The 243,793-nt window shown below is 49.0% G+C and overlaps 2 protein-coding genes across 9 annotated transcripts; one reads left to right on the forward strand and one right to left on the reverse strand.

The window, feature by feature from the left end:
• Positions 1–12,453: 12,453 nt before the first annotated feature.
• FAM241B (family with sequence similarity 241 member B) lies at positions 12,454–243,197 on the reverse strand. Of its 8 annotated transcripts, none has more exons than XR_010381932.1 (12): positions 243,098–243,196; positions 187,407–187,564; positions 186,705–186,915; positions 177,576–177,645; positions 172,098–172,136; positions 170,880–170,966; positions 170,397–170,474; positions 155,730–155,878; positions 154,734–155,025; positions 149,158–149,296; positions 45,369–45,473; positions 12,454–12,675 (listed from the first exon to the last, which is right to left on the reverse strand). XR_010381932.1 is itself a non-coding variant. In XM_064488106.1 (9 exons), the coding sequence occupies exons 8-9, from the start codon at positions 155,820–155,822 to the stop codon at positions 154,756–154,758; spliced, it is 363 nt and encodes a 120-aa protein (XP_064344176.1). In that variant the 5' UTR covers positions 155,823–155,878; positions 170,397–170,474; positions 170,880–170,966; positions 172,098–172,136; positions 176,471–177,645; positions 186,705–186,915; positions 187,407–187,564; positions 243,098–243,197; the 3' UTR covers positions 154,232–154,755. The 8 variants fall into 8 exon arrangements, 3 of the variants coding, with proteins under 3 accessions (XP_064344175.1, XP_064344176.1, XP_010991086.1); XR_010381931.1 differs by having other exon boundaries at positions 176,471–177,645; XR_010381934.1 differs by lacking the exon at positions 177,576–177,645.
• NEUROG3 (neurogenin 3) lies at positions 211,939–212,713 on the forward strand. Its single transcript, XM_010992787.3, has one exon. The coding sequence runs from the start codon at positions 211,971–211,973 to the stop codon at positions 212,616–212,618; it is 648 nt and encodes a 215-aa protein (XP_010991089.1). The 5' UTR covers positions 211,939–211,970; the 3' UTR covers positions 212,619–212,713.
• Positions 243,198–243,793: the final 596 nt, after the last annotated feature.

Genomic DNA, 243,793 nt, shown 5'->3' on the forward strand with positions numbered 1-243,793 from the left:
ATCCCGGCTCCTCCTGCTGCACTGCCGCCCACTGGAGACATTCCCACGACGCCCTGCCTGGCATACCTGCCTCCCGCACACAGATGGCAAAGGGGGAAGCGGTGGGCTGACGATGAGTTGTGAAGTGAGCTGGAAAGAATGGGCAGGCAGGCCCGGAGCCGCCCTGCTGCCACTCGGCTACTAGAGGGTCTGACCCTTTTTCAATCCTCTCTTCCCTCCCTCCTCCACCTGCCTCACCCCACAACCTCTGTCACACCCCCTCAGGCAGAGCTGGGGGCCTCTCCTGCTTCTCACCAGGGAGCCCAGGGCAGCTGGGCTCCTGGGTCTCTTCTGATTCCCTGGGCTACTGCCAGAGGTACAGATCCAGCTGTGCAGGCCACTGTCAATAGCATGGTTCTCGACTGCTGTCCATGCCTGGCTTGTGGCCCACCTCACAGGGGTGACCCCAGGGTGGCAGCTGGACTGCCCCATGCAGGGCACCCACATGCCACTACCCGCGGGCCCGCTCCCACCCGAGTCCCTGGTCTCTGCAGCAGCCACTGCTTTACCTATGCATCCCTTCACCTGGACTGTGAGCGCCTCTGAGCCTCCTGAGGACAGGGCATGGCCCAGAGACAGTGTCTGCAGAGTAAGTGAGTGAGTAAAAGTGAGACAGGGAGAATGAGCCTGCATTCTGACGCTGCTCTGGGTCAGACTTGGGTTAAAATAATTCTGGCTCCAGCACACACTAGCTCTGTGACCTTGGCCACATTGCATAACCTCTTTGGGCCTCAGTCTCCTCTTACGTAAACTGGAGATAATAATGGCACTGCCACATAAAGTAATTACAGAGATTAAATGAGATAAGGTGATAAAGTGCTTGTAACAGTGCCTGGCACAGAGTAAGCCCCCAACACATGTTGTTGTTGTTATCATTATTAATTAATGTCCTCCAGCCTTATCTGACATCACCTCCCAGGACAAGCATTACGGCCACTGCCAAGTCCTCAGTTTGCCTGCTACGCTCCAGGGAGCACTCCGGGGGCTGTGGGATGTACACTGTAGGATGTACAGCAGAACAATGTATCTCCTGATGTTTTGGGGTTGGGCTGCTTTCCAATCCCAACCCTACTACATCCTTGAGCGAGTGCTCTGAGCTTCAGAGTCCTCACCTGGGAAGCTCGGTCATGGGAGTCTTAACCTCAGAGATTGGGAGGATGAAGTGAGGTGCACAAGGTGAGAAGTGGGCAATCAGACTAGCTGCCAGGGAGCAGCTGAGAGGAGAAGCTGGCTAGGTTGTAACAAGGAGTCGGGGCAGCCAGCAATGCAGTGGGCGGTGGGGTGGCTCCAGGAAGAACTGAGGGCTGCGTCCATGTGTCCACTGTACCCTCCCTTCTAGTCCTTTACAAGGGCCATGGTCCTTCCCGTTTACTGCCTCTTTCCTGCAAAGCAGCACCCAACATTCCCTTAGCATCACGGTGATAGAACCTTCTCTTGGGACCCTGCAGGGCAGAGTGGATAGAGGCTAGATGGAGACCCTTCCCTGAGTGTGAGGCAGGGAGCACCTGTGTTCTCAGCATGTGTGGGGCCAGGGCTGGCCATGGGAGAGGGGATGACTCCTGGGGCACAAAGTCTCCAGCTTGGGTGCCTCCAGCAGGCTCTCCAGCAAATGCACCCTCACCTCTCTGCCCTGACCAGAGGCCTCAGCTGCCAGCCAGGTGCCGGCTACACTTAAGGCCTTTCTCCTCTAAGGCCGAAGAATCAGAGCTTCCCTCTCCCCTCTCCCTGGGACAAGCCCTGCTGGAACCCTCAGCACTGCCACGGGAACATTCTGCGTCCCCGCCCGCCCCACCCCTGGCTTGTCCAAAATAGAGCTCTGCATCTTTCCTCTCCACCCTCTTCTGCTCTACCTTGTCCCTGAAGGTGAAGACAGAATCTTGGGCTCTGTCTCCTAGCTATAGACCTCGGGCCGTCCCCCAGCATCTCTGAGCCTGTTTCCTCATCTTGGAGCTGGGGATAACCACAGCCCTACAGCACAGAATGCCTGATGGAATATAAGCAGTACTGGATTAAGCATGAAGCATGATGCCATCTGTTAATATAAATACATGCCATAGGCTCATTGGTTACCTGGTCACCACTACCTTGACCCTCCTTTGCCCACAAGCAGCCAATGCTTGCCAATTTTACCTCTGTGATTTAACCACCCCTCGGCCTCTTCACCTGCTGCTCCATGTCTTCTATTAGCAGGGTGGTGGCAGCCGCCTCCTGGCTCCTCTCCTTGGCACTAACTGTCCTCTCCACTGCAGCTACGCCCAGCTGGCTCATGTCACACCCCTGCTGAGAACCTGCCCTGCATCTCCAGCGTGGTGTCCAGTTCCCTCCAGAGTCTGCCTCCCAAACCCCAGCCTTTCTTCCCATCCTTATCTCTTACCCCATCCCTCCAGGTGAGCTTGCTACAGCTATTCTAGATTATTCCTCCTTTTCCAGAGTGGAAAACACTCTCTACACTTTTATTACTCTGTTTCCTTCACTCACAATGTTCTCATATATGTTTTCCTTGACTGACATCTTACTTGTTTTGCAAGGCCTGCTTCAGATGCCACCTCTTCCATGAAGCCTTTCTTGATGCCTCCCTTCAAAAATAATCACTCCTTCTCTCGCATTTTCCAAACATGATGCTGATGCATCCGTTTAGCATTTACTTAACCCTGAACAGAATCAGGCCTTGTTTACCCACAGTGGGCCAAGTTCGCCTGATGATGTGGCCCATGGACAGCCTGCAGCCCCGAAATGCACACAGTCAGCCTGGAAGTCTGGCCACTGGTCCCTGGTCTGTGTCTGCTGGGTGGGGGTAAAGGGGTGGGAGATGGAGGTTCACTTAACCCCTCTGACCACAGTGTCTGCCCTCACAGGGCAGGTTCTAAGGAAAGGCTCTGACAGGTGAGTGTCTTACAAACATGTGAAATCATCACAGGAGTGGGACCAAATGGTCTCTTCTTTCTCCTGGTCTCCTCCTCTGGCCTCTCAGAGGCAGAAAGCTGGACAGACAGGAAGAAATGAACACACAGCGGGTGCTGCTCTCTGCCTGCAAGTCCACCCAGCCAGACCCAGCCAGACCCAGCCAGACAAATGTCCCTTGTTCTTTGGAATAACTGCAAAATTCCAGAGACATCCCCACCCCAACCAACACTGCTACAAATGTGGCCCTTTTCTCCCTCAGGAGGGCCAGTCGCCAGACCCTGTATGGATAAGGGGCAATGAATACGACCCTTCAGAAAAACCCCACTGCCCAGTGGTGCCTGCTCCAGGCTGTGGCTGGACAGAGTGGTGTGAAGCGGAGTCTTTCTCCATAAACCAGGGTTCCAGGCCCTTTGACTCAAAGTGTCAGCAGCGATCTCAACACCCCCTCCAAGGAGTCAACCAACACCACGCTTGTAAGTAACCATCACTCTACCGTGGTCCACGGCACTTTTCACATTCATGGTGTGCAACCCAGTCTTCCTTCTACTAAGTGACTGGATTGTGCGTTGTGACTAATTTCCCTTCCTCTAAAATTGTTCACTTGTATAGTACTCCACAAATGACCAACAACTTTTTCCATCACCCTGTGAGATTGTTATTTCAGTGTGAGAGGTGAGCGAATGGAAACTCTGCGACGTTAAGTGACCTTTCTGATGCTGAAGAGAGAGGCAGAGAGAGCTGGGACTCTCCCCGAGGGCTCCCACCCACCGCAAATGCTGCCATCACCTCTTTGAGGGCAGGCGTGCATCTCACCCATTTTGCATCCTGCAGTACATAGCACGGTGTCCTGTACAGAGGCATCCAGAATTTTTCATAATGTTCGACTGACTGGCTTAGCCTCTGGCAGGGCGGAGAGGGGTGTGGGAGTGAGAGAACAACTTCTGCAGCTAAGCCACATTTCCCTAATGTGTTCAGTGCCTGATGTGCATTCTCTTTCAGGATCTCACATGGCTGGAATCAACCGGGCAAGGGCCTTTTCCACTCATCCTCGTATTCCTCCTCCTCCTCCTCATGGCAACTAACAGTCGTTAAGAGCTAAATATGTGTCAGGCTCAATAAGGTACTAAGATACTATCACTATTCCCATTTTACACAAGGTCAAGACAGTAACTCGCCCACAGTCCTGCAACTAATAAGAGTAGAATGGGATTCTTGGGACTTGAACCCTGGGTTGCTGGAACTCAGAGCCCACATTTGTAACCGCTGGGTTAGCCTGCTTCTCCTGGGCAGGTCAGCTGGGAACCACTGCTACTGAAGCCCCGAAATTGTTCCTCCCTACAGACAGCACAGCCCTGCCCAGGGCCATCACCTGGTAATAGGGGAGTCAGAGACACAAAAGCGGATCCTAAGACAAGACTCTGGATAATAGATACATAGCCTATTTTGTTGAATATTCATCTCTATCGGGCAGGCCCTAGTACCTTCAGTTTACAGTGGTAGAGATCGATGTTCAGAAAAGATAAGGACCTTGCAGGGCTGTCAGCCCTCAATGCCTGGCCACCCCCAGGACCACCAGCCATGCCTGGGAGAGTCATGTGCGATGTCTCAGAGGTGGTGGCAGAGAAAGGGGCTGCACAGCATCAGGAAGGAACTGGGTGTTGGAGTCCAGCTGTGCAAGGTTTGGCCTCCTGGACGTGGGTCCTGCTAGGGCTGGAACTATTGCTGCCAAAGGTGGCGAAGGCCCCACACGTGGGACTCAAGCTCCAAGCAATGTCACCTCTTCGCTGGTGGAGAATGCCCATTAGGTGTTACAGAGTCAGGCCTCTAGGTTCCTTCAACGTACTCTAATCCAACAACATTCTCAAATTAACCTGATGATTAGAAATATTTTATCTTGATATGTTTTAGATATTCAAAAAGGCTTAACATGATGTATTACTCAGTAATAAAAAGGAATGACATACTGGTCCATACTACAACATGGATGAACCTTGAAAACATTTCACTAAATCCATAGAAAAGAAACTAGATTAGTGGTTCCCTGGAGCTGGGAGGGTTGGGGAAATGGAGGATGACTGCTAAAAGGTATGATGTTGTTTTATATGTTTCTAACTTTATATAAATGAATTATATTGTAAATATTCTCTTATTATTTGCTTTTTTCCCTCAAGAAGATGAGATTCATCCAGGTACTGCTTGGTCTGGAGGTCAAGTTCATCTGTGCTCACTGTGTATGGTATTTCACAGGCGAAAGTACCGCAATTGAATATCCCACAACGTGTCTCCACTCTGTTGCTGACAAATATTTAGGTTTTCTTTTCCTTTTCTTAGCAGTACACATAGTGCTGAGGTGGACATCCTTTCCTGTCTCATGCACGTGTGAGTGTTTCTCTAGGATGTAGCCGGGAGGGGGGCGGCTTTCCACACTTGACCAGATTCTGCCCAGTTGTTCTTCAAAGGCGTTCACCACTCTTTACAAGGGAGGAAACTGAGGCTCAGAGAGAGGGCAGTGACCCTCTCAGAGTCCCCAAGGTCTGGGACGGATTACCAGTCCAGGGCCCTTCCGGGTGCGGCACACTGCCTGTCCGGAACCCTCCGTTTCCTTATTTTTATTTCTCTACAAATCTCCGCGACCACCCGGGTAGGCGTTATCAGAGCTGATCTAGGAGAAACACATTATCAGCGTCGTCCAGGAGGGCTGGGATCTGGAAATGCTTTTGGGAGGAAATGGGGAAGAAGTTAACTTTAGAGAACTCCCTAGGCAGCTCTAAAACTCAGAGCTGACAGCCTGGAGAGAAGAGGCACTTCCAGGGCAGGTGGGTTGGGGGGATGTTTTCTTAGCGGGCAGCACCTGGCTCCCTGCACTGTGGCCCTTCCCACGCCTGTTCCCTGACCCTCCCCTCCTTGTGAGGTCTGGGGGCTTCCTTACGTCTGGGTGCCCTCTCCAAGGCAACAGCCAGTCCTCCTCTGGAGCAAGCTGGGGCTGCAATGGGCCATAACCAGGGTGATGCATTAAGTTTCAAAAGACCTTTCTGGCTTCCGGGTGAAGAGGGATTGGAGGAGGTCAGTTAGGGGCTACAGCAGCGAGTAAGGTGAGAGATGGTGGCAGCCTGACAGGGTAATGCTGGTGGAGGTGGAAGGAACCAGCAGAGTGGGATCCTGAGACTCTGGGATCAGTGGGATGGGAGGGAAACAGTGGTGTCCAGGCGGACTCCCAGGGTCCAGCCCAGGTGTGGTGACGGTGCCATTCTCCAATTTCGTAGGCGGGGAATGTTCTCCCTGGCTGGAAACCCACAAAGGCTCCTCTCACTGTGTAAGCGCCTCACACTGAATATTGCTGTCAAGCAATACTGTAGAATCTAAATCAAATGGTTAATGATCATGTTTAAGGAGAACCCTTTGCAGGTGTGTACATCTTGGTCTGTTTTCACTTCTCATCTGAAGAGAAATTGCTTGTCCCAGTGGGTGGTTTTGCCTGGATTATACATTGAGCACACACACCAGGCATTATGTTAGCATAGTAACCAAATAGCAGAACTATGGTAGGAGAGGAGGACGGAAGGAGCTGCAGGGATGCTGTAGCCAGCCTGCAGGGGTGAAGAGTTCATCAGGTAGAAACAGAGAACAAAGGTATCAACAGCATGAGCGAGTGTGCACAGGTGAGATGCAGGGCAGGGCAGGTAAGTAGCCCAATTTTACTGAAAATGCAAAGGAGTACAGCACAGTGGGATACTGGATGGAGACTAGGCTGGAGCAATAAGGTGGGCTTATCATTGGGGTGGGGGGATGTATAAGCACTAGGGAGCCACAGCTGCTTTTTGAGCAGAGGAGTAGAATTGACATAAGCCAGCAACCGATGGAGGGCAGTGGGCGCAGGAGAAGGGGACACTGATGCTGCCACAATGGGTTGGAGCCCGAGTGTGTGGGAGGTCAGATGGGCCATGAGACAAGACTGCAAAGTCAGGAGGAAGAGGTGGGCTGGCGGCCTGGCCGGGTTGGGGTGGGGAGGGGAACGAAGCTGACACAGCATGTGAAAGCAAAACTAGGGAGAGTCTGAACTGAATAGGAGGGTCTCTTCCCAGAGTAGCCCTCAGGGATGCCTTTTAAGGAATAGCCAAGAATGACTCAGCATTAACCCATCAATTATTTGCATGTAAAGCACTGTTTCACAGGTATCTGAAAACAGTATTTCTTTAGTTTAAACGTTTTCCCTAAAATAGCCATCGGCTCTGCAGTCTTCTTTACCAATGGCACGAGAGGACATTTTGGTTTGAATTCTCCCCTTTCTGAGTTAGCCAAGTCCAAAAGGAGGAGAACCACAAAGAAAGGGGCGGGGCTATGGGTCTACTCTGCTGCGGCCTTGGGGAGGTGAAGGGGCCCAGTTTGGTATGAAGCTCTGCCCATAGGCCCTGCCCTTGTAAATGCCATGAGGCTGTTGGGGGCGAAATCTGGTGCCAGGACAAACAAGGCAAGGCTAGGCAAAGGAAAGACTTCAGGACGTGTGGACACCAGCTCTCACCACCTAGGGAAAATAACCAAGTCCAGAGAGGCACTTCCAACCTGGACACAAATAGCATCGCATGAGAAAATAAAGCTCTGTTCACAGAATCACAGACTTTGTTGCTGGAAGGGGCTTCTCTGCCGTCCAAGCCGTCCTCCACATCATTGCTAGTTAGTGATCTAGAATATGAATTGGATCAGGTCACATGCCTGCTTCCCCAAACCTCCTCTGTCAGCACACCATCTCCGGTTGGGTAACAAAGCCAGGGCACAGGCATGGCTGCCCTTCACTTCTGCACCCACAGCAGACATCGTTAAGCGACTGCCACATTATCTTCTGAGCCTGGACCCGGCCTCAGAATCTGACTCAGCATAGCCTTGCAGGCAGCCATTACCAAACAACCACCACCCTCAGGATGACAACCGTTTGCCTCCCACTGAACAGAGAGAGCCAGGACTCCTCAGCCAGGCCCTTTGCTGTCTTTTTCCACCCATATTTTCCATCACTACTTCTAGGCTCCAGCTTCCTTCAACTGCTTCCCATTCCCAAACACACCTGCCCTTTTCTCACTCTCTGAGCCTTTGTCCGGGCTGTGACACAGCCTGGAATGCCCTCTCTGCAGACTGTTAGTCGCTCCTCAGAATCTGTTCTCTCACCTCCCATTGCAAAAAAATTGCATCTAGTCACACAGCTGTCTAGCAAAACACACTTCCTGGCCTCCCTTGGACCTGGGGGTAACATGTGCTAAGTGCTGGCCAATGTGCTATGAGCAGAAGTAATGCATGTGGGTTTTTTTTGCTCCAAGTTACACTCTTAAGCGCTTGAACATATACTTCCCTGGGCTCCCTTCCTTTCACACTGGCCAGGGGATGGTAAGAACGAAGTCGCTGCCAGGGGTCCAGAGATGGAAGCCAAGTGATGAAGATGGCAGGTCAGCCTCCCAGCCTGGACCCCTGTCCTCTGGCCTGCTAAGGAAGAGTCCCCCATACCCCCTGCTGGAGTCCCTGTATTTGGGGGTCTCTGGTTATGGTGGAAGCTGAGTCCATATTCTCACTATACGCCCTCCCACCTGCTTCCTGTCCCTTCCATCCACCCTCCAGTGCCACCTCCTCAGTGACGTTTTCCCGAAATCCCAGGCTCCTCTGGGATCCCCTGCACTTCGTGCACACTTCATAGTGGCACACCCTAAACCATGGCTGTGGCCCCTCCTACTAGCCTGGCTGGAGGCAACTCCTCTCCCCTTCACCCCTCCTCTGTACCAGTGCTGGCAATGGCGCTAATGCCCAAACCTGACCATTATCACCCCCATACCCCCGCTCTCAGCCTGGAGGTCAGTGCATGATTCTGGCCCACTCTTCCCCTTGGAGATGAAGCCCAGCCTGTGAAGAGATCTGCTCCAGCAGCTCAGTATGTCATGGCTCCCTGTGTGTGTGTGTGCAGCCGTGGCCCATCCCGCCTGCTGCCGGCCCCGCCCAGCCCCAGCGTGGCGGACCTGAAGTAGCTGCTTCCTCGCCGGCTGGAGCCCATATTGTCTCACTTCTCCTTTGTTACTGAGAACAGGGGCAGAGAATGGGGAGTCTCCCTGATCTGTGTATTCTTCTCAAATGGCCTAGAAAGTCCCACAGTCTGTATATCTGTTCCCAGGGCCCTCCTCCTGTCCCACCAGACCACATGCTTTGCAAACAGCCCACACCTATTCCTCTGAACTTCTGGCCACTGTGACCCTTCAAACAAGGCCCGACCTCTGGCATCCCGTCCCAGGGCTGCATGCCCATCACTCCCCTGACAATCAGTGCACGCAGCCCAGAAGCAGGATGCAGCCGGATCTCAGCCAGTAGATGGCTATTTTGGGACAGGGAGGATCCTGGGAGGATGCTGACGAGGTCAGAGTAGGAAGGGAAAGAGGTGGGTTTTCTGCCCACGATTATGTGTCCCAAGCCCTCTGGATGCTGCCCAGGGACCCAAGGCTGCCACAAGGAAGAACACACCCACCACAGGGCTCCAGCCTCAGCCCAGCCGGCCACAGAGGCAAACTGGGGTCAGGCACGGGTCTGGGGCTCTAGACTCCTATCCCCATGGCCAAAGTGATCAGGACGAGTGTGTGTTTATTTGTTCAGTCCCAACAGCAAGTGATTTCAGCATCAGACAAGACTCAGAGCAGTCTTGGAGCCAGGGAAGTGTCAGAAACCAACTGGAGGTCAAATGGAGAACGCCAGAAAGAATCCAATCACCCAGGAACAATTAATAATGATAATTTGTGAACATTCATTGAGCATCTATTCTGTGCATGCACTACTATAGGGAACAATGTTAGGTGCTGGCAAGAAAAAGTGAACAATGCTTTGACTTTGGATGTGACACTTTAAAATTGTGTAAGTCCTGCAAGCAACAGGGGCCTTAAAGTGGTTCATAAAGCAGTTTATATACTCCAACCCGAAGGCAATAATTGGAGATGCGTGATTTAGGTGCAAGGAAAGAGGTGTTTTTCTCATGACTCTGGGGACTGTAAATATTTCAGAAGGCCAGAACTCCACTGTGTCTTTTTAGAGAGTTCTGGGGCAGGACATCCATCAATGCGAGGTGCTCAGTACCGTGCCGGGCACATAGTGGGTGCTCAGTGAGGGGCAACGGCAGTAACTGCTACTACTCAGAACAGGTTGGCAGGCACAGGGCCCAGGCTTTAGTGTGGAGGAGGTAACTTTACAACCTGGTGGGAAGCCTCAGGTTGGGCAGGGCTGGAGGAGGGGGCACGGTTCAGGAAGCCAGCAGGACTTAGCTTATCTTGGGAGATGCATTTTATTCTGCACTTCTCTTATCTGAGATGCCTCTGGGTAGCTCTCCAGTTCTTCTCTGCTGACTCTCCAAAAAGCTGGGAGAGCATCATACTCTCTGGAATTCTTTAAATTCTATTGCTCACCTGGCTCTGCTCCATATTTCGGGCCAAGCAGACCTCTGGGGCACTCTCTAACACCCAGGACACTCCTCCCAGCTGCTCCTGCTCACCCTCCTCCCATCTGTCAGCCAGCTCAGTCCCCGCTGGTGGCCCTTCCACAGAGGGCCTGCCTGAAGCCCTTCCTCCTCCCACCACTGCTGATAACGAGCTGCTGATGCTGCTTCACACTTTCTCCTCACCATCCAAGGCGGAGCACCCTTCCAGATCCTTCTTTCCTCCTCCCACATCCCTTCCCACCTCCCAACCTCTCAGGACCACCTGAGCCAGATTCTCCCAAGCACAAAATCAATACCCATTGGTTAGGTCCCCACTTTGATGGCAGCCAGGATGTGAGAAACCCAATCAGACCGGGAAGGGACAGGGATGTGCCCCCGACAGCAGGACACGTGTTTGGCAAGGATTTCAGTGCATCTTTAAAGTGCAAGAGGAATTGAGGAGCCAAAAAAAAACCAAAACCAAAAACAAAAAAACCCCACCATGCTTACTAGGAATTAGGGAAGTGCTAAGCACTCTCCACGATGATCTCACTGAACCTCTACCACACACCAGCAAGGTGGGTATTATCCACATTATTCAGACAAGGCCACCAGGGCAGAGAGAGGTTAAATAATGCTCTGAAGGTCACACAGCTGGAACTAGTAAATATCAGAGCTGGAATTCAAACCTACATCTTCTGTGGTCCAGATCTACTGCCCATCACCAGCATTCTATACTTTGCGCAAAAAACAATTACAACTGACCAAGAGTTATGAGGACAACAGACACAATGATTTGGAACATGGGAGGCCCCAGAAACCCGGGTGCACACAGTCGCTCTGCCCAGGCCCGGTCACCCCACCCTCGCCTTCATCTCATCTCATTAATCTTGGCATTCTTTTCCCAAAAGCTATCCCAGATCCCAGGGCTCAATCTCCTGGGCCCTGAGGGAGGGAGCTTCCCAGGGCTTCTGGACACCCTTTTAATTAACCTAGACGACCCTCTTCTGACCAAGGCCAGCTGACTCCCATCACGGTCTCACCAGCTTCCAGGGCAGCACCTGAACTGTGACTCCCCACTGTGACTCAGCCTCCAGTGAATGTGGTCCCTCCATTTCCCACACACTCAGCATCTATCGGCCTCTCCTCCCTGGCTTGGGGACCCTGAGTGAGGCCCCTGTGTCCAGTGGAGGGCCTGCCAGAGAACCTAGGGAGGGTCCTGCTAAGTGGGGACCCAGGGCCCCCACTCCAAGCTGGCAGAGGCCCAGAGCAGGGCAAACCCTCTGTGGTTCCTTGAATGTGTCCCCTTGTCTCTCACGACCCTTGTTTGGAGCTTCCTCCCTCACCCCCAAAGGGGTGCAGCCCATTACTCATGCAAACATGGAAACTTGCTCATCTGTCATTTCTGTAGCTTAATAACAATGATCGGCAACCTGGAAAAGTCCTTCAGGACCGTGACTTATTCACATTACTAACTGTGGATGATGTGGTTGAATCTGATGCCCAGCGTGGGGCCAAGCACAGAGCAGGGACTCAAGACACAGCTGCGACCAGAGGAGCAGACCCGGTGAGGAGCAGGCCGCACAACATAGAGCAAAGAGCACTGGAATCGTGTCTTTGGAAGGGATCTGCCTGTATGGGGTCAGAAAAGGCAAAAGCAGCCTCAGAGTCCAGATTAGACTGGCTAGCTTGATCACACCACATCGCCCTGCAGCCTTAAGCTTGTACACAAGTGTGAGTGTGAGTGTGTGTGTGTGTGTATGTGCAGCCTAGATACCAGACAGTCAACACATAGCCCCTGAGCCACCTAGCTGGGGCGGGCAAAGGTTTTACAATTGCAGGGTAATTCATTCATTCGGGTAACAAGCCCTTTTGAACATCTACTCTGTGCTAGGGGCTGGAGGCACAGCGGTGAAATACATGAGCCAAGTCCCTGCCCCTGGGGGCTCCTCTTCTCAACTCTGTGTAACATCTGACAGTTTTTCACACCCATTATCTTATCTGATTTCAGTTTGCACAATGTCAGGCCCATAGAAGAGCTGATGAATGAATGAATGTTTGAGTGAATATATGATGGCTGGGGGATGGGTGGGCCAATCACTGGGTCCATGGGAGGTAAACATCCATCTTCCAAATAAAAAGCATCGCTCTGAACAGGGTGTGGCAGGGCCACTGAGAGGGCCTCTGGTGTGTGTCCCCTGTCCTAGTCACCCCTTCACAGGGGTGTCCTTACCTGGTGGGCAGTGACATCCTGGAGACATCTTTGGGGCCTCCCGGCGCCTCCGAGAGTGGAGCTTCCATTTCTGCACAAGGAGACAGAGACGAGGAGTCAGTGGGAGTTGTAAATGCCAAGCCCTGGAAAGCGGCGTGGGGCGGGCGGGGAGAAGGGGCGGCTTAGACGCTGGCAGGAGGACTGATCCTGCATCAAAGCCTGGCCACCGGGTGGCTGGGTAATGAGAAGCAGATGGAGAGGTCCCATCTTGGTAACCTCGGGGTCTGATGTCTTCACAGAGCTCTGAAAGAAATTAACCCCAAGCACAGGACCCTATAAAGCAGTTGTGGCCTTCCTGCGCCCGACACTCATGACACTCAGACACTCACGGCACAACCTGCTTTTCTCAGCTCTCTGCTAATTGTTTCCTGTCTAGGTCTGAGCTCCTGATGGATCTTGGGGTGGGGACAGTGACTTCTGTTCTTCTGTGTCCCTCACAGAGCCAAGCACAGGCAGGCCCTCTGCCCCTCCATCAAACCTCTTTTTCACCAGCTTGCAAATTCTGGAGCCAATCTGGAAGGCCTCAGAGAAGTAGCATGAAGCAGACTGAGTCACCTGCCCTCAAGAAGCTGCCATTTCGGTGGAGATGGACAGACAAGGACACACCTGTAAGCACCAGCACCTGGAAAGGGCAGGGTGCTGAGCGCCTCTGTCCTCACCACCACCCCAGGGGGCGGGTGTGGCACATACACACAGAGGTAACAGCCTGGCCTCTGGAGCCAGACTGCCTGGGCTCCTGTATTGTTCTGGGACCCTGAGCTGATAACAGTTCCAACCTCACTGGGTTACTGAGATGATCAAAGAGGTTGGTGCATAGAAAGAAAGGTGCCTGACACCCAGGAGGCGTCACTAAATGTTAGCTGTTATTACACTCATTTCATACGTGAAGGACCTGGACATGGAGAGGGGACTAACCTGGCCAAGGTCAGCAGGGGAGGAGGCTGGGATTTGGACCCCTCTCTCTGAAGCCAGTGTTGCAGTTAAAAGCTGGTAGCCCCAGAGCTAAATTGGCCCTTAGATGTATTTTATTTGGTTTCCACAGTGATTTTGTTTTTTGTTGAATTTGTTGCCAGTATTTTGAAGAGGCTGATTTCCCATGAAAGTCTGCATTTCTAACTTCTTTTAAAAACCTGGAAGACCTGGCCCCATGGGCCCTGTCCTATGGCTGGCTGTGATCGACTCTGTCCTGGGTACTGTGGTCACCACCCTGACATACTGACCAGTGAGGATGCCAGCTGGCTTCCCATAAGCATTTCCCCAGCAATTGCCTCCTCACTCCTATGTAGCTCTGTCACTCAAGGTGAGCCATGAGAGACATAAACAAAGTCTCATAGGAGGTGTCATAGGATTTGGTGTCACTGCTAGTTTGGCAGTGGAGAGAGAAGGTCAGGAAAGCTTCCTGAGGATTCATATCAAACTAATGTGTCTGCTGAGCTTCCCCACCCTGTCCCCGACCCCGTGTACTGAGCTGGGTACTTTCACACAGGGAATCACATCTGTATTTCATAATCAAACCCTAAGGTAGGTTTAATAGTGATTTCATTTTTTGCTTAAGGAAAGTGAGGCTCAGAGAGGCTAAGTGACTTGCCCAAGGTCACACAGCCAGTCTGTGGTGGATCTAGGATGAGAACTCAGACCTTTTGATGCAAAGTCTACTCCATCTTGCTGGAGAAAAGTGTGTACAAATTTCCCTGGGAGATAGAGCTCAGCGATAGTATGAGTGTATGAGTGTGTGTGTGTGTGTGTGTGTGTGTGTGTGTTTGTGTGTGTGTGTGTGTGTTTGTATGTGTGTGTGTGTTGGGGGAAGGGGCAGATAGTGTGTGTAGGGAGGGCAGAAGTAGGGGCTGGAGGTCAAAACATACAGAAGGAGGATGGGAGGAATGTCTCAAAGGGGAGCCCCTCACTCAGTAAGGGAAGCTGGCACACAAATTCTAAGTGGATGAATATTGAGGTGGACACAGAGGCCACTGGGCAAACAAATGATGTCCCAGGACAAGGTCTGGTGGAAGGCACTGTGATGTCCAGCTCTGAGCCTAGCTCACTGGTACAACTTTCCAGGAAGGCACCGTACATACCTACTTCCACATCCCTTCCCACAGACAACCTATGGGCTCTTCAAGGCGCTTATTTGTGGCTGTGCGTGGCACACGGTAGGCATGTGACACAAGTCTGCTAAATGACAGAGCCAGTCAATGCTGACAAGCCAAAGCCAGCTGAATGTGCAGCATTATGGCTACAGGGTTCAACCACTAGGGTTGTCACTCATTCAATAACAGCAAGATGTGAAGCACGGGTTCTACCCTGGAGCTGGAGAACGCAGCACAAAGTGGACAGGGGTCCTGCCCTCCTGGGCTCCCCTTCCACTGGAAGAGACAGACAACCAGAAACAAATGAATATACAATTCAGGCAATTACAAGTGCTATAGAGAGAAGTAAAGCAGGATAAGGGGACAGAGTGATGGAAGGTGGTATTTTAAACCCAGGGGCCAAGGAAGGTCTCCCTGTGCAGAAGACATATGAGCACAGAGCTGGTGGAAGTAAGGACATGAGTTGTGTAAAGATCTGGAGGAAGTGTGTTCCAGGCAGAAGGAACAGCAGAAGTGAAGGCTCTGGGACAGGACTGTGCATGGAATGTTTGAGGAAGAGGGAAGGGGGCAGTGCAGTGGGAGTGACTCAGGTGAGGAAGGAGGGATAGGAACGGGGCAGGAGGGCAGGTCTTCAGGGCACTGGCAGAGACTTTGAATTTAGCAGGACACAGATTCCTGACATTTCCATGGCTTACCGACAGCCCTAAAACTCCAGAGCTGGTACAGATGTGGGGTGAGCCACTTGAGTCTCCTGCTCAGGATCAGGCCACTTATCCTTAGCTGCCGGGTGTGTTGGCTGCTGATGGTCTAGCCCCTCTCCAGGGACCACTCTCAGCTGAAAAAATTGCCTTGACTGGGGTCACGCCCATTCCTCAGGCAACCCATATCCAATTACTTATGGATACCGTCCTGGTCCCTGTGCCTCGATTTAGGACGGCTCTGATGGCCATCCCAGTGGCAGAGCCCCGGGGGACCAGCTGAGGCCTCTGTCATGACTGCATCACAGCTCAACCCTCTGCCCACCCCTGTTTCCCTCACCCTCTCTAACGTTGATCCCAGTAAGCCTCTTGCCCACACACCTCCATTTCAGAGCCTGTTTCTCTGGGAACCTGACCTAAGGCAGAACTGGCAGTGACTTTCACATTTCCTGAGACTTCACCTGACCCTCACCTTCACCCTTGGCAATAGTCAGGCCACAAATCAGCCCCACTGTATAATCAAGGAGACTGAGACAGAGAGGGAAAGGGAATTGCCTTGACAGGTAAGGCGCGGAGGGCTACAATTCCAAGTCCTTCACCTCAAGTTCAATACTTCTGTTCAATCCCTCCAATGTATATGGAGCCCTACTGGTTGTGAGACCATGCAAAATGGAGGACAAGACACAGTCCCCATCTGCAAAGGGGCTTGAGCCTCATGTGGGAGAAGCACGGAGAAGTGTCCGGGTGACTGCAGACTTTGAGAGCTGAGTGGGTGATGGGAGCCCATGTGCCCAGGGAAGGGTCCAGCCCGAAGAAGCCAACCAAGGGTTTGAAGCAGAGGAGGCACGTGGTCAAATGTGGCCGGCATAAGGGCCCTCCAGCAGCATGTTGACAATAGACCAGGACAGTGAGAAGGTTGGTGGCTGACATTCCTCTCTGGAGACTGTTGCCGTCATCCATCCAACAGAGAGACGCTGGTGGCCTGGGCTGCCGCACGGCAGCAAAACAGGGAGCAGTGGACAAGGGGAAGGGATACACAGGAGGAAGAAGGGATGGGCACGGACGGATTTGGTGTGGGGGTAGGGCTGGGCTCTGCCCAGGGCAGTTGAGATGCCCCCATCGAGGGAGGTGGAAGGTGACAAGTTTGGTTGGGGACAAGCTGAGTTAGTGGAAGGGTCCAGGTGGGCATGTGGCTCTGGGGCTCAGGGGAGAGGCCTGGATGAGGAAGGCGGACCTGGGAATCAGAAGCCTTCAACAGGAGGGGCAGGAGACATCTGAGAGGGCCAAGCTACCAGGGACACAGAGGTGGGAAACTGGCTAACTTCAGGGTGTGGTTTCCTGGCCCACTCAATGGTTATTTTTGAAAAGCATTAAATCCCAACATCACCACAGACCTTCCAGAGTCCGGGCTTCAACCCCACCCACTGACCCTCGCCCGCAGCTCACTCCTTCTCATTCTCAATCCCAGGGATCCTTCCAGCCGCGGACCTTCAGTCCATTTTACTGTCTCTGGCACACCATGTTTCACCTCCCTCCTTGTCCAGCTTAAATTCTGTGCCCAGTCATTATAATCACTCCCCTGGCTCCACCCTCGGCTGCCTTGATGCCTTTTATCTTCAGCGCATTCTCTTGGCCAAGCCACAAACCTGGTGGATGCAATGTTTCCACTGCCCCAACACCACCAACAAAGCAGCGAAGGAAGCTGGGGAAAGTGCACAGCCTTGCTGAGTGGCCTCACTTAATTCATGAGCATCATCTCAGATGAAGCCCAGCAAGCATGTTCCGTTTCCCCAGTCCCTCCATCTCACTGTCCTAGTAGTTCTCACACCTCTCTCCCAACTTCAACCACACTGTCACCTGATGACCTTGAGAAAACAGAAGCAGCATAAGAGGTCTTCCAGGGGCTCCCACCCTCCAGGCACACCCGCCCGCACCCTCTCCCTCCTCTAGTCTCGCACAGCATGCCAGGTCTTCCTCTGCCCACCTGCTCCAGGACATCACTCAGGCAAGTCCCCTCTCCCGCCTGTATCATCCATTTCCTCCTCCAGACCAGATCACTTACACTGGGATTGGCAAACGTTTTTTGTAAAGGCCCAGCTAGTAAATATTTCAGGCTGTGTGAGCCATACGATCTCTGTCATAACCACTCATCTCTACTGTCGTAGGTGAAAAGCAGCCTCAGACAACGCGAAAGCAAAACCAGCATGGCTGTGTTCCCATAAAAATGTACTTAGAAAGTAACAGTCTTCCAGCGGGGTTCAGCTGTCTGCCCACTCTGATGCAAACATGCTGTTGTTCCTCCCATCATAAAAAAGAGAAGCAAAATCCTCCCTGGACCCCATTTAGCTCTCTTCCTGGAAAAACTCCCAGATGGAGGGTGTCTCCCCTGCTCTCCCCTGGACCACTCCCATCAGGCTCTTACACTCCCTCCACCCAAGCAGCTCTGGCTCTCCACACTGGCAGTGGAACGTTGAAGGGCTGCAGGGCCCAGTTCTGCTTCTTTTCTCTGTGCTGGTTCCTTGGGGTTCTCACGCCTTAGGTCTTCAACACCATCTATAAGGTATCCCCCATTTTTGAAAATTTGCTTTACCCACTTCACTTTTACAAAAGACCTACACCAGAACCTGTTTTTGCTAGCCAAAAGAAATCTGGAGAGGATTTTTCATTTTACTAATAAAAGAGGAAAATCAACAAATAGTGTTCAGCTTTTGTTTTGCAGTGAGAGACAGCACATACCCTGAGCAGAGAGTGGCACTGCCAAGCTCCTGCCCTGGGAATCACACTCAGTATCTCAACATGAAGCCCCAGAGCTTTGAACTGTGTCTGTGAGCATCTGTACTTTATCTCCATTTATTTAGTGCTTCAGGTAGCAAGAAGGTAATTGCTTCTTCGCTTCACGCTATTTTGCTTTACGAAAGCTTTAATAGGATCCCTCTACTTTTGGATAGCAGGGGAAACCTATATGTTACAATGCCCCTCTCTTTGCACCTCCAACCTGGACCCCCGCCCCAAACTCCGGACATACATATATCCAGATGCCTATTTGACATCTCCACTGATAGACATTCCAAAACTGAGCTTCTTGTATTCTGCCTCCACTCTCCCAGGCGTAGCCCACCCACTGTCTTTCTCATCACAGGTAATGGCCACTCCATCTTGCCAGTTGCTCAGAACTTTGAGATCATCAGTGATGGCTCTTTCTCTCTTACTCCTCACCTACTCAGTCAGCAACTCCTGTTCTCTACCTCCCAGATGCATCCAGGATCTGACCCCTTCTCACTGCCTCCACCACTGCCACCTGGTCCAAGCCTCATTGTCTCTGGTCCAATTACTGCAATAACCTTCTGATGGATTCCCCTGCCTCTGCCCTTGCCCCAGACCATTCTCAAAACAGCAGCCAGGGTGACAACACAGGCCTCCTTACTGCTCCTGCACAAGCCAGGCTTCCTCCTACCTCAGGGCCTTTGCACTCACTGGCCTCTGTGCCTGGGATATTCTTTGCCTAGCTACTACCTGGCTCACTCTCAGTGAGGCCCTCCTTGTCCCCCGGGCCCTTCTGCAATATACTTGCTATCCCTCCTCCTTGTTTTATTTTCTCCTTCACATTTTTTGCTGTTCTTGCCTTATTTATCTGGCTTATTTTCTCCCCCCACCACTAGAAAGCAAGTTCGACAAAGACCTAGATATTTTGATCTGTTTCGTTCACTGCTACATCCTCAGTGCCTAGAGCGTGACTGGCACATGTAGGTACTCAATAAATATTGGTTGCTTAGGAAATTTCACATAGGCCTAGATTTCTGGTCTCTCTTGGAAACAGGAGGATCCGGCAACCCTGAGCTGCAGTAATGATTGGGTGGTGCTCCATGATGCCTGCGCCTTTTAGGTGGGCATGTGCTGTCCTGTTCACCACAGTTTCCTCCCCCTGGCTAGTCTCACTCGCTTAGGCCACTGCCCTCTTAGGGATCTGACTTTGAGACCCCTGGTTTGATATGCCCAGGCTGGGGCTCAGGCAGGTGTAAACCTTTCTCAGGTCCTGGGGTGGACCCCAGCCATCCTGGCCAGAGAAGTCTTCCTGCTTCACCCCTCCTGGCAGCCAGGGCCTCATGGAATGCCCCGCATGGCCAGAGCTGAAACATCACCCTCTGGATCATTGCAGCTATTAAAATGCCTGTATCAGTATCAAAGGGAAAATGCCAAGCTGCCACTAACTCCCCACCAGAGAATGTGGCTCAGGTCTGGCCTGGGGCTCAGGGGCCACTCCCTCCCTGTGCTCAGCCCCACTCAGGGCTCTTAAAGGGCTCAGGCCCAACCTGGGCTTCTGTTATATGTGGGTGGGTCCAAGTTGTGGTGTGAGGGAGCCCAGAGCAGAGGCCAGGTGAGTGCTGTACTCCACAGCCACGACCTTGAGCCTGGCATCTCCACTCTGGGAAAATCTGCAAAATGGAGATATTACCCACCTGCTAACTTATTACGTGCTGTCTTAGAAAGTGCTTCAGAAACCATGAAGCACTCACCAGGTGGAATTATTAAACAAGAGTTAATAATAATTGCTACACATATTAAGCAGTATATACGAGGCACTGTGCCAAGTGCTGCAGCATTTAATAATTAATTTTTGATATCAGCGTATGTCTCCTATTAGAACCCACCCGCCTTGGAGGCTGTGGTGGGACTGTATTTGGGCTCAAGCCCCAATAAAGCATCTACTACACGCAGAGCTTGGCAGTGTTGACATGGGCTTGAGCTACCTTTGGGAGTGCCAGGACCTTGGGGTCTAGTCCCAGCATTCTCACTGTTTATTAAGAATGTAACCCCTTTGGGCCTTGATTTCATCATCCGTGAAGTGGGAATAATATCAGTTATCTGCTGGACCATACAGGACAGCTGGAGGGATAAAATGAGATGAGATCAGAAAACAAAAAGAGGTGTCCAGATGTGAAGAAGGGTGAGCACCTGCTATACCAGCTTGTTTTTCTTAGCGGCCAGATGAAGGCCACTTTTCTCTTGAGCTGGTGCCAGGCCTGCCTCCTCCCACATGCCACAGTGAGGCTGGCCTGGCCTCATGCACTGCTGCCCACGTGTGCTCCTGCCCCTCCCCCTCCTGGGAAACTCAGCTCCCCTCTTCCCACACGGGGGAGGGTGAGTGAGGGTCCCAACTGCAGCCCTGCCTTTTGACCTCAAGAACCAGAAGTTGAAAGGAGTTGCCCACTGAAATGACCACACTGGGCAAAGCCCTGGCCCCTGTGCCAGCGTCTAATTACAATGCTTGACACAGAGTGGGGGCTCAATCATCTGTGGAGCCCTCTCGTTACCCTGGGCCATTGCTGCTACTGGGCTGTTGTCCTGTTGAAGACTGGCCCTTTGAGGGCAGGGTCTGGTCTGGTGTCTCTGAGCCACACTTGAACCAAATTACTTACTTTTAGATCTGTTCCCCTAGAACCTGTCCTTGTGGTACCAGGTGGGCTTTGGCCTAGGCTTGAGCAGAATTTGGATAGATGGAGATGGGGGTGGGGAAGGGCATTCCAGGGAGGAGCAAAGGCACAGAGGCAGGACCTGGGCTGCACCCTGCTGGCTCTGTGGGCTGGATCCCAGGGACCACAGGAGAGGGATGGCCCCACAGACAGGGTTTGTTAAGGGGAAAGGCCCAGATGCGGCTGCGTGCCCCGGAGCGCAGGCAGCTCAGCAGGGTGAAATCAAAGCGGAGGAAATGGAGACACTCAACCCACACCCACCAAAACTAGACTAGCCCTGTCTGCTCTGGGAGCTTGTGTGCTGGAGGACAGGAGGGGGTGCCATGGGGGGGAAGCCTAAGGAATTGTCTTCTCTCTCCCTCCCCCACTCCCTCTGTGCAATGGACTTGGCGCCTGATCACAGACTCCCTGGGTCATGAAACAGGGGCTGGAGGATCGTCCAGATGCCATGAGCTGCCACCGCCTCCCTGTTTCACCAGAACCACAGAGAGAGATTGCTCCAGGCTCTGCAGATCAGAAAAACTGGGGAAGGAGGTACAGGCCCCTGTGAACTTTCCAGCCTTCATTTGTGGAAGTTCTTCCAGCTAAACTAAGGCTCTGCTGCTGCCTCAAGGGGAGACAGGAGCTGGGCCCTGAAACTACGTGGATGTGGAGCCAGGTCAGCATGCGGCCGATGGACCTCCAGTTTCAAGGGGTCTGAGGTCATCTCTGGACCTAGTGCCAGATGAAGCAGGGGTCCCCCACAATGGAGTGGGGGAGGGGCTGGGGCTAAGAATGTTGGGATGGAAATCAGAGCCTCTCTCACCTTTCTTCCCTTCCAAAAATGAGTATCGAGCATCTATGTTGCAGAACCATGCAAAGTGCTGGGGACATGTGTGAGTGGGGCAGACAGGGAGGCTGTCCTCATGGAGCTTACTCTCTAGCAAGGGGCATGTGAGAGTCTACAAACCACACACACCAACGTGAAGCAAGTCATCAGAGCACTGGCTGGGAGGGGCGAGGTGCTGAGAGCCAGTCCCGGGGCTTGGACTAGGCCTGTTCATCATGGGGAAGTGACAGCCAGGCTGACATCTGAGGATGAGCAGTAACTGACCAGAGAGGGGCTCAGGTACAGGGGGAAATGGCTAAGACCTGACATAATAATGTGCTTCTTGTGAACCAGGCAGGAATCTTACATATATTAATTCATTCAGCACTTTTGCAACCCATTTCTGAACAAGGAAAATGAGACAGAGGGAAGTGTATTAACTTGCACACAGCCAAGAAGGGCAGTGGCAGGATTTGAACCTGGCTCTGAGCCTTGTCCCACTACCATACGCCTATGTCGGGGTGGGGGTGGCTCTTTCCAGAAGATTGCAATACCTATTACTGGGGTTCCAGGCACTGCTCAAAGCACTTGTTTTAACTTTCTTTAATCCTAGAAACAACATTCAAAAGAAGGAGATGCTCTTTTTATCATCAATCCCATTTTAAAGAGATACAACCCAAAGCACAGAGAGCTTAAACAATTTGCCCAATGTCACACAGCCAGTAATTAGAAGAGCTGGACTTAAACCTAGCAGTCTGGCCTCTAGAATCTGTGCTCTGAGCCAAGACCCTGTACAGCCAGATGGCTGGACTCCAAAAGTGAAGGAAGAAGAACCATGAAGCTAGAGAGGGTGGCAAGGGCCATAGCCTACAGACCTCATGGACCAGAATAAGAAGCAATAGAAAGTCACTGAAGGGTTGCAATCAGGGACATGTGGTGATTGCATTTAGAGATTGTATTTAGATGTGTAAATAGATCGTATTCTTTTGAAAGATTACCCCGGCTGCCATGTGGGTGAAGGGGACAGGGCAGAATGAACTTAAGCAGATGACTTAGGAGGTTCCTGCCGTGGCCTAGGAGTGCTGAGGGTAGCTTGGGTGGGGAAGAGCAGGCTGTGATACAGTGAAGAAGACAAGTCTGTGGGAGGCTGAGAAGGTGCAGTTAGTAGGACCTGGAGTCAGTACAGCTGGATGCCAGTGCGTTCACAGATGGAGGGGTGCCAGGCAGGCCGGACTTCCAGCTCAGCTTGGAGACATTGAATTTGAGGTGCTTCCAAGACAGGCTGGAGGGGTGGAATGGTATGTGTAGAGATGGGTCTGGAGCTCTTTCGAGATGAAGAACACACATGACATTACAGCCAGAGCTGTCCAATCATGGAGCAGTCAGCTGCATAAGGTAGCGAGCTCCCTCTTACTGAGGATGCGTAAGCTCCCTCTTACTGAGGATGTTACGGGGGATGCCTGGTATAGCACATAACTCCCCTGCCTCCAGCAGTCTGACTCTATGGAGTGAAGTGAGGCTAAAGGTGGCAAGACCACCCTCTGACCTCCCATGGCACTGAGCTTCCCCCTAGCCCCAGAAAACCTCAGCGCCAGCTCACAGGAAAGGCACTGAGGCTGTTCCTGGAAGAGCCCCAGCTAATGCCCCTCTTACAAGATCCCTTTCTGCATCCCTGTCCCCAGAGGTCACCCTTCCTGTCCTGCCCTACAGGCCACCTTGTCAGAGCATGACCCAATGCAGAAAACCTCAAAGTAATGGCTTAAGAGGCACCTTCACCGGACATCTGCAATATAACAGGCGACTTCAGGTGTAAATTCTCTTGGATGGCAGAGTCCCAGGCCTAGGGACAGCCTTTTGGGGGAAGATATGTCCTCTGGGGGCAGCAAGCCCTCCCCTGTCCCCCTGAAGAACAGGCAGGAATGAGCCACCTGGTGGGGGGGACAGGGCAAGATGCCCATGGCAGGCATGTCTGAGCCAAGGAAAGACCACGACTGCACTGTGGGCATCACAGAGGCCAGGGAGGCTGTAGACGGGTGAGAGGAGAGGGGAGGGGGCCGAAGAGGCCCAGCCCGTGTGGACTCTCTAGCCATGCAGGGTTTCGGGAAAACCCACAATAGCCTCCAGGAGGGGATACAGGGGCCCAGTGTCCCCCAGAAAGGCTGCGCCCAGCCTCTCAGGCAGGCAGTTCTGCCCTTGGCTTGTCTCACCCTTTGAAGGCGCAGAGGAGCCCCACTGCCATCCCCACCCTTTCAGCCACAGAGAGTTTTTTGCCAGGAGGACCCCACCCAGGGCAGGAGGCAAGCGGATGGGAGGGTGGAGTGTCCGAGCGCAGCTGCTGCTGGGGCCGACCGGCCCACCGCTGATGACACCCAGCAGAGTGGGGACCCCCACCTGCCTCAGCCTAAGGCCTCAGTTTCCCTGGAGGAGCCTGCTGACTGCCTTTCATACTGAGGACTCCATAAACCTGCTTCTGGGAGGGGCAGAAACCAACCCAAAGAGGTGGGAGAAGGATTCTTAAAGCTTCTCCTGAAACTCCTTTCTTCTGGATAGCAAACCCTCAGTTGATTTTATTTTTTGAAAAAACAAGACGAAAACCAAAATGAAAAACAACCCCTCCCCCAAAAGAATATAAATCCCACTGCTTACCCTTCTTTAAACCTTCCATACTTTCAAACCGTGCAGTGCATGGGAGGACTTTCATTGACATCTCACGTGACCCTCATTACTGCCACCATCAGCCCCTCAAGCACTGCTCTGGACTCAGGTGAGAGGTTTGGAGTAAACGGCGTAGGACGCTCTGGGCTCAGGGGCACAGACCCACTCTATCTCGCTCTGTCTCTGTCTGTCTCTCTGTCTCTGTCTCAGGGACTGTCAGCTGTGGAGCTTGTTAAACAACCCACTGCTAGACCCTATCCACAGGGATTCACATCAGGGTGTTAGGAAGGAGGTCAGTCAGCCTTGGTGTGTTTTAAAGTTCCCGGGTGACCCTAGGCAGCCAGCCCATCACCAGCCCAGGGGCAGGCCTCTGAGGGTGTGCAGATATGCTGAGAAGAGGGGAGGGTCACTTTAAAAAGTTTAGTTACTACAGAACTTTTATCCCTATTGTGCTCCAAAAGGGGGCATTCAGGCAGCTGCAGAGGCAGACGGACAAACACATATTATACTGTAAGGCAGCACGACATAAGAGAGGAAAAGAAAAGCAACATAAAATAGAGCTGAGACCTGGGCTTATGCAAAACCTTCTGCCCGAAGGCCTCCGCTCTGCCATGGGGTGAACCCCAAATCTGTGGCAAAGCTTCTGAGAAGACAGTTCAGTGTCCAAGACACAAGAACCTACCCATCCCTCTGGAAGCCCCAGCACTCTGGAAGCCAAGGCTGGACAGGGACTTTCCTAAAGGTCCACATCACCAAGGCCTGATGTGACAAACAGCATCCTCAGCACCATTCTTATAGCAAAGATGGTAATGCGAGCTCGATGCCAAGGCAGTTTGGTAGACGCCACCTCTGTGGGAGCCAAATCAAACTGAACCGAACAGGTCCCCAGACCCAGAATATGTGACTGGCCTCAGTTGACTCAGTGCAATATGGCTCTTTATACAGATGGTCTATCCATGTGGCTCAGAATGCCAGCTCTGGGGCCAGGTGGCTGCGGTTCAAGGCCTGGCTGTGCTACGTAACAGCTGTGTGACCTTGAGAAAGTTATGTAACTTCTCTGGGCCTCTGTGTTCTCTTCTGTAAGATGGGAATAGTAAAAACATAACCACTTCATAGGATGATTGTCACAATTAAATGTATTAATAGAAGTAAAATGCTCAATAAATTAGCCATTAATAAAAGTTGTGGACGTGGTACAGCTCTACCTTATCTCGTCCGATGAGGTTCAGACCTGTTTTCTCATCAGTAGAGTGAGAGGACTGGACTTGAGGGCTCTGAGGATCTTCCCTCTATCAACTCCCCCTAAGACTAGTCATTTCCTCAGGGCATGAAAAGAAGGGTAGTTGTAGGACTGACTCAGTGGAGTGCTGGCCACATCGGAGGGCACCTGGATCTAAGGTCTGTCCATTAACTGGGGTCCAGGCAGCTGTGATGTACATAGGACACTCTACACAGGCCCACACTCCTGCCACACACATATGTTCCTTTTAAGAGCCTGCTCCTGTCCTCATCCCAGCATTTCAATCCTAGAGGACCCCATCCAGAGCCCCAGCCTCTCAGCCACTGCTTTGATCTTTCCTCCAAATGTTCCTGGAAAGGTTCCAATAAGGGGCTTCTGTATACACCCCATGCATGTGAAACAGTCCTACTACAATAATTATTATTATTTTTAGGGATGAGGAAGTCTGCCTGAGATTCTCCAACAATTTAGCTTGGAAGTTTCAACCACTTCCTATCCCAGGGGACTCCTGGGAGTGGAAAACGCCCTCAACACTCAAAGGATTGGATCACAGATAGTGGAATGGAGGTACACTGACATCAGTCTTCTCATCTGTAAAATGGGGTAACAAGAGTATCAATCTCTTAGGGAAGTTGTGACAATTGAAAGGGATACTCCGTGTAGCACCGGCTGCTGTACGTACCCCATAAACATGAGCCACTCCTGGTAGAGTTGCTGTTACTCTCATTGCTGGGGATGTGCTATCCCCTAACACTCACCCTGAAGGTGGCTGCTGACACCCCTTGCTCTCCCTTGGCCTCCAGAATGGATTTGGTGAGTTTAAATTCCACTCTCTTCTCTGTCACCACATACCATCTGCCCAGCCCTAGGTGACATCTGATTTCCACCATTTGGGACATTCCAGTTTCTTTTTTTATAGCAAGCAAACCAAGTAACAGGCAGCTGGAGTGCTCATTAAGGGTCCCGAACAGGAGAGAGGCGCTGAGAGGGGGAGAGTTGGGGCTGAGGTCTGGAAGCCACACTCCCAGCTCCCCTGAGCTGGCTCCCGCCCCCATGCTCCTCTCCTGGCCCTGACCTGCCCTCCCAGGGGCTTGGCCCCTCACCCCTGGGCCTTCTGCTCACATCTCCCCCTGGCTCACTTCACTCCAGGCTCCTCTCCTTCCCTTCCAGCTCCTTCTTCCTCCTGTCTCTGCCCCCAGCTCACTGCTTTCCCCACTGGGATGGGTGGTGTGCATGTGCCCCTGGACTCCTGCTTCCAGGCCACCATGCAGGCTGTACACCTCATGGGGACTGCCTTGCCCAATGCCCTTCTGCCATCCTTCAGGGAGTGGCCCAGGCTCACCTGTTTCAGGACAGACTGCCTGCCCCAGGGACCCGGGAGCTCTCCAGAAGCACTCTGGTGGCCTGTGGTGGTGGCACCTTTAAGTGCATTGTTCCATTTGCTATCTTCTGAGAGCCCCACAGCAACCCCAAGAGGGAGGCAGGGCCTGGGCTTTACAGAGGAGGAATCTGAGGTAAGGCCACGTGGCTGGCAAAGCCCAGCTGGAATCTTGGCTTGGGCCCCTATGCTCACGGGCCACCTGTGTGTCCCCTGTGGGCAGGAACCCTCTACACGTCCATTTCACAGACCCAGTCTGTTACAAACCATCTCTGCCCCCCTCCGCCATGCCTTTCCTTCTCACCCAGGGGGTTTCCACTGGTCCCAGTTCTCACTTGTCTCCCTCACCCCTTCCTCACCTTTGCCCTTTGCTCTGACCTGGGAGAGCATACCTAGGAAGGGAAAGGGTCAGGGAAAGGCCTCCAGTTGCTCCTAGACACCTATGCTGGCCCGAAGCTGCCTGCTCCCAGTGCAGCGGCATCCCGTAGAACCTTCTGCCGTGATATGTGTGTTCTATGTCTGTGCTGTCCTATCTGTAGGCCACTGGCTAAAGATATCTATTGGGTACTTATTTGAAAGGTGGCTAGTGTGACCGCAGAGCTACATTTTAGACTTTATTTAATTGTAATTGATTTAAATACACCGAGTTATATGTGAGAAGTGGTTACCATACTGGACAGTGCAGCACTTACAGTGTCCCTTTGAGAGCTACTGGACTGCAGGCCCCATCCAGCGGAGGCCTCCTGGGGTCATCTCCATACAGACAAGGCCACCAACCCCCTCCACCCGCAGGACAGCTCTCTCCCTCTGGTCCCAGGGCCTCTGCTACTGACCTCAGGTCCCACCACTGTGGCTGCCATTTCCAGTCATTCCTCTTTGTCCCCACTAGCCCTGGACCTGGTCACAGTCCCCTCGGGCCTCTTGTTTGGCCTCCCTGCTCTGCCCTGCTCTTCCTCTCATTCTAAGGACTCTCTTCCTCAAGACCCTTCCATGGCTCCCCATTGCGCTTTCAAAGATCGAACTGTCTCAACATAGGTTACCTGTCTCTTTCCAGTATTATCTTCCACCCATTCAGTTCCCCAAGGCCAACCCCTTCCTCTGGCTTCCAGCTTCCAACTTCCAGAAGCTGTTCCCTTTGCCCCATATTCATCCCCTTTTGCCTGGAAAATTCCTGTTCACCCTTTAAGTCTTCACTTGAAAATCACTTTCCCAGGAAGCCACGGCCACCAGGTAGCTGCATGATAATCCATTCCCCAGACCTCCTCCACTTGCTTCCATTATTGCAGCGTTTTTCACATGACACAGTCACTGCGCATTTTCTTCTTTGTGTCCTATTTGCCTCTAAGTTCAGGAGGGCAGAAGTGTGTCCCCCACAATGCCTGACCCCAAGCTGGCTCTCAAGTTCATTTGCTGAATGAATGAATGGATGAGAATGGACAACGGAAGGTGGCAGGGCAGAGTGGGGAGAGCACAGGAAGCAAGGTCCAGAAGCTTAGGTTCTAGTCCTGGATCTCACCGTGTGACTCTGGATAACCTACTGTCCCTCTCCGGGCCCTAGTTTCCCCATCTATAACATGGGGCTCTAGAAGTCAGCAGGAGTTTGGAGAGGAGGAATGAGCATGACAGATAACATTGTCAGCCCGAAGTTCCTGAGAGCATGAGAATTGGTCTGGCTGAGTCTTAAGCAGAGGAAGCCAGGATCTGGGAAAGGGCTGGGGTGTGCCCCAGCCAGCAGGAGGGGCCAGGAAGAGGAGAGGATGGAGAGAAGAGCTGAGTAAAGTGACCGGGGTCGGATGTTGTCCCTCAGCAGCCCAGGCCTGGGAGATACCTGGGGCAGTGCTCACTGTCCTGACGCCCTCCCCACCACCCAACCAGTCCCAGGTGCACTCTCAACCAGCCGGCAAAGGCCGCCTGCTGGCACTGCTGAGCCCATAGGCTTCCCCCTGACTCCCAGGGGACTGTGGGTGGCCTGACAGAGCCTTCTGGCTTTCCTGGGGCCCAGTAGGGCATGGGAATGAGCTGAGCGCAGCTGTCAAGGGTGCACCACTGGCATCAGTAAACTTGCCCTGTGACAACCCTCTACGCTCCATCTGGCCCTATGACCTCCCTCTCTGTGATCACCCTGGAGAGCTACTTTGGCAAGTACCAGCCTTTGCCTGGTAGAGACACCTGAAGGGAGCCTGGCTGTGGGGAATTGGTGCATCATGCCAGGATGGCCACAGCACCCACTACAGTTAGAGCTGGGCTCAAATGTTTGCCATCATCACCACCATTCTGTGAGCTCCGAGGGGTTAGGGCATTTGCCCCAGGTTGCACAGCTTCTAAGCAGCAGAGTGGGGATACAAGCCAGGCCTGCTGGGCTCCACCTCCTGCTCTTCACTGTTCCGTACCACCTCCTACTAAGTAGGAGTTCTTTCCCTAGGAAATCTTCCATGGCCAGCATGAGATGGCTGTGGCCTTTACCTGTGGGTCCACCCCCTCATCTAGGCCTTGGATCCCCTGGACTGTCCAGAGTCTCAGAATTCACCAGGCCTCATGGTCTCTCTGCCCAGGCTTTACCCTGGTGGCACTAATGAGACTGTATGTCCCTACTTCCTATGGACAATGGATCTTTTCATGTACTCCCAAGATTGCCGTGGCTAAGAGACACTAGTGGCTTTTAATACATTTGGGCTAAAGGACATCTGGGAAATGGGAGAAAGCTCAACATCCTTCTCCCAGAAAAACACACAGACACAAAATATTGGGGACCGTTCCAGGGAACGAGGGACAAGAAACCCAGCTTAGGAACAAAAAGGTAAGGACTTATTCATGCCCAAGGACAGCAGAACCAGAACTACCAACACCTAAGCCCTAGACGTCTGGGGCAGTGCGTAGGGACCAGGACCCTACCCCTGCAAGGACTGCCCCCCTGTCCACCGCAGTCCCTTGGATGACTCACTCCCTCACTCTCTTCCCAACAGAACATGGCAATAAAAGTCAGGCAACACTGATCCTCAAGGGATGGACAGGGAGGGCCGTGGGGGCCCAGCAAGCCTTGGCCAGGGCCACCGGGCTCAAGTCCCGCCGCGTGGGCGCTGGGCTGCTCTCACACCACCCTGGCGGGGTGCCAGGAGAGAGAAGTGAAGGTTGGCCGCTTTTGCGCGCCTCCGCGCCTCGCCTTCCTCCACCTGCCCTGCGCCCAGGGCGCCCTCCGCGCGGAACGCGGGGGGCGCCTGCTGGAGACGGGAGCCGAGGGAAACCGCGAGGCCGCCTGGGTCCTCATGGTCCCTGGCAGGGCAGCGTCTGTCCCAGCCCCGACTCCTCCCGCAGACAACTGGTGCGAGGCCGCGGCGCACCGCGCGGCGGGGAGAGCAGGAGCCCACGGGCAGTGGCTGGTACAAAGTTTGGAGGTTGCGCGAGGGGGCGCCGCGGGGAGGCATAAAAAGCAGCAACAAAGAGCACAGACCTCATCCAGCAGTTGGTTGACTCGTCCCAAAATAGCCGTCTCCATTTGCTGCTCCCCACGCTCCGCTTCCAGGCGCAGCACCCGGGCCTGCAGCTCGGCGGTCCGAAAGTGGGCGAGCAGGCTAAGCGCCAGCGAGCAAAGGGCCAGCGCCAGCAGCCCGCACGACCCCGGGCTCGGCAGCCGCGCGCAGCGCTCCGCCGGCGCCACCGCCAGCGCCACTGTCCCGGGCGCGCCCAGCTCCCCAGGTCCGCGGGCACCGGCGGCTGTCGCTTTGCGGGCGCGCTCCGCTACCATCCCTTCGCGTCTTGAGAACCAATAAATAAATAAATAGAATAAATAAAGGCGAGAGCCGCTGCTCAAAGGCGTGATCCAAGCTGCGGAGCAGGGGGAAAGGGCTTGTGTCGCTGGAAAATGTCCCTTTCCTTTGCTCCCAGGAATGAGGATGGAAAAAAAAGCAGCTGGAGGGGCAAAGCCGAAAAATCACAACCAGAAATAACCGGGGTACACCCAGGTGAGAAAAACAGTTACTTCGAAGAACGTTCCAGGTTCAGGGAAGTTAGAGGATTCTGGCCGGCGCTCCTTTCCGCCCCGTCTTTCCCTTCAAGTATCTGCAGAGTCCCGGAGTTGGTTCTGCGCTGTCTGTCCTTCTTGGTGTCTCCCGTCTACCGGGCGAGCTAGTTTCAGTCCTGGGGCGACGGGGCGTACATGGAGGGCCCCATGGGTAGAGGTGGGTCGTGGCGGCCGCCGAGGAGCGCTGGGGCCGATTCCGGCGCCTCTGTAACTTGACACACTAGCTGCGGCTGCACGGATCGGATGAGCAATCCGTGCTACTTCCCAAACTAATCTCTCCCGCCCCCCTCCCTTCTCCTCCTCCCCTCTCCTTCTCCACCTCCTGCGGGGCCGATGGCTTGGATTTGTTTATTTATGCAAACTGGCCCGGGATGGGGGGCGTGGTGTTCAGGGCCCACTGCCCCCAATCCTCGGGCCCAGGAGACCCTCTCCCGCGCTCCCTGTCCCCTTTGAAGTGACACTTGGGGTTATTTATAGGCAGGAAGGGGGTGTGGAGTGGAGCTGGAGCTGGGGGCTTCACTTCTCTCCCTTTCTCCGAATTCACATGGAGGGCCCTCTTAGCCTTCCTCATGGGCCCAGTCATCACTCTGCTTTCTGACAAGTTGGCAGAGCCAGCCTTTGGGAACCTCCAAGGAGCCTGGCTGAGTTACTGTCCGGCATCCAGTTGGATCTCCACCTCCTGAGCAGGACCATCTGAGTCCCTTTGGCTGCCATGGCGCACCCCCTGTCATGTCTCATCCCTTCTCTTCCTCCCCAAAGCAGCGCCACTTGGGCTCTGTACCCCCTGAGTCCTGCAGCTGCCCCAGTGCCTTTGGTGGGGCTCATTCCACCAACCACATCTTTACTTGGGGTTGAAAAGTCAGCCCTCCAGGGGGACAGCAGAACTGATGCCCTTTTCTCTGTTTCAGGATCAAGACATAAGGTATAGGCGTACCTGTCATTAAAAACTGAGCAGAAGGTTTATTCCAGGGTATCCGAGAGGCCAGTGAGTCCTGCCGCTTGCCAGTCCTGACCCCTCTCCTTGCTTGCCATCAATCTGACACCCATTCCAGCCCTCCGCTGTCAGACCAGCCTGCCTCAACCATGGCAGCCGCTAAAGGTGAGCAATTCTCTGACACACTCGTACTCCTTAAGACTAATTCTGCTCCCTCGTGATGTCATTTCCTAGGCTTTGGTAGAGAAAGCTGCCTGAAGAGCATTTTGTAGTTCCCTCTCTTTTCTTATCATCTCTCCCACTTTAAGTAACATTTGTATCCCAAGAGACTTTATCTCCTTGCACCTCTTGACATTCCTGAGAATGAGGTGGTGGGACTGAGTTTATGGAGAAAGTCTACTTCCCAGGAACAGCGGGGGTTGGGGAGGGGGTGATAAAAGCCTGGCCTTTGAAATGTGAAACAGTGGTAGTGGCAACAGGAGAGTTTCTGTGATTCCATTTTATAATAACAGGGTTGTCAACTTCAGATTTTATATACTGACCTGATCAGGCTTAATATATAACACAGTATCACGGCACATCTAAAAGTGTGGCGTATTTAATAGAGTAACGTAGTACTTAGATCCTAAATAATAAATGTTATAACATCGCCTGCCCCGTCAATTAGTCACTGTGGAGGACTACAGAGATAGAAAGTGATCCTGTGGAAAGGACTGGTGGCCAGGAGCTCTCGGTCAGTTCCAGCTCTAGCATTTCCTTGATGTGGGACATTGGGTAAGTGTGCCTGTTGCCTTACGCTATGATGGATGTCTCAGTTGAACTGTAGAGTAATCCCCGAGAGAACACAGTCGTGTTGAAGGCCACCAGGGGGCGCCAGAGAATTTCTGCACTGAGAGGTACAAGCCAGGGCATCCAGGGACTTTTGACTTGACTCCCCCTCCCCGCCCCCACCCGCCACACCCCTGTAAGGGTAGTGGGAAGAGAGGAACTGAACTAGGAGGGTAGTTACATTCCTTCCTTGTTCCACAAGCTGATCTTTTCCCTTTCAAGACTTTAGGGGCCTTCAGGAATGCTAAGGCAGTGAAAGCCAAAAGGTTTGGGGCTGGAGAATACTCTGTGATTGGGAGCTGAAGGGGGAGGGTGCAGCAGTACTAGCCTGACCTCTGCAACAGAAATGACATGTCTGAACCCCAGGGAGCCCGGGGGGACCCTGAGATCAGAGAAACCCAGGTATTCTTTGTCAGTGTTAGATCAATGTTCGGTCAATGTTGGAGTTAATTAACATCTCTAGGAAATAAGATTTCTTGTTTGTAGCAAGAAGATAGACTTTCAGTGCTAACCCAAAGAGTTTGACTTTAATCTGTGGTCATGATTACACTCCTAGATAAAAACACATTCTGGGTGCCAGAAAGGAAAGCTAAGAAAAAAATGTCCCTATGCACACAAGCTGTTCTATTCCTAAAGTATTTTCTGTGTTTTTCTGCTTCCACACGTTTGCTCATGCTGGACCCTCTGCCAGGAAGTCCATCCTTCATTTACCTGTTCTCTGTACCTTGAAATCCTGCCGGTGTCTCCAAGTCCAGTCCTATGGGTCTGATGGGGTTGACCCCATACCTGACTCTAAGGTAGGTGAACTAATCTAACCAATCAGCATCTGCATCTTCCCTGGCTACAGCGATTGGGCCCGAGATAGGCTTGTGGCTTAGTTCAGGCTAATGTGAATCAGACTGGGATGATTGGGAAGGGACAGTGATTTCCTTGCAAAGGGTTCTCTCAAAGATTATCAGCTGCTGCTGGGAGCATCTTGCCCCTGTTCTTAAGGATCCCGCCTAAGGATGAAACCAACACAAGAGGCAAGCAGAGGTGGAGACAGACTGAGTCCTGAAGACATTAAACTCTTGGACCAAACTGTGCTGAAGCTCATGCCTGCCTGTTGTCTTCCAGTACAAGAATCATTCTTGCTCAAGCCAGTCTGAGTTGGGTTACTTCTCTTGCAAGTAAAAGAACACAGAGTCACAGAGAGGGCCTCACTCCATCTTACTGAGTCAGAATCTCTTTGTGGTGGAAGTAGGGGGACAGGGAAGCCCAAGTTCCCATCCTGTTTATAGAAGCTTCCAGAGAAATTGGGATGTATGTCCAAGGTAGGAGGTCACTGGGACAGTGGGGGAACTTGTCTCTCCTGAGTCTGTTTCTGTCTCTGATAATGACCTTCCCAGGCAAACCCACAGCCCATGTCTCCTGGCACTTCTCACCATGTCTCCAGCTGCTCCCTGGCACCTGTATTTGAAGCTCCTGCCCATCGCCTCACCTCACACTCAGCTCCCCCTGGCTGCCTGGCTTTCATTCCCTTGGTGTGTGGCATTGGCATCACCCTGAGGCTCAGGCTGGATGTGCACCTTCTCCCTCACCTTTGCCTTCTCCATCCAACTGGGATCAAGTTCTATAGATTCTACCCTCTTAGTTTCTTTCAGATCTGCTCTTCATTTTGGATTTATCTGCTCCCACTGCCTGCCCCATGCAGGCTTCTAAACAGGTCCAACCCTCCCACATAGCAGCCACAGTCAGGAAACCTCACCCATGGAGGCCTGGCCTGGGGACCTACTGGAATCTCCCCCATGCACTGCAGACTCCCTGTTCCTTATTACCTCCGAGGCTTTATGATCACTGGCCTCAGAGTCCTGCTTCTCAGCTCTGCTTCTGACTCCTGAGCAACAAGATAGGAGGGGCCTGCGTCCCTGGTGACTTTGTGGAGTTGAGCTCCAGGCAAGTCTAGACTCTCACATTACCTCATTTAGGCCACTGTATTCTGGTCTGCCTTGCGTAGCCTAAACCATGTCCTAACCATGACCCGAGTCTGTTCTCTCCCGTAGGCTGTGAGTTTCTAGAGAGCAGGATAACTGTATCCATCTCTGTGTGCTCAGCATTCAGCACAGTGTAGATGCCCAAGAAATGGTGGTTAGAATGGATGAGTGAGTGAATGAATGGATGGATGGGTGGATTCTAGTTCTGGCTCTCTCTCAGTTGTATTAACCTGTGCACCCACTCCCTCTCACATAAGATTTAGAGACTGATGGGCAAGGAAGGGGAAGGGGGAACTGGGATGTATAAGGGCCTTCCTAACTCGAAAATTCATCCATTCAGCAAATATTTATGGAGCACTTTCCAGTGCCAGGCCCTGCACTGGTGTGGGGGACACAGTGGTGAACAAGGCAGACTAGTGGTGGAGGCCAACTGGGAGGAGTGCTGCAGTGCAGGGCAGAGAGTGTGTTTGGGGAGCAGAGAAGAGGAGCTCCTACTAGGCTCGGGGATGAGACCTGAAGGATATGCAGAGTTAGCCAGATAAAGGGGTGTAGGGAGGGCACACCAAAAAGAGGGACCTGCCTGTGCAAAAGCCTGGAGGGGAGAAAGCGTGGTGCTTCAGGGAAACTGAGTGGTTAAACCGTGGCTGAAACATAGAGTGCAAAGAGAGAGGATGGAGGATTCTGCTGAAGAGGTGGGCAGGGGCTGAGCAGGATAAAGGGTTTGGATTTTGTCCTGAGGGCAAAGGGGAGCCATTGAAGGGGCTCTGCCCCTGTACTGGGTGTTAGGGTTAGGCACCAGATGGGGATTCCAGAGTCTGAGCTGAGGCCAGGCTCGGAGGAGAACCCAGATGAGCAAGGCAGGCATGCTCTCGGGCTCAAGCTCTCAATCTTGCTCTCGCGCAGGCTCTGGGATTAAATTAGTTTGCCCCAGGTTAGAGGACAGTAGCAAGCATTGTCTCTGGGGAGAGTGGTTTGGGGGTTTGGGGGCCAGCCCGAGGCTCCTGCTTGGAGCCGCAGATCAGACATTTGGAAATGCCTTTTCCTGAGTCCTGACTTCCTTCCCACACAGCCACGCCAATCAGCTCACTGGCTGTGACTCTGTAGAGCTGGGGACGGAGGGTCGAGGGGCAGGGGCTGCAGATGTGCGGGGGAGGGCCAGCCTGCCCAGGAGGCCCTGGGAGCCTTGTTAACTGGGGCCAAAACAAACTCTCTCATGAAGTAGAGAGCAGAGCCAAGTGCGTAGGCTACGCTGATGAAAATGCTGGGGGACCCTGTTCAGCAGGTTTGGATACTTAACGGCTTTAGGCAATGAGCGATTGTGTGCACGTGTATGTGGGTGTGACCCCCCTCCACACACACACAAGCCGCCTCAACCTAGGGTCTCACTGCGTGTAATTGCCTTTATCTGCTCTCGTGCTCTGGTACAGGTACCAAAGCAGGTACAGGCAGGGGAGTGTGGATGCTGTGGGTGATCCGGACTGCCCTGCAGAACAAGTGGGCTATCTCCAAGCCACCCCTAGTGTGTGCATGGATGTGGGTGTGCACCCATACTTGTGCCCACTATGGGTGTTTACTGACCTGTATGTGTACAATCTGCTTTGGCCGAGATGTGTATATCAGAACACATGCATGCTTCTGATTGGTCAGGACTGCCACCACATTTAGGACTGGTAGTGGCAGTGACCAAGGACAGTATTCTAGGCATCTATAGCAGCACAGCAGATGGCTCTAAATCTTAGTTCCTTAAATGGAGTGATTTATTACTTCTCACAATTCTGAGCTGACAGGGCTCAGTGGAGTGGTTCTTTTCTTCCAAGTAGCATGAATGAGGTCACACAGCAGGCTGCATTGTGGAAGCTCCACTGGGAGCATGGCTGGGGATGGAACATTCAAGGTGGCCTCTCATCATCCCACAGTCTATCCTGGGCATCTTTCTAGCATGGTGGCTGGCTTTCAAAGGGAGATTCCAAGAGGCCAAGCCCCATTGGCAAGTGCTTATGATGCCTCTGCTTGTGTGACACTTGCTAATGTCCCATTGGCCAGAACAAGTCACAGGGCCAAGCCCAGATTCCTGTGGGAGGGAACTACCCATGGACCTGGTTCCAGGTGTAATCCACAGATATCTACTCCAGCCTGAGAAGAATGCCTGAGAGGGTGCACTAGCGGACCCGTCCACAGGATCACTTACCCTAAGTAGGATTTGGGGAATACTGTGGTTAGCAAAGGCCATGTCCATCCTACTGCCCAGGCCTTTCCCAGACCAGCTTTCTCCTGATGACCTCTTGCAGGAACAGCTGGAGGCTCCAGATGGCCCACATCCCTGTGGTCTCAGGTGGTTCAAGAATAATTCAGGAGAAATCTCCTATGTGGCCTCATTTCAGGGTCAGGCATAGACAGCTCTGGGTCCTATTTTCTGCTACTTGGAGGCTGTTCTGAGTGGCTTCGGGTGCTGGCTCCACTGTTTACTAGCTGTGTAATCTTGGACAAACTGTGTAGACTCTCTGCACCTGCTTTTAAAATCTGAACTATGGAATGAACAATTCCTATTTCCTAGGGTCATTTTGAGGATTGGATGTGATGGCATATGTTGAGTGCTGTGTCTGTCCTCAACACAAGCCCCTTATGACCATGATGACAGCTACAGAGACTGGGGACATACAACAAAGGCCAAACGAGAGTTCACACCTCCTCCCAAGACCGTGTTCCTGCATCTGAGAGGGGGGATGGTGTAGGTCATTGATCCATCAGTTAGTCCACACCTATTATTGAGCTCCTGATGGGAACAAAACCCAGAGTCAGGTGCTCACAGAGGGTGCAGTTCCATGGGGCCTTTGTAGGAAACTACATGTGCAGGAAAGAGAACAGCAGTGCCAGGCAGCATGGGCTGAGGGCCCAACAAATAGGCAGATGAGTAGTGACTTGGGACTTGGAGAAGAATAGAAAGGCAGAGGAGACTTGGAGTTGGGTGAAGTTGCAGGAGGGCTTCCTGGAAGAGGTGAGTACTGAGCAGAGCCCCTGAGCATAGCAGGATCCAGAGAGAGGAGAGGACTGGAATAATAGAGTAGAAGTCCCAAATTTTTGTGGTACATCCTTACCAGGGATGCATCATGTGACCACCTGATCCCCAACAGTCCCAACCATCTGTCCCTTCCTTTCCTGTCTTCTCAGGTGGCATGTTCTGATCATGCCAACACTCCCATTCCCACATCATTGGCAGACATCACTAATCAACTACAGAACACTACTCCTAATACACACACACACACACACACACACACACACACACCCTCTGCTTAGGCTTCTCAAAGCAGGAAGATATTATCAATCTTTGGAGATTAGTGCTTGGGGTGAAGCCATTTTGCTGACTCAGGCTGAGCTGAAACAAAGCACCATATTTGAAATCCAGAAACTCTGAGCCCTGACCTCTCTATCTGCAAACTGTGTGCCTTTCAGTAAGTGTCCTCACCTCTCTGGATCTCAGCCTCCTGCCTGGGGCAAGAGAATATTAATTCCTACTCAGAGGAGCGCCGAGAGACTCAAATGAGATCATGTGTGCAGGACTTTTAATAAAATACAAAATCCAAGAGAGTTGATGGTGATGGTCACGCTACAGCCAGACATCAGAAAGCTCAAGCAAATGCATCCATTAGGGCCCTATTTGCAGCTTTTTGGAGGAAGAACAATCAGTTGAGGAGTGAGAGTGAGATGCAGCCCCTCCAAGCTGTCAGCCCATGGAAACAGGGTTTGGAATCTGGGCCTCAGCATGGGGGGTGGTGGAAGGGCGCCCCAAGCATGTGCTCAGAGAAGAAGCCCAGGACTTGCACTCTCCCTGACAGTGGGGAAGAGCTGTCAGAAAGGCAGGCCACTGTGGGTTAAGAGACAGATGTTTTTGGTTGATGACAGACGGGTAATGAAGAGCACAGTTAGTTTACTGGAGCAGATCCCTGTTTACCAGCATCTGGGAACTGCAAGTTATGCTGTTGTGTCTCTGTGTGCGCTCCTGTCCCCAGCTCTCTGCCCACCCCCACTGCTGTGGAACTCTTTGTGTTGACCATGGAGCTTGGTCTGAGTCTCATCTTAGGAGCAGTTCTCCTGGTTTGAAGTGGGGAGTGTCCCTACCCCTTGCCCAGAAGAGCCTCCAAAAATCCCCCAAGGCTCCACTGGTATATGACATCTGCAGAAACTGAGCACAGAGAGGTCAGAGTGTGGTTCAAGGTCATACAGCATACTAGTGGCAGAGCCAGATCTGGGCCAGATTGCTTCCCTACCAGGCACAGCTCAGTCCCCAGGTTCAAGCCTGGCCCAGTGTCTGGACTGCAGCCAATGGCCAGTAAATCCAGAGGAGGCTGTGCCCTTCCCACAGAGCTTTGCTCCCTCTTGTTCCTTCACCAGCAGTAGCTGTGAAAGCAGAACTGCTTGGAACATTTATTCCTGTAAACCTCATTAAAAAGGCCTTCTCTTTCTTTCTCCTTTTCCTCCTGTTGCTTTGCTAAGGTCATTTCTAAAGTTGGGGTGGGGGGATGCCCTGTTTGTCTTTCCTATGCGCCCCACCCCCCATCAGGAAATGAGGGCTCTTGCTTTCCTTGAGCGATCAGCTCCTGACATTAGCTCACCGCTGACAGTTGGGTCTGCTGTAGATATATTAACTTGAGTCTTCCTTTGGCTTTATACAGCTCTGGGACAACATCTGGAAACAGATGTTTGCTTGGAGATGGAGTAGGAGCAGGAGGCACAGATCCAAAAGCAAGCCCCATCCCCCCAGGGGAGGGGGGCAGATGTGCTGAGGGCCCCTGCAGGCTGCAGGCCGCAGGCTGGTGCAGGAGCTTTGCGCATTTGAAGAAATGCCCCCCTCTTTGGGGGAGATACAGGCTGCTGTTTTGCTGGGCCTGCCCATGGATTAGGGCTAGTGCTGCAGAAGTGCTGGACTCTGTCCCTACAGCTTCCCTCTTTCCTCCATCCCATGGCCAAGGATTAGGAGTCCATCTCTTTGAACATGTCAACTTTCTTGTTTTCCAGAAATGGAAAATTCCTGAAGGGCTGGAGGTGTCATCAGATTCAAATTTGTTGAGGTTCCAAATGTGAGGTTCAGGGCTTGGCACATTATAATTCCCAAGAGAAGAGTGATGATGGTAGCAATAGTAGTGGTAGTGGTGGTGGGAGTAATGGTGGTGATGGTGGTGGAGGTTGTGGTGGTTGTAGTAGAGATGGTAGTGCTGGTGAAGGTGACGGTACTGATGGTGGTGGTGGAGCTGGTGGTCAATGGGAAGGTGAATGCAGACACAATATAGGTTATCGACCTGCTCACCAAGTTTCTCCCAGTTGCCATGTCTATTCTTGGCACATGATAATCTGGGCTAAACACACATTTCTACCCATTTGATTGACCCAAAAGGTAAAACCAAGCTGAACCAATCAGGGAACTTCCCTGGGATTTTATAATCTGAGCCTCAGAGATGAAAACTCTTTTGCTTTTGGGTCACTGTGCAGCCAGGATGTAAATCCCTGGCTCACATGTACAGAGGTCTGTCTGTAGAAGAAAATTAAGTGAACAGCAGAGAGAAGCAGAGACAAGAGATGGAGCATCCTTTTAGTGTTTGAGTCCCTGGGGAATAGTCATTCCTAGGAAGGTCTTGCCCTATCCGGTTAAGTTAGTCAACTTGGGTTTCTGTCACTTGCTACCAAAGGGTTCTGATTGGCCCTGAGCAGAAGGTGACCATAGAAGTGTAAAGATGATCATGTGAGAGGGAGCCTAATGATGACGAAATGAAAATAAAAGTGGCAAAGACAACATTGGTGATGGAGATGGTTATGGTGATGCAATCGTGCTGCCAAAAATGGAGGTGGTGGTGATGACAGTTCAGGTTAAATGGTGACATTGATGGGAATGATATTGGTGATGATGGAAGTAATCTTGTGGATCAGTTGTGATGATGATGGTGAAGATGCTAAGGCTTTGCCAACTGAATCTGGGTGTATATCTTAGAAACACAGGCCCAAAAGACTCAACAAAGGATTATAAAAAAGAGTGGGAGGGAAAAAAAGATTATTTCAGAATGTCAGATGCTGTCCTTTTTCTTAACTAAATAAAACCTAGCTGACCCTGGAGAGGAGGGTCCCAGATGGTACCTCATAGAACTTCAGAAATGTACTAGAACCTTCTGGAACAGAAGGACCCAGGGCTCCCAACCTCAACAGGTCATCTTGAGAATTCCAGGTGCCTCCAGGGTTTCAGACAAGATGAATTTGAGGTGGGACAGAAAACATAAAAAAGCACAGCATCTCGTATCTGACCATTTATGCCTTGTTTATATCTGTGATTATCCATCATGATCTATGTGGTGAAAATGAGTTATTTCTGGAGCATAATAGCAGCTAATTTTTGTTAAGCATTGACTATGTGCCAGGGACTGTTCTAAGTGCTTTATATACATCATCTCACATGATGAAATCATCACAACCATAGGTATTTCTATTCTCCATTTAACAAAGGAGGAAACTCAGGTACAAGAGGTTATGTGACCTCACCCAAAGTCGCACCATGAGCAAGGCAGGGTGGGAAGCCAGGTCTCACCCTCTAATTCATTGTGCCCCACTGGGAAATGTGCTCAGGGTGGAACCTCCACCCCAAGCAGTGCTTCTGACCCCGTCCCTTCCCCAGATGCCTCTCTTTCACCCCCTTCTACCCAAGAAAGCATTTTTCAGAAGGAGGGCCTGGGGCCAGTGGAGGAGGAAGTGAACTTCTGTGAGTCCCATGGAAGAAGCCACTTGCTTTAGGGAGCTGCCTGGTGCTGCCACCCCCAATGTGGGGGGAGCCCTGATGGAGGAGATCAGGGTTATTGGGACATGCCTACCTCTTTCTTAGGGTTCAGTTCCTTTTCCCCTAAAAAGGGCTCTTGCCTGCAGTTGTGAGCACACAGCTCTGTTTCTGATTCCAGCAAAAGACTGTCCGTGTAGTGTTGGGGTCACACAAACCTGTGTGTGACTCTTACTTCACCACTTTGGGCTTGTAATTACTCCTCTGAGACTCAGTTTTCTCCCTTGTAAAGTGTAGACAATAATTCCCACTTCCCAGGGTTATGGGGAGCGTTACTTTGTAAAGTGCCCAGCCCAGTGTTGGGCACACAGTAAGTGCTCAGTGAATGTCGCCCATACTTGTTACAACGTTATCATAAACCCCGGATTTCACTCCTTTGTTTGGAATTCTTCTCTCCATGAGCAAAACTCCTGCTCCGCTAAAAGGAGAGAGGCCTAGGAGGGAGGAACCCACTGGCTAAAGAAACCCAGACCCGCCTCTAATATAGGAGGGCCAGCACTGGCCCCAGAGCCGCCTCCCTCCCTCAGAAGTTATAGATCCCTGTGGCTGGATTTCTATAAATAAACACATGCCATTTCTACTATGGAAAATTTTCCTTAAAAAAAAGGGAAGAAAGTAAAACATTCTCCTGTCGTCTCCCTTGGCCAAAGAGAACTGAGAAAGATAAATGAAGATTTTTACACAGACGCAGGAGGTTCCAGCTCCAGGCTCCACCCTGCCGTGGTTCTGGTTTTATTGGAGGCTCCCAAGGCCTGGGGAGCACCCCCTTAGTGCCCCTGGGAGGCCAACAGCAGGAATGTGGTCTTTGGGAGGGGAGGTCCCTCTCCCTCCTGTTGGTTTTTTTCTTTCTCCGTGGTGCCCCCTGCAGTCAGCCAGCATCACTGCACCCGCCAGCCCATTATCTAGAGTGCGCCGGCTGGTAACAAACACCGAGGACTCGCCAGGTAAAAACACTTGTTCAAGGTTACCCAGGAAGTAAATGGCAGAGCCAGGACTAGAACGAAGGCTTTGGATTCCTGGCCTAGGAACTTTCTTCCATACCAGCCACTCTGCCCCATCAAAGCACACGCTCCAGAAACTCTGACATCAATTCATTAGTCTGGGATGCAGTAAGGAAAGTTATGAATCCGGAGTCAGAAGTCACAGGCTTAATCTGCTGGCTCTTTTGCCCTTTGGATAACCCTAGTCGCTACACAGCTCTGAGTCTCCCCTGTCTGCTCTGCAGAAAGGAGTCCTGAGGCCTACCGCATGGGGCTGTTGGGGTCGTGAACTGCCTAGTACGTAGAAAGGACTCAAAACACATTTTCAAACTCAAGTCACAAGAAACCATCATTGCTTCTCATGGAAGGATTTACAGGTATCAATTAATTAATTTGACTACCCTAAATTTTCCTACAATGAATATATATTGCTTCTCCAACAAGAAAAATTTTCTGTGTTTAAGTAAAACCCAAACCAGTTGTCTGTGCTTTCCAACTCCATTTCCTTTCCAGCACTATTACCAGACACCCAGGAAAAGTAGTAATTGGGGTCAGGCCTCTAACGTAGACAACCACCTACCTCACCAAGTGTCATCTGTTGGGTAGGATCCCAAGGAGACAGACTTTGAGAAAGAGATTTGCGTGTGGGGGTATGCCAGGAAGTGAGGGCAGTGGGACAGGGCAGAGGCAGAAGTTTAACTGCACTGCAGTAGGAAGAGGTCTCTGTCAACCCCATGCAGAACTGGGAGCTGGGAGGATCTGCAAAGTTGCCCTAAATTGAGGGGGTACTGGTCTCTGTATCTCTACTCTCCCTCCAGTCATGGGATACAAGCAACCCCTAGGGAGGGAGCATGATCTTGGGTGAGGCTGTTCCCTTTAGCCAAATGTGAGCCATCAGCAGCAACAGCCCGATGGCTGGGGAACCAGTGCCCTTGTCCTGGAGGACAACTGGGTGGTGCGCCCCAGCATGCACTACACCAAGGTTAAAACCTGACCCTGTAGGGGACAGATTCCTGATGAAAAGACCCCAGTCCCTCTCTGAACTGTCAACTCAGCACACATTTGAGCCTTTGTCATCACCTGCTTGGCCACCAAGACAGAGAAATTTAATAATCAGGCATTTCAGTGGTTGCATCTAAGTTCTTCCCTTCCTCTCTGCCCTTCTCGGAATTCAGATCTCCATCCACAGGGTGCCTGGAGGTGCAGGCACACAGCTGCCCAGCTGAGAAATTCCAGCCTTCTTTCTAGGACACAGAACCTTAGAAGAGCTCTGCATGTGAAGCATCACCCAGATACCCAGGAGCACTGGATCTCTAAAGGAAAGGCTGCCTGTCTCACACCTGCTGCTCCTGAGAGGCACTGAGGGGAGCCACCCTCCTCCTTTTATCTGTAGTGACGTTTGGGGTAGACATGCCTATATACAGCTACTTCTACAGGCTGCCCACACTTGGAAGCAGCTCAAAAATGTTTAGAATGTTCTGGGTTGCAAATAATAGAAAGTCTGATTTAAAGTGGCTGGAACAATAAAGTGAAGATACTGACTTACATAAGTGAAAAATCCATAGGCAGGTTTGGCTTCAGGTGATGTTTGGTACAGAATTTCAGTATCACTAAGGACTCAGCTTCTTTTTCCCTTCCTTCCCTTATCTCTCTTTCTTTTCCTTTCCTTTCCTCTCTCTCTCCCTCCCTCTCCCACCCATGCTTCTTCTGCATGACACCTCACTTCCCTCGTGGTCCCAAGATGACTGCCCACAGCTCCCAGTGCTACAGGCTTTCTCACTCATATCCTTTCAAAGAGAAAGAGCATCTTATCCTAGCATTACCAGCAAAAGCCCTGGATTCATTCTAACTGGACTGGCTCAGGTCAGATGCTCACCCCGGACCAATCCCGGTGGGTGGGAGGAGGGAATGTGCCCACTGGCCTCACCCCTGGTGTGGAGTGAGGGTAGGGCCCACCTTCCCTCACTCCATCCCCAAAGAGAAAACAGGGCTACTGGGAGGAGCAACCTGGGTCCTGGGAGGCAACCAACAAATGTCCACATGGTTCATGTGCTGTGGGTCCCACAACCTCTTTATCAGTGAAAAACACTTTCAAATATTTCAATTAGCACAAAACGTTTTGTGATTCCTCACAACTGATGTAGAGGTGTGGATGTTCCTGGGACTCCAACCGTCCCCTCCAGGTAGCATGGATTATGGGCTGCTGGTAAAGCGGTTCTCTTTTTAGCTGTGCGGTGGTACAAGTTTTTATTACACCTTATGATCTCTTCACCCTCCACATGGAAGCAGCACCCCAGATTTCCTTGAGGGACAATTTGTCCTTCCCACTCTCTGTCCATGTGATTTGAATAGGACCAGGCAACCTAGGTTGACCCAGTGGGACCATGTTACCAAAGGTTAGCCAATCAGTGCAATTCTACTCTCTTGGCTTCAGTGATTGGTTCAGGGATAGACACACAACCCAATTTGGGCCAGTGACAGCCAGGCCCAGGAGTTGTTTCCCACAACTGGGGACAAAAAGCTCCTCTTTTCTGCTGAGTTTGAATCTGGGAGAATGTAACCTGGAGCTGCTCGTGGCCATCTTACCACAAGTTGGAACCTTATTATGAAGACAACCAGAGAAGAATCAGACTGAGAAATGGACCAAGACTGCTTCCTAGTGACAATCTGTAACTGGGAACATGCAGCAGCGGAAGGCAGAGCTATCTCGGGTTTTTCAGGAATATGTTCCAATAATTCTTTTTTTGGTTCAAGCCTAATGAGTTGGATTTTCTGTCACTGGTACCTCAAGTGTCCTAAGTGGTAGAGCAAGTGTTTGACTTACCCCCATCCCCACTCACCTTGGGCTAAAAGCACCTGATTCGTCTTGGGCAGAACCTGGGCTTTCAATGAGGAAACCATTTCCCTGCCAAATGCTTCTGCTTGAGGGTGTCCAAACATGGAGCCTGTTAAAAAGGAAAAAAAAAAAACATTTGTCTATAGTGGGTCAAAGTCAGAGTGTCAGGCCATCATTACTGTGATCATTATTGTGGAATATTGGAGGAAAAGGTGCTCCAGGGCGAGAAGAGAAAGGCTGGCAAGGTCTGCCCTTAGAAGTGCACTTACCAGGGGGCCTGCGGGTCACTCCCCGAGGGAATGAAGCCTGGCTGCTGGGAATATTTCCCAGGAGAACGGGCACAGCTTTGCTGCACATTCCCACTCGGGCGCTTCCTCAAATGGCTAAATAATCTTAAGAGCTCAGCTATGTATTTTTCATTCCACATACTATTTGCTCTGCACCCCAACTCCCGTCCCAGGCAGCTAAGTTTAACCCAATTGAGACGTTCTTCTCGCAGACCCATAACTCATAGGACCATGTGTCAGCCGTCCCACTGGGTAGCTTGGATTGACGTCCAGCTCAGTAGATGTCACCCAGTACCTTCTCCTGCCAGGCCTAGGTTCAGTTGGGCCCTAAGTAAGCACAGATGGGAATTAGATGCAACCCTTGCTCCTCAAAGAACTCAGAGCTGGGGGAGATAGGATGTGAAAAGGCAAGATATTATATAGGCTGAAAGAGATAAGGGCAAATGAGAGCTGGAGTTGGAGCTCTGTGCTTTGAGAATGTGGGGGAGGAGGGGTGTAGGGGGAGGCAGGCATGGCAGGACTCACTGGGCCCACCTTGGCGCTTACCCTTCAAGGGTTGGGAACTTGGCTCCGGAGGGAGCCAGGAGGCTTTCTGGGCCAAAGGAAGAGTGGAGCAGAGACTCAGAATGACACCAAGCCACGTGTTCATCTTTCTCGCCATCTTCCTTAGGCTGTGTCTCCTCATCTAAAGCTCAATAGGGGTTATAAAAACACCACATTCAAGGGGTTAACTGTAGGAACTGGGCCTTCGTGCTCACATTACAGCCTTCACTGTTAATTAAGTTCTTGCTTTTTTGGCCAGGACTCTCCTTTCTTTGAGCCAATCTGACAAGCTCAAAGCAAAGCCAAGAATTATGTGTCTGGCGGCATCATGGTAGTTTCTAAACCAGCCTACTGCCTGAGAACCCACTGGCCCATATTGTAGCTACAAACTTTATCTGTCACTAATTGGCCACATTAGATCATTGGCTGTTGGCTGTTACCATTTCCACATTGTAAGGGTTTGATTTTTGAGCACAAAGGATTTGAGAAGAACAGAGGAAAGAGTTGGTTTCTAAAAGAGGTGAGGCTGGTGAGGGATGGGAAGATGGACTAAACAAAGATATGGCCCAGGAAGGAGAGAGGTGGAGGGGAGGGTATGGCTCAGTGGTAGAGTGCATGCTTAGCATACATGAGGTCCTGGGTTCAATCCCTGGTACCTTCATTAAAAAGTAAATAAATAAAACAAAGGGGTTTTTTTTTTCTTTTCCATTTTTTAAAGGAGAGACGTAGGTAAGAGGGGTAGAGCAGATATAGGAGCGCTGTCTGGAAGCATAGACACCGAATAGTTACTGGAAGCTTGGTAGCTCTGCTCTGGAGTTTGGAATACCATTCACCCTCTCTGTGCTTCATTTAGGAGAGAGAAAAACACTGGAACCTCTTACAGTGGATGACTTGCTCCTTTGCTAAGGGGTGTGGGGGGGCGGAGGGTGGAGCGATGGGAAGGACATTAGGCAGTAAGTATGAATTCCAGCCCTTTGTTCCAGGTGTGACAGAGACAGAACAGTCCCCATTCTATGCTACTCCATTTCTATTTCAAGGCCTTCTTCTGCCACAGCAGTAGCAGTGTAATCTCAGCCAATTTGGAGTCCTCTTCTTTTCAGTTTCCTGGAAGCTTAAATGGTGTCCAGGCCTCTGGTCTTCAGCGTCGTTTGTGATGTCCTTGCTCATCAGTCCCTGCAAAGTGCTGTGGAGATGGCCTTTGTCCCCTCGCGAGACCCTTGCCGGTCTCTGTCTCATCTAGTCCTGTGCCACTCTTGGGTCATTCCTGTCCTTTGGGGACATCTTAGTATGTCAGAAGTTTCTGCAAATCTGAGAGGTGGAATCATTGCTCTCACTCAAGTCTTCTGAATTTTGCTGGTGTGAGCCCTTTCTGCTGCCTTATGGCCCAAGTGTTTTCAACTCAAAACCAGAAAACTCCTTCCTCTGCCTCCTGAGGCTGCAGCCCTCCCCTGAGACAATAACACACGACTGCATGTGGGTGGGGGCGAGAGGCAAGGAGTAAAGTATAGAAGGGGGAAATACCAGAGAAACACACTGTGAGTGAACATTTCAAAACGCGAATCAAGGCACCCCTGAAATTCAGAGAGGTTTAAGTGACCTGTAAAGATAATGCCAATAGTCACAGATCCAAAATGAGAATCTGGAACCTCTTTCTACAGGCCAAAATGCAGGATTCGCTCATGCTTGATGATGGTGAAAAAATCTGTGAGACCACCGATCTGACTGAACCATCCTAAGAGAGGAAGAACTGAAGTTTCCATCAATTACCCACAAGCACTGGGTAGCTGTGAATTGCCTGGCACTCTTCTAAGCACTTTGGGCACTCAGAAGCAAGTCATAGGGCAAGGTCACAGCTGAATCTTGAGTACCAATTTTTTTTTTTCTTGAAGGAAATCTGGAGGAGAAGGCAGCTGTAAGGAGAGGTCAGAAAACCTTGCCCTATGAGGCAGGTGAAGAAACAGGGAAGATTTATTCTAGGGGAGAAACATCTCTGAAGGCTGTCAGGTGGGAGAAGGACTTGATCTGGGACTTCCTGTAGGACCTAAGGTACACAGAGAGTCAGACTTTGGCCCTGCTGAAGGAAAGGACCTAAAGTTTGGTCTGAAAATGGGAAGACTCTCCCTAGAGTTTCCTGTGAGTGGGATGATGAAGCAGGGGATGGACAAACCATTGGTGGTAAGATAGACTGTAGGATGGAACATTCAATGACACCTTGGAGGTTCCTGCCCCACTGAGATGCCATGATTTTTCATACCCACTGAGTTCTGGTATCTCCCACTCACATACGTTTCAATCCCACTAATCCATACCTGGTGGTAACTCAGACAGGTGCTGTCCGAAGGCATCACCAACTATGAAAAATGAGTTTGCTGAGAGATAGAAAGTGAAATTGGATTACAAGGGAAGGGCTTGCCCTGCCTATAAGAACAGACTGTTTCCAAGCCTTTCTTCATCTGTAAGCAATCACCATGGTAATTGACATCATTGTTCATTCTCTGTTTACTGCGACCTTGCCTCCTACTCTTTCCAAGAAAATTGAGGCCATCAGGTATGAGTTCTCAATTCCCAGGCTTCCTCAGGTCTTGCACTAGTCAGGCTCATCCTGCCTCCCTCACTGCAGCCTCAGAGGATGAAGTGTCTCTCTGTTCAAAGCCAAGCATCCCACCTGTGTCTCTGACCTCCACTTCTCCTGCCTCCTCCGAGAAGCTATACCATCCGTCATCCTTCCCCTCCTGGATCGTCACCTCTCCCAGTCATCTGACTGCTTCTCCTCTGCCTAAAAATCTATGCAGGCCTCCATATCCAAAAAAACTAAATCCTCCATGTCCTTCTCTAGCTTCTGTCCAAATCTCCCTTCTCTCTTTCTCATTCAACTCTTTTGAAAAAGTAGTCCACACCTACTGTTGTCCAGCTGTTCCCCACCCACTGAAACCTTAGTCCATGGTAAACTGGTCAACTGAGCTCTTAATTGCTCTTAACGTTCTTACTGACCCTGACTGCCAAATCCAATGGACATTTCTCAACCCTTAGCTACTGGCTTTCAGTATTGTATTGAAAACTATTAAACACTTCTGGAATGCTCTCCCTTGGTCTCTGGGATACCATCTCATCTCTCTTGCTGTCTTCTTATCTGTCTCCTTCAATGGCTCTGTGGTGGCCAGTCTCCAAGATAGCCCCCAAAGATTCCCATCTCCTGGAGTTTACAGTGCATAATTACTTCCCACACTAAACCAGGGTTGGACAGTGTGGCCAACAGAATATAGCCAAGGTGACAGTATGTAACTTCCGAGATTAGAGTTATCAAAGACGGTGTGGCTTCCATGTTGGTCTTCCTCTCATTCTCCTTCTTGGATAACTTACTTTGGGAGAAGTCAGCTGCCATATATTGAGGACTCTCAGGCTGTCCGAGGAGGGGTCCATTGGGTAAGGAACTCAGCTGATAGCCAGCAAGGAATTGAGGACTTCAACCAATAGCCCCATGAGTAAGCCTTCTTGGAAGTGGATCCTCCAGCCCAAATCAAGGCTTTAGATAACACAGCCTCAGCCAATGGCTTGATTGCAACCTCTTGAGAGACCCTAAGCCAGAACCACTCAGATAAGCTGTTCACAACCCCTTGGAAATTGTGAGAAAATAAATGTTTGTTGTTTCAAGCTACTAAGTTTTGGGGCAACTTGTTGCTCAGAAAATACTAAGACTCTCTTTCCTTGACCCCAAATATGGGGCTCCAGGAATGTTGGTTGTCCCCAGGATCCCAATATTTTGACCTCATTTCTCACTCCTGGCACTCCTGGGGCAAATGCTATGAATTGTCTATCCAACAGTCATCCTCTATTCTCTCCTGCTGCAGAATCCACCTCCCATAACTGAGGCTGAAAACATCAGACACCTGCTTTACTAGCCTCCCGTGCAGCAACTAGAATGTGGGCACTAGACCCAACCCTGGCCTATGCGTGTTCTGTGAAAGGTTTCTCTCTATGATTAAAGAAAAGAGGGAGATTAATGAAAGGCTCTCCTTTTGTCTTCCAACTTTTAAATATCATTGTGTGAAGCGTGATGCTTGGGGCAATAACATCTGCTCTTCTGAGAAGTACATTCCATCCTCTACCCCATTATCCTCCTTGGCCACATCTGCAATGAGCACTGAAGAATGTGCCCTCCTTGGGGGATGCACAGTTTTCCCAGCCTGGCTGTAGAGTTCTGCAAGCCCAAGAATGAAAACTTGAACAGTCACGAGGCTTTTAAGTCCAGGACTGTGATGTTTTTGGCAGTACAACTCAAAGACATAGCAATCTTCTTATCCATTTTATTCCAAACAACTCCATATACCAATACCCACATTCATAGTTTTTATTTTAGATATACATTTTAAATTTGCTGAATTTCTTTCCTCTCCTGTCCCCAGTGGCCCCCACTTCTGTCAAGACATTAAATTTTGGGGTAGTTAATTACAGGTAAGTTGGGTCTCTCCGGTTTAGATGGAAGAGCACTCCAAGTTTCTTTTCCCTGAGTCAGTCTGCCCAGTTGAAAAGATTGACCTCTTAGTTCATTCAGAGTTTTCAACAATGGCTATGATAGCTATACCATCGATTTGATCCTTACCACAGGCTAAGATTTTACTGGGCCTGAATTTAAGGGGTTCTGTTTCGTTTTGCTTCACAATGATTTTCAGCAGTTTGATTATGATATGCCTTGGTGTGATTTTCTTTGTGTTTATCCTGATTGAAATTCATGGAATGTCTTCGATCTATGTGTTTATATTTTTCATCAAATTTGGAAAGTGTTTGGTCATTTTTTTCCCCAAATACCCACATCCTCTGTAGTCTTCTTCTGGGGCTCTAATTACAAGTATGTAAGACCAGTTGTCCAACAGGTCACTCAATCTTGTTAATGTTTTTTTTTTCTCTCTTTGTGCTTCAGTTTATTCTGTCTTCAAGTTCACTGATCTTTTTTTTCTGTCATGTCTAATGTGTTTAGCCTATCCACTAAAATTTTTATTTCATATACTATATATTAATCAGGATTCTTTAGAGAAACAGAACCAATAGAATTTGTCTCTATTTCTCTATCTGTCTATTATATATCTATCTATCTATCCATCTAACTATCTATGATAAGATTTATTGTAAAGAACTGGCTCATAGAATTATGGAAGCTGAGAAGTCCCGTGATCTGCCATCTGCAAGCTGGGGAAAACCAGTGGCCTGAGAACCAGAGCACTAGTAGGTAAGTTCCCAGTCCGAGGGCAGGAGGAGACTGATGTCTTAGCTCAGCAGTCAGGTGGAGAGAATTCAAACTTCTTTTGTCTTTCTGTTTGGTCCTTCAGTAGGTTGGATGATGCCCACCCACCATGGGGAGGGTGATCTGCTTTACTCATTTCACCAAGTCAAATACTTCTGGAGACACCCTCATAGACATGCCCAGAAATAATGTTTAACCAGACATGTGGGCATCTCATGGACCAATCAAATTGACACATAAAAGTAACCTTCACACTGCATTTTTCAGTTCTAAAGTCCCATTTGGTGCTTTAAAAGAAATGTTCCATTTCTTTTCTCATTCTATTGTTTTCCTTTAAATACCTGAATCTAGTTATAATAGCTGTTTAAAATTCTTGTCTGCTAATTCCATCACATCTGCCATGTCTGAATTGGTTTCGATTGATTGACTTTTTTCTCTTGGTTATGAATGTCATTTCTTTGCTTCTCATATCCAGTGATTTTTGACTAGAAGACAGATATTCTGAATATTACCTTATGGAGTGCTGAATTTTTATCATCATTCTTTAGAGTGTTAAGTTTTGTTCCGGCAAATTACTCAGAGATCAGTTTGATGCTTTCAAGGCTTGTCTTTATGCTTTGTTAGGATAGGTCTCTAAAAGCCTTCACCCTAAACTAGTACAGCTGACTAGTTTAGCTGTACTTCTAAGGTGGGGCCTTTCTGAAGTTTCCACTAAATAGTCTGGTCCCTCAGTGAGGTCTCTCCACCTTGGTGGGCCTGAACTTGAACATCTCCCAACTCTGTTTGAGCTCAAGAGTCGTTCAGTTTACAACTCCCCAATGATTATTCTCTCTCCAGTATTTGTCCTTTGCCCAACCTCATGGAGCCCCATCATACACATGCACAGTTTAGTATTTAGCCAAAGACTCAAAAGGACTCCTGTACGATTTTCTGAATCTCTTTCTCTGCATCACTCCTTTCTCTCCAGTATTCTGCTCTGCAAATTCTAGCTGCATCAGTTCTCTGAATGCTGATCTCCGTCTCCTTCAAACAGCAAGACTTTTGTGCTCTGCTTGGGTCCCCATTCCCAGGGCCATGGTCTGGTAAACGCCTCTACGCAGAAAGTCAGGTTGATCACAGAATTCATCTTATTTGTTTTCCCTCCCTCGGGGAACACAGTCTTGTTCTGCTGATTATCTCACATCTGAAAACAGATGTTTCATATAATTTATCCACTTTCCTATTTGTTTATGGTAGGTGGGGGCCAGTCCAGTATCTGTTACTCCATCATAGCCCAAAGCAGAAGTCCACACAGGGTAAGTTTTCACCAGCCTTTCTTCCCAAAAGCAGTTTTCAATTTTACCTTTTACTACTTAGGGTTAAGAAGCAGTTTTTCCCTTCCAACCCTACAAGTACTGATTAGTGGACATTTAATTCCCTCTCATTCCTGCTTGTCAACAAGCCAGTTCTTTTCTGGGCTTACCCCTTTCTTGTCCCTTGCCAAACACAGTCGAAGGCAGGCATCACATCTATTAAGCAATTGTCCTCTACCCTCTCCCTGGGGTTCCAACTCCTTCAAGTACCTCATCTGTCTTCACACTACAGTGGGATATACAGTTTTGAATGAATGGAAGGGGCAGAGCTAAAATGTATAAAGATCTGGGTCCTTGATGACATATTGAGAAGAAGCCCAGGACCTACCTCCAAACTTAGTAAGAGAAATAAATAAATGCCCTTATTTGTTTTAGCCACTTTTAAGTGTACGTTTTGTTCTGTGAAGCCTAGAGCATCCCAGTGAGCACATGGATGCTCCCACCCAGTCTGCGGTTCCCAACGCTCATGCCTCTCACATCTTTGTCTCCAGCCCAGATCTTCCTCCACAGGGACAAGCTCAAATATCCACCTGCCTGCTGGTCATCTCCACTGATGTCCCACCTACAAGTTCCTCAAACTCAACATCAAAAATGGAAACTGTTTTTTTCCCCTTCCAAACTGCTTTCCCTCAGAATTCTCAGTTTCAGTTGAAGGTACCACCACTGGCTTTTTCACCCCAGCTGTAAACCTAGCAGTCACTCTGGAATTGTCCTTCTCTCTCTTCTCTTTATATCTAGAAATCACCATGTCCTACTAATTTGGTCCCATAAGCATTTCTCAAACACATCCCCTCCTTTCTGTTCCTTCCACTGCTATGGAGGACAGGCCCCCTCTCTCTCCCAGTCTGTCCCAGCTGATCCCTCTGCTTCCAATGCATCCTCCACATGGCTTCTTTTTTTCTGAAACACAGATTTATTTGTATCATTCCCCTGCGCAGAACTTTTTAGTGCCCCCTCCCCCCGCCTTGTTTATATGATGAAGTCCAAACCCTTACCAAGCCTTCCAGGCTCCCAGGGTCTGGCGTCTGCTGGCTTTTCCAGCCCCAACTCTGACTACACCCCATCATCGTGTGACATCCCAGCGACATCAGTCTGTGCCCGATTTCTCTAGTCATCCTGCTTCTTTGCCGCATGAGCCTTTGTGCATGCTGTGCCCCACCTGATGGCTCTACCTCGTCCCCTGGGCAAGCATCTGTTCATCCCACCCAAGTAGGGGGTGCCCTTTTCCTCCCGCTAGGAATCTTCCCTGGTCACCTCAACCTCAAATCACGTACAGCTACCCTTCTCAGTGCTCGTAATCTTCCTACACATCACTCTTGCCACACCTACCACTCTGCTTTATAATCATAGTTATGTGCCTGCCTCCTCCTCCAGGTGGAGTGCATTCAGGACAGATACTGGGACTTACTTAGCCTTGAATCTCCAGCCTTTGGCCCATAGTGTCTGTGCAATAAATGTTTAATGACTAAATGGGTACCCCAGTAAATCCCGTATAGCAGGTCTCCTACAGATCATCTCTGAGGGATGCTTAGTGGTTAGGTCACTCAAGTAAGTGGATTAACTTAAAAAATAATAAAACTATGTTTCCTTAAAATCATTTTTCCACTAGTATTTTCCTTTAATTTAGTACAATCAGGGACTGGAGTGTATTTGTGGTGAGGTTTCCATAGTACTTCTCTCGGAAGGGGTATTATATTTCCAGAAGCAAAGAATCATGGCTTAGTAAGAGAAAATGTGAAAAAAGCATGGCATAGATATGAGAAGCTGCTGGAAAACTTTTATAGGCCATATAATTAGGATGGGCCTTGAGCCCATGCAGCCAGTGACTACAGATATGGGTGATTTGGTGGGTGTCTGGAAGTCCTTTCTCCCTCAGTTGCTACACTTATCAAAATTCACCATTAGATAGTCACTCCTTTTGACTAACTACCACCCTCTCCTGTGGAACTCTTACAAGCCAAATTTCCTGGGGAAGGAAGTCCCTCTCTCCTTCCAGGGATTGCTTTCTTCTGCCTGGAAAGTTTTTCCCAGGCTTTCCTATTCTTTAAAATGTATATTAAGTCCCTTCCCTCCTACCAAGTCATCCTAGGACTTTCTTTTAAGATGAGAGTGTCCGAAGAGTAGAAAACATGTCTCTGGGCATCCAACTCCCTGAAGATAAACCATAAACGTGGGAGAAATCCTACCTACCTGCCCCCTGCCACTGGTCCTAGAAAGTCCTCCACCAGCCCCTCCCTTGAGGGCACAGGCCATTTGCACCAACAGTCCCTTAATGAGCCAATTACAAAATCTGAAGGTCTGTACATGCAACACTAAAATGATGGCTGGAGAAGGAGGCACTACATGGAGAAGCCAGTGGGTCTCCAAGGCTTCCCTCCTGAAACCCACTGTGATTCCACAAGCCAGGCATGACGTAGGGTGGTGTGGAGACCAACCACTGCCTGGTGTGACTGCCTATAACAGGACTGAGTCACAGCATCAGATCCACTACTAATGAGATGGATGACCTCTCAGAGGTGACAGTGACAAATGGGGACAGAAAGCCAGGCCCTCACATCACTCCCAGGGAGGCTCTGAACTCAAATGTTGCAAAATATGGGAAGTGCTTGGAGAAATCAAGGGTTGCATGAAGACTAGGGTGCATTTGAGACAGCCTGGTGCCAAGGAGGAGAGAATCCGAAGTCTGTGCCCTTGGGCAGGCCACAGAGCCTCCCTGAGCCTCAGTTCCCATTCGCTCATTCATTCATTCATTCATTTGGAGGTTAGTGGAGACCCCAGCCAGAGTAGGTTTGCTGTACCCATGCGGGTGGAGGTCAGGCTGGAGGGCTGCCCTGTGCTGGTGTTTCACTGCATGATCTTGGTCAGGTCACTTCCCATCTCTAATCTTAGAGCCTTGAGCCTTGCAGGGGCAGTAACACCCTAAGCCCTAGAATCAGCCCACCTGTGCGGCCCACCTGTGGCACAAAGAGCCGGCAGCACACCGCAGGCGGCTGCAGGATATGGTAGCAAAGGCAGGCCCTCTGGAAGCCGCAGACGGGATTCCAGAGTCCATTGCCAGCTCTGCCTCTTGCTCCAGCTTGTTCTGAGTCTCCATTTCCTCTTAGCCCGTGTGAGGTGAGTAATCCTGGCCTCCCAAAGGTGTTGTGAGGATTACATGAAATACCACGAGCGCAGAGCTCAGTCCTCACCTAGTAACCAGGACGTGATAGACGTTACTTCTGCCTTAGTTAGAACTCACTGTTCATGAGAAAGTCAACTTTCTGACCTCCGGTTTATCATGACCTTGCAAAGCCTTGATTTTACTCAGGGATGTGTTGGCCCCGTCCTGAGGTATGAAGTCTGAGAATGCTCTCTTCTGCTCCACCTCTGCCCCTTCTGGGTCTTTCCCCATCACTCCTCTGGCCTCTGCAAAAGTGACACCCTTTCTCTTTGAAACCCAACATTCTCATGCTCTTTCCCTTCTTTGTATCCAAATCCTGCCCTTGCAGAAGGGCCAGATGACCCATTTATATTAAAGTGTAAATGACTGGGGTGGCTGGGGCTTTGCCTCTTGTTAGGGCTTGTATTTTAGAAGGAAACAAAGCCATCAATGGGCAGAGTGTTTAAGAGTCCTTCAGGCATCAGTGCACAAATGAAGGAATTATTTGTGGTTGGAGGGACCTTCCCTGAGGGGACCCAGGATTCTGAGGACACCAAGGCTCTTCCTGCTCTTTGAGACCCATCTTTGAGCAAATCAGCTCCACAGGACTCCCTGGCTCCAGGTGACCTCAGCGCACCCCTCTGGCCTCTCTTGGACCCTCCTTCTGGCAGCTATTTCAGAGGCTCCCCAGGACCCCCACAGACCACTCTGACTCCGAGTCCTGCTCACGCCTTGCTCTGAGCCACTGGCCCCAGCTGGCCTTGCAGCCCTCTCATCCCTTTGCTCAGATTCCAGCTTCCAGGAAAACATGTTCTTCCTGGGGTTTGGGAACAAGGCGGTCTGATTCATGCTAGGAGCTTCTTTGTTTACATTCCCTGGGTCTTTCTGCTCTTAAGGAAAAAAAAAAAAAAAAGAGGGAGAGAAGAAAGGAAGGAAAGAAAGACGGAAGGAGGGAAGGTAGGATGGAAGGAAGGAAGAAAACTTTTGCTTTGGCCAAGAGTTTAAAATGGAATTTTCCCCCTTTCTTTCTTCTTTTTCCTCTTTTTCTCCCCAGCATCAAACCACTCAACTCTGAAACGGAAGGGTAGGGACCTCTCCGGCTGTCAGAAGAGGCGGGGATGCCAGCCCTGCCTGGGGGACCAAGGCCTCGGCCTCCCACCCCCAACAGAGACTGCGCGTCTGGAGATGCTGAGCGGGCCCAGGAGAGGTCAACACACAGGTCCTACACAGCCCTCACCCGCTGCCCCTGAGCGTTCTCATAAGCTCCTTGCTCCCACACCTCACTTTTTATTCTTTGCTGCCCCCCCAGAAATCAGAGAGGAGGAGGAGGGAGAAAAGCGCAGCATGGGCACCACACGCTCTGCAGTCCCCACACCATGTGGTTCTACGTCTTCCCAGCATGCCTTGTTCTCTGAGATTGTTTTGTTGGTTTCCTTGGTGGTGTTGTCACAGAATGCGAGTTCCCTGAGAGAAGAGGTGAGGTTTTTCTTGCTCACACTGTCACTGCAGCACCCAGAACAGTGCCTCGCTCTGGGACCAAGTAAATGGAAGGAGAGGGGAGGGAGGTGGCTCACCCCGGGACCCTAGGCTCCAAACCCCTCCCCACGCACGCAGGCAGACACGAGCACACACTCAGGCACACGCATTCTCAAGCACACAGGCCCACAGTTAGAAAGGTTCTCTTCTTCAGAACTTCTGAGGCGGCCTGGGGGTGGTGGGGAGAGGACAGCGGGTTTCTTAGCACCTTGGGAATGACCCTGAGGCCAGAGCCCTGTGCTGGGGCCTTGCCTGAAGAAGAGAAGGGAGACTCAGTTCTGTCTCCCTAGATGGAGGCGGGGGGCCCTTAGCTCAAGGACAAAGGTGCAGAGCCACTTGAGCTGCTGGGCCCCTCTTCCCAGAGGCCCAGGAAATTGGAGGATGTGTAACTCTATCCCTGCTTCAAAGATGGCAAAACTTTGGCAGTGAGGCTGAGGGATATACCCAAACCTGGAGGGCTGGAGAGGGCGGGTGGGAGTCAAGAAGTCTCCCCAGCGCTGTCAGCTCCCTGGCCCGCTTCTTTCTGCCCTTGGCTGGGAGAACGACATTGTTCGGAGGAGAAAGTGAGGTCTCTGCCAGAGCCCGTCTGGCCTGAGCTAGGCTGGGCTTGAGCCCCCAGGAGCCCCTGGCCAAGAAGTGTCTGGGCAGCCGCCAGCTCCTACCATGAAGGTGCTGGAGGGTCTGGAGAAGCCCCGTTCCCTGCTACCTGCCCCCACTCCCACCGTCCTCTGGGCGCGTGGAGGTCCCCTCCCCAGGCTGGGCTGACCACACCCTCTACTGTCCTTTGTTCCACAGCTCCACCATAGCTCCCATCTAGCTGAGTGTCCACTGTGTCAGAGAGTTATTCCAAATCCTCCCAGTGTGAATGTTGACCATAGGTTGTTTTGCAGATAGGGAAACTGAGGCTTAGAGATGTTGTCACGTGTCCAGGGTTGCAAAGCTAGTGAATGGTGGAGTCCGGACTCAGACAGGAGTTTGTGACGTCCCTTGGTCCATTCACCTCCTGCTGCGTAAGTGCATCTGTTGTGGGAGATTTCACAGCCTGCTCCGTGCTGCCCCTCCCCCAGCACCAGCTGAGACACGTCCACCCCTTCGTGCCCCCATCGCAGCCACACTGGACCCAGAAGGTGGAAGTGCCCCTCGGGGCCCAGCAAACACCCCTAACCCTGTCTCTCATCCAACACACACCATGGTCCTGAAAGATAAGCTTTCCTTCTGTGCAAAACCTAGATTTCTTCTGAAGTTTCTGGGCCCAGAAAATACTGTTGTTTAAGCAAACAGAATCTGGCACACCTCCAGTGCACCATTCCAGTCTCACTTGTGCTGAATGCCACTAACACCACCTTGTAAGGATTAGTGGGCAGGCTCCATGGAAAGTGATTAAGAATAGGGTCTGGCACACAGGTGCTCACAAGTACCCCATCATCATCATCAAATGACAAGGTGGTGTAGTGTCAAGAAGGCCAGCTTCCAACCCCATCTTTCTCTGTCACTGGCTGGGCCTCAGTTTACCCACTTTTAAAGCGAGATTGGTTGTTTCTGACGTTCAGTTCGATGCTTCAGTGTGCTCTGAGCTGACCAAGGCCTGACCCCCTGAGATAACATGTGTTCAGCCCCGTGAGCATCTGTTTTCCCACATCAGTGTTTTCCAGACATGCTTTTTTCATCACCACAAAGTAGGGGTGGGAGGGATTCTGTTGACGATCAAAACAGACAGCTGCCCAGAGAGGTTATGGGACCTGCTCAAAGTCACACAGCAGACTTGACGCCAGAACCCAAGCTTCCTTTCATTGCCTTCCAAGGGCCACAGGAGCTTGTTTCACACTGAGCAGCAGGAGAAGGAACCACAGGAAGATGAGTGAAACACATCTAGAGAATGGAAGCAATGTTGAGGGGCTGAGCAACATCCTGTCCCCTCCCCCCCACGAGGCTCATCAGATTTTGAGGGGAATGAGAGAAAGACGGGCGGTAAGATAGGGTCTGGGTCTGAATCCAGGTTTTTACCATGAGCAGTGAGCAGAGAGGGTATAATGACTCTAAGCTGTCCTGGAATGTTCCCTCAGCCTGGGGAGCCACCTCCGAGTCTGGCTGCTGTGCATGGCAGCTGTATGAAGTGCTTGCCGGCAGCAAGCCTGGCCACCAGGGACCACCAGCAACCATGCCATAGGGCCACTGGCAGGTGAGGCCAGGGGAGGACAGCTCCCTCTTTGCTCGGCACGGATCTCCAGAGTCGCTGGTTAGTGAGAAGCAGTGCTGTATGGCCAAAAGCAGCCAGGGCCCACTCCTCCTCCCTTCCTTCCAGAATGGGCCCAGCCTGGGGTTAGAGGGCACTCAGGGCACTGCTCCCATCCCCACTAGTCCTTAGGACCCATGATGAGCCACAGGCTCCCATCTTCCCTCCCAGCAGCAGCAAATGCTTACACGTCCTGCTAAGACTTGAGTAACTACAAGTCAGGCCTCTGCTGAGTGGTCTGTGTGGTAAGTGCAAGGCCACCAGGGCGCCTTGGCAGTCTCCCTTTTCTCCATGGGGGTGGAACCCCAGGCTCAGCCAAGCCCGTCTTCATAGTCTTAACAACATTAATGAATGATGTCTAATGACATAAGTGATGAGGATAACAGCTAGCATTCATCGAGTGCACTCTGCAACTGAGTGTTTTGTATTAATTTAAATGATGTTTAATTATTTAAACATCATGTTGCTACTTTTTATCATTTCTATCTTATAGGTGAGGAAACTGAGCCCCAGGGAGACTAAGTAACTGGCTCAAAACCAGTGGCAGACTTGGGAGTCCAATCCTGGCCATCTGACTCCAGAGGCATGAGCTTTTCCTTTGACTCATTTATACTGATACCTGTTCTGTAGTTTTTCGCTAATACCTGTCTCCCCAGAAGGTTATGAGTTCCCTGTCTGCCGAGACCTGGTCCATCTCCTTCACTGCTGTGTTGCCAGGAGCCTAGTGCCTGCAGGTACCGTAGCAGATGCCGTGGGTGCCCTACCAACAGCTCTCGTGCCTTCCAGCACCTGTGACTCTTGTCCTGTGGCTTCTCTCTGGCCACTGGAGCCACCTTTGCCTGGAAGTAGCTCTTGACCAATGACTGACAGAGTTTGTTAGATAAACACCCCATGTCCTTGGCCCTTGCAGGGAGTGACCCTGTGTGATGGGTTCTACACCGGCTCCCGGAGTTCCCCAGCAAGGTGGAGCCCCGGTTGCCCACAGTGGTCACCTGCAGGAAATGCACTGTCTCCTGGCTGTCGTCTACTCACCATCCCACTTCCCCACTCAACTACCAATAAACTACTCCCAAGTAAACCTCACAAATAAATCACATCCTTACCTCAGAGTTGGCTTCTAGGGGAGCCCAGACTAAGACAGTGCTCCATGTTTGTGGAATGACTGGTCCTACCTTACACCATGGGGTTATAGATAAATCACTAGTCTAATAGTTCTCTACAGTTTTCATTGTTATAAAAAAACATGTATTCCTTTTATGGTTACATTAAAATATATTTATTTAGAAAATGGTCAGCCCTGCTTTATAAAGACAAGCTCTAGCCAGAGAAGGGGAATCCCTTACTGTACTCAGTCCCAGCCTTCTGTAAATTGTTTCACCTTAGTGAGTCCCAGGTCCCTCGTGTAATCTCATGTAAAGTGGATTTGAGTTTCAGCTCCACCTGCTTCCAAAGCTATAGGGCAAAACTGAATGAAGAAACAAATGTGACCATAGTTTATAAACTGGTAAGTGCTGGTAGTTTGGAGAGATTAGAGTGATGGCCGCACAGTGACTCCAATTCAAGATGAGACTGGTCATAGCAGAGATCTTATCATGGGGCAGAAATTCCTAGAAGTTGCAAGCTGGAAATGATTCTAGACAGAGTAATCTAGTTCAGCACCCCCGACCTGACCCACTTGAAGATGCTCAAGCCCAGGGCCAGAAAAGGAGAATGTTTACCCAAGGCCAGACAGTGTCAAGATGCGGGGCCAGGAATTGAACGGAGGACTCTGGCGGCCAGCTAGTGTGGGGCACCTTCCTCTCCACAATGGCTGCCAGGAGCACAACCCCCCTCTATCTCACTTCTGTCCTCCACTTCGCCTTCCCAGTCTGTGCCATCTGTCTGGCTTCACTCTCTCACACCACCTCCTGCCCCTACCTTCAAACCCCACACACCCTGCACCTGCCCCACTCCCTCCGCTCCCACCTGGTGACTTGGCTCCAATGTGTTTATCTCAGAGAAGCTGCATTGGCATGGGTCTGTGTTTGTAAGACTCCCCACCACTGTTTACTGGTGTTTATCTGGTTGTGTCCTGTCTACCCTCCTAGTGTGGAAGCCAGAACTGCTCGTCCTGCCTGCTGGGTGCCATCACCTGCTCCCTCTGCTCCCTGTGGGCTCTGAGCTCTGCACACAGTAGACACTGTGAGACAGCCAGCAGACAGCTGACATGGTGCCCAGGCTTGGACAGGGCTCAGTGGCCGACGTGAGTAGGGATGTGAGGACACCCCAGAGGAAAAGGAGCTGTGTTTCTGGAAACAGAGCCCAGATATTAATGATCACAGTCGTAATAGAAAGTACCAGTTTCCATTTATTGCCATTCACTCTATGAAGGAACTGTAAGCGCTTTATAGGTATCATCCATGCTTAAGCTTTACATCACCTGTCAATAAGATTATAGTTATTGTTACTCTTATTTTTCAGATGAAAGTGTTCCGAGAAGTTGTATTTGCTGGAGATCACAGAGCTCATGGGTGGTGGAGCCAGGACCCAAATCCAAGACTTAATGGCTCCAAATCCCCTGTCTGTTATACCAATTACCCCTTCTATGACCCAGGCACAACTAGAGTCCACCTTCCCACACTGCTGCCAGACGACTGCTCCGGAGGGGAAATGGGGTCCAGCCATCTTAGAGCCACCTGCCAGGAAACCCTGGACCCCATCAGCTACAAGAACCACTGCCTCAGACTCTGATATGGGATTAGTGAGTGTCTAAATTGATTCAGCCTTTTAGAGGGCAATTTGGAAGAAGCTAGCAAAAATAAAAACTGTTACACTCTTTGACACAGCAGTTCCTCTTACAGGAGGTAATCACCAGCAGCACAATAACACCAATACACGATGTTCACTGCAGATGACCTATGTGTTCATCAGTGAAGCAATGGTTATGTAAGCCCTTGGACATCCATAGGGTAGCTATGGGGCAGCAGTTAAAATGAATGAGGCAGACTTGTATGAACTGACGTGGGAAGCTCTTTAAGACATATGGTAAGCAGGAAAAAGCGAAGTGCAGAACACTACGTGAAGTGTGTATATAAAATGCCCCAAACAAATCCAAATGATATATATGTGCAAATAATGCCAAGAAAATGGACAGCAATGGTGCATTCTGAACTGTAAACAGTAGTTCCCCCGGGGAGAGAACAGATCTGAGAGGGCGGAGGGAAAGTAGAATTGTTATTGTTTACTCGGTGCACTTGTGTATTTTTTTTTCCTAATGAGAACGTGTTCATGATCGACTTGTGTAATGAAAAAACAAAGCCAAACCCCAGGCTTGCTTTGCTCCCAGGGGGGCTGGGTCTACAGAGAAAGGAGACGGTGAGGGTGGATCTCTCCAGCCGCTGAGGGCAGCAGCAGAGGGCAGCTGAGTAGATGGTCTAGAGGTGGGACTGAGCCCATGGGAGACCCCTGTGGTGTCCCCAGGGAATCCTCAGCCTGTTGCTCCCCAGGGCAGCTTCCAGTCACCCCACAGTGGTCTGTAGTGCCCATTGACTTTTGACACTGTCTGTCCTGTCCAACCTCTCTGAGAGGGACGGCCTGGAAATTATGAGGCCCACGTTATGGATAAGAGGACTCAGCATTACAGCCGACAGGACAGGACCAGGGGGAATCTGGGAGCATACAGTCCCACAGCGGAGGGGAAGGAAGTAGTCTCAGGGACCATTAGGGGTAGCAATCCCTGCTGGAGGAGGAAAAGGGGCCTATGCCCATGGGAAGGACACATAGGTCTGGGCTTGGGAGGAGGACCCCTCAGCTGGAGAGGTGGAGCCAAGTATCCCTCACCTTCCCAGGACCCCGTCCCTGCATGTCACCCCTCCCAAGACAGCCCCTTCCTTGCTCCACAATTTCACAGCACCTTGGAGCATCCACCCTGGAGTCAGTCAGACCAGGTTTGAATCTGCCTTTTATCGGCTTTGCCTGTCTGAGCAAGTCACCTACCTTCTGAGCCCCCATTTCTTCATCTGTAAAATGAGAAAATCACAGAAACATCTCACAGGCCTTTTGGAAGGTTACAATAGATAATATTTATAAGGTATCATTACAATGCCCGATGCCTGAGAAGTGTTTGATAAATGTGCCAATTAATTATCCCTGGGTTGAGGGGAGGATATAGCTCAAAGTGGTAGAGAGGATGCTTAGCATGCACAAGGTCCTAGGTTCAATCCCCAGTACCTCCTCTTTAAAAATAAAAATAAATAAAAGTGTAAAAAAAAATTATCCCTGGGTCACAGCTAAGACCTGGGCAGTGCAGGGGGTCCTTTAAAAAAGATCTCAAATCTAGCACAACTCCAGACCTTTTTAAAAAAAAATCTAAAACCACACATGAATTTCCCCTTCATTTCCAAAAACAGGTTGACAAACCCCTACCTAAAAGCTTTGTGGCTGGATGTAGTCTAGCATTCAGAACTATTGGGGTTTGAGATGTATATATAAACACATCAAACCCCTAGCAGGGTCTAGGGCAGCATCTCAGGATCCAACATAATAATACTTTTGCAGCAAAATATATGGAGGTTCACACAAAAGAGGATACATAAATTCAATGAATAGTCTCATATTTGTTTAGCTCAAGTTTTGCTGCCAAATGAGTTATAAAAAGCTTTGGTTCTCAGAGCTTCTGGGGGTTGGAACTGTAGATTAGGATTGGTGGGTCTGCTTTATAAGTCCATCGTACTCAGACTATTTTCCATTCCCCAGAGGACCTTTGCTGCACTGCTGCAACTCCGAGAAGGCATTTTTATCACCACTTTACAGAAGAGGAAACTGAGGCTCAGAGAGGTGATGTGAGTCCCCCAACATTACACAGCCAGTGAGTGTCAGAGTCAGGACTAGGATCTGGGATCTTGAGTTCCTGAGGAAGGCAGCAGGAAACAGGGCTCAGAGATGGGTGGGGTGGAAGGCCTTCTGTCCCTTCCCCTGCTGCCCCTCGAGCTCCCTGGAAGCCTGCGCGAATGCCTCTCTGAGACAACAGGGCACGTGCGTGCCGCTCCTGGCTGGTCTGTGCTGTCCTCCTGCACATGGAGTGCCAGATGCTGGCCTCAGAGGTCTCCCTCTCTATCTGCGAGTTTCCGGGGAAGATAGTAATGAAATTGTAACAGAAGAGTTTTCACCATACGCATGTGTTTTCACTTCAGCCATACAACCAAGATATTTCCTGGCATCTGGGTTTAATTGCAGGACGACTAGGGTGCTGGTGGTCGTAGCTGTGGTGGTGGAGGAGGAGGAGGGAAGTCCCACTGCGGATGCGCAGGGAGCTACCTTCTCTTTGTCGGGTCACTACCGCCAAGACCAGCCAGATGATGTGGATACCCAGCATGCCAGGGTTGTAAATAAATGAGTACACAGAGACAGGCTGCGTTCAGCAGCCATGCTGATCCGTGTGGGATGGCTGTCTCACAGGGAGGGGTGATTTTTCAGCTGAGGCGGCCAGATCCTGACCTGGAGTCTCTTGGGTAGATGGAGTTCTCCCAGGGTTGCGTCCTCCCCGTGACCTTTGAGCCTCAGGACAGTGTTGGGGTCTCTCTCTGGGAGCTGGGCAGCTTGGCTCAGCCAGACCTACTCTCCCCCGGAGAAGCTTGCGAGGTTCTTACACCTAGTTTGGATTAAAAGTACTGGTCTTGCCCTAAGCACAGCTGAGCATGTGCCTGTGCCAGCACAGGGAGTGGAAACAGCTCTGGCTGCCCTGTGACCCCACAGGCTCTTGGGGTTAAGCCCAGCTCATCCAGGAGGACACGTCTGCCTTGCTTTACTCTAAATTACGAGCTGGTGACCCTGAGCCAAGGTCTTTACTAGCTCAAGGACAACATGCCTACCACGTCTTGGTGTGCACTCTCCCAGATTCACTGACACACGCTCTGGCAGTCAGTGGCAGATGGTATGGCATGGTGACTAAATACACAAGCTCTGAAGTTACACAGACCTGAGTTCAAGTCCTGATTGTTATCAAGCACTGCTGTGTGACCTTGAAGTTCCGTAACCTCTGCACCTGAGTTTCCTGGTCTATAAAATGAGAATGGAAATAGTGCCTACTCATAGGCTTGTGGGAGTTAAATGAGCTCATTTACAGTAAGTTCTCTATAAACAGATATTATTACAGAGAAACAAAACTAAAAGAGTTTCTGGAAATCAGCTGGACATTCCCCTCCCCATGAAGATGTGTCTCCTTGAGACCTAGACAGGGGAAGGAGGCCTTGTTAGTGATCAAGGACGAGGTCCAGGCCTTCCATCCAGACCTGCCTGCACTCTGTCTTGCTCACCCCTTGGTTCGAGCCTGTTTCCACGCCTCCCGATAGGCCTGTGTTTCATCATTCTGCAAAGCAGTGGTTATCTGCCATTAAGTGAAAACAAACAAGCAAGTCTCTCTCTCTCTGAAAAACTGGTCCCATCTTTGAAAAATATACATAGATGTATGGTAATATATGTCTACACATATGCAGTGAAAAGTCTAGAAGGAAATGCCTAATTCAGCATGGAGTGAGTACTCATGTTTATTCTTTTGTCATGGCAAACCCTTCCCCATGTTTGTGCCAGGTTTCTAAGATGGATGGCTAGGTGGATGGGTGGGTGGGTGGATGGATGGATGGTTGGATGGATGGATGGATGGATGGATAGACAGACAGACAGACAGATAGATAGCAAATCTTTAGAAAGCCTTCAGGTTGCTGGTCACAGAATGCCCAAGTCACCAGCACTTCCTAGGGGCTGCAAGCTGGGGAGAAGCTTTGGCTTCAGACAAGGCCTGCATCCAGGATAACTAGGACTGGAGAAGCAAGGAAGAGGGACGCGACCTGTCAGGAATGAACCCATGAGAGGACAGTGATACCCTTTGCCTAGCCTTTCCCATCTGGGGGAAGAACACCCATCTTTACTCTCCTGGGCACCTAAGGCAGCATGAGCTGGCGCCCTGGTCTCTGGCTGCCAGCCTGCTGGGTGTATTTACAGAGCTGACTTAACCAGGAGCTCTCTGGAACCTGGCTACTTCTGGGCACAGGTGTCACATGTTCCCAGAACATGTTTCGGAGGGCATCGCTAGACCTGGAGGAGCTGGTGGAGAGCTGGTTCCTCTCTCTTGCCATCCTGTTTTTGACTTCCAAGCCCAACGTGTGGCTTGGCTGTTCTCTCGTCTCAGGGCGGGTTTTGAGAGGCTGAGAACTGAATCATTTTAGTGTCAGTGAGACATGTCTCAAAGAAACATACTGTGTTCCTAGGACCCAAGCTCAGAGGAAGGAAACTGAGGCAGAGCTCATGCAACCCCAAGAAACCAGCAATGTCACTCAGCCCGTGGCTGAGCACCTCCTTTGGCTGGAATCTCACTTGTACCTGAGATGGCCCATTCTGTGCTGATTTAACCAAGGAATTCCATTCCCCTAGAAATCATTCTACTTAGCTGAGAAGGGACATGTGAGTCCAAGGTCCTTCCCCATGGATCCATGCCCAATTACTTTCCACCTTTAGAGAAAGCACCATACTTTCCCCACTGTTCTGCCATGCCACCTGTATCACATATCAGAAAGGGTCTGGATGTGTGTCAAAGATGCAGGTGTAAACCCTGACTTTTTCACTCTAGCTGTGTGACTGTCGGCAAATCTCTTAATCTCTCTGAGCCTCAGATTTCTCACCCACAGATGGGAGCAAGGATCTCTGCTTGTTTGTTTTATTTGGGTAGTTTGAAACTAAAATCATTAAGAAATTACAAAAAGCAAAACATGATGATGATGACAATGACAAAGATGACAAAGATGACTTAGAGTGGTCAGGCAAGAAGACTTCATCCACTCTCAACATTCAGGAGGAATGACTATTTCAGATGAGCTTAGTCTAGTGAATGGAAAGAACACCAGGTTACAGAAGTGAGGGAGGATCTGTAGGGAGGAGGTCCCTGCGTACAAATGCCACAGTGAACAAAACCTAGACTGGGGAGTCAGGGCCCAAAGGGTCCTGGTGCCTATTAAGGGCAGAGGACCTGGAGTCGAGGAGAAGACCCACTCGAATGTCTGAGTGGGCCATAGAGGGGGAGAGTTGAGGCCAGCTCACCTGAGCCTGGGAGGAGCCCAGAGATTGACTAGGCAGCCCTCTCACCCTCAAAGGCCTCACACAAAGCTGACTGATGGACAGGCCTGCCCAGGTTCTCTCACCAGCACCTGAACTATGACTGGTTCATCTAAACTTTGCTACTGTGTATCAAGGGATGTTTTTACAGAAGCTGGGCTGTCGTACCAGCCCGGAATTTCCAGAGGGCAGGAAGCATAAAGCCTGGAGCACAGTAGGTGTTTAATGAATGTCAGATGAGTGAAAGAAAGAATGAATAACTGGGTTTAAGCCACAGGCATGAGGATTCTGTTAAGTCAACTTCCCTTGGCCTCAGAACTCTCTCTCCTGGATCTGAGGGGAGCTTTGTTTCTTCCATTAAATGTGAGCCATCTCAGGCCTTCTCCCTTGTGACTTCCATGGCACCGCCCTCCCCAAAGCCTTCTTTCTCCTCAAACCGTGGTGTCCACCCTCCCCTGAACTCTCTCCTGGAACCACTCTCTCTCTCTCCTGCTCTCTGAAACAAGCCTGTCTCTGCATCCTTCTCAGCTCCCTTCTCCAGAAGCTTTCCAGCTCTCCCACAATCTCCTCTCCCTCCCTCCCCGAGTCCCTCTGAATTCACCCAGTTAGTAGCTACCTATATGCTCAGCTGTGGGTTTGGCCAAAAGCCAGATCCTTCTGTTTCCCTTTGTGGGGGATGTCATTTGCTCACTGACCCTTCCTTCATAGGGAGAAGAAAGCCTAAAAACCTCCTCCAAATCCCCATCCGAACCCTGCTGTTGCAAAACGGAGACCCCAGAGCGCTTTGCAGTACACTGTGTCTGGAAAAATCTGAGCGGCCCCCACACAAGGCCAGCGTTCCAAAGTGGGAAAAACAATTTCCATCGTGCCGAGCCACAAACCACCCCCAGTGCACCCACCACACACGGCACACACAGGCCGGAGCCAAGGGCATGGCCCAGCCCAGGATACGCTCCCGCCTCGGCCTGGTGGAAACGGACAAGAGCGAAGTGGAGAAAATGGGGAAATTGGGGATGACAGAGCCAGGTAGGGTGGAGCAAGAGAGAAACAGAAACACAATGTGAGCCAGACTTGCAAATATCAGAAAACTGGGCCACAGCTGCCTGTCTTCACTCCCTCCGCCTCCCACTCCCACTCTCGTACTAGACTGGCTCCATAATGCAGCTTCCCTCACATTATAATAGGTCCTGGAGGAGTTCCCTTCTTTGCCAGGAGCTGGGTCATGCCATAAGCGTTTGCTAGGTGCTGCAAAGCTGTTTTCCAGGGCATCTCCAATGGGCCAAGGTTTCCAGTTCTAGGCTTCCTGTTTATAGATGGACCCCAAAATGTAGAAACACAATGAACAGAAACGTGCTTTTGTTTTATGGTTAATCTAGAGACTAGTTCTAAATGCAAAACGTAGAGCCTTACATTCTAGAGTATTCCATGAGGCCCTTCTCCTTGACGCTCCCCTGCAACCACTCATTCCATCAGTTTCTTTGCAGGTGGCCTCTCCCGCTCCGTTCACCTGTGCCACCTTTGGAACCACTGCTCGACTTTAAGTCGGCACATCCACCTGTTTTTGCTTCGAGGAACCTGGATCCACCAATTATTAACTCAGTGGCTACCAATGTGCCCTGAAACGCAACGCAGGCAGCCAAGAAGCAGAGCAGTGTCTGCTGCTGTAGGAAATTGAGGAAAGAGGTTTATGAGCCTTGTGTTCTGCTCAATTAAGCTGTCACTGAGTGTTTTGAAATTATGGGCCAAATGCAAAAATACACTTGTAATCACTCTGCATTTATTCTTGGCAACTTACTTTCAATATACCATTATTACGCTGGAAAATATTTTCCTTTTAAATATACAATTTAGCTTTCTTTTAAAGAACGTCATTTCATTACATCTTGGAGTCAAAATTCTCCCTCCAGAGGAATCCATCTCCAATTTAATAATTAAAGTCAATGAAAAAATTAGAGTTCAATATATGGAAACTAATTTTGAAGTTGATTTCCCTCCCTGCTAACGTCTGTTGCAATCTTGCCTCTTCCCCATTGTCCTCCAGGCCCTCTGGTATTTAGAGCCACCTGCAGTTGATTTCTGTAGCTCTAACGTACAACCATGAAATCCTGAACTTAACCCCTGAAAGAAAAATGATCTGGGAGGAGATCAGAGTTCATGGTACTTTAAATACAGCCAGATCACCAAAACACAGGCCCATGGGAGCCTGCAGTTATCAGCTCAGAGCTGGGACAGTACTGGAAGCTCATCTACCTCCAAACAGACAACGATCTGTTTTCCAGAACGACCATCTCTCTAGTTTTTTTCAAGTTCTCCAGAGTGAGAAATTCCACAGGCACCTGTTCCAGGGTTTTGTGGCAGAGAAGTCCTTCTTCTACGACCTACTGCAACCTCACCAGCTTTAGCCATATGACTAGGGTTGCCAGATTTAGTCAAAACAAAAACAGAATAAAGGACACCTAGATAAATTTTAATTTCAGATCATCAACAAACAAATTTTAATATTTCTCATGCAATGTTTGCAATACATTTATGCTAATAATTTGTTGTTTATTTGACATTGAAATGTAACTGGGTACCCTGCCCTTTATCTGGCACCTTCTGGCATGACCATATCTCAGGCTGATGTTGACCCCAGACTGTGAGCACAAATTCACGCCCAGTTAGGGGGTGGCCTTGAAGCACTGACTTCCCACAGCAACTTGAGAGGCCCTGCCCTGTCCCACAGGAGAGGAGGTGCCTGGGACACCACCTCCCAGTCTGGAATAACAGTCCATACTGTGGTCAGTGGGTTGAATTCAGTGTGAAAGGCTAGGATGTCTAATGACTGATGGCCATGACCTGTCAGGAAGGATGAGAGAGGTCCTGGCAGCCAGACTGAGATATGAGGCATGGCCCTTCTTACCTGCACTGGTGAGGAAATGCCACACACAGTGCACTGACAGGCCTATGAGAGTCACAACAATGGCTGCTAAGAGGAGACCAAGCAGGAAGCAGTAGCCAAGGGACAGATCCCAAATAGGGAAAAGGGAAAAGCTGCAGAAAGGTGGGAGGAGAGGTAGGAAGGGGGAGCAGAACCAGAGCAGAGCACAGACTTGGGCAGCTCAGTGAGTGGGAGGAGTTACCCAGGCAGAGTTGAGATGCTGCATGGTTGAAAAGGTCTAAGCAAATGGCAGGCTTAGAAAGCTTCCTGGAGGAGTGGAATCAGCTGTGGTGGGATGGGGCAAAGCTGAGTGGGTTGGAGCCCTACACTCAAAGTCAATGTCCAAGCCAAATATGGTCAGTTAATTGTCCTCTTCCCTTCTGGTCTGTCCAGGATGGGTTCACAGGAGAAATGAGGTTGACCCTTCCCCAGCCAGTGAGTACACAGGGTCTCAGGAGGCACTGACTGCACAGGGCGCTGCCAGGAAAGGCAGAAACAGGAGGGACTCTCCAAGGCTCCAAAGAGAGAAAATGTGCTTTAAAAATATATATATATGTATGTTTTGGCCACTGAATTAGTCAGCATTCTCAACTGCCAATGAAAGAAACTCAAGTCAGGATAGCTTAAACCACAAGGAGAGTTCATTGGCTTGAAGAGGCTGGAAGCAGAGTTTGCTGTATGTCTATCTGGACTGAGAAGCCCAAGCAGTGTCAGCAGGCTGTCTCTCACTGTCTTGTCTCCTGGATCTCTTTTGCAGTGTGTTGGCTCATCAGATGCTGACTCCCTACGGCTCTGGGCTCTTCTGTCAGCTCAGAAGCCCGAGTAGTGGTGCTGGCCATAGCCCCTGGGTTCAGTCCCTTGGTCTGGCTCAGTTCACCCACTCATTCCTGAACCATCACTAAGCAAGGAGGAGAAAACATGCTGATTTGCCAAGCCTGGGTCAAGGGTGAGAATCTGGGGGGTGGGGGGTGGGGGCTGGCGGGGGTCAGCCACACCCATCTCAGGGACTTACTGTGAGAGATACGGTCCCTCAAAGGAAAATTGGATACGCTCATCAGAAAGGGTGATAGGTAAGGAATGGATGCTGGTCAGGTGGAAATCACTGTTCTCCAAACCAGTGGGCTCATGCATCAATGCTGACTTCATTTGTTCCTTGCAGTGAGAGTGCTAGGTGGATATTACTAGGTTATTTTACAGAGAAGGAAACTGAGGCTCAGAGACCTTGTGACATGTTCAATATCATGGAGCAAAGTGGAGGCACAACATGATTTGAACTCAGGTTTCTTGGTCCTGACACGGCCACACCAAGAGAGCCAACCTAGGCAGATGCCTTCCCAGTGGGAACACGGCGCCCAGACCCTGCCCTCCAAGGGCTTCACCCACCAGTGCCACCCCCCACCCAGCCACTGTGAGGAGACTGCTTCCAAACTCCACGTAAAGGAACGAGAATTTCTTCAGCACAAATGTGTATGGAAAGGGGTGAGGAGAGCGAGCTGGAGGCCTCAGAGAAAAATGGAGTGACCACAGCATGGTATTTACAATAGCAGGAATGTTTATCAGGAGCAGCAAAAAACGGGCCCCCCTAGCTGGGGACCCAAGGATCAGGGCTGGATAAACAAGCAGCCCGAATGTGGGAATAGCCAGCACCAAGAGCTCCCTACAACCCCTCAGCCCTGGAGGGACCCACGAGACCTAGAGCCCTGTCACCAGGGAAGTGCAGGCTTGCCATGGAGACCTGAGGCCTGTCCCCCCACTGGCCCACTACAACCCAGACAAGTCACACCCTCTCCTGGGCCTCAGTCTTCTCATCTATAAAATGATACATACAGACCAAATCACTGGCTTTCCTTTTTTTTTTTTAGCTACTCCAAAGTAGGAAGCACCTTTGCCACTGACTCAATAAGAATACCCACAGATTTCACAGAACAACACTGGCCTTTACTACAAGCAATACACTCTGATATTTTCTAGTTCATGTACTTCAGTTTTTAAAGCTTTTTTTTTTTAGAAAAAAATATTTTATCTACCCAATCTCAGAAAACCATACTGGACCAGGTGATCCCCAAGAACCTTCTTAGAGGCCAAGTCTTTCTGGCAGAGTTTTGGGACTGTAATATCTGTTAGGCGCTGCAGGGCACAGGGAGGAAACAGAGGTGGGCACTGGAGGAGCTGATGCTTTAGAACCAACCCCACCCCCACCCCTGCCATCGCATCTACCCGGACCCCAGTTCCCTCCTTTGCCTTTCTAGCTTTCCAGGGAGGCTGTGGGTCAGAGGCAAGTCTGAGACCCTTTGCGCTGTGTAAACTTGGGGAGTTCCCTTCCCTGGAGCTCCATTTCTAAACCTGTCAAATGGGCTGCTAGAAAGTATAAGGCCAGGCTGTGGCCATGAGCACAGGCTGCTCTGCACTCTGCTCGATGTTGATCTGTGACACTCCTGGTGGACACAGCGACTCTGTGCTACACTCCACTCCTCCACCACTGCCTCCCCACTGCTCCCTCCTTGCTCAGCTAAGCCAGCATCTGGTCCATCCTGCCTCCTGTGCCCCAGAGTGTCTTGTAAGTGGTTTTAAGGACAGCAGCTGCACTGTCGGTATTTGACAGGCGGTTTAATCAGACTGCAGTTTCTGTTTGAAGAATGAGGGGAGGACTCCAGAGGGAGGCCCTGTGAATTTGCAAGGAAATACCGATGGGCTGGCTTTCTGTCTGTCAAAGACAGCCCTGCTGAAAGGGTTGTGAAGCCATAAGTGATCAGCTCCCAACTTTTTTCTTGGAGCCAAGAGTCATTCAGGCAATTTCCTCCCTCTTCTCCCAGGGGCCTCCAGTTGAACTCTTTGGAGTAACAGGCCAGGTGACTGACTGCCTTTGCTTCTGCTGTTGGGCTTGGTTGGGATTGGGCCAAATTTAGGGGTGACAAAGCTGGCCACTGATAGGATCCTTTAAAACTGATTTTAATTACACAAGTGATACATGAATAGTCTCCTTCTTTTTTCAGCCTTCCTTTTTAAAATTTAATTTAAAAATTTAAAACTTGCAGATAAAACCCAAGGCCTCTTTGACTGTCACATCCAGTCCATTTCTTGCTCCCATCCTCCACCTCATAACCCTTGTGTGTGTTTGGTACAAAAATAGGTAACGTTGTACACGTGGGTGTGTTTTCTTTTCCGTATAAATTTTATCTGTTTCAGATACTGTCCCTCATCCCCCCAACAGCCAGTGGCACCCTTTTCTTCCCTGCTAATGGAAACTGATGTATACAAGTAGTGGGCAGAACTCTCTAGATATCAGGGAGAAAGGTCCCACCCCCAACCCCTAGAGAATGAATTACGATTGCTCTAAACAATTTTTGATAATCTCATCCCGTTAACCAGAAAATTCTAAAGGCTAGGGAATGACCCAGTTCTTTCTAATGAGAAAAAAGCAGAATTCTACTGCGGAAGACTTCCCTTATCAAAGAAAAAGCCAAAACTTTGTGAAGAAAAAACTCTTTCACACTTCTCCCTTCTTCCTGCCTTGAATATAAATGTGATGGCTAGAGCTACAGTGGCCATTTCATGACTATGAGGCAATGAACAAAAGGGAAAGGCCAAGGGAATCCCTGATATGTACTGTTGAGCAGCTGACTCACCTCTAGCAATGGCTACTTCCGGGCTCCTTGTTATTTGAGACAAAATAAACTCCTCTTCCTTTAAGTTAGAGTACGTTGGGTGCTTGCTTAGAACAAAAAGGAATCCTGCCTCAGGTTTACACTGTATGTGTCAATCTGTGACTTGCTTTTGTTCCCACTCAGTGATGATTCTGAGATCTAGACATGTAAGTACACAGGGATCAGCTTTTAACCAGTAAGTTGTGTTCCATTGTGGAATCAATCACATTTCAGTGAGCCACTCTCAACTGGGAATATTCAGTTTGCTTCACATTTAATTTCACTGTCAGTACTAGAATGAACGTCATGTTTATTGCTAGTATTTCTTCAGGTTGGTTTCTAGAAGCATAACTGCTGGATCATAGATAATGTATATTTTCAGGTTTAATATTTTCTTACAGCTGAACTGCTGTAGAAAGTGGTTGTACCAACTTACACATCCACCCTGGTGTGGATGAGTCCCCTACCTACACATCCTTGTCTACCTTTCTTTGGCTATAGGAAGGTTGAGGTTTTGCCAATATGATGATAAAATTGTTATTGTGTTTTAATTTCCCTGATTACTACTGAGCATGCTTGTGTGTATTGGTCATTTGTGTTCCTTTTGCAAATTGTTCAAAATGGCTCACTTCCCATTGTGTCATTTGTAAGCATTGTTGTAACAAACATTTATACGTAAACAAAACAATACTGATTTGTAACCATTCCTAATATGTTATGGGTGCTAATCCTTTCGGGGTTGTGTCTGTTTCAAGTCTTTTCTCCCAGTGAGTTGCTGGTCTTACCCCTAGTCCTGGCTCAGTACTCCTGCGGCACATCCAGGGGCACAGAGCACGCAGGGGCGGAGCAAGGACTTACTGTCAGGTCACCTAACACGAAGAGTGCTTCATTCCCTTTCCCTTAGTCCTGCTGCCCGCCCGCCCCTGGTGCTCAGTACTAACAAGCTGCTTCTCCTCCCCAACCTCCCTGGTGCTCCCCTCTCCTCCTCCTTTGTCTGAAGGTTCCACCATTTGGGTCACTGCTCTGGGTTAGTCATCAAAGGAGAAGCATCATTTCCAGAGATGATCTTGAGTTTTCCAGGAAAGGAGGAAAAGCATATGAAGGCCTCATATTGGGGGCAGAGGCTCCCCTTTCTCTAGGGTCACAAGGATCTAGACGTGGCCTCACTGTCCACCTCCCAGGGTCCAGTGAAGCTGGCTGCTCCACTTGTTCCCGGGGTCTGTGGCTGCAGCTCCCAGGACCACGTTTCCTAATGTTCACTCCTCCTGCCTCCCTGGGCCTCTCTCCCCATCAGTGATCCTTAGAGGTCTCTCAGGGGCTCTGCAAGGGGGTGGGCTCTGGTCTCTACAGCCTTGGGTCCCACAGACATCCTTCTCTTCCCAGGTCGGAGTTCCCTCCAAACTTCTATCTCAGTAAGTGCTCCCACCTGTCCCTGAGTTGTCCTCTGTGTTCTCCCCCAGTCACGCACACGGGGTAATTGGCACAAGGACACTTTAAGAGCCTGGGCTTTGCAAACAAAATCTTCCAAACGGGCTGTTACCTGGTGCTGCCCCTTAGTCCCCCTAAATGACTTTTTCTCCTTTAGTCTTACTCTCAGTCCTCTCCCACAAGATTAGGGCCAAAGCTCCAGCATTCCCAGCTCTGGAAACCCTCCATTCAGTCTCTCCTTGGCTCCAGATCTGCTGTGTGCCCTTGGGTGACCAGGTTGACCTCTCTGAGTTTCTAGGCTTCTGCTCTGGAAAGTAAGGCTTCTGGTCCTCACTGCCCAAGAGCCTCCTTCCATGGAGCCATGGAAGCCATGGAATAAGAGCACACAGGGTAGACTGTCCTGCTCGCATCATGTTTCTCCTGTGGAGTGTGAGTTTTTCTAGGCCAGCATGAGACTCGGGGGCATCCGTGCCCTAGGGTGTCTGCTCCCATTTGGCTTCTGGATCAGGCCCTAGTTTATGATTCTTTCTCTACCCTCCCCGCAGCCCCTGCTCCTCCCTGCCCCAAGGATGCTGGAGTCTCAGAAACAGCAGCCCAGGTCAGAGGCCTCACACCCCAGCCCTACAGGAAACCTTCCCGTAGTCCCTCATCTATTGTGGGGCCACCTGGCTGCAAAGCTCCTGACACTCTGGCCCGACAACCCCTTCAGGCTCATCTTTGTGGTGAAGCACAGGCACCAGCCACACCAACCATCCTGTTGTCCAGATGTGCCCTGTTCTTTCACACCCCCGTTCTTTCACAGTCCCTGCAAGACTGTTTCCTCTTCCCCAAACACCCGTCCGACTCATTTTGCCTAGTGGCAAACTCCTACTCATCCTTTGATACCTTAATTCCCATCCTCCCTTACTCCAACAGTTAGTCTTTCCTTCCTCAGCATCTTTAGATCAGTGTGTAGAATCCTGGCCCTAATTACACTATATTTTATTATTTGTTGATCTCTGTGTCTACTTTAAGCTGAAGGGTAGAGATGGCAACTTGTCCATCTTTGTGCCTCAGTGTTTTCAAGAGTGTGGCATGGAATAAATTTCAATACATATTTGGAAAGAGAGAGACAGAGAGAGAGAGAGACACAAAGACCAGGGAGGTGAGGGGAGAAACAAAATCCTCATGCAGTGGATAAAAATTTCCCCAGTTTCCAAATGAGTAAGTGAGTCCTAGGAAGGCTGTCATGTGCCCAAGGCCCCACAGCTTAAGAGTGGTGGGAGCAAGGTTTGGTTCCAGACAGCCTGATCCAGGGCCTAGGTGCTCACCCAGAGTGCCCTAATACTCTTATGGACAGCTTTTTGTGGACTTTGGACCCATAGAATCTCTAGGCTTCTCTAAAAGTGGCAGAGATAGTGATATGAAGCCAGTCTTATAAGATTGTGTGTCCTGGAGTGAGCTGCTTAACCTCTCTGGTCCAGCTTCCCCACAGGCAGAGCAGCAGTAACAATCTTGCATGACCTTTTTTCCAGGGCCTTATTGGGTTCATAGCAGATGCTGGATGAGAAATGGCTTTGCAAAGTCTGCAGAGCCAGACTCCTGTGTGAGACTCCTGTTCCCAAACACATGGAGCAGAGCCCGCCAAGCCCAGACTCCATTTCCCCTCAGGGGAGCCAACCTCCCTGCTCCTCTCCTCACCTGCTTGCTTTGGAAACAAGCAGGCGGTGAAGCCCAGCCAGCGGGGGCCATCGAGAAGCCTCCCGCCAGCCTCCTCTCCCTCCATTAACGCACAAGTGTTGTCACATTCTGGGAGCAGTGTCAGGCCTCAGACACCCCAGAGGTTTCCACGATGGGCCAGAATACCGGGTTCTCTACCTGGTGAGTAGGGAGGGAGACAGCGCCAAACAGACATGCCCCATCTTGCTAAGGACAACTTGACCCCAGGAGGCTCTGGCCAAGAAAGAAAAGAAGACACTTGGACATGGCCTGGGAGGGGCGTTTGACTGCTGTTCTCTGCACCAGAGGCCTTTGGGTCTGCCTTCTGAGGAAGCTGCCTGTCCTGAGTCCAGCCTCTATGGAGGGAGCCCTCAGGCCTGGGCTGACTTATTCCAGAAAGGAGGAGTTAGGCAGCATGGCCTCCAGGTGAAAGAGACTGGGCAGAGATGAGAGGATGTATTCATGTATGCAATGGACATTTTTGGAACAGGCAGTGTGTGCCAGGCTGTGTGCTGGGCACTGAGGGACAGGCATGGTCCCTACACACAATCTGCTCCTGGCTCCTTGGTTGAGTTCTCAAGGATACTTAGGAAGGAAGCCCCCTCCTGCCCTATCAGCAGCTCTGCATGCTTGCACAGTTTAGAAATAGACTCTGCACATGGATTTTATTTTGTAACATCTTCCCTTCATCTGGCTACAATCTTGTTTTATTTCCTGGGTGACCCTATGAGGAAGGTAGGGCAGGGGATAATTCCCACCTGGTACTAGTTGATTCGAAACACCAGACTGCCGTGTTCAAAGAGGTCCTGAGGTTATGTCTGGGCTCCATGTCACAGAGTGCTGTGATTGATTAGTGATGTCTGCAGTGGGTGCAGGAAAGAAGAGGAATAGTACTCATGTAATAATTTTTTAAAGAATCCTCCCCAGCAGCCAAGGGGTAGATTCCTATCCCCCAATGTTGTGTTGATGGGCATCTCTTGATGGGGTTATTTATTCTTCTCAAAGTGCTCTCACAACCACTCTTTGAGATAGAAAGGAAGATATCACATGATATTTATGCTGAAAGGATCCTTAGGGAGCCTCAGAAGCTGAGACCCAGTGAGGGAAAGTGACTTGCCCCAGGTCATGCAGAGGTGGGCAAAGCTGGGCCAGTTCCTGGCAGGGCTCCCCAGTGTTCTTTATGGCTGTGATCAGGTGACAGTGCTGCTTGATTCAGACCTCTCTGGGAAGGTGGGAAGGACTGGGAGTTGTGACAAGGAGGAGGGTGGCTGGAGAGAGCCTCGGGTCAGGTCCCAATCCTACTCAAGGGTTTAATCCCCAGGGTAATGCCCCATGGCCTCCCCATCTGCCCCAGGCCCTGTCCTTGCCACCCACAAACAATTTCTCATTCATTCATTTATTTTTAAACATTTTTTGGTTTTGTTTTCCATCCTTTGTGTTTATAAGGAAAGCTATATAAACAATCCCAGAAAAAGGCCACCAGCTCCAAACAGCTGCTTGGATTCAGGGTTGAAGTCAGCATTTTTAAGAAATGGGTCTTCCCTCCGACCCACATCCTCTATCCTCCATCCAGAGTGGAGGCCCTGCTGTGCAGCACTACTCGAGGGTAGGGAGAAAGGGCAGACATTGAGGGCTGTACTCCACACACTGTGCTCCACTGCCCCACAATCATCCCACAATCCCATTTTGCCACTGGGGAAACTCAATTGCCCAAGGTCACATGACTAGCCAGTACTTGGTAGATCTAGGATTCAAACCCAGGCAGTCTAGAGTTTAAATTCTTGCCACTGTGCTAAGGGGGCCTCCTAAAAGGGAGATGGGCTACAAGGAGCGGGAGGCGGTGTGGAGTGTGGGGAGAGCAGGGCAGTGGAAACCCACCCCCCGTCCCTGTCCTGCGGATACTGCGCAGTGTGTATACACACTTATGCAAACCCACCTACATGCACGTGAGCACACACACAACCCCCTTGTAGGCACCTACACATGTTCACTCATACAGAGATGCGCCCCCATCCACAGCAGTGCAGCAGCGCCCAACAGGCCACATCCTGGGACACATTCTTCACCCACAGACCTGAGGTGGGACCAGCTCTCCTGCAAGCAGCGTGTAGATGCCGCCCAGGTAGCTGCTGACTTGCCCTTCATTTTGGCAGTTCCTCCCTTTTCCTTCTTATGCAACTGCCCCCTGGCCACATGCAGGCAAGACAACAGAGGCCAAACCGGGCAAGTGACTTGCCTGAGGCCCCACAGTGAGTCTCTGGTAGGCCCTGACCCACTCAGGTGCTTCCTTGAGTCACATTTCAAAACTTTCTAGCTTGGGGTCCTCCCTGGCCTAGTTGAGAAGGATTCCCTGGCAGTGGGGGTGAGTCAGGTCCCCTGTGAATGTTTGCTGAATGAAGGAGTGAATGAATGGATGAAGGGGTGAATGAACGAATGGACAAATGAGTGGATGGATGAATGGATGAGTGAATGAATGGAGTGAGTGAATGAGGAAGGGAAGGAAGAGAGGAGTGAATGACTGAGTAACAGATTGAGGTCCTCCTGGCCTTACAATTCATTCTGGAAATAGCAGACACAAGACCAGACTCTGTCCTCATAGAGCTTGCATTTTCATGGGGAAATCTGATAATTTTTGAAAAATGTACTTAAGGGAAAATGGCCCACCACAGGCCACACTCCATAGCATCCTGAGAGTCACCCTTTTGGGAAGATCTCCAGATAATCACCACTGCCACCATCATGCTGACCTTGGGGTAAGGAGCTATTTCCCACTTGGCACCTGACCCAGGGGGCAGACTCAATATTCCCCTTTAATTTCCCGTAGTACAAAAGACAGAAGACTCTTTTAAACGAGACTTTTCTATAGGCTTAAGGATACCAATAGGAAAATAAACCCAGAGTCTGGCATGGACCTTCATTAGAGTTTCCCAGTTCCTGGCATTCACATCCCCTCTCCCTGTTCCCTATGCAGACATCACAAGTTGATTTCGGCACTTCCTCCCTGAACACAGGATCCTTCTCTGAACTGGGCTCGAGGCAGCCATGAGCAGTCAGTGGGTGCTGAGATGTGACGTGATACCTAGTCAGACTCCCCAGGCTACAGAATCTGGCTGTGGGGATGTTGCTGACAGGGCTTCCTCTCAGAGAGCACTTGGAGATGCCTCCCTGCCTGCTTTTTCCCTGCTCAACACAGATAAGGGAACCATGCACCTGGCATGACCAGTGGATGAAGCAGGATCCCTGTTGTTGGAACTGGAGTGCCAAGGACAGACAGGACCAGGAACCTGGCCAAGCTCCTAGCAAGGACTCTTCCAGTGCAAGCACAGCAGTCGGGCCAGAGCCAGGGGAGGTTAGATGTCATCTCATTCAACTCTCTTTTCATTGAAGAGGCCCAAAGAGGCCAGATGACTTGCCCAAGTCCACATGGTACTGACATAGCTAAGTCTAAACCCAGAACCCCTGACTCCCATGGTCCAGTGCCCAAGCTCACCCACAATGGTGGGGCAAGGAGAGAAACTCAAGCCCCCTGATCTTCATCTGGGACCCTTTCATTACTCACTCTGCCTTCCTTTCTTCGGAACTTAGTGAGATAAAGAGTTCTGTCCATCTATCTGGGGCCTCCTGAACTTCATCTTCTGATGACCCCTCCACCTGCCTCCTGGTTTTTGAAACTTGCTGTCTTTCCAACAAGATTTAGCAGTAGAAGGTGTTAAGAGGTGTGGAAAACCATCTCATGTTCTCCCAGCAGGGCAATACTTGGACCATGAGAGAGAGGGTAAGAAGCAATTTTTTTCGAGTGCCTCAGCCCTACCTGCCCTGCTCCTTTGAGACCTGAGTTGAAAATATCTGTCCAAGATGGGCCTCTAAAATGGTTCTTGGACAGTCCCAGAAAAGCTGGAAAATCACATTTATGAGAGCCTGGAGGGAGTTGGACCTGGAAATAATGGCCTGGAAATAATGGCTCTGATTTATGAAATGTGATATGAGTGGGCTGGGCATTAAGTAAGTGGGTAGGCAGTTGGTTGATGTTGTAGACAGGGCCATGTGGGTAGGTGAAGTTGTCAGGAGAGGTGAGTGGGTGTGGAGGGGACTAGCCAGCCTGCTGGGTTGGGTTGGTAGGCTGGGTGACAGAAATCAACAGGTCTGGTGAAAGGTGAGTGGATACAGGCCAGCAAGGACCTAGGTAGGGTGCTGACTTGGGGTAGGCCAGCAGGGAGGCATATGTCCTGGGCTGTAGTGAGTAGAATAAGCATTGTGGGTCCAGATGGGGGTGGGAGGAGTGTGTGTTCTGAGTGTTAGGTGGGCTGGGCATTCGCTGGGTGGCTCAATAGTGGCCAGGGTGGTAAAGTGTTGGCTGGTGAGGTGGGTCAGGGGAAGGCCAGCTGTTTGGAGGAGGATGGGTATATAGATGGGGATGGGGCTTGGGAAGGCAGTTTTAGGCTGAAGATTTGAACACTCCATTCCATCCCCTCTTGGCATTTGCTACTTGGCAACTGCTGAGCCAAATGCTTGACTCCCCTGTTCCTCCTTCAGCTGCAAACCTCCACAACTTGCCACCCCTCAATTAGCCCCCTCTAGTGCTGAGGGAGCGGACCCGGATGGGACGGTGGCTATTCAGAGCAGCGGTCGGGGCCCAATCTACTTGAGCCAGCCCAGAGTGACCTCTGGATGCTTTCTGGAAACCTCTGGCAAGTAGCCACCCCTCTCACATTGCACAGGCTCAGCTGTTTGGTGAGGACATGGAATAGGGGGAGGACGCAGTGGGCAGCTTTCTGTAGGGAGGGTGTAATCAAGAGTCCCGCAGAGCTCGGCCAGCCATGGGTGTCATGATCCCCACAAAGGAGTGGCAGGGCTGGGGGTATGGGCGGGATGCCAGGGAGGGGAAAGGAGCAGGGAACAGCCACAGGGGAAACCAACAAGGGCTAAAAAAGGTCCACTGATACAGATCTTTACAAAAGAGTCTGGATGTGAATCACGGGCTTTCGTATCATCCAGAAGGAAAGAGTGTATGAAGCCAAATTAGGATAACAGCATGACAGAGGGTCCACTGAACCACCTAAGAATCCAGAGGCAATTTGCATAAGTGCTCAAGAGGAGGGGCTGTGCAGCTAGCCTGCAGACATCCAAACCCCACTCTGCTACCTCCTGGCTGTGTGACCTCGGGCAAGGCACTTAACTTCTCTGTTTCTCATTTTCCTCATCCATGAAATGGGGATAATATGATAATGCCTATCTCATAGGGTTGTGAAGATTAAATGAGTTAACTTGTGAGAGGTGCTAAAAAGAGTGGCAGGCAAATGGTACATGGTATGTGAGTTAGCTACTATTGTTGTTATTTTATTGTTAATATTATGAAGACAGACTCGCCAACCACCTCTCATCACCCAGCTGCCTACCTGGGCTTGTCTCCAGAGTCTTTCATCTCTTTATTAAAGGGGAGGCCCAGGAATAGCCACGGCAGCTTTGTTGGTCAGCCACTGCAGAACTTCGAAAAGCAATGAAAGTGCATTCATTACTTTAGATATTCCAGGCAGAGCATATTTCACTGGGGCCTCCTCGGCATTGGAATGACCCTCGCATTCCTAGCATCCACCCCAAATCAAGGAGCACTGAGGGAGGGGGACAGAAAGAGAATGAACAGTGCCTAATGGAGGGGGCCTTCCCTGGTTTAAGGGAGGCGAAGGAAGACAGCAGACTTCGTTTAAGCAGGCCCCTGCCCACCAGTAGGCGTGCCATGGGACAGGTGCAGAGACTGCAGGCTGCTGCGGGTTGTAACGCAGAGGTGGATGGAGGGCAGTGGATAGCCTCACTGCCAGGCCCTCTCACCCTACAAAGGCCTGGGCATCAGCTGCCCCACCAGGGGTGGCTTCTGTGGAAGGGGCTGGCCGCCGGAAAGGAAGCCAAGAGCGTGCCAGCCTCCCCGAGGTGCAGGTCAGGGGCCAAGGCCAGCTCTCAGGCCACAGCTGCTCCCCTGGCCCACCCCCCAGGAACTGTCAAGTACACAGGCACCCCAGCCAGGAGCCAGTTACTGGAGTCCCAGTCTACTTCCGGCTACTTCCTGCTTCTGGTCTTGGCCCTTTGTCTGTTTCCAGCTGAGTCTCAGAAACAGGACAGACCCTGGGTCCTAATGACCTGATTTCCAAGGCTTCTCAAAGGCTTGGGGAACAGGGGGGCATGAGGGGCAAGGGAAGCTGAGTGGGGGAGGGGCAGTGGGCTGCATTGTCCCCACCTCGTAATCAACTGTGAGGCCCTGGATGAGTGCGCTTGCCCCTCCGTGCCTTCTTGCCCTGAGCTCTCAAGTGACGGATGAGCTTCTCTCATTTGGATGGTGGACTGGGAGGAGATGTTAGTTAGGTCTGAAAAAAACTGAAATCAAGACTTAAAAATGAGCAGATTACGGGAGCCACAAAACCACAACTCCCATTCCCTCTGTTAGTATCACACACTTCGCCACCTCCACGGCTAACACAAGCGTGCCGCCGTCTCGGCACAGGTCTGCCGACTCCTCCAAACCCTGGGGCTTCTCCTTGGGTCTCAGGTATGAAAAAATCTAACTGAACTGGCAAAACTGGAGGAATTAAAGGAAATGCAGACTGGTGAGCTATGTGTGTGCATGCACACGTGCTCTTGTGCTGAGTCTCAAAGCCTTATCAGAGGGCTTTGGATTGATCTGTCTGTCCTGTACCATTTGTAGCACCTGACATTTGCCCAACACAGTTGACTGCAACTCCCATCATTTCTTTTTTCCCTCAAAGTGGGAGGGTGAAGAGGGGGGAAAAACCCCAAGAATTTTTCTTTCAATTTTCCCAAGAAGAAACTCAGACCCAGAGAGGTTAAGTGACTTATCTAAGGTTACCCAGAATCAGAACTAAATCCAGGCCTAGAAGCCAAATGTCTGAGTCCCTTGCTGGGCAGTTCCCCACAGAAGGTGGGGCCAAAGGCTGCTATTGGCCTGCCTCCTTTTGACTCCTCCTGCTCCTGGGGCATCTCAGGGGTGTCCTCCCGCTCTGCTCCTCAGGGGGCCCCAGGACGAGAAGCACTGGCAGCGGGCTCCCAGTAGCTTCACGTCTTGCTCATTAGGCCTGCCCTGCAGGACTTCACGGAGCAAGAACACTCAAGGCCCCAGCCTTCCCAAGCAGGCTGGCAGTAAACCCATGAACTAGACCCATGTAGTCCCTATCCTCATGCCTTAGGTTCAGTTTCTCGCTTGACCAGTCTTGCCTCGCCTCTCCAAAGCAGAGCAAATGAAGGGGTGAGGTGAGGAGTAGGACATCCCCTGAGCCCCCAGAGGGGGCATGTGAGGGCTCAGCCCTGCCTGACATCAAGGAGGGATGCAGGAGGTAGTGGCTTAGCTGGTCCTGGCTGCTCTGCAGCTGTGCCGACCCCATCTATGGATGGAGAGTGTATGGGACAGTAGAACCCTCTGGTCACCATTGGCCAAAACTGAAACATCTACCTTCCTCCAAGCCCCACGTGTCTCTCCTGGGCAGGCCAGAACCTCCAGTCATGGGTTCAAAGCTACAGAACAAAGAGGCCCTTAAGATTGTCTCATGCAAACTGTTCACCATCCAGAGGAGGACATGGGGCCCAGACATGGGGAGAGGCCTTCCCCAGATCACCCAGCAGGTTATGGGAGCGCCGGGCTTCCTGGCTCCCACACCAGTGCTCTTTCTACTGCAGCACCCAGCTTGGGTCTAATGGTGACCCAGTCACTGGAGGGGATAGCTGGTATCCCTGGAAGGCAGGCCACAGTTCTCAGAGGCGAGCACCCAGGGGATCCTGTCCTTTCCCTTCCAGAAAAGATGAGACCCCCACTGCCCAGTATGCTTTAGAGGACAGAGCCTGGACCCTGCAAGTCTATGGCTGTTCCAGGGTCCAGAACAGCAGCCTGAGAGGTGACATGCACACCCATCTGCCATCTTCCTTGACTGGAGTAGCCAAGGGCAGCTGACTTCTTCAAGATGAAGGGCAAAGAATACAAAAGAGGGAGGGAGGTTTTAAGCACTGCCAGGCAGAGGAGAGCAATTTCAAAGTGGAACAGACTCCAGGTCCCAGCTCTTTCATCCCCTTGCTGCTCTGTACATCCTGGCGGTGGGGTGGGCAGGGTGGGTGACTGGAGGCTGCAGCCTTGGCCAAGACAGCCATGTGGACAGCCTCCCAGGAGGTGCCTCAGGAGGCAGGAAAATTGCCGGCGCCTGCACTGGTGTGGAGCTGTCAACCCGTCTGGGAACTGGCTCGGTGCTGACTTCATTCAGCTCCCAACAACCCAGAACCTTCTTACCCACAGGAAGCTGAGGTGGGTGGGGACATGCAGGCATCCTGCAATCAGTTAGTGGGAGAGTCTAGGCAGAGCCAAGCCTCCTGATCGTCAGTCCCTTCTGCCATCTATTCTCTCCTTGGAGAAACCGCCCAGAAGGAGAAAGGAACCCCAAGCACGAGGAGGGGCAGAACTCAGAGAGTTCTAGAGCTCCCCTTCTCTCCAGGCCCTTCTGGCATCAGTTTCTCTCTCTGGAAACAGAGCCAACTGTTCTTGACATTCCCAGACTGAGAGGCTGCACATTCTGGAGATGGTTCATTGCAGGGCCCTGGAGATCTCAGTCCTCCCTGCTATATCCCAGCCATGCTGTCTTTGCTTAGTCCCTCTGATTTACCACGTTTCTACCACCTCAGGGCCTTTGTCTGTGCTGACCCTCCATCTGCAACAGTCTGCCCTCTTCTCCCAGGGGCCCCTGAAGAATGAGTGGTGTGGGGAGACAGACTCAGGACAAGCTCTGGGCTCCAACATTAGATGGGACAGATTGGGAGGACACAGCAAAGGAGAGCAGGAAGAACGAGAACCGGGGAGAGCAGTCCGAGGAGCGGGGGAAGAGAGTCACGGGTCAAATGGCAGTCGGTGGCAGGGAAGGGCTCCAACCAGATGCCCTGGTTTAAGTCCAACATCCCGTCCTCCTCGTCCACCACTGCAGGCTGCAAGATGATGCTGGTGGAGGCTCTCAAGAAGAAACAGGGATGTGGACTCTCTGTGCCTATCACCTCTGAGCCTCTGTTCAGCCAGTTTCTTCCTGGGATGCCCTCCCCACCCTATGTCTGTGGTCAACCTAGCCCAAAACTCAGAGCCAAACAGAGTACCTCCTCCCCCTGGCTATAAGGCTCACCCATCCAATGGGACCTCGCCCTCCTCTGAACCAATGTCCTCCTGCAGGTCCTCTGTCCTGCTCCTCTGCAAGATCCAGAGAATGGAGGACCCTGAACCTCTATCTCCCAGGCTCCATCCATACTCTTCCCTAAGTCCCTTCTGGAATGAGATAAATACGGCCTGTGAATGTCTGTCCAGTCTGCCTGCCTCCCCACACCTCTGCCCACCCTGGGTCTGACTCATCTTGTCTCTCTCTGGGGTCACATGATGTCTTCCTGCCTCTGGTCTCTCCCCTCTGGATTTCTCTTAACCAGCACCATGATGCCATTACCCCTTCGCTCCAAACCCTCAATGACTCCCCATTGCCTGTAACTTTTTCTGGCCTTGCCCTCCCAATCAGTGCCCTGAATGCTCTGTCTGCTCTTCCTCACATTGGCCCTGAGTTTGGGGCTCCTGACTTTTGTACATACCACTGTATCCACTCTCCAACTGAGGAAACCACTCTTCCTTCTAGAGCCACTTCAAGTGTGACCTCTTCTGTGAGGCCTCCCTCAGATGCTTCTAATCCTTCCTGTCACCCCTGGGGCAGATAGCTGTGTGGGGACATCCATGGACTACTCCTCGTGCTTCTGGCTCCCCTGCTCCTCAAGGCCAGAAGCCTCTTCTTCTCCTTTGTGCACACCCTGAGCCCTGTGTAGCTGTCCCAGATCGTGAGACATGCTGATGGAATGAAAGAGCCAGAGCAGCCTTTAGAACCAAAACCTGCCTCTCTCAGGACCATAGAGCCCAAGAAGTTCCCCTGACTCCATTCCTGGCCTGTCACCCCCATATCCCCTTCCCCTGATGTCTTACTAAGGGACACAACCCTTTGTGCCACAGGAAGAAGGAAGGCAAATTCTCACTAAGATGTAAATGGCTGATACCCGGATGCTCTTGAGAACCTATCAGGCCCAGCAAGCCTGAAGATTCCACTGAGGATGGGAAGGGAGGGTAGAGGCTGTGGCCCAGGGCTGTTCAGCATCCTGGCCAGAGCCCTGAGTACGGTGTCTCCCAGTGGCCCGGTGATTCTGGCTCCAGAGCCTCCTCCACTGGTTCTTGGGGGTCTCTGACTCAGCCCGTGAGGCCTAGTTTGTAGGGGAGGGAGGGTGCTAGACAGGGACACGGAGCCCGGCTCCTTTCCTCCCTATGTAAACAGATGACTTAAAGGCTTAGGGGCAGAAAAATAAATAGCCCTGCCGTCCACAGCTGGACTCGGCCCCAGAGAGCTCATCTTTCCTTCGAGAAGCAGCCTCTGCCTTGGAAGCCCAGCGACACTTGGTACTCACCCCTCCAGCCACCCACCAGCCTGGGAGGAGGGCCTGGCTTGGCTTCCTACTACTGCCCCCTCCCCAAGTTCCAAGAACAAGGGAAAGGGGCACCTCCCAGATGGCCATCCCTTCTATGAAAAATCCCCCCTATGCAAATAATGTTGGGGAAAAGAAGGGCACGCGGGACTAGAAACCACTGGGCGTGCTCACGGGATGACGTAGGGGTACAGGGGTGGCCTGCACCAGCTTCCACGTGAGCCCAGCACTGCCGCTGGCTCCCTGGGTGAGCCTGGGCCAGTGACATGACCTCCCTGTGTCTCAGCTGCCTAGAGTATGGGGACAGTAATAGTACCTGCCCCACAGGTTGTTGCCAGGGTTAAATGAGATAATAATATGTGTACAGTTCAAAGCAGCACCTGGCAGATAGTGAGTGCTCCAAAAATCGTAGCTATTGGTATTTTATGATTGTTAATGCCACCTGCTGCTGCCCCTGGGATCTGAATCTTACCCAAAGGGGCCAGGTCTGGCTTACTTCACACACTGGGGTGGGAGGCTGAAGACTCTAGGCTCATCTTCATGCCCAGCTTTGTGCAAATACTTCCCTGCATCTCTGAACAAAATCTACCCTCTCCCCTCCAACATAAGCATAACCTTCACCCAGATGTCTGCTCTCTGCCAACACCCAGCATCAAGCTTTGAAAACATCTGGATGGAGTGTTTCGGAACTCTGCAAAGTCCAGATGTTTGGGCAGCACGTGGACTCCCCTTTCCTGACTCCCGCAGGAGTGGGGCGGGGGCTCAGCATGCAGTGGCAAACATCTGTGACTGTGGGGAGCCCAGCCCTCCCCTTCCCTAAGCTGGGCCTCCTGAGAAGGGGGGATGGAGACAGTCCACTGCTCCAGGGCAGAGCCTGCTGTGGGCCCCCCCACCCCAGCACAGTGTGAGAGCCAGCTGGCCCCTTTCCCCCTGGAATACAGGCCAGGAGGGACACTTGGGGCTGCTGTTGGACAGGAAAGGGCACAGGGTCTCTGTAGACTTGAAGCCTGGGGACTGGGAGTGAGGAGAGCTGGGTTCTAGTCCTGGCTCTCCTATGTAATTGCTGTGTGATCTTGGGCAAGTCACTCTCCCTCTCTCAGCCTCAGTTCCTACATTGAACAGTGAGTGGGCTGGGCTAGGCTATGAAATCTGTCTGGCATTGGAACCCCCAGAAAGCCTGGGAGGTCCCAGCCCTCCTACCCAGGTCACCACCACCACGAGTCTGATTTACCAGGTCCCAGGTGGGAACTGGGCCTGGGAGGCTTTAACAAAGGCCCCTAAAGAGGGCCTCCAGGGACGGAAGCCACTGGCCCAGGTGGTATGTGAGAACCTGCAGAACTTCCGGTGGCCTCTGTGTGATGTTCCCCAGACCTGGTTCCCACAGTCACTCCAGAAGGCTGACATGAGCCTGCTCTGGCTTCAGACAAGCATAGGAGTAGAGCTCGCAGTCAGGTCGGGTGGTGTCAGCAGGATGTGTATGTGTTAGAAGAGGCACGTGGGTCTGGATGTGCGGTGGTAAAGGGCTGTGTGCTTTTCTGTGTAAGTGGGGGGTGTGAGTGTGTCTATCCAGAAGTGTGTGCTGGGTGTGCATGTCATCAGTGTGTGTGTATGTGTATGTGTGTCCACTCAGCACTCAAGGCTGGATTCTGTGTAGCCCACTGCTCTCCTGTCACCTTTGTGTTGCTGGGGAGGGACAGGTGCTGAGATGGCTCAGGAAGGCCCTCTTGCCCCAGGTGAGACAGTGGGCACTTGTCCCCACGGGGAGTTGCAGGGCTGGGTTCTGGCCTAGAATGCACTGCAGTGGGGGGCTGGGAGGGGCTGGGCCTGGGTCAGGGGAGGAGAAGCTGGCTGGACAGCCAGACCCAGCTATTCAGCTTGCTGCCCTTGACAAAGCTGGAGCCTTGGAGGAGGCAGCAGGTCCACAGAGATCCTCCTCCCACAAGACTTCCAGAACTTCTGAGTGGCCTTAAGCCTGGGCAGAAGTCCTGTGGACCTTCAATTCTACCTATTTTCCTTCAACTCACTAAAGGTCTGAACTGAGGGACACCCAATTATCCAGGCTGCCATCACTATCTTGTCCTCTTTTTGATCCTGCACAGGACCCATTTGCTCTTTCTTTTCCCCCAGGTGAGTCAGTCTCATCCAGCTGCACACACACACACACACACACACACACACACACACACACACACACACACACACACTTTACATGTAATGACTAAGTTGACCATCACAAGGACCATAGTGGGTTAGTACTATTATTATTCCTATTTTGCAGGAAACCACGGTAGGCCAGAGAGGTGAAGCAACTTCACCTTGAAGCCCAAAGTCACACAGGGAGTAAGTGATGGAGACAGGATCCAGAGCCCCCATGTCCACCCTCCACTGCTGAATCAAGTTGCTTAATGGCACCTTTTTCATCCCTGAGCAGTAACAGTGTGCCAGGCAGTATGCTACACACTTCCCATGCATTTGCTGATTTTGCAAGGGTCCTGCTGCTTTAAGGAGCAGAGCTGGAGGAAGAGGAAGCAGGAAAGGACAGGAAGAATAGCTTGGGAAGAGAGCCTTGGAAAGCTAAGCAGCAGTTGGCAAACTTTTTCTATAAAGGGCTAGAGAGTAAACATTTTATGTGGTCTCTGTTGCAACCACTCAACTCTCAGCAGCACTCAGTAAACTTTGTCTATAAAGGGCTAGAGAGTAAATGTTTTATGTGGTCTTTATTGCAACTACTCAACCCTGCCATTGCAGGGCAAAGCAGCCACAGACATCATGTAGGCGAGTATGATTGTGAGCCAATAAAATAGTATTTATGGATGATGAATATATTAATTTTCATGTATCACAAAATACTATGCTATTGATTTTTTTTCAATTATTTAAAAATGTAGATAAAAGGCACTCTTAGCTTGTGGACCTTACAAAAACAAGGGGTGGGCTAGATTTGGCCCTCAGGCTGTAATTTGTTAATTCGGTATGGGTTTAGCTCACAAGCACTGTGCTTGTGGTTCTGCAGTTTCCTACAATACCTAAGCCAGGTTGGACTTTCCATCCCAGGATGCTCATCCTGACATTGAGCTGATTCAGAGTTCTGAATGAGAGCTGAACAATGGTTAGTCCTAATACTGATCTGGGATTCAGATCTAAGCCAGGAACTCCTTTAAGGATTTGAGTTTTCAGCAGCACCATTTCCTGGCTGAGTGATATTGGGCAAGTTTCTTAACCTCTGTATTAGATGGAATTCCCTTCAGATACAAAGGAAAGAACTTCAACTCAATTGCTTAAGCTAAGAAGATTTACTGGCTCCTGTAATTGAAAAGTCTAGGAGTAGATCTAAAAGCTTCAGGTATAGTTAGATCCAGGTGCTCAAATAACATTCTCTGGAGACTATCTCTGTCTACCTCTTGGCTCTATGTTTCTGGGTTGACCTCATGCTCCATTATAGTCACCCTAATTGATGTTAGAAATGGCCACCAGAAACTGAGGACTCCATCCTTTCTGCTTATCAATCCCAGTTGAAAGCACACTCTACTTCCCCAAACACTTAACACATTTCCAGAAGATGCTCACAGGTCCTGGTTGGCCAGGTTTGGGTCATGAAAATCCTGCTGAATTAATCACCATGTCCAGAGGAAGTGGAATCTTTGCCTCTGCAGCCAAGGGGTGGGGTTGGCCCCCACAGAATCAGCACACACTAAGAGTTGGGGGGAAGGGTGGTTCCCTAATGGAAAAACCAGAGGAGGCGCATGGAGGCTGGGCTGGCAAGAACAGCAGCTATCTGCCAGAGAGTCAGGGGCTCAGCATTCTCTTCTGTGAAAGGGGATAATGAGCTCACCTCCCCTCACCGTCAGCGTGGCAGTGGGAAATCAGAGCCTCGTGACAACCCTAAGCCACTGTGGACAGGAAGGAAAGAAACTAGGTACATGTGGGAGGCCTTTCATCTGGAGGACCTCTGACATTCACACCACAACCTCCTGTTAAAGAAAACACCTACAGAATGTAACATGGTACCACTGCTGTGGAAAACAGTACGGCAGCAACTCAAAAAATTAAAAATAGAATTACTGGAAGATCCAGTAATTCTATTTCTGGGTATAGACCCATAGAATTGAAAGCAGAAACTCAAACAGGTAAGTGTACACCTATGTTCATAGCAGCATTAATCACAATGGCCAAAAGGTGGAAGCAACCCAAGAGTCCGTCGATGGATGGACAGATAAACAGAGTGGGGTATATACATACAATGAATATTATTCAGCCTTAAAAAGGCATGAAATTCAGATATAAGCTACAACATGATGAGCCATGAGGACATTACGCTAAGTGAAATCAGTCAGTCACAAAAGAGACAAATACCGTGTGATTCTACTTACCGGAGGTGTGTAGACTAGTCGAACTCAGAGAGACAGAAAGTAAAACAGTGGTTGCCAGGGGCTGAAGGAAGCAGGGAGAAGGAGCTATTGTTTAATGAGCAAAGGTTTCAGTTTGGGGTGAGGAAAAGTCTCCTGGCGGTGGATGATGGTGATGCTTGCATGATAATGTGAATGTCATTAATGCCACTGAGCCGCATACCTAAAAATGGTTCAAGTGGCAAACTGTTTTACCACAATTTTAAAAGTGTTTCAAAAAAGAAGGTTCCACAGAGGATGATTCTTAACTCAAAGATGATTAACTCAAAACTCCTTTCAGCAGCCATGGAAAGTTGGGTGAGGACGTCACTGGGGCAAACTCCTGACCAGAGCCCTCAAACCACACCAAGCGAGTGGCGGGGTCCTCCCTCTGCAGACTGACAGAGGGGAAGACTCACAGCCTCACTAGTCTCAGGGCCAGTGCGGCTGTGAGGCTGTGGTGTGTCGTGCTGTTGTGGCTGGTGCACACTTTCTTTTCTTCCCCTCCACAGACAGAACAGAAGCTTCTAGCTTTGCCATTTTCCCCACCTGAGATTGGGGGTCCTGCCTCATGCACCCCTCCAACCAGGCCCCCAAAGGCCTCTTGCTGGGTGGAGGCAGGAGGTTCGGGGGATGTGCCTGGGGTCCCACACGGTCTGGTCGCTGGTGGCAGAGCCGGGCCTGGACACTGCATCGCCTCCTAACCTCCTTTCCCAGGCAGCGCTCAACTCCTGCCATCTGTTCACTCAGTGACCTACTGACCTTGAAAACTGCCCCTCCACCAAGGTCACTCCTGCTTCAAACTCTCAAATGGCTCTTAGAATAAAACTCAAACTCTTCATCCTACCTGTAAGGTCTTCAGGTGCTGGCCCCTGGGGCTCTCCGGCCTCACCTCCAGCGCCCCTCCAGCCCCCCCAGCTGCTCTCTGGGCCTCCAACACCTGACCGCCTGCAGCCTCTGCAGCGCCATTTCCTCCTCTGGGACGGCTCTTCCTCCAGCTTGCGCTGGGCTCCATCTAATCCTTCAGGACTCGACTCAAATAATACTGCCCCAAAGAGGCCTGCTCACAGTGCCCTATCCAAAGTGGCTTTCCCAGCGGCGCTCTGGCTCTCCTCGGTCCGTCTCCTTCTTAGCTCTCTTCCGCTCAGCCTCCCACGGGGTGAGGGTGGGTGAAAAGCCTACATCATGACGGCCAAGGTGGAAATCATGGCAGCCACCGTGCCCAGGTCTGACCCCATAGGACCCACCAAGCTCTGGCTTCCACAGTAGCTGCCGGGAGGGCCAGGGCAATACAGTCCAGAATCAGACAATGATATGGTGGATGGTGAAGGACCAGCAAAAAAAATTTGTTCTTTCTCTCCTATCTTGTTCTGAGACACAGTGGTCCCTAGGACCTCCGCAGGGACAGTCTACCTGACTGAGCAACCAGCTGTGTTTTCTGAGAAGCTGAGGCCAGCTCAGTAACACACCACCTTGGTTTTGCTTTCCTTCCTCTCTGTCTGACTTCCCTCCCCTCACTCTTGCTTCCTGGAATTGTACCCCACAATAAAGAATTAGCACACAAACTTTGCTGCAGGCTCCGTTTCCTGGGGAACCCAGGCTAAAGTGTTATCTTCTTAAAACCAACGAAAACCTAGCAAAAATAAGTGCTAGAGAATGTTGGGTGGATGGGTGGATGGACAGATGGGTAGGTGGGTGGGTGGACAGATGGATGGGTAAGTGCACAGAAGGATGAATGAAAACCTTCACTAATAGAACACTTAGAAACTTCCTTTTGGTCAGTGATGCAAATGCAGATACCCACATATTCAAGCTAAAAACACTGATGCACACAACCAGGGAAACACTGCCTTATGCATGCTGTCCCCATTTCCTTTCTGTATATTACAAACACACATTCAGACACTTCCCCGCCACTGCCCCGACCCGTGTATAGCTGTCGCTTCCAGATCAAGCCTCTTAGGAGTGAACCAAGACTGCATTTGTAGAGTTGGAAAAGAGATCTCTGACACATGGGAGAAAACTTGCCAGTAGATAGATAATCTTTTTGAAAAATGAGATCAGGCTGAACACATGCCCTTGCATTCCAAATGCTGCTCTAAGCACTGTGTGTACAAACTCACTGGATCCTTGCAGCACCCTAAAAGGTAGACACGATTGCTTCTTCCCCCTTACAACAAATGAGGTAACTGAGACACAGAGAGGTCGAGCACCTTCCCCAAGTCTCACAGCCAAGTTAAGAGGATGAGACGAGGTTTGAACTCATGGCCGTCCGGCTCCAGCAGCTGTGCTCCTGCACACCGTTCTATAGACGGTGGTGACAATTCTCCTTCATCAGTCCGACCTAGTGATCCTGGTTTTCCCATCATTCCAGTCAGGGAAGCCTTCGAGTAAGCCCCGCAGGCCCTCGTGACCTCTCTTCTAGGTGACCCTTGCCTATCCATGTAACAGCTGGCTGAGAGAGGGGAGGCCCATCCCAAACATCCACCCACCCTCCTCTGTCAGAGGTTCTGTCAGAGGAGGAAGGAGGGAGCGGCAGCTCCAGTCGGAATGGAGATTTATGACCTCCACCTGCAAAGACTTCTCGGTTCTCCAGATGGAAGGCCACTGGGGATCTTTCTCTCAGGTGAAGGGAAGTAGAGTGATCGTCTAAGAGAAAGAGCAAGGAGTGAGGAAGAAAGACCAAGAATGGGAGGTAGCTCACCCCTCCCCTGCCAGGCCGTTGTGACGACACCCATGTCCATGTGGCTGGCTCCTTGTCATTCTACTCAACTGCCACCTCCCTAGAGAAGCCTTCCCTCATCACAGCCTTCAGCAGCCCCCTCACCTCCCCACGCCCAGGACCTTCTGTAATTGTCTACACTGTGCCTAACCCTCCTGGACAATGTCTAGCCTCTTTGTCTGCCTGTTTCTTATCTGTTTCCTTGAACTCTAATGCATGGGAGAGAGGACATCAGTCTTGCCTGTGTCCCAGCACATGCCTAGCCCATTGTATGTGTCTAATAAATACTTGTTGAATGAATGACTGGGAATGTCAACAAATCCCTGTTGAATTAAGTCTCAAGCAGAAGAAACCAACAGTAGAACAACCTTCCAAACTTATGGAATGATAAAAGGGGAGAAAATCAGGTAAGTGTTATTTTGTTTGCCATTCCTGTTTGATCTGGTTTATGTTAAACCTTTTTTTTTTTCCTGCTTCACATAAACTCAGGAGATTGGTCACTCAGAGCTTAGGTGGATCATAAGCAAACTAGGTTACACAGCTCAACTGGTTGTGCCACCCACAGTGGAGTCTTGGGAAATAGCACTCCCAGAAGTTGTGCAGTGCACAACCTTGCACCCGAGGAGGCAACCCTGATGGCTAAATGGGAGAGAGGAAGATGATAGCTAGGGAGAGGCAAGAGATAATTCAGTTTATGAAAAAAAGGACTGAAACAGACCTAAGTGATCACCTACTTTAACTGTTCTTCCTTTCATTTTACAAATAAGGAAGAAGAGACCATGAAAGGTGAACTAACTTTATAAAGCAAAGAAGGAACAAAGCCAACTAGAATTCCACAAAGTGCCAATAACAACAATATCATCGCATCTCTGATTATATATTTCATCACCTCAAGTTGGGTAAAGGAGACCTTTTACTCCATGGAGAGAAAGAAAGGCCCTGGTTTAAAGCTGAGGCTGAGAATTGAGAATTCTCTAGGGCAGCAACCGAGTCTCCAACTGAATAAGCTACAAAAGGTCAGAGACCATATCTGTCCTGTTCACAACAGCAGCTCCCACCTCTGCCCAAGCTCATGGCTGAAATGCAACTGACATTCAAATGATAACAGTTACCCTTTACCGAGCTCTTACTACCTGCCAGGTGCTGCTTTAAGCACTTTACGGATACAATTCATTAGATCCTCTCACAACCTTATGAAGCAGGTTCTATTATTCCCACTTGACAAATGGGGAAACCGAGGCACGGAGCAGTTAAGTAACTCACACATGGCACGCAGCTAGTAATAAGTAAATAAGTGAACAAATGAACCTGTTATGTCACCATTGAATCCTCCTAAAACATCTCACCCATCTCTCAGAGAGTGCTGAGCCCACCACCAAGGGAGCAGAGTGCTCCTCTCTCTGCAGGAATCAGAGTGTTCAATGGTCTGGGGAGGAACCCCAAGAGTGTCCCAAGACGAGACAGGACTGGAAGGGCTGGTGGTCAGTGGGGACCGGAGCAAAGCAGGCACACTCAGCTGGAGGAAGTGTATTTTGTTTGCTATTCGGAGGTGCTAAGTGGGAAGGTGGCAGGGGCCTCATATACACACTCACACACACACACACACACACACACACACACACACACACACACAGTGTCTCAGCTCACAGGAAGAGGAAATGCCTTGCATTTTCCAGCCGCTTGTCCCCAGGCCAAGCCTAAATGCCAGCCCTAAAAATACAGCCTGGAAGCAGAGTGATGCCAACAGCTCCCTCCTGTCTCCATCACCCTCCTCCCCTCCTCCCTGCAGGTTTATTTTTGAATGAGGACGCTGCGTGAAAGTAACTCGATGCTGGGGAAACCTGAGCCCTTGCTTTCATGTCTCCTTCCATTCAGGTTTCTGGAGGGGAAGAGAAGGGAAGTGGGGAAGTATGACTGCTGTTGGGTTAGGAGGAAAGTAAAGGAGATGGGGCAGAGAGGGCCATATACAGGCCCTTTCTGCATGATTCAGTGACCTGGTTGGCAGTAAGAATTTGTCACCTGACCAACCATGCCAGCACAGCATGAGGAACCAGCGCCAAATATACCATCTCTGACTTCAAGGCACATGCAGTCTCCATGAGGCACGGACCAGAACAGCAGAAAGAAAAGCACACCACCCACAGCCAACTCCAGGGTCCTCCAACCAGGCCCAAAATGCCACCCCTTTGAGCTTGTCCAGAACATACCAGGGTAAAGAAAAGTCAAGGATGAGTGAAAGACTGAATATCTCCCTATGATGGAAAGAAGGCAAAGAAGCCCACTCTTACCATTTCTATTTAACATGGTACTGGGGTTGAAGCCAGTGCAATCAAGCAAGAAAAATAAATAAAAAGCATATAGATTGGAAAGGAAGAAGTACAACTGTCTTTATTTGCAGATAACAAGATCACCTACGTAGGTAATCCCTGCAGAACCTACAAAAAAGCTACTGGAATCAATAAGTGAGTTAGAAGGTTGTAGAATTCAAGATCAATATACAAAACCCGATTGTATTTCTGTACACTAGCAACGAGTAATCAGAAATTGAAATTTAAAACACTGCCATTTACAATAGCATGCAAAAATATGAAATACTTAGGGATAAATGTGCCGAAAGACGTGTAAGACCTATACACTGAAAACTAACAAGAATTCCTAAAAAAAAGTTAGCCAAAAGAACCAAATAAATAGAGATATATACTGTGTTCATGGATTGGAAGATTCAGTTTTGTAAGGATGTCAATTTTCTGCTAAATTGATCTATAGATTCAATGGAATCCAAATCAAAATCCCAGAAGGCTTTTTGGAGAAATTGACAAACTGATCCTAAAATTTTATGAATATACAAAGGACCTAGAACAGTCAAACAACTTTGAAATAGGATAAATTGAAAGACTTACTCTGGTTTTATGATGTATGATAAAGCTACAGTAGTCAAGACAGTATGGTAGTGGTGTAAAGATCAATAAAAATAATAGTCCAAAAGTAGATTCACATTAATATGGTCAATTTAATTTTCACAGAGGTACTAGGCAATGGGTAAGATACAATCTTTTCAACACATAATCCTGGAACAGTTACCTATATGAATGAAAAAAAAAAAAAGTTGGATTCCTAACTTGCACCACGCACACAAAATTAACTCAAAAGATCATAAACCTAAACGTAAGAAAGAAACTTACTAAACTTCTAGAAGAAAACAAAGGAGAAATCTTAGTGACTTCGGGTTTGTCAAAGATTTCCTAAACAGGAACTACAAAAGAAACTAACAAACTATAAAATAAATAAATAAATAAATTGGGCTTAATCAAAATCTCAAACATTTACTCTTCAAAAGATATGGCTACAGATACAAAAAGGTAAGTCATACACTGGGAAAACTATTCGCAACACATTTATCCAACAAAGGCCTTGTATCTAGACTATATAAAGAACTTTTACAACTCAGTAAGAAGACAACAAACAACCCAATTTTTTAAATGGGCAAAGATGTGAACAGACACTTCATCAAAGATCTGGAAGACAAATAAGCACATGAGAAAACACTTGACGTCATTAGTCGTTAGGGAAATGCAAATTAAAAGCCTAATGAGATACTACTTCTCATCCACTGGAATGGCTGAAAATTACTTGAAGAGACTAATCATACCAAGCGTTGCCCAGGATGTGGAGCAACCAGAACACTCATACACTCCTGGTGGGAATACAAAATGGTACAGATATTTTGGAAAACAGTTTGGCAGTTTCTTTCCACTCCTAGGTACTTACCCAAGAGAAATGAAAGCATATATCCACACAAATATGTAGTTATGAATGTTCATAGCAACTTTATTTGTAATAGCCAAAAAGGAGAAGCAACTCAAACGTCCCCCAACAGATGCATGGGTATACAAATTGTGGTACATCCAGACAACGGAATACTACTCAACAATAAAAAGTAATGAACTACTTTACACACAGTAGCATGGATGAATACTGAAATGACTGGGTTGAGTGAAAGAAATCAGACCCCTCAAAAAAGTACATCCGGTATGATTCCATTAATATAGAATTCTAGAATTTTATATATAGTGACAGATTTATTTTGTGGGTGATGGACATGTTCATTATCTTGATTGTGGTGATCATTCCACAGTATATACATATGTTGAAATTGATCAAATTGGGCAGTATAAATACATAATATGTGGTTCATTATCTGTCAGTTATATCTCAATAAAGCTATAATAAACATAGGTTTTGGGGGGTAAGAAAAAGCTAAGGATGGGCCAAGGCAAGGATTGTTAACTATTTTTTGGGTCATGGCCTTCTGATGAATCTGATGAAAATCACAGAAAGTCCCACGTGCAGAAAGGGGACATGATTCCAGGTGGGTTTGTGGACCTCCAAAGAGCTGTGAAGCCCATTCTCAGACCCCAGCTTTCATATCCCTGGTCTCAGCAGCGTCAATTACTGCACGTGTCAACATTCTGATTCTCAACCCCAAAATGATACTGGATGGACTCCTTCCCTTCAGTATTGCCCACCCTTGCCTGGTCTCAAACGTGTTTGTGACAAAGCCAGTAGAGATTACAATGAGGCAATGGACCCTGAGATGGAGCCAAGGGATTGGGCCCTCTGTGGGTCAGGCCCAGGGGGCTGGCCTCTGGTACACCGTGCACTGATGCCTGGACACTTGGTCCCTCAGCATGGCGAAAAACTAGAGCAGACATCTTGGGGGAGCTGGAGGAAACCAGGCAGCTCCACTCTCACCGTCTTCCTCTCCTGCCTGGGTCTCCCAGACACAGGCCCCCTTCACCACAGGTAGATTTGCGGCCATACCCTATAATGAGATGCACCTGGCCATTGGTGCATCCCTGATTACTGAGCCTCAACCCTAGACACAGGCTGACCCCTACTCTTTAAGAACGACCCCAGACCCCACCCATAGGCTGATGCCTGGCCCTGGCTCCAGACTGAATTCTAACTCCCATCACTGCTAATCCTGACACTGACCCCACACTGACCTCCATGCGTTATGTGGGTGCTCAGAGCCAAGCCCCTCTTGGGGAACACAGAGCCAGTCATGTTTTCAGTCCTGTTACCTCTAGGCATGAGCCACTGCATGTCACCTGATGATGATGAGAACGAAAATGTGGAAGAGCCTCAGCGAGATTTCTCGGTGTGAGCAAATATTTCCTACCCTGGAATTGGGAGGGAGAGAAGCAACACAGAGCAGCTTGGCCTGCCTTGATCTTCCCCCATTTCAAGGGGTTAGAGGAGGCGGGTCTCAGGACCCCTTCCCACTGCACCCTCTAATCTTGAGTGTCCTCTTCACCCTGGGAATCCCCAGGGAGAAATAGCTCAAACCTCCCAGCAGAGGGCGCCCAGTGCCTTCTAACTCAGCATAGCAGCCTGTTTCCTGGGTGCCAGGGCGGGAGTCTTGGCACTCACTGACCCAGCTGGGCTGCTGGGAAGGAGGAGGGAGTCCTGGCAAACAGCTAATTGGGCTCCCCTCCCAGCAGCCAGTCCTTCCTGAGTTGTGCTCTGTCTGTGCCTTGGGGTGGGTGGTGTCAGTAGGTTCAGAGATACCTTTGGGCTGGGCCGTCAGGCTGGATGCTCTCCCTGTAAAGTGCACCCACCATGAAATGCTAGGGCACTTTGGCCTCTCCACCTTGCTCCTCGCCTCTGGAATCAGGTCACTGCCCTCCAAGAACTTCCTGACTACAGTGCTGGCCCAGTGGCTCTTAGCCCCGATTGCCCATCAGAACCACCTGAAGAACTTTTTTAAAAATATCAGTGTCTGGCCCACCCACGGCTAATTAAAAGAGACTCTGGGGGTGGGGCCCAGGCATAGTATTTTGTTGTAAGCTCCCAGGGCTGAGAGCCAAGGGGTTAGAGGCTCTGACAGATGCCTTGGTCCTTGCTGCTCCAAGTGTGGTCCAAGGGCCAGAACATCAGCATCACTCAGGAGCTGGTCAGAAAGGCAGCCTTCAGGCCCCATCCCGTCCCAGTGAATCCAGACCTACCTCATCTTTCAAGATCCCCAGGTGAATCAGGGGCACAGTAAAGCTTGGGGAGTGCTGACCTAGAAGCAAAGCCGTTGCTCCTGACATTCAGAGTATTCTGAAGACTTCTCAGTGGTGGTGGAATTTCAGCAGCTTTGACGGACAGTTTGGTGGGAAGGATGAGGAGGCATCTGAGAAGGGGGAATGGTTGAGGGAAGGCCCACGATGGGAAGCGCGTGGCTTGTCCAGGGCACGGTGAGGAAGCAGCCTGGTGGGGAAGGGCCTCCTTGGAGAGGAGGAGGGAAATCCACCTGGAGAGGTAGCTTGGAGCCAGTCCTCAGCTACAAAACAAGCTTGGTTTTCAGAGTGGAGACATCTAGGGTATGGGAGCCCCCATCACCCCACCCTCGGCATCTGTAAGAGTATTTCAGGACAGGCATTATGCCTGGTCTGCAGACTGGAAAGCTGTGCTGGGAGGGGGAATCCTCCAGCAACTCCCTCTAACTAGCCAACACAAACCACCTCTGGGAGTAGATCAAGCTGCATGGTGACTTCCCTTACCAGAGATCCAAAATGTCTCACCTCACAGCTGGGACCCGGAGCAGGGCCCTGACTCTGCTACACCACCCCATCGCAGGAAAGGTTGGGCAGATCCCCCATACACACTGTGTCTCCTTCCTTCACCTTCCCCCCAAGTTACAGATCAGCATTCCCCAAAGTGCTCTGCAAGACACAAGCCCTGAGGGTTGTTCCCAGTCAAATGTTTCACGCCCACTTCCACCCCGCACCCCCAGTGCTTCCTAATGTGCATTAGCTACCAGAGTCCCTGACAAGTTCTGCAATATAGGAACTTGTTTCCCTCTTGTATTAGTTTCCTGGGGCTGCCATAACAGATTGCCACAGACCTGATGACTTAAAACAATATACATTTATTCTCTTACAGTTGTTGAGACTAGAAACCTCTAAAGGTTTGAGGGGAGAATCTTCACCTTCTCCAGCTTCTGGAGGCTGCAGGTGGCCCTTGGCCAGGGGCTGCATGACTCCAGGCTCTGCCTCTCTTTATCTGGTCTTCTCCCCCTCGTGTCTGAGTCTCAAATCTCCTTCTGCCGTTCACATGTTACTGGACTTAGGGCCTGCACTAAATCCTGGATGATTTCATCTTGAGAGCCTTAGGTTAATTCCATCTGCAAAAAGCTTTTTTCCAAATAAGGTCACATTCAAGTTCCTGGACATACCTTTTTGAGGCCACCATCCCCCTCTCTACACCTCTGTTCAACCCAGAACTTCCCAAATGGATTATGGAACTGCCCCCCCGCCACACGTACTTTTTTAATGACTATTTGTTAATTTATCCAGGAGCCCTGTCATATATCCGGGAACCTTGGGAGCTGGTATCTGGATCTTCCTGGCCAGGCCCCACCCCCATGGTAGAGATGAAGTCAGTGAAGCCTGGGAGGGGCTGCTCCACGTCTAAGGGGGCCATCAGGCCACCTCCAGGCTAGGACTCGGAAGTCCTAAGAGCCAGACCACTGCAGCCCACCGTGATGCTAATTCCTGAAAGGTCATCTCACTCCTTGGCCCCAGATGAGCCTCCTGTGGCCTGTCTGACCCAGTGGGCCCAAGGCCCCTTCACAATGGTCCTCTCTGAGGACAACACCAGTAGGGCCATCCACGCACCAGGACAGCTGCCGGCCAGGCCTCAAGGAGACCCAAGAAATAAATGATGAGGTTGTGGGGTGGGGCTGTGGGGCTCGGACCCTGGGGGCTGCAGATTGATGTGGTGACATCCAAAGCGACATAATGGGCCTTGTGTGCCAGCCAGGCAGGAGATAAAAGGCAAGGGACATAAATAACGCAGGAAATAAAGGGCGGAAAGCTGGCCCAAAGGAATAAATCCCTGCTCCTCGACAGGCTCAGTGTGGGAGTTGGGGCAGTGTTGGTGGGCAGGGGAGGTGTGCAGAGGGAGGGCAGCGTAGGGGGCTGCCAGCTGCCCCCTGGGGCCTCTGGTCACAGTCACCCCCACACACACCACACTCACAGAGGTAGTGGAGGAGGGCAAGTCCTGCCTGGATCATCAAGTCACACAATTGGTGGTCACCCTCTCGGCCTCCATTTCCTCCTTGGTAAAATGGGGTGAGGTATTAAGCCATGTTTCCTGAGAGGGGTCTGAGGGCCACCTAAATCAGCAGCACCCAGAAAGCTTGTTTAACATTCAGATTCCTGGGCCCCAGCACCGACCTATGATTTAGAGCCTCTGGGAGAGGGTCCAGGATCAGCACAGCTAACAAGCTTCCCATGTGTGAGACACACTGGGCCTTTGCATCATGTAGATTAGATAGACAGATGCATGGATGGATGGATGTATGCATGGATGGATAAATGGGTGGATGGATGAATGGATGGACGGATGGATAGATGGATGGATGATGGATGCTTGCCACTACTTATTAACTGTTTGCCATATACTAGGCTGGATGCGTTGCTTGTGTTCACCAGATTCAGTCTTTACTTTGTTGCTTCTACTTTGCAGAAGAAACCAATTCAAAGGGGTTCCATGACCCACCTAATGTGAATGCAGGGCCTGGCTCCTGGCCACCAGAGTGTACTGTCCCCATGATGAAGAGACACTATATATGTGTGCAGTGGTGATCTCCAGTCAACGAGCATTACAAGTTTGTTGTCCTTATGACCCCGACATCCATTAAAGTAGAATCTGCCCAAGAGCCCCATCCCCACCCCACAGGGCCCCTGCACTCTCTCTGTGCCCAACGGCCTGGGTGAGAGCAAGAGGACCCCCAAGACGTGGCAGAGCTCCTCTCTCGCCAGCCTGCCGGTGACAGGATACGGATGAGACTCGAGCATTCTGAACGCTTGCCCCAGATGGCCTCGTGGGCTGTCCTCACAACTCAGGTGACGTAGACACTGCAACTTCCCCTGATGCTCATGTGCCCCTCCTTTTCTTTTTAAATAGCCCCTAAACTTTTCACTTCTTCAATTCTCTAAGGACCCAAAACTCATGCCAGCTCCACCGTTTTGCCCTCCTCTCTGGCACAGGCCCGCCTGCTTCCCAGAGGTCACAGGGAAGAGAGGGCAGAGGGTCTCTAAGGAAGGATTCCCAGGGGCCTGAGGATGGAAGGTGGCCTGAACCTGGCCTTCGGACTTGATCTTTCAAAAGATCTGAAGAGAAAGGCCCTGCTCATTGGGCCTGCTGCAGAGGGAAATGGAAACCAGATGTCTGGGCCTTAGGGGAAATCTACTCAAGACCAGGGGTGTTAGCACCTCATTCCCACTGTCCTCAGCCATGGCGTGGGGTCACCGGAGGGGAGCACAGCCTTCAGTGAGGAGGGGCCTCCCAGCTGCCTCTTTCACTCAGATGGGATGAAGGGAGACGAGAACGCCCCTGAGCTGTGGAAAGCTGCAGGACTTCTGGGAATTCTGGGCTGAACAGACAGACCAAAACAGGAGTTCTGCTGCTCAGGGCCAAGACGCGAGGCCCAAGGCATGAAATCGCTGGAACAAGATCACAGGTATCGCCATTTGGATAAGGTATGACCCGGTCCTTTATTCTTCCCCAGAGTTCCGCCATTGCCATTCCTCTGTGGCAAAACAGGCCCCTGGTGAAAATGCAGACACTCCCGGGAAGACTATGATGTTAAACCGTCTCCAACCATTCCTCCCTGAGTGCAAGTTATTTGGTCATGGCCCGGAACTTTAAGGTGGGGGACAATTTTCCATAATCCAACCTGTGGTTCTCAATCCTGACTGCACATTCAAACCTCCTGGGGGAGCATTAAAAAAGAAAGAACGCAGGTGCCCCACCCCTGCACAGAGACACGGATTCAATGACGGGGTGGGGCCCAGTGTATTTTAAAGCTCTCCAGGTGATTCCAGGGAGCAGCTCCACCCAGCCTCCTACACAGTGACCCTTTTAGACTGGCGAAACCCTTAAGCCTCCCTACTCATGACCTCTGGACCAGCAGGGTGGGCAACACCTAGGAGCTTATTAGAACTGCAGCCCCTCAGGTCCCACCTTGGCCCTCCTAATCAGAATCTGAGCAAGACCTCCAGGTGATTTGCAGGCACATTAAAGTTTGGAAAGCGCTAACTAACAGGAAATGCAGGGCTTTGCTCCCACCTTATTCCTGCAGCCACCGAGCAGAGCAGATTTCATACCATCTCTCATCCGGCAGTACCCCCCCCCCACGCCTACCATCCCCCAAGTCCTTTTCAGCTACAGAAGCTGCCTGCCTAGGGTGGGAAGAGCAGAAGGTGTTTGTGTGGGGAGCCCTCTTTCTGCCCTGCCCCAGGAGGTCCAGAGACCTCTTTCCCCCTCTGAGAGAGCAGGCTGGTGATTTACTGTTTCAGACGCTGCAGAGCAGCGGCAGGGGCGCCAGGAGACAGGGCACGGGCTGGCAGCCAGCCTGACCAAACACACTAATGGCAGCCGCCGCCTGGGCCCTTGAGGAGCCACAAGCCTCAAAGATGCATTAACTCTTTGCAGAAAAAGATGGGCTGCTTTGTTTTTCTCCTTTAACAAGCGAGGCTTGTTCCAGGGACTGTGAGCATATGTTGCCAGGCCTGTTCTGACCCTGCCTGCACCTGCTGATTCTGTGCTCAAGACCCAAGCACCCCCTCAATGCGTCCCCACCCTCATGCTATCCATCCCCTTTCTCCACAACCCCATCGAATTCTGGAATTTCAGAAAAGGAAGCCTGGACCACAGCTGAGGCTGCAGGTAGATCAGTGATCATGTAGAGGAGCAGGGGTGGGTTAGAGAGTGAGATAGAGGCCCCAGGTCCTGAGTGGCCCTGGCCCACTGAGGTCCAGGTCATGGGCAAAGACAAAAAGAAGCCTTCCCTTCACTGTGAGCCACTCAAAACTGGGTCAAGCATGGCCGTGCAGGAAGGAAGGGCTGGGAGGTGAAGAAGGGACATTTTTAAAGAAGGTCAAGGAGTGAGGGATGTTTTCTCACCTCTGTCACTCCTGAAGGGGAAGGACCATCTCTTGTTCTCTCTGAAGCATCTTGCAGGGGACTGGGAACAGTATAGTGGTCAATGGAGAATGAGTAAAGAATACAGAAAAGATGATAGGGAAGAAGGAGAATAAATGATCAGGACTTCTGATTCCAACACTGTGGCACAATAGATATTCTGAAAGGCCTTCTTGCTAAAGAACTCAATCCTGGATAAATTATAACACACATTTTAAAACACATTTCTGAGCTTACAGAATGTTAGGGAAATATTCAAAGGAGGTGGGGGGGAAAAGTCACAAGAAGCTGAAACCCAAAGGTGATATTGACCTGAGGGTAAATACATTTATTGGCAACACCAAAGAGAGCCACCTGCAGGTTAGAGAAGCTGAAATTCATACTCCTAAACTAAGTCTGGGATCCTTGAAAGTGTCTACCAGGGTTCCAGGTCAAACATACCTCTCTGGCTCCCAGCCAAGTACAAATCCTCTCTGGAGTAAAGTTTTCCCAATGGAGACCCTTGTGACACCCAAAGATTAACAAAGTGTGAACTCACAATCAAAAATTACCAGATACACAAGGATATGAATCACCACAGATTTATATTCCAAATGTTGGGATCCTCAAATATAGAAAATTAAACAACTATTTTTAGACATTGGACAATATTTGACTCAGGACTGAATGAAGAGAAACAAATGAGATCAAACCTAATTCCAATTTTCTGCATGGAGGGAATTTCTGGAATGCAGAGCAGGGTGGGTGAACCCAAAGTCCAGTAGCCTCACTAAGTTGAAGAGATAGAAATTGGAGTTTGGGAGGCTCACTTCACTTATCATTCTAGTAATTTCTTTATAGATTTCTCAAGATTTTCTGTGTTCACAATTGTGTCACTTAAAAATAAAGATAGTTGTACTTCTTCTTTTCTAGCCTGGATGCTTTTATGTCTTCTTAACTTATTGCAGTGGCTAAGATCTCCAGTAAAATCTTGAATAGAGATAATGACAGGAGACATATTTTTCAATAAAAAAAATGCTAAAACAATTGGATAGCTGTATGAAAAACAAACAAACAGCTCTAGTGATTCCCAGCTTTGTGTGGACTCTGGGGATATTTATGTTAATAAGAATGGATAGATAGGTAGATATACAGATAGAAAGAGTTAGATAGATACGTGTATACATGGGTTGGTATACATATGTATATTTCCTAGCTCTGTTCACTGAGAGAATCTAGAAGCAGTGACACTCAGTAGTAATAAGCACATTTCATGTCCAGATCTTGGTTTCTAAATACCATTGTCCAATAAAAGGAACCAGCCTCCTTGATGAAATGCCAGATTCTATATCTAGGGCAGGGAAAATACAGGATGAGCTTAAAGCATCTTGTGTCAGGAAGTAACAAAGTACTTTTTAAAAAAAATCAAAAGTTAAAGGAGCCAAACTGAAAGAACTTCCAATGGCCAAACAATCTGAGCAATAAAACAAATCCCCATGAAGCCATTGTGATATAAACAAATGATTTAATAATAAATAAATGGTGGAAAAGAAAGAACTCTTTTCTATAGAAGAATTCTAATTAATAAAATGAAGGAAGACTAAGGGAAATAGAAAATGCTTATTTTCTATTACTACTAATAGACTATCACAGTAATAATTTCTGCAGGCAAGATCCACTGAGAGATGCTAAAATTAGTGTGCAAAATACAGGGAGAAACAGGATATTTGCATAGCCTCAAAGTATCCCCCCCCGCCAAATACTTGTTAATTACTGTCGTGTTTTAAACACATGCCCACAAATTCTTTCATACTCCTCTCTAGAAGGTAGCTTTATTTCCCCTCTCAGTGAGTGTGGGATGGATTTATGTCTCACTTATAACAAATAGCTAGGGGAAGGGAAAAATAGTAGCATTTAGAGTGGAGAAACCTGGCATATACCACCATAACCAAGTTAATCAAGGTTAACATCACTCGTAATAAGACATACTGATATCATGTACTCTACAGGATGCTACAGGAAAGGCATATGACCTCTGTGATACTCTTCCCCCAGATCTATTAACCCAGTCTAATCATGAGAAAACATCAGACAAATCCAAATTGAGGGGCATTTTACAAAATACCTGACTAATATTCCTCAAACTATCAAGACCATGAAGGACTAGAAAAGACTGAAGAAATGTCACAGATTAGGAGCCTAAGGAGACATGATAATTAAACACAATGTGGTATCATTAACTGAATCCTGAAACAGAAAAAGGACATCAGTGGAAAACTGAGAAAACCTGAATAACATCTATGGTTTAGTGAATGGTATTGTACTGATGTTAATGTCTTAATTTTGACAACTGTACCGTGGCTACGTGAGCTATTAACATTAGGAGAAGCTGGAGGAAGAATACAGGAAATTCTCTGTACTATCTTTGCAACTCCTCTTAAGTCAAAAAATTATTTCAAAATAAAAAGTTTTCATAAATTAGGTATAACTCTTTAAATACATATATAAATGAGGCATCAGCATGAGATTAATCATCAGGTGGCCCATTTCCAGGCAAAGGCAGATGATCACATACATTCCCAGTGTTCTCTGTCAGCTCCCAATATAACAGGGGAGAGTGGCTAGTGGGGGAGATATGCAGTAGCTAATACTTTATGACACTATGAAGGCTACTGTTACCTCACCCTTAAGCTAGAGTACCTTGTGGCATTTATTCTACTTACATAGGTATCTCCCCCCTTCTCAAAAGTTCGCTATACACCCTTTTGTTTTTAGGAAAGACCTACATTAGTACCTGGTTTCGCTAACCAAAAGAAATCTGAAGAGGATTTCTGCCTTTACAAAAAAAAAAGGCAGAAAGTGAAAAAGTGTTCAGCGTTTGTCTTACAGCGAGCTGTGATAGAGACAATGTGCACCCAGAGCAGTGAGGGTGACACGGCCAAGCTCCTTCCCCAGAGCCACACTCAGCATCTCAGCATTGAGCCACCATAGCTTTGAACTGTCTGTGAGCAACTGCACAACTGTACTTTATCTCCATTTATTTTGCGCATCTTTGGCAAGATGTATTTTAAGGTGGTTGCTTCTTTACTTTACGTCATTTCCAATTACAAAAGATCTCATAGGAAAGCTCTACTTTCAAACAGTAGGGGAAACCTATATCTGAAATTGTCATTTTCAATCATTTGTTTTTCAGACTTTCAGATTTTTATATTGTTTTTCCAAATAGATTTTAAACTCCTCAATGCCTGGCAATTATGTTTTAATTTCAGTACCTTCTCCTATTTACTTAATTATTTTAAAATGTAGCTCTAGGTCCATACTTCTATACTAATAAAGAATATATAATCTTACATGTGCCATATATTTAAAATATCATTTTTATTTGCACTTTTCTATAGATTGAATTGTGTTCCCCTCCCCCAAATTCATGTTCAAGCCCTAAGCCCTAATGTGACTGTATTTGGAGATGGGGCTTTTAGAGAGTAATTAAGGTTAAATGAGGTCATAAGGATAGGGCCCTAATCTATCTGTATAGATAGTATAGGTGGCCTTATAAGAAGAGGAAGAGAGAGAGATGGATGGATGAAGGGAACTGCCCCAGACTGGAAATGAAGCAGATGCAAGAAGAGGTGGCCTGGTGTGAAGACTGTAATCTCTTTCCTGGCATTTCCTTTACTGTGCCTCCATCTGGACTTCCAGCAACAGCAATTCAGTCCATGACCATCTTCAAGCATTCCCAGAGGCCCTCTGAGCCTCCATTTCCTCATGGATAAAATGGGTTAGCAAAAGACGCTACCATTGGAGGTCCAACAAAGGAAGATCTGGTGTCCTCAGAGGGGCGAGTGTACACATACATGACCTCATGCAGAGGCCCAGCCCCATCTTTCTTTCTCTACATTTCTTGGGCAGCTGGAGCAGTGGGCAACCCAATCCATGTGGCTGAAAGGACAGATACCCCCAGGAGAGTCTTCCCGACAGCGTTTTCTTCTGGGGGGATTCCCTCCCAGAGACTGTTTCTCATCTCTGCCAAAAAGGAAGCCAGCCAGTGGAATGGTAAATGGCCTTTCTTTGAGGGAAAAGGGGAATGTGGGAGTGGTGGGAACTCTCTGGTGCAGGGATGTTTCCCTGGGAAGCTGGCAGCAGGTTGAGGGTGGTGGGGGTGGAACCTTGGCTGCTGGGGTGTCTTACAGCTTCCCAGCTTGGAGTCTACCCTTCCGTCATCTCATCCAACTTTTCTGAAGGGTTTGAGATTTTTAAAAATATAAATCTTTTTTTTTTCTGACATCTCATTGTTTTAGGAAATTTTTTGGTACACAGAATGCATAGGACATACATTTACCATTAGTAACATCGAGTACGTTCGTGATGTTGAGCAGCCACCACCTCTGTCTGGCTCTGGTCTCTTTTAAGCATTATTAAAGAGGTGTGGGGAAAGTATAAGGAAAGAAGTAAAAATAATCTAAAATTCCACTCCCTGGGGATAACCATGATTAACACACTAAGGTGATAGTTCCCAAATGGTGCACCAAGGCGTCAGGGCACAATAAGAGATCCACAAAGACACTGCAGATATTTTAAGTTTTGAGGGAAGCACAGTGCCCTCTGTCGGGTACTCAGCAAACTGCTAGCTCTAGTGGTCCACAGTTTCGACACGAGATTATGCGACATTCCTTTCAACTATGTCATATCTTTGTGAAGTTCATGTTTTGGTGGTTGCTGTGATAAAAAGCAAATACCATGTGAAAATCACTGTGGTGCAGGAAATGAGGTGGTGGTGTCTAATGTGGTTCCAAGGTTTGAGAAGGTATGCAGTGCCCAATACACATCTCATTAGTAAATGACTGTGGTTATTTAAGAACGAAATATAATTTTTTTCTTTTTTTCTTTCAATTGTTATGTATTTTTTTTAGATTATGACACAATAGGCTTTGAGTTATCTAGACCTAACTACTTAATCAAAGGACCTCTCTGGTATTTCTTTTGGCCCAAGGGCACAATAGAAAATTATTGACGCTAAGGGTGCTATGAACAGAGAAAGTTTGGGAACCTCTGTTCTAGGGCGTCTGCTTCTGGCATTTTGGTGTATATAAACAAATGTGTATATCTTCCTCGTAACTGAGCTTATATGCATATGCAGTAAAATGGGTGCTATGAACCATCATATTATAGTTGAAGAAGCTGAGCTCCAAAGGGGAAGCAGTCACACAGCTAGCCAGGCCCCTCTTTGTCACACACCACTGCTTCCCTCCCTGAGACCTCCAAGACGGTGGACCTTGATGATTCTAACCAGCACCAGATTCACCAATGAACATTTGTAGGGCCTTGAGCTGCTGGCATGGTGTGGGCCCTGCTTCACTGATAAATCAAAAATGCCCTAACCGTACCTCATTACCCACTTTGCTAATTCCTAAAAACTCACCTACACTTTGACATAAGATTCTCATAAACAGCAGGAAAGGAAACCCATTGAGCTATTATCAACCACTGGTATCTCCACATGAATGAGCTTATTAGAGCCCTTCCTGAGAGAAGTTTTGATAAGAAAAATCAGAAAGAGGTCTCTGAGAGAAGTGGGTAAGGTGAGTGTCTCAGATAAGGTTCCCTGGAAACAGTGATTCAGAGAGCTGTATGCAGAAAATATTTAGGGGAGTGTTTGCAGGAGATACAAGGAACTCAGGAAGGCAGGACTGGGCAAGAGAAGGGCTGGCCTGCAACGTGGTAACTGAGGCCCCAGCTGTCCTATGGGGCAGTGTAGAGCTGAAATGGCCCTTCAGGGTTGTCTCAAATTGAGGCAAGTGGCCTGGGCCTTTGTACACCAGCATTAGCCAGTCACTGTCTGTGGGTCACCACTGGAAAGAGGTATGACCTGGAGTGAGGCAGCTCCCTACAGACCAGAAAGGTCAGTGAGGGATGCAGCTGTGAACCATCAGCAGCTAAGTCCCAACAGATGGATAGTAAAGAAAAAGTTAGTTAGAACTGTGCAAAGTACCCTGATGGAGAAGTCTAAAGAGCTTGAGTGTCTGTAATAAGTGGGAAGAGCAAATATCTTAACCTAATCTGGAAAGGTGTGCAGGGGTAGGGGTTGGCGGGCAGGAGTGTATGCACAACTTCAAAACAGACTTCCCTGGAAGAATGACATTCAGACTGAGGCCTTCAGCATGAGGAGGAGTTGCACAGGTAGAGCTGGGGAAAGCAATAGTGGATAGCATGTGCAAAGGTCCTGAGGCAGACGGAGCAGCCTTTAGCTGAGGTTGGGGCATGAAGGGCCATCACAAATTGAGGCTGGTGTGCAGCCTGGGTCAAACAGGGCAGGGTGAAGGGAGGATTGGGGACCTCATCCTCAATGGAAGCCACAACCAGGAAGGTAAATAACATGATCAGATGTCTTACTTCCTCTCTGGGATCCTTTCTTCCCCCTCAGGCGCCCTTTCTGATGATTAGTTTAACCATGTGACCTGGATATAAATGTGGTCTATCCTAAATTCTCCCTGAGCCTCTCCAGAGATTTGCCAGCTCCAGACAACCTCAGGGTCTCTGTGGCAGCCAGCAGCCTCTCTCCTGCAACTGTTGAAGGCCCTGGATGCCCTATGTCTAGGGTCCTCAGAGAGGAGGGCAGGGCCTGAAAAGAAACGGCGGTCCTTGTTCTCCTCTCAACACCCCTTCCTGCCTAGAGCAGATGGAGCTGCCCCTCTAAAAAGAGCCTCATAGGGGAAGAGGGGAGGGAAGTGAACAATCCCTGAGCTCTCCCAAAGGAAACGTGGTGGAACAAATTAGCAGAGCTCAAAGGTCCCATCTGGGAAACCATTCAGGGTTTCCAGGATCTGACCTGATGGTAACTCTGAGGGCACGCAAGCAATTAAGGAAACACCAGCGGCAAGTCCTCCATCTGACATCTCTCTGCCTCCGTGGGAACTTCTCCTGGAAGCCGGGCCAGGGGCCTGAAATGAATTTGTTCATACTCCAGCGTCTGCATGTCCACAGAGATGACCGGTTCCCCCGTGCAAAACGACAGCATCCACCACAATCCAACCAGTATTTCTTAAAACATTCCCAACAGTTTAATTAAATCTACTGATTGCTCTGATGGTGCCTTCTTCTGACTCATTAGGATGATGCCATTTAATCACTCCTTTCACCAAGGCAACCATTTAAGTCAGCTAACGCACGGTACAGTCCTCAACAAATGGTCAGCCGAAACAGGGTGGCCTAGTGCATGACATTTACATTTGCCAGGCACAGACATTTACCCTTTTGAGCCTCACAACAATTCTGTGAGGCGGATAACATTATTGTTCCCATTGTACAGATGAGGAAACTGAGGCACAGAGCCGTTAACTAACTCTCTTGGGGCCACAGTTGGTGAGTGGCAGATCTGAGATCTGAATGAGTTTTTAACCCAGGCCCAAAGATACCTTTGGGGGTCAGTGGAACCCTCTCAGGGCAGTAGGGTGGTCACTTCCAACTCGTCCCATCAGATCAGAGGATCTGTTTCATTGGTTTTCTCTCTAGCATAAATATTTTTTAAATAAAAGGTTACAAGGCTTCAAATAAATTTGCAAATCACTGACAAGAGAGCCTTGTCTGAAGGGGCAAGAGAAACTGCCCTTTCTTCTTGTAAATTCTAGCTTAAAGGTCTACATTAGAGCCCAGAAATCAGTACTTAATAAAAATATCAGGTGATTCTCATCTTTGGACAAATATGAAAAAAAAAAAAAGAGAGAGAGGGAAGTGTCTTTGGGTTCTAGCTCCTCCTTGTCCTCAGTGGGCCTAGAACAAGCCCTGAGCCTCACTTTTTTACCTGTAAAATGGGCACTATTCCTGCCCTGCCTCTTCCTAGAGCTGTGGTGAGATGCAATGAAATCAGCGCTGTGCTATACAAGGTAGGGACAGTCATAGCATCAGCAGTGATGTGTCTGTTCCAAGCCTCAGCTGTGGGCTGGATCTGCTCCTGAGCTTGTGATGAGGGCAAAACAAAAAGGCATATGGAAAGGGAAGCCCTGGGCTGCATTTCTGGAGAATCCACACATTGAGATGATGGAGAGCACACTTGCTGGAGCAGAAGGTTTTGACAAAAGCATGCATAGACCCTTGGCTAAACACCAACATTGTAGCTAATATGTTTAAACACACCTGTATCCCCCAACGCAGGGCACTTCAAGGAAGGGAAGGGGATCTGCCAAGAGGGAAGGACCTGCAGAGCATGGGCTTGGGAGTCACAAAGGCACCGGTTTGCCTCTGAACTCTGCCATGTACCTTGGGCAAGTGGCCCCGTGCCTCTGTGGCTCAGTTTCCTCATCTGTAAAATGGGAGGAATTACAGTGTGTGCCTCATGGAGCTAATTGTGAGGGATAGGATGTCTCTGGAAAGACATCCTAGAGAAGACACCAGTGAGCAGGGACCAGATGCTGGAAGACAGAAGGAGAGCTGAGGGGATTCAAACTTGCCTACTGTGAGTGCTTGGGACATTTGGATATGGACTGAAAGAGTTTCTGGTGCTTTGAGAGGGAATTTGGGCTGGACAGGGGCAGGCAGTGGGAAGCCAGACTAGGTGCACTGTACCCCTCCCAACACTCCTCAAAGATCTCAGGCCTCTGGGGCTGCCTGGGGCCACAACTGGTCCTTCTTCAGCCCCAGACTTTAAAAACAGCACCCCTAAAGGAGAAACAAAACAAGTTCCCATTCTCTCCCAGTGCATAGCAGTTGCTTTAATGACTGAAGAGAGGGCAAGAAGAAGGCGGAAGAAGAACAAGAGAGTGGGATGAGGGCACCTGAGCTCCTCTGTTCTGGACCCCTCCCCTGCACCAATGTTCCAGAATGTTTCACAGCTCATGCTTCCATTACGCTCTTGAAATTGCCCTGCAACCTCATATATGTCTCCTGAGACAGCACACTGTCCCAGCACCCCACATGGATTCAGAGAAGCGACAGAAGGTGTGGGCAAGGGCAGGACCAGAAGGCTATTAGATACCCATCTCCGAGGAGGATGGTCCCTCTCTCTGACCACACTTGTTCTGGAGGAGAAGGGAATTTCTGGCTTGGCTGAGTGTTCTCGCCCACTTTCTCCTTTTGCCCACAAATATGCTGCTGGGGAAGTTCCAGGGGCCGTGGAGCCCTGGGTTCCAGCCCCAGCTCAGCAACCAGCTCAGCGGCCCTGCCCCTCTCTGAATCTCCATGTGGAAAATGAGACGGCCAGGGTGAAGATCCGAGGCCCTTCCAGGGCTGAGATTCTAAATCACCACCTGCTGCAGCCAGATGTCATCACTGAAAGGAGACAGGGAGCCTGCTTTGATCTTCCAAGGGGGGAGGATGGGCTCCCAGAGCTAGGCCAAGGGTGTGGCTGCTGGGGCCAGGAGGACAGGCTGGTAGGGGGACTGTTCAAATGGGAGAATTCCAAGTGCTCAACACCCCAGACATTCAGGCCAGCTCCTAGGCACGGTCTGTGACAGGATGGAGGGGGATAAGAGCTACCAATGCCCAGGACATGGTTCTGCCAGGAGCTCAGAAGCAGATCAGCTTTTCCCCTGTGTCTGGACAAGCCTCTGGGCTGGACTTGGTGGGGGTGCTCGGCAGGGGTGCAGGAGCAGGCAAAGAGCCTGGGTGGGCATGTGCTTGTGGATTTCCCGGGCACCTAAAAGTGCTGGGTATCCAGAGAGGTCATGTATGCACACACGCGCGTGTGCGCATGCACCTATGTACGTGTCTTCAGGTTTCACAGCCAATATAAATCTTTCCAGGGAAGAAGGCAGAGCCAGAGTCAAGATGGGTTCCAACTAAGGCAAAGGTTCAGCCAGGACCTCCAGGACTGCCAGGCTGGCTGCTTATTTATCAAATACTTCAACAGCAGGGTAAATAGCAGCAGTCTCAAGCTCCTAGAGTATCTCCCACTCCCACCCCAACCTCATACTCCAGTCCCAGGACTCAAAACTTCTGCACAGACCTGCAACCAAAGGGTGAGCACCAGGCTCACCTGGTGATGGAGGTGCAGGGATGAAGGTGGGAACCTGTCCATGCCACGTCTGGCATCCCCGCCATTGATCAGCTCATAATGGGAGCATGGATTAGCCTCCCCCCTCCCCCCCTTGGCTCCCCTCCCATCTCAGCTGTCCCGTTCTTTGCTTTCATCACATCCCTCTTAGCTTCAGAAAGAATTCTGAGTTCAGAAGAGAGGGCTCAGATCACTGCGTGTTCCCTCCTTGAGTCTTGGGGTCCCAATGCCATGGCCAGACACTCAGAAACTGCTCCAGAGGAAGCAGCTGGGCTGAGGGGGCAGACAGAGCTGTCTCCCACACTCAGGCCACCTGCCCCCCTCCACACCCCTCACCCAACAGCCGAGGAACTCCATCCCTCCTCCAGCCAGCCTTCTGATGAGTATTCCACACCAGCTCAGCCCCCAAAAGCAGCAAGGCAGCCCCTCCCTGTGGCTGTTTGCTGACAACCAGGAAAGAGTTTTAATCTCAGAAACAGTCAAGGTGGGGAAGAGGAATAAGGGGCGGCCGGAGGGCCATATGGAACCTGTTTGAGAAGCTGGGTCAGAGCCCAGCTACACCTCCATGCGCTGGGGCGCCAGGCCAGCTCTTGGCTTTGCCTGCTCAGCTCCAGCCAGAGAGGGGAAGAAGCGTGGGAGAACAGACAGGCCGGCCATGAGGGGACAAGGCATGCTACGTGTGTTCATGGGGCTGTGTCCTTGAGGTGAAGACACCCTGGATGGCTGCCCTAGTGGCTGGATGGGGGGCTGGCTTTGAAGGACTGACAGCTTGAACGTCTGCTAAGTACACAAGGGTCGACAGAGTGACATTTCGGGTCTCCTCAAGGCAGTCACAGAGGCTTGTCTGGGAACACCACTCCTGCTCAGCTCACCATTTCCTTGGCACGGCTCCCGGTGGAGAAGCTTCCAGAAACCCCTGACAGTACCATTTCGTCTCCACTTTGGCTACCCTGCCTGCGCACACAGCCAGTCCTCTCTGTCTCTCGGCTTACCCATCACAAACGCAGTCCCACGACCGGATATCAGACCCACATGATGCCAAGTGGTCAGGCGGACACTGTGGTCGGTCTGACTAAGGACGTGACTGCACTGCTTGGACCTCAGCCTCACCACTCTGATCCAGACTGATCCAGGTTTTGGGTTGACCTTGCTGGATTTTGAACCAACCTCACCAAATTTCTAGCTCACCACCGCGGTACACATGAAGCCTGCCTGAACTTCTGTCTAGACTCCCAGGACTTCAAGAGGAACCGACCAAGCTTCCGATTGATTTTGCAGAAGTTATGATGAAACCGGCCTGAAAGTAGTGTGGCCTGAGCTTCCCCAGTTTTCAGTGCACCTGACTGGATTTCCAAGTTTCCTGAACTTTCAGTGCACCTGACTGGATTTCTGACTGGTTTGACTGAAAAGTTTTGACTGATTTGACTGATAATTATTTTAAAAGCTAAACTTCTTGAATGTTGGACTCAGCTCATGGGATTCTTTTACCCTAAACTGACCGGATGACAGAGTACCCTCAGAACCAGGCCAAATAACAGGAAATTGTGTGGGGAGCCAGTTGAGTGGCCCACAGTCCACTCCCACCCACCTAACACCCAAGTCTCACTCAGAGCTTGCCCATCTCACCTGCAGAGGGGATGAGGCAAGAGGTGCCCAGTGGTCCGTTGTCCCACTCGACTCTTCTAACATTCTAGCACCTGTTTCTTTACTGATGCTTCCATCAGCTGTCCCCTGCTTTCTCCTTGTTTCTAGCATCACCCAGCTCTCAGAACTGGGCACCACCAGTTCTAGGAAATGATGCTCTAGAGTCAGTCTGCTCTGAGCCCCCATGTCTGGCTAGGAAGTCTCATAAAACAGAGCTCAAAAGCCAGGGCTCTGGGCCAGCCTGCCTGGGCTTGGGGCACAGCTCTGCTGGTTCTAGCCGTGTCACCCTGGGGCATGTTAATAAACTCTTCTGAACTTTGTTTTCTTCACCTCCTAAGTGGGTGTGATTCTCTTGATTATCTCTCGGGTCTGTCTGGAGGGTGAGCAAGAATACTAATGATAGCTAGGGCTTTTTGAGCATTTCCTCTTAGCCAGCTCTGTTCCAGGGCTGCAGACGGCTTTAGGATCCTCTCTGAATCCTCGCCAAAGCTCACTAGTCTGGTAAGTGGCAGAGCCAGCACAGTCCAAGCCCGCAGAGGCCCTGCCCTCAACCGCTCTGCCGTCCTGCCTCTTGGGCTTGCCTTGCACTGACAGAATCCGGTGAACGTCAGCTAGCACTATCTTCCTCGTCCCCATAATTATAACACTATTATCAGTGGAGAATTGGGCTGTTCTTTGGGTCCCATTTTGGTCAGTCATTTGTTATTTGATGGTGTGACTTCATATTCTTTGGGGAGTGCTGAATAGCAAGAATCCTCCCAGCTACCCCCCACCCAGACCCCAACACCAAGCGAGCCATGGATATTTTCAAACCCTCAGGCATGTCACAGCCACAGGGCTAGTTCTGTTTTTTAAGATCTTTGTCCATCTACTCACATCTGGTCTGATTTTACCATGAGAACTTCCTGAGTTTCTTTTCTGGCACTGTAATAGGAACCAGATTTGCAAAGCGTCCCCCAGTCCATAGTGTGTGTTGGTAATTGCCAGGCTGTGGGCTGTGAGGTGTGGACAGTGACAGCAGAGAAACTGGACCCTGTTCCTGACCCGGAGCAATGCCCGTGGCAGCACTGGTCTTCTTGTCTCCCCAGGGTGGCAGGCACTTGGGAAGTCGTACAAACAATTATATTCACTCCTCACTCGAAGGGAAGTTCTTCTTTAACAGGGAGGGTGGGTGAGAGGCGCTGGGGGCTGTCTTCAGCAGTCTCAGGCTTACATCCCTGTGTGCCTCTATTGTGTTCTGTCCAGACACAGGACTCTCCTCCCCTTCACTCCCACTCTGCCTTGCCTTTGCACATGCTGTTTTCTGCCCAGTATATCTTCCTCCTCCTTTATATACCTCTTCAGCATTTATTGAACATCTTCTATATGTTCAGCATGATTCAGGAGCTAGAGGCACAAAGATACAATCCTGGTACTCTGTAGCTCACAATGGCAGAGACAAAGTACCAAGGGATCAAGGGCCTGGACATCTAGGCCAAGCAGGGCAGGACAGGGGAGAGAAGCAGGGAAGACCTCCCTCCTGTGGGAGGGAGCATCTAACTAGACCCTGTCTTGCCTACTCATCCTTCAACACCAGTTCAAGTAGCACCACTTGTCTGAAGGGCGTCCAGATCCCCACCAGCAGAATAAATGTCTTTCTCTCCAAAACTCCCTTGGCTTTGCGCAGGGAGAGATAGCACTGACTATCACACAGTTTAAGCCAATTTTCTCCATCCTGCTCTGGACCACAAACTCCCTGAAGACAGAACTGGATTTGCTTCTGCATGGCCAGGGCCCTGTTGAAGTTTAAGAAGTGTTGTTCTGGGGGGTTGAGGGTGGGAAGGGATAGACTGGGATTTCAAAATTGTAGAATAGATAAACAAGATTACACTGTATAGCACAGGGAAATATACACAAAATGTTATGATAACTCACAGAGAAAAAAATGTGACAATGAGTGTATATGTCCATGAATGACTGAAAAATTGTGCTGAACACTGGAATTTGACACAACATTGTAAAATGATTATAAATCAATAAAAAATGTTAAAATAAAAAATAGAAGTGTTGTTCTGAGTAAGTCTATGTGTGTACATGTACTGCATCCACAGTGCATGCATGTGTGTGTGCGACCACACATCTGTGGGTGGGGAATGGTAGGCTTGGGGGTGGGGGTAATTCCTGGGGCTCATTCTTGAACGTATCTGCTTCGGTAAGATATCTCGGCAACTCTCCATGACTCCCTCCTCTCCAGGTGGACAAGAAAGATAGTGAGCTCCCTGCCTGGTGTTTGGAAGTTGAAAGGCTGATCCCAGCGGAGACTGAGGTGGGTAGGACTGGGAGACACTGATGCACCAACCTCCTTGGCCAGCAGCCAGGCCTTGGGGAGCACACCAAGAGACGCCTGGCCCACCTTAGCCAGAGGGGCCCTCCTCGACTTCCTACCTCCCTACTCCTAGTAAACTCCTTCATTCTTGAAAAAGCCCTCCACTGCTCCAACCTACAGTGGGGGCTTGGTGGGAGGGTCCCCAGGGGCCTTAGTGTCCTGACCACTGAACATTCTGGATAGAGACTAGGGTTGAATCATAGGTTAATTCCTATCTAGAAACTCATACGCTCGCGGGGCCCTTCCTGCCCTGGGGGGGGGGGGTCAGTTGTATGAGTGGTCTAGTCTGAGCTGGGCCCCAACCTGAGAGCCTAACAAGGTAGGGAGACATTTCCCCAGGGACAGAAATCCCACGTGCTTCCCAAAGTGCCCCACTGCCTGGGTATGACGATAACAGTGCTTGCATCTGGGTGGGCCTTTGTAGTTTCCAAGGAAACGCCCATACATTGTCCATTCAATTAACATTTGTTGAACCTTTACTTTGTGCCTGGCATCGTGCCTTGCTAATCAAATAATAACATGAACAGGTGCTGTGTTCAGCCCTTCACCTGCATCACTGTGTGGTCCTCAAAATGACCCCTTTGTAAAGATGAAGACAATGAGACTCAGCTTATCTATCTCCCAGGGACACACAGTGCTAAGTAGTAGAATCAGGTTTGGATTCACCTCTCTCAGGTGACTCGGACACCCCTACTCCCACACTTCCCCATCTCTAGCCCTTTCACCTTCCCCTAATAAAGCTGAGAAAGCTGGAGTAGGTATTAATGTCCCATCTTAAAGATGAGAAAACTGACCCTTGGTGGGTTTAGGAGACTTTCCAGAGATCTCACAGAAGGTTGGGTGGGAGTGCTAACCTGGCTCCAACATCCACACTGCCTGCAGAACACTTACTCCAACGCTGCCCCCACATCCAAGCCCACTCTGCCTGATTTTGCCCGCACCCAGTCTCCCTCCCAGACCCCACTGCACAGGATGCTGTGACAGGTAGGACACAGGCTGCGAGGAATGAGGATGTTGCCCACCATGCCTGGCTTGTGAGGCATCAGCACCGGTGGCCCCCAATAACTGCTGGCCCTGAGAACTCCTCTCCCCTGGGCTCCCTCCCCTGGGAATGACCAGCATTCCTCGTTGGCTGAGGCACAGGAACATTCTTCCTGAAAGTTCTTGCCTAATCCCCTCCCACCCAACCAAGGGCTTTGGGCTCCATGACAAGGTAAATAATTGCCCAAATATCCTCAGATTAGATCTATTTTCTACTTTCAGACTGACCAACACCAACCGGCCTGTTTCTCATCCATTGCTTCCCACTAAAATGCTCCTGTCTCTCACTCAGAGCTAACGACTCTCCCAGTGTTTTGAAATCTGCTCAGGGGGGTTAAACTCTCCCTGAGAGTGGGATGCCAAGTTCCTGGAAGCAAACACAAGGCAGGGTTTCCAAACCCCTAAATTCTACCACCAAACTGTAAGGTAAGGTGAGTCCCAGGGAACACCCAAGTCCATGGGTCCTTGTCCCTTGTTCACTGGGAGTCCTATTGTCCAGGTTAGCCCCATAGAGGTCACCTTCTCTTGGCGCTTACAAATTTGGAAACACTGATTTTTCAGAAACTTGATGAGCACAGAAGAAATACAGTTGCAGTAAGAAAACCTGACTTCAAGCCCCAGCTCTGGCCACTCATTGTGTGGCTTTGGGCAAGTTTTGTTTTTTCTTTTCCAATTTGTGACTATAATTATTTTGATTAGTTCATGGGTCACATAAGGCTTTATCAAGCAAACAGCCACTAATCAAATGGGCTCTGGGCATTTATTTACCCATGGTTTTAATGAGAGGGCAAGACTTTGACTCTGAATATAATTCTAGCTTTGGAAATGGTCACATTCTTCAACACAACCAATCTAGGAAAATCATTCTGATGAGAAAGTTTTTGTTTTCAAGGCGCTATTCTATCATTCCATCTACCGTCACATTATCTCTGACAACACATGGAATTAATTATCCGTGTGCTACTTAGGAAGAATAAGATGAAGAGAAGAGATCTGACATTTATGGAGCAGTTACTATATGCCAGACCCCCTTCTAAGTGTGTTCTCTATGTACTAACACATGTAATCCTCCAACCAGCCTGTAAGACAGGTGTTATGGTTACGCCCCCTCCATTTTAAAGATGAGAAACGTGAGGCGCAGAGAAGTAACACAACGTGCCAAGTTCGTGTGGGTAAAAAACAGCAGGCCAGGCTTTGAAGCTGGGCGGCTGTCTCCAGAGCACTAGCGTTTAATGACCGTGCCACACGGTTGCAGTGAGATGAAAGAGGCCCAGGCCAAAGGGAAGATGGGGCTTGTGCATAAATTATTCTAATGCAAGCTGGGGAAGTAATAAGTGACCAGAAAGAAACAGATAATGTCCCCTGGGAGTTCAGACAAGGGGACCATGGCTTCCAGCTGGAACGAGAGGGAAGCTTTATGAAGGAGGTGACATTTTAGCTGAGCCTTGAAGGACAGGTAAGATTTAGAGCTGTGGCGATTTGGGGAGAGGGAACAGCAGGGTTCAAGTTTAGGGAGAGTAGCTGGCTCTGCCAGGGAGAAAGAGACAACCAGGGAAGAGGCATATCAGAGAAGAGAACACCAGCCAGGTTGTGAGCGTTGCACACGGCCCTCTCACTGAATGCAGACAAAGAGAGGCAAAGGTGTTGGGATGGGAGACATGTATGCAGACAACAGAAGCAGGGAGGCAGGGAGCCTGGAAGCAGGAACAGGGTGTACACTTGGGGTACTGACGGGGCTCAATCCATGGGTGAATAAGCCCATTGCTCATGGAGGGGTAGGTGGGACCTGTGAGGGATGAAAAGGCCCCCAGGGATGTGCAGCAGCAGGAAGCCTCTACCACCATTAGCTAGGCCTGTTGGACGAGGGCAAGAAACAGCATCACTGGCCCCAGTGAGAGCCAGCAGCGCAGACCTCAGGGATGCAATCCCAGCCAGAAACATGGCCCCGAGCAGGACGGGAGCAAGAAGAACCCACCCTCAGATCTCCTCCTGGGGCTTTCCGTGAGCAGAAGCCAGAGCTGATGGCAAGACAGTCTCATGAAGAAGGCTGCAGGGGTCAGCTTCTGGGACATGGAGCAGAGCAGAAAAGGATGGAGAGGATGGGAGGGGAGAGACCAAGAGAGAAGACTCACAGCCCAGATCAAATTTAGAAGATGTTGTCATGGTTTGGGAAAGAGTCACTGAGAGGCTGAACCAGGGCAGTTGCAGAGGAAAAGGAGGTGCTGGGGACACATGTATGGGAGCTTAAGGAAGTAAGACTGGGAGAATTTGGCAAGCAGTTGTCTGCAAGGCAAAGAGCTTAAGTACTTGTTAAGTGCCAGGTGTATGTACATGCATATATATGTACACCCTTCTATAAGAATAGGAAAAAAATGATGATCTGTTCTGGCATTTTATTAATGAAAAACTTGAAATCAACCCATGATGATGAATGAGTCACCAGACAGGTTATCATGGAAGGGCCAGGACAGCAAGCTTTCCTCCGCATTGTGTTCACAATCTCCTGGCACGTATTCCTGCCCATGGGGTCCTTGGTGAGTTACCATCCCTATTCTACAGAGGAGGGACCTGAGGCCCAGGGAATTTCAGTGGTTTGGGGAAGATCACAAAGCATAATGGTCACAGAGCTGAAACTAGAAGCTGCCACAGTCTCCTCGACCATCCAGCTGGTGTGTCATAGGAGTCCACCCAGTCCAGCCCAGACTAGGGAATCAGGGCACTTACTGCCATCACCCTCTGCCTGCCATGGGCCTCGTCCCCTTCCCATCCACCCTCTCTTTAGCCAGCTCCTTTGCAGCCAGGGCATCAAGATGAATTCATCTTTGCCTTGGAAAAGATGTGGGAACTAATCAAAGATGATGCCTGGCCGGGCATGCCCTGGATGAACTCCCCGCTCTGGGTTTCCACAGCACAGTTTCAACTCAACAGGTAACCAGGCTAGTGGAGTGCAATGATGGATTGTGAAAGAAATGATACCACTCAAACCTCGTAAAGCAGCTTCATTATCCTGTGGCAGATTTTTGGCAATTCCTCAAGTCTGGCTCATTTTATGTCTAATTACATATCGCAGTGCATAGCCCCTGTATGTTATGTTTCACATAATAAATACATGGAAAGTTGTTCTTTTCCCATTAGCCCCTGCCCAGCAATGAACCAATTTCTGGTGAGTGCTTATGCAATAAAGAAGAAGTTGTTTCAAACACCATGGCACTTCATAACTGAACTTTATAGGCTCCCGCCACTCTGATTCAGGGGGCTTGAGAGAGGGACCTGGGTTTTCCGCCAGCTGTTTCTGCTCTGGAAGCAAAGGCCGTTTGTCAGGAGCAATGTCCTGGGATGGCTGGAAACCCAGCCAGCACCTTAGTCCGAGGAGACAAAGGACTGTCGGGCTACTGGAGGGCGACCTGCTGACTTCTGGAGGCAAGGCCTGGCTGCAAAGGCTTTCCTGTAGCTGAGGTGTTATGAGAAATGCCAGGGTCTCGTGAGTATTGATCAGTCGTGGAGCACCTCATCTAACAATCAATCGACATACATTTATTAAGCACCTGCTACAATCTCAGGTCTGTTCTAGATGCTGAGTTGCAGAGGGAAGGGGTAGCATGTGGGGAGGAGAACACCAGAGAGTAGAGATATGGTTGTGAGAGTAGGATTTGGAATTGGAAGGCTTGGATTGAAGGCCAGGCTCTACTGCTTACCAGCTGTGGGATGTTTGACAAGTCACTGAAAACCTCTCTGAACCTGTTTACACATTCATTAGGTGGGGATGCCAAGCTATGGCCTCATGGGGCCATCATGAGAATTAAATGAGATTATGCAAGTCGAGGGGCTCCCTGTGTCTTTGGCCCAGAGTGAGTGCCCCGAGACTGATCATTATTGCTATCCATAATTATTATCATTACTCTCATATCGTCTACCATGGGGCTGGGTGGTGGTGGGTTGCAAACACAAAAGTAGAAGACTTGACTCTGAAATTCACAATCCTGGATTTGAAGCCCAACTCACAATGGGCTCAGGAAGAGAGCCCTGTGGCACACAGGCAACAGTGGGGAGACAATTTGGTTGTGGGCTGGAACCAACTTGTCCTCATGGAACTAACATTCAGTGGGTCATGGGCTGGGCTGCTGTGGGCTAGAGTCCATAAGGACAGCAAGATCTGGGGAAAGGATAAAAGGGGAGCATGGCCAAAAGTAGGAAGAGCACAATGTTCTATGAGAGCTAAAACCCATGATCATCCATGCCTCAAATGCGTACTGAGCATCTACTGCTACTTAGTAAGTGCCAGGTGGCCTTCCAGGCACAGGAACACAAACTTCTGGTGGGGTCACGCCCCATACCCAGGAAACTGCAGTACAGGGACCTCCGTGTCACGTACAGCCCCACAGTGCAGAGAGGCAGGATGGGTCAGGGTCAGGGTCAGGGAAAGGGTACAGGGGTAGCAACCTTTAACCTGGCCCACTTGACTGGTGATGAGAATGTGCAGCAGGGGCAGAAGGCTGAGCAATATTCCAAACTAAATGGCCATCACAACTTTGGATCCAATAGCCCTGATGTCACACCTAAGATCATGAACCACTGAATGTTAGTTCCAGGAGGGTAAGAACTTTGCTGTGCTGGGACACTAGCTGGCACATCATAGATGCTCAAAAAATATGTATTGAATGGAGGAATTAATGGTAACTGAATCACATCTTGGTCAGTGACATCTGTTTGCACTTCCAGGTCCACTCTCCTGTCTCCACCTTGCTCTCTGCCCAGGAGACTAATGGGCAGGAATCACCTCAGTGGGCTCCCCTGGCCTCTGGCTGTGCTAGGGTTTGGCCAGTGGGGAGCCCCAGTAGGAAAGTGGAGGAAGGGAGGACAGTGGTATCCATGTACCTGGCCACTTCACTACAGAATCTCCTCTGCTGGCTGGGGCTCCTTCCTTACATATAACATGATCTCTCCTGGGTGTGGGCAACTGCTCCCTCTTATAAGCAAGGCTAGGGATAGTAACCCAGGTTCCACCCATTGTGGTTCCCCTTCACCTTGGCCACACCTCCATAAATACCTCCTTGTAAATTAAACCTCCTTGAACTCTCCTAATCTGAGTGTGCAGTCTGATCCTTTTTGAGACTCTAAATGACACATTCCTCAATTTCAAATTTCTTGTAGCAAAATTCTAGTTTTGCTGTTTTGTTTTTTTTTTTTTAATCTCAATTAGTGCTGTTTTTTTCACCTCAATTCCAGCAGTTTGGCAGGAGATGTAGGTGTCTGAGGGATTCTTGATCAAGAATAATCTCCCTAATTTTAACCCTTTTTCCTACTCCACAAATACTGTAGAACAGAAGAGGACCCCAAAATGCAGAAATAAAACTTGCAAAGAAAATTTAAGTGAGTGAAAGCAATCGACAATGCTGATTTTGAATCTTTTCTTCCTTTCCCCTTTGTTCCACTGGTAGCCTCAGTGGACAACTCCCACGCACACAAATGGCAGCAGAAGTCAAAGAACTCAGAATAGTAGCTCTGAAAGGAGCCTAGAGACCGTCTGGACCAACCCCTTCCTCACCTCTCCTTCCATCTCCACCCTCTCCTCCTCCCCTGTCACCACCACAACCATCATCTCTATGCCCACCACCACCACCTCCATCACAACCATCAAAACCATGCCTCCCACCACCACCTCCACCACTGCCTATACCACATGCACAACCATTATGCCCAAACTAACACCAGTACCACTCTGCCCAACACCATCATCACCATGTTGACCACAACCACCATCATCTCACCACCACCACCACCACCACCATGTTCAGCCCCACCACATCACCTCCAGCATACCCAACACCACCACTGTATAGAAAGAAAGGATGAGGGCCAGGAAGATGTGATCCGCAAGATAGGACACTTAGTGGCTTAAACAGAACTAGAACCACTTAAATTTTAATCAAAGAGGCTGAGTCTCAAGTAAACAGTTGATTTCAACCACATTTAAAAATCTAAAACAAAAAGAAGTCTTTAAGAAAAAGAGAGCATGATACTGAAAGACAGTATCTGTCTCATGTTGACTTTTTGAAAATAGACCTTATTTTTCGGAGCAGTTTTAGGTACACAGCAAAACTAAGCAAAAGGCAGAGAGAATTCCCAAACACCCCTGCCTCCAAATATGCACAGCATCCCCCACCATCAACATCCTACACCACAGTGCTACATCTGTTAAAACCGATGAATCTTCACTGACACATCATTATCACCCAGAGTCCACAGTTTATATTAGGGTTTTACATTACACATTTACATTAGGGTTGTACACTGTATGAGTTTGGACAAATGTATCCACCATTAAGGATCAAACAGACTATTTCACTGCCCAAAAATCTTCTGTGTCTCACCATTTATCCTTCCCTCCCCACAACTCCTGGAAACCACTGATTCTTTTACTGTCTCCATAGTTTCGCCTTTTCCAGAACATCATACAGTTGGAATCACACAGTAACCTAGCATTTTCAGATTGGCTTCTTTCACTCAGTAATATGCATTTAAGTTTCCTCTGTATTTTTCATGGTTTGATAACGCATTTCTTCATGGTGTCAAATAAAATTCCATTGTGTGGATGTATCACAGTTTATTTATCCATTTACCTACTGAAGGGCATCTTGGTTGTTCCAAGTTTTGGCAATTACAAATAAAGCTGCTATAAACATCCATGTGCAGGTTTTTGTGTGGCGTGTGGACACAAGTTTTCAATTCATTTGGGTAAATACCAAGGAATGTGATTGCTGGGGCCCATGTTAAGAATATGCTTAGTTTTATATGAAATTGCCAAACTGTCTTCCAAAGTGGCTGTACCATTTTGCATTCCCATCAGCAATGAATGAGAGTTCTTGTTGCTCCGCATCCTCCTCAGCGTGTAGTGTTGTCAGTGTTTTCGATTTTGGCCCTTGTAATAGGTGTGTCGTGGTATCTCATTGTTTTAATTTGCAGTTCTCTAAAGCAATTCTCCATGATAGTGAGCATCTTTTCATACGCTTATTTGCTGTCCATTTATCTTCTTTGGCAAGGTGTCTGTTCAGGGTTTTGCCTATTTTTAATTGGATTATTCATTTTCTTATTGTTAAGTTTTAAAAGTTCTTTGTATATTTTGGATAATGGTCCTTTATCAGATATGTCTTCTGCAAATATTTTCTTCTAGTCTGTGAATTGTCTTACAACTCTTTTGTCAGTCTTTCACAGAGCAGGAGTTTTTAATTTTAATGAAGTTCAACTTACTGATTATTTCTTTCACAGATCTTGCCTTTAGGGTTATCTAAAAAGTCACTGCCATACCCAAGGTCATTGAGAGTTTCACTTTTATTATCTTCTAGGACTTTTATAGTTTTGCACTTTATGTTCATATCTATGGCCCATTTTTAAATCATATTGATTTTTTTCAATGATTTACCATCAAATTGTCTTTAAAAGACAAAATTGGTATTAAAAACCATAGAGCCCTATATTTCATTTATATGTTACCAAACTCTAGTGAGCTTTTGGATAACAGTCACTAAATGGTACATTCTTCTATTTATGTTCTAATTTCCAAACCTAAGCTTTATTTCCTTTAAATTTGGTTTTCTGCTTTGATCACAAGAATAAGCTTGAAAGTAAATAAAATACTCTCCCATGGGTTGAAGTGTGAGCTGTAAAATTCACATACAAGTTTCCATCAAGAATAGTCACAGTCATAATCCTCAGAGGTGAATTGTTTGGTTTGACGTGTAAGTGCAAGAAAATTCAACTACTTGCTAAGTAATAATACTATTGGCTTACTTTTCTATTTTATGTCCATTATTTTTTTGGTCCTCAAAATAACCCCAGGAGGATGGTGTCATTGCCATCACTTTACAGGGGAGGAACTGAGATAAGAATGCTCGTGGTCAAAACATGAATAAGCTTAGAGCAAGACTGACTAGGAGAACAACAGTGGTGAAGACAATGATGGCTGACGTGTGCTGAGTGCATCCTCTGTGCTGAGCGCCTCATGTGCCCATCATAGTTCATGAGGACCGGGTGGCTTGTCTTTTTTAGTTGTCCCGAAACCATGTAACAACAGTGATCAATTGCCACTCATTCTACTAAACTAGGCTTAGCCCAGCACTTCTGGGTCCTGTGGGGAAAAAAGCTACAAACAGCCCACAAGTGGGAAGCAGGAAAGTAATAGGAGTGAGGTTGACATTGCTTCTAAGATCTGTCTTGACTGCCCTTTGCCTGAAGAGATGCCTGCTGGTTTCTTTCAAAGGAACACAGGAGTGAGAGTCAGGGCTCTCTGTCACCTTCTAGCCATGTGACAAGGGAAGACATTGAACTTCTTGGGGCTCTGCTGAAACCCTATGATGAAAGGATTGGAGGAGAGCAGGTTTCCAAACTGTACTCTGAGGAAGCCTTGGGTCACCCCAGAAGGGCCTTGGGGGGATAAAAAGGGGAGGCCAAAGGGGACTGGCTTTAGCATCTCCCACTTATCACTGCTCCAGCCAGAGCACCCTATTCATCTACATGTACATTGGTTTTCCAGACTTTGCTGAGGAAAGAACTTAATGGATAAGACTTTAAAGCAAATTGATGATGTCTTGGGTCTTGTGGTGCACAGTTGGTTTTTGTTGTCCACTCAGATTGCCCTCCATAATGTGGGTGGGCCTCATCCAATCAGTTGAAGGTGTAAATAGAACAAAAGACTGACCTCCCCTGAGAAAGAAAGAATTTTGCAACAGATAGTCTTTGGATTTGAACTACAGCATTGGCTCTTCCCTGGTCTCCAGCCTGACAGCCTTTGACTTGAACTACAGCATTAGCTCTTCCCTAGGTCTCCAGTCTGCTGGCCCACTTTGCAGAATTTGGACTTGCCAAACTCCAGAAGAGCTAAAATAAATTCCTTAAAATAAAATCTTTAGAGAGAGGGAGAGGGAGGGAGGGAGGGGGGGAGAGAGAGAGAGAGAGAGAGAGAGAGAGAGAGAGAGAGAGAGTGAGCGCCTATTGGTTGTTTCCCTGGAGAATCCTGACTAATACAATGACGTTTCAGATAAATCAGCTCCATGAAAGAGAATAAAGCCTAGGCCCTCAGGTGAGGACCCTCAGGTCCATGGGTGTATGGAAAACTCTACATTCAACCCCAAGCTGTCTTTGAAAGGCTTTGGTCAGGGTCCTGATCTGTGAGATTCCTCTGTTGACCCTGATCAAGCTTCCCCTGCCCAGACAACGGGACTCCTCCTGGCCATGGTGTTGCCTCCCTGGAGTCCAGACTAAGTGCAGTATAAGTGTGGGCCCCCTTCCAGAGGCAGATATGGCACTGACTTGGGCTTGGTCCTCCCCATGGCTCTGGTGAGCTATCTGGGGCATCCTCAGAGATTTCTGTGTCATCCAGGGTCGGGCAGGACACACAGAGGCCCATCTTCCCAGGGAATGCTCTATGTTCGCCGAGTCTAGGCTGTGCCAGACACCAGGCCAAGGGCTCCAGGGGCTCAGCAGAGAACCCCAAGATCTTGGGGAAAGTGGAAGAAATTCTCATGGCATGTGGGGGGAGTGATGTCACATTCAGATTTCAGGGAGACCGGGGAGCACGGGGGGCTGAGTGGGCACTCAGAAGCACTCCCAAGAGTCATAGCCGCCCAGCTGCATGTCCTCAGCAAGGAAGGTGCCTAAGAGTCTGACAGCCAGGGCTGGACTCGGCATCCTGCCTGGCTCTGGGCCTGACACATTGGGCACAGTGTATCCATGTTGGGCATGACAGCCAGGACCTGCTATGTGCCAGGCACAGTGCTAATTCCTTTGCATAAATTTGTAACAGACGTCAATCTCACACAGTCCATAATTCAAGTGGGTAAGAAACAGGACTTTATTTTCTATGACTCAGCCTTATTTTCATTTCTAATCCCCACGTCAGTGGTGGCCAAATCTTAATTTCAGACAGCTCGAGTTTCATGCCATTTTCCCCAGGAGGCCGCCCTAGTTCCCATGGGTGGGAATGGGGCTGTCATTAGAGACGAGGCATCAAGTGAGACTGCGATGTCATGAGTCCACCTGGTCGCCACAGAGGTGCTCTGTGATCCTGTCTGCCTGACTTCTTCAATCTGGAGGGGGACAGCAGCGAGTGAGGGGTGTCTCTCTCCTTCTTCTTGGCCACAGATGCACCTGGGGCCCATCTGCTGCTTCCACATCCTGATGAGGCAGGAGAACTCACAATGGGGCTATTTAAGGCCATGACCTTGTCACACTGCACAGCCCTTTCCTTTTCTCTGGGCCTCACTGCCTCCACAGGGTTCTCCCCAGGAGGGGAGCCTAGGTCCCCTCTGCTCCCATACGTCAGATGGAGCAGTGGCCCTTCTCCAGGACACAGCCACACACTGTGCTCCCCCTCCCCCTCATCGAGCCCACCCAGCCATCCCCCTCTGCCTCCCCATTAAGGAGTGCTTTGCTAGTCATTGGGGTGGGGTTGCTCTTACTCACTCAGGATGTTTTTTTTCCCAAATCTTTTCAGTTTCCCCCACAACCAAGGCTTCGCCCACAAAAGTCCGGAAGAGACTCTTTCTATTTCCCTTTGCCTTCTTCTGTCACATCCGTTCCCCGAGGCAACAAGCACAGAAGAGCGGGGCAGCAGGAATGGGAGAAGGGTGGGAGAACCGAGGAGATACAGACAGAAAACACCAGTTGGTTTTTCGAAGTGTTATGTATGGGATCTCATTACACTGCAGCAATGCTGTGATGTAAATACTACCATCATGCCTACTTTATAGATGAGGAAATCAAGGCTTAGGAAGAGTAAAGGACCCAAGGTCATTTGAATCCTGGTGCTTTGCCTGTCCTCTAACCCCGAGGATATACCTCTTGCCTGCCATCTGCTCCTGCCTCCTCTCAGGTGTACGCGGGTAGGAGCAGGGTCCACAGAATGTCTGGGTCTCCCCAGCTCCTGCTGAGTCCTGTGGAGCCTGAGGAGGCCCCAGGGCTGCACTAGGTTCAGAGCCCAGCCCACAGGCACTAACACACCATTTTTCGTAAGGACATGTTTGATCTGACTGGGACTTCCTGCCTGGTTCACAGCCAGTAATCAATAAAACAAATATTAGCTATCATTATTTGTAATCTCCTTTGAGCCTCACAACAACGTAGTGAGAAAGCTATTCTGTTGACAGAGGTTAACTTACTTGCCCAAGTCCCAGGCAGGATAGCTGTGCTGAAACCATCCTGCTCCCTGGTAGAGCTGTGTCTGCCACCCAGGAGCACCCAAAGATGGGGCCTCGCAGGGCCATCCCTCCCTATGATTAAGACCACAAAGTTGCCCCCTCCGTGGCCCTGGGTGGTCTCCCCGAATCCCATGCCTTCCACCAGGACATGCCCTTTTTGGAACCTTTGCTTTCCATGGCCTTCCAGCAAGGACAGGCCCCTGGAAATGGGACTGTTGGTCCCCAGGTCAGAGAGAGTCCCCTTCCGCCAGAAGGGACAACCCTCCCACCCCTATTTCCAGGGGCCCTAGGCCCTTTGCAGACTGACCTGTGGCTCAGTTCCCCACAATCTGCCTGTGACTACAGGTGGGAAGGCTCTGCCGAGGGAGACCTGGCAACAGTGGGACCTGGGGGTCGGGGAGGTGGAGGCGGCACTACCATCAACCCCTCTCAGACATCCCAGGCGGCCTCTCCTGTGCCCCCCAGGGCTTCCCGGCCACTCTGGGGCCTAGGTGGGTGCTCGAAGAGCCTGGAGTCTGGAGCTGTCTCTGGCCATGGGTGCAAGAAGACCCTGCCTCCTCCTCCTCCTCCTCCTCGGGCTCCAGTCTCTTGTCAGAGTTAAGGAGCTGGTACTTTGGGAAAGCCCTCCCAGGCCTGGGGAGACGAAGATACAGAAGAATGGAAACCTTACCCCTCCTGTAATCCTCTCTCCCGTTTCCAACAAACTCTCCCAGAAAAGGCTTTGGCTCTGCCAAGCCACACTGCTACCAAACTGGGAGGGGGGATGGCCTAGGCCCTTCAGAGCTGAGGTCCCTGGCCCGCTGCTAACCCACCCACCTCCCTGACACAGGAGTCATCTCTCACCCCTGTCCCCAGCACGCCCAGGACAGCCCTCCCCAGAGGGCGGCCCTCCCCAGCACCCTGATGCGGCTGCGCCCAGCCCTCCCCGTGGAGCATCAGTCCCGGATCAGTTCCTCACAGGCTACAGGGCTGGCAGGTTACCTAGGTGAGGGCAGTGGGCTGAGAGGGAGCTCTGCCGGCCAGAGGAGCTCCCCAATGGCATCTGCAACAGCCCAGCCTATGGTTGCCAGGTCTTCTGGGTTTTCAAGGGACACTAGAAATCTAGATTTGTTTGTAAAAGATTCTCTAATTTAAGTGCCAAGTGCTACTCAAAATGGAAATAAAACAAACCAAAAAATTTGTCGCATGGACCTATTAAAAAATTTTTTTTGTTCCACAGGCTACTGATGAAGAACCTGTAGAGGGGGGACCCTTGATACCCCTGAACCCCCAGCTTGACCAAAGCACCAGCAGGGGCCTTTTGTCCCTCACAACAGCATGAGCTACTTCTCTTCCAGAAAGCTCCATGGGCTCTGGGAATGAGGCCCAGCCCTCCTCCATCCCTCTTCTGTGCACACCAGGTAACACTGTGGAATCATCCTTGTGGGGCAATGGCTTCCCCTGGCAGAAAAGTAAGGCATGCTGCTTTCCCATCTCCTGGAGGACCTGGCTCAGGAGGCTATCCCCTCACCATCCTTGTCCATCCAGAGTCTGGGGTGGGATTAGAACCCACAGCTGGGGGTTCTAGGTCTGCCCATCTTCCCACTGTGTGCACAGGGCCACCAGGACGTTAGTCCCTGGGCCAGTCAGGTGCTGGAGAGGCCTCCCTTTAGGCTGGGGAGTGGTATAAGGAGCCACACTGCAGAAGTGGGGGTTAGAATCCAGCCCCGCTTGACACAGAAAGTTCTGTCTATTCAGGATAAGCTGGGTGGCTAGCCCTGCCACTGGGGGCCCCCAGTCTGTCTATCCTCACCCCCAGAGTGCACTCTGGCTGGACAGCAGTCAGAAGGGTCAAGCACCATCCACCGGCCCAGCCCATCTGAGGCCCTAGGACAGCCCCATGCAGGACTGGGGTCCTGGCACAAAGGAAGTTTGTCCTGCAGAGCCCTGCAGATCCTTATATAAACTAAAAAACTACAGACTGGGAGCTGGAGCTCTTTTAGTGAGAGCAGGACTAAAGCTTGCCTCTGATAAGCAAATGCTTTCTCCTGAGAGTCCAGATCCTTACAAATGAGATCCTCAAAGGGAAGGTACCTGGAGATACCACGGAGAACAAGCAGATTTTAAACATTCTGACTCAGTAAAAAAGGCTCAGTTACCTTCCGATGATATTTTTGAGATGCTAATGGGAGCCAGTCTCTACTTCTTACACATGTCCTTCAGACTCCCAGTGTCTTGTTGGAATATGTCATTTAGTGTATTTTCTTTCTTTATGACATTCTCTGTTTCAGACTGGCCTTCCTTTCTGTTAGTCAGTCAACAAATATTTCTGGGCCCGTCCCAATGGCCAAGCAGGGAGAGGTTTGTTGATCTACCCTCCCCTAGCCTGGGGTCCACTTTTCAAAGACTTCCCACCAGTCACCTGCTGAGAAGACACGTGGTTTTGGAGCCTGCAGGCCTCCACCTTCTGCAGAACCCAGAAAGCTCCAGAATCCCAACCCTCCAGCCAAAAGAGGCACTTGGGACAGCTGGCCAAGTGGTTCACAAGAACCTAATAGCTGTGTGGGGCTGACATCTGGGAGTGCCCATCCAGGTGCAGGGCACCACTCGGTCCTGGGCCCAGCCTCTAATGAGGCCAGGGCTGCCACCTCCATGGGGTCTTTGGACCCATCCCTACCCCCTTGACCAGCCTTTGGCCAGTCTGGCCACACACCTGCCCTGTGCCTTGGCCCCTCTCACATCCTTATGTCCCTAGAGCTTTCTTCCCATTTGGGCCTGAAATGCACTAAAGAGCCCCCATCCCTTGCAGTGCCGAGCTCTGACGCTGATTTGGCAAGGCGAGAAGTGATCTGGACTTTGTCGGCTCTTGGAGGACCTGCCTCCATTCCCCAGGCCTTTATTATAGGCCTCTAGACCAGACTTTAGGCATCTGGAAGAGCTGCCTCCAGGAGTGTTTAGCGGGGGATGTAAGGAATCACAGGAACCAACAGGAATAGACCCAGGGGCCTTGGTCAGGGGAGGGACCACTTGGTACCCAAGCCCCTAAGGCCAAGTGAGGCAGGTCTGGAGCCAGATGGAATAGCTGCAGCCAAGATGCTCATCGGGCCTGTAACAGCTTGGCCCCTCTCTCAGCCTCAGCTTCCTTATCTATAAACGGGATAAAGTCTGGAATAGCGGGGTAGACCCAGGCGGTAGAGCCAGACAGGCCTGGCCTTAAACGCCAGCTTTGAGTTGTGATCTTGGGTGAGTTCCTTAACATAACAAACCATAGATATATCATCTGTAAAGGGGAAAGGATAACAGCACTCACCCTCTGTGGCTGTTGACAGGGCTACAGGAAACGTACATAAAGTACCTGGCATAGAGCAGGGCTCAGTAAGCAGGAGTTATCATTATTACTTCACAGGCCTGTTTGGAGGATTAAACCCAGTGAAACGATGTGTGTGCAATGGCTTGGTGAAATACGGTGTACAAATGGTAGCAATTACCACTTATCGGTGTGTCCCCCTCTCCTTGGGCCTCATTCCCTTCCTTCTCTTTTTCTCTGTCTAGTTTATTTTTTCTTCTCTGCCTTAATCTTCTCTTGGCGTCTCTTCCTCTAGTCCCTCTCCTCTCCTCTTATCCCCACAGCCTTTAGAGCCAACATCCAACACCAATTTCATCTTCCCTCACCCAGAACCTGCAATGGCTCCCCATTGTCCCCCATCTCCAAACTCAGCAGCACTGCCGCCCCTCGTGACCAATTTCACCGCATGTCCCTCCCCAAAGCAGAGCCTCCCCACTGGTGAGCTGCTCTCCTCTCTGCCTTCCCCACATACACTAGTGGCCTCCCCCCGTTTGCACTCACACTATCTCCCCAGCCTGGGGAGCTCCTGGTTACTGGTTGCTCCCTCAATAAGTACAGCCCACTCCTCTCCCCTTCAATACCCAATTAAATTCAATTTCTGAGTCAACAAATATGTCTTAATCAGCCACTCTGCGGCAGGAGCTTTTGAAAGGGTTCTCTCCTTGGGAAAACCACCTTAAAAGTATGGCCATAATTTTCTAGCTGTGTGACCTTAGGAAAGATGCCTGCCCTTTCTGAGCCTACCTCATAAGGTAGTTGCGAGAATTAAATTAAAATAGTGGTTTGTAAAGTTTCTAGCATAGTGCTTAGTGGATAGAAAGTGGTAAGTAAACAGTAGCTAGTTTTATTATTCTGGTTCTTGGGCATTTAAAACAAGTGACATAGACCAGCAGGAAGTGTTAGGTTTTTGCTGCATTTAGTGATCCTTTGGTTAAAATCAACATCCTCTCATTCATTCATCAAGTGCCTGGTCAAGCTTCCAAAGTTCCATGTCATGGTATCCTCAGAGGTCTGGTCATTCAACACCCAATTACAATCATGCCATCTGTGTGGGGAGCTGTGTGACAGCACAGCCAGAACAGGTTCACAGAATGATTGGGAAGCAGGTAGTAAGGACCCAGGTCCCCATGCCAGCCCAGAACAAAAGAGTGTATCAGGATACAACCCAGCTTTGTCTACACAACCTGCCTCATGCACCCCGGGGCTGTCCCTCCTCAGGCCTCCATTATCCTCCTGTCCCCTGTGCTCCCTGCCTCTGCCACCCTTGCCTCCCTTCTGTCTCTTCAACAGGAACAGCTCTGGCCTGGCTCAGAGTCTTTGCACAGGCTCCTCTTTCTGCCCAGAACATGCTCTCCAGCCCACATATCTTTAAAGGTGTAAGAACTCCTCCCAAAGCCCACCTCTGTCCATCCTGTGTGACACTCAGCTTCCTTTTAGGATGTTATGAAAAGAGCTCAGGCTAGGTATGAATCCAGCTCTCTCACCTCGCAGCTGGCCTTGAGCAAGTGGCAGCCCCTACCTACCTACACCAGGGAGCAATGTGACTATACACGTGAGGACACCCAGCTCCTGCCAGGGGCCTAAAAACAATGGCTGACGGTAAGAGGCAGGAACACCCCCATTTAAATAGGCTAGAAAAGTAGATAGGAGTCAAGTGGCTTCCCTTTAGCTCAAGCCAGAGGGGAGCAGGCAGCATTGAGGAAGGTCAGTCAAGGTCTGCACAGGACTGCTGGAGAGCACAGGTAGGACCCCACATCCAAATTTCTAGCCAATCCCTGTCTACCCTGTGATCCATGGGTGGGCCTTCTGTACCAGGTCAAGGGCAACTTAGAAGCAGAGGTCATGCCCCATGCCTCTGAACTCCTCCAAGCTCTAGGACAGGCTGGGCCCCCAGGAGGCACCCAGCAAGGATGTGTCAGCAGATGCTGTGGTTGCACAGTTCCCAGCAGACCACCTGGCATGGGCTTTCCAGTATCTCTAACTCCCCTGCCCAACATCCTTCCCAGTTGAAAAGATGGTCCCTGCTCCTTGCAACCCCACCCTTCCGCTCCCCTCAATTAGATTATGTCTGTAAAACCCCTTGAGCTAAGTGCACTATAAATACAAGGCATTTGTATCAGATCCAGGCTAGGGAAGCTGTGAGGAGCCAGGCAAGGGACAGGAGCTCCAGGAGGTCTGCATCAGCTGAGCTGAACATAGTTTCTTGTGGCCCAGGTGCTATCAGTCAAAACTGATGGCTGCTGCCGGTTCCTTGGAGTTACAAGTAACCAGGGAGGGCAGAGCTGGCCGAGATTTCAAGCTTGTTGAGTGCTTTGGACTATTAGTCTAGTATTTGTGGTTGGAGTAAGCCCAGGGCACGTTCAGCTGAGCCATTTTTAACATTTGTTTTTCAGCCCATGTGAATTTAAGGCTTGGGGGTTCTCCTGGTTCTCACTTGTTTGCACTTATTTTTGGCCTATTCTCTAAGACCCCTTCTGAGAAGGGACTGAGTTATGTCAGTCTCGGAGCTAAAGGGCCCCACAAGCTAGAAGTGGACCCTAAAGCTGGGCAGTCCAGGGTCTCTGCATGCTCTCGAGTACACCCCTCTTCCCATTCTCTCCTTCAATGATCTCTCCTGGGACACGACTGGAGCCACAGACCTCACTCTTCTTCTCTTCCTCTACCAGCCTTTGAGTATCAGTGTAGCTTTTTTTCTTGCTGGCCTGGTTCCCCACTATGGGGCACGTAGCACAATGGGAGCACCTGGGACAGCCAGCCTTGTCCATGAATGGAATGAATTCCGTGTCTCATGTCCACATCCCCCACAGCCTGAAGGTGGGAAAAGCTGGCCTGATTGAGCGATGAACACCCACACCATTCACAGGGTGTCTGGATTTCAAGCAGCCCTTTGTCATCCACGAGGGAAAGCCATAGAATTACTCACACTGTGCCTACGAGGACGCACCCTGTCTGCAAGGAGCTGAGAGTCTCTTGGAAGGGACAGAGTGAAAAACAATAACCACAGGAATAAGTATAAAGTTGAATGAAGGAAAGGTTGGGGTGCTAAGGGAACTGGGAAGAAGGGGGTCTGACCTCACTGGGCATCTGGGAAGGCTTCTCTGAGGAAGTGATGGAGCTGCCCACCTGAGGCCTCCTGTCTCCTGTCCCAGGTGCCCTGGCCCTTGTCTGAATGCCCTGCTCCACAGCCCTCCTACAGGCACCACTTGCTCTTAAGATGCCCACAGCTGAAGGCTCCCCCCCAGCATCTGGACATCATGCTCGTCAGACCTCACAACCAGAAGAGGCCTCAGCAGCCCGCTGCCTGTGATGCAGAATCTCCTGGCATCATGAGAATTCTGTGATTAACCTACTTAATTTCTGCACACCTCAGCTTTTTCATCTGTAAAATGGGCCTGCCTTAAATGCTGATTCCGAGGTTGAGCAGGACAAAGGCAGTGAAGGTCCTCTGTGGGCTGGGAGCATCAGGGATGAAGTGTTTCTGAGGTCTGAAGGTAGCAGATAAAGGCGGGAATGATTTTCTCTCAGACAACTCCACCCCTAGAGGCGCCGGTTCCACTCAGAGATATCTCTGACTCAGGAGTGTGACCTCAGTCAAGGGACCAAGGGACGCTCAGACGATCTGCTGAGAGCAGCGGGGAGGAAGGGATTTGTTCCCGTCCTCAGAGAGACTTGTCTGACTTTCCATCAGTAATGGCTTCAGGGTGCAGACAACTGGAGACAGCGAGGTGGGGGCGGCCGGTAGAGCAAGGAGCCCAGACAGGGGGACAGGAAGGGGAGCGCTCGGCGGGGAGGGACAGGAGCCAGCGAGGTGCTGTGGCACGCGGCCCCTGAGCCTGGCCCCCGTTAAATATAACCCCAGCCCATTGTTTTCTCGGTTATTGTATTTTGCAGTTTTCCCTCTGGAGAGGCAGCCTAAATGAGGACTGGCCAAGTCAGGGGCCGCCTGGAAGTTCTAAGAACACAATTGTGATCGTGATGAAAATTAAAATTGTATATTTTCTAAGTTTAAAAAAAGCAAACACTCCAAGGTCATACACTGGCCCCGTGCCTCCTCGAATCCGGCTGGCCTGCTATTCTTCCTCAAGGTACCTGAGTCTGGGGGCCCAGAAGCAAGGGTCAGCAGGGGGCCATCCCCGGGAAGATGGCTGAGAAACACAGCCAGTGGGACACTGGAGTCCTTAAGAAGCAGCTTGTCCTGGCCGTCCTGGCCATCTGAGCCCCACAGCTCAGCCCCGCAGGCCCCGAGGGAGGCTCCGAGGGCAAACTCACAGATGAGTCCAGCCCAGAGCCCTGATGCGGGGGGACCCACTCACTGCCGCACTTTCAGGGGAGCCAACTGGCCCAGGAACAAGGCTGGCTGTCCTGAGTGACCAGGCCAGGGATGGAAGGAGGGTGCACCCCCACTTCGGGGTGAGGGGCCCAGAGCCCCCTCTCCTGAAGCAAGCATGCCGTGAAGGGGATGAAAAGCCCTCTGAGCGCGCGCGCGCATACACACACACACACACACACACACAAACACACACACACACACACACACACACACACACAGACACACAGACACGGCTGTGCTCCTTGCACTTCTGTTCTCTCCCTGTCTCTCCCCACAGCCCCTTACTGCTCCCCTGACTCTGCTTCTGTCTGTCTCTCTAGCTCTCACTCTTCCTCTGTCTCTTTGTTTCCATCTCTGGCTCTCATTCCCTCCCCCTCTCTCTCTCTCTGTCTCTGTCTCTCTCTCACACACAAACACACACACACAAACACATTTGGCTCCCACTCCTCAGAGAACCTCTGATGAATTAAAGGTCTTCATCCCACTTGACAGATGGGTAAGGGGCCCCTGAGGGATCGCTAAGAAACATGCCTGGGGCCAGAGGCAGAGCTGGGCCAAGAAACCAGGGCTCGGGTGTCCCGAGTGGGTTGTGCACTCCTCCTCCCCACTCTCCGTGGCACTGCCCCTTCTGACCCTGGGGGTGGGGGAAGCGCCCTCCCTTCCCTCCACTCTCAGTACCCACTCCTCCCTCAGCTGGGGTGGTGTCGGCCTATGTGCCAACCTCCTGACTCTCCCTCTGACAACCTTGGCAGCCTTCTCCACCTCAGCACTCCCAGGAGAATGGTTTAGTGGTCAGACCAACAGGTTTATGAAGCCAAGTTCCCAGCAATCACAACTGTGGGCTCCTGACAGCAGTAGATTTGGCTCCACTGGCCCCAGTCACGCACGTCTGCTCTTGGGGAGAGTGAGAGGACGTTGGGTGGGGTGGATCCCAGGAACCCCTCCTGGCTTCCAAACACGGCAGCCCTCACTGTATTAACTGAGCAGCCAGAGCCAGGCGGCCCACTGACTTCCCTTGGAGAGCTATCACTCCCCCAGTGCCAACTCTCACAGGGAGGGGAGTCAAAGCTGGCCAGGTCGTTGTGACAACTCACATTCGCTCCCTGCAACCCTGTTGACCACCAGAAAGGGGCCAGCCCTGCTCTCTGCAGGCACAACGCCCTCCATGCATCCTGATGCTGCAGCACAGCGGATGTGCCACCTGGATCTCCTGTGAGGCATGAGCTTCTTCGAGGGACAACACCTCGTGCATCGAAGTGTCCAAGTATACTGCTGAGGACCTGGCACAGTCACCACTCAGCACACATTTGCTGGATGAGGGCTCAAACTAGAGGGCTCCAGAAAATAATGCTATGGAGTGTTCTAGAGCATGTGCTTCAAGACCTATCTCAAGTGTAACCTTCTTCAGGGAGCAAGAGCCTCCATCATTTGGGACTTTGTGTTGGAAGTAACAGCAATAAAAGCTATCTCAAGTAGATTAAATAAAAAGGGAATGCATTGTTCACATAAGGTGGCAAGTTCAGAAATAGAGTGGATCTCAGGAATGGTTTGACCCAGTGGCTCAAAAATGTCACCAAGGATCTAGTTTCTTTCTTTAGCCTCTCTGCCCTTCCTGGTGTTATCTTTATCCTAAGGTCAACTTCCCTTGTGGTCTCAAGGTGGCTTCCATAATCTCCCCCAAACTACAGACTTTTCTCTTGTATCCAGACAGAGAGAGCACCAAGCAAGCAGCTCTGTCTCAGCAATCCAAGTAGAATCCTGAGAGTCACTAGGCTAGACCACATGTCCATCCACCAACAAATGGTTATGGCAGGGGGTGGAACATGCTGGTTGGCTTAAGCCCAAAAGGGTTTCAAAAGGGTTTACTTCTGCCTGAAGCTAGAGTCCACTATGTACAGAGAATCCTATAAAGATTCATTAGGCAGGAGTGGTGGATGTCCAGTTAAGACAGAGTCCTGTCAGCAAAGCAGAAAGGCAGGTAGAAGCAACTGTCAAAAGCCCACTACAATTTCCCTAACTCTGATCACCCTGATTCTGAGCCCCCAAGAATTCTGTTTCCTGCTTTATCTATACATTGTCACACTAGACTGTAATGTAGTGTTTACCTATTTGCCTGCCACATTAGACTATGAACTTGCTGACAGCAGGCACTACATCTTATCCAGCCTGTATCCCGTCTCAGGATATCACTCAGGGCCGGGTACTCAAAAGGGTATTCGGTTTACGTATGTTCCACGACAAAGCTGCCCAGCAGAACTCTCATGAAATAGACATCCCTCTGCCCAAAGAGGCCGTAACAACTTCCTGTTTGTTTTAAAATAAGTATACGTAGTCTTTTCCTTGCATGATTTCTTAATTTGATCTCTTCCACTGGGAAAAACAGCCCTGTAATTCCAGGAAGCAGGTTTGTGTGTGCCATGCCGCCCACGCTTCCTGCTCAGGCAGAGATGCGAGGGGTGGTATGCAGGTCCTCCAGGTGCCTGTTTCCCTCTCAAGGTCGGGGGTGGACATAAATGTGGCTGCTCCCTGGCCTAGTCACAACATCCACGCACCAGAGGCGTTGGACTGGTCACAGGAAACCCGACAGCTCAGAGTTCTGCACATCACAAGCCTGGACTGAGGGCTAAAAATGGCCTCAGGGAAACCAGCCATGGTGGATCAAAGAGTTCTTCCCGCTTTGGAGGAAACCCCCCAGAGTATGAGCTCATCCCATGCTACTCCCAGGAGGGTTCCAGATCCCCAGATGGGAGGCAGGCTGGTTGGCCAAACTGCCCTGTCTCCTTCTTTGTCTAATCCCGGGGGTTCTGATCGTGACAGGAGTTCTGCAGCTTTGTCCCTGTCCCGCCAGCCTTGTGAGGCCCATCCCAGGGCCTGAGAGGGTGGAGAGGACCAGAGTCTATCATCCAGCCTCCACCAGCCCACCAAGCAAAGCCTCAAAATACAAGTGCGGACACTCAGTCACGTGTCCAAGGGGACCCGGAGCTTGTGAAGGGCCACTTCCCAGACCTCCACGGTAAAGCAGCTGTGTAAACCTGCCCCTCTGGGGCTGGTTGATGGAAACTGGGTCAGAGCACAAGAAATTGTTAGGAACTGAACAGCAAGCTGCCCAGAACAACACTCCTGCCCTTCCTTAAGGAAGCTGAAGGCTCCACTTGATATTCAACAAATCTTCGTTTTATTGCTTGGAAAGTATAGACAGGGAGGGGGCCTGGCGGCGTGAGCCCCAAGATGGGGGAAGCAGGCAAGTGCCGAGTCTGCAGGAGCCCACAGTCGGAGCTTGAGGGGAAAGCCTGGGGAAGCCTGGCAGGTGGCCTTCTTCTTCTGCACCTTCTAGGCCTTTTGAGGGCCAGAAGGGTGGGAACTGGCTGAAAGGAGGCGGAGGCACTTAGCACAAAGCTCAGGTAAGCAGGAAGAAAGTCTGTGTTCTAGTGCTGACTTCGAGGAGAGGGAGAGGCAGAGGGGTGGAGGCTCCAGACACCCCCACCTGCACCACCGTCACCCCACAAAGAGCAGCTAAACCGCAGCACCACACGTGGGGCTCTGAACGTGGAGAGGCAGCAAGGCTCTGCCGTGACAGCATCTGCAAACCCCTCGAGCAGGATCTCCGGGGGCCCTGCAAGGCCTGGGGCCCCAGGATTCCAAGCGCAGTAGGGGTGGGAACTCCAGCTCGGGGGGGTCACTGTGAGGTGAAGGGGTGCAGCCAGGTAGAGCCTCCAGATCACAGAGGGACAGTCCTCCCCCCCAGCCACGTCCAGTGGGGAGCTTGGCCTGGGCAACAGCAGGTGGAGGTGAGGGACTCGGGATGGACTCCAGGTGGCCAAGGGAAGGGGGCTGTTACAAACCCCACTTTTCAAAGTCCCTTTTGGCTCTGGGCTTTGTCCTGTGGGGTCAGGGTGTGTCAGGTCTCCTGCCTGAGGGGAGCTAGCTGGAGGCACCTGGTGGGGTCAGCCCCCCAGGCCGAGCAGGCCCCATCCCTGCCACCTACAAAAACCCGCACAGCCAGGGCCTGTAGGGCCTTGCATTTTCCTTTGGAAAATTCTTTGGTTTATTTTGCATTTATCCTCAAAGATTGTCCATCCCCAATACACACACAAACATATACTCTCATAAAACAGAATCATAAAACACACACATAAGCCCTTTTTATACCTCTGTGGGTTGGTTCCCTTCCAGTCTTCCTAGTGTACACTCATTCCCTTTAGACCATTTTATGTATGACATATAAAAATTATGTATGTGTTTGTATTCTGTTCTGTCTACCTAATATATCATGTAGAGATTTTTACATATAAACATAGTTTGATAGCATAGCTATTTTAAACGAGAACAAGTGCAGACGACCATGTGTTGTGGTCTGAAGGTGGAGAGGCCTGAAAAGGCCAATTCCACAGAGCTTTAGGCATTGAACACACAGCACAGGATGCACCTAGTGGCTCCGGCCCCAGGGACACCCCCTTGAGCACCCACTCAGCTCCTCTGGCCTCAGAGGAGACAGGCTGGAGAAATAGATTGGCCAAAGGAATAAGAGAGAAAGAAAGAGGGAGGGAGGGAGGGAAGGAAATCATTAAGACCTCAAAATTTGGCAAAATGAGAAAAATTACCTAAAAGACTGTAACAGTTCTCATCCTGAGCTAAAACTGGCCTGTCACATCTGCAGTGCGGCACACTAGATGAACAGAACTTTCAGGCTGCATCAGGGGCAGAACACCGGCCAGACAGTGCATTGGTTTTAGGGAGGGGGACCAGAGCTGGCCACCAGCCCTCAGCCACATCACAGGAAGGGCTCCTGCCTGCGCTCACCTGGGCTGAGGGAGCTCTGGCCATCACACATTCACAGAGGACAGTCCCAGAGCAGAGGGCCAATGTTCCTTCATGTCCCCCAGGCCTGTTTCCATGGTGACAAAGCCCTTCATGCCTTGTAAACCAAGAGAAGCAGCTGATCACAGGTTCTTGGAAGCAGAACAAGCCCTCCTCCCCCCTGGGGCCTCCCTGCCAGCCCCTCCCAGCCCCCAGCCCCGCTGCCCCCTCCAGTCTGCCCTTTGTCTGCAGCTGTGACTGTAAACGCCCTCTCCCTCTCCCTCGTCTGGAGACCCTGCTTCTTCTGTCTGCAGTGGAGCACATGTTCCCCACCCACCAACTGATCTATTTGAGGAGAATGTGGGGAAATGACTCTTTAATTAGTCTCCTGCCTTCATTAATTATTGTAATGGCTCTCAACTTGGGGGAGAGATGGGCACAATGCGCTTAATATGTTTTTATGTCGACAAACACATTCTTTGCTTGGCAGTGAAAGAGGCCTACTTGGGGTTTGGGTCTGTGGGGTGATTTGCAAGGAACATTAACACCATAGAAATTCTCCTACAGATTCATAGGTTGGCTTTCTGTGGTGACTTGAACTCCCACCTTCACCCTCTTCCTCTCCCTTTAAGATCCCTGTCTCCTCACTTCGTTTTTCCTCCTTTCCCAATACTCCTCCCTTTTTTATCTCACCTCTCTTTCCATGGTCATGTCCCTCTTTTCCCAACCACACCCCTCTTGCTATCTCTCGCCTTCTCTCCAGACACTCTCAGGGAACATGGCTGCCAGGCAGAAGCTCTTAGGCTGACATTGTTGGCTGCATGCAATGGGGCCAGAGGCCTGAAGGGCACTGTGGGCAGGAAAGGTGGGAACCTGGGTCTGCTTTGTCTGTTTCTCTGTGGAGACCTCTCAGCTGGCCTCTAGGCGTGAGAAGCTCCATGAGAGCAGGAGAAGCTTACCAGGGAACCCTGCACAAACAAAATGCTTTCCAGGCCTCCCTGGCCCTGTATGGGGAACCTCTTTAAAGAGATCTTCCAGGCCTGTCATCAGTGGGGAAAAGGCCATTTGGGCTGGCAGAATTTCTGGAAAGAAGGAAGGAGATGAAGCTAAGAAAAACAGTCCCACAAATCACTCTTCAATGAGGTGAGAGTCTCCAAGGCAACCTGCCCAGGGCTGAGAACCACAGAGGAGGGAGATGCACTGTTGCCATGGAAACCACATCCTAGAAACCCATTGGTATTGGTCCCTGTTTGCCTTTGCAGATGAGGTGTTGGGGGCAGGGACTAGACCTGCAGTGTCCCTCAGGGGGATGGAGTGGAGGAAAGAGGGAGAAAAGAGGGGAAGAGAAGAGGGGCAGGAAGGGAGACAAAGAGAGAGACAGTAGGAGGAAGGAAGGAGGAGAAGGCTCCAGGAACTAGACAGTCCCTCCGGGGCATCCTGAATTCTCTGGGCTGCCCAGCAGAGACAAGAGTGCCCTGTGTGCTCAGAACACACGTGTGGGAGTGAGCTGAGTGAGGGGAAGGGGCCTGAGCTGAAGCCCAGGCTGAGTCTCACTTGTCCTCCTTGCTTTTACTCCATCATTATTTAAAACATGTAAATGGAGCACACCCTGTGTTCACTAACCACAGAACAAGCCCCCAAAGGGTCTGGAATCAGAGAAACTCCATTTGGGGCTTCTGGTCCTTCCTCCCCCTGGGTGCCCAAGCACAGGGGTTCTAGAGAGAGGGTGACTAGAAGTGGGTCCCCAAGGCGGCCTCTTGCCCTAATTACTCCCAGACACCAGTTTGCAGTTCCCTTTTTCTGGAATTTAAGTAGCCACTGTGTGCCTAGCGCCACCTGCTGGTGACCACTGGAAGCAAGGCAGCAGTGACTAGAGTTGGCCAGTCCTAGTGGGCCTCCACCACTGAGACTCTTCAAGGCAGGTGTCAAACTGGAACCCTCCTCCAAGGTCCCCTTTCACAGCCTGTGGGCCACATGAATTCTTCAGTAAAATGAGACGCATTTGGTGTGTGATCTTGGCAACCAGTTCCCTCTCAGGGCTTCCGCATCCCATCTGTGCAATGGTTTGGAAGGGTTCTTTATGGCTTGGATAGTCTGTGATGTCTTGATCCAAGCCAGAATTTAGCTTCTGTCTGGAGTATTTCATTCAGTCTGAGGGGAGAGACCGGGAATCCTCCCCCAGTGTCTCTCAATAATGCTCTTTGGGCCGGGGGCTCTGTAACCCCCACATGGCTCAAGGGCAGCCTGGCCCAGGAGGGCACCAAGTCTTCCCTGTCACCTTCCCTTTATCAGAGGGGCCCTACTGAGAGGGAAGCAGAAGCTTAAGTACTAGCACACACAACACCCACTACAAGAGCTTCTAGATGGGAGCCCAGCCCTGGGTTTCCTGTTTGCAGCCTTGCGGAGGACCTGGCTAAGCCACGCTCAGAAATGGTGAGATAAATGTGTGCTGCTCTAAGTACTAAGAGTTTGGTAATTTTTCACACACATAGAGAAGGAACACAGGTGCTATATCTAGAGTATTTTATGCAGTATTTAAGGAATATATCACTTCTGTCTGCATGTCAACTCTAACAGGAGGTGTTACTATCCCCATTTACGGAGAGGCAACTAAGGCTTGGGGGAGAGGCTTGATTTCCCGAGACCACACAGAAACTGGGGGAGGGGGAGTTGTGATACAAGTTATAGACCTTACGCAATGAAGAACCCTGTGACTGGCCTGCCGGCAGCAGGCAGCAACATTCCCCTTAGCCTCCATACGATGATAAGGCCTTTAGGAGAATGCGCCCTACCCAGCTTTCCAAGAACTCACCCTCCCTATGGCCTGACCCAGCTGTTTCCTGCGGTTCTCTCAGCCACCTGCTGTGCTCCTGAGGGCATTTGTCTCTCCAACCCCACATAACTAGGACACTGGGAGTTAGAGGCCAAGTAGAGCAAGTCTTGTTTCCTCAAGGGCTTAGGAGCAAAAGGCAAGAAGAACCTGACTTCCCCAGGAATGAAGCAGAAGAAACGAGGCAGCCAGTGCTTCAAGGTCAATGCTGCATTACTTTCCTGAGCTGTGAGGCCACAATGCATCACTTTGATGACATCAGTGTACAAACTGACATCAGGGCTGGGCCTGGTCTAAGGACCCAACCCCAAGGAGAAGTGCAGCAGAGGGACAGGGACCCACAGAGACTATGCCTCAGAGGGGACCCTTCAGCTTGCTTCTGGAGCAGAAGCAGCAAAGGCACCAGGGGACTAGGGGAGTTCTCATCTGGTGGTCTCCACAGGAGGGCTGCTGCTTTATCTCATAGACGCGGGGACACAGGCAGACGTTCCCCTGCTGAAAGCATCTGGATTTTAGTCACTTCATTGGAAGAGATGGTTTCTCAGGATTAGTTTAGCTCAAAGCTACAAAAGAGATACCCTCCCCTCGGCTGCTGAGGGCTCTAGCCGGGCCAGTGCCTCAGAGGTAAACTTATTAACTGTAGTACACTGGTAAGTAGCCATATTGGAAATGTTTTCAGGTTTTTTTTCTTCCTCCTGGGATTTCAAGAGCAAATTACATTTCAAATACTCTTGGCTTAGGACAGCCAGTTTTCACCAATGAGCACTGCAGGAAGTGATTTGATGCAAACCATCATCCATGGCACACTGCTATGCACCAGACACCGTATACACGTCTGCCACTGGGACCTCACAACCACCCTAAATGGTGCCTTATCCCCATTTCACAGATGAGGAAGCTCAGGTATGGTAAGTAACTTGCCCAAAGGACCACAATTAGCAAGTGGGAGATCTATCTGACTCCCCTACTCCTTGCCTCCTATAAAGAAGACAAGCACCATGCAAGGGACACTGTGTCCTGAATCGCACCAGGTCATAAAATCACTTTTATCAAAGGAAACCGAGCTGAGTGAAGACAGGTGAATGTGGAGGCACTGTTGCACACTGTGCTAGGTGGGGCCGCACTAGACACAGCCCCCCAAATTATAAAGAGCCCTGCCTTAGCAAATGAGCGAGTTCCCCCCGCTGAGGCCACCTTGATGATGACAGCAAGCCTGGACTAGAAAATCACCCAGTGTGAAACTTCTTATTCCATCTCCTACCCTGGAAGCTCAACAGCAGGGGCTCTGCTTCAAGACAGGCCCCAATGCCCATGGTAACAGAGTCTTTCCTGGGGGCCTCTGCCACCCTGTACCCATCCCTCCCTTAGCACCCCCTCTGAATCTAACACCTCCCAACTATGCAACTACATGTGAGCTGCTTTAACCTCTCCAAGCCTCAGAGTTGCCATCTGAGAAAAGGGAAAGATATCTATTTTTCTTTGTGAGAAGAGGAAATGAGATGAAGCTCTTAGCCCAGGGTGAGACCATAGTAAACTAATTCCACTGTAACCACATGCACTCTCCACCAAAAACCCGAGTTCTGCTATCACAGAAATACAAGACAAGGTAAGCCTGGGCTGGCTGAGTTTAGCACTCACCGGTGCAGGAGGGAGGATGATTTGATGGAGGGATGGAGGTCATGCTCCTGCATGGAAATTCCACCAGGTGGCGCCATGGTACAACGTTTACAGTCCCTCCGGCCAACACACCAAGATCGTGGCGATCTCCAGGGTCTTCCTGCGCAAGGAGAACAGGATTCATTAAATGCGAAGTCAGAGCTAAAGAAAGCCTGAGGTTGTGTCACTCTTCATGACTTCCCTCAATCTCCTTCATCTAGATTTTCATCAAAAGTGTGGTGGGACAGGATAGGGGGACAGTGACAGTGACAACGGCAATGCCAGGTCATGTCAACAGTAAAGTCCATTAAGCACCTCCTATGGGCAAGACCCTGTGGCAGGTATTACTGAGTTTGAGGGCTGAAAGGGGCCTTCGAGGAAATCTGTCCTTGTGCTTTAGGGTGCAGCGTGACTCAGGAGGATGGGTTTTAGGTGGAGCCACCACGCCTCCTTGTTGAGCCTAGCCAGACAAAGCCAAGGGAACACAGAAAAGGCACCCCATCCCACCACAAAGGGAGCCGAGAAGATCAGCTGGGTGTGACTTCCGAAGCTATTCCTGCCTTAACCACTGCTTACACACAGGACACTCTCCCTGAATGATTGCTAAACTGACCGCGGACCTAGGACAAACTTCAAACCAACCAGGAAGCTTTCCCTCTCCAGTCCTGGAGAAGGGAGACATTTCTGTCAGGGACCTCACATTTCAGAGAAACAGCTCCATGGAGTGGTTCAAGGTCAGAGCTGCAAGGCCCTTGGGGGTCAACTGACCTTGGGGGTCAAACCCCAGTAGTACAGATGATGCCACTGAGAGCAAAAGAGGGTCAACAACTCATCCCAATACCCAGACTCTATAGAATGAAGAAGCTCTCTGTGCACTAATATAAAATGTGTCCAGGATATACTGTTAAATAAAAAAAAAAGTGAAGGCAGAATATGTGTCTAATTTTCCATCATTTATATAAAAAAAGACAAAATTAGTATCTTTGTGTTTGCACACAGTTGCATAAATAAGTTCTGGAATGATTTAAAAGACACTAAAAACAGTAGTTATTGGGTGGAGAGGGGATGGATGGATGGATGGATGGATGGGGACAGGGGAGGGAGTGAGACTTTTCTCTGCACACATTTGTACGTTGCTTGATCTTTGAACTATACAAATGTATTACCTTCCAAACACTATATTTGAAAAACAGTATGCCTAAGATTATACAATGTTTCCCACAGTTGGGAGGATGCTTTCTGCGGCAGGGTAGGAAATGATTTGGGGTGCACAAGGTGATTGTAAGCAATTCACAACCCAGCACTAAATCAGAATTTTCTGGTGAGAAAGTCGTTCCCTTTTCATTTCTCTTCAGTCTTCTGAATCCATCAAGGAGAAAGTCTCAGTGAGATACTAGTGGGTCTTTAACACCTCTCTAAATCCTGGTAAACTGTCTTTTTGACCAAGAAAGCAGGCACCGGGCTTAGAGCCTCGGCTGACAGCTGTAGCTAGCTAAATGGTGGAAATGGAACCATGTCATTTTCTCTACACTGAATTTACTCATACTGATATCTACTATGAAGGGCCAGTAATACTGCCTTCATTTACAATAGTAATATGAGTCTTCCTTCTCAAAAAATTTAGGTAAAATGTGAGCTGCTCCAAAGAAAAATATTATTATATAAACCCTAATGCTATTGCTTTGTAAATATGGTATCATCAAGTACTAACCTTGTGCCAGAAACTGCCAAGTGCTTCCCATGAATTAACATACTGATCCTTCTGCCTCTGGGAGGTGCAGATGAGGACACGGAGGACAAGGAGAGTGTGGACCTCTGGTTAATTGGAGGTGGAGCTGGGAATTTGAACTCAGGCAACCAGTGTCCAGCAGGGCCTCGACACCAGAGGGACTGAAGCTGGTGGCCCAGTGAATGCAAACTCCTCTTATCCTGATACTCGAGATCTGCAACAACCCCTCAGCTTCCAGGAGCCAGAGAAGCAGGTGCATTTCTTCTCCAACAGGAGAAGGTGGGTGGGTGGTGACATTGGTCTTAGAAGCCCAGCACTACTCTAGCCCCAGGTCCTTGGTGCCTGGGACACTGTGGCTGCTCTGGGCTGAGCCCATAACACAGGAGCTGTGGTCCAAGGCGTGGCATCTGTGGAGCGGTTCTGGGGCTGGAGCAGTCCCTCCCCTGATGCCTCCTGTCCATATCCCTCACCTACTGTGCCAAGGGTGATCCCTGAGGCTCTGCGTGACAGGAGGGACCCAGGTCATCACCCCTCCTTAGAGATGAAAAACAAGGCTGGAGAGGATAAGTGAGCTGTGCAAAGTCACGGACCCACAAAGTAGAGCAGGGCCTGCAAACAGACAGGCTTCTTCTGGGCCCAGCCAGCTGGCAGGGGGTGGGGGGGCCTTCTCTGCCCTCAAGGTCAGAAGTCTGAGGGCAGCAGCTCTGACCACCACACCAGAGCTTTTTCCTCAACTCCCAGAGCTAGAGTCCCCAGTTAGGGAGCCTGACCCCTGCCTCTGCCAAAAAGCCCAGGGAGAACCCTGGAGCTGGCAAGACCCTTCCGCTCTCTCTCAGGTTTGTGCCTCTTCTTGGGAGATGGAACTGTGGTCCCCCTGGCAGGCTGGCTGGAGGGCAGGGAGAGATAGAGCGTGGAGAGCAAAGGGCTTAGAACTTGTGGAAGGAAAGGCCCAGGAGGCTGCTGGTCCCAGAGATGGAGTGGGAACAGACAGTCAGACCCCAGTAGCCCCATACACCAGTGGCCCCAACTAGGGACTCAACCCCATGGGTGGAAGAGGCCTGGGTGAACCCAGCTATGGTGCTCGAGGCAGCCAGGCTGCAGATCCAAGCTGACATGGAGACACAGGGCTCCGAGGATTAATCCTGGAGATTAGTAGAAACCTCCCCTGAAATCTGCCCTCAGGGTGGCCCAGTCTGGGGGTTCCTGTCATGCAGCAGGCAGGGCAGGGGTGGGGGCAGAGAAGGAAGGGCCCACCCTCCCCAGCAGGCCTCCAGCTAGGACACCCACTAGGCCAAGGCGGCCGGTCGCCTCACTCAGAGGCCCGCTGAGGTCTGCATCTGGCCACACAGGCAACAAGCGACTACCTGCTCAGAACACTCCTGCACCGTGATTTCTCAGTGCAGGCAGGTGAGAGCCCTGAAGGGCATTCACACAAGAGGTAGAGACGTGGGCCCCAGGCCCCTTACAGCAGCTCCACAGGCTGCACAACCCCAGGGGGCGTCTTCCCTCAGCATACTGCCTCTGCCTGCAGCATACTTTCAGACCCTGGATCTTGAGAAGTGTGGCAGAGCATTGGTTAGCAAACTCTGCCCAGAGCCCGAGGGGCACAGGAAAGGTGGGTTGTGGAAAGGAGGGTTGAGAGGTGGGCCCCTGGGCCCCCAGCCAACTTCAACAAGAGCAGCTCTACTGGGCGTATGTCACATGTGTCGGGAGTTCAATCAACAAATGGGACAAGAAACAAACAGCACTTCTTTCTTGAACAACTCACTTTGAGCCCCCAACTGCTTCCCTTAGGCTGGCTAACAAGTCCCTAGAAGGTGATGCTTCCCGGGGCTGAGGCCCAGGGCTCCTCCCGCCCCCCAGTGCCTGGCCAGGTCTGGTCAGGAGCTAGAGCCAGGGAGGGAGCGGTGCGGAGGCCCTGCTCCCCCTGCCGTCTCTGAAGTACCCTCGATCCTCAAAGGCCTCAGGCTTTGGGACTGCAAACTGAATTCTAGAAAAAGACACAGTTCTCAGCCCTGAATTTGTAGACTCAGATTCATATGCCTTAAAGAATTTTATAAATTGGGGGTCCACCTAAGATTTATATCTTCAGAGTCCCACAGCTTTGCAAGGCAAAAAGGGGAAGTCCAGCCCAGAGAGACATGCTGAGTGGGGAGGTTCAGGGGAAGAGATGTCTGCAGGACCATCCCTCCTCTGAGGGCTGTGGGGCTAGAGCCACGGGAGCCCAGGGCCGGCTGGGCAGAGGGAGATGCCACAGGGAAGAGTCAGGGCACCAGCCAGGCCTGGGCAACCACCTCCTTTGCCTGGGTCCCAGAGGAGCCGCTGGGAGCCAGGCCTTCCCTTGCCTGTCTGTGATGCCACCGGAGAATAAAGTCACAGAAAACCCTGAAAAAGGAGTCCTGTTTGAATAGCACAAAGCTTCCTGAGAAGTGTCTGTGACAAAGGCCACCAGCCCCTTCACAGGCAGCAGTGGGCACAAGAGCTGCAGGGAGAGGGGGTCTGTTTCCCCACAACATTGCAGGCTCTCAGGAAGGATGGAATCAATCTCCATCTCTCTCCTCCATCCTCCCCTACATTTATCCCATGATGGTTTGCTACCCCAGCCCTGGCTTTCAAGAAGCACCTCCAAAACCTGCCTTCTTCCCCCAAACTACCAGATGCAGAAGGATTCTAAGAGAAGGGTGAGAAATCTTGTCATTGGGCAAGGGAAGCCCTCAGCTTCTCTCTGACCTTTAAGTGTCAGCCCACTTAGGCCCAGAGCCCTCAGTCATCCAATGCCAACCCCACCCCCCAAGCAGGGCGCCCACCCAGACTCAGGACTCAACCAGCCAAAACTCAAGGCCTCCACTCACAAAAAGGAGGGCACCCTCACCCCATGTGCACTGAGACTTAGCACCAAGACCCCTGCTTTCTAAGGAGAGAGTGCCAACGTTAGAGGCTACAAGAGCCTCAGGAAGCCTTGGGATGCTGAGCGGCCTCTGGTCAGAGTCCCTGGGCAAGGGAGACCTGCACCCCAGCCATCCTGATCCCACAGCCTCATTGGCCATTCTGACCAGAGGACCTCCCTCCCCCCACTCCTACAAGGCCAGCATCTCAGAGTGAGCCAGAAATTATCTAAGCATCAGACAAGGGTCCAAGCTTTACCTGGCCTCCCACCCCCTGCTCCCAGAGTCTGTCAAAAAAAAAGCTTAGAAAACACCTTCCAAGTTCAAATGCTCCCTTCTACCTAGTTCCCCAACCCTAATCACTCCCAAACCACCTTCACCATGTCTTCCAGATCTACATGCAGCTGTACAATCATTTACGAATGTCTTTGCATGGACTCACTTTTACTTAAATTTCTTTATTGAAAATGCCACCACAATGAGTAGAATGCCAGTACCACTTGTCATAATTAAAAGGTTGCCAATAAAAATTTACCACTAAAACAAAACGGACCTATAAAAGTCTGGAAACTTTTCCCACCTGCCCTAAGCCCAAGGCCTGGTCCCTAGTATCGGAGGAGTCAGCCCATGTTCCAGAGGCATGAGAATATATTGGCACCTGGTGGAGAATTTCTTCTTGGCATAAAAGGATTGGAAAAGAACTGGAAAGGGAATCCTTTCCTTGTTCTGACTTTGTGCTTAATGCCTGACACTATCTAAACAAATCTTAAGGGAATGAGGGTATCACCCAATCCTTTGGGAATGTTGGAATAGAGGCTTCCTCTGCCTCATGCTTAACACAAAGTGGAAACACATTCTCTGAGCACACCTTCAAGGCACCACTGGAGCCCCTCCCGGTGTGCCTGCTCTCACACCAAGGCCCAGCAGCTCCCTCTCCCACACACCTGCCCCGGCAGCCCCCAGAGGTCATCGCTGACTCAGGTGGGACACCAGGTAGACGAGGCCCACCAGCAGGAGTCCACGTACGCCGAGCATCATGAGCAGGAAGAGGAGCAGGATGGAAGTCACCGGCTCCACAGCGTGGTTGCCGAGATGCCACTGGGGGAAGCCCATGTTCACCAGCTGCCGGTTGAGGTCATTGAAGGGGGACTGAGCAGCACCCAGCCTGGCTCCCGCCTGCTGCTGGCGAGGGCCAGGACCCCCCAGGGGGGCACCATGACCCCTACTGAGAAAGCTCTGGAAGGTGAAGACAGAGAGAGACAAATGAATCCAGAGAAAGCTTCCTTGGATCTGAGGCATCAGAAGCAGGAGGGAACTCTCTGGGTGGGGCCCCACCCTCCCCTACAGCCACCCAGGGCCATGCCTTCCCTTCTCAGCGATCCCCAGATGCCACCCACGGGTATCCCAACCACTGAGTCACAAGCTCTCAGAGCAAAGAAAATGTAAGTCCATACCCCCTATGTCGTGTCAGGGAGAAGGTGCTAGGGACAGAGAACAGCAAGGGGGAAACGAGAGTGGAACTACAGGGCACAGCTTCTGGGTAGGCATTTTTAACATTCCTCACTCCTTCCTTTCAACTCATCATTGTGTTGCCATGGGCTCATCTCCACTTACTCTCCAGTTTCTCTCTCATCCAACAGACTTTAAAAGATGCTGGCTCCATTTGGGGGTTGCTGACCAGGTTAAAGGAGAGAGAGCTCTTGGGTCTGAAGACTGAGAAGGTTGCCTAGAGGAAGGAGAGCTGGGAAGGCAGACGGCTGGGCAATAAATCTACTGGGGTTTCCCCAAAGTCTTAAACCCTCATGCTCCCCAGCCTGGCTCTCTGCAAAAAGGGCTTCCGGCTAGAGAATGACCAGCAAGGGAGCTTCTGGGAGCTAAGGAGTAACTGGTACAGAGGATGGGAGACCAGCTGCTCCCCTCTACAAAGGCTGGGTGCCTACCTGTCGAGGGGTGCTACTGCGTGGTTGGGTAGTGGTCCTCACGCGGGGGTCGTCATCCTGCACAATTTCCCCATTGGCCAATATCCGAACCATCCTTCCAGGAGCTATGGGTCCCTACTGGGCTGTACTGTTCCCAGACCTCAAAACACCTGAAGGAAAAAATTCACCAAAGATAAAGAAATGCTTGCTTTCGGTGGGAAAAACTGCAATTCTGAGTGCCCTCACTGGTGACCCACGCTGAGTAGGCAGTTCGTCTAACATAAACGAAAGAAATAAATGCTAGTTGTTTACCAGACAAAAATCTTCCACACTTTGAGTTCACTAGGAAAACAACCAAAAATAGCCTTGGAGAAGGAAATTTTATTAACCACCACCGCCAGCAACAGTGGGGGCAAGAACATGTGCTGTGGCCAGGGCCCTGTGGAAAGTCCTCCAAGGCTCATCTCAGCCTCTGAACACTCCTCTGGGCCAAATACAGCTGGAAACCCAGAGAACTCTAACTCACTTGCCCAGGACCATACATCCATGGGCAGCACAGAAAGAACGTGAAGCCAAGATCTCTGGCCCTAGCCCTTCTCTGGGTACTAAGTAGGGAATTCAGGACAGCAGGATCCCCAGTGTCTTCATTTCCCTTCCGTTAAAAAATGGTCCTGTGTGCGGTTCCCTGAGGGAGTAGACGCTAAGGATGTGGGCCTTCTCCCAGCAGGAGATCTGGGCCCAGTTCAGAGCTACTTTTCTGCAGCGGGCACATCCTCACGTGCCCTTGCCTTGCAGGTAACACCAGGAGGGCAGGGCCAGCCTTCCCAAAATATGGGATGGGGGTGCTGCTGTGGCTCTGGGAGGGCCCCACTCGCAGAACCCAAGGGTATCCATGGGCTGGAGGTGGGGGCCCTTCCACGCCTCTCCCCGCGTCTGGGTAAAGGCCATTTTTTCTCAGGGGATGAGCCACAGTTTTTGTCTAAATTCTCAAAAGCACTCGTGACAGGCTAAATGGGGTCAGGAGCCCCTGCTCTCTTGCCCGTGGCCTGGAGCCTGGGGGAGGCGGGTCTCTTTTGGAAGCCTGCTGGCCCCTGCAAAAGGCCAAGCGGGTCCGAAGAGTCCCCTTGCGCATTGTCATCCTGCCCCGCTGGGTGGGCTGAAGGCGCGGCCGGCCCTTCCCGCACCTGACACTAAGGAGGGTGGGGAACCGGGTCGCGGCGTGCTGCCAGGGTGGGAGGGGTCGCTGCCCAGGCCGCCGAGCCCAGCTCCGAGCCCAGGACTCCGGGAGGGAGCTGCTGCGCCCCCTTTCCCCAACGCCCAGCCACTCACCTGGGGCGCGGCTCCCGGGCCTCGGCTGTGTCCACACCCTGCGGCTCCCAAGCCGCTTCCTCCCACCTGACCTCACAGGAAACGCGCGCCGCAGGCGCACGGCCCCGCGGCGGCGCAGCAGCTCCCTCGTTAGGCCTTCGGGAGAACTGCAGCTGCCCCGCCCGGGAGGCCCAAGGCCGGGGAGGAGGGAGAAAGACGATGAAAGAGGAGAGCGGACCAGGGAGGACTAGAGGGGAGGGAGGAGGAAGACAAGTGCGGAGGAAGAAGGAAAGAACAGAGGAGGGAGAAGAAAAGGAGGCGGAAAGGCAAACAGGGCCCACAGAGGAAAAACCCAGGGAGAGAGGGCACCTCTGGCCTGGGTGGCACAGGCTCAGCCCAGCGTCCGAGTTTGCTGAGCCCTCTCGGTAGAGTAGGACCCAGCCCTGCCCTCAAAGAACTCCAACTCCAGTTCCAGTGGGGACCCTCCCACGGGGAAGACGAGGCATGACCACAGGGCAGGTGCAACAAACTGCAACATGAGGAAAGGCAGGCTCCCTGGAGGAGGTGGCCTTTGAGGTGAGGCCAGAAGAGTAGGCAGGAGTTTGCCTGTCAGGCAAATAGGAAAAGGCACTCCTGGCAAAGGGAAGCACCCGACAAAGGAGTGAATGATCAACCTCTGCCTCTTCCCAATGTTTTCAACGCCACCCCCTCTTTATAAGCTGTTCTTTGTGGACCTGTTCACCAGTTGGAGAGAATGAGCTCTGCAGTCCCACAATTTGGGTCAGGCTCTGGCAAGTTACTGAGCTGCTTAGTTTCCTCATCTGCAAAATGGGGCTAATCACATTAGGTACCTTCAGGATTGTTGTGAAGATTAAGAATGAGAGTCTCTGGCACACAGCAGATGTTGATAACCATTTGTTATGACTGTCAATCAGTAGATATTTCTGAGAGTAGATATTTATTGAGCGTATATAAGGACTTAGATGCCCACCAGCCCCCTGGTGGGGGGAACAGATAGAATATTGAGACTTAGACCTTGCCTCAAGGGCACATCGTCTGCCACCATGGTTTAATTATTTGGTTATGAAAACTTATCAGTAAAAAAATGTTGAGCAGGTCCGCCTGATATCTGTATTTTATTTGTGCATTCTTTATTTGTTTGTTTATAAATTATACATGTGTACTGTGAGAGCAGATTGTCATTGTGGATAAAAGGTACGATGCTAGAGCCAGCCTGGGTTTGAATCTTGGCACAGCTGCTTTCTGGTGGTGTGATGGACCAGTTTTTCAACCTCTCTGGTCTCAGTTCCTTCATCTGTACGATACAGGTAATACTTCATCAGGTTTTTGTGAAGCACTAAGTGCTTAGTGTAACGTGCTTAGATGGGAGCCTGGCCACAGTAAGTGCTCAGGGGCTACCGCCTGTTACTGTCATTACTACTGCTCCACTACATTAAGTCAATTGTAAAGCATGAACATTAAAAAAAAATGGGATTTCAAATAAATACAACCTGAAACCCTAATGCTTTCTTCCTACACTCTTGATGCAGGTGGACATGGTGCATACATGGAAGGGGTAATCCCAGGGTAGGATGCCTGATTGTCAGAGGTGGTCTGTGGATTGCAGAACTGCTCTGCACACTGGGATTATCTGGGATATTTAAAAACAATCCTGATGCTTGAGTCCCACCCCAGAGGTGACAATGCCACTAATGTGGGATACAACCTGGGCGTGAGGAGGTTTTTAAAAACAAATTCCAGGGCAGAGACCCACTGTCTTCCATGAACCAAGCTCCATAAATGGGGCTCATAACCTATGACCCCTAAAAAGGGAGAGATCCCCAAGCAGGGGGAACCAGGCAGGAAATGGATATTTCCTCAAAGGCTTGAAGTGGTACAACTGCTTCCAAAGAGACAAGTCCAGCCAGAGATAACCATGAGAGCCCAGAGGAGGACGTAAGTCCCTCCAGAAAACGCCCAGATAGGCTCTGAGAGGCAGTAATGTTTGTACTTGGAACAGTCCTATTATTACCAATTAAAACAGCTTTGGGAGATGGAGAATCACTTTTCCTACCTCTCCGTTTCCTTCAGGTGTCTCCCCTGCTCAAGAGCCTGCAGTGGTTCCCTCTTGTCTGCTCCAACAAGACCCAACTAACTGGCAGGCTCTGACAATCCTCCAAATTTGGCCCCAGCACACTATTACCAACTCCCTCCCTCAGCCTTGCCCACTGGATCTCTTCACTCTCCCTTTAAGCACCACTTAAAGTCCTGCTTTGCTTGTGCCTGAAAATCTGCCCATAGGCCCTCCCCACCTAATCTATTACCCACCCCCATCCCCAGACTTTAATGCCAACAGCACAAACTAGGGTTCTAATTGTTCCATGTGATAATACTAATACCTATGTGTGCAGAATCTTTAACACTTCCAAAGTGCTCTTCCAGAGACCACATCATCCTTTTTGGATTAGGAAATAGGAAAGGCATGTGTTATTGTTCCCCTTCTGCTGATGAAGTACCTGAGACTCAGAGAGACTCTGGACGACCAGCCCAAGGTCAGTGGCAGAGCCAGGATTCAAATGGACACAGATTCCCCCAGCTCTGCATTGGAGGCTCTTTGCACCTACCCACCACCAAACAGCCTCCTCCAGCTTTGTCCCATCTCTGCCGCCTCTTTGTTTTATGCCCCCCTCCACCCAATGCTATTAGTACAAGACTGGGGCCCAGGTCATGCCTTACTCCCAGCAGGTGCCCAGTAAAAATGTGCTTTTGGTTTTCCTGGTCATTGCAGAGTTACTCTTATACACACTGAAGTTTGACGAGCACTACTTTAGACTAGTAGCTTTTCAAACTCTTTTGACAGCAATACATTTTAGCAACATACTAGCAACACAACCTAGTAGCCCCACACCCACACCCATACGAAACAAAAATTTCAAAAACAGTATTATTGTTTCTCCATGAGCTATGTTGTGATGTCTTCTATTTTGTAAGGAAAGAAAATGCCAGTCAAGACATCACTTCATTTCTCTATCCACTAATACACTTGACTTACAGAAAGTAATCTTACTAAAATTTCTTATTAATTCTGATTATTTATTTTGGGTCTTGTTTCTTTTGTTTTGTTTTGGGAGGGAGGGAGTGAGGGAGGTTCATTTTTTTGCTAATTTATTTCATCAATGGAGGGACTGGGGATTGAACCCAGGACCTCACACATGCTAAGCACCGGCTCTACCACTGAGTCATGTCATCTGCAAATACAAATAGTTTTATTTCTTCCTCTCTAATTGTTTTGCCTTTTATTTACTTGTATTGACTTAAAGCACTGGCTAGAACTCTATGGTGAGTAAGAGTGGTGAAAGCAGATGCAGACATCTTTGCCTTGTTCCTCATTTTAAGGGAAAATTATTGTCTCTCAACATTAAACATAATGTTAGCTATATATATAGGCTTTTTAAAAATAGATGTTCTTTATCAAATTGAGGAATAGCCTATTTCCATTTTTCTGAGAATTTTTACCATGAACAGGTATTGAATTTTGTCAAATGTTTCTTCTGCCTTGATTAAAATGAGCCTGTGATTCTTCCTTCTTTAACATTTTAATGTGGTAGATTTTACTGAATGATTTTCAAATACTGAACCAGACTTGCATGCATAGACTAAATCCCACTTGGTGATGGTGTATAATTCTTTTTATATGTTGCTGAATTGTATTTGCTAATATTTTGTTTAGGAGTTTTGCATCTATATTCATAAGGGATGTTGGTCTTCTCTCTTTTGTACTATCTCTGATCTTGGTGTCAGGGCAATACTAGCTTCATAAAATGAATTGGTAAGTGTTCCCTCTTATTTTCTGGAAAGGGTTGTATAGAATTGGTGTTGATTCTTTAAATGTTTGGTAGAATTCATCAGGAAATCATCTGGGCCTGGAGATTTCTTTGGGGAAGTTTTAAAATTATGAATTCAATGTTTTTTTAAAATGACTATAGCGCTGTTCAAATTATCTGTTTCATATTGGGTGAACTGTAATAGTGTGCTTTTGGAGAGATTGGTCCACTTTGTCTAAGACGGCAAATTTGTCTGTAGAGTTGTTCATGGTGTTCCCTTATGATCTGTTTAGTGTCCGCACGGTCTGCAGTGATACCCTTCCTGATACTGGTACTTGTGTCATCTCTTTCACTCTTGCTGGAGATTTGTCAATTTTACTGTCCTGCTCAAAGAAACAGCTTTTGTTTTATTAATTTTCTGTATTCTGTTTTAAATCTCATTGATTTCTGCTCTTTATTATTTCCTTCCTTCTCCTGGCTTTGGATTTATTTTGCTTTTCTTTTTCTAAGTTCTTGAGGTAGGAGCTTAGATTATTTGAGACTTTTCCTATTTTCTTACAGTTAACATTTATGGCTATAAATTTCTCTGTTGGCATTGTTTTAGCTGTGCACCACAAATCTTGATATGTTGTATTTTCATTTTCATTTAGTTCAATGAATTTTTAATTTCCTTCGTTATTTCTCCTTTGATCCACGGATTATTTGGAAGAGTGTTGTTTAGTCTTCAGGTATTTAAAATTTTTCCTGTTATCTTTCTGTTATTGATTTCTAGTTTAATTCCACTGTGATCAGAGAACACACTGTGTACGAACAGTCCTTTAAATTTTTTTGAGGTTTGTTTGTGGTCCAAAACAAACCTTTTTTTTTTCTCCACCACTGTGGTTAGAACTTGGCAACATGGGAAAGGGGAGTGAAAGGGGAAGAACAGGTGGGGAACTGGGGTGTCATTTAAAAATACAGTCCCCCCAAAACTGGGGTGCCTGGGGGAAACTTGGTCTGCTTCAACCCAAGAGGAATCTGATCAAAAGTGGTTTGGGAGGGCCAGAACTGTGAGGGACAGAGGGAGGAGGAAGATCAAGGTGGTGGGGATGGGAGACGGTTTGGTAACTGGGGTGAAGGGATTGCCCCTCCCCCTGCTGAGATCCTTTCAGCCCTTCTGGTCTGGCAGGAAGGAGGCAGACTGCAACTCTCCTGGGCAGGTCTGGGGCTGCCAGATACTCTAGGCTGGGGTCTAGAGGGGGCTTGCCCTACCAGGGAAGCTATCTTGGTGAATGTTTCATAGGTGATTGAAAAGAATGTGTATTCTGCTGCTTTCAGGTGGAATATTCTACAAATCTCAATTATAAACTGTCGGTTGATAGTGTTGAGTTCTTCTGTATCCTTGCTAATTTCCTGTCTAGTTGCTCTATCAATTATTGAGAGAGAGGTGTTGAAGTCTCCAAATAAATTTGTGGAGTTGCCTATTTCTCCCTTCAGTTCTATCAGCTTCTGTTTCATGTATTTAGAAGATCTGTTATTTCATGGATACACATCTAGGTTTGTTGTATCTTCTTGGTAGATTGACTATTTTATCATATATAATGTCCTTCTCTATCTCTGATAATTTTGATAATCTCTATCATATTCTTCAGTACAGTCATTGTAATCTTCAGCTCTAGTTTCTATTTATTATTTTGATGGTTTCTATTTCTTTGTTGAACTTCTCATTTTGTTCATGCATTTTTTTCCCCTGAATTTCATATAGTTGCTTGTCCGTGTGTTCTTCTTTTTCACTAAACTATTTTAAGAGGATTATTTTGAATTCTTTGTAAGATAGTTCATAGATGTCTGTTCCTCTAGGGAAAATTATTAGAGATTTATTTATTTATTTTCATCATTTCATGTTTACTTGATTCTTCATGGTCCCTGATTTGCTGCATTGGTATGTGCACATCTGAGTAAGCAGTCTCTTCTTCCCTTCTTGGACTTTGTGGTCCAGGGTGTTGCTTCATCTTTACACCTGTTCTGTGGTTTTCACAGTGAATTCTTGTCTATTGATAGTCCTCTAGTATATTAGTGTGTAAGGAAAAATTTACGTCTTCTAAGGCTTCTGCAGGAGGGATCTGAAAAGTTAGGAGGTCCGTCTTTGACAACGGAGGAGCTGATTTGAAAGCTTGGAAAATTGGGCACCAAGAATTGCCTTTATATTATAAGAAATATTAAAGTAAAAGAAGGGAACTAACATTTCTGAAGGAGGTAGTAGGCATCAGGACATTTTTTGATGATGTTTTAGAGATTACATGAGTGGTGGCCTTGGATGTTAATCCACATGTGGTCAGCAGTTTGCATAGAATTCTCAAGTGTGCCAACTACACGTCTTGGTATCCAGAGCTGAAAGGCCCAGTCATGATTTTTTTTCTGACACCCTTGTCCTCACCACCTACTTCTTGATGTCTCTGAGCTCATCATCCTCTCCTCTCCAGGTGCAGGGAGGGAAGACATTAACAAATGGGCCCCTGAGGCTTTACCAGAAATGTTGCCCTGTGCTGAGCATGTTGCAGCAGTTAACTATCACCCTCAAGGCAACCTGTAGAGGAGATACCATTGTCCACATCTTTTCAGTGAGGAAATTGAAGCACAAGGAGATTAAGTAAATTGTCAAAGAGATTAAGTAACAGCAAGTGAGTAATGGACACCAGATTGTATTCAAACATCAAAGATATTTTGGGCTTTTTTGAAAGAGCATATTTTGGGTAAAACCCCAAGCATCCCATCCCTTGGTGACAGATAAGGACCTGTCTGTGGGGAAACGGACTCATCATGCCTACATCCACAGGACATCAGGGTGCTTTGTCCTGGAAGGACATACAGTGGAGCAATGCTAATTAGGTAACAAACTCTCTTGCTGATCAGCAGCAAATTCCAACTCCTTTTGACTATAAACCAAGACATAATATATATGTCCAAATCAGTACAAAAGGGGCTCTTAACAATTTTGTATTTTTGATGTTTTGAGTGTTGGGGTGGGAGTGACAAAGTAGCTCCACAGAGCTCCAGGGCAGGGGGAGGGAGCAGTGGCGGCATCCTGGAGGGTGGCTGAGAGCATGTGGGTGGAGGGCATGACAACGTGTGAGCACTGGCTGCTGAGGGGGAAGTGCTCCTAGCTGGGTGGAAGGCAGGTGTCTGGGCTGAAGAGCATGTGAGCACAGTTGTGCTCCATTAAGGTGAAGTTGATGTGCCTCCCCTGTATGAAGAGGAAAGAGAGGGTCTCTGAGAAGCCACTGGAATTGAGAGTTGAAGGCTGTGGTCTCCTTGGCTCAGGGGATGAGGCTCAGTACCTGTCAGGCTCCACAATGTGGGCTTTTTGGATGCCCTTCCTTTCCCTGGGTGCTGGCCTCAAGCCTATGCTCTTATTTCTAGACTCTGTTCAGGCACTGGACGTCTGCCCTTCCTTCCCCTTGGGAGCCCCATTGTTCTGACTCTGACTCTCGCTGCTCTGATGTTGAACTTGTGTGTTACCTGCTAGACTGGGAGCCTGGGGAGCAAGGACAAGGCCTGACACCCACTTTAACACCAGCACCAAGGCTCTCTTGGCGAGTGTGTGCTGAAGGGATGAGCCTCTCCACAACCTTCAGGCTAGGTTCAGGGTCTGCAGGGCAAGGGCAGGTGGGGGCACCCTCAGATGGGTGATGGACTGTGAAGTCAGCAGCACACACTAGCCCCCTGTTTTGGGTAGAGATTGATGCAGACCCTTTGAGACAGCATAATCTGTTTGCAGCAACAACTACCCCTGGCTTTGCTGTCATGTTCCCCTTGTCCCCAGATAAGAGTCCTGGATGTGACAGAGTGAGTGGCCTGGGTACACTGACAAGCTGACAGCATCTCTGGGCTGCTTAGGACACAGGCAATCAGATAAAACTCTTTTCTGTGAGCCACCATAAGATCTTGTATATATTTCCCTGTGGTATACAGTATAATCTTGTTTATCTATTCTATATTATGGTAGCTCACAGAGAAAAAAATGTGACAATGAACATATATATGTTCATGTGTAACTGAAAAATTGTGCTCTACACTGGAATTTGACACAATATTGTAAAATGATTATAAATCAATAAAAAATATTTTTAAAAAATCTTTCCTGGAACAACTAGTTTATATTTCTAAGTTTTTAAATAAGCTATTCCCTCTCGTTGGAGTGTCCTTCTTTATCTTGTTTGCCTAGTGGCCTGCTACTCACCTTTTAAGACCTACCCTAAGCCCTACCTTCTCTATGAATCCCCTTAACTTCATTTCCAACAAAATGACTGTTCCTACTTAGTCTTTCTTATGAACCCTGCAATCATGTTCCTTTTTGAGCAAGAAGCCTGATCTCTGAGACTTTATCATTACTTGTCTGTCTCTGGGGAGTTGTGAAAACTAGGGGAGTGACTAAGATTAGGCTCCTGACTTCTGGCCTGGATGGCCTGCAGGGAGACTGATGGAAGGCCTGTCACTGACCACTGGGTCACATGGTCCAGTCCAACAAAAGACTGGACTGCAATGCAAACCAGTTTCCTCCAGAATAAAGCGTCCTCATTAATTGCCTTCACTTGTACTCTTGTACTTACCTGTTTTAAGGCAAAGGTTAGAGACCATGAAGTCTTTAGCACAAAGTCGGCCCAGGTAAGAAACCTCTCAAAATATATCCAGAAAGCTGAGGCCCATCTGCCCAACTTTACTTTACATGCATCCTCCCTGTAATTGCATGGAGGAAGGTTCAGGATAATAATCGATAAGTAACCCTGTTCTGGTATGAGTGGGAGGTTCAACAGGAGCCAGGAAGGGGTGGTCCCTTGTCCTCCTCAACTTCTTCCTGCCCATCTGTAGGGTCTGTGATAAAGCTAAGAGGGTCCACCTGTGCTAGCCTTTGTGTGAGGAGGACGTGACAGCTATGGGACCCAAGAGTCCTGGGGTTGTGCCAATTGCTGACCATTCACCTCTCCCCATGTCTTCTCCCAGCCCTGACATGGGCTCTGTCTCCTGGTTACCACCACTTTCCAGGCATGGTCCAACTCAGATCATATTTTGTGTTCTTTTCTTCTCCTTTAAGTTTCTCTCTCTTCATTCTCAGGAGCTTTGTATTCATTTTTCCATGCTAGGTGCTTTCACACACAACATCTTTTATTTCTCAAGGGAAAGCCCTATAGGAACACAGGCTGAGACACCACAAGTTGGATACTGTGGGTGACTTTCCTGGGGTGGGAGCTAAGGTTGCTCCAACTATAAGGACGGAGGTTTTGTCAAGGTGGGGACCCAGCAGGTACACTCCTCTCCAGAACAGGAAGCAAAGAATGGGTCCCCATCTCTGTTATCTTCCCAGACAAGCACTAAGAGGAGATGGGCATCAGTGAGCATGGGAGATTCTTAGACATGCTGTTGTTCTCCTGATGTTCATCCCAGACAGAACAGGGAGCCAGAAGCATCCCCGTCTATCCTGATGCTGGAGTGGCAACTACCACCAGATGGAATAATCGGTAGGCAGCCTTGGACTGGATCTGTCAGTGGGACTCCAGCACCTCTGGCATTTGGGCTCACAATGATATTCTCTTAGCCTCACCAAATTGAAATGAGCATTCTTCATAACTGTATTGTTTGATCCATATCTTTGAGATAAGAAAGGCAAGCCTTGCAGAAACTAGGCCAAGTTCACAAACTTGGTAACAGGTTGAAGCAAGTTCTTTCCTATGATCACTCCTGAAAATGCAAGGCAACCTTCCACATCCCTGACAGTGGCCCACGAAGCAGATTTATACTGACAGATCCGAAATGTCAGGGAAATGACCAAAGTATCTGCACAGAAGCACATGTGACTACAAGGGCTCATCCATCTGTTCATTCATCATCATTGGGCTCTGTATGTGTGGACCCACATGCAGGGAAAGTCCTGCCTTTGGTGTTCTGCAGCACTCTGACCTACAGGGCTGCTGTGCATCTGTCCGCCACACCCCATGTGTGACACTGGGTATCATGTGAACATCTTGACCATTGGATTGATGAAGATAGTATTTGATTTCCAGCATTTCCATTTGCCAATCCCAGCTGCCCCAGGACATTTGCTCAGTTGCTCCATGGAGAAGGGATGTTTCTTGACATGATCAGCAAATTGTTGATTGAACCTTAACATCCAGTGCTTTGGAGCTTTGGCTCCAATTCTGGATTTCCTGCTTATTACATAAGGATGTGTGTGTGTGTGCCTGCGTGTGTGTGTGTGTGTGTGTGTGTGCCTGCATGTGTGTGTGAGGAGTTGGGGTGCAGGGGTCATCAAGCCTGCTTCCATCACTATCCCAAAGTCATGATCTGAGACTTTCCTGAAGCACAGCTGTCAAGTTAGGACTTCCTGGAGGGCTGAAGCCCTGTCCCAGCTTTTATCACACACCCCTCTGTGGATGGGGTCAAAGGACAGGGACTCAAGACCTCCTTGGCCATGAACGCATCATATGGCCTGTCTGCAGCTCTAATCGTTACCCAGGACAACTGTTTCCAGCAAATACATATGATCTCAGATTGAAACACAGTCTGCAAACAACAGTGTGAAAATAAGACATTAACATTCACAATGGTTTGCATGAAGGAAGTACTTTCCAGATGTTTTTCTATCACCCTGACAGGAGACGTAGACTGGACTAGGAAGTGAGCCTCCCATGGAGTCATTTACAGCCCCACTAACCCCTCCAGCCCTGTCACAGAATGTCAGAGCCTCAGTTTCTTCAGCTTCAAAATGCAGAGTAGTGACCACCTGGCAGGACAGAGAGGCAGCCAAGCTCGCGGGGAGGAGCTGGGTGCCTGGCTTTGGTACTGATCTTCCCGCTTCATGGTTGTGCGAATGTGCAGGTGATTCCACTGAATAGGTGTCAGCTTCCTTTGCTATTCAGTTGTTGGAAGGATGAAAAGCATAAGCTTGTGTAAAGTACTTAGTGTCTGGCCATCCCTGCTCGGTATAAATGACCGCTGTTATTATGACAATGAAATGAGATTCTTAGGTAAAAGACCTTGTGTGGTGGCGACATCACCCAAGTTGTACTCTCTAGGGACAGTTATATCACTGTCAGCATCACATTCAGTGAGACAGGGAAGGCTTCCCCCTTTTACGTGATTTTCCTGACGGATCTAGGAGAATTGATTTTCATGAAGTGAATGGACTGCCCTGGGAAAGGCAGTGAAGAAAAAGAATCAGACTTTGGACAGGAGTCAGGGTTTGGCTCAAGACTAAGAAACTAGACTGTCTTGTTGAATCATTTCATATATGTGTGTAGCAAGATGGTCGGGAAGGGACCATTATTAGAAAATTTCCTCTGTGGAATAAAAGGTGGTGGGGCAGAAAGACAGGGTCCTTTCACAGAAGGGTTACAGAAAACAAGACTGCCATAGTACCTGGAAGGTCATGAGGACACTCCTGGGTAATGCGTCCCCAAGCAGCCTGGCAGTTTGAGCTCTCAGTCCCAGCCTTCCTTGCATGGAAGCAGCATTCTCCACCTGATTCTCCTAGAGCCTCTCCCCAGAACCACACTCTGCATGCTAAGGGCTGGGGCTGACTCTGGTTTGCAGAGACGCAGGTCCCAGCTGATATCTCATCTCTTAGTCTGTAACTCACTTTAAGGCCTGGGACCAGTGCACTGAAGGCCCCACGAGAAGGAGCCAGGACCCCTACTCCTGTTTGAATAAGGGGTACCCATGGAAATCCCACAACACTTGGATCTCCAGGACAACAGTTGGGAGGAACGACGTCAGAGGGTGTGGGTGCAAAGGAGTTGTGGGGGGCACGTCCACAAGGCACAGTTAAGGGCTCCCGGCCCCTCTCAGGAGGAACAGGTTGATTTCAGGCAGCTCTGGCTGCTGCCACTTACTCTCCCGGCGGCCTTGGCAACTTCCCTGACCTCTCAGGCCCCGGTTTTGCCTTCAGCAAGCACACAGGTCACTGAGAGCTCACACTGCTGGGTGCACAGGAGATCTGGCATTCAGGGGCCTCACAGAGCCCTGGGCAGCTGTAAGGGCCCCTAACCCATCACTCTGCTGCCCCCACAACCTGAGCTTCCAAGGGCGGCCCTTGGAATGTGACTGTTTCAGAGAGGGGTTCAGCGCCCCTGCCCTCACCTCAATGGGCAAGAGGCATTTCTGGAACCTTCCCCTTGTCCACCCATGGTCTCTTGCCTCCCTCTGCTTCAATCCTCTGTCTGGCTCTGTCCCTCCTGCTCCTGAGTGGGCATCTCTGAGTGGGCGTCTCCACTGTTCAGGGCATAAGGCTGGCGTGGGGGCTCTCCTGACCACAATGGGGCTGTGGTTCTGGGGAGAGACTCCAGGAGAATTAGGCTTCCATGCAAGTAAGGCTGGGACTGAGAGCTCGATTCAGACCCAGGGCTGGGTCCCAGCTGCCATAGGAGCCCTGACACCTCTGTCACCAGACAGTGTCTCTGCTGGATGTGAACATGCCTCGGGTGTGTTATGAGCAGTGTCCAGGGGCTTTCAGGCTTGTCCAGAGCTTCTAAATACCTGCTGCCCAGTCACCGAGAGCCAGTGTTTGCCTGACTCAGTGAATGCCATCAGAGCTTCCCACCTTACAGACCCTGGGACCACAGCATCCTCCAGGCCCCTGACCCCGTCTATGCAGAGGGGCTGAGCATGGGGATAACCAGGAATATGATGTCCAGGCAGATGACTCCCAGGTGAAACAGGAGCACCACGATTCTTGGATTTAGAGGCCTGAGAAGGGCAGCCTCTGGTAGTTTGGGAGTTACCATCATGAAATCATGAGTGCTGACGCGAAAGGAGGGCAGAGCAATGAGAAGGGAGGAGCCAGGCTCTGGGTTTAGGTCTGGCTCTGCCCCTCCCATCCTTAGTGACTTGAGACATGTCACTCAGCCACTCTGTGGCTTTACCCCCTTAGTAAAGCTGAGATAATGGTAGCATCTTTACCTACAGTCACTGGGAGGATTAAAGCAACCAAAACATGTAAAGATCTTGGGCTAGAAACTGGCCCATAGAAGGGACTTAAACATTAGCTGCCATTATATTAAATTCCAAGGATGACAACTGGAACAATCTGGCTTCTCCCCATTGGCACAGGCACTGACACAGGAAGGCATCTTTACTACCTGGTAAAAGCAGCCAGTGTTTCCAGACAACACTGTGGAGGGGATGTCACCATGTCCCCCACCACTCCTGGCACCTGAGTGACCAGCCCGGGAGGGTCTCATGGATGGGGCGCAGCCAGCAGTCCCACAGGGCCAGGTGGGCAGTGGGGAGGAACTAGGAGGCCAACAGGACTCTGCCTGCCCTCCTCTCTATACCTGTTTACTTAAGATCGGATGTGCCGGGTGTTCCTCTGGGTAAGAAAGTTCCTGACACACCTGGGACGAGGACGCAGGGGAAATGTGTTGAGAATCACTTGGGAGGCTCATGAGCACCAGGTCTCCACATCTTGGGCGTCCCTCTTGTCAGATACCCAGACAGGGCTCTCTGACCCAGAGTCTCAAGGGGCAGCAGTCAAGGGCAAAGACAAGACCCCAGCCCACAGGGAGCATCCCTGTGCCCTGCTTACCATGGCCCTGGGCGGGCACCACATCAATGGTGCCTGGCTGCAGCGCTGAACAAAGTCACACAAAGTATCCAGTTTTCCCTGAAAAGCAGATGTGGTTGTGAGGAACCTACAGGCATAGATGCTGCCACTAGAGGAGTCATGTCCCTGCTGACTCGAGATGGGCTCTCAGGGCTCTGCCTCCCCCACCACCCCAAGACAGCACTGTAGCCTCCACCTGGGGCCACCCCTTAACATCCAGAACCCTGGCCCCAGCCTGAGGGGGAAATCCCTTTGCTAGGAACCCTGGTGGTGGTAGGAGCATGAGCCCTCATACATTTTGGCCTCCCTTGGGCCACTAGGGTCAGGAGGCCTTTGGCTTTTCTCAGGTCCCAGTGACTGCAGTCCACTGCCTGTAGCTCATTCCTACTCGGGCCATGCCTTACAGTCCCAGGCCTGTGCACGAAGCAGCTCCCCTTACCTCCTGCTCCCCAGAGCCCTTCTCACCTCCATCCGTTTCATCCTGCATCCTTGGCATCCATGCGGGACAATCACCATGGGGCATGTCTGCATGTGACATGTGTCCTCAGGCTCCTAGGAAAAGAAAACCCTGTCTGCTTCCTTGTCTGGCAGCTCCTGGCTGCAGACACATGACATCTGTTGCCCCAGCACCTGTCAAGTTCTGGTCATTCAGGGAATGTTTGCAGGAGAATCAAGGACAGATCAGCAGCAGCGGGCACAGTGAGAGAGTGTCCTCTGCGTGAGAAACACGCTTCTGCTTCACAAAGATGGGCCTTCTACAAAGGCCAACAAACTCTGTCCTGTCCCCTTGGTTCCTGGAGCTGCCCTTGTTGGAGAAGCTGGGCCTAAGGCTGTGTCACATGATGGAGGCTATGGGGGGTGGGTCATGAGCAGGGACAGGGGGTACTCACCCAACTCTGGCAGATCCAGCATCCCCAGTCCACACTGCAACCAGCGCAGATGCTGGCCCGGGGAGTGACCCTGTTTCCCACCAGATCTCAGGCCCAGGTCCCCTTTCTTGGGACACCGTACCCCTGCTCCAACTGCCTCTTATGGGCCCTGGTTTGGGCACCCACCCTGGTGAGCCACAGCCTGCTCCCCTGTCCCTTGGTCCCTGTGCTCACCTGGGCTGCACCCCCTTCACAGCTCAATGCCCTCCTCCCTCCCCTCTCCTCAGCTCCATGTCCTTAAAGGTCACCCCCAGCCAAGGCCCTCATGCTGACAACAGACGGAGATGAAGACCACGGAAATGGAGCCCAACGGACTCAGAGCCTGGAGAAGGGGGACCAGGTCCCTGAAACCTGAGGGTCCTTTTCCAAAAGCTCACCTGAGTCCTGGGGAAGGACCATCCTACAAAGATCCCTTGGGAATTGACAAAAAGCCCATTTATTTCAGGAGGGATCATAGCTGTTCCTGAAACAGGCTATACCACGTTGCTGATTCAGTGACAAAGGCTCTGAAAAAGGCCATGTTGGGAACATGGGAAGTGTGTTGCCTGGGTGATATCTGTGAGTCCCATGGCCTCCCTGGGGTCCCTCTGTGCCTCTCTGTCACCATCATCCTCCTGCCAGCTCTCCCTGCCCAGGTAGGTGGGAGCTGGAGGGGTGGGGAGGGCATATTCCCATCGGTGGCAGGAGGCCTCTCTGGCGGGTCAGTGTGTGCATCAGGCATGCTGACAACATCAAGACCAAACACACCGCTTACCTTTGCTCTTTCCTGGGTTGGTGGTGGCTCCTTGATGGTCTAGAATGGAAGCGATCAAAATTGAAGTGGTCAAAGTCCAATGTCCATAAAGTTTATCTCCACCGAAGTGATACTGTTGGGGACAGGCCTCTGTGGCATGAACTGGCTCCTTCTCCTCCCACCCCAGCCTGGGGGTCACAGCTCCCTCCATGATGGCTCTTCTCACCTCCATCCACCTTTTTCCTGCCTACTTGGTATGCAGAGACGGACAGTCACTGTGGGGCACGGTGACATAATCATAGGTTGTAAGGGGCCTGTGGGGCTCTGGTTTGGCTTTGCAGACAGGAGGGGACCCTGCTCAATGGCAGCAGGGGGACAGAACATGGGCTTTGGGGTGTCAGTCTGGGTGTCCCTTGCCTGAGGGTTTGTAACCAACAGGCTCCACCTCCCTGAGCCTCAGTCTCCTCAGTTATCAAAGGGGAATCGGCCCCTCCCTGCAGGATCAAGGGGGGAGACAGGTAGACTAAGGCGACTGGTCCCTGGTAGAGGCCCCCCTGGGAGTCTCAGCAGCAGCCCTGACATCATATGAAGACAAGAGAACACCCTCACCCCTTCCTCCTCTCCCCTTACCTCCCGTCCCCTGCAGCTCCCGGCCTCCCAGCCCTCAGGGATGCTAGTCCACCCGCCTCTCCCCCGGCCTCTCTCTCCTTACTTTCCCCTCTTTGCAGAAACCTGACCTGCTGGCTTCTCTGCTGGTTTGCGTGTCCTTTCTTGGCTCTGCTTTTCCCTCTTCCTCACCCAGCTCTCTGGCTCCCTGCCGGGGCCAGTCTCTGTCCTTGGCTATTGTCCTGCTTTATCAGGACACCTGCCACACCCCCTGAAGGTATCCTCAATGCCCCACAGGTATCCACACCAGACCAGCCACCAGGTCGTGAGCTCCTGTGGGCAAGGGTGGGGCTGCTTCATTTCTGTCCCTCTGGGCCCAGGACAGAGCCCTGCACATCCTGGGGACACAGTAATGACTGAGGAAGGAGTGATGCAAGGCACTAGAGATGTGGAGGGACCATGCTGTTTTCAAAGGCACAGCTGTCCCTGAGGTTAGCACCCACCTGGCCTGTATCCTCCCTTCAGGCCGTCAGTGCCCCTGCAGACCCCTCTTCTTCCCCTAAGAGCAGAGGCCCCTCCAGCCTTGGTCCACCTGAGTCCCCCAGAAGCCTGACTGCTGTGAAGCAGCCCTGGTCTCAGGGGACCTGGGGTCCCTTCTCCTCAGGCCTGGGATAGCCCATAGGCCACCTCCTTGTGAAAGCAGGAGGCAGGTAGCCACCTGGAAGCCTAGGCTGTGTCTATCCCAGATGAAAGGCAGAGTCTGTGCCTTGTTTGCTGGTTAAGGACCTGGAGCTGATGGGAACCTGCCCACGGGCAGCGTCATGGAGCAGACATGTGTCTGGTCCCTCGGGGGGTTGATGAGGGCTGGACACAGGCTGTGTGGGCAGGGGTCACACACCTTCTTGCGACACAGACAACAGATGTGCCAGAGCAGCAACAGGTACAGAAGCAGGGCCGGGATGAACCAAGACAAGAAGAGAGGGTTGGCACAGAGGATGAAGCAGGTGGGTGGGGTAGGCGCTGCTGGGGTAAGAGCCGCCTGGGGAGAGGCTCCTGGGAGAGATGGCATTGGGGGAGGCTGCTGGGAGACTGTTGGAAGGCTTGCTCCTGACCCATGTGCCTAAAGAAAGAACACACAGCAGAGTCCTGGTTTGGACCCGGGTGATCTCTTCCCCTGCAGCTCAGATCCCATCCCAGATCTCCCCGTCTGCCCAGTCCCCCTTAGACTTGGGTTGCCCTATCAGAGGAGAAAGATTTGAAGAAGTTAGGGCTGGTATCCAGAGAGCCCTTCTGGGATAAGCTAAGGCCCTGTGGTCTCCTCCTCTAAGATAAGCTCTGGCAGTGTGGTTTTCTCCTCTGGGATAAGCTCAGGGCCTGTGATCACCTATCTGGGATGAGCTCAGGCCCTGTGGGCTTCTCCTCTGGGATAAGCTCAGGTCCTGTGTTCTTCTCCTCTGGGATAATGTCCGGCCATAGGTCTTCTCCTCTGGGATAAGCTCCAGCCCTGTGGTATTCTCTGGGATAAGCTCAGGCCCAGTGGTCACCTCCTATGGGATAAGCTCAGGCCCTGTGTTCTTCTCCTCTGAGATAAGTTCAGACCCAGTTGTCTTCTCTGGGATAAGCTCAGGCACAGTGGTCTTCTCCTCTGAGATAAGATCTGGCTGTGTTGTCTTATCCTCTTGATAAACTCTGGCCCTGTGGTCTTCTCCTCTGGGATTAGCTCAGGTCCTGTGGCTTCTCCTCTGGGATAAGCTCTGGCCGTATGGTTTTCTCCTCTGATAAGCTCAGGCCCTGTGGTCTCCTACTCTGGGAGAAGCTCAGGTCCTTTGGTCTCCTCCTCTGGGATAATCTCAGGCCCTATGTCTTCTCCTCTAGGATAAGCCCTGGCCGTGTGGTCTTCTCCTCTGAGATAAACTCAGGCCCTGCATTCTTCTCCTCTGTGATAAGCTCATGCCCTGTTGTCACCTCTTCTGAAATAAGCTCAGGCCCTGTGGTCGTCTTCTCTCGGATAAGCTCAGGCCCTGTGGTCTTCTCCTCTGAGATATACTAAGGCACTGTGGTCTCTTCCTCTGTGACAACCATAGTCACTGTGGTCGTGGTTATGACAACATTAGTCACTGTGGTCATCATGGTGGCAGCCTTCAGCACTTTGGTTCTCACTGTGACAACTGTAGGCACTGTGATCATCATCATGACACCTTTGGGCACTGTGATCATCGCTGGTCCAGGGATGTTCTCTGAAGGCTCATTCTGCAGAAGGCACGGGTGTCAGATTCCTGGGGCTGCTCTTGGTGATTTCTTCCCAGGTGCCCACCAACTGTTTCCCACGGCTGATTTCTCCCATCAGCTCACTCTCCCTTCTCCTCAAGTTACCTCATCTAGAGGGACCACAGTGGGGCTGGGAGGTCAGGGGTGGTACCCAGAGAGCCCCTCTGGAGCCCTGGTCCATGGACCCCATGGCTGCCCTTGCTCAGCAGCTCCCTGCATGGCCCTGTCAAGGAGGTCCAGTCCTCCAGGCAGTGACAACCAAGCCCTCACTGTCTTCCTAGTACAGAACTACTTCTCAGGGGTTCTGTAAGGACCACAAAGAGCTACGACACACAGATGGGTGAGGGAGGGGCAGCTGGGGCCCCCTGAGAAGTGGGGGTGCAAGAACACATCCAGGAGACCCTGATCACATCCCTGGAGCCTCTCTCCCCTACTTCTCCGCAATCTTGGGCAAAATGACTCCATCTCTCTGAGCCTCTGTCCCCACATTTGCAGTGAGGAAATGGCAGACAGCTGAGAGCGTCAGAGAGGTTACAGACAGTCCCAGCACAGGCCAGGCCCACGTGGGGGCTTACAGAATGGGATCTGTTCTCGTGCTGTTGTTCATAACCACAGGCACGTGTGCTGCATCTGAGCACCCGTGCACTGCACAGCCCTTCCCTAAGTCAAGTGCTCTGCTTGAGAGAAGCGGGGCAGGGAAGGGGGAGAGAGAGCCTGTGCCCAGGAAACAGGGCGGCCGAAAGGAGAGGCCCAGTCAGGCTGAGGGGGCCCTGTGCTAGGATAGGCTGCTCCTGAGTTCTCTCCTAAATGTGCCTGTGGATGGGTGGCTGCAGGGAAGGGGACCCTGGTGGGAAATGTGTAGGTTCGGTCTCTGATCCATGGGGGGATGTGCAGGGACAAGGGAGACAGACACAGGGAGACCGTCACACGGTTGTCACCCTCACCAGCTTGTACTGGACACCAGGGTGGTGGCTACTCAGCACAGGCATCCCTCCTCCAGGGGAAACCTCACTCCAGCCTAACGCTCTCTGTGGCCCGTGTCCAGCAGCCCCAGGCTAAGGTGTCTGGCTGATGTGGAGCTTGGAAAAGCAGGTCTTAGGGGAGCAGCCCTTTGTTCCCAGCTTCCTCTCCCCAAGATGAACCCCTGCCCTCCCCATGGCCCTGACAGCTTCCCCATCAACTGAGGAGTCTCCCTGCAGAGACCAGAGCGAGCCAGGGGAGAGGAACGGCTGAGGAGCACGAGAAAGGAGGAGAGGCACAGGGATGCTGATGACATCTGCAAAGTGGCAGCCGGTGTCCCCAGACAGGCTCAGGAGGCGGGAGCTCTGGTGGTCAGGAGTGGGTTCAGAGCCCTGCCAGCTGCCTCAGCCACACCGGAAACAGTCCCTGACTGGGCTCAGCCACAGCTGGTCCAGTCCTCCCGACCCCTGTGCCCAAGACCGCAATTTGGAAGGCCCGAGTGTCCCAGAGGTCCTGCACTCTGTCTCCTAGGACACAGTGTCCCAGCCTCTCCCACTCACCCTGCTGGAATCCAAGATGGAGCCTGGAGCTCCCCGGCACAAGGCTTAGGCCAGTGGGGGTGGCCAGGTGGGTCCAGGGTGGGCAGAGCCTCAGCACTGTTTCTAGATTCTGTTTAGAGCTCTAATTGGTCCCTTCCAAGTGCCTTCAATGACACTGCTTTCACAGAGACAGCAGAGGTTTGCAAGGTCTGGACAGTAAGTTGTACCCCAGGTGCTCTTTTTAGTAACACTCCCAGGGCACTGCCCAAGCCTGATGCGGGTCCAGCTCCTCGATGTGGAGCTCAGGGCCCTGAGCTGCCTGTGAGATGCTGCTTTAGGGGCCTGTCTGCACAGGCTACTTGCCGGGCCTGCCCAGGGCCCGCTGCTCCCCACAATGGCCTCCCGGGCATCTTGCCCTCCTGCGCAGGGGGCAGGGTGGCCCTGGGTCCGGGAGCTGCACCCTGGCGGCCACACGGCTCCTGCTGCTGATGTGCACATCGTTGTTGATGACGGCGGTCCCGTGGTTCAGGCGGACGTCAACACACAGCTCCCTGCAGCAGAGGAAGGGCAGGCAGTGACCACGAGGCCGGACAGATGCGCTTCTTCCACTTGGCTCAAATTGTAGCTCGTAATCTCCTCACTGTAATGACTTTGAACATCAGGCATTCGGGGCCACCACAGAGCAGACAGCAAGGGTAAGGAGAGCTCATCCCAAAGTACTACGAGGTCAACCTCTGCAATGAAGGCTGCCCAGGCAGTGAGGAGCCCCATATGGGATCAGATGTCCTCTTGGCCATGAGCTAAGTGACCAGGGATGGCAGTACGGTGTCACCATCCCGGCTTCTCTGTATTTACAGAGTATGTGAGTTTAGCTCCAAAAGGCTGCCTGGAGCAAAGGTACCATCCCCGGGGCACATCATCTCCTGCATCGTGCCCTCCTCTGCAGAGCCTGGGCCACAGTGCATCCCCGAGCACCTCAGAGGACCACCAGCCAGGGCAGGTATGGAGGATGCCCTGAGCGCTCCTGGAGACAGACAAGTGCTTCCTCAGGAGAGGTGGTGTCCCACATTCTTTACACTTCATGGTGGCAAAAGCTGCCCGTGTGGCCTCCAGGCTAGGCACTTACTCATCTGGCTTCTCTATCTTTACTCCTGGGCATATTATGGTGGCATCTTCCACAGAGATAGGTTTTTTATCTAAAAGACAACCACATAAGAAGAATGTCAATGGACTTGTCCATCCATCCATCCCTCCCCTTCTGCCTGCCCTTGGCGAGCAGAGCTCACACTCTGGCAGAAGCAGCTTCTCTTCTCTGCCCTATTCTGACACCTCCCATGCACCAGGCACTGTGTAGGGCTCTGGGGTTTGGTGCGGACAAGACAGGCAGACATCTTGCTCTCCAGGGCCTGACATTGGAGGGACTGGGGAGGGAGACAGACAATAAAGTAACAAACAATGAACAAACAAATGCTAAAATGAAAAGTGCTGTGACGTCAATACACGAGGGAAGGGACAGCCGTTTAAGAACAGGTGACCTGTCCTGTCTTTTAGATACAATTTTTCTTTAAAAGAAAGTGAAATATTTATACAGGAAGTGGTGGGATGTCTGGGATTTGCTTCAAAATATTCAACGGTGAGGGATCAGTAAAACCAGACTGGCCGGGATTGACCATCACTGAGGTAGGTGGAGGCGGCTTCCAGTGCGCTGTACAACTTTTGCTACTTTTGTATATTATTTAAAATTCTCAGCAAGATGAGGTCTCTCTGAGGAGGCGGTCCTGGAACTGAGGCCAGCTGAGGGGATGGCCAGGGAAAGTCCCAGAAGAGGGTTCCAAGCTGTGTGACCGAGACCTGAGGTGTAACCAGCTGAGCTGGTTGAGGGGAAAGAGGTGAGAGGTGAGAGGCGAGGGGCAGCGCCTCGGGAGCCCCAGGAAGGGGTTGGGGCTTTACTCTAAGTACAGTGAGTCTGTGGAGGGGCTGGCAGGTCTGAGTGCGTTTGGACACAGAGGCAGCCAGAACCGTGGGGGGACTGGGTGTGGGGGTGGGGGCCAAGGGGGATCCAGAACGACATGCAGGTGAGTGACCTAAGCGCCTGGGGGTGGGGGTGCCATTTACTGACACAGGGGAGCCTGAGGAGGGGGCGGGGCTTCTGTGTGGTGTGTGTGCTGTTATTTGGGGGAGCTGGGAGGTGGCACTCACGGGGCTCAGACAGTCCACAGCTGGCAGCCGTGGAATCTTCTCTGTCCTGAGCCCTAACTTGCTGCATCCCTGATGTAAAGAGAGAAGGGAGGCCCAGCTGCTCTGCCTGGTTGCTTTCCTGCCAGTGCCCTCCCCACCCTGCTCCAGCTTCCCCGGGTCCCAGACTCCTCTGAAAGTTAGGACCCATGGTCCCCAAGGGCCACACCACTTCTGACATCGGTGATTCGGGAGGACAATTCTTTCCCTGGCCTTTTTCATGACCCGAGCTTCCCTGGGTCCTAGGAGCTAGGCCACCAATTCCCAGAGGCTGGAACCACAGCTCCACACCTGCCACCCGGGGTGGACAGATGTGGGTCTGCACATTTCCCTCTGTCGGACGAAAGGCCAGTTCTTTCCTGCACCTGCACCCACTGGGCTGTGATCAGAGGGCGGGGAGGAAGCTCTGCAGGAGGGCCTATACTTAGGGCCAAACCCCAGGAGAATCTCCCCAAGGGTGAAGGTAGTTTTAAATGTCGTTCTTCAAATTTTTTCAAAAATAGACTTGTCTGCTTAGAAATACTCTAATTTTTATGAGTCTAAGTGTCACTTCCTGGACACTTAAATTTTAAAAACACACAGATTATAATCAAACTAAAGATTCTCCACTTAGAGCCCTAATTTGTTAGTGGTTTTATAGACTCATTGTAACTTCAGGGTTTTTTGTAGCAGAGGGTGGGGAATTAGTTTGTCTCATGAAGAAACGTCTGTGTGATGCTCAATACTTTCTATAACTCCACTGCAATTTTTGGTCTATCCTTCAAGGAAAATGAGGTTTACTAAACTGTATTTGACATATTACAGGCACTTATCTGTAGGTTTGGGATTTGGGGTAATATTTTATTCTTTACTCTTTTATTATTTTCCTGCTTTCCTACTTTTTGTATCTTTTTTTAATTTTTATTTTTTATTGAAGTGTAATTGGTTTACAATGTTAGTTTCAGGTGCACAGCAAAGCGATTCAGTTACATATATATTTATTGATTCTTTTCCATTGAAAATAAAAATCTTTGCTTTTGGAGGGTAATTAGGTTTCTTTCTTTCTTTCTTTCTTTCTTTCTTTCTTTCTTTCTTTCTTTCTCTATCTATCTATCTATCTATCTATCTATCTATCTATCTATCTATCTATCTATCTATCTATCAATCTATTTAATGGAGGTACTGAAGACTGAACCGAGGACCTTGTGCATGCTAAGCACACACTCTACCACTGAGCTATACCTGCCCCCTGTGTATCATTTTGATAATGAACAATCTCTAATAATTTAAAAAATTATTTTTCTTTTTCTTGCCACAGGTCAGGGCTATTCCCTACAAATGGTTCATTTCCATGTGGAAAACTTTTGGGACCTATTTCAATTGTCAGATGAGCTATGAATTTTTGAACAGAGTTAGTTTTTCATTGGGAATGATAATGAAAACTAGTCACCAAGCATGGTTAAGGGAAAGGCTTTGCATCTGAGAGGAAGGATGGTTGGAATTAAGTGGAATAAAAATCCCCAAATTTGTATAAATTGACTTTCTAGCAGGGTGTTCACAGTCCAGTGTACGGAAGGTGAGGTGATGGCAGGTACCCCCTCATACCAAGGGCCCAGAAAAGCATGGTTGACCGGAAAGGAGTTTTCAAACCAATATTAACTGATTAACTGAATACTTCATTCAAATACCACATCAAAAAAACTTCTTAAAGTAGAAAAAGCATCACACACTAAAGACAGACAACATAAAACATATAGAAACGCTGATTTCAAATTAAAATTTTTTCTTTTTTGTGCTTCTCTGTATTTTCTAAAATGTTTTACCATATGTTTTAATCAGCAGAAAATGTAATGAAAAGGAACCAAATCAGTCCTCCGTGGGGCATCAGAGATCCTGGCAATAAACAGCCCTGCTTGGCCACTTCTGGCCAGCCTCCCGCCAGGTGCAGCAGGGTGGTCAGCAGAGGAGCTCAGGACTGTGGGATGGGCTCTCCCATGTGAGCCCCAGTCCTGGTCCAGCTCAGAGAGTAACACTGGAGATGTCCAGGGTGGGAGAGCAGTATAGCTACCAAGCACAGAGGAAGCACATTTCCTGAAGGATAGGTTGTGTCCCACCTTCAAGAACTGTCATCTCAGTGAGGTCGAAGGCCCAGACGGGCAATCACATCACCTCTGCCTACTTTCCAACTCTTCCTGAACCAGCCTGTGACCTTGGACAAGCTCTTCAACTGCCCCTGACTCTGCTTCCAGCTCCATACTAGAGAACAGCAATAAGTCTCTTTTGAGAATTAATTGGGATAGTAACACAGCTCATTGCCTGATGTAGTATGTGCTCAATAAACATTAGCTCTCCATGCAAATGAGTTACTCAGTCCCTAACCACTCCTGAGAAAGTATAAACCAAGGGGCATCTAACTCCCTGAGGCCATCTACTCACTGTGTGGTGTGGGAGTGTGGCAGTGGCAGAATCCTGCCCATTCTATGTGCCCATGGAAGGAGAGATGGCCCAGAAGTGTGCAGGGGAGAGGAGTCTCTCTGGGTTGACCAGAAGGCCTTGGAATGGGAATTCATTGAACATAATCTGATCGTATTAAATGATTATATCAGGGGGCTTACTGGGAGAGCTGAGGGGGAAGCAGAAAGTCCCACTGTCCCCTGTTGAGGGGAGATCAGCCCAACCTCATCACTGAGGGCACATCTGCTGCCCCAGCTGTGTGCTTCCTCAGGCCACTCACATATCATGGAGGGATTCCTGACGCCTGAGTATTTCCAAATAGTAGCTTTACATACATGATAGTGCTTAGTGCACCTACAGTATTGGCCCCATTTTATAGTACAGATAGTAGAGGCTGACCCAGAACACTCATTAGATCAAGGTCACACATGTAACGTGGGCCTGAGCCAGGAATCGAGGGCCCAGGCCTGGCAGTTGGCATCCTCTCTCAATCCAAGGTGACCACACCCTCCTGGGAGAGCTACCAGTGCACCTGACACAGACTCAGGGCCCTGGGGCTGCCTCCACATCCCACCAGAAGACTTATGTGATTCATGTCCTTCCCTCTCAAGGGAAATGAGAGCTGAGAAAGGTTTAGGGGAGTACAGCAATGAGGGAGACCCAGTACCCCGAACCCAGCCTGTGCAGAGGTAAGTGCTGGTCCAAGATGCTCTTGCTTTACTAGGGGATTGATCGCTTCCCAGCCTGAGATGAAGGGAGAGGTGGCCAGGCTTCCTAGCCAGGTCCCTCCTTCCACGGTCCTCTGTCCTCACAGTGTCCCGCAGTGAATGGTCAGCCAGGGCTTTGAAGGCTTAGCTGGCTGAGGGAATGCAGCGCAGTGTGGGAAGTGTGGGAATTAACCAAGCGGGCTACTTACCAAAGAATTGCTTGTCTTTGAACCTGAACCTACAAATAACTTCATCTTTGTTCTTTGAGTTATTAAAGCCTTTTCCGGAAATCATCAATTCATATTCATTTGCAAGGGCAACATCCAAAGGTCTCTGTTAGGAGGGGCTGAGTGCTGCCTCCCTCTGATCTCACAGCTGTGGTGGGCTGCCCCCAAATGGAATTCCCTGGGGACTCCTATGAGGAAGCTGTGTCTGAATCAACATCTGTGCACCCCCTGGTCCTCACCTGGTGTCACTGAGGGTATAACTGAGACAGCTGGGATGGGCCTGGAGTGCTTGGGGGTTTCTCACCATTGCCTCTGACCCATCAAGCTCGTTAAAGGCCCCCAGTCTCATCCCCTCCCAGTACTGGGGCAAACCTGGCCATGGTTTCTGACCCGGAAGTCCCAAGGTCTTCCCTAAGGGGTGCAGGCAGTGCTCTCCACCAGCCCCTCCCTTATATAAATGACAGAGGAACCAAGACAACATAGGCTGAGGATAGCCCTGACTCTTGTCTGAGGTGAGCACCCAGGCCCAGGTGCCCATAAGATTTCCTGACACTTGGGGGTCTGTTCCTCTTCCCCTCACAGTTTCTGTGTGTCTATGGCAGGATGGAAACCCTAACAGCAAGACTGGGGAGTGACCAAGGAGGTGAGAACCCTGCATAGGAGAGGCCTCCACGGAAGGTGAAATCCTGTCTTAGCTGTGGTCCTGAAGTCTGACGTGACTGCTCTTCCCCTCCCTCTTCCTGGCCCTTCATGTGCCTCACACTCGCCCCCAGGGATCCATCAAGCACCCCCTTCTGCCAGGGTGGGTGACAATGATTTGCTAAGGTGCAGTTATGGGCCATAGCCCTTTGCCAGGCTGCTGGGGATTTTTGGCCCCTAAAGCAAATACCAGGGGATCCAGAGAGGGCAGCTAGTGAGCCTGGCTCCTGAGGAGCTGGCCAGGATAATATGCAAGTCTTCCTGCTGCAAGCCCTAGGGCATTAGCCTCCACCCCTGCCTCCTGGCCCAGGCTGGTTAATTCAAATCCCAAATGCTTGATTTATCCAAAGTCAATTAACTCCAGGAACATTCCTCAGAAATGCCAGCACAGCCCTGGCCCTGGCAGTCCTGATTCCTCCTGCTTCAGGTCTTCCTGAAACTCCCATCAGATCAAGGCAGAGTTTGCAAATTCTCTACTTTGAGGCAATTAGATTCTTGGGCTGTGGGCTGAAGCTGGCCTGCTGACGTGTTTTGAAAGGTTTCAAATGTTTAAAAAAAGGGGGGGGGGGGAGTCCATGTTGAAAAGTCTGCATATTTTCCCTAATAATCCAGAATACTAGCGTTCTTGGAAAATGGGAACACTTGGTATGAATGGGTTTGTATTTCTGTGTGTCACCCACTGGCTGGACCAGCGGCCACTGCCTCCTCAGACTGGGATGCTCTCCAGTGGCCAAGCACTTGTCTTTAAACCAGGACCCCTCATAGTACAGGTCATCGTTCTTGGCTTGGCCTTGGCTTACTTCTCTTGTTTTTTGGTACCTTCCTGGGCCCTGAGGGCACCTGATGCAGTGACCCTGCCCTGGAAGAGGCTGAGCCACATGGAAGTGTGAGGAGAGCCCTGAGGTTTTGAGAAGTAGGGAAGTCCAGCTGATGGCCCCCTGTTAAGATAGCAGACATGTGGGCTACTTGGGGTAGCTTTGGGGTCCCTAAGTGACACATCCTTTCCCACACCCAGTGGCGAACAAGACCATGTTGCTTCTGAATCCAAATCTGCCAGGCTGCATCCTCACTGCTCACACTTCATAAGGGTCCTCCTGCCCACCCTGACACAGGAATTGTTTGTCCTGGAAGTATTTGTCCTGGGAGTAACAGTTGGGACACTGTCTTGCACACACACCTCTGTCAACACAACATGGTCCACCCTGTGCAGGGCTCCTGCCTCGCCATCACCCAGAGCATCATTTGCAATTACATCCTTGGATTATTAACTGTAAAGAATGATTTCTTTGCAAGGCAGAACCCTAAACTAATAAGCCATATTGCAAGTAGATACAGGCAGAGAAGGGAAATTCAGCTACTGAATGTGAAGAAATCAGGCTCTCGGTGAGGCAGAAAAAGCCAGTGCAAGCCCTCCTGCTATAACCAAAAAACCAAAAGGAACCAGAAATGAGTAAATCTGGGCCAGGCCAAGCTTAGTAAATCCTGTGTTCATCCCAAATGACATTCACCACTAATGAGCATCTTTACACATTCTCTTTTAAATCTTCCAACAAAACCATGAACTAGACTTGATCTCCTACCTAGTTTTACAGTGAGGGAAATTAAAGCTAAATAGGGCAGGGGAATCTCCCAACCCCTGGCAGTTATAGGGCCGGATCTAACCTCAGGTGCCCAGTCCAGGATCCACTTTTGCCATCTCTGCCCTTGTCTTAATTTCAAACACCCATCACTCTGCTCTCCCAGGACAAGCCCTCTCTGATACCCTGAGATGTGGTCTTCAGCTCACGGGGCTGTGAGTCTGGAACCAGAAAGCCTCATTGGGCACCTGGCCAGTCTCAGCCTCAGGGCGAGGGGTAAGCCCGGCCTCCTCCTCCGGGTATATGATAGGAGCAGGGGCAGCAGCTGGGCACGGAGCCATCGGACAGCCCTGGGAAGGCAGTAAGCTCCCTGAGAAGGCCAGTGGGGCTGAGCATGGAGAGGGCATCTGACTGCAGGAGGCTGACAAGGGCACACAGGTGGACGGGACCTGCTCTGGGGAGGGAGGGTCTGGGAGCACCATGTGCTGCCTGGCTCAGATGCTTTCAGAGAAATTGGACACCAACTACTGCAACCTGGATGTACCTTTAAGGCAGCAGTCCTACATTAGTCTTGATCCCAGGGAATTCCTCTCCCAAGCTCACAGAGAGTTAAGTGTCAGGATGGTCCCTACAATGTGACTTTATGTAGAGCCTGAAGAAGGAAGCCAGGGGTCACCTTGAGACCATGAAGGAACTAGGTGACTCCCAGAAACCACGGGGCAGATAGGGGTCTTATACAGCAAAGCAAATGGAGACAATGTCTGTGGCGAGGAAACTGTAGGTGAGAACTCCTTAGTGAAAGGGATGGTTTTCAAAGAACCCAGGAAGCTACTTTTAAAGCAGGATGACCAGCATCTGGAAAGAGCTACAGCCAGAGAGCACTAGCACCAGGGGACAACCACAGCGGCCAAGCAAGAACTTCTCTGGTTCTTCCCACTCTGGGGTACAAACCAGCAGCTAGGGAGGTGGGCAGGAGAAGGAAGAGAAGAGAGAAGTTGATCACACCTCCCACAAGCACACCTGTCCCACTGCAGGGCTCCCAACCTGCTGTAGGTCTGAGCTGAGGGAAGGGAGAAGGCCTAAATACAGTTTAGGTACTATTCATTACCTGTTAGTGATTGAGAAAGCCCTGAGTACAGCCAGAGGTTTCATCCAGGGTCAAGGAAGAATGAGATGGGAGAGCCAGTTTAAATGGGGAGAAATGATATATGTAACTGCTTTCTATCTGCATCCTAGCAAGTCTAGCTCATTCAAAATCTGGTTACAGATACACAACCATGGAATGATAATTGCCACGTGAAAAAACAAAGTATAGAACAATGTATAATATGGTGTCTTTTATCTAAGAAAAGGAAGAATATTAATACAAACAATTTAATTAATTAATTAATAGGTAGATAAATTTGCTTACACTTATAACAATGGAAGGATATCAAAAACTAGTAAAAATGCCATAAAAACCAACAACATAACGCCATTTGCAGCAACATGGATGTTCCTGGAGAATGTCATTCTAAGTGAAGTAAGCCAGAAAGAGAAAGAAAAATACCATATGAGATTGCTCATATGCGGAATCTATAAAAAAAAATACAGAACAGAAACAGACTCATAGAAATAAAACACAAACTTGTGGTTGCCAAGGGGGTAGGGGGTAGGAAAAAAAAACTAGTAAAAATGGTTTCCAATAAGGAGAAGAAGGAGACAGGATTGGAAATTAGACTTCACTTAAAGTAACTTGTTCTACGGTTTTGACTTTGGCGCCACTTAAATGTCTTACAGAATTATAAAATAAAATTAAATCAATAAATTTTAAAGCAAGATCTAAAAATAAAAAACAAATGAAGCAGAAGAACTTCACTACACATCAAGGTTGTGGGTTAACCGCAGAGATTTATTTCAAGGGTTTTAAAACTCCTTCTTAAATAGAATCTGTGTCTTGTAGCTCTTGCAGTTATAATCCACTGTTATACTAGAGACCTGCTGAAGTGAGGTTGGAGAGGGGAGCCATCACACAGCCCTAAGATTAAATCTCAGTCCTTTAGTGGGCCTGAGTCCATAGGCTACGACCTTAGAAGATTTCTTAGCTTTTTTCTACTCCTCTTAAGTGAGACAGGAGGACTAGAGGGGGCTGGAGTTGGCCAACTGCCCTTCCCTAGGCAGCTAAGACTCTCTCTTGGAGAGAGGTCTTTGTTATGGAGAACCCTCTGGATTCTCAAGAGGATTTTTCTTAGATCTTTACCTTGAGAACTCAGTGGGGTTCCAGAAGGTAAAACCTACGAAAGTATGGGACTCCCCTAAGCCTAGCATGTCTTACTTTCAAGCTAATCCACACTCAGCCTCCAACAATTGGTCAAAATTACCATTTAAGTGTACCTACCTGTTTGTGGCTCCAGCAGTTTCTGCTCTAGGTATGCTGATTCTGACTGTAATTCTCTCTATTCATCTGTCTCCAGATTTGGAGGTAGTGGTGTGCCCTGTGACCTCAATGCTCTGATGGGTCTAAAAAAAGTTGCCGATTTTCAGTTTGTTCACTTTTTTTCTTGTTGTAGATGCAGAATGACGGCTTCCAAGCCCTTTACATGTTGAAGCTGAAATCAGAAGTCCCAACCATAAATTCATTAGTTATTTTAAAAAATCATTACTTTGGAAGTTTCTAGATATATCTGCCAGAGTTCAATCAAAGAGGCAGAACCCACCAGAAGATATTTATAATAAAGGATTTATCATAGGGACTTAACCATACTCAGTTGTGGGAGTTGGTTACGCTCTCCAAATGGCTATTGCTTCCAAGTCAGCTGCTGGAGCCTGAAGTCCACAGGCAGGCAGGTGGGGAGGGAAGGTGGACATGAGGTGATGGAGCTAAGATAAACTGGCACCCACATCAATCTTTCACCACCTCCAAGCCTCAAGCTTTGATGATGTTTGATTAATAGATAGATAGATAAATTTGCTTACACTTTTAACAATGGAAGGATAAATCAAGAACTAGTAAAAATGGTTTCCAATAAGGAGAAGAAGGAGACAGGATTGGAAATTAGACTTCGCTTAAAGTAAGCCTTCATCATGGAGTTAAACACACCTCTAGTCCAGGAGTTAGAGAAGCTGAGGAACATCTGGTAGCATCTAGAGTAGCTGCAGGCCTGGCTCCTGGCCCACACAGATAAGTTTAGGCAGCAGGTAAACAACAATGTGGATAAGCTGCATGGTCCCCTTCCTTGACTTTTGTTGTGGAGAACCCTGTGGACAAAAAATTACATATGGCTGCTGCTACACTTCTGCCTTCCAAGTCTGGTACAAAATGTCTACTGTAGTGCACACTAACCTGAATTCTGCAGGGAGGGAAATCTAAGAAACATCGTGCTAGCTTAGCAAGGTTAACTCAATACAAATTCACCACACTAGGACACTAATTCATGATTCCAAGAACCGGTAAATAAAGGAATGAATTAAGCATTTAATTTTCCTTCTCCATACAAATTTTACTTCAAGGTAATCCACTAGTTGATGAGAGAAATTTTTCATTCTGATGCTAACTCATTCATACCCCTGGCAGTTTGCAGGCAGTTGGCCAGGGAGCTTTGGTTCTCCTCCATATGGACTCTCCAGCTGGCTAGCTCAGGCCCATTCATATTATGGTTTCAGGGTTCTAAGTTCAGCAAAAAGAGTAAGTCCTAATGAACAAGTGCTTACAAACTTCTGCTTGCATCATGTTTGCTAGTGTTCTGTTGGTCAATGCACATCAGAAATAGACTCTTCATTCCAGTTTCAAGGGATGGAAACATAGATCCTCATCCCTTAATGGAAGAAGCAGCACTGTCACCATGTAAAAGGTTGTGAATAGGAGGAATTTGTAGTCATTTTAAAATTTACCATAACTACTTTGCTAGATCCCCAATAAATTCAAGCAGATATAGTTCTTCTTAAACTTTATATTTTAAGATAATTGCAGATTATCTTCCAATTTCCTCCAATGGTAACATTTTACAGAACTCTAGTATAATATCACACCAGGACACTGGACACTAACATAGTCAAGATACAGAACATTTCTATCACCACAAGAATTTCTCATGTTGTCCTTTTATAGACACACTTCTTGCTTAATCTTTGACAACAACACGTCTGTTTTCCATTTCCATAATTTTGTCATTTCAAGAAATATTATATAATGGAATCATATAGTATGTAATCTTTTGGAATTGGCTTTTTTCACTCCAGAGAATTATCTGGAGAGTCATCAGGTTGTTGTTATCAATAGCTCATTCCTTTTCATTGCTGAGTAGTATTCCACACTATGGATGTACCACAGTTTGACCACTCATTAATTGAGGACAAGTGGGTTGTTTCCAGTTTGGGGCTATTAGGAATAAAGCTACTTGTCATATTGTGATTTATAATAAGAAATATGTATTTGATCTTCATCCTCTTTTCTGATACTGAGTTCCTAAACTCTTGAAATTTCCTAAGTGATAAGAGACATAAAGGTGTCTTTCATTATGCATATAACAAGTCTCTTTCAACCACTCCTGAGCCAGGGGAACCAACCATGTCATTAGAGGGTTGGAACTTTCAGCCCTTCCCCTAGACTTCTGAGGAGGGGTGAGGAGCTGGAGATTGAATCAATCACCAATATACCATGATTTAATCAAGTGTGCACATGCTGTGAAGCTTCCATAAAAACCCAAAAGGATGGGGTTTAGGGAGCTTTCAGGTTGGCGAACACGTGGAAGTGCTGGGAGGGAGGTACACCCACAGAGGGCATGGAAGCTCTGCACCCCTTCCCACACACGTTGCCTTATGCATCTCTTCTATCTGGCTATTCCTGGGCTATATCTTTTTATAATAAACCGGTAGTCTAGTAAGTAAACTATTTTCCTGAGTTCTATGAGCTTCTATAATAAATTAATTGAACCAGTAGTCAGTCAGAAGTACAGATAACAACCTGAAATTGTGATTGGCTTCAGAGGTGTCAAGGGGACAGTCTTGTGGGACTGAGTCTTTAACCTGTGGGATCTGATGCTAATGCCAGGTAGATGGTGTCAAAACTGAACTGAGTTGAAAGACACCAAGCTGGTGTCGCTGAATTGCTTGGTGAAGGAACCCCTTCCCCCTACATTTGGTGATCAGCAGTATCAAGCTGACTATTCTGAGGATAGAAAGAAAACAGTTTTCCCTCACACTACTATTAGGATTCATGTACAGATTTTTGTGTGAACATAAGTCTACATTTCCCTGGGACAAATACCCAGATTGCTGAATTGTATGATACTTATATATTAGTTTTATAAGAAATTGCTAAACTGTTTTCCGAAGTGGCTATATCATTTTATATTCCCACCAGCAATGTATAAGATACTAGTTTCTCGTCATGCTCACAGAAATTTAGCATTGTCACTATTTTTTATTTGGCCATTCTTACAGGTTTATAGGTATATCTCATTGTGGTTTAAATTTGCATTTCCTGATGATCAATTATATTATACATCTTTTCACATCTTATTTGCCATCTGTACATCTTCTTTGGTGAAATAGCTGTTCATGTCTTTTGTCCATTTTCTAATTGAATTGTTTGCTTTTTTACTGTTTAGTTTTAGAGTTCTGTATGTATTCTAGGTACTAGTCCTTTGCTGGATATAGGCTTTGCAAATATTTTCTCACTCTATTGCTTGTCTTTTCATTCTTTTAACAGGATTTTTCATAGAGAAAATTTGTTAATTTTGATAAAATCCAATTTATCCACTTTTTCTCTTATGAGTCTTCCTTTTAGTATCAGGTCTAAAAGCTTTTTGTCTAGATCATGAGGAATTTTTTCTACAAGTTTTATAATTCTATGTTTACACTTAAGTTCAGAATTTATCTTGAATTAATTTCTGTATAAAACATGACTTAGGTTGCAAGTTAAAAGTTTTGTTTGTTTTGTTTTGCCCATGAATGCCTACTTGCTCCAGCACCATTTGTTGAGAAGGCTATCTCTCCTCCATTGAATTGCTTTTACACCTTTATTAAAAACCACTTAAGCATATTAGTGTGGGCCTATTTCTGGGTTCTCTATTCTGTTCCACTGATTTGTATGTCTATCCCTCCACCAATATTGCACAGTCTTAATTATTGTAGCTATATAATAAGTCTGGAAATCAAGTAGACTTAATATCAGTCCCGTTTTCCAAAACTGTTTCAGCTATTCTAGTTCCTTTGCCATTTCATATAAATTTTAGAATAATCTACAAAAAAAATCTTGCTGGGGTTTTGATAGGAATTATGTTAAGCCTGTATATCAATCTGGGAAGAACTGACATCTTTACTATGTAGAATATTCCATAAACATGGTATGTCTCTCCATTTATTTAGATAGTCTTTCATCAGCATTCAACTACCAGTCCCATATGTGTTCTGCTAGATTCATATGCAAATATTTTATTTTTGTGTGTGCATTATTGTAAATGGTATTTCATTTTTAATTTCAGTTACCACATGGTCATTGCTAGTATATAGAAATAGAATTGATTTTTTTATGTTTATCATGTATTCTGCAACCTTGCTGAATTCACTTACTAGTTCTAGGAGGTTTTATGTTTAAGGTAATTATTGATATGTTAAATCTTACTCTGCCAATAAAATTTTTTTCTATTTGTTCCTTGTTTCCTTCTTTTGAAAAAAAAGAAAAAGAAAAGTGTGGACTGCACTTAGTGACTTGCTTCCAAAGAATACAGCATGGAAGAGGGGAAAAGATAACTACAATGGAGAAATCTGACAAATACTACCTTAGCTAAATGATCATGAGTAACACTATCAGTGATAAATCATTCTGCTAATATTATGTGCTCTTGCTATGATCTAATGAGAACAGAGATGGCAGCAGAAAAGCCAGGGAAATTAGTTAATTTGAAGAACAGACAGAAAAAATATTGAAAAAACTAAACAAAATATCAGGGACCTGCAAGACAGTAACAAATCATATAACATGCATATAATTTGTTTATGGTTTCCTTTGCTGTCCAAAAAACAAGCTATTTATTTATTTATTTTAATATATATATATATATATTTTTAATATTTTTTATTGATTTATAATCATTTTACAATGTTGTGTCAAATTCCAGTGTTCAGCACAATTTTTCAGTCATTCATGGACATATACACACTCATTGTCACATTTTTTTCTCTGTGAGTTATCATAACATTTTGTGTATATTTCCCTGTGCTATACAGTGTAATCTTGTTTATCTATTCTACAATTTTGAAATCCCAGTCTATCCCTTCCCACCCTCCACCCCTCTGGTAACCACAAGTCTGTATTCTCTGCCTGTGAGTCTATTTCTGTCCTGTATTTACACTTTGTTTTTGTTTGTTTGTTTGTTTTTGTTTTTGTTTTTTAGATTCCACATATGAGCGATCTCATATGGTATTTTTCTTTCTCTTTCTGGCTTACTTCACTTAGAATGACATTCTCCAGGAGCATCCATGTTGCTGCAAATGGCATTATGTTGTCGGTATTTATTTTTCATTCTTCTGACTTTCTTAGAATAAACTCTTTAAAGCAAAAGTAACAACAATATAAGAAAAGCAAAAATGATAATAATGTACGATAGGTTTATAACATGAAGAAGTAAAATATATCACAAATATAGCACAAAGGATGGAGGGGACAGGTAAATGGCCTCATACTTTTAGAAGGAAATAATAAAACTAATGAAAAGGCATAGAATTAAGAGGCCAATAGAGGAAATGAGGTGAAATACTAAAAAATATTTGATTGACTCAAAAGAACATAGTAAAGGGAAAATGAAGGGAAAAAATTGAAGGAACAAATAAAAGACCACACCAACAATTACATTAGAGATAAATGCATTACACACTCCAATTAAAAGGTAGATGTTGTCAGAAGAGACTAGATTTTTTTTAAAGGCCAAATACATACTGTCTATAAGAGAGACAATTTAAATATAAAAATACAAATAGATGGAAATTAAATGGATGGAAAGAGACATACACTGCAAACGCTAAACAGAGGAAACTTGATGTGGCTATATTAATGTCAGACAATGTAGATTTAAAGACAGAGCTTATGATGAGAGATACAGGGGACCATCTGATGATATTAAAGATGACAATTAATTAATAAGATATACCAATTCCTAAAATGCATGAACTTAATAACAGAATTTCAACATTTATGAAACCAAACTGACAGAACAAAAGAAAGTTTAGAGAAATCCATAATTTTAGCCAACAATTTTAACACCCTTCATTTGTTAATTGACTGAAGCAGGAAAAAAAAGAAAAGAAAAGAAAAGAAAACCCAAGGATATAGAAGATCTGAACAACACTATCACCCAATTTGACCTAACTGACATTTACAGAATGCTACCATCCAACAACCACAAAATATAAATTAATTTCAAGTGCATATGGAGCATTTAAGAAAGACCATATGTAAGTTTTAATAGAGTCAAAAGGTTAAACATTTATAGAATATTTCTCTGGTCACAAAGGAATTAAATTAGAAACCAATAAAGAATAAGATATTAAGGGACAAATAATTAGAAATTAAAATAACATACTTTTATATAACCCATGAGTCAGAGAAAAAAGTCACAAGAGAAATAAGAAAATATTTTGAACTGGAGTGCTAATGAAAACACAACATATCAAAATCTGTAGTACGCAGATAAAGCAGTGTTTAGAGGGGAACGTACCACTTTAAATGCCTATATCGTAAAATAATCAATTATCTAGGTTTCCATGTTAAGAAGCTAGAAAAAGAAGTAAACAGAAAAAAATTCAACCTTGTGTAAATAGAAGAAAAAATAATAATGAAGAGCAGAATTCAATGAAATGGAAAGAGACAAAAAAGAAAATAAAGACAAAGTTTTTTCCTTGAAAAGGCTAATGAAGTTAATAAACCCCTAACTAGACTATCAGGAAGAGAGAATACCAAATACCAGCATCAGGAATTAAATGTCGTATCACCAGGGATACTGCAGACCTTAAAAGAACACTGAAGAAGTATTGTGAACAAATTTTAAGGATGAAATAATATCAATTTTAAACACTCTTTTGGAAAATAGAAGAGAAGCAAGCACCTCTGTCTCATTCAGGGTCCCATCAGGAGACAGAAGCCAAATGGTAATTCGAATGGTAATCTAAAGTTTAACATAAAGAAGTATTAACAGGAGATGGGGAGGAAAGGGGGGAAATTGCCTAGTAAGAGTTAAAGAGAGCCCTAAAGAATATAGGAATAGCAAACACAGTGAGTACCCACTATTCCTGGGAGCTGAGCCTGGATAATCATAATCCCTGGGCCGAAATCCTGACCTCACTGAAGAGGATGTGGCGTGGCTCACTGGATGGTGGAGAGGTTGCTGAGGTGCCAGAGGTGCCCTGTGACTTGATGGAAACCTGCCCCTTGGGATGCAGAGGGAAGTCATCCACAGTGAGGTGTCACACCTTGGAACTTGCTACAAAGTTGCTGGGGTGGCCATTTATGGGGAGGTACCTCACTGGCAGCACTCCAAGCCACCTGAGGAGGTACCCAGGAAGATGGCTGGCTGCCATGTGCCACAGGAACATGGAGGTGGAGAAGCCACCATGCTGATCTAGCTAAGCACAGCGAGCTCACTCTGCAGCAAGAGAAAATCCTTTTCTCCTCCAGTGTCCCTCCAGCACCCTCTACTGACAAGGCTTAATGTGGTGCCAGCTGACAAAGCAGAAATACATGCATGACCATCTCTTTTAACATACAGCAGGCAAAGAATGGATTTGGAGTTGAAAGGCAATACACTGATAACTGACATAGCCTGCCAATTCATTTTTATGAATTTTATGGCCAGGAAAACTTCGATAACAAAACCTGACAAAAACAACACAAGAAAATTATAGACCAACATGGAAACAGCCTAAATGTCCATCAACAGGTGACTGGATAAAGAAGATGTGGTATATTTATACAATGGAATACTACTCAGCCATAAAAACCGACAACATAATGCCATTTGCAGCAACATGGATGCTCCTGGAGAATGTCATTCTAAGTGAAGTAAGCCAGAAAGAGAAAGAAAAATACCATATGAGATCGCTCATATGTGGAATCTAAAAAACAAAAACAAACACAAACAAATAAACAAACAAAAACAAAGCATAAATAAAGGACAGAAATAGACTCACAGACAGAGAATACAGACTTGTGGTTACCAGGGGGGTGGAGGGTGGGAAGGGATAGACTGGGATTTCAAAACTGTAGAATAGACTACACTGTATAGCACAGGGAAATATACACAAAATGTTATGATAACTCACAGAGAAAAAAATGTGACAATGAGTGTGTATATGTCCATGAATAACTGAAAAATTGTGCTGAACACTGGAATTTGACACAACATTGTAAAATGACTATAAATCAATAAAAATGTTAAAAAAAAAAAAGAAAATTATAGACCAATATCCTTCCTGAACATAGATGTAAAAGTCCTTACCACAACATTAGCAAATCAATTACAGTAATGTATAAAAAGGATAATACATCATGACCAGTAAAGTTTATCCCAGCACTGCAAGGTTGGTTTAACATTTTTTTAAAAAGCAATCAATATAATTCACCACATTAAAGAATAAAGGACAAAAAGTACACAATCATTTCAATAGACACACAAAGTGTATTTGATAAAATTCAACAGCTATTCATGATTTAAAATCTAAGTGAACTAGAAATAGAAGAGAACTTCTTCAACCTGATAAAGGCCATCAGTGAAAAACCTACCAATAATGTCATGCACAGTGGTGAAAGACCAGAGCCACGGAGAGAAATTTGCTGCTGGAGATGTCGCCTTAGATGGGACAGGTGAGAAATTGCCTGATTTCTCTTGTTCCCACCCTTTACTCTCCCACCAGGGTCTCCTAATGGCTAATCCCAGGCAGAAACCAGTTCTGCCCTAGAGCCCAGGAAACACAGCCCATGAGGGTCAGCTCCCTGCAACTCAGAGCAGAGCCGGGGAATGGCAAAGGGGGATCTCAGGGAAAGCAGGGACTATTCCAGAGATGTTGCTGCCTGCTGGGAAGCTGTCGGATCTCACAGCAGAAGGAGGTGGGCTTAGCCCTGCACAGCCAGGGCAGCTCATAGTAGTCCGGCCATACCTTCTTTCTTTTTTTGGGGGGGGGGGGGTGGTTAGGTATATTTATTTATTTTAAATGGAGGTACCAGGGATTGAACCCAGGACCTCATGCTTGCTAAGCACACACTCTACACTGACTTGACTTTGAGGGAACTCCTCCTCCCTATTCTGAGTCCACCTGACTCAGACCCCTCACTTCCCCTCCTCACCCTCATACCCAATAGTCCAGGGATGGAGCAAGTGGCCCGGGCTAAGCCAGTCAGAGCATCTCATTCCTCCTGTCCTAGTGATTGGTTCAGAGGTGAACATACAACCCCAGTCAGATGAATCAGAGCTAATGAGAGTCATAAGACTAATTTGAGCCACGAAGGAAGCAGATATATTTGGCAAGACTTACCCTGGGGCGGAAGAGAATGTTTCTTTATTAGGACATAGGATTATCCCAACAGTCCTTAAAGCACATCTTTGACTCAGTTAGACCCATTAGTCTAACCATTTTCCTTGTGACGTACCTATAAATACGAGAGGACCTCCAGGGCCCAAGCAGGGCAAGTCTAACAGGGCATTTCTCCTGACACCCTCTTCCTTCTCCAGTGATGCCATGCCTGGGGAGAGCTTGAGGCTATAGCTAACTGGTGGCTCTGACATCATCCTGGCCTACAGGGCAGGTCATTGTGTTTCTATTTCTCAGCTCCTTCTATGCTCTGCTCTGCTGGAACTGACTGTGTAAACCATATACCTGCTTTGCCTGCCAATTTTCTGTAAGATTTTGACAACAGGGGAGACTGGAGGGAGACCGGGAGACAAGAAGAGGTGAGAAGGGACTTATTCCTCCCCATTTGCTGGAGTGTCTTGTCAGCTTTGCCCCAGCACTGGCCCTAACAATAGAAACTGATTCTAGCACGAATGCCCCGGTTTCCTTTGACAATCTCAGCACCAGTCTCATCACCCACCCTTAGCTAGCAGTATCAGCACCCACCAACACCCTTCCTCAGAGCTCTGAGCTCCACAGAATCCTTGCTCTGAAATTGCAGATCCTAGCCCCCAGTCCAAGAGGCTGCAGCTGCTTCCTGTAGCTATTACCCTGTGTCCCCTTGGTGTAACCTTTTTGCTTTTCACCTTCAGGTACTTTTTGCTTCCAACACCTGCTTGACCAATTTCCTATATTAAATTCCCTAGAGTACTTTCTGTTTTTCTGACTAGACCTTGACTGATTCATGTGTTAAAACAGTGATCAGGTTTTTGGGTAAACTTTTTGGTAAAGGGCCAGTTAGTAAATATTTTAGGCACTGTGGGTCATAAAGTCTCTGTGTGACTACTTAATTCTGCTGTTGTAGCACCTAAATTAATGAGCATAGCTGTCTTTCAATTAAACTTTATTTATAAAAATGGGTGGCTGGCTATAATTTGCTAGCCATTGTGTCAAACCAAGATTTAAAGGAGTCATAATAGGTCAAATCAGGAAGCCAATCCTTGGATAACCTGAGGCAAGCAGAAGGCTAGGAGTAATTAGATCCAGCCTCTAACTTCAGGCAAGTCACAGTCTACTCTTGAATTTTGGGGTCTTCATTTATAAGAGGTAGTTGAATTATCACTAGATTATCCTTATGATCCCTTCCAGCTCTAAAAGTTCAGTGGTTCTGTATTATCTCCAAAACATTAAATCTGCAAAGCAATGTCTCAAGTCAGCTTCCTCAGGAAGCAGACTGTGAGGCGGAGATTACTGTGCAGGGAGTTTATGCGAGAGTTCTCTTAGGACCAATATCTATGGAGGCCAAAGAAGAGGAAGAAAGCAGGATTGGGAAGGGGGTTAAGTTGGACTCAGGCATTTTCTCAACAAAGGCCTCATTCTACCCAAGAAAGCTCTGAAGCTGGGACGGTCCTTAAGGCTATCCCAAGTTGGGGTGATGGGAATGAATATGTATGTTCCACTTTGACCAGTCATCAGATGCAGGCTGCTGCAAGAAGGGAACACAGCACCTATACTAACCTGAGGCAATCTCTGAAGAGGGCTGACAGCCAAAGGCACTCCTAGCATCTAGAAGAGTTAAGTCCTTCATTGCTAAAGTGTGATCTGGATGAAGCATCACTGCAGCATCCACTACGGTCCACTGTCGTGCTGCTCAGATCTCAGATTAACTTCTTTGTATAAGTTCTGAGTGCACCTTCTCTAGAATTCTGGGAAGTTTTTATTTCATGGGGGGAACACAGAAAATGAAGGCATCAACTAGAAGAAAACAATACCAGCTTCATATTTGATCTTGGGCTACAACTGACACATATAATCTCCCTTCTTTTCTATTCATTCTAGATTTCCTAGATAGCATCTCTCCTGGTCTCAGTGGTCTACCTGGTGGCATGACCTAACCCTCATCCTGGAGAGGTCTGAGCCCCTATCACCATGCACTACTCAGGCTGTGGCTGCTACACTTGTCCCTCTAACACCAAAAATGGGCGAGAGAGTTCCAAGATGCATCCAAGCGGATCATCTGGGTAGCAAACCTATTACTCCTTGCCTCTACTTTGTAACAGCTGTCCTATATCATTCTGGGGATTGAAATCAACTACTCCTGACAAGGTGATGTCTCATCTTCCCAATTCAAGGAGCTTGATACGCCAAGGCTGCAACCTTAACTTTTAATTCCACGCACTCATGTTCTATCTCCTGTGGGAGCACTCTCCCTTTGGGTTCTTGGGGTCTGCATGCCCAAAATGGCAGGGGCAGAAAGCTAAATTCCCCAAGAGGGCCATTGAGAGTGACAGAGAATAGGGCTACTCCTGCTCCCACTCTCTTGATTCCTGGACTCATACGTTCTACCCTACTGAGTACATAGCACCACATAGATTGTTGATTTAGAATGTATACCATGTCTGCCAAAGAAGACATAGAGATGGGCAACAGACATGAAAAGATGTTCAACATCACTAATCATCAGGGAAATGCAAATCAAAACCACAGTGAGATATTACCTCACACCTGTCAGAATGGTTATCACCAAAAAGACAACAAATAACAAGTGTTGGTGAACATGTGGAGAAAAGGGAACCCTAATGCACTGTTGGTGGGCGTTGTAGTGTCAGTCACTATGGAAAACAGTACAGAGGTTCTTCAAAAAATTAAAAATCAAACTTCCATATGATCTAGAAATTTCACTTTTGGGTATTTACCCAAAGAAAACAGAAACACTAATTTGAAGACATGTGCACACTAATGTCCATTGCAGCATTATTTACAATAGCCAAGATACGGAAACAACTTAAGTGTCTGCCACTAGATGAGTGGATCAGGAAGACAGATAGGTAGGTAGGTAGGTAGATAGATAGATAGACAGACAGACAGACAGACACAATGGAATATTACTCAGCCATAAAAAAGAGAGACCTTGCAATTTGTGACAACATAGATGGATCCAGAGGGTATTATGCTAATTGAAATAAGTCAGGTAGAAAGACAAATTACCTATGGTCTCACTTAAATGTAGAATCTAAAATAACAAAACAAATAAAGCAAAGTGAAAACAGACTCATAGATACAGAGAATACGGGGTTGGTTGCCAGATGAGAGGAGGGTGGGAAGGGTTGAAATAGCTGAAAGGAATTAAGAGGTAAAAGCCTCCAGTTATTAAATAAATAAGCCATGGGAATGTCACATACAGCATAAGGAATATGGTCAGTAATATTGCAATAATTTTACATGGAGATAGATGGTTACTAGACTTACCAAGGTGATCACTTCATAATATATGCAAATGTCAAATCACTATGTAGTACACCTGAAACTAGCATAGTATTGTACCTCAACTGTATCTCAATAAACAAACAGACAAACAAAGAATGTATGCTATGTTCCAGAGGATGGCGTCCCATCCTTCCTGACTCAGGGGAGCCTTCAGTAGCCCAGTCCAACACTCCGTTAGGCCAGCAGCTTCTCAAAGGTGCCACATGTAAAATAACTACTGCATCCCATGATCCTGTGTCCAATCCCTCACCTTCCTTTCTCTGACATGAGCTCCTTCATCATACACAATGCAATGTGGGCATCCTAAGACAAGAGATTTATGTTGGAGCTGAAATGCCAGGAAAAGCCTCTGGAGAAGTGGAAACAACTTTTTCCCCTAAGACATGGCTTTGAAAAAACTGCGTATTTTAGTATTTCAGAACCATCACCTCCTGCTTTCTCCCAGTCTTTCTCCCTCATCCTGTTTCCAGACTTTCTCTAATGTCCTCATGGCATTTCCCAGAGTGTAAAATACAGACCATCAAAAAGTAGCTAACAAAACAAGATTAGGGATGAATTCCATAGTGTCTCCCTGCACTGTACTCTGAGTTCTCATCACACATTAGTGGCTAGTAACCTAAGTCTCATGCATTTGCACAGCCCTCTGTTGTTTGTACAACACTTTCACTCACAGCACTACATTTGTAATGACAATGCTCTCTTACATCCATTTGAAACACTCAACTGTCCCCTAAGCTGCTTCATACCTTGTGTCTTACTCCAGGCAGAATTAAGACACCCTTCCCTTGCCTTAAGGACAACACACCTTCCTGCTTGTCCACCTCTCTCTCTGGCCACAGCCCTGCAATCTCCTTAGGGTTTCCTCCTCTCTTACCTTTAAAGGTTGGAGTTCCTAAGACCTCGTTCTTACGCCCTTCTCTTTTCACTCTATGCTCTTTCCCTAAACTGTTTCATCTACACCCAAACACTGGCTATACCCAGATAACTTACACATAAACATCTCTAGCCCACACTTCCACCAAGACACGTGTGGCCAATAGTCCACTCATCCATCTCCATCTGGACATCTCAAAGGCACCAAACATGACATGTCTGCTGATGATCTCCATCTCACTGAAAAATGCCCCATTCTTTCTATTATTCCCTCCCTAATGCCCCATATTTGATCTAGTGCCAGACTCTGCCCACTTTCCCTCTCTCAGTTAAATCCACCCATTTCTCTCCATGCCCTGACACCAGTCAAGCCCCACCGTCTCACATGGACAAGCCTCTTGGTTACCCCTCTGTTTATGCCAATCCACTCTTCTCACACACACTGATCCCTTCATAAACATACATTATGAACATGTCAGTCCGCGTGTCAGAACCACTCAGTGGCTTCCGATTGCTCTCAGGGTAAATATACATGAAGACCTGCAGGGCCCAGCCCTACCAAACAGAGCCCTGCTAGCCCTCCAGCTTCATCTCAAACCTCTCTCCCTCCTACTCTGTGCTCCATCCACAAGGCCCTTTCCCTTTACCAAATATGTCACGCTTCTTCCAGCTTCAGGCCTTAAGCATGTTGGTCCTCTCTCTAGAATACCTTCCCTGATCTCAAGCTTCCATTGCACCTTAAAGCTTGCCACTCAGAGCTCTCTCCAGGGTTTGTCATCATCTATTCATATGACTGCTTTGTTAACATACACCTCCTTAAGTAGATGGCCGTCAGCCCCATGAGGGACTGTGCATTTTGCTCTCTTGTGCATCCCTGTCACTGTCCCAGTGGCCAGCACACAATAACCCTCAATAAAGCATTGCCCTTTCTGCGAGCTGGGCACTATTCTAAGTGCTAGACATCTATTAGCTTATTCAAACGAAGAACAACCTTACATGTGAGCACTATTACTGCATCCATTTTGTAGATGAAAGAATCAAAGCCAGAGAAATTAAGTGATTAGTCCAACATTACAAAGAGATTAAGATGCATCCATAGCCTGGATTCAAACTTGCCTCGATGACTCCCGAGTCTGCTCTTGATCATTCTCTCAACCCCCTCTTCATGAATGAGGGAGCAGTCTACAGTTCCACAGAGTGGGAGTTAGAACCCAGAGCCGAGGACTCTTCCTGCTAGCTTTGGTTCCTGCATCTTTGCCTGCAGTCACCTCACCAAAAGCTTATAAGCTAGTCACCTGTGGCCTCGCCCCAACTCTGGCTTCATATCAAAAGCACCTGGAGGATTTGTTAAATTTTCAGACTTCTGGGCTACCAGAGGGCCTGACCTGGAGGAGCAGATACAGAAGGTGTATAATTCCTAGTCTAGGTACCTGTCTACAATTAGACTCTGAGCTCTTGAGGCAAAGACTGGATTTATTCCTAGTGCTGAGCACAGCACTTTCCCCTCTTCTGTCCTCAGTAAATGTGTGCAGAATGACTGAAAGTCCTTCTTTTGGTTTGTCACAATTTTATTCAAAGCTCTTTATTCACTCAGGGCCTTGGAACATCTCTATAGAAGAGAAGAGACCTCTCATGAAAAAAATCATAGAGATAGTATTACTTGTCCAAATTTCTCAGCAACCTTTAGACAACTAGCTCTTAATGTTCGGGAAAGGAGGCCGTAGACACCTTAGATAACCTGATGAATCTCTGAATCTTCTCAGAAAGATGTATGTACACACAGAACATTATCTACCAACTTTCAGGTTTCACAATCCTTGGGAGCCCCTAGGCTAGGGGGATGGACACTACATTAAGGATCTCTACTGCAATCTAAGGAGGAAAAGTTCATATTTTCTAATAACTAAGTTTGATAAAGACTGTTGGTAATAGATTTCCAATATGCAGCTGGGCATGTGTTCACCCAGACTTCAGACTACATTTCCAGCCTCCCTTGCAGCTATATTAAGCCATGAGATTAAGCACTGGTTGATCAAAACATAAGGAGAAGTAATGCACACAACTTCCAGGTTGTGCCCTTAGAGGAAAGTGTTTCCCCTTATCCGCCTCCTTCGTCCCCACAGCTTTGGATCCATTGCTTGCATCAGAGTTTACAACAGCAGTATGGGTCCAATTAGACTCTTCCACTCATTCCATATCCTGCCAACTTCCTGCTGGCTGCCCAGATGCTCAGGTCTCACATAACCTTCACCTACCTGGGCCCATTTACAACATCCTTGCTAAATTCTCAACATGACACAGCCACTGTCCTCAAGGAGCTCTTCCTCTATTAAGGGAGACATAGGACAAAGGACCTCCACACACCAGGCAGAGAAGGATGGGTACCAAACAAGAGCATCAAAGAGCAACGGCTCTGGGACTTGATCACGAGATGGTCGAAAGAGACTTGGGTTCTGACTTGGCCACACTTGTAGTGTGACCTTGAACAAGACATATTTCCTTTCTGAGCCTCAGGTCCCAATCATTTGTCAACTTAGTGCTGGAGACCACATGCTAGTGACAGTCTTTCTGGTTATTGATATTTCTCACAACACCTAGCACATCATGGGTTTGAGCTATGGTTCTGTAATTCTTCAGAAGGGGACTAGTATTATTTACAATTTACTCAGGTTAAGAACTATAATAATTATATTTACAATAGCCAAGATATGGAAGCAACCTAAATGTCCATGGACAGATGATTGGGTAAAGAAGATACTACTCATCCATTAAAAAAAAGAATAAAATAATGCCATTTGCAGCAACATCAATGGACTTGGAGATTCTCATTCTAAGTGAAGTAAGTCAGAAAGAGAAAGAAAAATACCATATGATATCACTTACATGTGGAATCTAAAAAAAGACACAAATGAACTTATTTACAAAACAGAAACAGACTCATAAACATAGAAAACAAACTTATGGTTACTGGGGGAATGGGGGAGTAGAGGGATAATTTGGGAGTTCAGGATCTGCAGATACTAACTATTATATATAAAACAGATAAACAACAAGGTTCTACTGTATAGCACAAGGAACTATATTCAATACTTTGTAATAGCCTATAATGAAAACTAATATGAAAAGGAATATATATATATATATATATCTGAATATATATATATTCAGATATATATATCTGAATCACTATGCTGTACACCAGAATTTACACAATTACAGTTAACACAACATTGTAAACTGACTATACTTCAAAAAAAATTTTTTTAAAGAACTATAGTAATGAATTCCACCCATGATCTTGAAGGGCTTCTGTGACAGGTGACTCCCCAAGTGTGTTCTATACAACTGAATTGTCAGCCTAACTATTCATGGTGGTGAAATCATGGGGATGGATGCGGTCTCCTAAGGTCATCAGTCCATCTCCTGGCCTCTAAGCAGACTGCATAACCATTCCAGGCCAGAGAACGGGAGGTCTTTACAGAGAGGATTCCACCTCATCTGAAGAGGACTCTTACCATGTTTATTTGGGGAAGAAATAGTCATAAATAGTCTAAATCTCTGCTTTTCTAATTCAAACCACTTCCTCTGGGTCTAACCTCTGTGACTGTAGGAAACAGCTGGCCACCACCCTCTCATAATGACTCTTTGTAAACATTTATGGGGCAGAGGTAAGGTGTGCCCAATTGACCTGGGGCCATCTTGGTGTCTGGGCAATTGCATTGACAGGAATCTGATTTGTAGTTTCCTGTGAAGAATTGAAGGTCTGCACAAAAGTTCTCCCCTCTATACTTACATCTGCAAAGTGTACCCAACCACCAAATAAGATCACATGCCAGGGGCCTCCAAGCCCACTATGGTTTCTGCTGGACAAGAGTAAATGAGCCATATGCACACACCACCAGCTCATTGATTAGCCCATACCTCCTTCATTGGTAGTTGTTCGGCAAGAGTCTATCTGAGATGGTTTTACAACCAGCTCGTAAGTGGGACCCAGAGTGTAACAGAGAGCCAGGGTGAATGAAGCACAGACTTGGGGTCAGAAGACCTAGATTCTTATTCCCACTTCACAATATAAGTTGGGTGTCTTTGGATGAGTCACATCAGCTCTCTAAAGCCTCAGTTTCTTCATAGAAGTAGTTTGCAGATTTCTGACCATGTTGCCTCACTCATGTGCTAAGAAATAACAATGGGTGATAAAGAGCCCATCAAATATAAACCTATGTCATAACTGTTGATGATTCCTCTGTTTAGGTTGCTAAGACAGCAGTGGGTTGCCCAGACAGGGGAGCATGAGGAGAGTCACATATTAGAACTTCCAGTTATATTTATTTTTATTTCTTGGGTGCAAATTTCTTTGGAGATACTTTTTATAATTTATGTATTACATTGTATTCATAAAAACAGAGCACATGAATTAGATCATTTAAGCCCCATGAGGTAGGTTCTCTATTATTATCCCCGTTTTGTAGGAGGCACCTCAGAGAGGTTGAGTCAATTGGCCAAAGTTACTAACACAGCTACTAAGTGCAGAAGTCCAAAATGGAACCCAGGATGCCTGGCTCAAAATCGCATTCTCTTTTCCACTATTAATGCTGGCTGGCACAGAAAGACATCTATAATTTATAGTAAGTCATATTTTGCATATGTTTTATATTGTACATAATATGTGAAGGATTAACAAATACTAACATATTTTGAAGAATGTGCTTAACATAGTTTTCTGATAGTGCCACATAATAATAAAAAAAAATTGAGCCCACCTGCTTTACAGTCTAAGCAAAGAAGGATATGCAGCTTACTGCCCTCACAGCACAGCTGGGGCTGCGGTGAGCTAAATGGGGTGCCTTGGGCACACAATTTAAGAAGGCGCCAATTCTCAAAGTCCTACAAACCTGGCCCTGTGTCCACAGCATTTCGGGGAGCTAGGGAAGGCTTGTGGAAGCACAGAAAGAGAAAGACAAGAGAGAAGGGGAAAGTCTGTTATTTATTGTTTTCAAACCCTTCAACTCCTGTGTCCCTACAGACCTGGCTGAGATCTGCCCACCTCCAGAGGGCTCCAGAGCCTGGCAGGATGAAGATCCTGGAGTGTGGGCAGTGGGTAGGGGGCCAAGGGCGACAAAATGAAGATTCCCTGACAGCTGGCTGGAGAGGACACAGGGAAGAGGAGTTCCAGACTCAGGTCTATGACCTTGAGCAGTAGACTACTCAGGAGTAAAATGGGGACAAGAAAAATCCCTTCCTGGCCCCCTCACATGTTGTGTGAGAGGGAGATCTGCCTTCTTCAAAGTTCTGTATGGATATTAATGTTATTAAGTACTGCATGGAAAACTGCATTGCATTACATTCTATTGCTTCTCCACTGAGTTGATCTAGAATTCATTCTTGACCATCCCCACCTGCTACCCCTGTCCCCTTACTGCTTTCCCAATCTGATGACTGGTGGAGGGGTATCCACGGTGAACTAAAGAAATGAGGTGCATTCACCCCCAACTCATAGCAGTTCCGACACCCTTTGGTTTTGATTGCCTTTGCCTAGACAGAATCCCCAAGGAGCCGGTTGGGAAGGGGACACAAGGACTGGGAAACAGAGGGACCACCAGGCAGAGGGCTCCCCTGCCAGCACAAGCCCTGATTTCTACAAAGGAGACTTCTCCTAAAGAAGACTGCCCCCTTCCTTGGGCCAGTGGATCTCAGAAATGGTAGAGCCACATTCAGTCAAAAAAGACACAGAAAGTAAGAAAATTTATGTAAGGCTGAGGGAGGCTGTCTCTATCTCTCCTTTGGAATAAGCAGAGCTCATCCAAGCTTACAATGAGGATGGGAGGAGGCATATTTTTCTCCAGAAACAGGCTTGGTGAGACCAAGGGGCTTAAGAGCAATACACCCACCACCCAGCCTCCCCAATCCATCCCAGCATTGGAAGAAATGAAGGTCTGAAAACTGGGCATCAGCAGGCATGCCTATCACCGAGTATCAGAGTGGCCCAAAGGTTCCTATGCCCTGAAAGCTGAAAGATGGAGGGGAAGAAGATAGCTTCCTAAACCCCTCAGTGCCTGTCTTTCCTCAGGACCATCACTGCCCCTAGGCCCTCAACTGTTGGTGAAAGACCCATTAGCTAGAAATTCAGATCCAGAAACAGAATGTGGGCATTGAGGGAGGGGAGTTGCACTTTGGGTTTCTTCCACTCACAGCCTAAGGCCCATTGCTATCCAAAACATCCAAATTTTGCAAAACTTGAAAAGAAAATTACGAAGTATTTCTTCCACAGCTTTTCCCCTTTAATAGAGGGGATTACCAAGGCCCAGGTGAAATAATTCACTCAGGGTGGCACAGTGATAGTGGCAGAGCCAGGTCCCTACTCCCCACTGAATGCTATTCTCATCATGCTCTATTAGCGCCACCAGTAGAGGGGATAAGCAGCCTGGCGAAGTGTGCCAAGTGGCCTTCTCCAGCCCTAGTGCGCCTCAGGTGGATGCCCACTCATGGGAATCTCGGGAGGACAGAGGCGTCTTCACTACCCAGGAGTTTAAAAGCCCAGAGGTCAAGCGAAGGCCCAGAGATCAGGTAGTGCCCAACCCGCACCTGCAGAGCTTCTGGCTCTCTCAATTCTCCCAGGGACCCCTTTCCCGCAGCCTTTCCGTCTGCGCTCTGAGTCCACATCCTTGCGCCCTCCTGGACCCCAGCGCCGCGCCGCGCACTGCGCCACGGCGGCAAAGGGCAAGCGCAAAATTGGAAGTGCCTGGAGATGGCCTCACGGCCTCCTGGCGGTTTCCGTTTCTTCCTTTCTGGGGAGGGAAAATCACACAGCGCTGTTTGTTTCCCCAGCCCCGGCGGGCGCGGACCGGGCATATGGACAGGTCACGCTCAGCATCTGTGTCATCGGTCGCGTTTTCTGTGTTTGGCTGTGTGTGTGTGTGTGTGTGTGTGTGTGTGTGTGTGTGTGTGTTTGTGTGTGTGTGTGTTTGAGGCCGGGGCGCTGGGAACAAATGCGCATCTGTTAAATTTGACAATAAAGTCCTACAGCGAAGCTGCCAAGATTGGGACGGCGGGTGGGGGCGGAAGGCAGAGAGGGTGGGGGAGAGCTGGAGTCTCAAAAGGCGACTCTAAAGCGCCTGGCCCAGGTATTATGTCAGGAGAAGGTGAGGAGAGCAGCTGCTCCTTCTCGCGGGGTGTGTATGGGAGCGAGGGTGCATGTGTCCCTGTGAAGAGTACACACCGATCTGCTCAACATATGTCGCCACAAATCACAGTATCTCTCCCTCCTCCCACCCCCACTCCCTCCTGACCCAGGGCAGAGCAGAGAGAAGCGCTGAGAAGAGGCGCCGCTTCAACAGGTGTCTTGGTGCGCAATGCACCTTTTCACGCATTCACTGTCTCCGCCGGCGGCGAGATAATGTAGACACTTTGTTTCCAGGAGCTGCGTGCGAGCTATGGACTCTCGGGGGGGGGGGGGCGAGGCGGCCCTGGGCAGGGAGGGGGATCTGCAAATAAAGACCTCGGATGCTCCTGGGGTCCCGGGCCCTCTCTTCCTTTTGTTAGAGGACTCCCTGGACCGCAGCTCCTTCGTGCGCCCTGGGGGGTGGCATATGGCGCCCTCTCACCTACCCAAGAAAAAGAACTAGCTACCCATTCAAGAGCGCACGAGGTCCCTGAGCCGGGGAGGGGGAGTCTCTGAGGGGATGGCTTCTCTCCCAAAGCGAATGAGGAGCCTGCCTTATCTCTCTCCCCACCCCACCTCCGCCAAACCCTCAGCTGGCGCAGCAGCAGTTGGGTGGGGAGCAGCGCGCAGGGCAGCACCAGCCTGCGGAAGCGCCCCAGCTCCCGGCAGATGAAATATGGGGCTGGTGAGCCCCTGGAGACCATATGCTTTCAATAAAAGAAGACAAATAGGACTGAGATAGGCCTTGCAGCCAACCTGTTATAAATGGGTGGCAACTGGGCCAATGTACACGGGAGAAATCCCGGGGGGAGGCCTGCTCCGTGCCAAATCCATGTGTCAGCTTCTAGGACAGGTGTGCCCAGGGGCCAGGGGCCAGGTCTCCCCACTCTGGGTTTATCACGGCAAAGGTAATATTGTGCTAACTATGAGTAAACAGTCATTGTGAAAACGAAGGAGAGTTTATCAGAGGCGAACTAGTTGGGGGGTGGCTTAACAATAAAGTTGCCCGCCTTGGGAGCAGGTGATGGCTGGCTGTGGGACTCCCGTGGTAGATGTTTTCCAAAGCACTCCACTTTACAATCTCTTGTAATTATTTATTAAGCGAAATCTATTTATTATTATTTTAGCAAACACTGGAGACAGGTGGGGCTTTCTTTTCGTCGTCTCCTTTTGTTTGAAGGGCTGTTTGAAGTGGCCAGTCTCGGCCCGGGCAGCTCGCTCGCCAGATTTTTGTCTTCCCCTCTTTCAGCTCCGAGACGAAGGCGAGAGAAAGAAGCCCCCTCCACTGGCAAGCTATTAGCTATTCAGCTTCCTGTGGCCACCCTCCCCCAGCTTATTTCTCAAAGAGCCCCCAGGCACTGCTAAGAATCCCCCCGCCAACGAGAAGGCAGTAGGGCGGACCGCTGCCTTCCTTCCTTTCCAATCTACCCGCGGTCTTCAGACGTCAGGCTATCGCCTCTCTCCTGGGGCCCCTCAGCCTCTAGGCAAGCCTAGGTCTCCGGAGAGTCGAGGGTTGCGGGGTTCCCAGAGGCCTTACAGGCAGCGACGGGCCGGGGGCTTCAGGAACAGGCTCTGCTCCAGGCTGGAAGAGCCGCTTCACAAATAACCGCCAGTGCGCACTGAGTTATCACAGCCTGCGCCTCCGCCTCCAAAAGCACAGGAGTTAACTTTGGAGAGGGGGTCTGTGCGTCCTCTGCAGCGGAAAGGGGGTACGTGTATCCTTGACCTCTAACCCTCAAGGACTCCTCCACCTCCGGCCCCGCCCTTCTGACCAGAAGAAGGGCTGCAGAGTGTTCTTGAGTGCCCCAAGGAGACCGCTGCCCCGGCCGCTGCGCGCTCCTCGCCCTAACTGTGTTTTGCGCAAAGCGGGACTGTTGGCGGCCTGCAAGCCCTGGAGAACCCTGAGCCGGAGGAGCGCTGGGGAAGCTGGATAAGAATTCTAAGCTGGTGCCAGAATTCTCTCCCAGTCAAGAAGGTCCCCAAATATCCCCAGAATCTTCCCTGGTGCAGGAAGCTTGCCCTGCAGCTTTCCTCTGTACCCATGAGCCACTTGACCCAGGTTGAGCCAAGATGAGTCCCGCCTTCGTTTCTCATCTGAGGGCCGCTGAGGGATGAAGGTCCTGGTTGTGGGGATCAGTACGGGTTCTTTGATCCCTTATGGTCAGGGTTCCCTCCACGAAGCCAGGCTGGGCCCTGTAGCCCTTAGGGAAGCATCAGTTCCTGATGTGCAGGATGGAAATCATGCAAGGCAAGGGGATGGAGTGGAAAGCAGAGAGATAAAGCGTAAGTGGACATTGGCTCCTCTTGACACTGGGAGATGGGGTCACTATCCTTTTTCTACTCTGACCCTGTCATTCCTCACAGACCCAGGACTTCTATTTTCTATGTTTTGGGATGTCTGGTTTTTGCCTTGACAAAATATTTTCCCCCCATCAAAGAGAGGCAACAGGTGCAAGGGAGAATCTAATACTAGGATTAATACTGAGTTCCATGTGGTTCTGCTACAACTTGCTGTGTGACCTTGGATGAGTCACTTTCCCTTTCTGGGCTTCGACTTTTCTATCTGTTAAATGGACCTAAAGTTTTCATTCTTATGACTAGAAGACAAGTTCAGAGCAAGCTGTGACCTAAGGGAGGAGCAACAGCAAAACTTGGAACTCAGGAGTCTTGGCCGGTCCTTTTGTTGATCCTGAACCTGACCTCTAGCTTCAGTCCCCAGGCATCAAGGGAGGAAGCCTCTGCCAACAGCATACTAGCTGAGACGCTGAGCACAGCACCTCTATCTCCATGCATTCCTAGAGCCACCTCTCCCTGGCTCCCAAGCATATTCACCCTCTCTCTGCCTTAGAGGTAATTTCACCCTCCAAGCAGACTGGGCAAGTGTCAAGAGGGTGTCACTAGGGCAGATACACAGACTTACCTATTCCCCTCACCCCATCCCCTCAGTTTCCCTGCCGGGTTCTGCCCCCAACTCCTGCCAGCTTCCAGGGGCTCAGGGTATATGGACCTGCTAGAAAGTGAAGCCTCTGCCACCTACAGAGACTTAATCCACCCCACCCCCAGGTCTTCCCAGCCTTGGCTTTCTCCTGGGGTGTGTCGCAGTCAAGGGAGAGGAGCAGAAGCTGTGATCCTCCTCACCCTGAGTGACTGGAAGCAGAAGACCACAGGGTGTCTGAAACAGGGACAAAAGGGAGGGATGGGGACAAAAGGGAGGGGTGGGGGAAGAAAGGAGGGGTGATGTGTTCAGACTCATTTTGGAAAGATTTCAAGATAGTGCCAACCAGGGACTTGTGGAATCCCTGTGCTCACCGCCTGACCTCTGCCTAGATCACAGCAGGGGGCTGGACCACAAAGCGGCCGGCAGCCCCTACCCTCCTATGTTTGGACAGGAGGACTAAGGGCAGAAAGAGTTGATCTGCTTCTTGCAGTGCCAGCACTCCACTGGCATTGAGAAGATAAAAGGGCTCACTGTGAACTCCCCGCCCTTTCCTAACCCCTTCTCACCTAAGCTCTTCCCTAGCAGGCCCTGGCAGATTTGTAGGATACTATCCACAATTGGTAGTGGTGGAATGCCCCCTGGAGGTCCCACAATAGCCACCCTCCGCCTCTGGGGCACTACTGAAATGTCTTAGGTTTGGGATGGGGGATGAGGGGTGAGGTTCTAAGCATCTACGTCTGAGGAGTGTTGGATGTCATCTCAAGGCACCGTGGTGAGGGGCTCCTCATCCCCAGGAAAGGTCTCTAAGTGGCAGGAACATAAGCAGGATCTCTCTCTCTGGTTGCCCCGTCCCCCTTCCCAAAATGGAGAGGGTCAGTGAAATGTCACCCTCTATTTTTCCTAATCTGACCCACAGTGCAGGAGAGCAGAATGGCACTGGGAATTTTACACGCTTCTCCAAGCTGGTAGTCAGGACACCTGGCTCCTTGTCCTTTCAGAGTGATTTGGGGCAAGCTGTCTCCTTTCTGAGTCTCAATTTCCCCATGTGTAATCACACGGGTATTGACATACCCTACACATTTCCCAAAGCCCCCTTCAGGGTATCAAGAAGGGGTCTGTTTAGATATCAAGGAAAGACAGAATAAGAGCAAAACAGTCTAGGGGGCCGCCAGACGCGAGCCAGACGAGGCTCTTCTCACTGGGCGAGGCTCTTTGAGGAACCGAGAGTTGCTGGGACAGAGCCCGTGGGGAGAAAGCAAACAGAGCGGCGTACCCCTCCACCCCCACCCCCCCGACCTCGGCCCCAGCCCTTTGTCCGGAATCCAGCTGTGCCCCTCGGGGGAGGAGCGGGCTCGCGTGGCGCGGGCCCCCTGGCCCGGGCGCTGATTGGATGGCGGCGCGGGCAGCAGCCGGGCAGGCACGCTCCTGGCCCAGGAGCAGCAGATAAAGCGTGCCAAGGGGCACACGACTTGCGCCTCAGGAAATCCGCATGGTCTCGCAGCCGCGCTGAAGCTCGGGACCCCCTTTACACTTTTCTTCTCTGGGGCTGGGGAAACTTTCAAGAAGGGGCGCCTGCATCTCAGCTGAATTTGCAGAGGAAAAGGCCAGCTCAGCTCACCGCTGCTCTCACTGCCCACCGCTCTCTAACCCTTTGCGCCATAGAACAAGGTAAAGGCCACAGAGCGATGGGCCAAGGGAAAAGGGGGTCCTCTGGTCCGGCGGGAGCGGGGAGTGATGGCTTTTTCTCGATTTTTCCCCCAGCCGGCCCGAGATTGGGAACTGCGTGATCGACCCACGTTTACCCTTACCTTTTGCCCCGCCGCAGGATGGCGCCCCATCCCTCTGGTGCACCAGCTGTCCAAGTGACCCATGAGACAAAGCAGACTTTCCAGGGCGCCTCAGACGACAAAGTGACCTGCGTCGCATCCGCTCCGCCCAGCCCCAGTCGCGTGCTGGGGAACTGTGCCGAGGCAGAAGCGGGCGGCTGCCGAGGCGCCTCGAGGAAGCTTCGCGCGCGGCGAGGAGGACGCAGCCGGCCCAAAAGTGAGTTGGCTCTGAGCAAGCAGAGACGGAACCGGCGCAAGAAAGCCAACGACCGTGAGCGCAATCGGATGCACAACCTCAACTCCGCGCTGGACGCGCTGCGCGGCGTCCTGCCCACCTTCCCCGACGACGCGAAGCTCACCAAGATCGAGACGCTGCGCTTCGCCCACAATTACATCTGGGCGCTGACACAGACGCTGCGCATAGCGGACCACAGCCTTTACGGGCTGGAGCCACTTGTGCCGCCCTGCGAGGAGCTGGGCAGCCCAGACGGCAGCTCCCTGGGAGACTGGGGCTCCCTCTATTCCCCTGTCTCCCAGGCGGGCAGCCTGAGCCCTGCCGCCTCGCTGGAGGAGGGCCCTGGGCTGCAGGCGCCTGCTTCCCCTGTCTGCCTGCGCCCTGGCGCCCTGGCTTTTTCAGACTTTCTATGAAGGGGCCTGTCTGCCGGTGGGAGAAAGGGAGAGGGCGGAGGCCTTCGGAGATGTGGGGCAGCGGCGGTGGGGGCGGCCCTTGGGCATACTTGCTCCTCCTGCTTCTGGCTCGCCCAGGCCCAGAGAGGGTGGCAGGCCGGGTTCTATCCCTACCCTCCTCCTTTTTTTTTTTTTTTTTTTTTTTGGTACCGCGCCAGCTGCAACCCTCTGCCGCTGCCCCCGCGAGTGGGCATTGCAGGCTATTTGCATTTTAGGCCCCCTCCCTGCGGCCACCCTAAAATCTTCTGCAAAGAAGACTAGAATGGTAGCACTACATAGCAGGGGACACTCGCCGTCTCAGCCACCCTACCCTCACTGAAGTCTGCCTGCCTGTCTCTTACCACTCTACCCTCAAATGTGACTTAATCCAATATTTGGTCTCTCGACGTTGGTTCCTGTTGGGCAGTGTCTTCTTCAAAGACGTCGCTGACCTCTTCTAGTCCCTATCAAGTCTGGGGTTTCCGCCTCTCTACTCTGCCTTAATCCACGAAGGTGATCCTTTGCCTTCTCCTTGTGCACTTTCCTGAGCCATCGCCCTCCCAGGGGCAGGAGATGAGGCTGTGAATGGCGAAAGTGGAAAGCGCCTGACAGACTCTGGCAGCTTCCCCCAACACCCACCCACCCGAGACCTGAAGCACCCTTGTCTTTGAAAAAAAATCAGTTTGTAAATTATGTGATATCTTTTGAAATGAATTTTTGTCCAGTAAATTATATGGCCCCTCCCCTGATTTACACACTTGTATTTATTGATGAGATTTCATAGCGGGAAAAGTCTATATTCTGTACATAAGATTATTTAGGGACTGGTTAATGAGATTTTGAGCCAATAAAAAAGGATTCTTAAGAAGCCTGAGCAAGGTAACTTGATTGTGCAGAGAGGGCAGCAGCCTCTGTGACTGGGGTTGGGAAGGGTAGGGGGGCTCTGTCCAAGGAGAGGGATGAGACCCTTTCCGTGGGTCTTGGGTCCTTCCTGAGGCCTGGTCTGAGAGACTGTGGTGCTAGGCTGGAGGCCGGGCAGGTGGCATTCTCAGGTTGATCTGAGGATTCTCAGGTTGACTTGAGTCAGCTATACACACTTAGAAAATAAGAGTTGGAAGGCTCTTAAAAACCACTGCCCAGTCCCCTTGTTTTATTTATGGGACAACAACTTATCTTATTCCAAACAGTGGTTTAGGAGAAAGACAAGCCTCCAACTAGGGCAACTCATTGGTGCCACTGGCCCTTTTCCCAGTGCCACTAGCCTGGATTTAGAATGACTTGCATTCAGGGAAGAGAGAGTAATAACACTACAGCAGGGCTGGAGCCCTTGGAAACACCACCAGCAGGCTGTGCATCACAGGAATTTTCCCAAAGTGCTTAGAGCCCAAGCACATCTTCTGAGCTCATTTTGCTGGTGCTGTGGCTATGGTGTCATCATTTGTGGGGCTGAGAGGTATGGAGCAGAGAAGGTAGAGGGTCCAGCTGCAATCTCTGACACCTCCTGGACACTCGGCAGCCTTGATTGAAAAACTTATCAAGAAACTATTCAAGGTTTCCAGCCATGTGTTCGCTATCACTCCCAAAGTAGACTGATGTGCAGTGATATTGAAACTTGTCCCCATGGCACTGCTGGAGCACCCCTAAGTGGCTTCAGAGACCCCGAGGACCTCAAGGAAGCAGGTCTGACCTCTAAGAACTTGGAGTCTACTTGACTCTCTGAAACAGGAAAATGGAAGGTGGGCACCCTACCTTACAAGTTGAACCCCAGAAGCCTCCTTGGATTAGCCCCAGGGCACCCAGGGAAGCAGCAGTCCAACCCCAGTGGGGTGTGGCAGGGTCAGGGGCTGGGAGTAGGTGGATATATCGATTTCCAGTGTGTTAGAACACAAAGGTGGCCACTTTGCAGGGGTTAACACGTCTTGCATCTGTCTCTTATGCCCTCCCTGCTTCAAATTGAACTTTTCCTCTCTCCTTTATTCCCAAAGTCCCTAATGGTAGCTGGGAGGAGATATGTCTTAGTTATCAGGGGCCAGATTTGGGGGCAGTTAGGAGGACGCTGCAAACAAACGAATGAACAAAGGTGTTGTTTCATTTCACAGCTTTAATCTAGAAGGAGGAGATTAATGGGTTATTGGTGACTTTTGCAGCAGCCAATTTTCCATCTGGGGCACCGCCCGGGCAGGTGTCAGCAGCTCCAAGTTGCACAGACCAAGCCACAGCCTGCTACTTACTGGGGATTAGGGGGAGGGGTGGACAGCCATAAAAATCAGGCAGGCCCATCTCTGTCCTCCAGAGACAATATCAAGTATGTAGACAAAATCATTCAAGGTTAAAAAACACTGGTGCTGAGTGGAAGCAAGAGCCACAGGAGGGATGGTAGGATTGTCACCTGTGGCTGGATTGGGAGGTTTGCCAGAGAAGGTGGTATTTTGGCCCTGGACTAAAAGTGTAGAGAGGAAGTCCTCAGGTAGGAAGATGATTCTTCCTGTGAAAGGCTGTGGGAAGTAGTGTTCAAATAGGCAGAGGACTCCCTTGGTGTGAACAACTTCCTGAAGCTGGAAAAGTGTTGGCCCTGGGTGCCAGGTGGAGGCACCCACTGCCAGTCCCTCTCCTGCTTATAAGGGTGCTCATTAAGGAGCTATTAGTCAACCAACACACAAAGACTGGTCATCTGCCCCACGAATTAAAAAAAAAGCACTGTTTAACCAACTGGAATGCTGTGCCCCCACCTTGGGTCAGGGCAGATCTGACCCCCAGAGCTGTCAGTTCTACTCTTCAAGTCAGGAGGTAGAGGAAGGTTTAGGGCTCCTTGCCCAGGATGAGATCCATCAAGGTGTTTGGAACCACACCGAGGTGATAAATCTCACCCATGTCTCTTTCCCTCATCAAGAAGGGCTAGGAAACATTTCTGTGAGTGGCACATACAACTAGCCTAGCATCACCATCACCACACACACACCCCCACCCCTCCACGGGCATTTTGTCTTCAGTGGCTTTTAAAATCAGTCAAGCTTCTCTGGATCTCTGCTGGAAGCCCACCCTCCTCCCACTATGCCTTCGCTAGAGTGTCTGCGAAGCCTCCTTTGGTCTGAGGTTATCGCCTGTGCCCAAACTCCCCCAAAGTGGGACAGGGTCCCAAGCAGGGTCTGCAGAGACACTCAGATAGAAGGACTCTTCCCCTTCTTCTGCCTTTGTTTGAGCCCTGCCTTCCAGAAAAACAGCACATGAATCTTGCACCACCCCTTCCCACCCGGTCCTCACACACAAGCAGGTAGATTTATGGTGCCCTGCCCCCATCCCACCCCACCCCCGAAGCTGATCGCAACCGCAGACAAAAGCATCCCAGGGCCATTGGAATGCTAATGTCTGGGAGCCGAGCTGCTGGGCTGGCACAAAGGCAGGCGGGGCCAGGGCCACACGCGACCCCACAAGCGCACTCTGCCCCTCCTCTCACCCATAGATCCACTGCCCAGCTGTGTGACCTTGGACAAGTCTCTGAGCCTCAGCTAATTCACATGAGAAGCTGGAGAGAGTCCCTGATACCCTTTCACTGGATTTCTAGGTGCCTAAGGGAAACCCGTGCTAGCAATGGATGGAATTACAGCTCTCCCACCTTTTCTACTGGAAGCAGTAGAAAAGAGACTTCAGACCCAGGGGAACAGTGCAGGGGGGAGGAACACATTTGGCTGAGAATGTGGTGCAGAATAAGCACTGAGTATATTATAATTACATTTCTACATATATGTAATTAATACTCTCTGTTGCATTTCTTTTCCCCCTCCTCTTTTTAAATGCCTGCAGATAGTGCTCAAGAAGGAGTGGGGGATGGGCGTGGGGGACAGTCACTAACCTTACCTGACTCCTCCACCTTCAAAGGGCCAAGAGCACAGACAGTGACAGACTTGAGGCTGGACACCTCTTCTATCAGGCCCCCTCCTACAGCCAGTGAGGTGGGCAAGGCCAGATAGTCACACCATGGAAACAGAGACCCAAAGTCTTGGAAGTAGGTGACTTGCCCAAGGCCCTCAATCACTCGGTGAGTTACTGGAGCAAGCTAAAACTCTGACCCTGGCTCTAGGCTAGTAATTTAGCGCTCTCTCCTCTGTGCTGACTCAGTCTCCAGTTGTCTATGCTCTGGTTCGAGCTGGGTCCTCTGGGTCTTGTAAGGCCAAGAGGTGACCCTGTGCTTTGGCCGCCCCCCACCCCCAGGCCCTTAGGGAGATTCCAGGCTGTTGTGTGACCTCCTCTGCTTCTGGGATCCGAGGGCCAAGGCGGTGGGAGAGAACGCCTGCCGCGCTAAGTAGGTCGGGCACCGAGGTCCTGAAAAGCAGCGGCGCGCCCCTGACCATGGTGCTGAAATAACTGCTTTGGTTCAGAGTGAGAGACGCTTCTTGGAAATTGGCGTTCTCAGTAAAGAAATCACCTATCAACCTCCTTTGCCCACGTTTCCAGGCTGGAGTCCCTGGGGAGCTCCCTGTGGATATGTAGACCCAGAAGACTGTCGGTTTCCTTGATGTGGTGGGGAAAGCATAGACTCTGTTGCTACCAACTGACTGTGTGACTCAGAAAGGCCCTTTTCTCAGCTAGGCCAAAAAACTCTCTCTTATAACTGATGGAGTTAGAACTGAGTGACCAGCTTCAGAATTTCTGACAGCATCTGAGAAAGTGGAATTGCATTGGAAGTTTAGAATGCAGCAGCCCTAAACTTGGAAAACTGGTTTGGAACTTTGCCCTCAACAGGGGTCTCATTCTTTGGGTTAAAATGAAGTTTTAGTTATTTCAAGAACAAAGGCAAAAAGAAGTCTTCCAAATGCATACACAAATGGCAGAGTGGTTAAAAACAGTTGCTTTAGAATCACAGAGGCATTAGTTCAAAACCTGGTACTGCCACTAACTTATGGTTTTCAATTATACTCCTTTGCCTCCCTCCGGCCCATATTCCTCACCTGTGGAGCTGGGACAATAAGTCATAGCTACTTAACTGGGTTGATTAAACATGCTTGCTTTTAGTGCACACTAACTACCATAAATGATAATAATAATAATTATTATTTTATTATTATTATTATTAACATCTTCATTTGTGTCAAATTCTTCTCATTCTCCCAGGCTTTTGTTTTTGGGGAGGGGGCACTTTTGGATGAATTTGAATTTCCTCTGCACCCCTGTGCAGTGCAAGTTGGCACCTAAGCCGAGGGCTACCCACTCCTTCCTAGTGACCCTCCCCAGTTGTGATCTATCCTTCCAGAGCTCCAAGATTACATATCCAGATGTCACTTGAGCCCCCCAAATGAGACATGTCCAAAATGGAATTACTCTCTCCTAACTCCGAACTAATGCTGCCTCTTGTTCCTGGTATAACTAGCATCACTCAGTCATCCACACTAGAAATCTAGGGTTCATCTTGACTCTTCTCTCTTACTAGCCACATCCAATTAACCCTTAAGTCCTGCTGATTTGTCCTTTCCAGTATTTTTTGAACCTAGCCTCACCTTTACCTCCTTATGACAACTTCTCTAGTTCAGGCTCTCATCTTTTGCTTGGAGAGACTGCCTAACTGATCTCTCTACCTCTAATCTCAACACTTGTCACTGCACCCTCCATGGTGCAGCCAGAGAAATATGCAAATATAATATTGTCACTCTCCTATTTAAACTCTTCAAGTGTTTTCCAATCATCTCTGGAATAAATTACATAGAGATCCATTACCTGCTTTATTCCCTCCTCAGCACCAAAACAACCTTCTTTGGCTGCCTATGGGTCTATTTTAGAAGATGCCCCACCTGATTAGGTGAGACTGGGTTATCACAAGAGTAACCTACCTCATAGGGTTTTATAAGGATTCAGATGAGATGACAAATATGTCCATAGACTTCATGTGCCTGCCTGCAATCTGAAACAAGCCTCATTATAATATCCACTCCATCTCCATCTCATTCCTACAGAAGACTAGCTAAGAAGGTATGGGCCAGGACTGACTTTCCCACATTAACCAGTGAGAGGTTATATGACTTGCCCAAGCCCATAAGCCTGTTAATTACAGAGATGAACTGATGCTCCTTCTATCTTTTAACCCCATCACCAGTGATACTACCTCTGTTTTACTAGTTACTTATTGCTGCATAAGAAACTACAAAAAACAAAACAAAACAAAACAAAAAAACACTTAACTACTTAAAACAACAAACACTTATTTATGTGGATTTTCTGTAGGTAAGGAATCCAGACACAGCTTAGGTAGGGACCCCTGGCACAAAGTGTCCCACAAGGCTGCAGTCAGGGTGTCAGCCAAGGATATAGTCTCACCTGATGGCTTCACTGGGGACAGATCCAACTCCAAGCTCACTTATGTGGCTATTGGCAGAATTTAATTCCTCAAGGGCTATTGGACTGAAGGCCTTAGTTCCTCAGTGGCTTTGGACCATAAGCCTTCCTCAGTTCTTTGCCATGTGGGCATTTCCATAGGGCAGCTCACAACATGGCAAATAGCTTCCTACAGTGCAAGCAAAGAAGAGGTAGGGGGACACCCAAGGTGGAAGCCAGTCTTTTGTAATCTAATCTCAAAAGTGACATCCCATTACCTCTGCCACATTCTATTCACTAGAAAGAAATGACTAAATCCAGCCCACAGCCAAAGTAAGGGGATTACACAAGGCCACATATACCAGGTGGCAGGGATCCTTGACAGTCATCTGAGGCTGCCATCACAGCGGCAGCAGCAGAATCTCTGCTGCCTGCTCTTCAACCCCAGAGACAGACAGACACACATGCTCACATACACACTCACACACATACACCTCCCCAGGACCAAATATATCAGAGCTCAAAAGAAGAAAGCTTAGGTGATCTGACTCCTGGGGCTAAAGCAGATGTCTCCCTGTCCCCTAGTGCTGGGTCTGTTTTCCAGAAGGGCCCAGGAGGGGCACCATTAAGTGAGCATTGGAGCTACCCCAGCTGATCTCTGACATCCACTTACTGTTTTCACAGGCCTCCCCACCCCCACTCCCAGAGGCAGAGATTTAGGACGTCTGGGGCCTGGACACTGTACCCACTGAAGGGAAATTTACTGCCTCTGGAGAACCAGGGCCTGACTTGGGGTCTTGAATGCATCTTTTTCCCCTTTGCCTCTGCTTTATTAGGTTAATCATTGCTTGAATCGGTTGCCATGGTTTGGGCAAACCCATGGTGACTCTATAATGAAGCCTGAAAGACTTGGACCCCATTTATCATCCCCAGTGTTTGGGAGGCCCAGAGCCTCATTTGCCTCCCCCAGGGTCTGAGCACCACCCTTCTGCCTGGGGCCCCTATGCCCCTTTTGAACGAGGAATGAACAGGTGGCGACTTGGAAGAGAAGAGGAGACCCACACAGGTGGAATGAGCACTGCACATTCCCCACCACACACACACACACACACACACACACACACACTCACACACACACTTATATTTTACACTCCAGGAGCCTGGACACAGACAAATCACACAAACAGCTCTGCCAGAGTTTTTCTTTCTGCAAAGTGAGAGGCAAAGAATGATCTTCAGTTAGAAGGGGTCCCTGGCTGTCCTTAGAAATAGGGGGGCTTGTGTCTCTTCAGGTTGAGGTATTCCACACCCCTTATTCCATGGGTACATATTAAGCAGCATTGCAGTCCTGCAATGAATTGGAAACAGATGGGGCAAGGACCAGTGGGAAAACCGAGGCATACAGATGTTCAGCAACATGCTCAAGATCGTCCAGTGGTGCTACAGCCAAGGTAGAACCCAGAACCAGTAAAATTTATCACGAAAAAATTTACAAATAGAAGTGTATAATTAATTCTCATATATTCATCACTGAAGTCCAACAATTATCAACTCAGAGGCAATTATATTTCACTCACATACCTACCCACTTCTTCCAACACTACTTCTGTGGATTATTTTAAATCAAATCTGAGACATCATACATTTTCAATCATAAATCCATCCCCAGTATCATTTTTTGTTTGTTTTTCATTTTTTGTTTTTTGCTCAGCATAAATTGCGTAATAGAGTGTAATAGCTGAGAGCTGCTCTGAAGACAGACACTCTGGATTCAAATTTCAGCTCTGACCCTCCCCAGATGTGTGACCTTGAGCCAGGAACCTAATGTCTCTCAGCCTCTGTTTCCTCAACTATAAAAGGACACAATGATACCTCAGAGGGTAATTGTCAGGATTAAATGAAATTACACAAGACAAGTGCTCAGCATCTGTGCCCAGTGCAGAGTAAATGGAGATTTTTATTGTTTCCATTCTTGCTCCTGCTGTACCATCAGCAATGGCTGTAGTCTGGCAGGAGATCAGCTCTTGGCCTCCAACATGCAGGTCTCTTTATGCTGTCTCCTGGCATAGGGGCAAGTGGCTTGTCACTACTGCTCTCTACCTGGCTCTGGACTCTGAGAACACAGACCTCAGCAGTGAGCTTGGCGTCAGGTGCCGATGGCCCCCAACCTCTGCCACTCACAGCGCTGATTAGCTCTGCACTATGGACCCCCAACTAGCAAGACCAGGCCCCCTTTTCCTCTTCTCTTTGCATCTTTAGGCCTTCTGGACTCTTTGCTGCTGGTCCCATTTGTGAGCAGGTTCCAATATACCTGCCTTACTTAATGTTGCATGTGTGTGTGCACATGCATGTGCCCATGCTTCTGTGTGCATATGTGTGTGTCTCAGTGTGTGCTGTCCCTATGTGTGAACTAGCATATTCTCATGCTTCTGTGTGCTCAGCCTGAGAGAGAGACCCCAGAAGGAGATTAAAACCTACTCTCTAGCATTTAGTTCATGGTTGACTGACAGAGACCAGAGGAAATCAGTCAAACGAAGGCATGAAGGCACAAGCATGGTACTGAGACCTCCTGGAGGAGGTGGGGAGACTAAGGTCTGTCAAACACGTAAGATTGAGAACAGAAGAGAGGGGTGGCAGGGGGCTCTGTGGAAGCCAGGGGTGAGGGAAGGGAGGCAGTCTACATAGGTTCATTGTACAGAGAAGGCCTGAGTCCCAGTAGCTGACCTCTCCAAAAGAAAAGTTATTCCAGGAAAAACACCCACTCCCAGGATCAAAGCTCTGAAAGTTCTCCTGAGCTAAAAGGGCCCCCCAAATTTCCCTTCTTCTGGATGGCAACTAATTTTTATTGAGTGTTCACCATGTTGTAAGCACAGTTCTAGTACTTCTATTACTTAATCTGTGAGATCAGAATTATTATTCCCATTTTATAAAGGATGAAATTGAAGCTGAGAGCAATTAACATGTTACACGTTGCCCAGTGAACGGTGGAGCTAGATTGAACCCAGGCTCTCTTGCCTTAGAGCCAGCAGTCTTAACCACCACTATGCTGCACCACTGCCATGCTTTACTTTTCCTCTTTTTAAGATTTGGTTTTGGACATTTTTGAACATGCATAAAATAGAATAGAATCCTGCATCCTCATGCAGCATCACTCAGCTTATACAACCACTGGGTCATGGCCAGCCTTGTTTCATCTATTCCCCCCACCCCCATGAACCCCAATCCTGCATACACACTTCTGTTTTCATTTGTGTAGAGAATCTTTTAAAACACGTCCCAGATATCTAACATCTCTCTTGTAAAGACTTCAGTGTCCATTTCTAAATAATAGAACATTTTAAAAAACACAACCAAGTCATTTTTTATACTTCATAAAGTGAACAATTCTGAAATATGAACTAATTTCTAGTCATATTCAAATGTTTCCCATCATGTTTTACAAAATGTGCAAACAAAGAACCTCCATCTTAGCATCTCCTCTCTCCCAGCTGAGCAGGTGAGCTGGGCGGCCAATTGGAGACCAGGACCAAGGCCAAGACCAAGACCAGGCCAGCCCTGACTCCATGCCTGAGTGGGACTGGCCTTGGGCAAGTCAGTTCCCTCCTATTCCCATCAGTCTCACCCCAAAGTTTGGTGACCAATCATTCTGGTTTGTCCAGTACTTTCCCAGTTTTAGCACTGCAAGTCCTGTCCCAGGCAAGTCCAGATGGTTGATCATCCTACAAGGAGCTAGAAACCCGGTGTCAACCCCAGTTCTCCCTCCCTCTCCTAGCTCCAGTGTGGTGTCACCCACCGAGAGCAGGGGGAGCCAGCCACTGAATTTCGAGGGCCCTTGAAATAACAAATAATATACCGAAACCTTTGAGGGGCCCAGGCATGCCTGGCTCCAGCAAGAAGAAGGCCCCCCCCCAACCCCCAGCCGCCAGCAGAGAATCAGGACTTTTTCACACCCAGGGGGCCAAATGCAGCAATCTCCTCCCTCCGTCTTTTTCCCCTCTCCAGATCTAATGACAATCCAAAGAGTTCCTGATAGGGTTTTAAAAGATGCTCTTCATTCACTGTCTACCAAGCATGAAAATCTAGCTCGTTTGTCTCCATTCTTTGCCCTGAAGGCCTGGCTGGCCTCAGGCCTGCAGCCTCAAACTTGTCACTCACTTTTCACTTCCTTTTGTTGAATTCCCCTTTATTTCATTCTTCTGTCTCATATGTGCTCCCTCCTCTCCCCCGCCTCTCCCCCGCCTCACTCTATCCCTGTCTTTCCCCTCTGCCCTCCCCCAGCACTCCCAGTTCCTCTGTCCTCACAAAAAAAGCAACAAACCAGTCTGGGAATTTCTTTATAGTCCCCATGTCCCCTGCCCCCACCCCAGCCTCTTCTCATTGCTTTTAAAGAGTGGGAGCAAAAAGCTAGCAGCAATGAAAAAAGGACTCGGGAGCCAGGAACAGAACTCCCTCTTGCCCTGGTTGGAAATAGTCTCAGAAACCCCTGAGTCCTGAACTTTGGCTTCACAGCTGTGGAAACTGAAGACCCAAGAGGGGAAGAGACTGACCCAAGGTCACACGTAGAGTTAGTGGTAGATCAGGATCCAGAGTCGAATATCCCAGCTTTGCAGCCTAGACTCACCATGCAGAATTGAGGCCAGCCCCCAACCCCGTGCCCATGGCACTGGCTTTATGCCCCTTTTATGACTCAGCTGTCTGGCTGAGAGAGGGTCATAGCTTGAAGGCAGGGGCCATGTCCAGTTCACTGCAGTGTCTCTTGAATGCTTAGCACATGATAGGCATTCAGTGGTGATGTTTTTAATAAAATTAAACTGAAAGAACGTAGGGGCCAGGCTGCCCCCTACTCTCTGGACCTCTTACAAGTCAGCTTCTGGGCTGTGGTTTTGTTGCCAGGCCTAGGGTATTCCCTGGGCCCACGGAGTACTCAAGAAAGGGCTGTGTTTTTAGCAGTCAGACCCCTCCCAGCCATTTCTCCTTCTAAGAGGAGAAATTAACAATTAACACTGAGGGAAAGGAGGGGGTGTTCCCACCCTTCTCCAGGGGGAGGATAAATCTGTCGGAATCCTCAGAGCCTCAAGCAGGGAGGGAGGTGGCAATAGGTAGCTCACTGGAGCAACACAAACAGGAGAGAGTGGGAGAGAAGCAGGAGGGGAAAGAGAAGCAGCCAGGTTTCCAGGGGCTCTGGCTCTACCAGTCTGCATGCCAGGCATTGTGTGAGCTGTAGGAAAAGAGGGCCTCAGCAGAAGGGGCAAGTCAGACTCACAAGCACACCCCCCAGTGGAGCGAGGCTTCTCCTCTGTGATCTGGCCACACCTCCTCCTTGTGGTTCCACTCCTGCTAACAGCATCACCAGTCACCCACCTCCTAAGTTAGAAACCCCGGTGCCAGCCTCACCCCAGCCCTGTGGATTCTGCCTCTGCAATGTCTGTGGACCTGCCCTAGCTCTCCGTCAGCTCTTGACTGTACTGTTGCCACAGCCACACAGAGGTCCCTGCCTGGAGCCTTTCTGTCCCCTCTCTCTCTGGTCTAGCCCACATGCCAGAGCCTAATCTCACTGCAGCTCCTGCAGCTCTTCCGCACAGAGCTTTCCATGGAGGCAAGAGAGCTGCTTACCTCTTTGTTGCGATGGTCAAGAGCAGGCTTAGGAGTCAGGCTCCCTGGGTTTGGATGATACATCTGCCACTTACAGCCTGGTGACCTTAGGCAATCTCTTTAAGCCTCAATGTCATTTGTGAAATAGGAATACTTACAGTACATCTTTCACAGGACAGTTATAAAGATTAAATATAGGATCTACAATATAATACAATATATAATAAGTACCCACTCTATACAATATAATAATATATAAAAGTAGGAGACTGCATGAGACCCTCAGTGAAGGTTAGCTGTGGCTATTGTCATGATTATTATCTTTCTGAATTTAAAAAATTTTTTATCATGTCCATATATTTAATTATTTTAAAAAACTGAGTCATCCTTTTTTGTTGACATTATCAAATGTCTTAAAATAGTCAAACCTGTTGGCTCAGTAGTTCCTCCTACAGAAATTGCATAAAAATGTGGCAGTAAAGGTATTTATAACACCATCTTTTATAATGTAAAAAATTAGATACAAAGGAGATGTTCAACCATAGAGGACAAATTATATTCTTATATATTAAGTTATATTTTAAATTACATATTATATATTAATATTAGATTATTATATATTAGCTTATTAGAAATGTATATTAAAAATTAGATACAAAGGAAATGTTCAACCATAGAGAACAGATTATTATAGATTACTATAGATATATAGATTATTATATATATTCTACTTTATAGTAGATTATTATATATATTCAATGGGGTTACTATGCCCCATTGCAAATTACGTTGTAAAGTAATGTTTGTTAAATGGGGAAATGTTCACAATATATCGCCAAGTGGGAAATACAAACTGGAGTTTAAGCAAGATGGCAAGTGAGGCAACTTGTAAACTACTCCATTACAAAATATTTAGAAATTCTGGATGAAAGATAACAAACATTCTTCCTAAAAGTATAATACGAAACTATTTACACAAAAGATATGTGCATGAATATGCCTGGGGTAAAATCTGGAAAGATATCTACCAATTTATTGACCAGATAATGTGGTTGCAGGATTTTCTTTCATTTTTAAATAGAACTGAGCTCTATTATTTTCTAATCAGAGGGAAATGTTATTATTTAAAAGCTTTAATTAATGAATACAGTGGTACTTCGATTTTTTAAAAATGCCTTTGGCAGGATAGCAATAGTGGAATTTTTGACAAAAAACGTTTGAGGCCAAAGCTTTGCAAGGCGGGCAGGGATCAGAAGGGCTTGGTACAGGTGCTCCGGGGCTTCAAAGTTGGTGAACATGGAGCAGAAGAGGGTTTGAACTCCTACCTCTCAACTCAAAAGCTAATGATCCTTCCTCTTCCCTCTCCAGTTTCCCACTGAACCACATGGGGTTTGAGGAAGGGATATAAAGGAAACTGAACCAGTCCATTTCATTGGGATTGGTTGGGTTCCTCCCTGTGCCCTGATCTACAGTGGGCACTCTGGGAGTTCCAGGTAGATCCAGGGCTCAAACACCTGGTCTACTCAGGAAGTGAGCTTTTCTATATAAAAACATTTACTAGGAACTGTGGCTCATTTGATTAAATATTAGAGTGGTACTTTTTAAATTTTTGAAACCATTTTAGATAAGGATCCCTCTGTGGTGGGTTGAATAGTGTTTCCCTTACTCCTGCCTCAAAAGATATGTCCATCAAGAAGCTGTAAATGTGACCTTATTTGGAAAAAAGGGTCTTTGTAGATGTAATTAAGTTATGAATCTGAATATGACATCATCTTGCATTAGGTGGGCTCTAAATCTAGTGACAAGTCCTTGTAAGAGAAGAGGAAATGGGTACTGAGACACGGAGGGAAAGGCTATATGAAGACAGAGGCAGAGACTGGAATGATGTGACTCCAAGCCAAGAAACACCAGGAGCTACCAGAAGCTGGAAGAGGCAAGGAAGGATTCTCTCCTGGAGCCTTCAGAGGGAGCAGGGTCCTGCCAACATCTTGATTTCAGACTTCTGACATCCAGAAGTGTGAGAGAATAAATTTATGTTGCTTTAAGGTAGTCAGTTTGTGATAATTTGTTACGGCAGCCTCAGGAAACTGTATACTTTTAAAAAAATATTGCATCTTTCCTGACCTCCTTCCACAAAGCACATGCCAAATATCAAGTGTATGGCAAATAGTAAAAGCTCAGCAAACATTAGCTTCCACGCCCGCCTGCCTTGATGATTAGGGAGCCACCACAAGTGTCAGTTGTGGGCCAGTTCCTCACAGTCCTGGAGCTCCTGAGATGTGCCCATGCCTCTGTCCCATGGCCATAGATTGCTGTCGGGACAGAGCTCTTCTCTCTACTGTCCCATCCCCAGCTACCTTACTCTGCCTGGGTCTGGAAGCTGGTCTCCTATTTCCTAGTTTGCTGCTCCTGTCACCCATGGCCTGCGGAGCCAGGTAGCCAAGCTCAGTGGGATTGCGTGCAAAGGAAGAATAAGTGGAATCTAAGTGAGGAGACTTTTGAATATGTGAGCTTTGACTCTTGGACTTGGTACCATGAGGATGATGCTAGAGGACATGGGAAGGAGGGAGCCCTCAGCTAGCGGGGTGGGGGCAAAGACCCCATGCTACCAGCTGTGGGCTCTCACAAGCCCTGACATCACAGCAGCAGTTGGTGCAGCACCCAGACGCATCAGAGGAGAGTTGCTAGAATGACTGAGGTGCCCTAAGCTGGGTTGGGGGAGGAGTCCCCTGAGGTTGCCCGGAGGAGGTGCAGCTATGAAGAAGGGAAGAACTTCAGGACAAAGAGGCAAAGACAGACAGTGAAATGAGCATGGGGTTTGAGCACAAACACCTGGTTCAAATATCAGCTCAGTCACTCTTAACAACTGGTGGACATCCTGCCGTGTATATATGGGAAAAATTATACTCTGCTTTTGTCACACTATGCTTATTTCACTTAATATATTATAAGTATCTTTCAAACTCAGTAAACTATAGATCTACCCTGTCATTTGAATTGCTATGTTAATTGCTTCCATTTTTGCATCTGTCAAAACACTAATATCTGACTTGCTATGTCCTTGGGCTTAGGGGAGGTTTAAGTGGGAAAACTTGTGGTACTGCAGATGTGCACTGGGGGAGGAGTCTGTGTGTAGTTCATGGACATTTGCATATTGGACTCTAGTAGCCATCCTGCCTAGGGGACTGCCGCTCCAAAGAACAGCACGGGCCAGGGGAGGTGGAGCAATGGTGGCAGGACAGAATGGCCTTCCTGCAACTCCCCATCCATCAGCGCTGACACACTTGGCCCCCATGAGGGCTCCGGGCTCAGCTGCTGAGCAACGGCAGGTATGGAGCAGGAGCCCCTCCCTAGGCCCTTGGCACCCTCCTCTTAGGTCAACATACAGAGTGGGCTCTGTCGACTGGGTTGGGACGGGGAAGATTAATGGAGCAGGTGCAGGCTGGGGCAGGACAATCACCTGGCTACAAGGTCCCCCCTGGAGACTGAGTACCCCAACCAGTGCAAGAACCAAACCTGATGTCATTCAGCCTGGCTTGGACTTGACCAGAGGTGAGCTGGAGCCAGCTACACTGTCCCTGCTGCCCACCCCTTCCCCAGTCCCACCTGGCCTCACCTGGCTTCATTTAGTCTCTAATGAGGGGAGTCTACAGAGAGGCCCCTGGAGCCCAACATGTGACACTCAGCTTTAAAATAAATGTTTTTCCTGTTTCTTCAATCTCCCAAGTAACCCACTGCAGAACAGTGTAGATTAGGAAAATATTATAAATCACCCATTAATCTCACCACCCAGAGATAACACTGTTACCATTTGGTAGATACTATATCTCCACCTTTATCTATACACACATACACACCCCTCACACACACAAACATATACATACATATGTGAAGAGAGAGAGAGAGAAATCACTCTATACTTTTTCCTTGTAATCTCCTTTATACACTTAACACATTATGAACATCTTTTGGTGCCAATGAAATATAGATCTATTTCATCATTTTAATTGCTACATATATTCTGAGTAGTCAGGTATAGTATCACAATATATTTAACCCAAAATCCCCAGTTGGATATTTAAGTTGTGTACAATTTTTGCCCTTTATAAATAAAACTAAGATGAACACTTTTATACGTATCTTATACATACATATTTTTAAATTATTTCTTTAGGAAGATGTCCTAGAAGTGGAATTGTTAGGTTAGAAGGTACGTACTTTTCAAGGGTTTTTGATATATACTGCGAAAGTGTCATACAGGTGCTTACTGGAGCCTGTGGGCTGCCCATCCTGCACTGGGGTGAGGGGGAGACGTAGGAGGAGGGCAGCCTGTGGACAGAGGTTAGAGATAAGGCCAATCTAGCATGGATCCCACCCTCCAAGGGGTTGTCAGCCAGGATTCCATCCGGGGAAAGGAGTTGTTGAACAGGCAGGTAGGGAACATCACGGGCTTGGAAAGTGAGTACTGGGAGCAGCATTGAAGTCAGAGTAGAAAAGGAGAAAATCTTCAAGGGAGATGAAGTCAGAGAAGACTTCCCAGAGAGGGTGACATTTTTGCCAGCCTTGAAAGGTGAGAAGGATGTGACTATTCAGCAGGAGTATTCCAGGCAGGGCAGAGGGCTGGGGAAGAAGTAGCCTACCCTATTAGGGGAGATGGGAGATGGAGGCAGCCAGAGCCTGCCCTCAGCTTTGGCAACCCTCCCCCACCATGTTAGTTGAGTCTTCAGGAGGGCAGAACCTTGCCCCACAGCCAGACCTAAACTTACAACAAGGGATGCTGCCCACACTTAGCTTTGTGAACTTGAGCAACTCACTGAAACTCTCTGCCCCTCTTTTCCCATCTGCAGATGGGGATGATAGTTACATCACCCTCACACAATGGCTGCGGGACTAAAGGAGATGCATGGGGTAGGCCTTTGTAAATTGTGACTAGTCTAAGAGATTTATCATTTAAAAGTAGAAGTTGCTTTCTGTGTTCTGTTCTAAAAGCTACAGTATATCATATTTCCATGCTCTCATTTCTAGACTATTTTGTCTAACTGTAGGACATGGGGACCCAATAGCTTAGTGGAGAACTCCTAGGAGCAGCTCCCTGAGGCCCAAAGAAGGGAAGGAAAATGGACAATTATTGAGAGCCTACCAAGTGCTGCCACTCCACGCCCATGCTCCTTCTGTCACTGCACATTTACAACATCTCTAAGAGGCAGGAGTTATTATTTGCCCCAGTTGATAGGTGAAGAAACTGAGGCTCAGAGCATTCAGTAATTTGCCTCATGGGCAGCTAGGATTCAACTCCAAGTCTATGTGACCTTCCCATAGCTCTTGAGCTTTCCCCGGGCCAGGGTGTCACCCTTCCCTGGGATTACTTCTCAGCATCACTTAGGATAGGAGCCCTTTGGATTACAACTAGGGTCTGCAGGGCTGGGGAGTGTGGGATCTGGGGCCATGGAGATGGCAGGCAGGGACTCCCATAGGCTCCCCACCCCCTAACACTACCACTAGCCTCCTCAGCATGGGGCAGCCAGCTGGTGACCCGACCTTGTGCCTCTGACAATGATTTAACCACATTGGTGGGGGGCTGGGAGGGATCTGTAAAGCTGTCAGTGGGGGAGGGGCTTTAACTCCAGCCTCTTGGCTCAGCCACTAGTTGGAGGTGGGAAGAAAAGGACTTAGGGAGCGGTCTGGACCTTCTCCTTCTGCTTGTGTTTCCTGCACTGGGGTCCACTGTGGACACTGGGACTCACGGAGCCCATGAAGTTCTGTGCCTTTTTGCACTCTGAGTCCAGATCCCTTAGTTAACCTCAGGCAGCTCCGAAATACTGCCACTCCTCTCCCCTGTCCTATCTGGGCAGAGTCAAACTGGCCACAGAATATTTGTTGGAAAAACAAATGAATAAATATGAACAGACTGGAGTATATAGAGACGTGCTTATAGCAGGACATAGGATACATAGGCATGTGAATGTGGAAGATGACAAGCAAGTAATATGAGATGTGGTGAGGGAGAGGCACAGGAATCTTTAAGCAGGGAGATTTCTATGCTACAGGGGTTCTCTTTGTGGGAGAAAGACTGAGCAGTGCCACTTGTTAGGAGTCTCCTTCAATAGTTGGTATGAGATGCTGGAGACAGGAAACGCGGGAGTGTGCTGACATAAGAGGACTTTAAGACCTTGGTGACTGGATGTTGCGGTATTATGACAATGTGATGTGGAGGAGGTTTTGGTCATTAAGGGGGATGAAAGGTATCAGGACAGAGATGGATCAATAAGGACCCAGGAGTTTCCACTTTGGGAGCCTGGGACAAAAAATTTCATGGTGGAAAGAAAGTCTGGAGGAAGACGAGTTTAGTCGATGGTCTCTTGTGATTTTGAGTCAAGACATTCAGGTGGGTATGTCTTAGAGGCCAGGGGATTTGTCAGGGATGGAAATAAGTTTGGGAGTCGTCAGGGAAGAGAAAATATTAAAACAATGAGATTGGTTATAGATGAGAAGGGTAAGGAATGAACCCTAGGTACATTCAACTCATGGGACCAACCCTGCCAAATTACAGTATTCTAGTAGTCTATAGACTATGTGGAATATATATATATATATTTTAAATGTATATATACACATCTACATAGGCACATGCACAAACAAACAAACACACACACACACACACACACACACACAAAACCCTGGCAGCAGAGGTCCAGATTGGACATCTTCCTAGATGCACATAGAATGCTCAGAGAATTAGGAAGAGGCCAGGGAGACAGTACAGTCCTAGAAGCCAAAAAAGACTGAGTATAAAATGGTAGGGCTTTCAACAGGGTCAAATGCCATAGGAGGTGAAAAATAGGGACTAGAAATGGGTAGATGGCAAGGAAATACAAGGTGAGCTTTGCTACTGATTAGCTAGTGTTCTTAAGCCAGACCTCATGACCTCCTAGAGTAGTAGAGACGGTTCAAGGAGTTGAGCCCTCTGAAATGCCTGGCACTGTGAGGAGTAAATGCTTAGGGACTACTTTATTGCTTATGATTATTCTCTTTTCACCTTCTCTAAGCTTCCTTGACTGCTTCAGCCTATGCAGACCACCCCCATCTTGGACCTCCCCCTCTGCCTCCCTCCACAAGTATCTAACTGGAGAACCCTGCCCAAGACTTGGGTTGTCCCTGGGTCTCTAGATCAGACTTGCATTCCCTAATCTGTCCTAAGGCATTCTGAGAGCAGGGATAGCCTGCAGGAGCAGGAGGGAGCAGCAAGTAGCAAAGGCCAGGGTGCTCCCAGATTGGTCAGTAGTGCATGGGTGGGGCTTAATCTGAGCCACGCCCCCAACAAGCACTGTCCCATTCCCAGTTTGCTTTAATTTCACCAGGGTTTGGGGTGGGGTGGGGATGAGGAGTGGAAGCTAGTGTTGTCCCAGCCTTGGGCCCAAACACCCCTGGGACCAAAGATCCCCACAAAAGCCTCCATTTGACAGAGGAAGCAGGCAATAGCCCCAGTCTGGAAAGGTCATTGGCAGAAGCATCTCTAAAATCTTAATTCCTCCAAAGCTCACAAGTCCCTGTGCCTGGGAAGACTACCTGTCACTCCTGGGCAGGAGAGTTCAATTAGCTCCGATGGGGAGAGAGGGGACAGGGAAGGAGCCATAAAGGGGCACACCGTGTGGCCTCAGGAAAGGCAGACTTTTGAACGCTGATTTGCCCTGGCTGGGTGGGAGGAAGCAGCTGCTAATTTCCTCTAGCAGGGGGTCTGCGGCCCTTCATCCCAAGTCCAAAGAGGAGGGAAAGTGGAAGCCTGGACTTTCTTGTTGCTCTGGGTCCACCATCATCTTTCACTGCCCCCAGGCCCCTCATACCTCCTGGGACCCCACAGAGCACAGAAAGCAGGTCTGTCCAATAATACAATAGATCCCTGCTTTGCCCCTATTTCTTACTAAGAAGTTGGGCAACCAAGGGTAAGGGCAGCCAGGTAGAAGCCGCCACCCCCAACCACCCCAGGGCCAGGGCTGGGAGGGCCTCAAGGCACAGGCTTTCAGCTGTTTGAACCGCTGAGGGAGCTAAGTGTTCCTTTCTAATCCTCTTAATTCTCCTGGATTAGGCATAGGAGAAATCAGGGTTTGTTGCAAACGTTTGCTATCAACGCCCCTTTCCACTCCCACCCACCCACCCCTAGGTTATCTCAGCTTCCAGGTCTAAAGTCCTTGGCCATCCCAATACTTGGCTGAGGTTTAACAACATTGGGCTATTGAATCATATTTTGTTTAAGAATTAACTTCTACTTTTTCTATTTGCACTTAGGACATAAACTTTTCTCTTTAAATCTAATTTTAAATAATACACTCTAAATAAATTTAAAGAAAAAGGATGAATAGTTTAGGTGGATGTGTGCAATAAATTCCTGAGTCTGGGAATCCCTGGTCTGATGGGCCAGAGAGTGGGGTTCAGAGGGGCTGGGGCTTCTCCTGCACCACCCACGTGGCTCGAACGAAGGAGGCCTGGCTGCCCAGAGCCTCCAGGGACCTGAAGCTTCCCAGGCAGACCCTCTAGCAGAAAGGAATGAATTAAGACCCCCAGTACGACCTCTCCTGCCTCCGGGCCTACCCCTCATGCCCCCTAGAGCTTTGTTTCTCCTGGCTTGGGTGGGAGCCTACAGACACACACACACACACACACACACACTCACACACACACACAAACACACCCTCTCCCTTCCCTCTCCCCATTTTCCCCTCCCCTTCTCTCCCTAGGCCGTGAGGCCCCTACAGAGCCTCTTTGTAAAGTAATTGGATTTCTCCCCTTTTAGTTTGCAATGAAAATGTCATCTATTCCGGGCCACCGCCCGGGAGGGGCTGAGCGCCCATTCAGCGAGGCAGCTCAGAGCTGTGAAGCTATTCAGGACCCCCAGCCTCCAGCTGGGCAGCTGCAGTCCCCTGACAATGCACCTCTTCGCCTCCACCCCACCAGTGTGCCCAACTCAGGAATGTCCCCGACAGGGCCAGGGCTGGGGTCTGGATTCTGAAGCTCCAAGATCACCACCCAACCCCAGCAAGCAGGCACTGGTGGAATTTGATTTTAAGAGTATTCTTGCACCCTATGGGGGGAAGTTCCGTGAGTTCAAAGGCTTTAGGGCACTTGTAAAGCAGACTGAGAGAGACTGCAAAGGGCAGATGCTGGGACAGAAGGATAGATACCTTGACTTTCCCCAGGAGATTACTGAATGTGGTGGAACCAACCAAACCAGAAGCCATGGTAGAGCCTTGGAGCTACCCAGTCTTAGCTAGAACCACAGTGACTGAGTGCTTTCTGTGCGCCAGGCTGTCCCGACCCTCTACGTGGACGCTTGGCTTCCGTGGAATCTCACACTCCTGTGATTGGGGTAATGTCACATCCTGAGAGGCATAGAGAAGTTAAGGGGTGGGTCCAAGAACCCTACAGCTGGTAAGTGAGGGAGTCAGGATTCACACCCAGGCAGTTTGGCTCCACACCCTGTGGCCAAAACACCTTGACAGCTTTGAAACTGCTACTCCTCTGTCAGCTCTTTACCTGTCAAAGGGACCACCATCTAACTCTCAGAAAAGCCAGGGTTCTGGAATTCATCCTTACCTCCCACTTCCTTCTACGTACATCCAACCATCAGTGAGCCTATCAAGCTGCCTGTCAGTACCTTTCGAATGCATTCTTGTTATGGACTGAATATTTGTGTCCCTCTGAAATTCATACAGTGAAGCTCTAACCCCCAACGTGATGGTATTAGGAGCCGGGGTCTTTGGGAGGTAATCAAGTTTGGATGGGGTCAAAGGGTGAGCCCCCATGATGAGATTAGTGCCCTTTTAAGAAAAGGGACACCAGAGCTTCCTCTCTCAGCCGTCTAAAGACACAGGGAAAAGGGGGCCATCTGCAGGCCAGGAGGAGGTTTCCCACCAGAACTAGGCCATGCTGAGTATCTTAAATATGTCACTCCATTTTCTTCCGTCATAAAGATTTGCTGTCTAAAAATCTGCCAGTAATCTAATTTTCTTTCCCTTCTAACTCACTTAATTTTTTTTTTTTTTGCCTAGATGACCAGAGAAATTTTTTTTCTTTTAAGTCCAGTAATTTTCTTAGAATATATTTCAGTTGATATTCTCAGATTTGGGTTGATATTCTCAGATTTGTGGTGTGCTCTGTCTGATACATAGTTTCCAATCTTCTTTATTTCAAGAAAGATTTCTTGAATAATAGTTTTTAAGTTTTCTGTACCCTTATTTTGGTTTTCTTCTTCAGGGATGTGTTGGATCTTCTTTTTCTCTCTTCAATATTTGTCACTTCTGTTTCTCTTAACACATCTATTGTGTTTATTCACTATGTTTCTTCTGTTGTAGTCTTAATTTATGAAGTGATGCTTTTTCTTTTATCTCTAATTCTTTCCTGGAATTCTGCCACCACATTTCAGATTTTTCTAATTCTAATTTGTTACTCTTTCATGTTTTATATCAATTTCTTAATGTATTTTTTAATCACCTTGAGATAATAGGTTACAGTTTTACACTTTTTGGTATAGGTTTGTCTCTCTGCTATGTTTTTATTGATGTAGCAATAGTATTCTGCTCCTTATTCCCTTTTTTCTTTTTTTCTTATAATAAATTCGAGTAAGATTTGACCTCAATATTTCTTTTTTTTTTTTCTGTTGAAGTACAGTTAGTTACAATGTGTCAACTTCAGGTGTACAGCATGTTTCAGTCATACATATACATACATATATTTGTTTTCATATTCTTTTTCATTATATGACCTCAGTATTTCTTGATAGTTTATTTTTATGTGAACTTAGTTTTCCTGAACCTTAAGAAGAAAGCGTGGTTCAAGATATTTTTTATTACTACATAAATCTCTCTTCTGTCATTTTTATATAGTGGTAAAAATATGGTGGGTTGCTTACTCAGATTTCCTAGCTCTGCTCCCCTCGCCCCATTTTCATCTGGATCAGCTCTTTACTTCACCTCTGTTGTTTGTGTCCTGAATAGTTTTTATTCCACTTCAAGCCTTTATCATGTCTAGTGACTGTCTTTGCATTCCTGTGTTATAATTGTCATTAGGGATCACTATGGAATTTATCAATAGTATTTTTAACAATTATTGATTAAATTATGCAATCATTGTCTTTTAAATTACTCTTCATTTATTTTGATAGATTTCCTAATTTTAAATTTTGTATACTCAGAATTTTTGCATGTATAATCTCAAGTGAAATTAGCCTATAGTTATTTGGTACCATATTCATAAATTTTTGTTATTAAGATCATGCTTGCTTATAATGTGGATTGGAGGGGCTTTCAATATTTGTCAATAATCTGGAATAGTTTGAATAACAGGAAGTTTCAGTTCTTTAAAATTTGGTTGGAACTCAACATTTCTTCTTCCTACTGGGCTCACACTAAATGACATTTCTCAGCCTCTCTTGTCTTTAGGGTAATATGTGACTAAGTTCTGGCTAATGGAATGTGGCAGACCCCCTTCTAGTTCTGGGCCAGAAAAACCTCCAATTTTCCATCTTCCTTACACCATCTTCTTTTGCAGTGACCTCACAAGCTATCTGTTGAAGACGGTGGAGACACAGGTTGGAAGAAACATGGATTCTTGAATTACCACTGGGAAACAGCCAACAACCAATGAGGAACACCTGTTTTGGTCTCTATGTGAGTAAAAGATAAACTTCTGTTGTGTTAAGCCCCTGAGATTTAAGAAGGCAAGTTACAGCAGCTAGTAATGCCTTATTAATGCTGTAATCAACTGTAAAAATCATCTAGACCTGATGCATTTCTAAGTCACAGCTTTTTTAACAGCTTTATTGAGATACAATTCACATACCATGTAAGTCATCCATTTAAAGTGGTTCAATGTTTTTTAGTACATTTACAAACATGTGGAACCATCATGACAGTCAGTTTAAAACATTTTTGACACCTCAAAAGAAACACCCTTAGCTATCAGCACCTAACTCAAGTACCCCACCCCTAATCCTACACAACCACTTATCTATTCTCTATCTCTGTAGATTTTCCTATTCTAGACATTCCATATTAATCAAATCACATAATTGTGTGGTCTTCTGGGACTGGTTTCTTTCACTTAACGTAATGTTTTAAAGGTTTATCCATGTTGTCGCATGTATCAGAATTTCATTACTTTTTATGGCCAAATAACATTCTATTGTATGGATATAACATGTTTTGTTTATCCATTCATCTATCGACGGACATTCGGGTTGTTTCCACCTGTTGGCTATTATAAATAATGTTGCCATAAATATTCATGTACAAGTTTTTGTGCAGACATCTGTTTTCACTTCTTTTGGGTATATACCTAGGAGTAGAATTGCTGGTTGTATGGTAACTCTATGTTTAATCATTTGAGGAAATGCCAAACTGTTTTCCAAAGTGACTGTGCCATTTTACATTCCCAGAAGCAGTGTAAAAGGGCATCAGTTTCTCCATATCCTCACTAACACTTGCTATTAATCTAACTTTTTTACTCTAGCCATCCTAGTGGGTGTAAAGTGGCCTCTCGCTGGTGTTTCGATTTGCATTTCCCTGATGACTAAGGACATAGAGCGTCTTTTCATATGTCTGTTGGCCGTTTGTATGTCTTCCTTGGAGAAATGTCTGCTCAGAGTCTTAGCCCGTTTTTAAACTGGGTTATTTATCTTTCCATTATTGAGTCGTACTAAGTCACAGACTTTTCATCACATTTTAATCTTGCGTATGGTTATGAGTCTATCCAAGTTTTCTTTTCTTTTTGGATGAGTTTTGGTAGTTTATATTCTTCTGAAAAATCATTCATTCCTCTGTTTTTTTTTTTTTAATGTATTGCCATATAGTTGCACATCATGTTCATTTATAAGTCTTTTCATCTCTTTCATATCTGTGGTTATATCATGTTTCTTGTTCTAAATGTTGCACATTTTAGCTTCTCGTCTACTGACCCCATCGTATGCAGGCTTGTCAGAGGTTAACTCTTTCATCTTTTATAAAAGCTGAAGTTTGGTTTTATTAACCTTTTAAAAATCATTTTTCCACACATTTATTTCAACTTTTGACTTTTTAGAAATTCCCTACGCTGTCCTTCTATTTTATTTCCTTTATTGTTTTTTATCTTAGTTTAAGAGTTAGCTAAAGAGTTTTAAATGTATCTGGTAAGTTTTATATAATTTGTTTCCCTTTTGCTAATAATTTTAAATTTCAGTTTATATTTCTTCTTTGACTCAGTGGTTTTTAAAAGTGTTTATTATTTTTTCAGTTAGTTATAATCTTTTTAAAATTATCTTTTCACCATTCAATTACAATCCCAATGAATTCAGATAAGTGAATATGGCCTATCAGCACTCTACCTTTTGAAATTTATTAAGGTTATCTTTTGACCAAGCAACTTCACAAATTTTTGTTAGTGTTTCATATAGTTGTATAAGACAAAAGAATGTGAAATGCATGGATATGTACATATAAGATACATTTATAGATATAAGATGCATCTATACATCTTATTATTTTAATTATTCAAATCCTCTACTTCCTTGCCTATTTTTGTCTACTGAATTGTCAAATTCTGAAAGCTTTATATTTCACATGATTGTGGGGTTTCTTCTTTTAGTTCTTTATTTTTAAGTTCTGTTTGTATTTTTTGGAAGTTTTTACTGCTGTGTAGTTTGGCAAATAAAGGTTTATGATTGTTTTATTTTCTTCATGAGGAAGGAATTTTTCTTCTAGAAATGGGTCTTGGATCTGATCTATTGACACAATGTAACTAAATCTCCTAATACTGAACCATCAAGTGAAGCCATCCTGATTTTATTAATTTGTGGATAACCTTTCTTTTCTGTTTATATTCTTAGAGAATTCTTTATCTCTTGCACTTAAAATATCCACCAGGCTGTGAATCTACTTCTTACATTTTTGCCTAGTGCAGAGTAAATTCTGAGTCTACCCATGAGCCCTGTCCCCTCTTCTTTTGATAAGTTAAAAAGTACATAAAGGTGACCTCAAATAGCCAATACAATCTTGAAAAAGAAGAACAAAGTTCAAGGACTCACACTTCTTCATTTAAAAACTTACTACAAAGCCACAGTAATCAAAACAGTGTAGTGCTAACAGGAGGACAGATATATAGACCAATGCAATAAAGTAGAGAACCTAGAAAAACCCACATGTACATGGTCAACAGATTTTCCACAAAGATGCAAGACCATTTGGTAAGGAAAGGACAGTCTTTCAACAATTTATTTTGGGAAAACTGGATATCCACCTGCAAAAGAAAATCCCTCACACCATATACAAAAATAAATTCAAAACGGTTTAAATACTTAAATATAAGACATGACACCATAAAACTCCTAGGAGAGAACATAGGCAAAACATTCTCGGACATAAATCATAGCGATGTTTTCTTAGATCAGTCTCCCAAGGCAAAAAAGCAAAAATAAACAAATGGGACCTAACCAAACTTAAAAGCTTTTGCATAGCAAAGGAAACCATCAATAAAATAAAAAACAACGACACACAGAATGAGAGAAAATATTTGCAAATGATGCGGCCATCAAGGGGTTAATATCCAAAATATACGAATAGCTCATACAATTCAATATCAAAGAAACCAAACAACCCAATAAAAAAAATGGGCAAAAGACCTAAATAGACATTCTCCAAAGAAAACATACAGATGGCCAACAGGCATATGTAAAGATGTTCAACATCACTAATTATTAGAAATGCAATCACAAATCACAATGAGGTATCATCTCACACTTGTCAGAAAGGCCATCCTCAAAAAGTCTACAAATAATAAATGCTGGCAATGGTGTGGAGAAACGAGAACCCTCCTACACTGTTGGTGGGAATGTAAATTGGTGCAGCCACTATGGAAAACAGTATGGAGGCTCCTTAAAAAACTAAAAATAGAGCCACCATATCATCCAGCTATCCCACTCCTAGGCATATATCCAGTAAAGATAAAAATTCTAATTTGAAAAGATACATGCACCCCAGTGTTCACAGCAGCACTATTTACAATAGCCAAGACATGGAAACAACCCAAGTGCCCATCAACAGACGATAGGCTTGAGAAGATGTGTACACAATGGAATACTATTCAGCCACAAAAAGAATGAAATATTGCCACTTCCAGCAACATGGATGGACTTAGAGAATATCATACTAAGTGAAGTAAGTAAGACAGAGAAAGACAAATATTATATATCACTTATATGTGGAATCTAAAAAAAATACAAATGACTCTATATACAAAACAGAAGCAGACTTGCAGACAGAAAAACTTACGGTTACCAAAGGGGAAAGGGGGGTTGAGGGATAAATTAGGAGTATGGAATTAACAGATACAAACTACTATACATAAAACAGATAAGCAACAAGGATTTACTGTATAACACAGTATCTTGTAATAACCTATAATGGAAAATAATCTGAAAACAAAAATCTGAGTCACTTTGATATACACCTGAAACTAACACAATATTGTAAATCAACTGAAAAAAAAATACAGAGAGCTACTGAGAATAACGTAAATTTTCATCTGTGGATATCCCAAATGGACAAATACTCACATTTGAACATTTTGTTTCTAATTTTTAAAGAAAATAAATAAGCTGTACAGGTAATGTCGAATTCTACTGTCTCCAGCCCCATTTCCCCTGTCCCTCTACAGAGGCTTATGAATTTGATATATCTCCATCCATTCCTCATTTCTATACTTTTACTTCTTATATAGATATCCACAAGCAATACCTCATTTTAAAATCAATACTATGTATCATTATACAGCTAGCTTTCCCATTCAACATTGCATTCTTGAGCTTTGATACATAGAGCTTTGGTTCCTTCATTTAAACTGCTGTATAATATTCCACTAAAAGAACAGACCACCAGGTAGCAACTCTATTTTGGCAAATACTTAGAAGGCTTCCAATTTTTCACTATTATAAACAGTGCTGCAATGGACATCCTTGTCACCGTTCTTAGGACACCTACGTGAGTGTCTAGCGCTCACCCGTGTGCCATGGGTGGGCAACAGGCAGCTGAGATTCTGGTCCCGAAGCCTAGGGACTGGGTGCCTCCTCTCTTTACCCTGGGAACTCATAAATATTATCACTTTCTCTATAAGCACTGGAGAAAATGAAAGAAGTGCCAGAACTGAACATTTTAAACTTTATTCTGTCTTTTTCTTTTTTTCAATCAAGAGTTTACTTCTCTCACAAATTATTGCCTGTTTCCTTTAGTGTGTGTGTGTGTGCACACATACATGTGTTTGTGTTTGTGTGTCTGGTGGCAGGCAGAGAATGATTGTCCCTCAGGTTAGGTTTCTATGGCCCTTGTCCCTGTGTGTTCTCATATTGCTCTGTCCTTACCCTTTTCCTCTGCATGGTGGGAATGCTTCTCCATCTGGTCCCTTGTACCTCTCACTGGGTTTTTGCACTTTCAGATCTATTATTTATTGCATCCAATACAAACTATAATTCAGCTCCTGTATTTTTTGTTTACCACTGTCTCTTCCCATAAATTGCCCTTATTTACTAGAAGCTATTTTCTCGTATACCTTATACAGAGCCTAAAGTACAAATACTAATTTTTGCCAGTAAAATCCATTGCTGAGGAAGGTTATACTCTGAGTCATGTATTCATTTGACATATTTACTGAGCACCGGCCTGTGTCTTCTGAGGTGCTAGAGCTACAGGGATTATGAGATGCAGCCCCTGCCCTGTGTCCTATCCCCTTGGCTGCACCTTTTTTCATAGGCCCATTTTTTTCTCCTGGTGACTCCTCCTCTAATGAAGAGTTCTTTCTATGGGCCTTTGCTGTATGCATAGATTGCTCCAGCTCCCACTCAGAATCCCCAGCCCCAGGTGGAATTTTCCTCACAGATCTAAGGTGGGAGATACTGCGGTATGTGGTACACATACCCTGGCCCTGGCCAATATTCTCCATGTGCTGGTTCCCCTTCTGGGTGTGACACCCTGTTCTAGTTCTCCAGGCAACATGAGCCAGGAGCCTTTGGGTGGCTCTTCTCAGTGGAGCTGGTTTCTGAGACCCACCTTTGCTGCCCCCAGGATCCAGACAATTCTAAAGGGACCTTCACTGCCAGAGGCTCCCCAGTGTCACCCAAGTCAGCATCACGAGGACAGCTAAGGCCTGTCATAAAAAATCCAATCAGGAAGCCAAGCCCCAACAGCCCCTCAGTAACAGTGTCTTAGCCTGGGTCCTTGTTAGAAGCTGCTACAAGGTCTGCCTCAAGCACAGACTTAAGTTTCTCAAGTCAACACTGACATTTTTCTATTTGCAGTGATTTCAGAGGATTTTTCTCTGGATATTGCACAGGGGAGACCTGTTCATTTTGGCAGATGGAGGAAAGGATAGAGGAGCAGGGAGAGCGAGGGGCTGGCGCAGCCATGACAGGGTGACAGGTGGCATTAAAGGGCATCCTCACATCTGGCATGGCCAGCCCCTGAGGCATCACAGCTGGAAACCCTTAGATGCTCCTCTGGAGAGGAGGGGAGAGAGGCCTTTAGGCCGACAAAGATTTGACCAGGGTGACAGCCTGTACAGCAGAGCAACACGCCGAGTCTGGCGCTCTGGGGTTTGCACGAGGGGTACAAGGGACTCCCTGAGTCCCGGCGGCTTGGCCCAGCACAGTTGCTACATGCGCCAGGCCACTGCCTTCCCTAAGCCAGCACTTGCTTACTTACTACAACCACGCACCCAGCACCGCGATCTATGAGCTGCGGAGACCGCAGGGCACGAAGCAAGCAAAATCCTGCCTGTCAGCTGGGGAGTCTGAGAAGAGCAAAACAAATCGGTAGCATAGACAATACACTCAGGGGCCACTCTTACAATTGTTGCTTGTCAGTACGCCTGCTCAGCGCGCGGGGCAGGGGCTTGGGGCGGGGCTGGCTGCGGCGTCCTCAACTCTTGTGCGTGCGTGTGTGCGTGGTCCCCCGGCTGCGCACAGTGGCCCTCCCGGCCGGGGTGTTTATTCCCCTTTCACAGACGAAGAAACTGCCCTCCAGAGCCCGGCTGCCGCCCTGCCTGTCTCATTCCCGCACGTAAGTCCCCGCCAACTTCCCAGCCTCATTCTAGGCCCTTCTGTGGCTGTCCTCAGGCCGAGGCCTCCCTCTAGTGGTCGCATTATGCCCGGGGCTGAAGTTGTGCGGGCTGAGCAGGGCGGGGGACTTCACCTGGGGTCCCGTTTGGGGTGAATGAGGAGGAGGCACTGGACCAACAGGTGATCCTGCGGGATGCGGGCAGAGCGCTTCAAATCCTGGTTCTTCCCTCCATTCTACTCACGGACCTAAGCCCCAGTTTCCTCACCCGCAAAACGGGAATAAAGCATGTGCCTCGCTGCTGTGACGACTAAATGGGATGAAGAGAATGTGCTAAGCACGGTGCACACCCCCTCCCCACACACACACCACAGAGCCACCTAAGAATGGTCAGTAATAGTAACCTATTGTTAGTATCCAGTCTCTGTTTCCCATTTAACGGCTATTTATTGAGTGCCTACTACATGCAGGTACCTATAGTATTTTAGACTCACTCACCTTGTGGCCGCTCCTTAGGGTATGGGGTGAAGGGCACACTCCAGCTGCCGCCACGGCGCCGCCCCGGGCTCTGGGGGTGGGGTGGAGTTTGCGTACTAGGCTCCAAGCCGTGAGCCAGCAGCGCCACCCAGTGGCGATATACAGCCGCGCCAGGAGACGTGCTTTCTGCCTTCGTGCACTTCTCAGGACTGCATATCAGGCTCCCTCCAAGGGCTCAGACTCAGGGAGCCAGGACCCCGTGCCAGAGCCATCGGCCCCATAATATTACTGGGCTCTCCCCAGGCTCCAGGAGGGTGGTATGCAGGGCAGGGGCTTGGAGGGGGCCAGGCTTTGCGGTTGCTGGTGGATCCTCTTGGCATACAACTTGCCAAACTAGGCTAACCTCAGTTTTCCTCATCTGCAAAATAAGCAATCATAAAAACCAGTCCTTCTACACAGAATTGAAGTCAGGCTCGAAGGAATGGGGAGCGGAGAATGTGGAAAAGTTGAGAGTTCGCTGTTTTCTGGTGAGATGAGAGGTCGAACCATGTGAACTAAGAGTGAACTGGTTAAGTCCAGGGACCGGCTGACTGGAGTGAGGGTCAGGGGTGAGGCTGGAATGGTAGATAGGACCTCAAATGCCAGGCTAGCACGTAGGGAGCAAGAGCCCTGGAGTCAGACATGTTTTCAAATCCCGGCAGTACCACTTACTAGATG

This window comes from Camelus dromedarius, chromosome 8 (assembly GCF_036321535.1).
Source record: "Camelus dromedarius isolate mCamDro1 chromosome 8, mCamDro1.pat, whole genome shotgun sequence".
Classification (NCBI taxonomy): Eukaryota; Metazoa; Chordata; class Mammalia; order Artiodactyla; family Camelidae; genus Camelus; species Camelus dromedarius.

What these genes read in the sequence shown, in the direction of transcription:
- FAM241B (XM_064488105.1), bottom strand. Translation starts at nt 30,723, where the DNA reads ATGGTAGCGGAGCGCGCCCGCAAAGCGACAGCCGCCGGTGCCCGCGGA. An exon ending in TCAACCAACTGCTGGATGAG is followed by an intron (nt 12,676 to 30,429) that starts GTCTGTGCTCTT and finishes CTCCTTGTGCAG; the next exon opens with AAATGGAAGCTCCACTCTCG.
- NEUROG3 (XM_010992787.3), top strand. Translation starts at nt 211,971, where the DNA reads ATGGCGCCCCATCCCTCTGGTGCACCAGCTGTCCAAGTGACCCATGAG.